Here is a 288,358-nt window from a genome sequence, read left to right on the forward strand (position 1 = left end):
AAAGACAACTACAATGTGTTCTGCCGTATAAAACGTTTTGTAACCGCTCCGCCTGTCAGAGAGCGTTTGAGTCCAAACAAATGACTGGTCGATTGTGGGTTAACGGGACGAGCTTTCCAGACGGGGCGGGGCCTTCGGCTGCGATGGATCTGATTGGCCGCCTGTCACAGTTACACGGATTCGGGGTGAGTTCAGTTTACGTGACGCACGAGTAGGGGCGTGTTATTGGCGGAATCAGCTGTAGAAAGAAACAATAACACACCAACGAACGCCCCAAAATGAGAGCTTACCTATAAATGTCAGTAATTCCAGGAAAAAGAGGTATCGTTGAGAGAGCGAGGGATAGATGTAGCACACTTAACGGTTGAGGTTCTTCACTGCATTCTGCAAACTTGTTTCAGGGGATCTCTTTCAGCTCTGCAGGGAAGGCGAGTGTGAAGATGCTGCCTTTGTGTCAGCCGTGACACGCCAGCGAGTTGAACACAAAACAGTCGAGAGTTTTTTCCAGAGACCTATCAGTCATTTAACGGTTTTATTTGGTCTCCTGCACCCGGTTTAACGGGAGCCGGGAGGGAACCACGCGCGGACTGGCATGTGGGTCAATTCTGGAAGCGTCGGAAGGTAGGGTGGAGAAAATGCACTTTGTTTCACCACGCGACAATCGTACGGCATTTAGCTGCGGATTCTCAATTACTGCTGCATTCCTACACTTAACACTGCATCAAAATGACTTGTAAAAACACACAGTCACACACTAACCACCGCCCATCCTAAACGCTTGATGTTGGAAACGTATGGCAAGCCGTGCTAACATGTAGGTTATTCACTCTAATCATTCATTAAATACTAGCACTCATTCATTCATTTGTATACCAGTGCTCATTGGTATCTGTTCAGTTAGTCGCCGCTTATGCATTTCAATGTAAGCCTTTTCTGCTAGCCACTGTCCCACCAGTGACACTTTACTTTGTTGCTAGTAACTCATTTTATGGTGTGGTTAATCTTTATCAGATATTCAGTTCTTACTGAATTTTTGCCATGTACTCAACTTGCTTATTACACAGTAATATCTCGATTGCTTGTTATTAACATTTTTTATTTCACTAATCACAGTTGGGGTTTTTTTAAGAATTGATAGTATGAATTACAGTAATGCTGTAGTTCAATTAAAAGTCATAAGAAGTGTTATCAGCGACAATTGGAACACATCCCAGTACATTTAATATTATGGATGAAAACCGGCATAAAGTCTCAAGACATTTTTTTTTTTTTTAAAGTTGAACTTACGTTACGTGGCCTATTAAACATGCCTCTCATGCAACATTCTTGGATTTGAATGTGGGTTTTTATTTTGAATTTTACAAATATTCGAAATTAAAATTTAGCCTCACAGCCCCACATCCCAGTGTCCAGTAAATTCATGCTAGGTTGTCTTTATTAGTACAGTCTACACTTCTGGAACACAGAAGGTGAAATGAAACCACAAACTCCTATTCATCAGTTTCCCAACGTGTACGCAAGCTTTTTTCCTGTAAATGTGCAACCTTTTACCCAATGCGGAATAACAGTTTAATAAAACGAAATTAGTAAAATTATTGGGAGCTACAAACCAGTGTGCTTAGGATTAAAGTAATATATAAAATAGTATGATTACAAAAAACAGCTGCGTAACAGTCTGTTGTGTACTGCTAAAGTGACTAAGTGTAAATGCACATATCATGTTAAAAAATAGCAGCACCCACTCATAAATTAAAAATAAGGTGGATATAGCAAACTGACAAAAATGAGCAATTTTATAATTAGTCTGTAAGTCTCGGCTGGCACAGTAACAGTGTTGCTGTCAGAATGATTATTAGTACATGATATATAATGAATAGTTTCTAATAAATGAATAGTTTCTAATAAACTAATAATTAAATACTAATAGCATAACAAAACTGGTCTTAAGAAATAAATGATGAAATGGCTTGCCATAGGAAGGGTGTCTTTGTATCACGTCGCGGTTGCTGAAACTCGCCATCTCTTTGCTTTGGCCAGTTTGTTGCTATGCTTCCTCTCAGTCTTCATAGTATCTTTGTGTGTGTATGTGCATGATTTTATTTCCCACTGCACACACTGATTCGTCGGAGAGCCTGGGCTTGGCTCACCTTTTTCTCTCTATATTACATGAGCTAACATTTATTCACTGGCAGTCCGTTTCATCTTAAAGCGAGAAATCCTCTTACTGAGAGAATTCACTACTGGTTTATGTTTCTCAATGAAGCTCATTCTGAATGAGTGCTGAATTAGGGCTTCTTAGAAGCATGAATGGGGGTTTGTCAATGGCCGCCCCTACACGTTTAATACAGTGTCTTTACACCTGATCTAATCGCAGGAAATATCTTGAGCTTTCCAATTCTCTCAAATTCCACCGCGTTTTTATGGTTTGTTTCTTTGTAGGCATTTCTTTGTAAGCTCTCCCGCTTATGCTATTGTGAAATCTTACTGACTCTTTGTCCGTTATGATCCAGGCATAAAGTGAAGCGCCTTTTTGCTGATTCAGCTATCATTACTTTATGGTGTGACTTATATTGCTCGAACTTTACTTGTCAGCAATCAACTGCTGCGGCACACTCATTACGTACTGCAGTGAACATCATGCTCTGTCGTGCCGTTCAGCACTTGATAACACAATTGTAGTGTGATTTCTCTTTTGCTGTGACTCACATTGTGTATTACAACTTGAAACCGCCTTTGCTAGCAAAGGTGACCTCGGATAAACAGCATCTATCAGCGCTGTTTAAAAAGCATTCGCTTCAGCTCGGCCATTGAGAGCTGAAGCCTACGCTGTTTCCATGGCTGATTTTAATGAGTCGCTCATTGCTGAGTTTGCTCTTAAGGGTAAAGGTATTATTATATTTAGTGCACACATCACAGCTTAGGTCCATTGGACTCATGACTCTGTAGGCCATGTGGGTCACTGTGCTAAATAGTTAAACTCTTGCTTAAGACTTCATTTGTGGGTCACTTTGTTATCAATCATCTCGCACGTGTAATTACAGTCAACTGTTGTTCTTGCTGAAATAAATATAAATAAATATACCAGCAGATTTTGCTCCCAAAAAGTTTTGGACATTTAATTCGAACAGATACAACAAAATATTTGATGACTATACATCAAACCAATTATGTGGCATGTGCAAAATAATTATGCTTTTTTTCTGTGCCATGCTTGTAGCCAACAGGTCTAAAGTTATTTTTTTAATTTTACATGCTTTTTTTTCATCAGTTCAAAGGTGTTATATACGAAACAGCTGACAAGTGTAAAGTTAATGACTTGATTTTCACACTTTCCTTCATATAACAGAAACATTTAGTTTTGACACCGCATATATAGAAATGAATAATTTTCATCATTTATTTTTATGCATTTATTATTCATGTTTGCACGTGTGGTATGGTTCTTTTAAATAATTTCTGCCTTGTTGGTTTATTAATTCGCACACTAAATGTGACTTAAGCATCCAGTCACTTTTTGCGACCAGTGACAACTGCACGGGAAGTAAATAAAACGCCTTTAGTGTGTTTCACTGAAAGCACTATCGGACATGCTGACGCGGTAGTAGATCTCCCAGTGTTTCAGCGGTTAATTCCTCAGTTACTCCCCAGAGACTGATGCCATTAAAGACAAGGATCTAACTCATTCCCTGATCTGGAGGACTCAGCACTCTGAAAGACTTTTCGGGCCAGCTATAAAATGTGCTCGACCTGCTAAGAGACATTGACTCGTTTGCAGTTCAGATGCGCTCCAAGGTGCTGCGACGCGTGGTGAATTGGTTAGCTTAGTGTTTGCCAGAGGACAGTATTTTGGAAAGGTTGGGTATTTGGAAATACTATGTCAAATCTAGCGCACAGCAAAACGCTGCTCTAGTTGAACTTGTTTACTGGCAGCAGGCAGGAGACCACCGCGTTACATAAGTCATCTACGCTCATGGCAGAGCATGTCTTTACACGTCCCCTCTATAAATGCTTATAAATGTGCCTTTAAAAAAACACATGCAGGCGCTCAGGGGCAAAACACTTGGCATGAAGCATTGGCGGAAACTACAGAAATTAGGTCACTATGACAGGCAGCGGGTTAAATTCCGGTGTGTGTGTGTTTATACGGTTAGGGTTGACTTAGTTTGTATATTTGTGTATTTTCTTTTTTTTTTCCTTCAGTGTTTTAAGAAAGGCTTTGCAGGTGCTCTCTAAGAGCAAGGGTTAGTCGTGAATTATAGTTATGTGACAGCAGAGAGAGCAGCCTTTGCCACTGGAGCTGTTATGTAACACACACACACACACACACACAGTGCAGGAGGGGTGAGCAAGTCTCTGTTGCCCGGCTGTCTAGAAAGACAGATGTACAGAGAGGGAAAGGACGGTCAAACTTATTGAAAAATTTGGTGTGAGAGTAATCTCACGAGGAGATATTTTTCGTTTGAATCCATACTTCATTTTTAGTGGTTGCCACAAGGCATATGTTGAGAAATAAAGCTTGAGAGCGCTATAATGAGTTATTGTAGCAAATCAAACCAGTTTATCGTTCATTAACTGTCATATTTGCTTGCGGGTTGTAGTTGGTCCGCTTGTTATGATGTTCTCCTCTCTATCTACCTACATATTCAGATACACACACACACACGCACACACATACTGAGGCTGGCAGGACTGAATACAAGCAGACGAACTGTTGTGTGGGCCGTACAGTGTTTGTGAATGGAGTGGGCGTCTGCCACGCGTCTCATCTCTCTCTTTCTATCCCTCTCGCTCATTCTCAGACCTTACCTCCCACTGTTTCTATCACTGCCTGTCACTAAAACAAGCGTTCGTGTGGCACACTGCTCGTCTCATTCCCCATGACAAAACACTGACTCACTCAACTGACTCTGCTAAAAGCTTCATGAGACACCATGTCTCTGGTATCATTGCTTTTATTATACACATTTGTTTGTTGTGTTTATGTGTGTCACAAAAGGAAACGGTATTCTCGGTTTGTAGACTTTCTCACCAAGTGTTCTTACATTTTTTTTTTATTCTGTCATCATTTATTCACCCTCATATTGATTTCTGCTGGGGATGAAACTGTTTTGTTTGTTTAATGAATATTGGTTATATTACAACAATGTTCTTATATTCATTAAAGCTGCATTTACTCAGTATTTTTACAAAATGATAAATGTATTTTCAAATGTATTTTATTCCTATGATGCAAAGCTGAATTGCTCAGTGTTCAGTGTCATATAACTCTTCAGAAATCATTGTAATATGCTTACATTTCATATTATCAGTGTTGAAAACATTTGTGCTGCTTATATTTTTGTGGAAATTGTTCTTTTTTCCCCACGGAATTCGTTGATTTAAAGAAAGCTCAAGATAACGTAATTTATTTGAAATAGAATTCTTCTGTAACATTATAAATGTATTTAATGTTGCTGATTGTGTGCGCTTTTTTTTAGTTAACTGTCCCTTGAATTTAATTTCCCAAATAGTGGAAATATTAGTTGAGTGCAATGTCTCACCTCTGTACCCACCAACCTACTTTTTTTTGCTATGGCGAGAAAACATGCTCCAATTTGTCCAGTTTGTTTGTAGTCGTTTAAAATGTTTTAATATGCAGTTATAATAATCCTCACCTTTATAACATCTTCTGTAAACGTTGATGACTCTCACAGAACGGTTATAAAGATTGCTGTTAGGTAACACGGAGATGTAGTAACATTTACAGCTCAGCTTCATCAGACCGATGTGCCACCATTGTTATGTAACCTGTGAAAGAAGCTTCCTCCAGAGCACCCTTACCACTGACAACATTTCTGTGAAACCTCCTTCACTGATCCAAAATCTTAAAGCTGGTTGTTACATTCCTCTCGCAAGGAATTAACTGAGCACCGCTGCTCTAGATAAAACATCACCTGAACTATTATGGGCCGTTTTTGAGTTTGCTAATCAAAATTGGCACCTTGCTATGAATTGCAGAATGAATTGAATGAATGACAATCATTTTTAGACTGGGGTATGTCATTGGAGGCCAGAAATGTGACGTCTTTTGTCAGTGGAACAATAAACAGTGACTGCATTAATCTTTCATGGGCTCTTTTTATGGAACGTTAGCTGGCTTGGACAGCGGAGCTCAGGGTGGCTTGTAATGTAGATAGCTGTATCACTCTATCTGTATCAAAAAATGCACTGCTTCTAGTTGGCCAAGGGTTTTGCCTGTGTGTTTATTCAAGGAAACTTTGTATTGTTTCCAGGAAAGCTAATTGAATTGTGTGGCTCGGTACACTTTTAGTTAATTTATATAAGGTAATTCAAGACGCTTTTAAAGCCACAGAGGAGTTACGGTTCCCAAAATCATCTGTATTTTATTTCATATGGCCTCTTTTTTTAAAGCGATGCGTTAATATTGATCCTTGCTTTCACAGCTACATGCCCATGCTCAAATGAACGTGACTCTATGAAGCGAGGCAGTTCAGCTTGTCTAACAAATGTCTGCATTTATTCAGAAGCAAAAGTCTGTCATTGTTTTAGAGAAAAAAAGCAATCTCACATTGCTTGCTTTTGTTTGAACCTAAAAGAGAACTTGCTAGTTGTCATGGATATTAAGTTGCAGTCATATGTGTTGGCACGCAGGTCTCCTAATGGTTTGTTTCAGCTGCATCTCTCAGCAGAGTCATTTTTTTTCTCTGCAGAGAGCTGCAGTCTTGATACTTAGGAGGTTTAAGTCAGTGTTTGAGTTAACGCTGTTTGTCTCAGCATCCCGGGCAAAGCGTGTGTATTAATGCTGTCTGGTTTCTCTCAGACAAATCAACATTGACCTCAGTTAGCTTCAGGTGGATTCTTCTGACACTTTCAAAAAAATACAAAAATGCACTAGATGCGCTTGTTCACATTGACTTTAAAACTCGAACACTCTGAAACACTGTACATCCAAGTGCTGAACTGTGTTGGCTGTCTTTGTTGTTCCTTCCTCAGACAGAAATAGCACCTGACCCAGATTTTTCTTTAAACTTTGAACATTTGGTGAATGAGTAGTCAGTATTGATGATGCCATTCATTATTGTGAACGTTGATTTGAGTCACAACAGTGAATGTATTGAATTGAATGTTTTGTAACTCATGTTACTTTTATTTTTTTTATTCGTTCTAAGTTAAACATAAATTGAAATCTATTCGTTTTATCATGTTTTTCATCAATACAATGATGACTGGCATCACTAAAATGATCTTTCTCTTTCTGTGTCTTTCAGGGCCCTCTCCATGGATATAGACACAGATTATGAGCGACCTAATGTGGAGACCATAAAGTGTGTGGTGGTAGGTGATAACGCGGTGGGCAAGACCCGACTGATCTGCGCCCGTGCCTGCAATGCCACCCTTACTCAGTACCAGCTGCTTGCCACCCACGTGCCAACTGTCTGGGCCATCGACCAATACCGTGTGTGCCAGGAGGTGGGCAGACCTTTGGCATATTGTGTACATCATGAAGAGCACTGAGTGTTGACATAAATACTGTACATCTCATTTGCCGGAAGTCTCACATTGTAGTGAAAAAGTTACAGACAAATAGAAAAGTACATAAAGACAGTACAATCTGTTTAACAAGTTTATTTATATACTTTAGCGTATACAAACTAGTTAAAAGAAGAGGGGGAAGGGGGAAATATGCATTTTAAAACATTAATAAATATAAATACACACATGCATGCACTAGCATTCTAAAGATTGGGATCAAAAAGTATCTTTTTCTTATCAAAGTTACATTTATTTGATGAAACTATTTAAAAACAAAAAATAACAATATACACTAATGTTCAGATGTTTTTTTAAGAAAATCATAATTTCTTTTGAGCAAAGATGAATTGAATGAATGAATAGTGATCTTGAATGATCAAGTATCACAGGTTCCAAAAAAAAAAAATTAAGCAACATAACTGTTTCCACAATTAATAATAAATAAGCCTATTGTTAATAACTGAGAATGATTTCCAAAGGATCATGTGACACTGAAAATGGAGTAGTGGATAATGAAAATTTGTATTGTGCACAATTATGCACATTAATCTCATTAAAAAGCATATAAAATAAAATATACTAATATACTAATAAAATATTTTAAAGAATATTTAGTAGTACGCTCCATTGTATTATAAATATTATGTGTTTGTATTGGTGTACTGGTACAATTAAACACATTTTTTTGTCTAGGTGCTGGAGAGGTCACGAGATGTGGTGGATGAGGTCAGTGTCTCCCTCAGGCTGTGGGACACATTCGGAGATCATCACAAAGACAGGCGCTTCGCTTATGGCAGGTCAGTTTGAACTCATAGCACTCAGTGTCACGGTATGCGTGTTAAACACTAGGCCATGGCACTAAACCCCTCGATACACAAACACTTGATGTCCCACAATACAGTTCCTCAGATCAATCTTCCATTTGTTTGTTCTGGTGTCTTTCCACTCTTGGCTGTGGCATTTGTTGCCCTGCCAAGGTTTGGTTATTGCCCTAATCCTCCCAGCTGGGAAGGTAATGTGCTGTAAGCCTAGCCAAAGAGCACTGCGTGGAGGCTCTTATTCCCAGCACAGTGCAGGGCAGCGGAGGATCAGTGGATCAGCAGTGGTGCTTTGGCTCAGGGCAGTGCAGCAGATCACAGGAGCAGCTGAGCCAAAAAGAGAGATGGGTTTAGAGAAGGAGGGAGATTGACTGTTCCTGAATTCTTACAGTGCTTCCCAGAAGTATTTGGCCATCTATGTCACACTTTAACAAAAATAGGAATCGTGAATTAAATACAGTATCAAACAACATGGCATCTGCAAACAAAGTATGCTATTTCTGATGCAATTAGATTCATTTTTCTTTTTAGCACATGAATGAGATTCTCCAAGACATATTTTTTTGTTTTTCAGTATATGCTATTTTGTTATCCGAGCAAACAAAGAATGTCCCTATTTTAGCGCACAGTGAAGGTGCACTCAGGTCCAAATCCATTTTTATTATCTTAGCGATAGGAAAACGGTCCGTACTCCTTGGCGCATAGTCGAAATGGACACGATTGTTCAATTACTTAGCCAATTTCATTCATCATTATAGCTAGTAAAAGACTGCAAATAGGTAGGCTAATTCTGATACACGAAATGACTGTCCATCGATACATTTTTATATGTATGTAGCCTTTAGTTTTTAATATTTGGCATGTGAGCTGCTGTGCATCCCTGTGTGTAATAAGCAACAAGAGCTGTGGATGCACCCAGAGGCGCATTTTCTTCTAATGCGCTCTTTAAATAACAAAAAAAATACTGCGTTCAGTATTAGTATCAGTATACTGCGCCACCAATAAGCCTGAACACACTTCTTTTTTAGACCAGTACACCCATGAGCGCACAAATAGGTGCAATTGCATTTGCTAGTTAAACGACATGATGCTGGACGGGAAAATGAGAATTGCGTCAAACTGAAACTAGCAAGCACACTTATTTTGTGTATTTTGTGTCACAAAAGACCCACAAATTAGATAAAATACCATTTAAAGGTTTGTAGTCTGTGAGATTTTTATTTAAATGTTTGAAAAAAGCACCCATTGCTTGATTCAGTGTCACAAAATATTTCAGAAATCATTCTGCTATACTGAGATTGACTGCTTGAGAAAGATTTCTTATTATCGTAACTGTTGAAAACAGTTGTGCTGTTCTATATATCTGTGGTTTGATGAACATTTAAAGCATGTATTTCAAAAATATATATCTTGTGTGACATTCTAAATGTATTTGCTGCCACTTTTGATTAATTTAGTGCAACCTTTCTGTGCCGTATAAAAGTATTCAAAAAAACTTTTGAGCAGCAGTGTACTTGGTAGACTAAGAGGTCCTGACAACTAAGGTTTTTATTATGCATTTCATCCAATAATTTAACAGTGTAATAGCATCGTGAATGTGGTTCATTTGTAGTTCGTACTTGTGTGGCAGATAGAGAAAAGCAGGGCAGGATGTGTGTCTGTGAGATCAGACGCGTCCAGCGTGTGCACACAGTACCGAGGCAGATGCAGTCAGCTGATAAAGCACTATTAATGGTGGTGCCCTGTTATGGAAACACAAAATCAGGTGACCTTCACCCTGGTGTCTGTTACTTAAGCTAAATACACACCCACACAGGAACATGTAACATTTCTTCAAAAATGTTTATCAAAGCCTAGCTAAGTCCATTAATTATTTGTGAACAGAAATTGACAAACCCCATTCTGAAATGCAAGTGAAAGGATCCAAACGCATTTTGAAATCTCCGGAGGAACCATGACTCAGCGGGGAAGCCCTGCTTCCGTGGGCTAACGCATATTTATAGATAAATATATGCATCATACATGCATATATACAAAAAGTACACGGATTGGTAAATCAATGTAAAATGACTGTGTAATACCATCAGCGTACTACGTTTTTTTAGCCTCCTTGTAGTTGTCGGAATGTTTAGGTTTATTTAAATACGTGTCTGTGATCAAGACAGTGTTTACAGAGTAGTCGAGCAGACACGCAGTCAGGAGTTTGAACTTAGACATGCTCTACATAGCTCTACAGAACACCACACTGATTACATAACACAGTCCTTTATGACCCTCAACGCTTGCTTTTACAGCACGCATGGTTATTATTCACTGAGAGAGGGTGAACGCTTGTGGATAGATCTGCAGATGTGTTAGTCTGTGTATTGTTTTTTTATTTGCCTTAACTCTGACCCATTTACACATATTCTTGCAAACGTTTCCATTCCCTCATACACACCCCAACAGAAACACAGACACTGGGATGTCGACTTTGACCCCTGGAGACTAGGTTGTTTGCACGTATACTTTAGTGTGTCTTTCACATTAACCATGATAGCTATAACAATAAAGATATAGCTTAGATATATATAGAGTCCACATTAAAGCTAGAGGATTGATATCACTTTCATAATGTGTGTGTGTTTTTTAATAACAATGCCAACATTCCAGTGGGCAAATATGGGCAATCCCATTGCTATGTCAACATTACTATACATGAAAAAAAAAACAAAAGGAAGTAAACATGTTTTAATTATCCACTTTGGTCATTTTATGTTGTCAGGAAATTCCTTTGTTTGATCATCACACATGAGGTGTTTGCCAATAATGAAACAGTTTTTTTGAGAAAGTACCTCTAGATTTTCACTGTTATCAAAAAGTATTTTAAGTAACGTAAAGTATAATAAGATTACATCTTTCGAAAATATCTTAGAAATGTTGTCTGAGAAACATTGGCTGACATATTATATCTGTAAACATGCACACAAGCACTTTCCAGTGTAAATGCATAACTGATAAAATCCTCTAGACCAAGTCTGTTTACATTTCAACAACAATGCGGTGCTCCATTAGTCATTCTAGTGTATGCTGGTCTCACATGATGAGCTTGTGAGAGCAGCTGTGAAATATGACATGCTCGGACGACTCGCTATTATTAGGCCAGCGCTGGTTATTGAGTCAGACGAGATGCTTTAATGACTTGCACAACACCTTGTGTGCTCCCACATTCACTGGAAGAGCGCACATGCATTAATACTCACACAATCTGACAATCATTACTCTATTTGGCTGCTCTCTCACTCGCCGCTTCTTTATGAAGTTTGTTCATGCCTCTGGGAAAATGGTCTTACCACGGTTTTCATCTCACAAAAGACTGATTAGGATTATTTGTTGCATTTCACAGTTTTTAATTCCAAAAACAGTGATTCACTGTCCACTCTGTGTAGGATGATTAGTGGCCAGGGTTTGCCAATTTTCTGCCTATTACATGATTTCTTCGGATGCATTCTCTTAAAATAAACCGGTTTCTTTCTCTTTGTGTGTTTAGATCAGATGTGGTAGTGTTGTGCTTCTCTTTGGCCAATCCGAACTCTCTGCGCCATGTTCGCACCATGTGGTTCCCTGAGATTAAGCACTTCTGCCCCCGCACCCCGATCATCCTGGTGGGCTGCCAGCTGGACCTGCGCTATGCTGATCTGGATGCTGTTAACAGGGCTCGCCGGCCTCTGGCCAAGTACGGACCACATCCTACACCCACTCGTAGCACATATTCTGTTATTAAACTTCAGCATGAAAAGTTTTCAGTGGCTTCCGTTTTAAGAAGGTTATTGTATTGTTATTGTTTTTTTATGCTTGTAGTCAATTATGCATTTACTGAACATGCCTTTGATGGCTTGTGGGGTAAGATGGTGAAATACCTTCTTTAATATTTAAAATATATATTTTTTAATTATTGAAAGAAATTACACCCCCTTATATATGAAGTTTGCTGTAAATGTAATTTATTTTGGCTATTAGAGGTTCTCTGTGTTTTTTATTGTTAATATGGGACATAGCAATTCGTTTAAATTTATATGTGAACAAACATTTTTATTTTGAAGTGAAAAATGATGTTGTTGCTGCTGTTTGTATAGTTTGTTGAATAATTATTGAATTCATGGCAGTATTTGTAATTAGGTATACTTTCTGTTTTAAACATTTATATTCATATTCATACTATTCCTCATAACTATAAACTAATCTAATTTATATCTTAGGCCTTAATATCATTCAGCACATATCAATAAATCAATTTTGTAATATAATTTAGATTGTCAAAAGAATTCATTTACATAGAATACAAGTCTGATTTTGTATTATATATATATACAAAACAAAATCTAGAAAAATACTGTACAAGTGAGACTACTATTTAAGTTTGGGGTCAGTACAAATTTTTATATTTTTGTAATGCTTAATAATGCTTTTATTTAGCAAGGATGCAAATCAGCATATTAGAATTATTTGTGAAGGATCATCTAAAACTTAAGGCTAGAGAATTAGCTACTCAGAATTAATTTAAATGTGAAAATACATTTAAATATACTTTTAAATATAATAATATTTCACAATATCTGTTTTTACCGTGTTTTTATCAATTCAAATGCAGCTTTGGTGAAGATACGATACTTAAAAACAATTTTGAATGGTAGTGTACAATATTTATGCTTTTCTTTTTTCTTCAACTCTCCCCTCTTAGACCCATCAAACCCACAGACATTCTTCCCCCAGAGCGAGGCCATGAGGTCGCTAAAGAACTTGGCGTTCCATACTATGAAACAAGCATCGTCGCTCAGTTTGGCGTGAAGGATGTGTTTGACAATGCTATACGTGCTGCGCTCATCTCTCGACGCCACCTTCAGTTCTGGAAGTCCCATCTAAAGAAGGTTCAGCGTCCCCTCCTCCAGGCCCCCTTTCTTCCTCCCAGACCACCACGACCTGTGGTGGGCATCCCTGATCCTCCTCCCATTGATGGAGAAGGTCCGGACTCTCTTTTCTGCCAACCGTTGTGTGCAGATGTCCTGTTCCTTCTCCAAGCCGGGGCCACTCGTGTCTTTGCCCATAAGGTGTACCTGGCCACTTCCTGCTCAAAGTTCTATGACCTATTCACTATGGATCTTGGAGTGGCAGGGATGGAGCAAGAGAGTGAGGAGAGCTCAGAGGGGAGCGAGGAAGACGAACAGAGCCGAAGAGGAGCCAAAGAACAGGCGGGCCGTACCAAGAGCCTGGACATTGATAAGGAGGGTGAAGGAGGCACTAGGGGTTCAAATAGGCTGCTCATGTTGCAGCAAGGCTCACTGAGGACTTCACAGAGCGATAATGCTCTGCCTGCCAGGGGCCAGCGATCTATAGGACCCCTGGGAGCAGGCCGTGCTCTTTTGGGATGGGGGCGTGGTTTCTTGGGGGTGTACCTCGAGATGGTGGATGACCCTGTGACAGGTCGGCCAAGACTCATGACAGTAGTGTCAATGGATGATCTCATTCAGAAAGGGCCTTTCCAAGTAAGAACAAACTAAAGTGACACAGTCGATAGCATCTTATTTGATGTATCTATAAAATTTCTATGACAGCGTTAATTGTCTTTACTCTTTCAGGCAGTGCTGCAGTACCTTTATACGGGTCACCTGGATGAGACACGTGGGGATCTAATGCAGGTGGCCACCATCGCCGAGCTTCTGGAAGTCTTCGACCTGCGTATGATGGTGGCCAACGTCCTGAACCGTGAAAGCTTCATGAACCAAGAGATCACCAAAGCCTTCCATGTGCGTCGTGCCAACCGCATCAAAGAGTGCCTATGCAAGGGCACTTTTGCTGGTACGCAATTTGAAATCAGGGTCAAACATTTTGCATCATATATATATATATATATATATATATATATATATATATATATATATATATATATATATATATATATATATATATATATATATATATGGAGAAGCATTAATGTAGGATCTGTCTAACAACCAGAACACAATCCATCCAAGGAAACCCAAATGTCCTGGAAAATTTTAATTATTTTATCCTGACAAACTACCCTTCTATTTTTCCTCTCTTTTTACACTGAGAAGCTGAATCAAGCCTTTTATCTAACGATAATAACCTTTAAAACAAGCAACTTAAAAGCTGCTGTTGTTGAGGGAATAATAAATGAATTGACAGTTCTCACTGATTTTGTTTTGTCTAATTAACTGCCCTATTTTGAATGGTGCATATTCTTCAGGACGTTCTGGTGTTATTGAATAGTTAATTTCTATTACTTTTCAGTGTGTCACATTCTAAAGGTTTTTGTAGTGACACCATTGACTTGAATCTCACGAGTTCTATTTTCAATTCCAGAATTCAGAGGAATTGAAATAGAACAGATCATACTCTAGAACAGTCGATTTGTTTTTTTCTTTCCTTCATTCAGTCTCTTTGTTGTTTTTTTGAGGAAATACCCAGTGGAGTGTTTTAAAATGTCCCTTCATTGCTGTCAGTGAATATTTGCATATTGTGGACGTGTTTGCTTTTCTGCTTTGCGGTTTCTGTGTCGCTTACTCTTTGTTGATGTCACGTCTTTTGTGTTGTGTGCATGTTTGTCATAATTAACCTTTTTCAACACTCCTTTATTCTTCACTTACACCTGTTTATTTCATTTCATCATCTGCAGTTGTCATAATCTCATTACAAAACCATGAAGGTGCTTCTCGGATGTTTGAAAACCAGAACGTTTTTCATCTCCATTGTGGCCTACAGTACTTGTACATTCCCTGTGGTTATGCAGAAGTTTATGAACTGAATCATTAGAGATTTATTTTCCTCATCCCAGATATGCATTGAATAGAATTAGGTATTTTTTCCCCATCATGCACTACTGATACCCACAGCATACTTCTAAACAACCTGTCCAACATCATAGTTAGTGAGTCATCCATAGTCAAAAATTTGCTGCTAAAATAAACTTGCCCACTGTATGGTCCCAGTCTGGCCTTCCCTTCACATTTTCTGTCTTCTTATCCTTAGCCTTGTCAATCTGTCTATTTATTATTGGTCTATGTGTCTATCTGTCTCTTCGTGTGTCTCTGTGTTCGTCCGTCCACCTGTCTCCCCCTCTGTAGCCTCGACTCTGTGACACACGCCGAGATGTGTGCTCTTTTCCTCCCGGTTTTAGATGTGGTGTTTCGATTGGACGACGGATATCTGCCAGCCCACAAACCACTGCTCATCTCAAGCTGTGATTGGATGGCAGCCATGTTTCGTGGATCCTTTATGGAGAGTTACATTGAGGAGGTGAGCAGAGATTTTATTGATTCATATTTCATTAAAGTAAAAGCATGACACTATCTAATATACTATCATATATTCACTATTTTGTGTTACTGCACTGACAAATGAAACTAATTGTGCAATAAGACTAAAACGGTCCATTGTCAATAGTATAGCGTATGCATAAAGGACTTTCAAGCCGAGCATTTTAGTATTGGTTCTGTTCTTTTAGCATTGGCTAAAGTAGCAGTATTTTTGACATCAGTGGTCTGTGTCATATGGGTTTGATATAGGCTCAAGACTTTTCTTTTCAACACAAGTTTTTACCTAAACCTATTTATGGAACCACAAAGTACTGATTAGTCTCAGTCACCTTGATCCTTTCTACCCTGGAGCTCTGACAGATCCCACTAAAAAGTGGCACAGGTAGTTAAAACTAGGCCGCCTCTATGACAGCCTGACCCACATTGATGCAGCTGCGACAGGAGACCATCTCATCCATATGGATGAATTAAGAGCCCCACAGTACTAAACAGGCCTCTGAGGAAAGTGCTCCAGGCAGACTGATGCTGAGACTTTATAGGAGGTCCTGTGCCAGCGGGAACTCATGCTGAGACATATCTGCTTTGTGTCTGTGCTCCCATAGATCGGCCAACTATAAGGTGTCTATAAAGATTTATTTGTACTGATTGAGGCTGTAAACCAAATTTAGGATTTGGTCTAGTTTTAACATCATGTTAGAGTTATATCAATGTATATTAATACATTTTTTGGTCAAGTTAGATCAGGTAATTATTTTGAGTATGCATTATGCTTATGTCATTGTTATGTCAGCTCCTTTTGCAACACACACACACACACACACACACACACATATATATATATATATATATATATATATATATATATATATATATATATTTGTGTGTGTTTGTTATACTGCATTGCTGAGTTCATATTGACAGGAAGCTTGTTAGACTGGCCACTTCTTCTAGTCATTTCCTCAGCATTGTCATGTTAACATGTACAGGAAGTATTTTTGTGTGAAGGTTTTTGTTTTTTTGGTCTCAAAGTGGTATTTAACTAAAACCACATGATAATAATTCGATGCAGGTTTTAATTAAGCTACGCTCATTTTCTATGGAATTATTCTGACATGTCACAGTTTCTTCTTGGCATAAATTTAGCTCATCAATTTTTCATCCAGAACTATTAAGTCAGGTGTCAAAGGTAAGGTTTCACTGTATTCCTTTCGGAGGCCCATCTCACCGCCACATAACTCTATACAGGTCTATCCCGTGCACGCTCTCTGATTTCCTCGGGCTACCGACTGTCAGATCAAGTTCTAGAAAGACAAGCTCCCAAAGGGCAGGAACTCGGGACCAAGCTGACCAACACCAGAGGCCGAGAGTTATAGGTGTCCAGGCCTGCCGGTGAACAGGATCACCCTATATAACATTACAAGCATTACAGGGAGCTAGATTTACAGCACAAGAACAAACTGATGCGGGAAATAGGATGCTGGCTGCTTTTCTATTCTGACAGCATCGGCTGAGAGTATGTCACATAGAGATCAACACAAGGTGGTAAACTTGGTTCTGCTTTGACAAGCTTGACATGCTCTTTGGTCAAGCATTGAATTGTAAGGAGCATAATACGAAGGAATGAATTTAAAAGGATCCTCTTTACTCATGCCGTCCTTTATGCACATGTCAGAGATTTAAAAAAAAAATATTATGCAAGTTGATGGGACCTTCAAAGGTTCACGGTTCTCACAAAATAAACACGATGGAAATCCATAATACCCCATATGATAAATCAATGTTTTGTGAAGCTTACTAGAGTTATGTGTAAGAACAATTCTAATAAATACTATTCAGTGTGAAAGCGCAGAAAACCTTCACTACTTTAACAGTGTGCTTACACTATGCTTCACAGTGTGCTGATGTTTAGGTCAAGCAAATGTACATATAACAGTTGGCTTGAGATGACATTGAATCATCAGTTTGGTCTTTTGGATTACTGTCATATTTGTTAACTTCTTATTCACAAGTGTTATATGGATTTAAGTTAAGTTATTATTTAAAAATCTGTGTTCAGTTAAAGAAAGAAAGTCATATAGATCAGGGTTAGAAGATGAGAGATAGTTTTTTTGGGTGGAGTATCCCTTAAATGTCTATTTTGGTATTAGTACAGTAACTGTCTTTGAGGTGGTGTTGCTTCTTTCAGGTCTCTTGTGCACAGAACATATTTAATGCAAGATGTTTTGCTGTGTTTTCAGTAGAAATCTCATCGGGAGCAATGAGTTAACAGGGAGGGAGAGATGGTTTGTTTGGTTGTCGACTCATAGCAACCAAGTTTCTTTTTTTGTATTCCTCCAAGTCAGTTGAAATTGTCCCTCTGGTGCCTCTTTCTTGACACCTGAGCAGCAATCACTTTAGAAATGTTCAGTGGGCTTTGTAAATATTATAAAACGGAGCCTGTTCCATACATTACAGTACTGATGCAAAATGACTTGGTCCTCGTCTCCTCCAGTCTGGCACAGTAGGCATTGTAGCAACTGGTTGTAGTGAACACTGTACTATTTTTAGAATGAGGTTGTGAATAGAGCGAGCCCTTGTCAATGTCTGTGCAGCAGCCGACACAGAAGGTGTTGTATAACCAGATATAAAGCCCTTGCGAGACCTCAGAGTGGCAAATATTTATAAAGTGTCATTCAGTAAAGCTGATCGTTCACCCGTAAGTGGATTTTTCAGTCTGTACATTATTGTCCCTTCAGTTTGTGACGCACAGAGTCAAGAGTTGTCCTTGATTGATCTACCACATGTAAGCCTTACTATTCCAGTCCTGTTCAGAAATATCTCTCAAGGTTTTTGAGGTTAGGCAGCACATACTTATTACTGAAGACGACTTTAAAAATCCATACAACGTCTACACCGCTTCTGTATCTGAATCTTATTTATAGGTCTCTTTGTGTAGTTTACGTCGCATGAAGCTCGATAGGAGTACACTTCTTGCTAGTCTATCTCTGTTGTTTTGAACATGCTGCTTTTTAAGGCAGGAAGTGTCTGAACATATGAGAGACGCTCAGGTGTCAGAATTCCTTTTAGCAACATCATACTTCTAAGTGTGATTACCGCAAGACTGAGCGGAAGCTCAAATGTGAGAAGCTGTCACATTTTCCCTTTGAGACAAAGATGAAGTGAAAACGGAGACGATGAAGGCGGAGACTGTGGTGGTGGTGTACACTGCAGTAACTTGTTGATGAGAGTTTGGTTGCTTTGGATAGCTGACCACTTCCTCACACACACATTCTCATGGGTCGTGACCTCATTTTCCTCTTAAGAAGGTTGCATTGTTTTTCTCAATTCTTTCCCTTCCAAAAAACAACAGATTAACACAGCATATTAATATCACACCATTAAAAATAAAACACCAACAATTTGATGAATTTAGATAACAAGTTTAGTATGAAAAAGGATATAATTTTAGATGCTGCATTGCCATCTACCAGTGCAGATCAGTATGAAAAAGAAAGAATTTCTCAATGAGCACATTTTTAAAACGAGCACCTATCTATTAAATGCATAGTAACACTTTAGAATAGGTAACACTTGTCACCTACAAACTACAAAAAATATTTTTAAATTCTTAATTTGCTGCTTATTAATTAGTTAGTAAGGTTGTTGTTCCTTTTAGGCATTGGGTAGGATTAAAGATATAGAAGGTCATGTAGAATGAGGCAATGATATGTGCTTAGTTAGCACTAATAAATGACTAATATTATTCTTGTAATATGCATGTTAATAAGTAACTTTAAATAAAGTGTTACCAAATGCATATTAAACAGTTCTATTCTTATACATATCATATCATTGGCATTTAGTAGATCGGTATGTTTGCTTTTGCTTTTGAGGATTGAGACAAACAAAATTTCCATTCACTCACAGCACTATTGTTATCTTTAGGTTTTAATCGGAAGTTGCCTACTGTGTCCCCTCTGCGTCTTTTAAGTCTGCCCTTTAGCCATAATGAACGGTCATATTCACACTGACATTCTGTTAATTGGCTGAGACAGACAGGTGAACCGCTAGGCTTTAGAAGTACCGCTGAGCGTCATCTTGCCACCCCCCAACGTACAACCTCTGACCTATAGAATCTGTGTCAGCTTGCAGTCGTCGTTCCCACAACCTCCTGCTTGTGTTGCAGTAGCAGTACTTGATTCGGTTGGGATAGTTTATGTGGTTTGATGCATTTAAGATCAGTTTACCGCACAACTCACTAAGCAATCAGCAGAAGGTCGGTGAAGTTTAAAGTAAGTAAAGTAATGACTGTCTAGTCATTCATAAAATCCATATTATTTGAAGCATTATCGAGAAGATGATTGCCTTGTGATTGTTAGTGATTTCTACTCTATAAGTGTTCAGTCCTCAAGAAATGAAATACTAGAGGCAGTTAGATCCACTGCATCCTGTCCTAATTCACAGAGGAATACCTGCTTAGTATAAGGAGAAGGTTGCCATGGATTAATTCACAGACTCTGCACTTTCCTCTTTGTGTCCCTGCTGAAAGCTCTCCCCTAATTCCTTGACCGTTCCTTGGAGCTGAAAGAATAAGCACGCTTTTGTTCTCCACCCTTCAGCCAAAGCAGAGTCAAAACAACAGCTCTTCTATCTTTAAGCTTGGGTTTATGTGATTTTGGTTATGAATGGTGTTGGATGTCATGGATGTCATGGATTATGTCATGTGGCCTCCAGGGACCCCTCCAGGGTGTCATGTATGCTCCTGAATTCTCCATGACAGTACACTGGCACACAAATGGCAAAAATAGATTGCACTGTATTTCTTTGGGGACAGTAAGATTGTATATTATAACGCTCGCAAAATTGGGAAATATTATTTTAGTCTAAAATAACTTTAAAAATAAAAATATTTTTAATATACTTTTAAATGTTATTTATTTCTGTGATGGCAAAGCTGAATAAAAAAAGTGTAAGAAATATTTCTCATAATCAATGCTTGAAAGTTTTGATTCATCAGGGTTATGATTAATATCAAAGTTAAGAAAGAACAAAATAGAATATTATTTGTCATAATGAAACTCTCTTTACTGTCACTTTTGATCAATTTAATGTGTCTTTTCTTTAAAAAAATCTTAATAATGTGTGCCTGCCTTGTGCGTCCATTCATTAAAAGCAGAAGAATACAGTATTCTTTCTGTAATTTAAGAGGTTATAAACACCATAAATAAATTTGTTTTGAATATGTTCCTGTGGTGGCAAAATTTGACATATCAGTATATGAGAACGGAGTCTTGCTGAATGTTGTGTATTTGTTCTCTAAAGCACATTCTGTGTTCACTGTTATATGATGACAGCCTCTCCTGTAGGCTGGCTTGTTGGCTCTTGTTTATGCAGAGGCCAGGTTTCCCGTAGCGACAAGCCCACAGAGTTATTTTTCCACAGCTTTAAGCTGAGACTGTCAACGGTCTCACACAGTGCTTTAATCTCCTAAAGGATGAAAGACCCCTTGTGGTGGCCACTGCCCTCGCCCTCCTATCGCTCTCTCAGACCCCTTCCTCCACGAGCCTTCCTGGATACGTGCATCCCTTTCTAACCACTTCCTTGGCCACTTTGGGTCCCGCCATGTCAACACGTAGGCCTCCTCTAATGGTCAGCAGCCAGGACCATGCAGGTCTCAATAGGGGAGAGGTGCTGAGCAGATTGTTTCATCCCTGGATCAATCTGCCTCTCGAGTTTCCATGTCCTGGAGATGAGCTATGAATAAACATTCCTCAGCACGGGTTATGAAATCTGTTCATACAAACTTTTCTCAACGTGGACTTTTGTTAGTAGCTGTGAACTGGAAATATTTAGGTAGTTATTTTGCTAACCGCCACGTCTTTTTCTTTCTCCGTTTCTCTTTTTAGGTCTCTATCCCCAACACCAGTTGTGCCTGCATGAGAGCCGTTCTGGAGTTTCTGTACTGTGGTGTGTTAACACCATGTCCTGAACTGGAGCCAATGGACCTTATAATACTAGCCAACCGCCTCTGTCTTCCCCGCCTTGTAGCTCTAACAGGTAGGTTTAATAACGACTCTATGTTTATAATTTCAGCATGAATTTGCAAAGAAATAATTTGTGAACCAAATGTTGGTTAATATTACAGATAACGGCACTTAAATTCATCAGAGCTACTAGACATGGTGACAAAATAAGTAAATAAAAATAAATGTTATCTACAGTTTAATATTATCTATAAAATACACTGGTAAAGGTGAGCAAGGTTTCACTGTTGAAGATTTTGTTGTTATGGAGTAATTAGCAAATTGTTAACCATTAAGCCTCATGGCTTGACATATTAACACTTTTTGTGTGGTGTTTCGCCATGGTTTACAGAGCAACATGCCGTTGAGGAGCTGTTGCAGTTGTCCGTTAAAGGAGTGGACATTGATGGCCACGTGCTGGCCTATCTGGAGATGGCTCAGGTAACATTAATAAAGATGAAGCAAACATAGCCTTTAATAGAATGCACTGAGTAACGAAGTGGCAGTAAAACCAATGGCGCACATTACAGAAATTACCATTCATTCATAGCCTACTTTATTCTAGTTCAAAGGATGAACAGACTTTGCTTTTCAAATGAGCTTCATTGAGAGAAATCAAGCTGTGCCAACTCTGCTTTTCTGTCTGCTGTAGTTCCACAATGCCAAACAGCTCTCTGCCTGGTGTCTGCATCACATCTGCACCAACTACAATAGCGTTTGTCGAAAATTCCCTAAAGACATGAAGACTATGTCTCCTGGTAAGAAGCAAGAAGCTCTTTTGTTCATTTATTTATTATATTTATATTATGTATAAATGAAATGCATTCAGCAAGGATGCCCTATATGCACTACAATTAATCGGAGGTGATACTAAAAAAGTCATTTAATTTTGACTTTTTTCATAAAACAAGACAATTATTTTTACTTTATTTTAATGTTAGAATAGAAAAGGGTCCTGTCCAAACGGCTACTATAAAATTAGAAGAACACAATTCCCTAAAATGTCATTATATGCTTTAACATTAAGATTTGTACTCATGGATATTGCTAAAGTAGTTAAACCTGTTCATTGGAAGGAGGTGACCCAGTACTTTTGGCAATATAGTGTATCTTACTTCTCAAGTAAATTTCTTGGTGTAAGGGTTTTTTACGATTTTTATCTTTAATTGAAAAAAACATATACTGAGCAAAAAAATTATTTTTTTAAATAAAACTATTTTTTTCATTTTGCCTTGTTCATCCAGAAAACCAGAAACATTTTGAGAAGCATCGCTGGCCCCCTGTCTGGTTCCTGAAGGAGGAAGACCGCTACCTCCGTTCTCAAAAAGAGAGAGAGCGCGAGGAGGAGATCTTACGCAAGCAACACACCAAACGGGGCTGGTGCTTCTGGAGACATCCATCCTCCTCAGCACCCCACATTTCCTGAGGGTCTGCCTCCATCCATCCATCCATCCATTCAAACCGCCGTACCCCTCTCCCTTATCTCAGTCCAGAGGCATGTAGCCAAGCCTGGGGAGCCCTGTTCCTGTGCATCCATCCCGACTGCTGGAAGCCAGTCCGGGTCTTCTTTGCCTCTGAGTTTTGGCCTTCCCTCCCCCAAGTTGGGCCTCAGCAGAGCTCAAAACGTATGTGTTATTAAATGGGAGACGGCTCGGAGAAAGTCTCAAATCTTTCTCCCTCTCGATGTTACACGTTCTACTGTGCGAATGTGACAGGTCTCACCGCAGCATCACGTAGGGAAAGGCCATCATTGCAATGACCTGTTTTCGCCTCTTAAGACTGTTATTATTACACAAGACACACACACACACACACTCTCACACCAGCACCTCGTCTGAGCGCTGGCGCCCAGACACACAGATGCTGCATGGTGCTGCTGTGTTGAGCTTCCCTCTGTGAGACCTATTTCTGGGAAACCGTCATGTTCAATGCCTACAAGCTGAAACATAGATAGCTTTGAATACAACTAGCAACTAAAATGGCGGCAGGGATATCTTTTTAAAAAAGTTAAAATAAAGGGGTTATTTCCCTTGCCTACATTCTCACTACAAACAATTCTCCATTTTGGATCTTCCGTTGCCCCGTATTGGCTTTGAATACCAATTGTGTTGCCTACTGAAGAACTGTTCTTTGGATTGCTTGTCCTGTTACAAAATTTTGCTCACGTGGTAAAACAGAAGGGGTGTGTAGTTCAGGTCTGTCACTCACTAAAAAACTCTAGGCCAGCACCAAAGACAGACATACATACAGACAACTCGTTCGAACACAAACGCCTTACCAAAATCTGCAGAAACAAAAACTTGACAGCAAGTAAACTACAAAATTAGGGCTATTTTTACCACTGCCAGGAGAGTATTAACAATCACAGCTGTTATATGACGTTCTGTAGATTGAGCTTTGTGATATGACCACTAGCAAGCGCCTCGACTTGCTTGCCTTTAACCTCCACCACTGGGGCCCATGCCTTCTGAGTTTACCCTGCTTTCGAAAGTATTAGCTACTCATTTGTTTTCCATCCTTCACATCCTTGTGAAATGCACTCGTTTTTGTAGCACTACTTCAATCTTAGCTATTGGCGAAACCAAAAAAGTAGGTTGCAATGTTTGGTATTCCTTCGCCGCTCCCCTCTGTTACTCCTCTGCTCCTCTACCTCTGCAGAAACTTATCGATCCGCTTCCTGTAGTGTTTGATACGTTGCAACGTGACGCTTCACCTCGCACTTTACATACGCAGATAAAATCGGTGCTCAGGATTAACCTGCTAAACGTCACAGCGTTCAACCATTCACCCATTGTACCTTTAAGGGGCGGTTACACCGGACTTTGAGCGACAAAAAAAAAAAACACTGCAGTGCTGCGAACCTGCAAATTTAAAATTTGTGTTTGTTTCCACTAAGCTGTTAAGCTAAAGATCTTCTATTGGTCAAACGTCTAATCTTGACACAAATGTGAAGAAAGTTTGTGTTTCCAATATCCAGCATTTGCATGCGTGTGAATGAAAAAAAATGGAAGGGAAATGTCGTGTGACCGCCTCTTTACACAAGTTTACCTACTTTGACAATCTTAACAGAATATCCCAACACAAGCTGTGATCAAAAGTGTATCTTTCTTTTTTGATTGAAAAGCTTTCAAATTTAAACTTTGTGGTTAAACTGACAGTGATCTGCTAACAGCTGTACTCGGTTTTCGTTTCCTCTTCCTCTTTCCAGACGTGCATGCGTTGTGAAGTCTTGCTAGCATCCGTTTGCTAGAGTCTGTCTCGACTGCCTTCCATCTGAAAACATGAGTGCCTATGACCATTGTTACACCTTCCCTTCTACATTCAAGTATTTCTCGGTGAAGCATGTTTGTTTTGCCTGTTTCGTGCCTTTTTAACAAAAGTGTTTTTAATAGCTACTTTGGAGGTTGGTGAGAAATCGGGAGACAGTTTAAGTTTTCCATGCCACCCTTTTTCTATTTCTGGCTTTCTGATTTCGCTTCCTCGAGGCTGCACCCTGCTTTTCGCACCAGACGAGCTGAAATCATCAACAGCTACAAAAATAGACACGCAGAGCCCATGTGCTCAGACAGGCCGATATGCACACAAAAAAATAAATAAATCGCACACGCACAAAAAAAGAGGAAAATGGAGAGCAGACACTGTATGGCTGTATGCTTCCATTTTCACCAGTAGGTGCACTTTTGTAGGTTCATCCCATTAAGATGCTTTATTTATAGGGGCAGACTGATAAATGAATGTTTATAGACGCCACACTATGCCTAAAGGCTTAATAATTAGTAAAATAACGAATGTACGACCTTACTGTGTATTTGCAGACTGGCTCTGCGATAAATGTCTGCCCCTGAGTGTTTAAGAAGAACAATTCGAGAATACTTCAAACAGCAGCATGCTTGTTGGGATGGAAAGTGTTGGGCTTGTTAGCACTTTTAGTTTTTTTGACTATTTGCTTTTGCACTTTTATTTCAGAGTTGGTCTGCCTTTGATGTGCATGGCATTGACTGTTTCTAAACTATGGCTTTTTAAAACATTTTGTAGCATGGAATGGTTTCTTCCATTAAAAAGGTGCTCCTTACGGCCCTACGTATTTTGTGCTTACGTTAAAAAAAAAAAAATCCTTCATACTTACTGTAAGACTTTTATGTCGGTACCTTGTGCTTTAATCGAATATGCCTTCATTAACTTCAAGGACATGTGATGTGTTTTTCTGTTGAGATTAGATGGTTTAGTAGATTTCAAATAAACAGTATTACAGATTGGATTGTTTATCCCAAATGCAAATTCTGTCATTTGCTCACCCTCATGTTTTTTGTAACATGTTATGTATGAATTTATTTCTTCTACACAACACAAAAACATCCAACTGAACATTATTGTATGGACAAAAGCATCCTTCAAAACATATTTTTATGTTCTGTAGAAAAAAAGGTCGTGATGGTGAGGAAATGACTATTTGGGTGAACATTTGCTTTAAATTGAGAGATTGATTCAGACAGTTACTAACAACAGGAAAAACAGTATAACTGCTTGCAAAATATGCACTTTAGCTTCAAATTTGATACAAATGATTTTCTTTCAATTTAACAAATTGTAAAGTATTTATCGGTGCACGTTTACAGGTAAGATGTGCATGGGAATGGTCTAAGCGCTAACTTGTATGTAATTATAAACAACAGTAGCTTTCATTACTAAGGAATTATCATGCACTTTCATCACGTGAAAAAACTATTCAAAACAGCCCTCATTACAACTTTGAAAAAATCCATCCAAATCCCTTACTTACTATAAAACAGATACTTAATGTTATACTAAATGTTAATCATGTTCACGTTGTGGTTGTAGTTCTATTTATTTGATAACAGTACATTAGAAACCCACTAGGTTAAAAGAATCGCGAGAGCACTTGAGAATTGTGGTCTATTGTTGTGTTACCGTGCCTTTAATTGAAAAAAAAAAAAATCTTTCTGAAGAGAGGTCACTGCCTTTGATCAAGGTAATTGTAGTGCACACACACACACACACACACACACACACACACACACACACACAAACTTTAACTGACAGCCATCAGACCACTGTATTGCTCCTTCTGCATGCCTGTGGCCAGCATGTAGCAATACCCTCTGCTCTTTGAGTGATGTGAAATATTTTGAAGCTTTCCCCCTAACATTTTAGATGTTTTCAACATTTTTTTTCTTCCTTTTTTGATAGTGCTGAGCTGAGAGGAAACGTGTGCTTGTTGTGAACAGTGATTATAAGTATTTGGATGAGAGTAAACGTAAACATGCACATTAACAGAGTCAGAGGTACTCTAGCACCCTCTACAGTCAAATGAAGGTCAGGGTTTTACTTTATTTCATATTTTACAAGGCTAAGAGTAATGTAAATTGGTGTGGGACAGAGCATATGCTACACAATATTCATTTGGAATATAACTTTGGTTTAGGTGTTTTTGTAAAAATAAATAAAATACTAATACCAGAGAGCAGTTATTTTAGTAACTGTGATTGTTTTTTTTGGTATGAAAACACTTAAACCGGAAAGGTTAACCACATCTTTCTGCTTGTACAATTAATAATCTGACCTCAGGTCATAGGCAGAGACCACTTCAAGCCCTTGTTAGTTTCTGTGTTAAAACAGAGGGGCTCTCCAACCAACTTCCTTTCTGTGCTTTGAAATCCACTTTCATCTCCGTTAAAGAAAAAGGGCCGTATTACTGAACAACATCTGCTAATTATAGTGCTAGCACTTGTGTGCCCATTGGCAGATGCTGTTCCTCTTTCCACTTGTGGTGAGGTGTCCTTTTTTTTTTTGTCTTCTTGAGGTGAAGCGCGTGTCGCTGACTGTTGACCCCACGCTTGACCTCTCTTCCTCGTTCAAATCTGTGACTATTTTAAGCTCTTTTGCACTTCATGGTTTTCTTTTTAACATCTTATTTCGATTATTGTTTCTGATACGTGTAATTATTGTTCTTGTTCTGAACCAGAAAAAGCACACACACACACACACACACACACACAACATACACACACTACTAAGGGCTTTTAAAATACAAAATCAGAATGTTTTGCTGCTGTTGCAAAAAAGAAAAAAGAAAAAAAAAGTTTTATTGAATCGTTTGTAATATTTTTGAACAACTGTGATTTGTACAAAATGGAGCAAAAAAGGGGTTGGAAAAAGGTTATCTGTTTCAGTATTTTAATGTTTGCTTGGCTTTTAATAAAACTTAACTGAACTCTTTGAACTCATTTATTTGTGTGTGTTTTTATTTGCTATTATATGTTGAAAGTTGGTTGCATTAACACATTTTAATGTAATAAACATTTAAAATATATGTAATATATTTATATATAAATCCATTGTTCCTGATACACTGTAAAAGTGTTACATAAAAAACTTTCAATCTTTCTGCTTTAATATTTCATGTTTAATTCGATGTTCCTTTATGATTATAAATTTCAATTTCAAGTAAATCCTATATCCATTTCTGTCAGTGTATCTTGCACAAAAATGGGAATCAATCTGATCAGCTTGTTATATAAGAAAGTCAGTACTATAATATGCCCTGCAGGGGGAGACAAGCACAGTTTTAAGCGTTTCCTCTCGTTAAACTTTCTAGTAAGCATATTTACCAAGATATTACACTATAATATATGTCTATAATATAATACGTTTATGCATTAGTATGATGCCCATTTTTCTATGTACTAATACCACATACTGTTAAATGAGCTGCTCAGGGTTGTTGCAGAAGCACTACTTTTATTCAGCTGGCTCTTGCTTTATGTCTCTCCTTCTCAAAGTAGCAGACAAAATGGCTGAGTCATCACAAAGCGACTGCCTTCCTTCCCCCCAATCCCTCAAACGCCCGAATTAACCAGATCAAAATGTCAGTCCTCGGAGGTAAGTTAATAAAACAGTTGTAGCATGAGGTTTTTGGTTGTCATGCAAACACAGTCGTGGTAATGATTTCCATAGGACACCGGCGGTTGCGGTGTTGCATTGTTTGAAGGAATACACATCAGAGGAAATAAGTCATCTTCATACACACGTGCGCACTCACACTCACACGCTGCAACATTTCCAGTAACACTTTGAAGGGGCAAAGCCGACCCATATGCTGTAATTGATGCTGCAGCCCCAAAAGAGGGGGGTGTCTGTGCAGACCAGAGAGTCTCCTTGGTGTGTGTTTGTGAGACACTGATTACAGTGTCGTCAGGACTGTGACTGATGTGTTTGGTGGTGCCATGGTTTGATTCATGACGGCCAGAAACACTGTATGAAAGCACAATGTGGTAACACTCTTATGGCCGTAGTTGAGCAACTCCAAAAAGTCTCCGGAAATCTAGAAAAGCTTGTATTATATAACAGAATGTGCAATACAGTGTTGTTTCTGAACTGTGCCTAAAATGTTAGTTTTTTTATTTTACACGGACACTGTTTTTTAAAAAACATCATATTGTTATAATAACTTACATAAGCGTTAATTCTACCTGACCTTGCCACCACATTCCTCTTCCATGACAGCATGGTCTTATCCCACTCTCCCACATTTTTCCCTTTACACCAACGTGCCATCAAGAAGCACTATTTCCCATAAATACCCAAAAAGGTGAAAGCAATGTTAACGTACATTTAATACAGTTAATCTTTTGCAGCTAGCAAACATCTCACAAACGGCTACCACATATGGTCCGTTTTCACTGTTAAACTTTTTTCTTAAGATCTGTTTAATGTAATGTCTCGAATGTAATAAGACCATAGATCGATTGGTTAACTGAGAAGAACATGAACACTCAGTTGCTCTCAAGATTTTATTGTCCAGAATGGAATTCCTCAAGGTTATTCTTCAATAAATACATTGCCCCAAGTCCAAAACCATTACTGGAATCAGCAGAGCAAAGTCACAGGCATGCTCAACAGGAACGGAATGCCTAGACTCACTCACCCCCTCATCTTAGAACAAATTCCTCTACATTAGTGAGGTCCTTATGTCTAAATACAGGGTGAAGGGCAATTGTTCTGAAAGGGAAAGACTTGCTGGGTATGTTTAGTTTTTCTTTGCATGCAGTTGTTCAGCTATATGTTACAGATAAATGACCTGTCACTAGACTGCTCAGTGTAAATCATACCAGTCAGATAATCAGCTGCAGCAAATTCATAGAAAGCATATCCTTATATCCTGCTGCAGAGATACCAAAACTAAATTAAGGTCAGGTGAACAAGTAATATGAACTAAACCGTGCGCCTTTGTAATATTAGCGACTCTACAAAGCTATTTTATTATGTATGCCTCTGTCTCTTCTGGGTTGATAATATGTAATCAGGTTTATGTTGGACCACTGTTATTATTAGGTAATGCTGTCTAGAGATCATCTTGGCTTTGTTGAGATACCAGCCAATGTCTATCTTCCGTCTATCACGTTAATTGTGGCAGAAAAACAACCCACCATGCAATCTTGATTCCCTGTGTCATTTATGTTGTCAGATGTATCACTAGCATATGGATTATCAGCATTGTATATAAGGGACGTTGAAGCAGGAATGTCCTAAATGCCGTGAGATATGATCCTGGATCAAAAATATAGACTTATCCCAATCCCCACCACTAAAACCTAACCCTACTTAAAAATTATTCCTAAAATCAATTGGAAATGATAGCTGATTAAAGGGTGTAAAAGCATCTAACCCTGATCATAAGCCTAAAACAGATATTTCCTGAAAAAGCATTCCTCAAATCTGATTGGTTGATTGGAATGTTGTTCCAGGATTAACAAGAATGCTGATCAAGGAACATCTTGTACTTGATGAAATGACTTTTTTGAATGCTCATTTGAAATTCATTACATTGCCCTTTGTTAGCATTAATCCTTCTAACACAAGTCAAAATCCACCTCAAACGAGCGTAACTTGTTTTGCAAAATAGTTCACCCCAAATGGAAAAATCCGTCATTAGTTGCTCACCCTCATGTTGTTCCAAACCAATTTACTAACGTTATGTTTCTAGACCTGGAAACATTTTGCTGCTGACATGTTGCTGTCTATTGAGGGTCAGATATTCATCAGAGGTTCAGCAAAAATATCTTTTATTTTAATTTGGGTGTGAACTAACCCTTTAAGAAATTGGCATTCCCATCACGTTTCTAATTAAATACTTCAAAATGCTCATAAAATGAAGAACGTTGGCATCTGTGCTCACATACTTCTTTAAAATATGTTATTTAGCCTTAATCATCCACACAGACACTTCACCTGCTGTGAGCAATTTGCATAACATCCGACTCCTCCTGTCAAAGAAGAAGAAAAAAACATCCTACTTGGGCCTCATTTGGTGTGATGTACATTAATGGAAAACGTAATTAACGCGCACAAGCGTGCCACATGTGGGAGTTCAGACTGTGACAACTAAAGCATGAGATCTTCATCTTCTAGTGTAATGAGTGCAGCACTAAATAATGGCTATGTAAACACACACTGGAACCCAGTGGAGGATGCTCCCTGAAGCCTCCTCACAAGAATGTGATAATACTGGAACACGTAGCAAGCGTTGTCTGACCTTTTAATGTCATTATGTCATGAGAAAGCAAACACATACTGCTTACAACACTGAAACCCAAACCCTTGAAGTAAATTATTTCCTCCCTCAATTGCGAATCTTCGCCTGCATGTTACTTCATGCTTATTGAAAAACTGCGACAGCATTTCAATTTTACAAATTGGTATGAAAAGTTTAGGGCTGAAATTATCCACAGAAACCTAATACAGCTCCATATGATATGGCAAATATGCCGTGTGTCTTCAACATGCAGGCATTCCAGAAAACAATGAATTCCCAGGAAGTCAGCGCTGATAATGCTAGCATTTACTTAAGATAATGCATCCAGAGATGAAAACACATATCAAAAGTCTAGGCAAGGTTGATGAAATGCTAGATGCTTGAAAGGGACAGAAAGAAGCAAGGTTAACAGAAAACATATGATGAAAAAGAGTAATGACTATTAGAGGGCAGAGGTCAAGCTATAACCCTGGACTAAAGGCATATATCTTTGGTGTGTTGAACTTTGACATCTCTTTCAGGTCTAAACACACTGATGCATGACTTGCGTGTGTGCATTGCATGTGTTCAAGATGTAAAGCCAGACAAATATGCCAACGTTGTTAACAGACAGGAATAGGTCTCGAATGTTATTTCTTTGTGCAATGCATTTCACTTTTATTGAAACTATGAGGCGTTACAGTACACAACAGCAGAGCAATGCTTTCAGGCTTTTCTGCGCCACGGCCACCACGAAGGATGATCTGCTTGTCCAGGGACAAAAATAGACTGTTGACCGACTGTTTGTAACAGACACTATTTTTCCTCAGTCTCCCAAAGCAAGTCATTAAGCCTGATAATATTTACTTTGTTGACTTCAATCCTTTTTTTGTATTCACATAACTGTGAGGTTGCATTTACCTTTTCTCTGTGAAATGTTGCGGGCAAAATCCAGTCATATAAACAGCAATGACTGGAATCAGGACTTTAGGAAGAATTTTCCCACACAGATTTAGCTCATATTCAGGTTGGTCACACAAATCTGCAGCGCTGACCAGCAGAAAGCTGCATGTTGTGAGCGTGATTAGTGAAATCTGTGTGGGGAACGTCTTTTGCACTCATGTGACACTCCTAAATGTGTGGATTCTCAGTGCAGTGACTGGATTTCACAAAGCAACGGTAAATGTGACCATACCTTTAGTACATTTTTTCCTCTCTCTTCCTTGTATCTTTCTGTAAAAACCAGGGCTGTCAGACAGATAAAAACAAGTGCAGTTCATCTTAATGTAATTTCAGAGTCTTTAGAAAGTAGAACGTAATGGTTATCTTTCCAGAATATGTAAATGTATGAATGCATTAAATATTTAATTCATATTTTTAAGTCAAACGTGTTTTTTAAATTGTAGATAATGTGCATTATTAAGAGCCACATGAGGGCTTCATCCTCCATTCTATTTTTAAAAAACATTATTCCGGTGCTAAATGTTTTCCTCTCAAATTAACATCGCTTTGTCATTCTTTTAACAGCACAACATCTTAAACAATCTCTCGTGTCACTCAAAGGAAATACCAGACGCGGTGTCATGTCAAACACAACAGCATAACGTTCAAATCTGTCAACAGGGAAAGCAACATGAGGCAGGAAGTTGCTGAGATCATGAAGGAATTCGGACATTTTGGCACCCGTTTGTTTCATACCATGTGCCATAAACCCTCACACACGCCTGCAAAGAGGATGTTTTAGGCAGCTCCAGTGGTTTAAAAACACAAGGTTTTGGACAGGCAGTGCATGGGGGCCCTTCACTAGCAGAGCTCTGCAACATGAATTAATTAAACCATAAAGAAAGATGATGTAATGTTTCAAGAGCCAGACGGAGGAAGATGTGGGTTCAGTGTGCGTTCACGGTTGTGTGGAAGAGAATGAGTGGGTAACTCCTGATTCCTGAGAGTGTTAATGTTGAACTGACTTCAGCGAAGTATGAAGACTAAACTTCTCTTCTCCTGTGGGTCAGTGAAGGTATAAATATCTTTCATCATTTCATCAGTTTAATCCTGTGAACAGAACGACTCTGTTTAACCATGAATGTTAAGCAAGAAATAGATCTGAAACAATAATAACCGATGAAACGGTACACTAGATCAGACGAGCAAAATCCTAACATATCCAAAAAAAGGCAAAAAGAAAGTTTCAGTCTTTTGTAGAAAGGTGTTTTCTGCATATAGTATGGTTAATGCATTTATTGAAAACTATAGCATTTATTACCTGAAATACATAATACTAAAAACTGCATTTCCAACAACGACAAAGCAGTTTAAAGGAGACTACATCAAGTTCAGTTCCCATGAAATCGGCCCTGCTGGGACAAGGGTCCCTCCAGAGATCAATGCACTGTAAACGGCTTCTCAGCTGGCTGCCAAGCGCTCCAAAGACTGCTCACAGGAAGCCTGTACAAAGAGAGACTGGCAGCTCAATAGCGTGTCAGTGCAGGACCAGTGGACTTCCAACCAAACTCACACTCATTCACTGCTACGCTTCAAACATTAGCACAAAACAGGAGCAAAGATCTAAACATTTTGACTGAATCTGCACAGACTCGAATAGATGTTCTTTTTGTGCCCATGGTTTCTGTGTTTTATGGAATCCAGGAAAAAGATGAAAATGAGAACAAAAGTACTAATTAATTAATAAAGCATTACACTAACAGGGGTTTCCCCGGTTCACTTAATGTGCTGTCCACGAGGAGGGCTTTGAGCTTGAGATCTGGAAGCCAGTAGGTCTATTCCTCTGGACTCCCTGGCTGGAAGAGAGAGGTTTGGCTTGGGATGCTGGATTAATTGTCACTGAATGAAGAGAGGTGAGAGAGGCTTTCTCTGCTGATCGGTTGGATTATCCGAAACATGTTCCTCTCAAACTTTGTTCAAATTAAATTGATTCTGCCTACTCTCAGCTGCTGGAGGATCTGTACAAAAAAAAGGAAATAAAAAAAGGCTTATTTTTAGTCTGGTAATGTTAATGAGTTAACTTATTTTGTTAACTAAATATGTTCATTTTAATTAATTTAAAAAAGGGATTAATCATTAATAAATAACATTTTATTATGGTTTGCATTCTGCTTTTTTTTTTTTACATGTATAATTTTGTTTGTGTGTGTGTGTGTGTGTGTGTGTGTGTGTGTGTGTGTGTGTGTGTGTGTGTGTGTGTGTGTGTGTGTGTGTGTGTGTGTGTGCCCATGTGGTGGGGGTTGGGGGGTTTATGTGTACACATACACATGCACACTTGACTTAACTTGTCAGAAATTAACTTTTTAAAATTATAATATTTAAAACTATAATCTACTTTGGTTGACATTCAGTGTATAGGATATAAAGGCCAATTATTTAATTGTGCAAATGTTTAGTTTTACCAACATAAAAAAACCCCTGTGTAAATTGGTATACGCAAAAGGTGAATATATCCTCAATAAAAATAGCATGCACTGAAATCCAAGATAGCTTAAAACGTGGACATCTCATGACCTAATTCAACAAGAATGCCCATAAACCCATTTCAAATGCGTCCTTGTGTTTAAAAAGGCTAGAATATAAAAACTGGATTCAATTATGTTACCTCCAAATTGTTTTAATGTGACCGTACATACCACGGTCTGTAATTCATGTTAGCAGCAACCGAGATAAACTGAAATTGTGCAAGAGCAGCGGTGTTTTTTCCCCTCAGAGCAGGAGGTGGAGCTTTTGGGGAGATTCGTCTTCATGAAGTTTTCCAGCAGGACTGATGCAGCACATCAGCAGTGTTCGCCTCCACCTCCAACTCCACCAGCCCTTCACCTTCAGAAGTTACAAATCGCCCGCAAAACTCACTGAATGCCACTTTGGATAAGGGAACTGCTCGTTTGCTAGTGACACAAAACGTGCGTTGAAGTGCACTGGTTTGTGGAGTACGTAGAAATACTCCAGCATCAGGATGAGAGCGATTAACTTGGACACGTACAGCCTGTCTCTGCTGACCGCTAAAGAAGACGTCCTCAACCCGCGAGCATCCACAAACTGGTACGGTAAACAATATTAGTATTTCTCGTTATTAGCTGCTTACCTAGACTGCATTTGCAGGCGTCACGGGCGCGAGAAACATTTTTGATTATCACATAGGCGACACATACGAATGTTGTCTAGGTAGGGAGCTGATTTGGTTTGGAGACACAACCGGAGGCGCGCACTGATGCTTTGTAAATGATATTGCGCAGTTGCTTTTAATGTCGTCCGATTTCGTTATTATTTAGCTTACGTTTTGAATAATAAACATTTGAATTCACTTAAGTTTTGCACTGTGCAAAGAAAGTTGAAACGTGAGCAACACTGCAGAAATGCAGAGTATTACTCTCCACTTGTGGAAGTACTTGTTTACAGAGTAGCTACTTTTTGTGAGAAGCAAAGGCCACTTCCCTCAAGCCTATCCCCCACTGCTGAAGATTTAGGTCACTGAAGGTGTTTATATATATATATATATATATATATATATATATATATATATATATATATATATATATATATATATATATATATATATATATATATATATATATATAAATTTGAACGTAAACCTGTGTTCCTGTGGAAGTGCTTGAAATTTCACTTTTCTTTTCATTTCTCTCTCAGTGTTTACCTGTATGCAAATTAGCTACTGTATTTAGGTACACGCACAGATTATTTGGGTAGAAACACAGTCCTGTAACCTGTAGGCTTTGAACACTGTTGGAAATTGACCTAAATATGTACAGACCAATGCACACAAAATAATTACATCAGTTGTATGCAATGAGGCTGCATGCATTTACATGTCTTTAACTCTTACTGTGCCATCTTTTGTTCAGAGGGATTCACTTTGCTTGACTTAAGTTTACTTAAGTACTGAAGCAGACTCTCTTTGTTTGATGACAATCACACTACTGGTCAAAGATTTGTAGGATTTAATGTTCGTTTCGAAATATTGAAGTTATTTTCATTTATCATTTTATAGCGCCACCAACTGGCCGAGCTCAACCAAATTGTGTCTGTGTGCATCGGGGAATATGTTGCACTCCGGATTGCGCATGTGCAAAATATGGTGCAGACAAATTACGAGTACAGACAGTCAGAACCAAGGACTAGTTTGCAAAAGCCAATATGGTCTTTGGCAAAAATAAAACAAGCTATACATTTTTTTCTCTATGGGTTTTGGTTATTCTGTATATGAAGTTGTAAGGTAGAAAAAGTATAGGCTAAAAATAATCCTAATGAAAACAATAGCGTTCCCAGAAGTTAGTTTTTGGACCCTTAATAGAGAAATCAATGGCTCAGTGTTCTATAAAATGAAACCATTTATTGGCCTATAAAATTATGTAAAATGAAGCTTTTTCCTGGTTCCTCTTTCTGTGTGCATGCATGTGTGTGTGCATTTCTGGTTGAATGATGTAAGGAGACCAACCAGCCCCTTTCATTTGTGACTTTCTACCATGATGTCATGAAGTTATATTCTGCCTCAGCTTCATGCTTACGCAGAGAAAAGTAGTTTACAGTGTGGTTTGCATTTAAGTGGACACCCACATGATTAGAGACACCTTTTTTAAACTGAATACATATGCCCTTATTCATTTAGAAAAGAAGTTAATAGCCTGTTCCCACTTGCCGCTTTCTTGACTATATGATGTCATCTTTTGTTGGCTTTAAAGTACTCATTGAACACATTGCAAAGGTGACAGTAATTATGGGTGTTTCATTATAATCTGCATGTATCGGCTTGGATGTACATTGGTTCAAACTTTAACAAACCCTGATCTAAGAGTTCAGAAGCCTTGCAGTGTCTTTTTTCTCTGTGTCAGATCTTGGCAACTCACGTGTGTTATATCAGCAGTGTCATTGTCTCTCCTGTATTTCAGCAGGCTCGGGCTAATTCCTGCAAACGCCCGTCAGAGACTTCCTAAACGATCCAGGCAGCACCCATTCTGTTTTTCCACTTGCTTAATCGCCGTGGAAACGTGCTCAGAAACAGTTGCTAAAGTTTTAGGCTTTACAAGCCTACCAGGCTCCTTCATGTAATGCATGGTTCTGTCTATTGACAGCTGGAACACTGATGGTGAGGGTTATTTCACATGTCAGGTCACTTTCAATGGCCCATAAGCAGTTGCTGAATGTAAGAAGTGACAAAAGACCTGCGGATCTTAAGCAAAAGGGGAAATTTGCGCTTCTCCACAACAGTTATCTGTTATCTCTGCACTTTTGTGGTCTGAACAATTGGCGCCATTGATTTATTGAGCTGCTCAGATGCACTTTGAGCACACTAGAATGAGAAGCAACTTCTGCTGTCAGCAGTTTTAACATGATATGGGGTTCTGGTTATTTACAAAACTTTGTTTATTGTAACTGAAGCCTGGAGTAATGGCTGCTGAAAATTCAGGAATAAATGACTTTTTAAATTATATTTTTATATATATGTTCACACTGACCCCATGAACAATACTGTATATTTTGACAAGCTAAAGACACTGTGGTCCAGTGAACACAATTGAATTTCTTTTGTGCTCCACTTGAAAAATGACAGTTCTCTGGTATGGAGGTAGTAACTCTATGTCAAAACATAACAAATTCTTCATGCTTGACTTACGAGTCTTTTAGAGCTAAATCTGACAGGATTTTCACATGTTAGCAACTGGTCTGTTATTTCCTTGTAGCGTTTAGCAGCTGCAGTGTTTGCTGTGGATGGGTGTGTAGAGCTCCCAAAATCACACATGAGTCATATTCGGTCACTGTCTTCAAACTAATGCAGTAAAAATTGCTGCTTTATACCATGAAACATGTTTTTATTGTTGTTGTCTTCATTTGTAGAAGTGCCCTGCAGTACAAGAAATAATATGACATACAAGACAGTGTGATTATCTGCTTTTGTAAGAAGTATACATTTTATAACTTACTTTTTTGGTTGTGAGCCGTAACATATTGTTCTCATATTGGCAGGGATTTATTTGAATTTGTCATCCTAAGTCTTAGGCAGGCAAAGACAACTCCTGAGGGATGTGACTGGACTGGAACTGATAGAAAACTGTGAAGGCGTGGTAGAATTCATTCCAGCGAGCTTTGTAGGAGGTTATGATGTGCAGCCACATTCGTGACATTTGAATCTTGAAGGTTGCTTCAGCTGTCCTTTTACCCTTTTTTTACAGAGTGTAAGATGCAACTGTTAACTTACATTATGCTGCATGGTTTGAACACACATATGCCTTTCCATGGTGATGCAGTGATGTTTTTTAAGGAACTCACCTGAACCTAATGAAAGGACAGGAGCTCAGGTTCACTGTGGCTTAGGTCTTTACATCTCCAGGCTGTTGGAGCACAAGTTTATGCATGATTTAAAAGCTTCAAGGTGCAATGTTCTCATGTTACCCGTAATAAAACATCTGCTGATGCATGGTGAGTTATTACCACAACAAGTACTAATAACCTTAATGGACCTCTGCTCGTTTTAAGTAATATGTAAGTACTTTTGCAATGCATGCTTATTATTATGTGTTTTGCAATATTATTTTAGTAGTTTTTCTTAAAAATCTCATTTTAACTGTGTCTTTAATTTGAAAACGTTCTGAATGAAAAAGATTAGTGATCCAGCTGCATAGCAATTTTCTGAGGTCATTAATAGTTTTGAGTGTTTACATTTACCATTTTTCTGGAGAACTTCTCAACTCCTTGCTTGGCCAGTGTTATTATTTTCTCAGTACTTTCCTGTTCTCTGTGCACTTTAAATGTTTATAATACTGCGAAAGAAAGATTGAATTTGGAGACTGAACATTGCTATTAAAGTGGTTGAAAGATAGTAGGTAAATGTTTCTCTTCAGAAATGCCTTATATGTATAAAATGAATAGATAAAAAAAATTCAATAAATAAAGTAATAATAGTTTGACAGCTTAGGTATTAAATGAGTAGTTTTTCTGTGTATTTTTTTCTGTATTTATCTAATACGTCTGTATACTTTGATGTGACTATAACCATTTGTTTAGTGTCACAACATTATGTTTCAATGCAACTAGGCCAATCTGGCGACTGAAATCAGATACCATGCTTAAAGTCTGTTTCATCACAGGTTTGTCCAAATAGTTTGTAATTAAAAAATTGCAATGTAAGCCATACAGAGATATTTTATACTGTTAAAAAATCATCTCAAATGAAAATCAATTTGGATGGTTTATCTAAGTACTTTTATAGCACCACCTTAGTGGGGCTATTAAGTTTTATAGTGGTTTAGTTATTGCAGGGATGTTTTATAGTGGCAGATTAGTAATTAAGTTATTAAGCAGTAAATGGAGGGGTTTTTAGTGCCATTTTTACCCAGATAAGTGCTTCATTGATTTGCTTTAAAAATTGCGTCAAAAGACTCATGGGGTTTCCCAGATATGCTGTAGATACAGCCAAATAAATTGAATGCTGGTGGATGTGTTGATGTTCCTTATGTCAGTTATCAGTGTTTATATTTTGTAAATGTTTCCTAATCCTTAAAATACCATCTAGAATGTGCCACTTATTGTTTGCTTTACACTCCTGTAATGTAAAGATGCTGAATGAGCATCTTTGAAAATAGTCTTAATGTTTATTCACAGGTATGTATCGTGACAGAAGCATATGGCATATTACTTTGTGTTTCTAACTCTCACGGCATTCCAGACAGCAGTGTTCAGAAACAAGCCAGCTCAAATTGATTCAGAATCCTTTATCTAGTCTTTTTCCTACAACCTCTGAAGCTGACAAATATATGGATTTCAGATTGAGAAGTATTCATGCTCATTTCAGTCACCTGAGGGATCATTAACTCGCATGGAGAGAGGCTGTGTTGTTTCTTGGGAAATGCCTGGCCCTTGTGTAGGTGGTTTCTCTCTACTGGTGAACTCAATGGGAAAATGTTAATGGAGTTTCTCCATGCTGCAAGGCTGGGTCAAAAGCCTCAAACAATGCTGTTTGTTGTATGTTGGGTTGTAGTCCCACACAGATGGCTTGTGGTCGTTGGCGTAGCTGTGAGGGATTAACTTGTCCAGTAAAATTAACATTTGTTGCAGTTGGATATCTGCGTACTCTCAGAAGTCTCCAGATATCTGTTTCTTTTCGAAGACGCTGAAATCACTTCCAGTTGAGTTTTTTTTGGGGTTTTTTTCTTGAACCTTGGAGATCAATAATGAAATCAAGACTTTCCATCCTCAACTTTCAAGTTTTGTGCTTGGCAAAAGTTTTGGCAAATGAACATGGCACATATGCCTCTTTTCACTGTGCTTTCATGTAGTTTTGGCTAGTTGAAAAAAAAAATTCCATCTCTTTTTCTACATTATGCTAAATGCATTTGCCTTGGCTGTAGAAACAAGTTTCTAAGCTTGTCTGAGCGCATTATATCATTTCAAACATTTACAATGTTCTAACCTTTTCGTCCCTATCATAGTCCAATAAGAGAAAGCAAGTAAAAATTATTTTGAAAATCAACAGTATACCTGTCTAACACTTACAAGTGTTAAAAAAGTTTTTGCTCACTAAGGCTGCATTTAATTGATAAAAACTACAGTAGGCCTAAAACAGTGATACTGTGAAATATTTTGCAATTAAAATTTATGCTAATATATTTTACAATATAATTAATTTCTACAATTGCAAAGTAAAATTTTCAGAAGTCATTACTCCAGTCTTCAGTGTCTTATGATTCTTCAGAAATAATGCTAATTTGCTTATTTGATGCTCAAGAAACATTTTTTAATCAATTTTGAAAACAGTTTCTTTGCTAAAACCAGAGTTTTTCTTTAACGAACAAATGGTGATTCTAACCAAGAATTTGTGCAGTGATTTTCTATTATGGAAACATTTGCATTTTTCAGTGATGCTGCTTTCAGTTAATATCCCAAATTATACACACTCTCAAGGTGGTGAATGATATGGTGCAGATTGAGGTGTATGTTTACAAGGAGGTCTTTATCACACCCCCTAGCGATATGCAGTAGCCTAATACCCAAGGAGGTCATATTGTTTGCAGCTCAAACTAGCACGTGTGCATTTAACAACCGAGCTTGTTATATCTATGCTCAACCTGTTGTAAGTGGACCTCATGCTGTTTGACTGGCTTAAAAAAATTTGTAACAAATAACCGACACCAGTTGGGAAACATTTGCACCTTTTAATGCGGCTTTATTTGAGTCTAATAAATGTATTTATCTTTTTTGTTGACAATAGTAAGACATTGATAAAGGATTCCTGTTCTGCTGGTGAGGTAATATGAGGTGAAAATAGGAAGGTTTGTGGTGTTTAGGGTCTACACAGTTTGGCTCTGCCTGAGGCCTTTAATCACCTCAGATTGGAAACTTGCACAGGGCAGAATAAATCCATACCTAAAGACTCCCACAAAGCATTGAGAATGGCTCTAACAGTCATAGAACCGGCGTAAGATGATGTTATCTCATCCGTCACCTTGCATAACCTTTCGCCAGTCTTAGTGTATTATTTGAGATTATACTAAAGTCGGAATACAAAAGACAGGGCTTAATCTACAAGCAGTACAACACTGGTGGTGGTTTTTGAGCTAAGACACAGGTTACTGGGTATCCTAGAACTGGCACCTCTCCATTGTAGGAATTAGACTTTACAGTAAGTACAATTCCACTAAAGCTGATGTTTTGAGTCAAGCCTTTGAGGTTGGCAGTTGTCTTTTAGCTCAAATCATGAGAACGTGTGTCAAAAGCTTTTCTAACATCAAATACAGAATGTATTTTCAAACGGATTAGTTGTTTAAATGGATTTAAATGGATTAGTTGTTTTTTAAGCAGCTGCCGCACACAGCAAGTAAATCAACCCAGGTCTCGTTTATTGTATGGGTGCCAGTCAAACTGTCGACCGCCAGCAATTTATTTTTTCTCTTATCTATAAGGGAAGAAGGGCATGATCATCCTGATTATGTTATGATGTAAGGAGAGCTGCCTTGAAAATCTCATGCAGTTAAAAAGTCACCCTTCAAAGTTTTTTATTAACATTAATTTCAAGATACAGTACAGTATTTGTGGCTTTTTGGGGGTGTTGCTCTTTTGTAACGTGGAATCAGGGAAACTGGAAAAGGTGTGAGAAAGGTGTGAGACAAGAGTACTGTAGTTGGTTAAGAAAACAGTGGTGCTTGATCATTTAGACTGATAAACTTCTACAGAAAGACAGATCCTCAAAAAGGGGTTGCAACCTTTTTTATTTCTCATGCAGCCATGTCTCCTGCAACCATGTTTCTTACTCTAAAGATTTCAGTGTTCTGGATCATCACTGAAGACTGGAGCCAATTTTTTTATTTTTACATTTTTGATTGTTAAGTGCAAGAGACTTATTTCAAAAAAGGCCCCAGATTTTTGAATGGTGTGAACTGTCATACCTGGAATATGTGTAATAATTCACTGTTATACAACAGGCATCTGGTCCTCGAATCTGATTGGCTTAGAGGTCCTTCCAGGCGAGCACACTCACTGTAATTTTACAAATACTACAGATTTTGTGTCATAGAATGTAGTTTTAAGAGTCTTTTAGACAAGAATGTAATTCAGATATTTGATTTATAGAGATAGTAGTAGAAGAATTTGTATTTGTTGTTGATTGCATGAAGGATACCAGACAGAGTGCAAATGAGTGAGGGTCTTATGTGGGACAGACGGCACAGGAAATGCCAGAGTTGTCCCAGAGGAGTGTTTTGTTATAGAGGCCAGTGGCTAAACTCACCCTGTCCGGTTAGTCACTTCTCAGCCAAAGGTCACAGATTTATCAGGAAAGTCTTGAAGAAAACGACATAGTTGTGATCAATTCCGTGTTTACTTTGGATTTCAAAACATTGCAAACTCTTTGCAGAAAATATGTCCACCTTCTTCAGATACATAGGGAAGCCCTGAACTCAAATGCTGTGTAATTTTTATTACGTTAGAAATGGCATATAAACCCAAGGTGATGGGTTTGAATCCCAGGAAATGCAGGAACTGATAAACTGTATGCTGTGTATGCAATGTAATCAAAGTGTCTGCCAAATGCACAAGTGTAAATGTTTGTAACGATGTACAAGATGTTTTGCTAGACCTGGTGGCCTTATTCTTTACTAGACAGAATGGGAGGATAGAAATGGTTCCTGTGTAATTGTCTGAGAAAACAATTTGAAATAATGAAACATTATATATAATTATTGTCATTTTTTTCCAGCTCAGCCTCAGTGCTAATTATGGATAATAAATTGGGCTCACAGCTGCCCACAATAAATAACAACAGCTTGGAAAGATTACAAACTTTTTTACTATAGAGGTCAGCAGTAGATTTCCTTTAAAGGGTAATAGCAGCATTGTTAAGGGAAAATAGGGAGTCAGTTCCTGTGATTCTGATAAGAGTCGTAGTAACCTTTTTAGCCATGATGCCTTGTTGAAAAGATCTGTCATCTCAAATGGACTTCCTGCACAGATGAAGGTTGTGTAGAAATAATAGAGCCTATTTAAGAGAAAACTAGCATGCAAACGTTCTTGTCTCACTTAAACAGGCTGGATGTATGAGTCAGGATTATCCAGCTTGTCTTCAGGTGGATAGCTATTTTTATCACAGCCAGCATATAAGGTTACCTATGAAAGGCTACTACAGTTCCCGTTTGTAGACTGGTGTTACATAGTTGGGTTCATGTTACACACTATAGTTACTTGAGTAAATGAAGCATTAATCAATGCTGAAACACTAGACTTATTGTTCCTGTTTCTATGTTTGTTCATGCTTTATCATGCTAGCTGGAAGCGCAAACCTGGACACACCTGTTGACTCACAAGTGTGAAATTGTTGCTGACCAGTTTTGCTTGTTAGTCACAGTTTTGTCTTTCTGCTTAATTACAAAACAGTTAGATTTGTGACTAAAAGCCTGCCTAGTGTGCAAAATAAGTATAGCACATACACATACACAATCTTACACCAATTTGCTTAACCAGACAACATGTAATATCAAATAAATGCCTTAAACTGTCTTCTATTTTAGGTATAGGTCATTCATTAAAGGAAGTTCACCCAACAATGTTGTCATCATTTACTCCCCTGGAGTAGTTCCATCTGTATGAATTTTTCTGTTTTGCCAAACACAAAAGAAGATTTCAAAGTTTGTAACCAGGCTGTTTTGGGTCACCATTGACTTCCATAGTAGAAAAAATATATAATGGAAGTCAATACAATCTAGTTACAAACTCTTTAAAATATCTCCCCTTGTGTTCGGCAGAACAAAGATATTCATACAGATTTGGAACTACTGCAGGGTGAGTAAATGATGACAGGATTTTCATTTTTGGGTGAACTACAACCAATAAACACAGATTTTCAGAAACTCCCAGTTCTGATCCCAGTCTTTCTTTCTTGCCCATTTACCTTCCATTGTGAAATATAACTGGCATCTGCACGTGCACTGTGACTTCACATCCAAGTCTTTCTCCCTCTCTCTATCTCTTTCCCACTTAGTCACTCTCATACTTGCACGCCATTTCATTTTGCAACCATATATCACATTTGCATGAAAACCTCCTCAGTCTGTTTTCTTTTCCCATCCCCCCCATCCTCTTAAATTCAGTCCCCCATACTCCTTTTCATTTTCCCATCCTCCCTCCCCTCTCCTTTGCTATTTATTGTCAGCTCTTCCACTCCATCCTTTTGTATTCTGCCAGAGTCTCTCTCTCAGGAAATCCGGACACACTCATTCCTCTTCTGCTCTTCAAATAGTTGCCATTAGCACAAAATTGGCACCCAGGGATCTGATCCCCCGTCTAGGAGGAGCACCATTAGACATACTCTTGCAAAATGCCTTATAAAGCTTATATTACTAGATACAAGCAGTGAAGCTCATTTAATAGGTACTATTGTTGTTATACATCTTCATTAGACTAGTGTCTCTGAGTTTAAGTCTACATTTCAGTCCTCTTGGCTGTTGAACTCATTTTAGTGTGTTGAGCTATCCGCCTGTGCCTGTTCCAGGCCAGCATACACCCAAATGAATAGTGCTTGGCACACCGTCTTCAGTATGACAAGGTGACTGTGCCAGATGGCAATGTGCTTAAGTTGTTTTGTACTTTCTGCAAGGGTTGTTATAGAGAGCCCACCGTCCAGACTGGTATGGTTCTGCCAGGTCCCTATGTCTGATCCTTCGAAGGCAGTAATGATCCTGAACCAAAGAAGCAGGGCTTTTTCTGCATTGTACTGACGCTTTGCATGCCATATTCGGTAAAAAATATCCATTTTCATCAACTTTGGATATATTAAACTGTAATCTGTGGTTCAGCACACAAGCAAATGCACATATTGTTGTTGCACACTGAATGCCTCAGGCCAACTTACTACAAGCTTGGGCAAACCTTTTACTCCATATTGCTGTTATGAGTGAGGCTGTTTTGTTTGCTTAGTTTTCAGATTTTTTCATATCACTTTATTATGAGCAAAGAACCTCTTTGTTATGTGCTTTATGTAAATAATGCCACCAAAATAAACAATTTCTGCCAGTGATTTTAAAGTAGCAACGTTTGGACCCATAGGTTTTATGTGTCTGCTTTGAATTTATGACTGTTTTTAAACAGGCCCAGGAATATTAGTGAGCCAAATAGTGCAGCCAAAAAGTCAGATTTGTAGACACTAAAGCTGCACTGGCAAGGAACTATTAGTTATTTAGTGAGTTCAGACTAAGGGGTCTAAAGGGTTTTCTGGAGCAGTAAAATATGCCACAGACGACACTTGAGACTTTTCATTCCATTTTTAGGAGAAAACCGTTGGTTGGTTTCACATGCAGGTAGGTAAAACTCCCCTGGCCCCTGTTCTCTCTTGAGCCATTGATTCTGCTGAATGCTCCTCTCCACAGCTGTTTTCCAGCTTTACGCACTACAGATGGAATGTGGCCATCTTAGGCAAGGTGGACATCCAAGTGGATTTGGCTTGGGAGTTTATTTTAGGTTTATCACCATAGGTTTCAGAGAACAGACGTATTGAGGATGTTAGAGACAACATTTAGCAAATAGATATTAGGTAAAAAGGATGCAAAAATGCCATTTTTGGCATTCAGGTCATATTTCTGTGTTCTTGGAAGCAAACTTGGAAAAAAAGCTGTAATCCTGCTAATGTGGAAGGATTTAATTTCATGCGGCTGTTCATGGACAAGTGAAATGTCACGAATCACTCACTCAAATCATTTTTGTCTTTGCAGGTACTGTATGTCTGTGCATGTAGCCTTGTGGGAGAATGAATGATCAATAAAGAGCAATAACACCTAAAAATTCTCACCAAAGCTGCATTTATTTGATCAAACATAAAATAAAAACTGAAATAATGAGAAGTAATTGCAAAGTTCTCTCGGCCGCCATATTTGCAACACTGCAACGATGCAACAGATTTACCAACCAACAATCTGTTTATATATATATACACTTTTTTTACATTTATTTGGTTCTTGTGATGCAGAGCTGAATTTTCAGCAGCCATTCAGTCTTCAGTGTCACGTGAACCTTCAAAAATCATTCTGATATGCTGATTTGGAGCTTAAGAACCATTTCTTCTTATTATCAGTGTTTTAGATGCTTCATAATTTTGTGGAAACCATCTTATCAGGATTTGTTGATGAATAAAAAGTTCAAAAGAACTGCATTTATCTCATGTAAAAATCTAGCTGATCCCAACATTTTGAACTGTAGTGTGCATTTACATGTATTTGAAATTGTAATAATTTCCCCTATGGATTACAAAGTATTTAAACAAACACCCACAAAAATCACAATCCTAAAACATTCTTACCACATTTCCTCTCTTTTCTTTCTCTTTTGTGCTGTCTGTCCAAACCTCGTCCACCCTCATTTGTTTATGGCCTGTATTTCTCTCTCTCCATTCCTCATTCTCTGTTCTTGAGCTCATAGCTGGCTGCAGTGCAGAACAGGGCTGCTTGTGTTTTTCTCATCAGACTCTTGACACAGGAAGTGTGTATGTGTGAGGTGAGGACGATCCAGACGACTTCCAGACAACACCTTTCTACACTAACTACAGATGGCAGGAAATGTATAGTGCTGCATTAGATCTGATTTTTATGAAATATATTAAGGTACATTGTGAAATGTTTTTAAGCATTAGTTGTTTTAATGTACAATCAGGCCACACTAATATTTAAACATTATTCTTGTAGTCAGTTCTTGCTCTCGGTTGCATGTTGATCCCCCTGGATTTCTCAGCTTCTTTTTTAGTGTTTTACAGACAAGACATAAAAAAAAATCCAGACCAACTCAGTCACGTCCTGCAGGATTCTTGGGTTTGTGGAGTTGCGTCTGGGCATTCATATGATATAAAACCATATATTTCCTCTTTTGATGTGCATTCGAATGTGCATCTGTTACCAGGTGTGAAATGAATAAAGTAAATATGTCATTTTTCAGTGTCTTACAACCGCACTTAATGCATTTGGCAGACACCTTATCCAACATGACTTACATTTCCTGGGAATTGAACCCATGACCCACTTAAAAAAAAAAAAAAAAAAAAAAAAAAAAAATATATATATATATATATATATATATATATATATATATATTTTTTTTTTTATTTATATGTTTTTGTGCAGTTCATTTTCCCCTGCAACCTTTCACTCAAATTAGATCTTAGTTCATTTAAATAGGCATTTAACGTTGATATACATCACAATAGGGAAGAAAAGATTATTGCAGCTTCTGTTGCCAGTAAGTAAGACTTTTGCACTGTAAAACTAAGCATGGAGTGACTAAGCATTGTTTAGAGAACCCTCCCCACCCCATTGTCAAAAAATGAATACTCCTGAATGTAAGTACATGGGATTTTTGAGACCAATTCATGTGAAAAGTGAAAGACTGAGAGTAAATGTGAGGAACAAAAGTCATCCTTTCAGCTCATGCAAAACAGCTGTAGGTGCATGTGTACTCTAGTTTACCAGGGTACGTCATAGATGCCATGGAGATGCAATGCATGCCTGAAAGACAATGAGTAAAGTGCTGACTGTTTGTGCTCATTTACTATGTCATTGGAAATGTGTGTGGTCCTTATTGCATAGGTAAATACACTTGTATACCATGACATTTTGTTGGAGCTGCATGTTAAAGCACACTGACCGCAGCATGATGTGATTTGACCCTTAAATGAACCAATTAGCCACAGGACAACATGCTTAGAAAGTGACCTGATACACAAAGGGCTTGTTTGTGTGTGTGTGTGTGTGTGTGCACGCTAATGTAATGCATGTTTGTTTGTCGTAATGCACTCAAGCATAATTTCGGAGTGTTGTTTGATTTAAGTATCAGCTGTCATTTTAAATTTACAAATTTTTCTTGCTTAAATGGAATTGATTCTAGCTGGATTCATTGCACACAACAGCCTAAAAACCTCCTCTCTTGTTAACACTCAAGACAAAAATGCCTATTAAATCCAGGGCATAGCAGAAGATTTCGGAAAGAAATGTTTTATTACCATCTGTGGTACAAGCTCTTCTTTATAATACACTTGTGTCGTGTTACCCTAACAGACAGCTGGTATAAGCACATCTCTGATCCCTCATTACTCTCACTCTCTGGTCCGTTTCATTCCCATGCTGGTGGAAAGATCCGGAACAATGGTGTCACAACTCGCTAATTGCAGACTGATTGGTAGGTTGGTTATGCTGAACACAGACTCTGATGAGTGGAAACAGGCTGTTATTGTTGCTTGTGTCTGAGCTCTGAGTCAAAAGCCCAGAGGTCACAATCTGGGAGGCTTCCAGAGATCAGAAGCTTTGGAGACAATAGGGACATGATGACGACAGGCTGGTGTAGATTATCTTCATTCAGTGTAAATTCCAGAGGACGGAGTGAGGGAATTCTCTGTAAGAGGTGTTGAACTGTGCATGAACATAACAAGATCAAATTCATTTAAGCTGAATTTGAGCATAGTTGCAGTCAGCTCTTTTTCATATTTGCTTAACTTCTATTTTTTTTCTTCTCATCATTCCATTTTAACACACTAAATTGTAACATCTAATGTCAATTTAGATTTAGTTTTATTAAAACACATACAACACCAACAATTATTAGATAACTACTGTCTTTTATTAATAACATGAATAAATATGTACTTGTAAATATTTTTAAAAACTTTTTAAATTATATTTACATTTTACTTGAATTATTAATTGATATTTAACTTATATTCAGAGTTGTAATATTTATATTCTAAAATTTATTATAAGATAAAAATATATATTGTTATTTATAACCCATCACAAGTAAATAAATAATCTTTCATATGAGGCATCCAAGGGAGGAACTTCAGGCCCTGACATAATAAATGATGCATGAGAAATGATTAAAGGTGCCCAGCTCTCAGTGGACAAGTTTTATCCAAGAGCCAGGCTGTTATTATAGGATTTACGTGACATTTTACATTGACTAACTGTTAGAATAGACCAAGTGTTTTCCCAGAGATTACCCTGTTAATAATGTCACTCAGCTGTGGTGTACCTGCCACAGCAAGTTCAACAGTAAGCCAACTGATAGATTTACAGACTCAAGCTCATTAATTGCAAGTGACGTCCAAAGAAACATGAACACAACAGTGAACTGGGCGTTTTAGTTTCGTAATATTGAAACTGTATATTCTTGGGACTAGAATCTCACGCTGACAGAAAATGGCTTATCTGAGATTTTTGATTGTTTTTCCTCTTCAGTGAGGTGAAAAACTGATCATAATAAAATCATGTGAAGTAAATCCAAGGGTCTTATTTATTAAACATGTATAATAAGATATTTTTTATTTATCTTTTTATTTTATTTACTGCTTAAAAGAACTTAAGAGTCTTTAATTAAAATTGCTTAAAACAATTCTTATCTTTTTTTTTTTTTTTTTTAATCTTTTAATTTAGCCTCCAACTTATAATAGCCTCCACCTTGGGCTGTAATTTTGTTGGGGTGTTTCTAATTAATTGTTGTAATGACAACGTAACACTGTAATATTACTTCCATTATACATGATCACAATGACTGGAATTTGAAATTTTGTAACTGAAGTGATCAAAACGTGAAAGACCATTTAATCTAGAGGCAGGAAAATAAGAAAAGAAGAATTGAGAACTCCATAAATATTTTAGAATTCCGTAAATGCGTTTAAGAATAATTAAATGTAACTGGAAAATGGAATTTATCTTAAAAGAGGCCTACTTTTAAATTGTTGTCTTCAGAAGATTTTCATGAATCCATTCCCAGAATTGTTGTTTTCCTCAAAGTGTATTCATCTTGTGTTTGGATTTGAACACCCTGCGGTTGTGCCTTTGAGTGGCATTTTCAATTAGCTGCCATTTTATACTTACTGACTTTGATGGTTGGACCAAATGACTGTCACAGAAGGGAATGCTTCCAAAAGCTTTATGAACTGTGATCCCCATTCCCCAAGCAGGGAAACAGGGCATGGACTAATCCGACAAATGCAGCGTTGCACTTCAGTTGCACTGAACCTCAAGTCTTATTAATCTCACAATCCAAGTGCTCCACCTGCATTTCGCTGTTTGCTTTGGTGTGGTCGGGTGGCCCTGATACAAAATCCATTATTTTCTCTCAGCCTCGGTTCCAAGTAATAGTCCCAGTGCATGATATATAACCACAGACAGCTGTGACCTGGGTTCAAATGCTGTTTTGCGTTTTCATACACTATGAATACACTTGTTATTAGAGCCAGTAGCCCTAGGAACATTGGATAAAAAGTCCTTACTAGAGCCTGTTAAAATCACTAACAATATGAAAAATCATAGAGAATGACAGCAGGCATCAACTCTGAAGTAGATCCCTGGAGACTTTTGCTGAATAATCAGAAAACTAAACAGCAAGAGCAACAATAAAGGAAGAGCGATAGAGTTGACTCATGCCAGCTCTTCTGTGAGAACATTTGGTATATGCATTACTCTAGAGGACCTGGTTGGTATGTGTAATACATGTCCAATATGTGGAGCATTCTGGAATGGTGTGAACTTAGGATAAACACATGGAACACACACACACATGGTCCTCACTCCCAAGCCCACTCGTTTTAAAATGACATAAGCGAGGATGTGGAGTTGATTATGTTTGGCTGAGGAATGCAAGGAGGGCCTGGATTTGTTTCATACTGTGAAAAGTCATGGATCACTTTTGATATATTGACTTGCCTCATTGTAAAATAGTCTAAGCTCTTGATATGGTCTAGTTTAAGATATTATGTTCCAGTGTAGGTTCAACAAATCTTGTAACTTTACTCTCACTCGTTTCTACAACGTAGACTGCTGTGTTTTCCTCCAGTGTTACGTGTTCTGATGTATTTCTCTGTTTTCTTCAGGGCTTTATTTACATATGAGGGAGTTACCAACAATCTCAAACTCACAGATTCAGGAGGTAAGACTAACAATTCCTCCCCTTTCTTTTGTGTGTCTAAATTTTCACCAATGCTCAATAAAGCACAGCAGCAGGGGGTTGGAATTCCATTCATTTTCTTCATAACTCACACACATAGTGTGATTTTAACTTAATTGCAGAATTTCCGAAGTCAGCCATGGAAACACAAACAGAAATAACAGAAAAAAAGCAAAACACTTCTATAAAGCATTGTGAATTATAAAATCTTGTCGATTCAAATATATTTTTATGAACATTTTATTCAATATTTTCTTTTATCAAATTGCTTTTTTATAATCACTGATGTATTGTTTAGAATATCTATGTTTTATCTAGTATAATATAATTTATATTATCATCAGTCTTGGAATGTCTGGAAAATTTACCGTTAGTTTACCATTATTAAGTTAATGAAGCAATTAATTAAATATGAATGTTGATTTGATGAATATAAAAGTTACAGAAATGTCCATTGAACATAATTGCTCAGCTCTAAAAGAATTTGAGAAATTAATGCAAGACATTAAACATACCTGGACATACTGTTCCTTTATAATCTGGGATTATTTGCTTTTATTTATAGAATAGGAGTGTAGACAGGGAAAGGGAGTGGTATTGGGACCCAGGTTCCCACAGGCCAACAGCTCCTATATATAATGTAATGTAATTATAATACAATGGAGAATATGAATGGAAAAACCAAGGTCACTTAAAATGTAGGCATTCACTGTTGCACTCTTTTTGAGGGCAGTCACGCAACATTCAAGCGTGAAATGCTTCTAAATCAAAGAGGATTACCAATTAAGACTGAAACTGCCAACACTGTTCCTCTTAATATCAGACGGAGCAGAAAAATCTCACTTGAGTGCAGAAGAAAAGACCGGCTCTGTTTGTTACATCAGACTTGTCCTGTACTCTGGAGATTATCATTATAATCTGCTAAAAGAATGCTAGTGTTTCATGGTGGCTGAGGCGTTCACTTTCATGTGGCCATTATTTCATTATTTCAAGACAGTTTGGACCTCTTTAATTTTGCTCTTCCCTTCCCTCTCTTTTTCTCTCTCTCATTTGCTAGCTGGAGGTTTGACAGAATTGGTTGGGAAATTTCACAACAGCAGGCCCATGTATGGCCTCTGCAGGGTGGGACTGACAGAAACAGGACAGCCGCAGATTGTCATGGTCTGCTGGGTAAGTTCGCATGCAGAATCTTTGTGTTTATATCAGCTTATATCAGCCATAAAAAGGATATGCAAAGAGTTCTTGAGTTCTCCCCTGAACTGCAAATAGACAGTGTCCTAAACTTTAGATGAAACGACTGTCTTTCCCCTTCTTTTGAAGTGCTTCAAATGTTTGTAGCTCTTATAACAAATAGTTCTTGATGAGGTCATTTTGCCTTGCTCTGATTGGATATCAGAAGTTTAGACTTAGCTCCTATTGGATGTTGCCATGGGGTGTGAGCCTAAAGTGGTTCCTCATTGGTTGGAGCTGCCACATCATTAAACAGTCCGTGTTTAAGGGATGGATGTGGGGCTCCTGTTGATGAGACGTGTCAATGGCTTCACTTTCACAAAAGAGCTTTGACCTTCAGACTTGTAACTGAAGGAGCTCAAATACAGAAGCAAAGAAGCATTCTGGGAACCAAACTCTTCCTAATATCCATCGTAGATGTGGTTGCTAAGACGATAAGTGGGAATGTTGTGGTTGGGGTCAGAGGTGCCATCTGTAGTCAGGCATTGTATAGAGGAGGGGAGGGGGGTGGTCTCTTTGACCTGTTAACTGCAAGAGACTTTCTTGTGAGCTAGACTGGCACTCACACACACAGAGTACACACCTAGAAGGTCTAGTATTCAAATTGTTATTTTGAACTTTCTATTTGCCATATATTCCTGTACAGCTATCATGGTTTTTGTGAAAATATTAAGCAGCACATCTGTTCAACATTCAACATTAACCCACCCTTAAACCTCCCCAAACCAGCAAATCTGTCCTAACCTTACCCATATTCACTTCAACAGCAGCAAAAGTGCTTTGCAATACAGTACAAACCAATCAAGTACATTGTACTTATTTTTTGATGTAAGTGCATAGTAGTTTAGGCCACCTAATATAAAGTGCGACCCCTTCTTTAAAAAAAAAATCTGACCAATCTTTTTGAAGTGTTCACTTGAGTCTTGATGATATTTAAAGGTGTCACTGTAATAAGTCTAATTATATATTTTGATTACTTGAAAGCTTAAGTCTCTTAAATGTAATGCTTCTGCCTAGTCACTTAACTTCTCACATGATTTCTTTTGTCTACAACAAACAGGTTGGTAATGATGTGGATGAGCCCCGCAGAACTGAATGTGCCAGCCATGTGCCTGCCATCAAGACCTTTTTCAAGGTAATAAAAAAGTTGCCAATGACTAGCCGTTCAAGTCTCATCTGCTTTCACGTAACACAATCAGCAGGTTACTTGTTCTTCTTTTATAGACCAAACTCTTTCAAGTTTAGTCATTTTAATATATTTATAATACAAGGTATTACAATAGTGTGAAGGTTCAAACCTTCATTAATCGTGTAGTATATGTATACTGCTGCAGCTACATTTGGAAACGTTCAGATACGGAGTGAGTACAATAATATGCTTCTCTCCCACGCAGATATTTGTCTAATTCTCATATACATGTACTTCCTGTGTTTGTATGGTGCCAGAATGTTCTGCATCCTTTCTGCAAGGCTCCTGCGCTCTTTCTCTTCATGTCTTTGTGAAGGAACATAACTTAAAGCTGTATAAAAGACATACAGAGAATTAATCTTTTAGGGGACATCATCAGAAACATGCATTTATCTTTCTTACGTTACAGTTGGTACTTTACTTAAATGTGATACAAGCTTAACAGACCATTGTATAGGCACTATTATCTATTTATTATTTAATTCGACATTTCATCACGTATTGGACTTTGTTAAAAAATCTAAAATGAACAGTCAGGTTGAGTTAATGTCAGTGTTTTTAACCGAGATGTTCTTAACTTAAAATGCTCTATCAAATGGTGAGGAGTCATTAAAAGGTTAAGGGAGACATGTTTTGTGTTTATTTGAATGAATAGGTGGAGTATGTAAAATAGACTTCCATGCTTAATTCTGAAACCAGAAAGCCTCCTTATATGTGTGCAAATGTTATATTCTGAGATTTCCTTCCTTTGCTAGTATCTGTGAAGTGATGGCTAACAGCTTGGTGCCAGCTCTTGTTGTAGTAAACTCTTCCTCTTGTGTCATGTGCTATTGTTCTCCTGAGCAGCCGAGCAGTGCCACTGACAGGCACCACACTGACTGACTGAGAGAGAAAAATTCCCAAAGAATGGACAAGGCTAAAATTGTTTGTTATTGAATTTTTATATATATATATATTATATGCATGTTTCTTGAAGCTGTCTGTGGATTTATTTACTCCACCAGCCAGGAGATGTTGTTTTAACATTGCCATATTTTTCATTTAACGTCTGGGGCACTTTTTAATGCCTTATAAAGACATTGCCCAGTCAGCTACAGAGGCATGCCAAAAATGCTGTTTATTCAATTCTCAGTGTTTCTCTCTCTCTTCTGAGACCTTTATGACCTTGTATTATGTCGTTCATCCACAGTGTGTGTTTGTGCGTGATAAACGTCAGCATGAGTGGGTCACAAAATGTTTTTGATTGTATTTCGGATTTAAATCTTCTTGGGTTATTTTTGTGTTGATTGGATGGTTGTTCAAGCTGATGAACTGTTAGGTTACATAAGGTCAGGAATGAAGTTTTATAGCGTGGGAGAGGCTGAGCCCCCAAACCAACTAGAGCACACAGTGTATGGGACGGGACCCCGGTATAGCCATAAAATCAGACAGCCGGAGACAAGCTGTCAGAGGCATTTACAGCGTTCTTTCTCAACATTCCTCTAAATTAATGATAACCCTTTCTAAATTTGGATCGAGGGATCTGCAAAATCTCCAGCTAGACACAGCATGTGACAAAGCCATAGTCTGTGACAGATGTGCAAACCTCTTGCATGCCCTCTTCTGCCTTTTAATTATCATTTTTAATTATTACTAAAAGGGACATGTCATTCAAACATGTACTTTCTCACTGAAACATTCTCCACTAAAGAAAGTAAGTCATGTAGCTTTAGAATGACATGAGGGTGAGTAAATGATGACAGAATTTTGGGTGAATTATCCCTTAGGGGACCATTAAAAGCAACAACACCCATTTTGTGTTTTCTTGGTCTTTAGTTCAGGCCTAGTCTCCAAAGACATTCAGTCACGGGGAACTCGAACGAATCCAGGCTCATTTATTTTAATGTACATGTTGACTTCTGAGATGTATCAGCAACAAGACGAGAAACAATGCAGTCTAAATCCCTCCTGTTACTCCTCCCTGCTTTCTCCATTTATCACTCACGCTTTTTATTCTCTCTTCATGACGAGTCTGTGCTAGTAAGGCCTGTCATGTGTGCAGAATGACTAGTCAGCTAGTGCTTGTTTTTGTAAAAATTTTTGAGCCATCAAGGTAGATGTTTATTGTGCATTTGTCATCAATGATGACTGTTAATTACAGTGGGTTATGAACAACAAGAATCAAAATAAAATCTGAAATTTGATTATAAATAAAACAAATCAAGATAAACGATTCTAATAAGGCTAGTGAAATGTAAATCGATTTTTTGCTTTGATAAAATCCATTTAAATAAATAGATACGTTTAGTGTAGTTTTTTTTTTTGAAAGACGTCTCTAATGTTTGCCGTGGCTGCATTAATTTGATAATGAAAACAGTAACATTGTTACCACTTAAAATAAATGTTTTCAAATGTAATTTATTTCTGTACTGAATTTTCAGCAGTCATTATTCAGGTATTCAGTGTCACACGATTCTTTAGAAATTTTACTTTATTATAATTGTCTTTACTGTCAATTTAATTCATCCTTAATGGAACAACATTAATTTCTGACCCCAAACTCTTGAAAGATAACGCGTGCATTTTTTTCAGTGTGATCTGAGATGAGATGTCAGTATAGTCTGACAGTGAGCTGCAGGCGTGAGGTGTGTATCTGTCCTCAGTGCTGTTAATACTGTCATCGCCGCTGAAGCCCCAGGCTAACTGCATGTCAAGGGGCTCATCTAAAGCAAGTAATAGCAGAGAATTAAGTCATTTAACTCCTCCCAAGCAGAAAAAGGGATCGAAGAGATAAAAGAAGGGAGGAGAAAATTAGCTCAATTTTAACCAAGTGTTCAGTAGATAAAGTCTTTCCAGTCACAGAATAAGCGTTGAGTAAACAAATTGGTCCTGACACGTTTAAGTTCCTGAGCGTTTCAGAGAAATGTGGAAAGAGGGCTGAATGTAGCAGTATGCTAATCCATTGAAAAGCTGTGGGTTTTTTTGGGTTGGAGCCCAATTCGGTACTCACAAGGCCCTCTGGCACAATGTCTCAGTTTCATTGCTCTTCTACTCCCTTCGCTCCCACAAACCAGATCACTATATCTTACACTAGAATCACTGCGATCTGAGGTGTTTTGTTGAGCAGTGATTAACTCTGGTATCCTGAAATATATATCCTCAGTGGATCTTCAGCTGATTGACCCCAGAACTGTAGAAGGAATCTGAAGACAGGAAAACACCTTATAAGGGAAAATATAGCATGCATGCAGACTTGCTTATACATTCTTACATCCTGCCTCTGATGTACAACAGAAAATAATTCTCTTGTACATCACAGCTCCACAGCTTCTCACTTTTTTATATTATATTATAATGAACTGTTGTAATAAATAATGTGTATTTATTTACAGAATGCATATAAATACTGTTTTCTTTTTACCGCAGAATTTTTGAAAAAGCACTTAATATATATTTACTGTATCAGACTGGTGCAAATGGCTTTCTAACCTCATTTATTCCAACTTTTTTTCTAGTACAAAAGCTGATGATCTCTGTATCTTCTGCATGTTGTCCGTGATACAAAACATGTAGCTCTTTTTTTGCCTACATAGACACCACAAAAAGTCAACATGTTTATCATAATATTATGAAAATTATATTTAGTCCTTAATCTAAATGTAATAAAATGACAGATGCATTGAGAAACAAGCTTACCTAACATTGCTTTGTTAAAAAAATGTGTTCAGCTTCAATAATGTGGTCAGTATTTTTCTCTTGGTGTTTGTGTCACTATAGGAAGCTCAAGTATTTATTCCAGCCTCACAGCAAGATGAGTTGACCGAGGAGCAGATTATGGCTGCTTTTGCAAAGATTCGACCACCAATGGAGAGGCTCAGGAGACCCTCAAGGACGATGGATAAGGAGGAGACTGTGGTAAGTTACCACAAAAAAGCCACAGACTTGGCTTCGCACATGGGCTTCCTTCATTGAAACAGAAGAAGTCTGTTTCTCACTATAATTCATTGATACACATAGGGGAAGTGGTCTAAACTGATGTTTTGGGTCATTTTGGGTCCTTTGTTACATTTCTGTGCCACACCCACAGGGTACAAACTACAGGAAGACAAATGCTGCCATGGAGATGAGACGGATTAACAGAGACTCCTTCTGGGCACGAGCAGAGGTACAGCTCAACTGTGTTTACAGCTGGGTTTTCACTTAACAGCCTGTGTGTTCCACAAAATGCTGCAGAAAAATTCTAAATAGTACGCCAGTCATGTAGGAGACAATGTACAATCAACCAGCCATTATGCAAAAAATATTAGATTAAATATTGAGTATTTGCAACTGACCAGAATCAAAGTACTTTATAATCATTCTTTTATAATTATTCTAAACCTCTTGTTTAGACACCGGTTATTAAAAGTGCTATTCAGACGTATAATATGATCTGTGTGATATATGTTTTAGCGTGAGGAGGAACAGAGAAAAGAGGAAGAACGTCGGAGGGCTACAGAAGAGCGACGGCGCTGGGAGAGAGAACGAGTTTTACAGGAAAAAAAAGATGCTGAAGAGAGAGACAGAAAGATGAACGAAAAGCTACAGATGATTGAAGAACAAAGGTTTGTAACATCCAGCTGATAAAGCCCACTTCTGTCTGAAGGTGAATTCATTATTTCGGCATTAACTTCCTGTTGGTTTTTTCACAGGAGGGTCCAGGCTCAGCTTGAGGAAGAGGCTAGAAAAGATGAGAAAGTGAGATGGGTGAGTTTGTTAATGATTGCATTCTATTCAGGAGTTGATGAACATGATCGCATGGAGTCATAACCGGTAATGATGTTGGGTGGTTGCTGTGACTGGCAGGAGCAGCAGCAGAGAGAGCATGAGGAGGACATGAGGGCCCGGCTCAGACGCAGCGAGTCTATTGAGAAAGCAGCAGTGAGATTTCTCTCGTATTTTGTGAATAATCCAGTTTCAGCCAGTTCAACCCAAAATCTCTACACTTGAAGGGATAGTTCACCTAAAATGAAAGTTCTGTCATTAATTACTCATCCTCCTGTTATTCCAAACCCATAAGACCTTTGTTAAACTTTGGAATACAAATTAAGATATCTAAAAGCTTTCTGCCCCTGCTTAGACAGCAATCCAACAGACACGTTTAAGGTCCAGAAATGTAGTAAAGATATTGTTATAATAGTCCATGTAACATAGCTATTCACCATAATTTAATGAAGCTATGAGAATATGCAAAGAAAACAAAAATAATGACTTTACTCAACAATTTTCTTATGAACCAGTCTTTGATTCACATTCATGAGAATACCATGCATGTTCATTATGCTGCTTGTAAACAAGGCACAACTCATTCAGGGTTCTACATCAGAATGCTGCCTTCTGCTTGAGCAGCTCTGTATGTGCTGTGGTACTCTCATGAACTCATGTTTGTTTTTATTTTCTACAAATTGTGTTCTTGTAGCTTCATAATGTAACAGTTGAACCACTGATGTCACATAGACTATTTTAACAATGTCATTTCTTCATTTCTAAGTCTTGAACATGCCAGTTCCATTACTGTCTGTGCAGAGCCAGAAAGCTTGGTTTTCATCAGAAATATCCATCAGAAATATCAGAAGTGTCCAGCAGCAAAACCAGTCCTTTAATATCAATTAGTTTATCAACACTGACACATTTTTGCTGTATTGAATAATACATCTTCTTTTGACCTGTAGGAGGCAGCAGTTCTTGTTTCCCAGCGCACCATCAATCCTAGGGAATTTTTCAGACAGTTATCAGCATCCTCGCAAAATTCTACAAGCCCTGGATCACCACGCTCAGGTAAAAACATGGCCTTCAGAACCCCTATAAAACTTTATAAGCTAACAATGTTCATTTTAATAATTTGAAGTTTGTTTGACTTGTGTTTATGTTTTGGTCCTCAGGCAAATCTCCATTCCGTCGCTACCAACGTAGTTTGACAGACACAGCCTTTATCTTTGAAAGGGCCAATTCCACTTCTGGTCCCACATCTCCTCTCAGTCCATCTGCAAGGTCTCCATTCTCACGCACCCTATCCACTTCCTCCCAAAGTTCAATGACCACACTTAGCCCACCATACCAGACGATCCCCTCACCACAGCATCCTCAAACCTCTCCTCCCACATCACCCCCTCTACGCTCTGTCCCACCTGTGTCACCTCCACCCAGTCTACCTGTCTCCAGACCCCCTCCACCCCAGTCATCACCACCTAACCGACCACCTCCTCAAGTCCCCATCCACAATTCAGCTTCCCCTGCATCTCCAAAGCTGCTGGACAGTCATGATAGATCTGAGTCTAGCACCTATGACAGCAGTGAAGAGCTCACCTTCGCAACAAATTGTCCTCCAGCTTCACTCTCTGATAACACACAGCAAACTATGGGTAAGTTAATTTAGGTCTCTGTTCAGTAAAAGATCTATATGGTCCTATAGAGTGATGATTTCTTCTCTTGACAATTTCTTCTCTACAGAGGTTGTAACCAGCTCTCGAATTCTTTGTGAACCAAAGCCAGAAGTGGACTTTACTGCCAAGTCTGTTCTTGTCGAAGAAGAAGAAGCAGAAGAAGAAGAAGAAGAAGAAGAAGTAGAAGAGGTAGAGGAACCAGAGCAAACTCCAGCCATGTCAGCTCCACCTTTATATACAAAGATCATTACAAACTATGAAGAAGCTGTAGAAGAACAATTGGAAACTGAGGATGTGAAGACTGTCATCAGCCCCCTGATGGAGGTTGAGGAGCAAGAAGAACCAGAGTCAGAGTCTGAGAATGAACCAGAAGAGCAGCCTGCTGCACAGTTTGAGGAGTTCCAGCCAAATGTGGAATGTTTAGCACCTGAGGAGCCCAGAAATGTGGTAGCGGTCTCAGATGATGAAGATGATGAAGACCTACCAGAGAACCAAGGTGATGGAAGCACAGATGTAACAGTAATGTGAATAAATGAAGAATATTTTATGGTTAGGATGTAACTGACTTGTTTCTCATTCTGCGTCCAGAGTCTTGCGAGAATACATCAGAGTATGATGGGGTGATTGAAGAAGATGAATGTGGCAGACCAATGAATGGTACAGGTAATGAGATAACTAGACTTTCAAGACATTCTGAACACAACAGACACCAACCTGGTATCATAAATATAGGGCCTTTCGCACTGTTTTAGTTCCAGAACTAAAAGTACAGTAAGTACTGGAACGATTTTGCTGGATCTACTTCCCAATACCATGTAAAGGTTTGCATTCGCACCGACGGTGGGTACTAAGACATGATGTCAGCCGGTCAACAGCAATGACATTTTTTTTTATCTCCCAGCATATTTATATTGTTTTGAAGTCATAACATTTATAACATAACACTTGACATTCTTCAAGTAATTGTGTGAAAATTGCACTTTATCATTAGAAACTTTCAGTTCTTATATACTTACTGGTACGTATTTATGCCATGAGACCAGATAGACAGACTCACACAGAAACTTGTGGCTCATTTCTCTGAGAAACAAATGAAAGCAATATGTGTTCCAAAATCAGCTAAAAATATACTTGGCAGAATCAGGGTTTAAAAATACATTGTTAGTTTGTGTGTGATTTTCTGTAATGTCTGACTGCTCAAAATCTGCAGACTGGGTCTGATTCTCTGGAATTGGTGATTGTAGATCTGGGCAAGATTGTGCAGCGTATTCCAGCGTATTCAAATGATAAGCATCTTGTTTGGTTTTTAAGTAGAGGATGTCGATGTGTCTGAGCACAGCACTCCCGAGCGCTACTGTTACACGGTTAATCGTGAGGAGGAAGATGATGATGATGATGAAATCCAAATGGAGATGGTGACTGAGAATGGCGAAGTACGTAGTTCAAAAGACATCTTTAAAAATGATTGTGATCAATAAAGTACTAAAACGTTGTTCCTTCTTATTCTAGTCATCACCAGAAAGGCTTCTGCGTGTGAGAGCGCTGTATGACTACCAAGCAGGTTAGCGTCGCTTGCTTCAGCGGCAGTTATTGTTTATTAAGATATCATTTAAAACATCTGTGTTCTTCACAGAGGACGACACTGAGCTCTCTTTTGAACCTGGTGACATCATCAGCGATGTGGAAACGATCGACAAAGCGTGGTGGAGGGGCTCCAGCAAAGATGGGCGCCAGGGTCTCTTTCCTGCCAACTATGTAGAGACCATATAAAGACCTTCCTTTAAAGATGGTTCCTCTTCCCCCTTTTCGTTTTATCAATTCTCAGGGACTAAGAACCACAAAACCTGGTCTATGAGGATGTACCATGTACTCTGAGACTGAGAGTCACAGGAAAAGGGTTGGAAGTGAAATGTTCACAGACACAATTTGGCCAACGATTCCTTTTCCAAAACAAGCAGCCAAAGTCGCCAATTCAGACTCCAGTGATCATCAGGATCTCAGTATCCGAAATACTTAAGTAGAATTTCTGTTACGACTGTACACAAACTATCATCATTTTATTTACATGTTACATCATTTATCATTTTACATACCAATTTTCCTGTTATCATTACCAAATGATACCAAAGGTGGTGGCGGTGTCTACCGGAGAACAGATTTCAGTTTAAGTTGAAGCCTTTTTACACATAAATCCAATTTACTCAGTCACGTCAATTGGTCCAGAGCATAGAAACCTTTTTTTTTCTTTTTTTTTTTCAGAATTAGTACTGTGTTATAGTACCAGTAAAATAGAAATAGGTGTAACATGCCAGCATTGTGAATGGCATACCTGTCATAACTGCATACAGTAGGTGTGCAGATGCTACAAAAGTTATCAATGCCGAGAATAAGTTTGGATCATACTAGTGGGTCCTGCTTTTTTTTTTTCCAACCTTTGAGAAAGGTGCTTCTCTATACTTGTTTTAGTATAACATTTTAAAGGCTTTGCTATTATGGAAGCCAATGCAAATTAAATGGCTCAAAGTGTGGTGACTTTAAAGAAATAGCTCACCCAAAAATGAAAATTCTGTCATCATTTACTCATCCAAATCTATATGAATTTCTTTGTTCTGCCGAACACAAGATCGTAAGACTAAACTTGGCAGCCATTAAATGTTTTTAAATGCTCTGAACCTTCCATCAAAATTCAATTAATCTTTCTACTGTTTGAAAGTTTGGGTTCGGTAAGATTTTTAAAAATGTTTAAGTAAGTCTCTAATGCTTACCAAGGCTGCATTTTTTTAAAAATAGTAATAATATAATATAATATCAATATAAAATATAATCTTTCAGAAATCATTTGGTGCTCAAGAAATATTTTTTATCAATGTTGAAAACAGTTCTGCTTAATATTGTTGTGGAAACCGATTATTATTATTTTTTTTGCTATTCTTTGATGAATAGAAAGTACAAAATAAATCTTTTGTAGCATTTGAAATGTCTTTACAGTCACTTTCAATCAATATGTGTTCTTGCTGAAGAAAAACATTTTTATCAAAAAATAAAAATCTTACTGACCCCTAAACTTTTTAACGGTAAAGACTTTTCACTGTTGTGAAAAATGCTTTCGAATAAACTTTTTTTCTATTTATTTATCTCCGAGCATGAATATAGGTATTGTCTCTTCTAGAGAGGGTTTGTCTAATCCATTTAACTTGTGTAACTAGATTTCAGTAATAGGTTGTTTTTTCAACTAACAATGTCCTTCTAACAATAGAAGAATCACCAACACATTTAACTTACTCTATGCTCTCTGTTAGTCATTTCTTATTGTAATAAACAACGATGATTTTTTTTCTCACATTCTGCAATAATGCTTTTATGTTTATAATTTGCTGCACAGCCCCCACACTGACTTTATGAGACATACTATTTTGAGTATTATGATCATTAAGAGACCATATTCGCTACTTGTGTATTAATGCATGAGATCAAATTAAAGGGATTCACTTGGGTCACAATGAGTTTATCTGGAACATTTAATCATTTGAAACAAGCACTGCAAGAATCAAGAAAATTACACAAACACACACACAAATGCCGTTTACTTTTAATTTAGGTAATTCTTTACAATAAATTGTTATTGTACATGAATCTATTAGTTATGTGTCCTAACACATGCAGACCACCTGCTGAAGTGTAACTTACCTCCAGGTTAACATTCAATGTTATCTACCAGGATAGTTAGAGCTTTACTCGTCTGATAAAATGTCAATATAATTTTATTTATAACAAAAATTAATATGGTAAAATACAACTTTAATAAAAGCACAAAATGAAAATTACAAAACTTTACAATAACAAACAGTGTTTGAATGAATTTACAGTTTTTAAATACAAGTCAGTGGCCCTTCGAGTGAGAACTGTTCATTTTGTGGCATCGTAATACTATTATTTGCTAATTCTGAATTTAAGAGGAAAGGTTAGTATAATATTTCAAGACTTTCAATTTTCCGATTTGTAATACACTCCACATGTAATTGTACAAAGAAACCATGTGTCCCCATCTTATCATTTGCTAACCTCGTGTGAAAAAAAAAAAATCAATACAGTTTCAGATGACTAAGATACTGAGCCCGTTGAGCGTGTTTTGTGAATTACAGAAATGTTAACTTGTACGTTTAATATTTTTTAATGGCAAGACGGACTGTAACTTCACTCCTGAGATTTTACAGAAATCACAATAACAGCTATCCAACTAGAGTTTCATTATTGTAAATATTGCTAATACAATTGTCTTCAAGAAAATGCGCACTTCATTTGAGCTGGAAGATGCCGTGTGACACAGAAACACTCAAAGTGCTCGACAAAACTGACCTGCAAGCCGACAAGGAAAAGGAAAACCTTAAAATATTGCATGTACCGCTGATGTAAATGATATCTAGAAGAGCTGTTGTAGCTTTGCATAGTAGTGCCTTTGCAACCCTTCTCCGTCAGACAGCCATTTTACTGTAGCACCCAAACCGTTCAGCTTCCAGTTTCGTTGCTTGTGCTGAATCCTAGTTAATGTGCATTCTGATTTTTGTGACTTTTCCTTACTGATAGGGGTTCACATTTGCCGAGTGAGATAAGGTATGTACAGTAATCCTGAGGTCTTTGCAGTCACAGGTAGTAAACGGAGTCACATTATATCCCATCATTATACATAAACCTGAATACAGAGTCTCGTGACGTCTGCGCCTTTGCATATATACCGAAGCCATGCAAACAGACGGACATTTTAGCAGATACTGTAATGCAATTTTCCTCAGTCGGGTGTCACAAAAAAAACATAGTACTGTAGTAAAATATGCATCAAATCATGTATTTTAAGATATGAATCACATCTATAGCATAATTCATTTTACATAGAGCAGAGACCAGCGAAATACTGCTCACTGCAACTCCGCAACCCTTCTATTACTAGACGCTTTTAAGCAAAGATTAAACGGAGCCACGTCTAGCATTTCTACAACCACAAATGTCCGTTAATGAAAAATGCTGCTTTTGAGTGACCGGATCCAAAGCAAAAGATAGAAGTCTAAAAACCCATACAAGTACACATCCGCAACGGTGAGGAGTGAGCAGTGACAAAAATGCTGATATTATTAAACTGATATTATAAGACCTTCTTTTTGCAGGCTTGTGTTACATCTGTCAAGTTAAGCTAACTTTTACACGTTAGGTTATTAATACTATGTTTCCAAGATCACGGATCGTGAAATACACTAGCGTCCAAATGTTTGGGATCAACACGATTTTAAGATATCAATACTTTACTACTAAGCAAGGGTGCATTAAATAGATGGAAAAAATGCCAGTAAAGACAAAAAGAATCATAAAAAAAACCTAAATACATAAAAATCTGCACAAATGGTAAAAATGAACACTGATAAAAATAACTAATATTTCTTAAGCACCAAATCGGCATATCAGGATGATTACGTCATAATCCTGAAAATTTAGCTTTGCCATCTCAGGAATACATTCGATTTTAAAATATTGTATTTTTTTGAAATAGTTATTTTAAACGCTAATAATATTTCACAACATCACTGCAATTGTGATCAATTTAATGCAGCCTTGATGAGCATAAAAGACTTTGATCTTTAATCTAACGGACACCGAACGTTTAAACGACAGTGTTTTTGCCAGCCTCAATGTGAGTGATGATGAAAACTGATCTGATCCTGACTGCACTTTCTAAAGCATATATCTGAAACAGCGCACACAGACACAACGACTGGCCAAAAAGTACTTACAACACCAGAAGAACTGCTTCAACCACCGTACCAGGAGTCTGCCTCGCATAAAACACTCTCCGAAGATCTAAAACAATCAGCTTTTCATGAAGAGACAATGTGTAATGCTATATATTAGTAGTGTATTATATAACTAATAGTACTGAATTCCCATTGTTGAGGCTCCTTTAAAAGGCAGAAGAACTTCAGTTCTTATTATGTAAAGAGAACACAATGACAGACATGACCTCGGGTGTTCCAGTTTTTTCCAGGGAGACACAGAAAGTTGGAAGTCTGGAAGTCTGACCTCTACACCTGACTCTGCAGCCAGTTCCTGGGGTCAAGCTTAGCTCTTAGGTTCCTCAAGCTGCGGCGAGCGCCGGACGGTCGAGAGAAGCCCAGGTCTGACTCTTGACTGTTGCTTCCCTCGCTGGAGCTGCTGCTGGAAGTGGAACTGGAGCAGGACAGGGCAGTCTGAGCAGGGCGAGGAGAGGCGGAGCTGGAGGTGGGCGGCTGGCAGTTGCACCGGAAGCCACCGTAGCCCCGGCCGCGTAGAGTGGAGAGCTTGGCGTCCAGTGAGAGGGTACGGGGCCGGAAGCGCCCGGAGGAGGAAGAGGCGTCGGGGGACCATGCTTGCCGGAAACAGGGGCTGACGCTGGTGGGACTGTCGCTGTCTGAGGTCAGGCTGGCGTTGGAGGAGAGGAGGCCGGGTGTGCGGTGGCAGCGTGGGCTGCGGGGCTGGCGGCTGTGCAGGCGAGGACTGGGCGAGTGGGGCGGCAGGCGCTGATGGTTGTGAGGGGATCTCGGGGGATCTTCGTCAAACATGGCCATCCAGTGAGGCGGAGATCCGAGCTGGGCCCTCAGCTCAAACTCTTCAATACGACGGGCCAGGATGTCGGTGACTGCTCCGATGTCATCAGACGTGTCAATAACTGTGGCGGAAGACAAGCGGTAGCCAGAATGAAACCCTTGTGTTTCCAAAAAATGATTATTTTTTTCATTTTATTTGACAGCTGGTTTTCAGTTGCAAGCTTCATTATTAGTGTTTCGATAAACCATCTCTTAAATCCCCTCAAATGCTTTGGGATGTGTTTTGTAACAGTAAAGCACCGGTAAGCTAATTGTTCGAATCTGATGAATCTTATGAAAGCATATTTTTATTTGAAATAAAATAAGAGTAAAATAAAGCTATTAAAATTAAAATAATACAACAAATAATTTAAATAATAAAAAAAATTGAACTTTAACAATTAATATGTTAAAGAAAGCTTTAAAATGTGCACAAAAATATGAAAGAAAAAAAAATATATAAACACTTTCACATTTAATTATTTTTATTATATTTTCACGTTTTAGAATAAAAATGTTAAGTAATTTTGTTAAATCAAATAAATAATCAAAATAAATTTACTCTCGTTACCAAATTGTTTTTCTACTAATTTTATTTGATCTTTTTCTTTTTCAATTTTATATATTTTTGTAATTTTTTAAATAAAATAAAAGTCTAAATTAAAACCATGAATATCAATCTAGTATAGTTTTATCTAGAAAATTCCAGACAACAACGGTGACAACAACGACAATGACAACAATAATAATAATTTAGTGCATTAATTAATTAAACTGTATTTGATATATACATGAAGCAAAAGTTGTTGGTGACAAAAACAGTTGAGATCATGTGGGCCAGAAGGTGGGGTCAGGTAACTTCTCATCAGTTACTTCACCTGTCATTGTAATAGGAGGAGAGCAGAGCTCGGATCTCTGCAGAGACAGCGTTATCCTGCAGCAAAAGCCCCTCACCGGATGCAGGGGCCACTGAGGAGGTGGAGGCCAGCAAAACACACGAGGGGCCAACAAATGCAGGGTTGTGGGGAAGGCACGGGAATGAGTGTTTATATATCGACCAAATAATGATAGAGTGGTTGGGGAATGTATGGGATGGATGTTTGGATTACAAAATGTAAGGCAAGAATCCAGGAAAATACAAGAGTGTATGAAAAAAATCAATGTGAAAGAGGAGGGGGAAAAAACAGACAGGAAGGGACAGACATAAAAACCACAGAGAAAATAGACAATGGAAGAGAAAGAAAAGAATGTCAGTTTGTCAGAAACAGCAAACTTTCAATTTAGCAGTTAAAGGAGATCAATTGATAAAGAGAAAGACTCAGATCTGACAGAGGATGAGGACATGCAGTTCAATCCACACATTAATGTTAGATTCACTGGCATTATCTGTGCTTGTGCATTACTTCGGTTATTGGTTTTTTGCATCGATTGGCTTTATTTTGTGGCAATCTAGAGCTCCAAACTCTCCTCCAGCCTCTGTAACTGTGTAAAAAGGTGTGTGAACACACTCACCCATCTCATGGTACAGGGAGCCCTGCTTCGGTGTGACTATGGCAGGTTTGCGAGGGGAGGGCAGCTCGATCTTCATCAGGTCATCGCAGCACTGCCTCCACTGGCCTGCAGAGGGAGCAAGCGGCTTTTAGTTCAACTTTTCCGGCAAGCGCCCTGAACTCACAATCAGGCCAGTGAATCATATCACCTGGCATAATTTATGTATGCAAATAGTTTATTATTATTTTTCAATTATATGCGTTTTAGCATATTTTTGTTGTCGCCGCTTCTCAAGAGCAGAAAGCCACTCGAGGGTTTTTGCTCAGTAATGTATAGGTTTGCGTACGGCTTTCACGGTAAGTTTAGAATTGATATACTCACTCATATCATAGAACTGCTGCCAGAAGGCCTCCATCCAGCGCTGGGTGTCTTCTCTGCTGTCTGCAGCGAGCGTGTGCGTCACTTCCTCTCCTCCATACTGGTTAGTGATACAGATATTCTGTGCCTTGCTGTGAGGATCCTTCTCTGCGGCCCGTATTCTTGTCTCCTGAGATGAAAGATACATTGGAAAAACTGAAATTACTAAGGTTAAAATCATATAATATACACTACGTGTTTTGGGATCAGCATGTTTTTTATACTTTTTTTCAGCTTGTGGTACTGTTGGGAATGCGTGTCGAAGAAAAGAAAGTTGTTGTGGTTTTCTTCGCACACAAAAAGCATTTTCGTTAACTTCGTAAAGTCAAGGGCGAACCATTACTGTCACATTGGCTATTTTAACGCTTTTCTTACTGGGTTTCTGGGCTTTGAACGTATCAGCTGCATTGCTGTCTCAGATTTCATCTCTTAATTTGTGTTCTGAAGATGACATTACATGAGAATGAGCAATTAATTACAGCATTTGTTTTGAATGATTTGTTGTTTTTTAAAATATAACTTTTTTTGTAACAACTTTTGTTCAATTTTATATGTCCTTGCAGAACAAAAATCTCACTGACCCTGAATTCTGAAGTGTAATGTATATTACAGTATATCACAGTATTAAAGCCAAAATCTTATGGTTTTATTATAAATTTTAGCAAATAACTAAACATTCTGTGTTGAAACACTGACCACACTGAGTCTAGCATTTTGTTTGCTTCCATTGTCCTTATCCGTAAGTCGCTTTGGAAAAAAGTGCCTACTAAGTGACTAAATGTAAGTCTACTGTCTATTTGTTCTAACAATGTAAAATCATTTAAACTTAAGTAATGTAATTTATGTAATTCATCTATATAGTGTGAAGCCATGGAATAATGCACAGGCTGACATAAGTTCATTTCAGAATGAAGACTGGTTGGGTACACATTTTACAATTCACATTGTTATAATATCTAAAGAATATAGCGTAAAATATTAGTTTTTTCGCTTTCAGTTTTTTTCTTTTAAAACATTCCGAACTACTCAGTTAGGCATAAAATTCTTGTTTGAATTCCCAATAATAGTGTATAATAGCAATACCTGCGGAGGAAGCTTTTGCACGTTTTGCAGGATGAACTAGTGATCTCAGCTCGAACCAGTAGGTGGCAGCAGAGCACAAATAAAGTATGTGCAGCGCAAAGCAGTCACCTGAGAGCTGAGGAATGTGCAGACTCACAGTGAAGCTCTCAGATGTTAAAACAAGCTCTTTGTGCTCATGACACGCAGCTCTCTAGGGGCACTGAAAGATCCAGACCCAGTGCGTGGCAAACAAAACGTCTTTTCATAACGTCTGACACAATGAAAAACGTTACGACAAAAGAGCATCTCTTTCTAAAAAAAAAAGACAATCCGTTTGAAAGAGTGCTTTCAAGATATTCCCAAAGAGAAATATCTCATGACATCTCCAAAAGCAGAAAAATGACCCTGATATCATGTGCCTAAATGTGCATGCTCGAAGTTTACAGAATAGGACAGAACTTACTTTGTTAATCCCGATAGTTAAAACAGGCTCCACGTTGGCCTCCATGTCCTCTTTTTGATGATAACAGAAGAGATTTGTTCCTTTTAAAACGCCATAGACATTTGTCCATCCTTGTGGCTCACCTCCAAGCTTGAGAGAAAGGAAGGAGAACATTAGCCAAAGAAAACTGAAATGGGGAAATATGATATTGAAGTGAGCGAGTGCATGTGTTTCCAACACACCTTTACCCTCAGACAGCCACTCATCATCTGTTGTGTCATACAGTGAGGTTGAGCCGCCAGTCGGGAACACACACCGCCGTACAGAGGCAGCCAGAACGAACACTCCTCTGCAGAGAGACAGAGAGAAAAAAACGAGACGGTAACTACTGAGTGAGATAAAAGAATGCGTGACTTACTAAGTTAGAAGCTGTATTTTAAAACCCAAGTAAACAAGAAATTGAAATGACATCATGTTTTGCACCCTGTATTTTTAGTACATATTTTGCAGCAAAGTAAACTATCATCTGTGAGAGCGAGCAGCCCACACTCGGGTCGTAAGTATGTCTGCAGTAACTCTTCACACATAAAGACGCCTGTAAGCGCCTCTTACTGGCCCTTCACACACCATGACTGGCCATCCAGAGAAGTTTATGAGCATGACCCTAACACAATAAATCTGACAGACGTCGACAACACACACACTGCAGGCCTGTCTGTAATTGATTACCTGCAGCGTGAAGAAAACTAGCATGTCATAAAACTAACGTGCTTTAAAGAAAATCGCCGAAGGCTACTTTGATGTTCCAAACTGTAATTTTAAAAGTAAAAAAAATGGCTATTTTGACACGTTTTCTAAATAAAGATGTGGAGTTTTAAAAGGGGGTTCAGTAGCTCACCATTTCCTGTGATGGTGAGGTCATGTGTGCGGAAGCTGTCCTGGACGTGAGAGAGGTTGAGGGTTGCATAAGCCAAAAGATGATATTTAGGGCCCCTATAAACACAATAAGAGAAAGCAATACGCCAACATTTAACTATGACTGTCAATCAAATGAACAACCTGATAAATTCATATTACACTAATGAAGCAACCAAATTAATAGTGAATACATTTATAGTATACATCATTTGTTTAGAAAAGCCCTGAAACAGAAGAATAAGGTACTGTTATGATTATTTAGTGCTTCTAAATAATTTGGGGTCAGTAACACTTTTTAGAAGTAATTAATACTTTTATTAAACAAGGACAAATTATATTTTTCAAAAAGTGGCATTGATGATAATACGAAACATTGTTTGTGCACCAAATAACATATCAGAATGATCTCTGAAGGACACTGAAAACCGGAGTAATGGCTCCTGAAAATGCAGCTTTGCCCTTAAAGAAATAAATTAAATTAAAAAATATATCAAAATAAGTGATTTTAAATTGCAACATAATTTCACAATATTGGTTTTTACTGCATATATTATATTTTGATCCAATAAATGCAGTCCTGGCACGGATAAGAGACTTTCAAAGACATTTAAAAACAAATCTTGTCGACCTGAAACTTTCAGACACTTACGGTACAGAGGGCACAGGCAGCAGGATTGTCGCTCCTCCTCCATTGCTAGTGGGGCTGCAGGCCCCGGGCTCCAAGGCCGCCCTCATTTTCTTTCCTGCTGACCTTCCCAGAGATGAGCTCAGCTTGCTGGCCAGCTTCCGCGGTGTGCTGCCTGCTGAGTAGTCCTCCTCTGAACAACAGCTATACAGCTCCAGCCGCAGCTCGAACCCTGGACCGGCCTCATTACTGCACACAGGAAACAGCATGAATCAGGCACTTTGTATTAGTACACACATTTAATAGCAATATATTACTAAAATACAGCTGTAGCCGTTTAGGAAGTCACACCAAAATGAATCACTATATTTGAATAGAATACATTCAGAAACAGTTCAACTTACAAGACAATTGTGTTGTCAAAGCAGATGTCTGTCAGCGTCCTGTCCACCATCACCATGTCCGTGTCAAAGATCTCTCCACCCAGCTGAAGCAGACAGAACACAGCGCACCGATGCAGCTCTGAAGAATAAAGAAAGACATTTACATGATTTCTACTCAGAAGTCACACCTGCTGTAATGTCTTCACCGGTGTAGCTGCATATTTGGCCCAGTGCCTATAAAATCCCCCAGAGCGGCTCAGTTCGTTCAGGAAACATTTACTCCTGCACCTGTGTGTGTGCTGTCCTGCTTTTTCCTGCTCAGGGCAACATTCATATCAGTGTATTTTTTTCCTTGTACAAATTGTAGAACATGAATAACTGTGACAAAACCGGTCTTAAACGCCTTTGCCCTAATAATTTCGGTGGCTATTAAAATATATGTGGCCATTAACAGGATAAAGCACACATAAAAGCTCTCCCATGAGAGAATAACACATGCATGTGGGTTCCTGTGTAACATTCATCAGCATAATGTCATCTCTATCAGCTGTTCTAAGCACCTTAGGCGAAACTGCATTAGTCACTGTTGTCTGGGAAAAGGTTTCCAGCGCCAGTAATAATATTCTGTTTACCCAAAGGGCTTTGCTGGGCCTAAATGCTTCATAAATAAATGTTTTTTTTGTTATTGCGGTAATGCACATACTGAATGCGCAGTGTGTCTGAGCAGAATTTTACGAGCGCATGCTGTACAAAGGGTTCTTAGGATCAAATATATTCTAAACGGCCTGCACTGTTATTTAACCTGCGTATCAGAATGAAGAGGAAAAACATTACCTCCTTTATTCTTAAAATACTCCGTGTCTTTCCACATTAGAGGTATCCGTAGATCTGCAAAACAGAGGAATTGGAGGTCAGAGTGAAACAAAAGGTTATAACGCGCACACACGCTCAGCGTCACGCACAGCTGCAAGCAACCAACGCCGACTGCCACTCTGTGTCAATCAAAAGAAAAATACGTTCACAACACTCATCTGGTATTTTACGCCATGCTACCAGCCAATATAAATCATTACCATACTGGCCCGCCCACCCACTACATCGAGACCGCATTCATCACTTCAGCCCACCTGGATGAGCTCCTCTGTCAAGGTCTGTCTAACAAGTCTTGTTGATAACGACAGAACGTCATTAAATAACAGGCAGAGGTTCTTAAGGAACAGTTAATATGGTACTGATTGCAACTGATGGACAGCAAAAAAAACAGGGGCTGCATGTGGGAACATTAGATTGTATGTGCGTGGGATGAACTATATGATAAACAGTCTTCATGCATTTAAGTGGAATGATGGTGCACGAGCAGGAATCCCTCACAGAATCAGAAGCTGAAGAAAGCACGGAATATTTCTGCAGAACAGGAACGCTGGTCATTGATAAAATTCTGTGAATGCACCACCATATGTTTCTTGGTTTAATAAACACTTCATTTAATTTGATCACCGGATAGAATTATCCAGAGAATTGTGTTGATTCCATCTGTGCGGATGTATATGAGTGTGGTTTACATTAGTGTTCATGTGATGTTGAAGCAGGTCTATAAGGTCTGCTTTTAAACTCTTCATAATGACGTCATAATTACAGCATTTACTGAGTATCAGCCCTCTAGGCCTCTCACTACGGCTCCCAAACACAGATTGCCATGGGTGCAGTCAAGGAGTTTGCACCGGGAGTTAATAGCACTAGGTGTTTAGAGGAGAGCTGGCCCCTCTAAAAGATCCAGACAGTGAGGAGGGGAGGACGACTCGTAAAAGAAGCCCCAAGCAGACTGGGACACAGGCGCTGATATATAAAACAGCAGGGGTGTGATTTAGTGTTCAGACACCCATATAAACAGACTGGTTTGCATGATTTACGCACAATATACAGACTCAAAACCAGAGAATAAGATATATAACATTCTCTGTTTTTGTATACCATTCAAATGTTTGGGGTCAGCAATATTTTTAATAATTTTTGAAGGATGTCTCATGCTTACCAAAGCTGTAATTATTTGATCAAAAATATAGTAAAACAGCAATATTGTGAAATATTATTACTATTCTGTTTTCTGTTTTAACATGGTTTTAAAATGAAATTTACTTCTGTGATGGCAAAGATGAATATTCCAGTCTCCTGTCACATGATCCTTCGGAAATCATTCTAATATGAGGATCTGGTGCTCATGAAACATTTCTTCTTATTATCAATGTTTAGAAAAATGTTGTGCAGCTTAATCATTTTGCAACTGTAAAACATTTTTATCATGATTCTTTGATAAACAAAAGCTCAGATATATATATATGTTCTTTTTCTGTAAACATACCTGAAATGGCTACTTTGCCTTTACATGGGGAACGGTCATCCATCGGACCTGCATCAGAAGACCTGAAAAAAGGATACAAAAATAGGATACAAACCACAATGCATAAAATTATTCAGTCCTAATTAACAATGGCGTTTCCTGAGCATTCACCTCATCTGCCAATGGTCAGACAAATACACAGTCCTATTCTAAATGTATAATACTGAGCCAATGTTGCTGCTCAAAAAAATAAAACAAATATACTGTCATTAGGTTCAAAATGACAGTACAATTGTCTTTACAACATAGTAAACTGGAAGACAAAAAAATATATATTTTTAATTTATTTGTGGTCCAAATATGATTATTAATGACAGAATTTTCATTCTCGGGCTAATTATTCTGAATATATATTAAGTAAATTTGTATTGTGTCACATGTCAATGTGACAAAAAGGACAACCTTGTTGTATTCCCCTTAAATTAACATGTAACATTGACATTAGCTTTAGTGTGATACAGCGTTTGAGATTAGCACTCAACATGTTCAACTCTTTCTGACCTTAACACTATTTTCTGCTGTCGTGTGCTCTGTAGCTGCTCAATTTGCTTTACTTTAACCAATACATTTTGCTATTTTTAGTAAGAGAGCATTTAAGTGTTGAATACTGTCTGTGCCGAAGTACAGATGGTCAAACTCTGCTTAGCCAAATAGTTGAAATTTATATTTGCTACCTGTGCTAACAGTATAAAAGATATGCCTGACCCTAAGAATCTGGCCTATTATCAAATTTACCTTTTATAAAACATCAGAAACACCCCAAAATCTAATTTTGTCTCACCAAACTTTGTTAAGTTGACACAAACTGAACGAAATAAATCAAATGTGAGCGCTGACCTGCGTGCGACCCGTTGCATGACTTGCGCCTCCTTCATGCGCTGCAACTCTGACATGTAGGCCATGATGCGGGCGTTGCAGGTGAGGAGACTCTTGGAGGCCTCCAGCGCTTGGTCCCTCTGAGAACATGCGGCCAGCAGCTTACATGCGCCCTCACGCATCCGGATCTCATAGTCGATCTTCTTCTGGATGTCACTGTCCTGAAAAGACAAAACAAAACAGAGGCTAAACTCTAGCTTGTTCCTAGGATTAAACGTTGTACTCAGCTAGACATAAAGGATTGATTCAGCTCGGTGTTTGTCTCAATGCAGTGGTATATGAAATTGAACATGAGGCTTAACAAGCTGGAAGAGATGCTCTGACCTCTTGACTTCAGTTTACTCCCAAACAACTACAGAGCAGGACACCGAATCATTTACACATGGACAGAGAAGGGCAAACTTTCAGGATGTGACAATATATTTAGCATTTAAGGGGAGGCAGAGAATCTTTTAAACTCCCAGTTTCTCAGACTGAGGCTGGATTATGAAGCGCAGGCAGAAGATAAGAATAAGGATAAAGAAGGAAACAAAAGGAGAAGCTTGGGGAGAAAAGAAGAAAGATAGAGGTAGGTGTGACTGAGGATTTCCAATGGGCGAATAAAGTACTGTTACTTAAATTGACTCTGGAATGGGATTTAGCTTTAAGTCTACATGAAAATGAATGAGGAAGAGAAAGGGCTGAAAAGAGCCAGTCAGCATTAAATAGAGAAACAGAAGTCAGTTTAAGCCATGGGCCTTGTTAAGATGACGTTAAATTTGAAGAGAAAAACAAAGCTGTGAGAGACAGATGCATTTTCAATGTTTGAAAATATTTTACATGTGTTGTTCTTCCATCCATCAAGGTTTATTTTGTTTCTTAAATTAGAGATATTTTTTAATCTGACTAAATGAGGCAATAACCTTGAGCCACTGAACTACAGGTCACTTTTTCTTAAGTGACATAACTCGGACCCTCATATTCTTAGCCCTTCTGACATCCACTGGGGCTCCTATTGCCATGGCAACATCCCAAAAACCCTCTTTTGTGTGCAAATTTCAGAAGCTCATTATAACCAGGCATCAATTAAGATCACCCATTCAAAGGAAAATGAGGTTTGCTGTACAGCTCACTGCAACAGACTGTATACTGTAAAAGATGGACTAGATGAGCTTTAAAAGCAAAACCTCCTGTGGAAGGCTGAGCACAACAAACCAGACGTGACCATTTAAGATTCCTAACAGACTCAGAGCTCAGGGAATTACTGCCACTAAAATCCTGCTTGTACACAGACAACACAGACGCTGTCAGAGCAGAGCTGGAGAAAACAGTGTGTTTGAGAAAGAGACAGACAATCTGTAATTGATATGATGATACTGATATCGATCAATTTAAAACCTGCAAGCAAAAGATTCAATTCAGTTAATTACTTTCACATTTAGCATGGAAATTGCTGGTTATCAGTTAGTTAGGACCCTTTGTTAAATTGTGTAAACAAGATCCAATATTAGTTTCTTAAGGTTTTATAGTACTAGCAGTAGTAGCAAAAACTTAATCAAGCCAAACACAGTCAGTACAGCAAGCAGTGACACACTGCATGGAGTGGCTCTCTGTATTCGATTTCTTAAAAATGTAATTGCTCTTTGCTTGCAAATAACACTTCACAAAAGTCCATTCAGGCTTGTTTAACAAAACTGAAAAAAAATAAAAAAAAACAGTGGCTATGTAGATTTTAAACTGATTTATGAATCAGACCAGGAAATTACTTCTCCACTTACTTCTGTCAAATGAAATTCCAGCTTGTGCCACAATATGATTTATTGGCGTATACATGACATGTTGTTTTTTTATTGACATTTCAATTGATGTTTAAAAAAGGTTTAAAAAGTGCTGTTTGTTTGCATTTTTGTCAGTCATTACTGAAAACATATATATGGCTTGTGTTAAGGCATGGGACTACATTTATGATTTTAATGATTAATTATTTTTTGTTTTACAGCAGAAATAGGATGCTTACAAAGGGTACATGTAACACTGATGACTAAAGTAATGGCTGCTGAAAATTCAGCTTTGCTATTTCAGGAATAAATTACAATTTTATATATATATCTGCTAGTTTAAATTATGATAATAACATTTAAAAATATTTTAATATTAGTATTTATATTTGTATTAACATACAGTATTTTTGATCAAATAAAGGTCTTGGCGAGACTAATACAACTATCTCTCAAAAAAAATTGTAGCCTAGTGCTATTAAACAGTATAAGGCATTCTAAACAGTAGTGAAAATAAACACTTAAGTTAGCGCTGCAGGAATTAGCATGTAGTAAATACACTACCACATGACACAAAGACTCTTCAAACACAATTGCAGCATTGCCAAGCGCCACCCTCCCTTGTGACAGGTGCCAGGGCAGAGCAGCACGCCAGCCGGTGTGTGTGTGTGTGTGTGTGTGTGTGTAAGTGTGAGCAAGGGTGGCGGGCTGGCAGCGGAGGGTGTGAAAGAGCAAGGGAGCGAGGGAGGAGCGATGAGAGGAGGAGGGAGGAGAGTACAGCCAGCGCTCTGTTCCCTGTTAATGAAGCGTGAGTGTTGAAAATGAACCCAGATGGGAATAATTGAGAGAGATGGAATCTTCCCCAAGTCGTCAGAAAGATAGAGGACGCAAGAAAGAGTATGAAAAAAATAATGAGTCTGTAATTACAGTGACAAATGCCTCGCATGTTAATTTCCGCCACACTTCAGAGACCCCCAAAACCCTACAGCTACAGGACCACCAGGAAAATGACTGGTTTATTGCTGTGAGACAAGCTAACTACTTGGACTTTAATTACTAATAATTACACAATGATGTTGGTCTTGTTCTCAAAGCACTCAAAACCTCCAGAGGATGCGAGACATGTAAAACGTGGCGATACAACTGAAGGAGGAATATCGGAAGCACATTTTTCCAGTGTCAGGGGACATAAGTCATGGGAAATGACTATACGGTCTTTAGAGAATAGGTTAAAACTTTGAAGCCCTTCCCCTTGAAAACACCTTAAATAATGAATGCGCACTAACAACTTTGTAATGTCAAATGAAAGAATGTAAACATAAAAACCAGCCACATGGAGCCAGATAATGAGTTGCTGATTCGATCTAAATCACATTAATATGTTTGGAACTTGAGTCGTTTCAGCCCAAATATTTACAAAGACCTTTCACACTTGAAATTGTTTCTACTTATTTAAAAGCCCCGTGTTAGCATCATGCTAGATCATTTGATTCATGTTAGTGTATAAAAGTTTTTAATCAACTGCCATATTTAAAGTTCATATAAGCAGAATTTGTAGAATCTGAAATCAAATTGGATTCATTCTGACAGTTAGTCTATGTGAACATATCTAGCTTTCGAGAAACTCTCCCTATTAGCTTAGCAGTGATTTATACCCTATGGTTAAAAACAGCGCTAGCTCTCTTTCTACATTACGTGGAAGTGTGAAATGTTGCTTTAATCCAAGTTAAAAGTGGCCATAATCCACTTGTGTAGTGTGAAAAGCCTATTACTGTTATGAAAAGCTGGCACATATGACAGTGACCAAATTGCCACTTTTAAAAGCAGTTTTGCTAACATTTTGTCATTAGCCGTTGTGAGCTAATCCAGCCTAAATAACAATGTGAAGTTAATATGCCATCTAAGGGTTTCACAGCATCAAGCGATGTCCTGCAGGACATTTCTCTCTGGTTATCCACTTGTTTGTTTTGCCTGTTCTGTTTCTCACGCTGAAGCTAAGTCTTAAACTTTGACCTATCTCCCATTTCATACACAACGACATCAGTAAACAGGGTATCAATTTTCAGACAATCAGAGCTTATACCATTTCATCACGATAGAGAATCCACCGTGTTGACAAATTGAGCAACAGCAGCACTGATGTTTCATTGGTCATTAGGAACTTATTTTGCCTTTAAACGTCTCAGATGAGTCCAAATTTACTCAGAAAATCTTTTGCTCTTCCCAGAGGACTCAGATGGTCTGAGGTCATTTCCTGTCAAGAAAAATGTGGCTGCAGCGGATCTGTGTGAAGCTCTCCTGATTGACAGCAGCAGCTGTGACTCCTGAACTGCAATGTTAAAGAGACAGGAGAATGAAATCTTCTGGGCTACGCTAACCAGTTTAAAACATAACATGACCTGGATTGCTATTGCTCACAGCTGGTTAAATGGGTGCGTCGGTGCGAACCTAAGAAGCTTTGGAAAATGGCCCATTAACGCCTGAAAAAACACAGGAAATTATCATCACCTTTAACACTAAGGGAGATTACTAAATAAGCGAAAGAGGTCGTATTATATTCTTCAGCTACTTTACCAAATTTGCTTTTGACTGAAGTTCACACATACTCTTCTTCTGTATTACTGAACTTTGACTTTCTCTCACAGTAAAAAGAAAATATGGTGACACCCAAAGGCAAAACACCAATTGAAAAAGCCAAATCACTGACCACACCCACAGACGCACAGGATTTCACTGACCAAGGCCTGTCAGCCTCCAATTAGTCAACCACAAATATGCACCCGCCTTCCCCGTCTGTTCCACCCAATCCCAGCTCTCCTTTTTTTGCTCTTGTGGTGCAAGCCGGCACTGAGGACAGTATTGGACTTTCCCATTGATACGGTTGTAAATGTAGAGAAACAAGCTTGGGAATTAGCCACATGGGGGTGGAAAGGGCAAAAAAGACATCAATGACTGAGTAAAGGTTTGATGATTCAGTTTTCTGCAGGGCAAAAGCCAGTTCCTTCTGCGTAATCTAGGATATCCAGTTACATAAAACACAAGTCATAATAACAAGTCACTTTTACAAGAACGGATGACATACTGTCTAGCTTACACTCCAGGTCCAGGGGCCAGTTGTATAAACTGCTTAATCTAGTCTTAAAAGTTAGTCATTTCATATTTTTCATTACTTTTTAAATGTCAGATATAATATTCTATAGTATTGCTGTTTTTACTGTATTATTGATCAAAAATGCATAAATCAAAATGGCTAGGGATGCACCAAAATGTCAGCTGAAATGGCATATTTCGTTTTTGGCCATAAGAGAAAAACAACCGAAAATACAAGCTGAAAATAGGCTATATAATATGAAACAATATATGGTGCGCCCCGTCCTCGTTTTGGCGCTTTACTCAGTATTCCACTCAATGAATGTGCTTCTAGTAGACTACCACTCATTCTTAAAGTCCGCTCAAATAACAAAGCTCATAAAGAAGAGTTCGTTCAAATAACGCTCTGACAGGAAATTTATATGTAGTATACTAACATGAACGAACAATGTACAATACATTACAGTATTTAATGTTAATGATAATGCAGTTGTTCATTGTTAGTTCATGTTCATTCAGAGTGCATTCACTCCTAACATTAAGTGTTACCATTATTAATATAAATTCTGTCCAGTTCTGTTGCTTTCAGTAAATATGTGGATATTTTATAGGCTTGTGTTTTTGTTTAATTCAGTATCATTAAAACGGTGTTAGATTAAAAAATCGTACAAAATGATTTAATAAAATAATAAACAACCATTACAAAGCATCTTTGGTTTCGGTTTTTGGCCAATTACATCCTGAATTTACGGTTTCGGTCCAGAAAAAACTAAAATAATATGCAACAGTATATTCCTACAAAACAACTCTCATATGCTCATATCACAACAGAAAAAAAAACGTCAAAAAATGTTAGATAAACACCTAGTGACTACAGACTCAGATAATCCACTCTAGAGGCTGAAGAGCTAAATTTCTATGACAACCAGGAAAGGTAGTAGCATTGTTTGAGAGGAAACACTACAGGTCTTTTGGCAGCCAAGCTGCTGTGGGGAAAGATCAGTTGACCTGCGTTAACCCTGCCATAGCATTTAAAACTCTACCAAAATACTGAAGAAAAACTGCCAGTGGAAGCTGCCTCGTGTGCAACGATTCTATGGAAAATAACGGCCTCAACAGGCAAGCCATACTCCAGACACACAGATTTCACCCTGTTAGTACTGCGTGGGACAAAATGGAATCCTATTTAAGCTGCACAGCAATACACAAGTCTCATTATTAGCGCACAATGGGCCATTTGAGATGTTGCTGTGTATGTGTGAGAGGCCAGGCTAAACTGCACAGTGCGTGACTATGGCTCTCCAGCCAGCTGTTCCCACACAAAGGCGAGAAGCTTTCCAGCACAGCTGGTTTTGGACAACTAAAAAGGGTGTGTGCAAATTTACGTTTGGAGAAAAAGAGGCGTCTGTGTGAGAGTTGCGCAGGTTGAGACAGAAAAAAGAAGGGGTGTGTGCGTACATGTGCATTTTTGAGCGGTGAACTTTGACTATACACAGCCCACATCTGTGATGAAAAATATATTTTTGATATTGTGTAGGTGTTTGTGTGCGATCTGGGAATCGGTGCAAGCAATGATGTCGGTGCGTGTTTGAGCTGCTGCCATATCTCCCTCCACGAGGAGAATAAAAGCTTTTGAAATCCAAATTTGTGGATTTAACACTTCTGCAAATGGTTAAAAATGTAATATAGACGGCTACAATTACTAGATCTATACATTACCCTTTAAATTGCACACATTGCATCCATTGTCGAGTTACATAACATTAATGCTATACATACAATTTTATTGTGACAAAGACTTAAGTGAAACTTTGAAATCAGCTATAAATAATGTAAAGGGCCCTAAACCATCTACTTGGCCTACAGTTTCTTCAGTGGTTTGAGATGACCTCACTTAACCTGCTTTTGCAATGTCTGCAGAATTAAGAATCACCACTTGATTTAATAGATCTTGTCTGGACAAGACTGTTTTACAAATATTCTAGTAAGTAAAAGTCTGTCTGTGATTGCACAAATGAAAATAACTGCTTTATGTAATAATGTAATCACTAACATTTGTTTGGTTCATTTGAGAATTAAAGGACTATGATGCAATTAAAAACAGACTGATAATTAATTAATAAGATTTATTTATTTTATTAGGGTTCATTCATATTTCTGAACAATAAATTTATGACTTTTCCCCATCACCTTTTCAATTATGTGTGGTAACTGGAAAGAAATATTTAAAAATCTATTTGTTTCTAACTGTATGTTAATTATTGCAAACCGTAATGCATACAACTCTCAATAAGGAATTAAAACTATTAGCCACAGGACCATAAGATCTGAATTAACCTCTGACATAAATCAAATGTTTTTATTAGAAACCATCCCAGCATATTGAACAGAAACAGGCAAGCGCAGGCGAAATCCACAGGCGAACACACGAATGGTGAACCATCTACACACGCACGCTCCAGGCTTCAGAGTAGCACTGATCCTCTCTTCATACCCAAACACAGCATGTTTACCTCAGGACTGATACTCGATGACCTTTTTCAGCCAGGTAATGCCCCAGCTCTGGAGATCCCTGCTAAACCCTTTACAGGCTCAGTTTCTGGGCCAGTGGAGGTAAGAGGGGTGCGGGGGTCCCTTGACACACTCTGGGCTCAGTTTCTCAGACTTTGATGCTGTCGGAGGCAGTGGACTGGTAATCAGAGGGGCTAATTGTGGTCGGTGCACACTCTGGCAGCTCTAAGTATAGAGCTGTGATGAACTGTTAAAGTGGAAGCAGTGACCTTGGATGAAGAACCAGTGCACCCTCAGGTTTACACCAGTTTAGATCAGACTAAGATACAGACAAACAGTGTGGGACTGGTCATCTACAATCAGCTCATATAAACTACTCTGGTGGTTAAGCACCTCTGGCAGCTCTAAGTATAGAGCTGTGATGAAAAGTGGAAGCAGTGACTTTGAAGAACCAGTGCACCCTCAGGTTTACACCAGTTTAGATCAACTAAGATACAGACAAACACAATGTGTTACAACATGTACAATCTTATTTGATCTACTCTGCTGAATATGTGTACTGGAAATATTATTTATATTTCTAATATTGTCCATAATAATGGTTTGATTTATTTCACATTAAATCCAAATTGAAATTAGTGCATTATATTACTAGATATACACTTTTTAAATATTATACAGCAGAACAGCAGTGGTATCTCTTATTCTCACCTCTCAAGTTTTTCAAGGAATAAAATATGTTTTTACAGCTTATTAAAACAAAAAGTATTATTTTTAAATTGCAATAATATTTCACATGAATAAGTCCCAATGAGCATGAGAAACATTTTTAAAAATATTAAACATTTAACTGACCATTCAGCTTTTGAAAAGTAGTGTATATTAAAATTTTATAACGTAATCATCATTTTGTTTGACACTCTGACCCTTTAAATTAAAGTGTCTCTTTTGGCTACTGTACCTTTAAGACTTCTCCATGCAAATCACCTCTGTTACAGCTGAATACTAAATAGGTGCAAATATGAGAGGTTCTATACCAAACGTGCTTATGATTATGAAATAAATCCCATGAGGATTTCTTAACTATACATTTTCCATAACCGTGGACACAGTGGACTAAAAAGAGCTCTTTGTATCGTGAACAACTGAGTCAACATGCATTGCACTTTTACTTTAAAAAAGCAAGGAAAATCTCGTCTCACATGACATGTCCTTTTGAAATGTCATCTCACTCTGTGAATGGACTGCATTAAAAAGCAACAGAGCTCAGCTTTATTTCTCTTTCACACTGGTTTGACTTTGATGAACGCCTGAGATGCATGATTACAGATGTATGATTGTGTATGACCTGGGCTCACTTTGTTACATTAACTATGCACATAGTGGCTTATGGTAGATAAAGGTGTGTATGCAGCTATGAGATCATATGTTACATCATGGAGGTAGAACGCAACTGACAAACAGATTAACAAGAGTCGGTGCACTAAGATGATCCAATTTACTGACCCTGCCAAGAGGTCATATTTTGGCTGTTTAAGCATGACCCTGTTCACCCTTGCTGGAAGACTAAAGACTTTGGATATTTTTCTCCACGTACACCTCAGATTTAAAAACATTCAGTGCCGACTGAATGAAATGAATACATTTCTTCAGAAAATTATAGATCTTCTCGAAATGACCAATAAACTTAGTTACGTCGTCACAAATCAGAAGCGTCAGCAGAGTAGGTTTATTACTGCAATCATAGTAAACATCCCTCTATCTCTGCTCGCTGTTTTGATGAACGCTCCCTCAGACTGTGCGTAACCGAGCTGTTGTGCCTCATTAAGATCAAGACCGAGAGAGTGAGCGCATAGAGCTTAAACAGCAGAAAGACCCCCTGTAGAATCGACATCAGCCTGCTTTGTACTCTCACAGTTGCCGCCTACTATGACTAAAATGAGAAGTTCAAGCTTCCAGACATTCACTGGGATCATTACAGTAACAAGGAAACCGGGCTTTGTGATTTGCAACTTTGCGTTTGACGGCAAATGCAAGTTTTATAACAAGTCAGCGAGCCCCTTTGTTATGGTTTTCCCGATACACCACTGACTCCTTAATTAATGCACAAACGCAGCTGTGTGACTGGTGTACTTGTGCTGGGACATCTTCATTAGCATGTCTATTAAAGTGCAGGTCTGCAGGCCGGATTAACTGCCCTGCTGAGCACACAAACTCAGCTGCCATGAGCTCACCTGACTGGAGAAAAAGACTTTCTAAGAGGTGGACACCGGTTACAATATTTACTTGACACACACACACCCCAGTTTCTGAAAAAAGTATTTTGGCCATTTAGTGAATTGGGTAAAAATAGTAAAACGGTGGACTGTTACAATGTATAGTACATTACCGCTATAATTTACATATATTACTATTTTAATATATTTTCAAATTTAATTTATTCCTGGGATGGCAAAGCTGGATTTTCCAGTATTCAGTGTCATGTGATCCTACAAAAATCATTTTAATATGGTGATTTAGTGGTTGAGAAACATTTTTTTATCATTATCAATGTTAGTGCTGGTTACTATTGCACACATGATCATTTCTATAGTTTTCTATAATGAATTGAAAGAACAGCATTTAATCATTTTACTGTGTTTACTGTCACCTTTGATTAATTTAATTACTAAAAAGCATTCACTTCTTTAAAAAAACAACAACTTACTTAGACTTTAAACTGTATATACACCCAAGCATTTAAAAACCAAACAATGACCAGCTCCAACTGTTATGAATGTTATGAACTTCAGCGTGAGTCATTCAAAATCCATTTCACGTCATTCCACTAACACTCATTCATTTAAATCCATAATGACATCCACTAAATCCTCTTTAGTACATAAAGCGCTGTCCTGTCATTCACTTATAATTACGGCAGGTCCTGCTCAAAGTGAAACAGGCTTTGGTCGGGAAGGATAGACTAGGAGATCAAATCTGCAGATTTTGTTGTTGTTGTTTACCCTTCTAATCTGCAGCTCTGCTTGAAAGATGATTGCAAAGAGGAGTGTATGCAGAAGCAATTATCAGGGAGTGAGAGAAAGAGAGAGGCCATTAGTCAACAAACTCACGGCTGAATTTAAATTCAAACACGGCACTATTTTATCATTCTGAGGGCTAGTGTGCAGAAATACAAAGCCTTTGCCTGTTTTAGTATCACTTGCTGTCTCCCTTTCCATCTGTTTTCTTGCCAGTGTCTTCTGTCAATGTTGTTCCAGTAAGTATGGATGAACCGTCACTGCTGGTAAACCACACCAGTACATGCATCTAATAAAACTGTGTGCAGTTTACAGTAGCCTGCTTCTGGTTCTAGTGTATCTCTAATGCAATATATGTATCTCTCATTCATTGTAGTATCGACATACCTTTAAGTTGTTTTTTTCTTGCTTTTTAAGAAAAACCAATATGGCAGCCATCTCAGATACTGACACTTAATGGTTCAGATATATATACACAGTATATATAAATAAAATGCACAAAGCAAAACCTTTGCATTATCAATAACACGTTTTTCTATTAACGAAAGGGTTTGAGCACACTTTCCATTGTTTCCAATTTACATTTTTTTTTTTTTTAAATATGAATTTATTCATTAAATATTTCTAATGATGGAGTGCACATTTAATGCAATCTTGGCATTAACAATTATAGATTTATTTCAAGTTCTGTTCGCACACAATCTGGAAACGACAGAAATAGATGCCCCAACCCAGCAGATTTTTTTTACACATGCAAATACATAAACAGACAGACACGCATTTCCCTGAGATCTTTCTCACGCAATCTGAGAGCTGCTCACAGCAGGACCCGGAAAAACTGAAAACACAAAAAAGGAGAAAAGAATAAACTGGGACAGAGCACAGAAAACAGAGGAAGAAGCTTGAAAGAAAAAAAAAAAATACTATATAGGCCCTTGAAGGGATACTGAATTTGTCAATTTTGAAAAAACAGGGTGAGTGTGACTTGAAGGGGGAGATATTTTAAGACATATAGAGCATCTGCACCAGTTCAGTCTGTTAAGATGTGTTCCAGTAACACACATACAGTTCTGATAGGTCAAACACATCCAGGCATACACAGAAAGCAAAACTGAAAATCTTGGCGAAATGTTGGTCTCAGTGTGATCTGCGTGTTTTTCAGTATCTAGATAGCTCACTGAAGCAGAAAGAAAGAGGGAAAGAAACAGAAGACTGCAGGAAACTGAAGAGGAGAGCATTCACTGATAGTGTTTATATGTTTACGCTGTCTGAATTGATTTAGCACCTGATTCACTAAAAAATTATGCAAATCAGATAAAAAATGCCCCAAAATCACCATTTTTGAGTCCTAGGATGTGGACAGTAATGATCTTGCATATATTGCTTGGACTGCATCCTAACACCTGAATCAGGTCTTTAAAAAGTAACATTGCTCATCTACATCATTTGATTATCATTTGATCAACTTGAAATGAAAATAAAATAAATGCGAAGCATCAGCAAATTGGTTGCTGGGGTGTTGCTTGGTGTTTTGTTCAAATAACACACGGTCTACGCTGAAGTCACATTCTCAGGGAACTAAATGTTCTTTAGAAATGAACACACTGCAGAAAGCTGTTGTAAATTCCAAGTAAGTATGATTAATAGGTGTGCCTGTAGTAGTCATTTACAACCCTCCCATGCTGAAACACCAGACCAGCAGTTTAGTAGCAAACTAAGTTTAAACTGCATTTTTGCTTTGCAGAAATAGCGAAGTGAGCTATGAGGCAAAAGGCCCCTGAGGAACATACTCTGTTTAGACTCATAAAATAGTCTGCTTGTGTGGGATTTTGGTGTTTTTTGGTGTTGGTGGACCCCCCTGTGCTCAAAGGAACCACGTCCAGATAAAGCACACAGAGCCACCGACACACACAAACAGCAGTGCACAAGACCCACATGCTGCCCTCTCTCCCACTACTACTTTCTAGCACAGCTTTGACACATGAATATTTAATAGCTCAAATAAAAATATCCTGCACAAAAACACCGTCTCCAACACAATAAATAGCTGCCTTTTCGGAGAATGCACCTCCCTGGCATACACACGTGCATATATACATAAAGAGCAGGTATATTTAAAAGTTGTATAGCTCTTAACGACTATGACAATAAATAAATAAATGAAATAAAAATAAATATCTGATTAGTTTTAACTCGCTTTTTTTAAATTAAAAGAGCTAAACTGATCTTTTGGTTAAAAACACATTTTTGAAAAATAAGGATTTGTGCATAAAACGTGAGAAAAAGTGGTAGTTTTGTGAAAAAGTGAACGAGCCTTTATCACTTTGCTTTCTGCAGTTGGACTCACTTTTTATTATTCTTTTGCTTTTGGTGTGGATGGGCCTCAACATTCTCGCAGCAACTGATTCCACCACACACACACACACACACACACACACACACACACGCTACAAACATATGAGCAGGCACTCATGAATACACACTTCCATATGGGCAATGTGAGTGTGAGTGAAGCTGAGGATTCAGCATTGCTTCGGTGTGATGAACACATTGGCATTTCAACCTCTCAGACTGGCAGCCACAGTGACAGTGCTGCTTCACTCACGCATGCAGCCTATAATGGTGAAATTTCTTCAGTCCATCTCTCCGTCTCAAACCGTCTACGCTACTTGTCATTCTCCGGTCTGTGCAAATAAATGGCCCTGTCAAAGCAAAAACTACACACGGTCCTGCTTGACAGTCAATGCGCTTGCTGCTTAGTCTCCCGTGTCTTTACAAGATGGTCTAAAACGAGCATGCGCTTTAAATCAGGTCTTTAAATAAGTTGAAATAAAAGCTTAATAAAGCAATAACGTACACAATGAAGATCCTTTATATAAGATAATCAAAATGCAACTTTAATATGAAATCGATAAATACAGTCTATATATTGTAGTTGCATCTCTGAAGACAATTGGGAGGAAGGAGCAGCATCTCTTCAGCAAATATTGATTCTCTAAATGCAGTCAGACTAGACGGTAATGATTCGACTGCAGCAGCGGCTAGCAGGCCTGAACTGAATCCTGCACATCACGACAAGGCACCGAACATTCCCACATCGATCTTCATTGATTAAATTCCAGAGAGAAAACACTACGTTGCGGGTCACGAACGGAACGATCTAAAGCAATCCAAGAAAACTTCAAAGCGAAAAGAGCAAGCTGTCTCTTGGTCTTAATCGTCTCTTCAAACCTGACCTTTTATGCATCAGACCGTCAGTGGTTTAACACAGTCCTGACACAGAATCCTCACGACGACACACAGACTCCATGAAAACAGAGAGGAGAGAGAATAATGCTTGATGGAGGAGAGCGTTTCTGGTACAGTGTGGCAAAGATCATGTGCTAATTTTGAGAGCTCTGTTAATTTACAGGACTGTGCAGATTTATATGACGTTAATAGTAACAGGAAAACTGATTGGAAGTCTGGACACTTGCAGGAATCTATTCATTCAAAGAACCGGTTCCAAAAAATTATTCAATATTTTTTTTATATAATATTACATAACTTAAAATGTTCATATATTGTCATATACAGAAATAGCTTGGATCACTTTTGAATTCAAACCAGTTCTACTGACTCTTAATATCAGATTCAAAACAGTGATTTGTTTACCAGGCAGTTTGATTGGAACCAGTCCAACTGATTGGAAGAAAATATCAGATTCAAAAGTTTGTTTATCAATTAAAAAATGAATCATTAGCAGCTCTATTTAAGCAAACAGATCTATAAACGTTTATGTCAAGTATATACTAGCTAATGCTCTTTCAGCTATGAACTGTGTAAATAGATCTCAACTAGAACCTATGCAGTATATCCTAACACGGTAGACTACAACAGTAGTTCTCTGGTTCCATTACAAACCCTCTAGGAAAACACAGCAAAATACATTTTTGCAAGAGCCCCCTCCTTACACAGATTTTTTGCTGGAAAACTCCCCTCCCATTACAGAGTTCAGTTACTGCAATACAGTAGAATCATTGTTTCAAGAATAATGATTTCCTATACCACAGTCCATCCTGTGCAATCATTAAAACAATTTAATTGGAATGTCCTGTAACAATCTGAATCGCCATTGTTCTGTTTCAAGGAATGCCCGTTTCTGCATCTCGTCATTATGACAAATTTACAGCCCTTTATTGTCAACATAAATGTCTGAATTGGAAAATGACGGGAAGTTATTCAACTTTTAAAAAACGTCAGTGGAGCTAAGGTCTGAATTCCCCGACCACAACAGCGCACTAAAAAAGAAAATATAGTTTGATTCGGGCTAAAATGACGAGCCTCCTCCGCGCTTCACCTCGCGCATGCAGGTACCGCGCGCGTGCGGGTATCTGACCTTGCTGCACGCGCACCTGCACACAAACGAGCCGCTTTACCTGAGATAACAATATAACCTCCTTTACGCGAATGCATTAAAACAACACTATAGCATATTTACGACATAAACCACATTTATAAGGCAAACCCCGGCCGAATACGCCGTCGCGATCGCACCGACAAATCAAATCCGTAAGTGCAAGCGTGACCACTTACTCGCTGATTCTTCGTATTATTCATGTTTGTTGAAGAGTCGCTCGAAGAAGCTGGAACTCCGAAATCGCCGCGCGTTCTTACGCAATCCAGTCCATTCACCGCAACTCCGAAGTGATCAAGTGATCAAATGACCGTCCTCCGCAATAAACAGTACGTGACTGTGTAACAGCGTTAGAATGAACGCTTGCCTGGGACGGTCGGTGTTTGACACGGTCATCTGGCCGTGCTCATCTCTCAGCTGTCATCGCAAGCCGCTCTGTCTCTCCCTCTCTCTCTCTCTCTCTTCGGTCCTGAGGGGGTCACACGAGCTGCGGTGAGTGAGAGCCAACCAGTGGGGCTGGAGAGGGGGCGGCGGTGCTGCTGACTTCTGTAGGGTTTACAGTCGCGGTCCGGTAGGTTTGTCGGGAAACAGCAGGTTTACCTAGAGAGCATGTAAACAACGGTACGAATACATCCCGCGCGCCCTCGTGGAATCAACACAAAGCCGTCGGTCTGTGCGCCGCTGGACCACAGTAACGTCTGTCTTTCTCCCCGTAACCATCTTCGCGTCTTCGTCCACCGTGAATTACATCACCTCTCCAACAATAGAAGTCAGTGCTCGAAATAACGCGCCTCGGTGGAGCAGGTGGAGAATATGGTTCAGATCAGCACGTGGGTTAAACCAATTAAATCTTTATAAAGCGCAGAGAGTCCAAAGAGACAAAATTGCCAAAGAGCTTCGCGATGAAAGATGCATGTGCAGGCCGTACTTTTATTAGATACAATATTGCAGATGTACGCAGGGGCTTTCAAACTTTTTGATGCCGGCTGATAATTTACTTACCTCTGTTCAGAGTTAGTGTAATGTTGAATGTATAAACTTGTGAAGAAATATTCTCAGTTCAACGAAAAACGTGCATAGGACCTTTCGCAGTAAATGGTGGCTAGTTCATGATGCAGTGCATTAAGACAACAAGGGCATATGGTTAAACAGTTTTACAAAAGGCTACAAAATCAAGTCAAAGACTTTGTATTACTTACTAATTTTCAGTGTCCATTCATTTAAATTTAGCCGCCCCCCGATTTTATTAACCGCTCATTAGATGCTGAAAGCTTTCATTACCTAGTGGCTTTCTTAAAACAAGCGATCCTATAATAAAAATTGATGATAACAATCACGGCTCGTGCATAATCAGTAGCATTTTCACCAATCCTGTCATGTTTCACACAATTAATTTTACTTGAATCGAGGTGGAACGCAGCCAGGACTATGACAGACACGCTCTTAGATTCATTAAGCCACTTCAGATGGCGGTTCCAGGGGGCACAGCGGGTCGTATTCACTCAGGTGGAAAATAGGTGAAGAGTGAGCCAGCAGAATGAAGATGAATGCCAAAAGGCACTATGTGCTGTGTGCTTTTGTGGGACACACTGTCTGATGTAATTGAATAATACAATCAAAAGCACACAGTAAGGGTGGAGTGATACTGAATTATATAACAAATGCATCGTTATATAACAAAATATTTCAATCCATGCTCACTGGAACTAAGTGACTACATTTCGCTATAGTTCCGGCTCAAACGAACAGGCATTAAAACGGCAATTTGCATATAATCCCTTACCTAATATATTTTCATGCTTTAATCACATAACTAGCTCCTTATATGTGTGGTTGGTCAGAAATGGTAATCTTGCGAGGTAGCTCACCTGGTACAGCACTGCACTAGCTCAGGTATAAGTACCCTGAAACACAAGCCACGATATTCCACAAAAGTACTAAAAGCCTTGTGCTTTTCTTAACACTACTGGATTATTTTGTGTAGCGGGTAGATTAATTTCCAACACAGCAGAGCATTAACATTTTACAGCCACTCATCGAACATTTGATTCACTGCTACATTAACATGAACCTTTCTGAAGAAAATTAAACATGCTATTCAGTGCCAGTCACTGGACAGTTTACTTTGAATGTGCAGTGAAACATGCTACAAACAACACAATATAATTTTGCAGAAATGTACCCACAGGCATGTTTTTTTTTTACGACACTGCAGCGTTTAATAAACCTGCAAGAGAGAGAGAGAAAAATCATAGCTCCGTTGGTGTACGCGTCACCTGAAAAGTACAGGTTTTGCAGCAATAGAGCCACTCATGTATTTGCATTAAACCTGGCCTGAAATATTCAGATACTTCTGTGGTGATTTATATAAGAAATATATAAGTCAAAGAAAGAAAAACATGTCATCTTGATTAGCTGTAAAGGACATGAGGTGATAAGCTGTGTGGATTTTACGGAAGAGTGAGTAAACGAGACAAAGAAAGAAAGAAAAGGAAGCAAGTTACAGTAGGGAATTGTCTTCCACAAATCAATGAACATGGTGAGAAACAAGCAAAGATGAAAGAAAGCTTTATAGTGGGAAGAGGATTTTTGACCCGACAGCATTTCGCACACATCCTCAGGATGTTCTATATGTGCCCACAGGCTGTTACATATACGTCAACACCCATGTGGAAACACATATCTAGCAGTTAGGGAATGGTTTCATATCAGTGCAGAAACAAGATCCGTCGAACAACAGCTGCGCTAACTGCCACAGGCAGCATTATTGGTCACAAGGAGCAAGAGAATGTGTCAGGGCCATCATAGAGTAAAATTAGCCTCGTGTTAATACGTGAACTCCTGTGGATGTGAAAGAAAGACCAAAAGATGAGGAGAGGGGGCGGGAGACAAACTGAGACAGGAAGCCGTATGTTGTGGAATGTGAGAGCATTATGTATTTGTGAGCAGAAGTAAACAGCTAGACAGTGAGACTGAAATTCCTGACGTCACTGCATAAGGGCAGAAGGTCACATAGTGGCCTGCTGGGATACAGCTAGAGACAAACAAAACAACAGATATTCAACGTATCAATGGCAAGCTAAAATAAAAAAGATGAAATGCGGAAATGCACTGGTTCATGTCGATTTAATTTATATAAAAATAAACAGATTTGAATTTATCTCACTTGCCCTATTTTTTATAATCTAGAAAGAGTCCATCAGGTTTTGTGTGTAGTCTCCTTAACCTTCTCTGACCTTTCCTTATTGGCTTGTGATTTCCTATTTTTTCCATATTTACTTTCTCATTGGATGGAATGTTTTTTTCCCAAGCAAACAAAATCTTGTTTCCTATCTGAGGCGTGTTGACCTTGCGTCTGAAGTTTGTTTCCTTCCTCACCATATACAGCACATCCAAAACAGTGCCTCTTGTTAAATACAGACTGGTCCTGATGTCGCAGCTGCACTGTACTGTATGCCACACTGCATTGTTGTTGTTTTACCAATAAATTCTGAGAGAAATATACAGCAAGCATTTCTGCCCTCAAGAGGGGCTGTGCATTGAGGCAGGAAACGAGCAATGTGGTTTGGAAGTTGACAATATACCACAACAAGGGCAGCACAACATGAGATATTTAAAACTATCCCTATTTCATCACACATGGCAAGGAAAAGAACCACCACTGGCAATATATTCTCGTAAACCTGGCATATCCAAACATAGATATCGCTATTTTTGTATAGATATACACAACCCATTACATTTGATATCTGAATATGCAAATCCATATGCTGTGACAATCATTCAGTTAGTGACCCTTCGCTGATGTTTGTTAAATATTACATCTAATATTCAAAAATCACTCAATTACAACATTCTACAATGAGCAGTTATAAATAGCTCATATCGCTGAAAAAAACGGAGCTAAAAGCATCAGATGAAACGTTGTAGAGCTGAAAATACAGGCTTAAATCAGTGGATTTACTAAAAAGGCTTTGGGAAATATAGATTTTTGCATTATTCCAACAAGCCCTGAAACAGCTCTACAGTTGGACGATTGAAAGCTCAATATTAATTAAAATCAGAAAGTCTGCTGGTTAAAAAAAAGTTTCCTATTGTGTTTTCCAGTGCTGTGTGCCGTTCAGAACTGAATTAAGACTTTTAAATGAAAATTAAATTCCAAAATTTGAGTTGTGGTGGCAAACAGGACGCAGAATTTAAACGCTAAAATGTAAGAAAGCAGAACTGTGATAAATTAATTTCATTCCATTCATAACAGAACGTAAGATAAATTCATATAAATGTCTATTACCTTGAAAAGCGCAGTTTGCCAGGACACGCTTTAAAAGCTGGCTTAAATGTAGGTCTAATGGACAGAGAGTGACACACAAATGATAAAACTGCATACAGTGACAGAACTATATGTAGATAGCATGTGAAGTAGTTTGTCAAACAAAGGGTTAATCTATAGAGTTGATGCCAGCTCAAGACAAGCCGTCCCTTAGCCAATGAGAGACAGCGCGTGGCTCCTGCAGTATCTACACAGCAGCACAGTAAGCTGGATTAACCTAAAGGATTCTTGATCACAACAAGATTACATACATTCACATCCTGTCTTTATGCATGGACGATTTTATCTTCTTACTGACAGACACATTATTTACCGAGCAGCTGACCGAAGATCGGTTTCCAAGAAAACAATAACAAGGTCGAGGATAAAAAGGTTACAAACGTATTCAGAATATCTTGATAAGTAAATAAGGGTCGTCGGCCCTCTGCAGTGTCTTAAAGGGATAGTTCACCCAAAAATTTAAACTGTGTTATTGTTTACTCACACTTTAGGGACTCTATGGGACTTTATCTATGCTCTAACAGCTAGCAACACTCCAAAGACAAAGAACAATTTGAAGGTGCATCATATGACCCTGACCCATCATATGACAATAGTAAAGATTCAAATTGATTTCTAACTGAACGGCGAAAAAAAGAAAGTGAATGGGAACCAAACCTGTGGTTGGTAAACAACACTCTACAAAATATCTTTTTTTGTTTCACAGAAAAAGGGTCATACAGGTTTGTAATGATATGAATAATTATTGTGTGTATTTTTTGGTGAACTGTCAATTTAAACAAGCTTTACTCAGCTCATTTAATGTAGATTTATTAAGAAAGTGATTTAACACCCTGCAGATCTACTGTATTTATAGCAGCTGATAATCTTTTTGAGCTCACTAGTTGTAAACCAAGACCCATAACTGGACTCAAGTGTATAGTAAAGAGTCTACTTTAAACATGCCTATAAAAACTTCAATTAAATGTAATTAAGATAATGGAGATTCCAGCTAGTACCCTTTATTGCACATCTAAACCCAAACTACAAAGACTTACAAAACCCAAACAAAGCAGCCCCATGTTCTTCATCTGCTTCAGCCCTGCAGCTGCAGCCATTTTCCAAAGGCGGCCCTCTTGCCTGGCCTTGACCCTTCTCCAGTTTAACTATGAACTGTGAAGAATGACATCAGGGGTTTTTACCGATGACATCAACAGCCGAAAACAGAAACAGACAGCTCGTGCTTCTTAACACCTTCATCAGCCCACGTGAACCTCAGCAACTGCCACTACATGGATAGCAGAGTCAGATCGATGGAGCTGGAGGCTGACACTGCTTAACTGTTCGCACAAGGAAAATCTATTTCCATCGGTGGAGCCATAAATCCAAAGGCAGGTTCAGCGATGATGCAAGAAGAGAATTGTAGCTCATCTATTTCATAGGTACTGACAGATGCCTAAGCACTAGATCATAAAAAGGTGCCACTTCACTGCGGGGAGGCTAAAGGAGGAGAGATCTAAAATTAAGGGTTTGTGAAATTGAGGAACAGGTCAAAGTTTTGCAATGTGCACGTAAATCATGTTTTAATAAAAATGAATAGTAGTAAAATGTCATCACATACCTGGGCAGCAGCTCCATAATAACGCAATTCTGTATAACTCTGAGGGAACATACTGACCTGCTAAAAAGGTCAATCTAGATTTTTTTGTATAGTTTATAAATGTACAAATGTACACTTTGAGAATTTATTAACTAAAGTTATTATATGCTTTTGCGTGTACAGAATCAAAAATTGCACAAAAGAGCTCATGGCTCACTAAACTTCAAACTAAGAAACGACCAAAAAATACTGAATCTGGGTTAAGTTGTGATTTTATTTTTTGTCCATTAAGTATCATAAGTTGGACTATTCATGTCTTTTTACCATTTTTGTAATGCATGTAAGAATTATTTTGATTTCTTTTTTATTTGATTAATTACATTAATGGTTCATTATAATATTTAGATATATATTAATATTAATTAAATTACAGCAATTGGTATGCTTGTGTTATTTACTCATTTCTATTAAATCTGCCAACGGGCTCTCTATATATCGGCATTTGCCATCAAAATCTACTGTATATCGGTTGAGGGCCGATCTCATTGCCCCTCACTCTCTCTATCATTTTCTTGAATGAAAAATAAATCAAAAAAGCACCCCCAAAATAAAGTGCTAATAAAGGTCTACTAAATCAATTTTATCCCCAACATTAAAATGTACTGGCTGTGCCGAAAAAGTGGTGCTGTGCGGAAAATGAGCAATAAATCGAACTTGAGCATCCAGACAGGTCGCACATCATCCGCAGAGCCCCAGAGCAGAGAGCACCAGGAAAACGAGAGCTTCTCTTCAGCTGTATCTGATAAGCTAAACACCCAACACTTCAACAGTCATGTCCCTGGAGCCCGGCCAGATGGTTCCCGTCGAACCGCGCTAAGGATGAACAAACAGCGTAAAGTACATTATCTCATCCGTGTTGATTGAAGCTTTTGAGAAGCAACAGCAGTAAATTGCGAGCTGTTCTCCAGAGGGTGGAGGTGTGCCGGTTTGTTATACTGATGGTGAAATGACCCTCCTGCTGCTGCATTTACCCCGCTGTCCAAAACTACCAACGTGATGCTCAATTCAATTACACGGCCAAGCAGGCTCTATTCGCTTCCTCTGTAGGGGGCTAAAGGGATAGGTCACTGCATAAACGCCTACATTACAGAACAGCCAGAACTCTTCCAGCTGAAAGACTGAGGAAATATTTCAATATTTCACTCATTCTATAACTAAAGAAAACTTTTTTTTAATGATATAAAATATATTAAAATGTTTGATAACTATATTTTTATATTTTATCATCTATCTAATTTCACTTCAAAGCCAATTCACATCGACGTGGTGTCCGTTTCCATATATAAAAAAAAAAAACAGCAGATGGGTTGAATGAAATGTGCAACTTCACGTTTCTGACAGTATCCTGTCATAAAAAGAAGGGAAGTCAAACCATTTGTATTTGCAGTGGTGTTTTGGTGCTATGGTCAAATAATATGAAAATAAGACATAAGACACATACATATATATATATACACATACATATATATATATATATATATATATATATATATATATATATATATATATATATATATATATATATATATGTGTGTGTGTGTGTGTGTGTGTGTTGCTTCTTTATACCCATGACTGTTGCGTTATGATGTATTGATATGAAAAGTGTTGTCAGGGAAATTGGATAGATGGAAAATCTTATGCAGAAACATATGCCCATTAACTTCATTCCGACTCAGATTCAGCAGGTCTTATCTTGGAGAAATGAGGCTCATTTTGTAAAAGCATAACATCTAGAATGCCTGAGCAGGGGAGGTAAGATGGGATAAAGTAATAAAGTATGGGGCCAGTGTGAGAGCCGGCGGTCTCCACTAACACACTGGATGCTGGGAGGTGTTTTCCAAAGGAAGCTGGCTCGAATCAAGACATTTGGCTGGTTCCTGTGCACAGAGTGTCTATTCAGCCCTGTTCCTGACTATACCATGGCCCAAGCCAGGAACGATAGAGGCTGCACTGAGGCATGGGTGGCTAACTACAATGCCCTCTTTCACTACCAGCCTATGCCCTCCTCCTTATACCCCACCCAGCCTGGAGGGCACAAGGAGTGCCAGAGCCTTGCAGATACAGGGTCTAGTCATGAAAAAGTAGGTACACCGAGGCTGCTTGAAATCAAGAATGTATATTCAGAATAAAGTTATTTGCAAAGAAGTTAAGCATACAGTACTGGTCAAATATGTACTCACACTCTATTTATGAACATAAGTTTGGGTTCCTTGCCACTATTGAATTTGGCCTGCCTTGCTTGGGGTTTAAAAGACTTAACGTTTAGTCATGTCATCGATTTGACTGCACTGACACTATCGTCTGAAAGCAAAACTTAAGCTTCATGAAGACATCTCTATTCTGTACAGCTGCTTTTCGGATGCAATGAATTCTTAGGGGTTTGGAACTGCATGGGGGCGAGTAACTAATAACAGAATTTTAATTTTGGGGTGAACTAACCTTTTTAAACACTTCAGCAGCTGAACCAACAGTAGGCTTTGCTTTTAGTATGGATGAATGGGCACACAATGCAGTAAATGGCTTTGGCATGCGCTCATTGATGACCTCTAACCTTACGAACCTCAAAGACCACTCGGGTTCATCTGAACAAAAGGCTAAATTAAGCTCAGCGTTCCAAAGGCATACTTAATATTTATTGTTAATGTTAGAACAAAGAAACAGGTGATGCAGTGATATGTCAAACCCAAACTATGCAATTAACATCTTTTTGGGAAGTAAAAGCAGGTATTGAGATCACTCTGCCACCAGGCCAAATGTGACACCTGTACCTGCTGAATTAAGGAGATTATCTGAGGTGGATTCAGGTCTCGCTGGGCTTCTAGGTGAGGTGAGAGGTCTGCCCTTTCCCAAGCATTTCATCATGCTCCTGGCTGGAGTTCAAAGGCCCGCAGGACATCATGGGTGGAGGCCAGAGTTATGAGATCCTTTTTTTCTAGTGCTAGCACAATAACATTCTACAGGGGTCATTTAGTTGCACAACATACCATAAGAAATTAACACAAGCAGCAGCCATCACCCCTGCTGGGCTGGACACACAAGGACCACACAGATCCACCTAAAGGGAGGAACGCTGGTAAACACACTGCTGGCAGAATATAGAGAGACCTCTGTATCTGCTACAGATCCCTGTAAACAAGCTGTGTGAAAGGAAAGAGAAACCACTAAATCCATGTAACTTCTTCAGTTCATGTCACCGACTGCGAAGTGAAGAGTTACAAAGATCACATTGTTTCCCTATATCATTATGTCCTTGAGCACAACTGTAAGACCAATATTTTCATACAATCATACAGCGCCATTCAAAGGTTTTGGGGTCTCTATAACTCTCCTATGCTCAATGCTGTGTTTGTTGGATCAAAAATAAAGTAAAAATAATAATATTGTAGAATACAAATACAAATATATACAAATATTTCAGTATAATATAATTTTCAATAATAAATGTTACATTTATCTCTTTTCTGACTGCTGTAAATCAATTTCTCTCTATTCATCCCCATTTATGAAGTTGTAGAAATGCAATAGTGAATTGAAAATAATATTTGCTATGGTCTCTCGTGAAAAGTGTCCATAATGCTATTGGTTGAGCCAGTGTTGCTGCTGTGGGGCTTGTCTGGATACTCAAACAAACAGAAAAATAGTGCTACATGGGCACAGTGTTACACTTTTCAGGGAAAACAGCCTACTACTGACTTATTTATATCGGTCTCTTCATATTAAGGTGGATAATGTATTTTTAGCATAGAAAAAAACTGCATAGTGTACAGTCAGCAAGCTAAATATAGAGAAAGTGACCAAATAACCCATCAACCCTCAGGCAGAGAGCGGAGAGCAAAAGCGCACCGCAGCATTAAGCACTACCTGAGGGAGCAATCACTCCTCACAAAGGCACTTTCATATCTACAGCATGCTATTGTCTGTGCAGTAAGGCAGCGAGGGTCAAGCAGAGATGACATCATACCAGCCAATCACGCTCATTATGCTCAGCCATTTCCTGTTCCCATCACCCGTCACTACAAGCAGACTACACTTACAGCTTTGCAGCAACAAAAGGTTGTGACGACACCGGGAAAGTGCTCTTCTGGTTTTCAGGAGAGACAGACGTCGTAAAGGAAGGACACAGAGAGGAATGTTCATGCAGTGCCAAGAATGTGGCTGCCTCGATTGTCAAATGGACTTGTTAAAACTTGAAAAGACTGACTGCAACTGCTAGTCCCCGATCATTCAGAAAACCACAGGTTCCTGTCTCTGCGCCACTAGAGAATATATCACCCCCTTGTGCAAACTATGGCTAAGCAAAATCATTTACCATTTTATGCTGTCAGACAGCCCAGAAAGATTTTCCTCCTTAAATTTATCTTTAAAACAACAAGAGTCCACAAGTGCAGTTTTTCTTTTTCAACATCTAGGGCTGTGAACATCTATTACTGCCCTCATCCCATCTCTAACCAGTAAGATATACACAACTTGTGATGCCAGCATAACCAGTCACAAAATGATCAAGTAAATATTTTATATGCTAATATATATATATATATATATATATATATATATATATATATATATATATATATATATATATATATATATATATATATATATATATATATTGTGTTTTCATCATTACTGATTGCTGTCATCATGGCAAGTTCTCCAAACCTAGTTTAAGAGGAATCCAACCTGTCCATGGGAAACACATTTTACTAGGATTGCATTAGACAAGATGTTGCTAGAACATACGACGAGTTAATTTTCCACATGAAGATCACATGGATGATTTAATTTAAACATCAAGACTCTTTCAAATTGACAGAGGCTTGAACCTAATTGACTTCTGAGAATTTAAGACTGCCAACTTTAAGATGCATGACCGTGAATTATTTAAATGCCCCAGGAATTCATGAAGATGCCCTTCAGCTCAAAGGCGGCGCCTCCATGTCCTTTTATTATCACAGGCTGCAAATTTAGGGTCACATTGCAGGAATACTGAGCACATAATCAGGCTTCTTGGTAAGGGGAAACAGGCACACTGGAGAAGCGAGGTGTGATCTCAGCATGGGTCACCCACACCGCACCAAACCCCACGGAGCTCGGGGGCTGAGGCGGTCTTCAGCATGTCATTCAGTGAGATACTGAGCGTTGCTAACACACAACAGCTGCAGGACAAAAAGACGCCTACTTTATTTCATAAGCAAAGGAGCTTGAAAAAAAAGTAATGCATTTGATACGTACTTTGATATTTATCATATAGTTTATTACGTGCCACCTGCTTCCTAGTAGTATTAAATTAAAAACTGACACCACGATCCACCTACTTAGTAAATCAGGATGAAGGGCATCTACCATAAAACTCTAATGTTATAAAGCAAGATAGAAGCTTTGTTTCCACACTTAAAAAAGGTACCGGTATATTCACACTGATAATATCACCAAGTGTGCAAATGTTTCAGAAGATAAGGCTAGTCAAATGAAGTCCCTTTGGAGGAATTTTGCAAAAGAGCTTACATTAAATTATATTTTTCTTACTGGTGCTAATGCATCCAAGCACAGAATACCAAAGAAATCACAAACCAGGAACAAACACCCAACTACACAACTTTCATAAATGAAACTTTGTCTTGTGTGGCTGCAGCTGCAGATCAGGACCACTGGAGAAACAGTGCTAAGCATTTACCGCCAAGACGATACACACCAAACGGACAACAATCCAAACAATCAAAGATATTGTACATCAACATCACTGTAAGGACAGCTGTAATAAAGGACAAGCACTCTCAGAGTTTAGACACACTGGGAAAACTGGCAGAGCAAGAAAACATAAAAGACCATATTACCAAAAGTATTTATTTAGATCTTCACCTGTAGGCTTTTAAAAGTTAACATTAGGCCAAACTAAAGTATTTTTTTTAAATATCATTTGATAACGTAAAGCAGAACTACTTCAGAAGCATTTTGAAGTCGTTAAAAAGAAGTCAGTTTAGGAGAATACCTTTACCTTTAGACTCAGGGCAATCTGACGAATGTATATCATATTGAGATCCTCCAAAATACGAAGTTTTTCCTCCATGTCTGCGAGTCTGTCTATGGGCATCATTCAAGAGGGATATCGGCTCCCGGTTTAAAGTTCAGACTCCCACTTCTCTTCAAGCCGTTAATCTGTCTTGAGAGTTGAGAAACATTTTTGGAAGAAGCAAAGGACGGGTATGTATGAGTTACACGATCCAGACTTCAAAACGCATCCAAATCCGATCCGCGGCGTATCCAAGAAAATCAGTTTTCACGTCACAGACCAGCTCCATGTGTCCAGAAACAACAGTTCAGGAGAAGTCATGCGCATAACAACAAATACAACTAAAGACAACAACAACAAAAAAACGCAAGACAGAGGAGTAAAACGCTCTTTTGTGAAACTCCTCAGAGCGTCCGCACGTCTACCTTTCTTCACAACAATAGCGACTGGATCCAGTAAATGAACGCTCTCTACTACGCGAAAAGCAAAACGGCTTTCCTAACACCCTCAAATCACGTTCTCCTTATCCCGTTCGTATAACCGGCCATTTACACGCGGTTTCCCTCTTTGTGTCCCCTCTGTACTGATGTGAGTGTGTCTGTGCGCTCTTAGGACTTTCCCACAAAAGGGCATCACAGGGTGCGCGTGGACCGACTGTACAGCCGTTCATTCAGCATTCAGCTCGCAGCGCTACGCTACAGCACGACTACCGGCGCGACGAGAACTGCACGCCCTTCACAAACAAATCTACATTTCAAAAACAATCATTGCAATCGCGAAAGCAGAATCATTATTCACATGAAGATAAAATGGGGATTGGTTCGTTTAATATCGAAGTTAATTAAACATGTTGTTGTTATTATTGATCGATTTATGAGATTTTCTTGGGAATTTGTATGACTACAAACTATTAGCTAACCGCTACCGCATTATCACTAGTTGGCAGCAGCTTATAAAGAACGACTAATTTACTGCTGCATTGTTAACCTGACAGTTTATGTGTTTGTTTATTATGTTTAATATGTATTGATAGAAAACCTCTAATTGTTTGGGACATTTCAGAACTTCTATGTTTGACCCACATGACTATTACATTTTTGTAAATCTTAGCTATGGTTCTTTTATATTCTTAAATTGCTGTTATTCTCGTTGGTTCTCTCTAATTTATTTTTTTTTTTGCCTGCTTCAGGCACAGTGTCTGCATGCTGCCTCAGCTGTAATATACGAACATTAACTATACAAAACAAAGAGTCCATCTGTCCTCTCTACAATGAAAACAGTGCTTTGTCTGAGTAACTGCAGTCTGCCTAATACTTTCCACATAATGATGGCACCCAGCTTCATAAATCCAAGACAATTCGTCAAGTTGATTGCCAAGCAGTGTTGTATCGACCGTTTCACCTGTCAGGTAATACATTTATTGGACTAGACACATTTTATTTTCTACAGAGAATCACTATACTGAAATATATATTTCATGAAGTGGCTTATGCATGTTAGCAGGGTATCAATCTTTAATATATGCTCAATTATTTAAAATGCAACAGTTCAATTTCAGAGTACTCAAAAGATTCCTCTCACTGCGGCGAGTAGTAAAATTGATGAATCAGAGCAAACAGAACTTGCATTTCTAGACTTTTTTTTGTGGTCCACGGGTCTATATTTTTAAATGACATTATTTTTCTTTCATTCTTTCTCTTAGGATCTTTGTAAACGTTAAAGGGAAAATGCATTCGATTGAATGATATTCCACTGATGCTATCTAATAGCCTTTAGACAGAAAATAAACATATCGTAATATATTGCATTTGTATTAACAGCCTGTAATTGGCTTCTCCGATGCACGCCAAACCACAATGTTATTGACTCACAGAAAGAAAGTGGTCTGTTGTGGCAACACGAATAAAGCAGAACATGTCCGTCAAAATATATGCTTCACCAGCAAATCTGCATCTGACGGGTTTCTACTGGCAATTGAGAATATCAGAAAATGTTAATAATATTAAGTCACGCAACAATAAATCATGCATCCAGATAATCTGTGATATGCGATAATTTACAAATCATCTCCCTCCATAGTCTCTTTTGACACGCGATGGGAAACACAGAGATGTGATTCATTATTTTGCTTAAGTCTTGGGAGACAGAAAGAAAAAACATACAGCCAAATCTAGGCTCCTAGGGAATGGTACTCAATGTTTGTACAAACATGGGGTCACAGGGGTCTTGACTTTGTGAAATTCAATCTACCATATGTGCATGACGTTTTTGCATTCTTCTTTTACGAACTGTAGAACTGTGCACAAAGGAAAGTAGGGAACAACTCACAAAGCGTTGTATAACAAGTGGACTCCTAACTACAGAAATCTAATCTACATCATTTGTATTCTATTTGAATTTAACTGCTGGCTAAACCATGGATAGTGTCAAATAAGCAAAGGAAAAATAATACTAAACAGTTTAATATGCGAGCAAACACTCATAGTGCAAAACAACGGTAAAGCCTTTATGTGATCTGTCCTGGGTCAACAGTATATAAAGCACTATAACCGAACACAATGATCACAACAATAAGGCTTAGAAAACCAAACAAAACTGGATGCTAACCTTGAGGGCAAACAACAAATTGAAACAGCAAAAATAAAAGCGTGTGAAAGGCGGTCTCTGCACTCTGTACTGCATTTCATAACCGAAGAAGCAATTGAGCTATTATACAGCGACAATGAAGAAAAAGACACTATAGAAAACCGTCCAGAAGATGTGGCCGTGAAAAGAAGCAAATACAAGATATGATGGCATTTATTATAGTGTAAATGAAAGCTTTAGACCTTTGACGAGTGATTTGTGTAACAGCCATCGTCCCTGCTTTTTTCCCAGTTATGCTGCTAATACTAATCCCTCGGAATTGAACAGAGTTATATAATAAGACATTCACGTTTTACGTCAGGATGGATCGGTGCACGCGCAGATGGTGTATAAACATCATTACAAACAATGTGTGAGGTGAAAAGGAACTTCTGACAGTCCTTTGTTTTTCAACGGACGTACTGAAGCACACAGGGACGTTTCCCTTTCCCAATCAAGAATAAAAGAAAAGAAACGGCTTCTTGTTTGGGTGGCCGATTGTGATAAACCAAGAGCTCCTTAGGTGGCAAGCAGGAGGAATTTGGCTGGGTGGAGTGAGGAAATACCATACTGAAGTTACCACAACACTTCAGGTCTGCTGTACACATCAGTCTAGGGAAAGGAAGCACCGTGACAGGACTCTTTTGACAGACTCTTTAAAAGAAAACACACACAGCTAAATTTATGTTTTATTTGTGTGGACTTTTTGCAGCACCTCTGCTCAGTGAGTTCTCGCACCCTTTAAAAAGATAAGTGAAAAAGACACCAGCTAATTCAAAGTGTAGCCTGTGTTGCGTTTTTAATTAATGTGGGTTGAAGTTCAATCGGAGCACATCTGTGAAACAAACAGAGGGAAGGGCAAGGCCTCTAACAAGGGCTGCTAACCACTACAAAGAACCTCAGCTGCTTCACAGCCCCGTCTCAAACACACAGTACAACCCACAAGAAACAGAAAGAAGAGGCCCATGCACACGCACACAAACAAAGAATAATGGCATCTATTTAACTAGATGCTATGAAACCAATTAAACAGACTTGTTCAGAAACGTACACAAATTTATCAGCTTTTTTATATTCCCAGTGTTCTTGAATTCTCAGTCAAATTCTCTCATGCAGACCTCTACTGTACTTTTATTTATTTGCTCTACTGAATGTAAATATTATGGTATGCATTTAGATCAAGGGCTTAAACCACACACAATGAAACATCAACGAAATGTAATAAAAATATTATTATATTTAATACATTTAGCAGATTCTGTTCAATTATGCTAAATTTCTTTTGGCAAGACTACACGTAACATACCGCAACCTTGCATACGCGGTTAAATTTATACAGATCTAATCCCCAATACCAAGCCACAACAACAAAAACATAATAAGACATAAAACAAACAAAAGCAGGTCAGGAATCACAGTCAAAAAGAAGCAAAGAACCGATTCTTAAAACCATTTTTCTATAAAGGTTTAGGTCCTTTGGGGTCTCCTGAACTTCCTGTCTGCTCTGAGCCTGCTGGCCGTGTCACCGTGCTAACATGCTCCACATGTCCACCGGCAGTGAGTTCCTCTAAGGCTCATCAGCTCCCTGGAGATGTTTCATCTCTAAAGTCAGCTGCAGCCGGTGTGATCTGGCTGCCGTCCCAGGACCCCTCCACTGCCTACAAATCAACCTCCTCTCTCTCTCTCTCTCATGCAAAACACACACACAAAATAAATCAATATTCCACATACTGTACAGAAAACTCATTAAATACTTTTTAAAAAATAATTTGATTCACGGACTCGATTTAAACAGCACTTTCGTGGATTAATTAACACTTATTTACTGCACGGAGAGATTTTCAATTAAACCACACACATAAATATCAACTGGAAAAAAACTAAAGGGCTTGTAATGATATTCATTAGTCCCCATTAATAGCATGACTGAAGTACAGCATGTCAAAGAGAAGAATCAATGTGTTGATGCTTAGAGCTGGTAAGCCATTGACTTTAAATGTCCTCGAAAAAAAGATCAACGTCTCCCCCTAATGGACAATTCTTAAAACATTATCCAGTAAACTGCTTGCTCTTCCAGTGTTAATACAGCAACACTTAATATGTCTAAGCTTCATTGCCTAATGCATAAGCTAACCAAATCAGCAAGAAACCACAGCAATAAAAGGTCAAATACAGCCATATAAAGCCAGGCCAGAACAGCAAACAGGGCGCCAGTGTTTTTATGTTTCTGTTTTGTGAGGTTTTCTTTCCAGTGAGGGAAAAAGCAGCTGTCCAGGAGAGAAAACTCAGAGACACATGACAGTCGCATGTGGAAAATCATTCTGATCTCTAAACTGAACACTTGAAACAGTAGCAGACAACCCAGTAACAGCTCCTCTGTTACTCTGAATAGGATACAGGCTGTTGCTGTCACCAAGATGCTTATATATATATATATATATATATATATATATATATATATATACACACACATATATATATATATATATATATATATATATATATATATATATATATATATATATATATATATATATATATATATATATATATATATATATATATATATATATATATATATATATATATATATATATATATATGCATGCATGCATGCTTATACAAATATCTTCTTTGCACGTTGTACTATGTTTTATTTAACATAATATACTATTATAACGAAAGAGGACTGAACACATAAAAACATTATAATCCCTAAAATGTATCGTAATGTCGTAATGTCTTAACGCAGTTCAACCTGAACACCTGTAAAGGCAAAGCAGCTTCCAGGTTTTCTCTAGAGATCCATTACCTTGGGTTAATGGTCTGGTAGTCAGATCTCTAGCACTGACACAGACTGAAAGAGCCCATCCAAGATGAGTCATCTGGATGAGTAAAGGAAATTCACACTTGTGTCTCACACTTTGGACTGTACATTACACAATTCAACTTCCTATGACTTCATCACAAAGACTCCCACACAAACGTGAATAATAACGGAACATCATGTCTTTCTAAAACAAGTAGGCCAAACCTAGCAGCATGTTGAGTCGATCTAACAGCACTGTGATGCAACTGTCCTGGCACAGCATCGGAGTAAATGTAGTACTCTTAAGAGAGCATTTAGCAGCCCGCGAGAGGGAGCTCTTAAAATAAACCAAAAAGTGTGTTAATGACATGGATAAAAATACTCTGAAGATGACAATGAAATTAAGTTAAATCATTTTTTAAAAATTTTACCAAAGTAACTTTTTAACAAGACGTCCCTGAAGAGGATCTAGGCCCAAAAACTCAACAACTCATTTGACATTTACTATTAATACAGTAATAGAATAATGGAAATAAACCAGAAAACTATGAAAATATTAAGCGTCTCAACTGTTATCAGCATTGATAATAATAAGAATAATCTAGCCTTATTGCAAACGAGAGGATTCCTTCAAACTCATAAAAAGCAAACTGTTAATATCAACAATGAACTCTATTTTAAACTACTACTTTAAGTTCTCTAAAACTTTACTTTTATCCAAAAAAATTAAGATAATTAAATAAAACAAAACAACTAAGCGCAAAACAAGAATGAGTTTTTGGATCAATTTTAAAAGGCACTTATCAGTAAATACCTTCGTATTATCTAAATTTTTTCGCGAAGAATATGTAGCCTTCAAATGAGGAAAAACACTAGCAAAGTATTGCATGTGCCTCAAAGCGTCGTCCTCACGGAGCTGTGACAGTGGCCTACAAACACAGCGCTGGTGCACGACGCTAGTTAATAAATGTTAACAAATACTAGACATTCTTAAAGCGTGGCCACACACGCCAACCCCCCGCTGACTCTGCTTTAATGTGATTAGGCTGGGAATAAATTAAGATTAACTCTCACTATCACAGTCTAGCCTAGAAATGACCCTGGTCAACGGCTGCGGCTGACAGAAGGCAAATTACCCAAGAGAGGTCTGAAAAACAGCGTTACAAAACATAAGACATTTTAATCTCGTCACTGTGAAATAAAAATACTCAAATACTGGCTTAAGAGTACAGACAGCATTAAAGCTCAACAGATCAGAGTGGGGAATATGAGGATTAATACTATTTTTAGCCACTGAGGGCATTGTGAGAGAAGGGTCAGAAGTTCAAGGGTGTGGGGTTTGGTGTCTGAAGACACACTGAACATGTTAGCACGTTATTGACCTCCTCCGTGTTGCGCAGCAGCCTCACAAGAGATGTTTAGGTGTAGTGTTGATTCTGAAAGTTGCTCTGTTGCAACGCTATTGCGCATACAGGTATGTAATGACTTGGATCGCATCCAGAAATGACGTACAGAAAGTGTCTGTGTGAGACGCAACTGTGGTCTTCATTTCTTTTAGAGCACAAGCTTGTGTGTGAAAAAAAGCCATGTTCACAGCACACAGCGGGTCCGAGCTTCACGGACGAATAGAAAGACGGGAAAAAGCGCAGATTCCACACAGTCCACTGGGTAAAACACGACAAATGTTTACAATTTAACTGCTTGCTTAGATCATTTCCTGGATTCATAGACCCATGAACACTTGCCAATGTTTTAAAGTAACTAAATAAAAGTAGCAACACTATTACCGTTTTGAGAACAGTGTTGTTTTTCCAGTAACAAGTTACTTTTTCCAACAACATGTAGCATCACGTCAGGGAATATCCAACTCACTGTCTGTCCTCTAACTCTCTCGTACTAAATCTTATTTCAGTGTGAGCCATCTGAACAAAAGTGATTCACTAAATGAACTCTCAGACTTCCTAGTGTTGTCAATGAGAAGTACTTTAAGTATTTACCGTGTCAAATAATGCTTCAGAAATGTTTTCAGTTTAGCTGCTATATATATATAGGACTCTTTGATGAAAAAAGTACTAAAGTACAGCATTTATTTGAAATAGAAATCTTTTGTAACATTATAAATGTCTTGACTGAATTTTATAGTAGTTTAGTAGTTTAATGCTGTTGTTTCCTTGTGCCAGATGACTGAAAAAAATTTATTTGGCAAATATAATTTCTCAAAGTTTAGCTTAGCTTCACTTCAGCTGAACTACATCAAGTAGTTTCCCCAACTTTCACACAATTTTACAAAAATTCTGAAGATTAACTGGAGATGTTTTAGTTAAGTACTGAGTTCTGGATGATCGAACACAATTATAATGAACAATGTAGACACAATGTGAATAAGAGATTAATTGTGCTGTGCAGAGAGATACAGCATCATTTTCCAGACAAAAACACAAATAACTACACAGTGGTTGTTGAGGACTGTGTGAGGGCATGCTGTTGCTAAAGACACAGTGTGTGACTCACATCCTTTTTTTCTAGACAGACAGGTACGCATGAATGAAATGAATCCCCTTAAGCTGAAGCCAGTTGATTTAGAAACAGTTAATGACGTTAAACAAAAGTCCGGGCCTCTACTTTGTCTCATCCCTCTCCGTCTGGAAGATTTTCCTCCAAGCTACAAGACAAACACTCAACCTCCTGAAAAGAGCAAGGTTAAGGATTCAGGAATGCACGGGTAGTTTAGATAATGAAACCAGGTCTTTAAGCAGGAAAAGTTAACCCTTCGGTTTAAACTAAAATAGAAATAAAACTTTTCGATCTAAAGCAGAATTAGCTTGTTTTTTTAATAGTTGGCGAGAAGCAGCTAGCATTAGTCAACACGCATGTTTAACTAAAGGATGACAGAGTTTAATCAAAAGTCTTGCTAATAGGTGACAAGTTGCGTTGTTAATGTTAACACTCATTATAACATTCTAAATTGATTAACAGAACATTACTGAGTGCACATTCACATTATGACACATATCTTGAAACTTTAAACATAGAAAGTGAATGTGAGTGAGAGGAGACAGCTCACTAGTGGATAAGATTAATGGGAGAAATTATAATGCTTTCTATGACTTTGAAAATGTGTTCCGCCTTTTGGTTTATTCTAGAACGTGTTTGAGCATTAACTTTCCAGGCTGATTTGAGCTAAAGACGCGACAGATATCAAGCCATTGTTTTCTTTTTGCTACTTTGGGACAATATGTATTGTAAAAAAAACAATATACAAACTAAACACACCACACAGCAGGCAATAAAAGATCCCACAGAGAGAAACACGCATTCAACATATGAAATGTCCAACACTGACGGCCATGATGCAAGCCCGGGAGATACTAGCTACCTGCATAAGAAAAAAAAAAAACACATGACAAGTTCAATTGCATGAATAATGTCCAGGTCAGCTGTGCACAAATGAGATAAGATAAGAGTGGACTGGACATCTTGATGTCCTTGAACACAAGATCCTGGGTTGAGTTCTGAACTATTTGACATCCTGCTGTTGTGAACATCTGAGCCTCTATCCATTTTTAGTACGAAAACATGCCAATACTGAAGAGTGTTATCAGCAAAGTCAATGTCAGCTAAATACTGCGCCTGTTTCCAATGTCCGCAGTGTGTAGGTGATAGTGTTTAACCAGCTCTTAATGTTGGTGCATTTGTATGCCATTACTTGACTAGTAACGTATTGCTGCCTATTGTACACATGACATTTATAACACAGTGTATTCTGTCACCTGTTTGTATCTTATTTTGCTATAAATGCAAATATTTGTTACACTTTATTTTAATGTGTCCTCGTTACAGTGTAATTATATAGTTATGCACTGAGCAATACCAATTAACAATGTCTACTTACAGTAAGATTAAGATTAGGGTTTGCTTTAACATGCAAGCAACAGTTCATTATTGACTGTCATTACAGTCATTTTTATTACATTAGCTGTCACCCATTTAATCTACCAAAATTATGCATCTTTGTCATGTGACTGCATATATGCAAGCACATGCATGCAATGTTAATTACAGAAAAATAATCATGACTATAATAAACGTGAGAAAAAAAAGTTGTAATACATTCATATATCCTCTTGTATGGTTTTTAGAAATATGAATATGAAGCAAAGTAGGCCTAAGAATGGGATTGCCTTTTTTTTAACTCTGGAATGTCTTGTATGCAGTGTTTCCAATACTCCTCCTTATGGTCTCCACCATTTCTTGCACTACACAATCACAGGATGTTGTTCTCATTAATAAAGGTTTTTGCCAATATGCTGAGTTTGGTTCCAAAAATACAATACTAAGCAAAACAAACAAAGCAGAAAAAAAAAACTTTGAAAATGTGAAAAGCTGTTGTCACTGAAACTCAAACATCCTCTCTCTATTATATACAGAATCCAAACACAGTTCAATACATCTCTTCTCAGCTCTCAAGGTTCAAGAGTGCCTGGCATACTAACTAAAAAGAGTGAGGCTCCTATGACATCAGAGCGTGGACGATTATCCTTCCTCTCCGGTTCCTCTTAACAGGGCTTTCTGGCAGGGACCAAGAGAACCCTTCGTTTAAATCCAAAAGCATGTGCTCCTGTTTGGGCCCCAGTGTTGAAAGATTCCCCATTGTTCTCTGGGAACACGCTGGAGGGGAAGTGTTTGCATTTCTTCAAGTTATTAGCTCCTCTCTAGCTTATGGCATGTGCTGCCTCATTCTTAAGATGGAAAAGGCACCATATGAATGCAATGTGTGACCATATAAGCCCTCAAAAAGACAAATATATGAGTGGAATTACTTTAAAATCTTCAGCTTCAGAAGAAAGTGTGCACAAAGAATCAGTTCTATAATGCAGTGGTTTTCAAACCCTGGTGTACGACCATTGGATGGGCCGCCAGGATCATTTAAGGAAACTATGCGTGTGCGACTAAATTCAAGATTTAGAGTAGATGGAAGCGGGAACTGGCAAACTTAACTTCAAGAAGTAAATAAATATAAACAACAAAACCGTTTTTATAGCGTTTAATCATAGACTGTTCTGTTGACTTTTGGAAAGCCGTGGAAAATCAGAGATGTTTTCGTTAAGTACTGAGTTCTGGATGATCGCGAACACTCCAATTATAATGAACAATGTGTAGACACAATGTGAATAAGAGATTAATTGTGCTGTGCAGAGAGATACAGCATCATTTTCCAGAGTTTTCAGGATTGTGTGATAAATGGAAAGCCCAAGAACAGCATTTTTTAAAAACAGAAATCTTTTGCGACATTGTAAATGCATTAACTGTCATTTTAATCAGTGCAATGCAAACTTCTGAATGTTACTCTATGTCTACAATAAATATTCTTCTCGTGTCAGAGTATATGGTCAAGCACTCAAAGCAAACACACAGGAGACCACATCAATGGAGAAAACATTGCCATAAAAAATACAGAATGGAAAAACAGCAAATCTGCCTCCTTGAGGAATATGATAGATAATACGTATTTTTCTCAGCCGCATCAATGCTATTGTTGAGCAATCCTCTTGGAGTGAATTAAGCCGAGCTCAACTCAGTTAGGAAAGAACAGGCGCTGTGGGTGGAAGGGTGTGTCTGGTAGTGTGTAACCTACATCACTTTTAACTTCCTTCACGGAAATCTATATGTGGCAGAGTCCTCAGCAGGCAAACACTGTGGTTTTAATGGACCATGTTGTAAGCAAACCAAAAGAATGTATGCAAACTAAGCAAATCTAAAAACGACAATGTGATTTCGATGGCAACTGGCATGACAGAGCATAACCCAAGTAAAATGTAGCATTTTGCAGCAGTTGCAGTTGCAATTAAAAAAAAAAGTGCACTGCTCTGCTCTGCATTAAATAAAGTCATTACTCAGGATCTGCGAGCCAAGGTTTCCATTACTGCTTTCAAGTCTGCTTAACTGAGCCAGCAAACTTCCTTCTTTCTGCCGCTAACTGTAATTGCTTCACCTGAGCCTTCACGCACAAACTGGGGCGAGATATTGTAAAGTTCAATCAGGTCACCCATCAATGTGCGTACGAGCAAAGGTAAGAAAATCTCATTAAAAAGATTCATTAAGCCGTATTGATTTTCAATCAGCGGCCACGGTGAAGACATCAAACAGTAGAATGCATCACATCCCGTCTAAAGGAGGTAATATGATGTCTGTGGGGAACTGGGGCATCTTAAAGGCTTTTGAGCAAAGCACACAATGACTTGAGTGAAATCACATGCATCTTGAATGAGGGGGTGAATTAGAAAGTGCGTTTGGGGCCTAAATGATACCGATATGGGGTAGTGGGCAAATCTGATCAGTGACAGAGATATGCAACCTCAGATTACAGTAGTTAAATAATAACAAATAATAATACACATCCTCACAAATCTTAAACTATAAATAGGGTCATTATGCATAACTAGCATAATGCATATTATTAATACAAATGGCCATAATGTCTTAGATTTCTAAGACAGCTGAATCCTGGTTCTTTAAAAGAAACAACAGGTGTTCAGAGAGTAGAGTAAAATTAAAAATATCTTTAGCTGTTCCAGCTTATTTTACTGTTAAGTGATTTTTAAGCCACCCCTACAGAACCACTGCTACAAAACTGAACCAAAAACTGTGACACAGTATATGGGATTTTTCCTGTACGTTCAGGATAATATATGCACATGATTTAAGATCCCTGAAAGTCTCATCAACTTTTAACATGAATATAAATCCTCCTGCGCAACTAAAGCGTAAACATAGTCACCACAGTAGAAAGAAGACTATGGTCCCAAGCCATACAAGGAATTTAGAGCTGCCACTGGGACTCTACACATCCAATAGCCACACTCAGAACCAACCATGCTTCTTTCCATCTCACCACAGCAGGCATACGTATAAAAATAATTAGGGGTTAGGCAGAGTTCTCTTTTAACTCAACCTACTCTGGGATAATCATATACAGATGCCATGGAGCCCTTTCCCCTTAAAAGAATGCATGGGATCTGCTGCAGTGTTTGATAAGATCTTGTGTACTTGAGGACAGTGACAAATAAACATGTCAGCAATTATGAGAAATTACATATATAGAAAGCATAGGTAATGCTGGATGGATTACAAACTGTAGCTCATAACGTAATCAGTTACATTCAGGTAATATTATCAAAGACTTTTTAATTACTTTTAGATTAGGTTTTTAACCTAACTTGTATTACATTGCTTTAAACAAGATATTTGTGTACCCTTTGCTACTAAAATACAAAGAGTATTGTAATCAATCAATAAAAAAAATCTGTAAGCTAATTACATTTATGATAAAATATATTGTAATCAAACTACAAAGTCCATAATTTTGGAGTAATAGGGGCTCAAAATGTACATCATTTCCTGCATGTTGCATCCTGCAAGTCTTCTCATTTGAAAATGTTATTGTACGTTTTTTTTAAGAAAAACATTACTAAATGCTGTACCACTGCACGAGAATTTCAGCTTTCTTACTTTATTTTATACACCACCTAGACACTTTTGACTTCAAGCAGAAGCTAGTTGTCCCGTTATCTACTAGAAACTACTGTCCCTCGCCCGCAACGAATATTTTCTATTTTCTAAATCTTCGTACACTATTTTGATATATTACATTAAAAGCTAAAACCGTGATTTTAAGACAAACACCCCCAAATAAACAGCATTAATGGTGTAACAGCGTGAAACAGACTCCGCACTAACAGATTATGACTAGAGTCCAGTGAGCCTCTGGACAGGTTGACGAGCGGAGATTCATTTACCTGCGGGGTCTCCATGAAAACACTTTGTCTGAACTTTCCGCGGCGGATCTCCATCTCCAGCGCGGAGCCCCGAGCGATAGTCGCCCTCGCGGTCTGATTTCGACAAAACATTCGCGGCTTTTAAGTTGACCCCTCACTCCCGAGAAACGCTGCTTATTCTCACAGACCCGAGAGCAAGCCGCGGCGAGGTTTGGAGACGCTCCACGTTGCAGCAGATCACTGTCACAGTCGCGTTCACGTAAATCACGCGACCTCTCTCCCGCCGGGGTCCGTTACAAAACTACACCAGCAAAACGGATGATAGCAAACGGTACACTGCTGTGCTGCTCTCGCTATAACCTCGCATCAACAAAGCGTTTGATTGAATTCCCAGAGCAGATGAGAGCTTTACTTTCCGAGATGATGAGCCAGGTAAAACAGCGTCCTCTGTTGGCGGATGAGCCGTATATCAACAAAAACGTAACCTGTAACTTTATACGTTGAACTGTTCCCGAAAGAGTGGGGATATTTAACAGGTAACATTTCTCGCGTTGCTACGTAGATACTTTGATGCGACAAAATGGCGCAGTCGCGACAAACGTTTCAAGTTAAAAAAAAAGTTAGCCTATATGCTAAATTGGCGGCTGGATTAAACACAGTTTGGTGACTTTGTTTGCCAGAGCTGTAAAAATTACTAGGAAATTATACGTTATTAAAGTCAGAATTTTTCTCTAATAAGTTAGCATAATTAACCCAAAACATACTTGAGTGAAGGCGGGCCTGAAGGGATTGCCCATTTGGTAAAAATGTGCTATTGCCGGACTGGGCAGTTTGTTAAAATCCTCAGAATTGAAGCTTCAGTGCAGCTTTAAAGGGTACCTATTTTGTGAAAACAACCAGCATGTAATAGTGAAAATCCACCCATTCATTTATTTATAAAAGTAATAATTCAGTAGCCGTCTCTCCAAACGAGCTGTTTCAGATTCTCCCTATGTTTACGTCACAGAGTGGAAGCCCTGCACACTGTGACGCTCTCTGCCCGACAGCCCTGAGTGCGAGGAGCTGCCGTTACGGTTCTCTTGCTGTAGATGCAGACGTCTCCTCATGAAAGAGATTCTTGGCACTCTGTAATGTTAATTGAAAAAGCTGTTATTTTCATATTGCTTATGAAAGCAATGTGAAGTTGATCGCTGTAATTAGTAGAGCTTACAATTTAAGTAATGATGCAGTTATTTTTTATCGTGCCAGGCTCCTGTCTGTGTAATTTATAAAATGCATTTTATGCACAATACAATCAGACGACTCACTTTTAAACTGAGTGTGTTTTCTGTAAAGATTTCGGACTTTTACTGATAGTGCAGTGTTTATTTGCAAAAGCAAGCAAGGCAATTTGAAGAGGTTCTAAAAACTGATCTGTAAGGTATTTTGAGTTGAAACTTAAAATAAACACTCTGGGGACATCAGGGACTTATTTTACATATTGTGAAAAGGGGCATAATATGTCCCCTTTAAACTTTCAGGTCAAGCTTTTGTCTTTAATAACTTTAGGGTACTCTTCTAATTCTTTTATTCATCTTCTTTGCTGCAAGATGCATTATTATAGGGTACTAAAAGATAGATAAGATTTATATGAATTTGCAGAAGAAGAGTGACAAAATCACACCAAATACTGCCACCTGGTGTTTAATATTAAAGATACATGTATATAAACTAAACAACATGTAATGTAGTAGCCTATTATGTTATGGTTTGTTATCAAATATATTGCTAATGTGATCATTTTACATTTTCATCTTGTGTCCATATGGTTTAACAAATAATACAAGACGGTTAAAAAAATCAGTATGAAGTTTTATTATTATCTTTACTTTTTAAGTGATGTTTACGACAGAGAAAACAAGCATGATAGATCATCAGGCTGAAAATTGAAAATAATAAAAAAAAGATGGAAGGAAGATAAAGGCAGAGAAAGAGATTTTAATAGAAAATACATACAAATGATGGAGCAGATGTTGATCGTTACATATGTGTCTTTAACTGTGTTTACATTCACAATTTTAAAGATGTTATCTTTTAATTCAGAGAGTATTGTTCTCACCTCACACCATGTGCTCCCAATCTTTAATATAGTGTAGGACGTAGCCCCATGGAGGTGATAAAACCTCCAAAGAACATTTTTGCGTAACAGACCAAGTTGACACATGGTTGACACAAGAATGCCTTTGAAAAACATAACCATACATGGCTTTGCTTTCATTAACCATTCAGAGTATTATTTTTGTCTTTTATATTTAGCTTGAAGGCAAAAGTGAGAAAACTTTTCTGATTTCTTCATGAGCAATCACAAACAGGTGTGGCATGACATAGTGAGGCTTTTTCTGCTTGCATCTGGTTGGCTGGTCGCTCATTGATATCATTGGGCAGTGAGTGACTATATACAGTTGTGGGTGAGACAGTATGTGCTCACCATCCAGAATGACATATTGAAATAATTCCCCTTTTGGCATTTGGCTGAGTTTGCCTATTGCAGTTTGAGTCTAAAGCAGAACTGATTAATAGAATGCATGTAGGTAGTCACTGTGATTTTGCCAAGTAAGACATTTTTGTTGACCCTGGATTAACATTACTGTCCAAAAATATAAACTTATCCCAATCCCTATCCCTAAACTTAACCCTACCCAAAATGTTTTCCTAAAATCAGTGGGAAATGATAGCTGATTAACAAGGGTGTAAAAACACCTAACCCTTATCATAATCCAAAAACAGAAAAATTATGCCTAAAAAATCTGGTTGGTTGTTTGGAATGTTGCTGTGTGAGGGTGTGTTCATATGTTCTTGTTGGTTTGCATGCATTTCTTTTTTTTTTTTGATGTATTGGATTGGACATTTATTGTGAACTGTGTAAGTGTGACGTTTGTGTTTTTTTAAACTTTCATTTTGTTACAATTGCAACCATGTGTGTGTATCACAGGCAAAGGTAAAGGGTGTTTTGGTGCGTAGGCTGATAGTGCCTTTATGCCCTGCTTCCAAGCCGCGGTGCCTGTATCATGATCTCATGATGTCCTTGATGACTCAAGTTGCCATTGTTCCATGTTGTGAAGTGTGGAATTGAGATTTCAAGAGTTGTGTTACTCCTTGACTGTGTTTCCTTTTTTTTACTTTTGTAATAATAAATCCTAATTAAATCTATAATTTTTTTTAAAAATCTATGTCTCTTGCCAATTCCTTTGCGAAACAACCTATGTTGCCTAAAACTAAATTCATTTAATAAAGGTCCCTGGGCTAGACCCAGGGTGGAGTAGTCATGCTACATCTTTAAATGTCTAACGCGCTGCCACACAGGCAGCGAGTTTAAAGCATTAAAATGTTCTACTGCCTTGCCATTTTTTTTTAGGCTTCATTACTACAATCAGACTTCAGTCATTTGCATTAATGTATTGTGGTGCAACAATTAATCTGTGAGCCAATTTATTTATTTATTTTTTATTTTGTTATTTAAATTATCTTAAAATGTATGTATTTATGCTTTATTTCAACCTTTGGTAAATATTTCTACTTATAACGTTGCCACATATGGATGCAAACTTAGTGTAGGGTTCTAATTAAAAATAAATTAAAATGAAGTTTCAGTTTTTTGTCAACATTTCTCAATTTTGTTTAGTTTAACTTACTAAAATAAATGACTAAAAACCATATTATTTTACCTTAAACCTTAAGCCTAAATAAATTATTTGTAGATCAAGACACCAGGAAATTATTCATGTAAAATGTTTAGCAAAGTTTCCAGGTAGCAGTAGTTCAGCAAATATAAGGAAGCATGATATAATCCTTACTCATAAGGATATTACTATCAGGATATTACTTAGTTACGATTAAGGTTTATTTTTTTAACATACACTTTACAGGTATCCACTGTTATTCCGAAACCAGCCAATGGTTATATAACCATCTACCACAAGAATGGCATTCCTGACAGTAAACAAGATAAGCTTGTCTAATCATATTATTTCAAAGAAAGAAACAGGAGCTCCAGGAAGACTGTCGGTTCATCCCCCTCTTTTGAGCATTTTTGAGCTTATTATTTGTTGTGAGTTAACATTGTAAAAAGAACAACAGCAGAGGTGTGAAAAGATTAGATGGTGGATTGTTTAATTGTCACATTTATTTCAAATTGCTGAGAAAACTTTTCACAGTTGAACAAAAGGTTAAGTCACTTCAAGAAAACAAAACAGGAAGTGATTGCTTTATTCAGAATATGCGTCTATATAAAAGTTGTCTATATGTGTCTGTATAAATAATATTATAAATTAAAAGTTAATATTAGGCAACCAGAAGGACTATATAAATAAATAATCTTTATACTGTAATTATCACATTCTGGTTTAAGAGGCAGACACAGGATAAATTCAAAAGGGTGAATCTTTAATAAGAAATTAAACACAGGAATCGGCAATCAGCCATAGTATCAAACATAGGAAGCAACTTCAACACAAAAGATAATGAATGGTGATGATGTCTCCAGACTGCCTGTTGGAGATGGACATAAGCTGAGTCCCACACCCTCTCACTATCTCAGAACCAGTAGTCTACCACTACCACAGAGGTGGCAGAAAACCTAGGACACATTGGAATGGGGTTAATCCAGTGGTGCTCTGATGGAGGGAGTTCTAGGAGTATTCTGTCCAGGATAGAAACTGGCTCCAATCACTCTGGTGTTGATGGCAGTAGGCCCGAAGATACTGACCAATCTCCTGGATCTTACGTTCAGTCTGGCAATTCGTTTGCAGACGATAGCCAGAAGACAAAGTGACAATGACGCCTAGGAGGTGGAAGAAGCATTTTCATATCCTTGAGATAAATTGAGTTCCTTGATCTGACACAATGTCCTTGGGGAGCCCGAAATGTCTGAAGATGTGGTGAAATAAGGCCTCTGCTATCTCCATGGCAGTAGGTATTCTTCGTAGGGGAATGAGTTTGCATGGCTTGGAGAAGCGATCGACTACCACTAGGATGGTGGTGTAACCAGAGAGGTTGGTGGCGAAATCCACGCCGATATGGGACCATGGAATAGGTAAGGGTAATAGCTTTCCTTCGGGAAAACGGCGTGGAGTGGTTGTGATGGCACAGACTGAAAATCCCTTGACATACTGGCCGACATCCCGGGCCATGTTGGGCCACCAGTAGTCGGTTCTGGATGAGTGAGAGGGTTTGGTAGCTACCTGGGTGCCCGGGTCCCAGAGAGGTGTGAACTGAGTCTAAGTGGAGCAGGTTCAGTTTGAATGGCTTCTCGTATATGATCGTCAAGGGACCAATGAATGGGAGCGAGGAAAACGGAGGCTGGTAAGACGAGTTTGCCTACGGTGCTGTAGGCCAGGCCACCCCCGCCCCGCACTACATAGCTATCCTGCAGGTCCACCAAGCCAAAGCACTCAAAAAGCTGCACATAAGTAGTTCTTAGCTCTACGAGAAACAAAGGTCAAGGTGTGGTCCCTTGGTCAGGTGATGTCCACTATGGTGGTACAGGAGCGTCATCTCTGGCTGAACCTGGTGCAGATGAGTGATGCTGACAAAGTTTGCTTTCTTAATGCACTCATCTCCCAGGCTAGCCTCTTCGGTGACACGGTTGAAAACATTTCCTTGCAGTTCTCAGCAGTACAGACACAGATGAGGATGCCCCCTGGGGCTCCTACACCTGCTCTGTCCAAGGAAGCACCAAAAGAGATAGCCCCTCAACAAGGACTTTAAGCCAGCACCAGGAGAGAAGCACAGCCCACTGCCTGGAGATGAAGGAGATTGTTCTTCAGTCAACACCAAGAACTGTGCCCCCAACCTTGGGCCGAGGGCTTTCTCCACCGCTTCTGCCCATCTGTACCCATCCCTTCAATAAAAGAGCAATTTTCCACATCTCTGGGATCATCTTACATGCTGAGTGCAGTTTGTGAGCAATGCAATCCTCACATTCACTCTTGGGGCATGATAATGCAAGGTCTATGAATTGGCCCAAGGAAGGCGTCCAATGGTTAAATACATTTAAATCTTTTAAAGGGTCATTTAGATTTCAAAGGGAACAGAAGGTAATTTACATGGAATGACCCTGGGGGAGGGCACACCCATTGCAGTAAGTAAAATATCTCTGAAATCTTTATTACGTTTAAGTTTACTTTCTTTATAAATGAGACCATTGTCCCAGTCACACTGAGACATTTCAAGTGATACCAGTCATGACTGTTAGTTCACTTACATTGGAATTTTCATCTGCACCTCCATTCTGTGGTGTGTATTGTCTGTTTCTCAGGAGATCAACGTATCTATCCTAACAGTATCTATCCTTACAATATCAACCACAGTGGGATCAGGAGGAATAGGTGCGGTTAAGTGATGTTTTATAACATATACAATTATCCACTGGTATTCAGAAACCTGCCATTAGGAGGGATGCTCCAATACTCGTTTTTTGCTTCTGATAACGATTCCGATACCTGAGATTCAGTATTGGCCGAAACCAAGTACCAAGTAGTGATACTAGAGTAAAATTTAAAAAAGAGCTGTATTACCCAAACATATGCATCCCATATGTTCTGTATACTGCCATGTTCTGTACAGATAAAATTTGTAGCTTTAAAGTGGGAATTTTTAAACATTGATCTCGAGAGACAACCACTTAGTGCCATTCTCACCTGAAGCCTGGTTTAAGCCTGGTTTATACTCAACACATCTGCAAGTTCACTTGGGTGCGCGCACCAAATATGACGTCAACGCGGTATTGGCGGTAGTTCTCTTGGGTGAACGTGACCTCATTTTGTGAGGTGGTGTGCACAACATTTTTTGTGACTCGAGTAAACGGCTCCTCTTCCGAAAATGGACGAATTCTAGACGACCTGATTTATATGAAACGGAGATATGTAAAGTTTACACTCCATTAGTCCCCAATTAATGACATTGTAATGATTAATAGAATTATTTAAAAAAAAATTTTTTGCTTAATTTAGCATTATTAATTTAATACATATTATATAGCCCATTTTGCTTTTTTTTATTTTTTTTGTGGTGTGGGTAAGGTAGATAAAAACAAATATTGTGTGTGCTCCAAATGAACCTACAACCAAATAAGATTTTAAATAAATTCATTCTTATTTTCAACTCACACATACACACACTGCACAGCCATGGTACGAAAGCGTCGCCTAGACATTTATTCCATATCGACGTTGAATATCGGATCGACGCATCCCTAGTAGTTCATGTTATATAACCTTTTACAACAAGAATGGCATTCCTGACAGTAAACAAGATAGGCTCGTCTAATCACATTATTTCAAAGAAAGACATGAGCTCCAGGAAGACTGTCAGTCCATCACACTCGTTTGAGAATTTCTGAGCTTTTTTATTAACCTCATGGTCTTTTTTTATACACTTTTACTGTTTTTTTTCTGCTTAAAATAGAATCGGTCAAGTTTAATTTCATGTTGTAATAACACATTTAGAAACCATATTCACTTTCTTTTATTCACTTCATGTAAATGTAAAGTAAATCAGTAGAGACTTAATTGAAGGGTATCAATATGCATATTGGAGGACAAGGATACTTTGAATTTGTAGAAACACACTGGCATAGGGTTGACATTAAACTGCCAGTTTTAATTATATGGTATATTTGTCTGTTGCGTCAATCAACTTGAAATGAAGTGATTAGATGGTGCATTAATCACATTAGATTGTTTATTTAATCACATTTAGTTGAAATTAACGAGAAAACCTTCCCTGACTGAAGAAAAGGGCAGGTCACTATAGCATTCAAGCCAACAAACTGAACTGTTGTATTAAAGGTAAAATCTGCATTAAAGGTAAAATCAACATACACACACATATATATGGACGTCATATCCAAAACTAATATTTATATTTCTGTGTTAATTATTGTAAAATATTAAATGAATAATTTTGTTCATTAGTAATTCTGAATTTTGTGTTCAAATGCAAACACATTGTGACGTTAAAATTAATCCATAGTCATCTTGATTCTTGTAAAATATTGAAAATATAGTTCATTTAAAATTTAAAATTTTGTCATTCATTCTCATCTCTGAGTCTGTGTGATTTTTGTGGAACATGAAAGAGGATCTTTCTGTCCTTAAAGGCAAAAACAAAAGAAAGGTATATGGCATCTGCAATCAGTATTAATAGTTATTAAAAGGTCATTGGACAAAGGACAATGATGCATTATATATTTTTGCTGATAAATGACTTTAAAATATTTTTCCTTTTCATATAAACAGACTTCCTACATAGAACAAAAAGCATTGCGTATAAGGAAATAAACCTTCCTGGAAAGGCTTGTATAGATTGTTCTAAAAATAGATATATATAAAACGATTATAAATAACTCAGGAAATCATGTTGTCCTTAGTCCTAAGTGTTTCTTAATAGTCCAGTCATGACTAATATGAAACATAACGTCAGTTTCTGATGTCTGCCTGGGTTATTTTTTGGTGCATTTCAAAAAAACATTGTAGTTAGAAGAAGTGAACACAACAAACAGAAAGACACATCCATAATATTAGGCATTTATGCCGTGCTTTGCAATATATCGATGAGCCGTTTTAATATACTAATGTTTAAAACAGACAATCATTAGATCAATATTGAAGATGAAGAACAAATAAGTAAGACAATTTGTTTCTTATTCATCACATTCCTTTTTCAATGCAGCCTTTTCATGGAATTCTAAAAGGGAATAATTCCACACAGTGCATACATTTCTTGACATCAATCCAACATGTCAAATGAAGAATACATATATAAAATACAGGTTTTTAATTATAGGATAACCATGTTTTTCATATTTTAGTTATATAACATGACAACCCGCAGCTGACATAACAAAATGTATTTCAGACCCTTGCCGTTACTGGCATGTGGCAAGCTGAAAAATGCTTGAAAAAGGTCTTGAAAACACCCTTTGTCTGGTATCACAGGTATAAAATCTAGGCCAGTGGAGGGTTTTTATTGCTCAATGCTGTCTGAGATCATTAGATGACATTGTCTGATGATTGTCTTTTTTGTTCATGAAAAGAAAATTTGCAGCCCAATTCATTAGCATACAGTGATAACGTCTTTCAAGGAAATCCTTTCCAAATGCATCTGCCATTAATCCAGCACCAGTATATTCAAAGAATCTGTGTCTCTATCAGTCTGTAGGTATGAACAGGAGCTAAGTAGGGGAAAAACCAGTTTACATTACAGATAGGGAGCTTCAAAACCCAAGATAAGAATGCGGAAACATCGGTGATGTGTCAGGTGATAACGATCCGCATAGCAGACTTTTAAGTGTCATCAGGTATCTTTAAAAACTTGGAAACTAGATTGTGAAGCTGATGACAGATGCAGCATACTGCATATTACATAACTGTTTACATAATTACAGCATACAGCAACAATGCCCATGAGCATCATTACAGTGACAGCAGAATATTAGCCTATATAATATGACTGTCTAATTTTATGCTTATTTTTCAGCCAAAGGTTGTTTACAATCCTGGAAATCTGTGATAATGGTTCATAAGTGTTTGTCTTTTAATGGTGTTTTTTTTAAGCACACAGGTACAGCTGAGCTATAGTTAGCTAGTAGGCTAGCCAATGTACTCTTTATATTGCTAAGGAAAAAGGAAATACATTTTTTTATAAAAGTAAGGAAGTTTCTAACATTTTGTGTTCGTACCCTTTTTAGCATCAAGGAATGCATTTACCGGTGCTTTTATCTGGTATAGATTCCATTACAGCTCACACCCTGCAGTCAACAAGGATCCGCCCAGTGCATCCTTAACTGGACTATATAATAGGATGTTATAACAGATGACAATGAGAAACAGCTCTTTAGGTACTGAGAGAGAAATCGTACGCTTGAAAAAGGTAAATACATTATTTTTGATTTCTTCCTTTTTTATTATCTTAATATAATGATTTTATTTTATGTCATTATTTTTTCTATATATACTGTATATATATATATATCCCTGTTTTAAATTATATGGTAATAGACACTATAATTCTAATTTTCCTGCACATTTTCCTAACATTTACAGCAGAATGGGAAAACAAGCCCAAACCACAAACATTTTAAAAGACAATCCCAATGCACAGACTGAGGTTAGTAGGTTTGTTTTATTTAAATTATGCTAGATTTTTGTGTTCTTTACTTTGATTAACAGATTCATTATTTTACTCTAGCTGAAAGTGGAAAGGACAGTCAGTCGGCCAGTTCGATGTCCATTTGCTGTTCATTTGCGAAACTACAAAGATGGCTCGACCCACCAAGATAAGCTGCATCACACAGCTGTTAAGGTATTTTTAAATTGTAATGTAAATAACTACACGTTTTTCAAGAGTTTTGGATCGATGAGACAAATGTTCTTAGCATAACACAATAAACAGATGTTAAAGATTAATGAATGAGGATTTTATTATTGCGTAAAATATACTTTTAAACCTAGAAAAATAAATCTTATCTCCCCACCCACTCCAGAATATGGCTTGCGATTCAAAAACATGTGAAGGCTCCATCATGAATCCTAAAACTCTGATACGTGGTTTGACCAAAATCACATCTTCCTCAGATGACATCCTCACCCAGGCAGTGGACTTCATCGACCAGTACTACAAATCATTTAAAACGTAGGAGCAATGTTCTCTGTAAAATAAAAAAATATTTCAAGTGCATTTCAATGAAACCATTGCATGTAGTCCAATAAATTCATGAATGATATTATAGGTCAGACTCATATGCATTATATGGGGGACCCTTCCACCATCCAGCCTGACTGAAAATATTGATAAGTTTATGTCATGACGCATTCCATTTGGGTGGTTCCTATAAATGTTTATTAATGATTTCCTTATGGTTACAGCAACTCGCATTACGTTCGTCTTGAAAAACAGGTAAAGTGGTGTGTTTACTTTACGATGTCAATAATTTACCCACTTTTTGCGCAGGCCGAATCCAACGGAGCACCAGGCTCGGATCGACAGGGTTACGCTGGAGATCACCCTGACCGGCTCCTACTCACTCACTACCGATGAACTCACTTTTGGGGCAAAACAGGCTTGGAGAAACGCGCCGAGGTGCATTGGCAGAATCCAATGGGCCAATTTACAGGTTTGTTTGTTTTTCGCGCAGATTTTTTTTTTACTTCTACACCCCATGCGTTAATATTAACATAATATCTCTTCTACAGCTTTTCGATGCACGTCAATGCGAGACCGCCGAGGACATGTTTCACGCCTTGTGTACTCATATTAAATATGCTACCAATGGAGGAAACTTGAGGCAAGTTACATTTATTTGTGCTGTAACGGTCACCATCGGTTATGTAACTATGTCCGTTCGGTACGTTTGCATTTTGGTACATTTCCATATTATTTCAGAAAGATTAAGGCAATAATATCTCAGTATATTAAATGTCTAAAGGGAGAAAACAGTAGGCCTATGTTACAAATCCCTATAAGCTAAAGCTAAGCTAAATACTTTATGTGTAAACATCTTTATTAACAGCTTTTATTCAAGTAAGCTGCAGCCTACCATTTAAAATGACAAGAATGGCTTTCATTTTGTTTCATTTAGTTGTTTCTTCTTTTTCCTTTTGGTTCTCAGGTCCACCATCACTGTGTTTCCTCAGAGAACAGACGGAGAGCATGATTTCCGTGTGTGGAATGGTCAGCTCATAAAGTACGCTGGCTATGAGATGGAAGATGGAAGTGTTATCGGGGACCCAGGGAGTGTGGAGTTTACACAGGTGACCAAAACAGAATCATTGAGACAGACAAATATATGAAAACTCTTTTACATAATGTCTAATTAATAAATAAAAATTCACCACTGGATATTTTCACTATTTCTATAGATATGTATTCAGCTGGGGTGGAAACCAAAGTACGGTCGCTTTGATGTGCTTCCCCTGGTCCTGCAGGCGAATGGAGAGGACCCTGAAATGTTTGATATTCCCCCAGAATTGATCCTGGAGGTCCCAATAGAGCACCCAGAGTAAGTGGTTTTGGTCATTTCAGTAAATGGGGATCGTTTTTTTTCATTTTATATAGTTGTATCCTATAGGTTACAAAAAGGAAAAAAAAAAAAATATATATATATATATATATATATATATATATATATATATATATATATATATATATATATATATTTACAAGTTATTCTCTAATCAGACAATGCAATGTTCTGCTTTTGTTCAGGTATGAATGGTTCAAAGATCTAAACCTCAAGTGGTATGCGGTTCCTGCAGTGGCCAACATGCTCATGGAAATCGGTGGCCTGGAATTCACAGCATGTCCTTTCAATGGCTGGTACATGGGCACAGAGATTGGAGTGAGGGACTTCTGTGACAGCCAGCGCTACAACATTTTGGAGGTAGTTTGGCTTTACTGTATCATGATGATAGCTTAACGCATCTTGACCATTTTGATGCCGATGTTTGACTCCTATTGCTTAATGTCTTGTAGAACGTTGGCCAGTTAATGGGCTTAGAGACACGAAAGCTGTCTTCACTCTGGAAAGACCAGGCACTTGTGGCTATCAATGTTGCAGTGATTCATAGCTACCAGGTAAACTGTCCTTCCATTTTGTCCTGTTATAAGCAGAATATTGATATGTTTCAAGTAACGGTAGCCTCGCTATTCTTGCTTCTAAAATCATTTTCATGAAAAAAGATTTTGGAAAGTTGATAAAGCCATTAAGATATTTATATTTTTTTTTTAATGTTGTAATCATTGCTCTGCAGAAAAATAAGGTGACCATCACGGACCACCATTCAGCAAGCGAGTCCTTCATGCAGCACTTGGAGACAGAAGTCCGTCTGCGTGGAGGGTGTCCAGCTGATTGGGTGTGGTTGGTCCCGCCCATGTCTGGCTCCCTCACCTCCGTGTTCCATCAGGAGATGCTCAACTACATCCTTTCTCCCTTCTTCTATTACCAGGTATCAAACTTTAACCCAGATTCAATGGTAGTGTTTTATTAAGGAAACTTTGGCATTAGCAGCGGTGGTGTAAATGTATGCTGTTTCTGAAGGCTGATGCTTGGCTGACACACAAGTGGAAAGATGAGAAGAAAGGACTTCGGAGATGTAAGGTCAGCTTCAAAGCACTCATAAGGTACGGACCAAACAAAACATTGCATTCATGCCAACTACAGATGACATTTGTATTAAAATACGTGTTCTTTCCTTCTAGGGCATTGGTTTTTTCTCAAACGCTCATCAAAGCAGTCCTGGCCAAGAGGGTGCGCTGCACTGTTCTCTACGCCACAGAAACAGGGAAGTCACTGACCTTTGCCAAAAAACTGAACACTATGCTCAACCGTGCCTTTGAATCAAGGGTAAGAAATTTTGTTTAAAAAATATTGTATTGTCCAATATTGTAATAATACCAGATCAGTATATGAACAATATATGTCTTCTAATATAGCTGGTATGCATGGAGGACTATGATTTTAGTGAGCTTGAGACAGAGAGCCTTCTGATGGTGGTCACCAGTACTTTTGGCAATGGAGAAAGCCCAGGAAATGGAGTGGTAAGGGAGAAATATTGCAAATAATTGTATAAATGTATATAAAATCAATACACTAGCAGTCAAAATGTGGCACCAGTAACATTTGAGAGTTCTCTTTATATTTGATAAATATACAGTAAGAATTCTGAAAGATTATTGCAATTTAAAGTTTTCAAATGTAAGCAATTAATTGTGAAGAAAAGTTGAATTTTCAGCTGCCATTACTATAGTCTTCAGTGTAACATGATCCTTCAGAAATCATTCTGATATGCTCTTTTGGTGCTTAAGAAACTTTTCGTGTTATTAACAGCGCTGAAAACAGTTCATAATATTTGTATTTGTATACTGTAGAAACTGTGATACCTTTTTTCAGAATTCTTTAGCGAACATCAAATTGAAACACTGATTTGAAATAGAATTTATCAACATTTCAACAGTTGTGTATAAAAATAATAATTTCCAGAGGAATTCAAAGTTGATTTTGGTTCGTTGCAAATTCGACACGTTTTAATGACACAATAATAGTCTCATATCACGCTATGACATCATAGTGTGGTACGTTAATATTACATTCATATTTTCTTTCCCACAGAGCTTCAAGAAGCAGCTTTTCAACTTGCAAACCCTGAAAAACACTGTCAGGTGTGTAGCCTAGCACTGCAAAGATTTTCACTCATCACCTGTAGATATGCTATTATAGCGCAGAAGCCCTGACTCGCTCTTCTCACTACAGGTACAGTGTGTTTGGTCTCGGCTCACGCGTGTACCCACAATTCTGTGCCTTTGCCCATGCTGTGGATGACAAGCTCGCTGAGCTGGGAGCCAAGCGTCTGACTGTCACAGGAGAGGGAGATGAACTCAATGGGCAGGACGAGGCTTTCTCCGCCTGGGCTTGCAATGCTTTTAAGGTTGGTGAGGTTTCTGTGCTCCTGTGCTTCAGTGAATCAAATAAATCAAGCTGCTAATACTATAACAAATGACACATGTGTTTTTATTTTAAGGATGCATGTGAGGAGTTCAACATTAAAAAACAGCTGAAAGCTGTGGATCAGCTGTCAGATGACTGGGACGCACAGAAGTACAGAGTGCAGCATGACACTTTCACTCTGGACCGAGTTACAGGTACATCTCTACCTCTACTTATCAAACCCCTAGTGAAGTTAATGAAGTTTTATGGAAACTCAATCAACACATGGTTTTAACACGATTTTACAGCATGAATCTGTTTTTACAGCATTGTCTGCTCTTCACTCTAAAACTGTGTTTCCTGTGACGCTGAAAAGAAGGCAGAAACTACAGAGCACTCAGTCAAGGTTTGAATCTACAGCTTCACTATTTAACAAACTTGTAAATATTTTTAAATGCTGCTTTTTTTAAAATAAAACTTTTATTCTTTATTCAGTCGTTCTACTATCCTGGTTGAGATGAAGACAGATGGAAACACAGAGGCCTTGAATTTTGCCGCTGGAGATCATGTGGGGATCTTCCCAGAGAATTCTCTAGAGCTGGTGGACGGTATCTTGAAGCATCTTCCAGATGCTCCTCCTGTTAACCAGAGCCTTCATTTGGAGTCCCTTTCGGACTCTAGCCATGGTAATTTACAATAAACCATATGCGAGTTGGTACATGTTTCCGTTAGGCACCAAATTCCAACATTTTTAATTAACGTTTTTTTTTTACGTTTTCTGTGGTGTCTTTCAGGAGAAAAGAGATGGCAGACAGATGAACGTATCCCTGCATGCACGCTGGTTCAGGCTCTTACATACTTCCTTGATGTCACAACTCCACCTTCACAAAGCCTGCTGCGCAAACTCTCTACAGTTGCGAGTCAAGAAGAGGATCGCAAACGACTCGAAGCGCTCGCATTGGTAATTGCGTTACATTTGTCCATTTTTAAGAATTTAAATGGGGCATTTGTTTATTCCATATCTCCAGTCAATGCATTCACATCCTTCCCACATTTCTCCATAGGATTTCCAGGAATATTCTACATGGAAAGACTTCTACAGGCCCACCTTCTTGGAGGTGCTCAAAGAATTCAAATCTCTAAAGGTCCCTGCCACTTTCCTTCTCAGCCAGCTTCCTCTCCTGAAGCCCCGTTTGTACTCGGTCAGTTCCTCACTGGACCGTCATCCAAACGAACTACATATCACTGTATCTGTGGTGGAGTACCACACCCAGGGTATGAGAGACATAGCAAAGACATTGGATAATTCTTTCAGAATAAAAAGCCATGTTTCATCAAATGTGATCTTTAATTTAATGTAGGTGGAAAAGGCCCAATGCATTTTGGTACCTGCAGCACATGGCTTAACACCATCAAAAGAGGACACACGGTTCCCTGCTTTGTTCACCGGTACTGAAAATCCCATAACAATACTTATAAATGCATTTTAGCTTTCTATATTCTATATCTTAGTAACACAGAAAATTTGACTTGCTCGCTATTTCAGGTCGGGTGGATTCCATCTCCCAGAAGACCCCAGCACTCCAGTTATTCTGATAGGAGCTGGCAGTGGAATCGCTCCTTTCCGCAGCTTCTGGCAACAACGTATCCATGACATGAAAAAGACAGGTAAACCTTCGAACACAAAAGCTTATGATAATGTCTTACGATTACCAGTTACCACAATATACTACATTTGATTTGAGACACCTTCAGCTGTTTTTTCTTTTAAATTTTCCAATGTTTTGGTCCTAAACAGTTTGTCTTAACTCATTTTTAGGTCTGCAAATCAGTCCTATGACACTGCTGTTTGGGTGTCGCGATTCAGAAACAGACCATCTGTATAAAGTTGAACAACTGAAGTTGAGACTCGATGGTGTTCTGGGCAACGTCCATACCGCTTACTCTCGCCAGCCTGGTAGACCAAAGGTACGTCTCTAAACTGGTGGTCAAGCTTATATAATGCTTATATTTGTTTGTGTTTAAATTCCAATAGGATCCAGTCTGTCTGTTCTAACATCAGATGCATTTAGACAGGGGTCAGTTTGTATCTACCGCCTGTAACTTTAAGCTTGTCGTTTTGAGCAGATGTATGTGCAGGATGTCTTGAGGGAGAAGCTGTCTGATAAAGCCATAGAGGATCTACACAAGAATGCAGGGCATCTGTATGTCTGTGGTGGCATGAATATGGCCCGAGATGTTGCTTGCACTTTGCAAGATATCCTGGCAGGTAAAACAGGCATGACCATCACAGAAGCTGGAGAATATCTGGAGAGGTTGAAGGTGAGCTCTTAAAATGCATTTCGATACACGCATTTCGATAATCCTCATGTCCTTCATATGAACTGCTATGTGACCAATGAACTCATGTCATGACCATCTTTTTATTGGCAGGTTGAGAAGAGATACCATGAAGACATTTTTGGAGCATAATGGCAGAGATCTCCTGTATCATATATAAAAAAAATCAGTTTTACCACACGCTACATTAATTGTGTGATTCAAATGTGTTTTCACCATTTATATTCTTGAACAGTTTTAAAGGGAAGTATATATACACTCATTAGTACGGACAAATAAGATATTGTATGGAGGGTAAAGCTCTGTGATTTAAAATACTCTATTTTAAGAGAAAACTGTATGCTTTAGTTTACGGAGCACATTTCTTTTGTATATACTTCATTTCCGAAAGATGCTTCTGACATTTTAGTGAATAATATTGTCTTCTATGTACTGTATGACTTTGAAACGTGTATAATTGTATAAATAAATAATTCAATAAATGACTGAATATATGGTCAGATTTGTATAAAATGTAAAAAAACAAAAAACTTAATTTATTGAATAATTAAAACATCTAGAGCAAACCAAATGGCACTAAGGGGTGCCATGAGATCTTTTAGGGTGCCACCAAAATTTCAACAAACTTTTTTTATTAAGGCAGAATCAGTGTAAACAGTATTCTCATATCATCTAGGACTAGGTTAGTTGTTCATGCAAATCTTGAAACAAATAAATAAATAATAATAAAAAGCTACGGAGATTTTAATCTATTTCAGCCGGGAACTTTTGAAAGCTTTCAAGGGTGCCTCAAACAAGAAAAGGTTGGGAACCACTGATCTAGAATCACAATCTTGTCATATGTTAACTTTCAGTTAAGTTCAGTGAGAAGCTTCACCAAATACTGTGACTGCTCAAAGGCAAAGCAAAAAAAAATTAGAAATGATATATACACATACGTTTCAATTAACAAAACTCTCAAAAACTTTTAGCCAGTCTTTCACTTAACACAACTGCAACAATTAACCCAACAGAATCTTGAAAATGTTATGTATTAATTAATATGACTAGCAGCTGTGATACTTTACTTTCCTGTGCATGTCTTGGGATGCTCATACCAAGATTACCAGAGACTGCACCAGATCCAGCTTCATGTGTGACAATTGCCTGTTGCCTTTCCTAAACCCAGAGCCGGTCAGTTGATGAGAACGTCAGTTTTCAAGGATGAATTTCACAAAACAAAACCATTACAAAAAAAGTCCACACCAGCTACGGCAAAGAGGAAGAGTTTGTTAAAGAATGCCAACTTACACAAGACCAGTGGTTCTCAACTCACAAAAGTCCCCCGAGTGTTTTATAAATTATGAAAATTCCAATTGAGTTAAAGTTGTTTTAATTTAAATGACTTTTCTCCAGCTAAACCACATAAGTGACACGGAGCGAATGAAAGCTAATGAAATCTGAATGAAATGTAAATTTGCAATGTTTGACCATATAGACAGTAAAAGTGAAGAATTAATAAAAAGGTGTACACACACACACACACTTTGGGAAAAAAAAAGAAGAAAAAAAATATCACAATTACTTTTATTCATTTATTTATTTACAAACCATACAAAATATAAATCTGAATTACGCTTGCTGTAGAATCAGGTTCATTCCACTCTAAATGGAAAAAAGCCATAATTCAGGCAGTCAAATCTAAATCAGTAATTTGACCAAGCCGAAGCAATTTGCAAAAATTCTAAGGTTAGTAAAAACCAACCGCTGGGTCTTTATTTCCGATGTGGTTTCTTGGATGATGCAGCCTCTCTACGACCCTGTTTTAAACCCTGTAAACAAAAGTTGAGTTTGAGTTTAAATTGAAGAAAAAACAAAACGACACTTATGAATGGCAAGCAGCAACAAAAAGGAAAACTGTACCAAATAGTATCCTGTGTGATAGCCACTCATGTACCAGGAAATAAGCATACTGCCCAAAGCCTCGTCATCCTCAAAAGAGTCTGGACTCATTGGTGGAGGCGGTGGGATCATCTGGACCAACAATAAATTCATATTTAAGTTAATTTGCCATTTACAAGGCTGTATGTTTATAAATGCATTTACTAGATCACTTTTCATGTATAATATATGCTTAGTAATATCTAGCTGCTTCTTACTGGAGGACCGGGTGGAATCATTGGAGGCCATCCAGGGAAGAAAGGTCCAGGACCTTCTGATCGTCTGCCATCCGTCTGCAAAAAACATTGTCTTAGTATTTTATGTGGGACAATATCAAAACAATTTATCTGACAAGCTAGTGAATGGCTTTGCAGTGTTGAATGCTGCCTTTCAAAACTAAACATCACAACGATGTTAAATATTCACCTTTTGGAAGTGAGGTCCTGGTGGGAGTCCAGGTGGGAAACCAGGAACCCATGATGGAGGCCCCATGGGAGATCTACCTTTAGATTTGTGCTTCTGATGGCCGGACTGCTGCCGAGTGAAAGATCGATCACTCTCCTCTGTCGAAGACTCGGCCTCTTTGACCTGCAAATAGACAAATGAATGCAAAATTATACAACTTCATTATTAAACAAAAAAGGAATAAAAAAAAAATAGTTCACCCAAAAATGTAAATTTGCTGATTTACTCACTTCCATGCCACCCAAAGTGTAGAACAATACGGTTCTTTATTAAAACAGATTAGGAAAGTAAACATCAATGGATTCTCTGGGTGTCTAAATTGTTGATTAAAACGCCACAATAATCCAAAACATGACTTCAGTCCATTAACATCTTGTGAAGTGAAAAGCTGTAACTAATTTTCTCTTTTCATAGATTTTCCTCAGAAGCAGTACTATAGATTATGTATTTGGCCAGACATAACGGTTTGAAGTTAAATCACCAAACTGGTGAATTTGAATTTGTCTCTTACAAACATCAACCTTTTCACTTAAGGTGTTAATTGATGGACTGGACTCAAGAAGTTCTCTCATGCACTGGTGAGCAAGTTATGTAACAAAACCATTTCTTCAAATCTCTTCCCATGAAGAAGCGAACCCATTTACATTTTGGATGGCCTGAGGGTAAGTAATTTTAACAAATTTTCATTTTTGTTTGAACTATTCCCTAATCCCCTCAAACAATGTCTAATAAAGCAATGTCGCATTCTACATACATCCGCTGTTTTAGGAGCGTCTTCAATCAAATCTGAAGCCTCTGTCAGAAGGTCGCTGAGGTTCTGCTCTTCCTCATTACCATAATCAGTATAAGAGACCACACAGGTGCCCTTCTCCTGATCGATTGAGGAAATTGTAGCAGCATACAAGTTGTCGTCTTCAGACCAGAATGCGTAGCAGGAGTCACCAACTTGCCACTGTAAAACACATATCGGTTTATTTACATTCACCTGCATTATCAGGACAGCCCAAATAAACTCGTGTACTGACACCATTCACGTTTACCTCTTTATCAGGTGCCGCGTTACATCGTTTTCTACTTTTACTCTTTTTGTTGTTTTTCCGCTTCTTCCCGGGGTTGTCTTTTTTGTGTGGCGTCACATTATCTTCTCCCTTTAAAGCATTCTGGTAGGCAAAGGAGAAGAGGAAAAACATCGGGGTTACTGCAGAAGTCAAGTAAAACGCAATGTATCAGCTATGTGGACGCGTATTTGAAGCATTATTACCTTGAACGACGCAACCGCTTTATCATATGCTTTAATTAAAGCTGTGTCGTCCCAAATGTCGGAATCATCACTCTGAAGAGAGGAGAGAGATCACTGACCACTGAACTCGGATGCATAATTGATGCTTCGTTACATATTTCTCAGACGTTGCTACACCAACTGCCTTTAAGAGCAAAAACCGCAAATCCGACTATAAATGTTGGATCTTCAATTGTGTGCGGCCAACAAATGCTAGCTAACGGGCAACAACAAGCTGCTATATTTACTCGGATCGAAAATTCAAGCTAGAGTAACATTAGCTAACTCTAACACCTTTGACTCTCTTTTTAATGATTCAATACTCACTTGACCCGTTCCACGACAAAATACGACTTCTTCGGCACCATTAGCCATAATTTAACCGTAAAACACAATATTTTCAACAAGTACAACGTGCGCACTGATGTACGCCAGTTGCTGATGACGCTCAAATCATGCGCCACTAGCGATGCCTGATTCAGAGCCGTTTGGTCTGATTCCTGAATGAGTTGTTCGTTTGAGTCTAACCTTTTCAACAACTCGATCTAAAAAAGATTCGGACTGAATACTCCGACAACCGTTTCACAAGCTTGATTACTACCATGAACCGACCGTTAACAAGTAAAATATAGTGTAAAGTGGTTTATTACTTTAGAGTAATATATAAACACGAAACTTTCGGTTTTCATTCATATCATTCAGTCACAATATAAATCAAAGGGATAGTACATTTCTGAATTACTTAATGTTTACGAACTAATTACGGCTGCAGCAAACTAGGATACATGAGATTACAATAACAAACATACATATCGCAGATGGATGTCAGGGTTAGGGATAATGCGATGAATACAAAGTATCTAACTAAACGTCATATATATATATATATATATATATATATATATATATATATATATATATATATATATATATATATATATATATATATAATGTCGGGGTATTAAAAGCGGTTCTTTTAAACGAACTGTTCAAATGAACCGAATCGCGGAAATGAGTTGGCTGCTACGCATCGGGGTTACCTGTTGCTTAGCAACTCAGATAGCCTCCGAGTGAAAATTCGTGCATCTAGCATATTTCTACACGTACATGTCTAAAACTCACGATGCTGGACGCTGCCTTAAGTTCATACGGAGCACAGGTCGTGCTGGCTACATCGAGCGAAGAGAATCACCCACCGGAAAACATCATCGACGGGTCTGTAGACAGCTGCTGGAAGAACCAGCTAACCTCGCTAATGTTGTCAAAACGCTAAAGAAGTGTGTTTTGCGCTAACTGATGTATTTTCTAATCAATTTCCATAGAAAAACAGAGACTTTCTGGATTTCAACTGGCATGTTTCCACAAGAGTTTATTATCCGCTTCCCAGACAATATGAAGATTTTCACTGTTTCCATTCTCAGTTACAACAGTAAGTAATAAACAAACATTTCAATACAACGCTATCAGTCTTTAACACAGCGATGTCTTTACATTTGCATTTCATTTCAGTTAAAAGGCTAAGAATAGAAAAGGGCATATCAGACGATGCCGAGAAATTTGAAGTGGTTGCAGACACCGGTAAGTCTGAAACGGCTACATTATTTTCCATTCAGTTTTTTTTCCAGTGTCCTTCACGTAGATGTTGTTTGTTTCAGAGTTTGAGCACACAGAGAGCAGCCTACAGGCTAATGATATTTCTGTAAGTTACATTTCAAAGTTCTGACTTCCCAGATACAGCAAGACGCTTACAACCATGATCTCACTTCCCCTTTTCTTTCCTCCTCAGGTAAATGTATTGAATACGACACACTTACGGTTTCTCATACTGTCTGGATATGATCATTTTGTCTCTGTTCACAAAGTTAGTGTACAATCATGAGATAATCTCCATCTGCCATGTCTTTCTGTAAACTCACGTGAAGTAACCAAAGTGGATCACTGTATATTTTTCTTAAATAAACAACATTCTCCTAATTTCTATTATGCAAGTCTATACTATGAAACCAGCGTTTCTGCTGTTAGAAATGTAGAAATGTCAGATGTTTACTTTTAGTTTCTTACATTGATTTACTGGCTTATGTATGAAGGGTTCGAAACAACCAGATGTTTACACAACTTATGAGACACTCAGAGACTTGTTTTTACAGATTTATTTACTGTTATTTTCAAACATATAAAGACAAAACAAGTCTATAAAGTTAGTGTGTACTGCCCCCCAAAAACAAAGTAAATCGATTTCATTTAAAACTTCTAATCTTTACAAAACCAGATTTACATTCTGAAGACCCCGAAGCGTGTTTTCTGTGTGGGGGCGTTGAGAGCAGCACTCAGGCTCAAGCCTAGGACCAGGCGAGTGTCGGCAGGGTCAATGATCCCATCATCCCACAATCTAGGTAGCAAGAGCGAGTGCAACAAAAGGGAAAATTAGACATTAAACTGGGAGGAAAGTAGTAGGAAAAATGCATTCATATGACGCACTCTATAGTTCAAAGGTTTGAGGCCTGTTAAGACTTTTTCTTTTTTAAGAAATAAAAACTTAAAAGCAAGGATGCATTAAATCAATCAAAAGTTAAGGTAAAATATTTTAAGGTTAGAAAAGTTTATTTTAAATCAATGCTATTCTTTTAAACATTCTATATTAAGCATATTATGAAGCAGTACGGCTGTTTTTAATATTAATAATATACTGTAAGATGTTTCTTCTAGCAGCAAATCAGCACATTAGAATGATTTCTAAAGGATTATGTGACACTTAAGAAAATTAATCTTTGCCATCACAGGAATATAAAACAGCAGTTTAAAATATAAATGAATATAACATAGAAGAAAACTTAAAAAAAAAAACTTTTGAGTAAAATAAATTATTGGCAATTATTAGAGACTTAGTTCAAAAATATCCAAATTTGAATCCTGAAACTTAAAAACAATAGAAAGCCAAAAAATATATATATTCCACATATCATGGGCATGTTGTGCAATACGCATTTATACACATAACACCCGTCAAGCTCTTACCCCGTCCAAACTTTTAGGATACCGGTGTTCAGATTTGCACAATCCATACACACAGCACTTTGGCATGTTTCCCTCGCTCGAAAGCTTGACAGACTTCCCGTGCCTAGCTACAGTTGAAAAGCCACGACATGGCTTTAAACATACATATTAATATCTAGCTAGTTACCTGGCACTGGAATAATACGGGTTTCCCTCCTCCTCAAAGCGTTTGATAATTGGCTTTTTCATTGCAGCTTCCTGCTCTGCAGTAAACTGGAAAATTACCAAAAATGTTACAAGTTAGCTGAGAAGATTTACAAACAATATGCTATTTTAACTCTCAGAACTTAATTTCCCAAGCCCTAGAAAAGAAAAATAAATTTCTATTTTTACCTCTTTTCCTTCCCTGGCTTTTTGATCCTTAGTTATGGTGGCCAGCACAGTGGCTGCCTGCTCTCCTCCCATCACAGAGATCCGGGAGTTAGGCCACATGTACAGGAACCTGGGGCTGTGAGGAGCACGCCCAGATTTTTGAATGACAGTTTATTTTGTGTTGTTTAGTCAACTGGACACCTTGAACGTGTTGTAACTTTGAACAGCTATTACCTATATGATCTGCCGCACATGCCATAGTTCCCCGCACCATACGATCCTCCAATGATGACCGTGATCTTAGGCACATTGGCACAGGCCACAGCGGTCACCATTTTAGCTCCATCCTTAGCAATACCTCCCGCCTCATATTCCCTGCCAACCATGAAGCCTGATAAAAAGAGACACAGCAACATCATGATGTTAATGGCAGCAGCACATTTCATGTGTGACTCAATCAGTACCAGCACTTTTTAAATATAAATTCAAATGAAGCATACATACTGACCCGTAATATTTTGAAGAAAGAGCAGTGGAATGTTTCTTTGACAGCAAAGCTCAATGAAATGGGTTCCCTATAAAACAGCAACAAAAAAAATAAAATAAATAAAAATATTTTCAGAGATTTAGCAATCATTTAAAAGCATATACTTTCACTGTACGGGAATGCATTGTTTATGTAAGATGCCATTAACCAATAATTTCAGTTCAACAGTGGATTATGAATTTTCATTTTATTTTTTATTATTTAACTGAAGCACGGTGCATTTCAGTGCCACATAAAAAACCCCCAAACATTACAAAAATATTACAAGAATAAAGTTGCAGCAATATCATAAATATTTTGAGTAAAAAAGAATAAAGTTGAAAATTTCTCAAAATGTTATGACTTTAATCTTGTAGTTTTAGATTTTTGCCACTAAAATACTGTTGTAGAAAGTAGATTATAACTTTTTAGTTTACTACAATAAAAATATTGGTTTAAAATACTTTTAGCATAAAGATGGATCAATATTGCGGTTTTATTGTGTGACAAAAAAACAAACAAAACAAAACTGTGTGCGTGTTGCAGAAGAACATTTTAGCCAGAGTTCCTTCTTTCTGTTATGTCTATGATGAATCAAGCAGGTATCAGGCTCCTCCACATCGGTACCTACCCAAACCGATCTTAATAGTCCAAATATAAACACAAAACCGTAGTGATTCACGGTGTACCCACTCACCTTCTTTGCAGATTCTGAGAACAGCACACCATTATTACCAATAATTCCCACAGGATAACCAAATATCCGTGCAAATCCTTTAAAGCAGATGAAGAAAGCCAGAACAAAGCAGGTTAGAAATCACTGAAATTCAAATACAAAAAAAAGTGTTTATTAAAAAATGTCCACCTGTGACGAGTGTGTCTCCATAGAATGCCTTGAATTCATCGAATTTACTGCCATCAACAATACGAGCGATAACCTAAAAATTGATAATTATCTGTAATTAACGCTGACCTGAAATCGATCGTTTGAGCATTTCAACAGACTTCAATTCCAGCGATTCAATTGTAGCCATTACCTCTCGAATGTCAAAGTTGCGTTTGAGGTTGTCGCCCACAATACCATAAAGCTCATCGGCAGAAAACAGAGGAGCCTCGGGAGCTTCAACAGTGACCTGATAAACAGTGGACCGGTTAAAGAAGATCAGCATCAAGTCATGAAGAATCTCAGAGAAGACAAGAGCAGCTGTGTCCTCACGTCAAGATTCTTCTTGTAGTTCAGGCTTCGTATGGCTTTGCGTGCAAGGTGCAGGGCGTGATTATCATCCAGGGCATAATGATCAGTTACACCCGACTTTCTGAGGAGAGAAAATGTTAAAAAACACATTAGTCCAACCATGCTGAAGACAAGTGTTAATGTGAACATACAGGTGTTTCTCTAACCTGCAGTGAAGGTCTGCACCTCCCAGGTCTTCAGCAGACACCTCTTCACCAGTAGCGGCTTTTACCTGGAGAATACAGAGTGGGACGTTTACCACTGATTAACATAAACAAAGAGTCAAAACATGCCTCTTCGGGAAATTAACACATACCAGCGGCGGTCCACCCAGGAAAATGGTCCCTTGTTTGCGTACTATGATGCTTTCGTCAGCCATCGCAGGCACATAGGCGCCCCCTGCTGTACAGGAGCCCATCACAACTGCGATCTGAAACATTGGGTACAGTTGATCCACCACAATTAATCTTTGAGATGATTACAAGCAATGCGTCATGTCAATTACCATCTACATAGTCACAAATGGTTTATATTAACGGTTCTCAAACAGACAGACCTGTCCAAAACTATTGAGGACACTACTTTTCTGAACAAAAACTGTAAATGTTGATGTATTAAACTAGTCGATATTAATTTTGTAATTCTGATATGTTCTTCAATAAAAAAAACGTTATTAAAGGGATAATTCACCCCAAACTGAAAACTGTCATTCATTTCTCACCCTCAAGTCATTCCAAACTCGCAAGACCTTTGTTCATCCTCAGAACACAAATCAAGATGTTTTTAATGAAATCTGAGAGCTATCTGAACTAAAACAGTCCATATGACATCATTGGCTCAACTTTAATTTTCCGAAACTATTATTCAAGAGCTCTTCTCCAGCTCTTTTCCTAGAACACAACGTAATCAGCACTGTTTACATTCAGCATGTGCGCACACTCTCCTGAATGTAAACAGCACCGATTTACATTTATTAACGTTCTGGGGAAACCATGTGTAGGGGTACTCTTCAAAATGGTGGTAACTCAAGAGCAGTTGAATAAAATTTCAGTTGTGCTGGCGATCAGATAAGGTTCTTACAGGTTAGGAACAACATGAAGGTGAGTAATAAATAACAGAATTAAAATTTTGGGGTGAACTAACCCTTTAAGGAAAAGAATTATCATTACATCTTGAATTTTTAAAAGAGTTTTAAAAGACATCCGATGACCCCTTCCATTTTTATCTGGGTCCCCTGGTTAGGAACCACTGTCGTATGTGTAAACAAAAAGACCTGTGAAATGCCCTCCGAGGAAAGGCGGGCCTGGTTGAAGAAGATACGTCCGAAGTGATCTCTGTCTGGGAACACATCTGCCTGCCTGGGTAAATTGGCTCCTCCAGAATCCACTAGAGGAACAGATCGGAGATTAAACAGAAGTATTTAAACGTAAGGAAAATGTTATTTTTCTCTGAGAGAACTCACCCAGATATATGCATGGTAGATGGTTTTGCTGTGCAATTTCTTGGGCGCGCAAGTGCTTCTTCACCGTGACCGGATAATAGGTTCCACCTTTGACAGTAGCATCATTCGCAACTATAATACATTCCACCCTTTGAGGTGCACAGACATGGCGTTATAAGCTATAATCTTCTACGTGTTATTAACAGATGTAACGATGCACACATCTTGATTGTGCTGTATGCTGCTCACCCTGACACCCGACCGATACCAGTGATTATGCCTCCCGCGGGAACCTCCTCACTACCATATAACTGATAGCCGGCGAACTGAGAAAACTCAAGAAACGGAGACCTGCATTCACACAAAGAAAAAAAGTTCAGTGTGAATGGACGGTAACATTTCAATTGTTTATAAAAATGACTTTGTTTTTACCCAGGGTCCAACAGTCTGTCGATGCGTTCCCGAGGTAGGAGCTTTCCTCTGGATGTATGCAGGTTCCTTGCTTTTTCTCCACCTCCTATGAAAGTGGCAGTGTTGTGTAAACAATAGTACCGGGAAATACGCTAATGCTGCCACAAACTACCCTCATGTAAAATTTGTTCACTGTGTTTAGGAGTATTAAATTAAAAATAACTCGCTCACCGAGTTTGATCTTCTCTGCTCTGTCCTTCAACTCCTTCACCAGAGCTTGCATTCGCTCATAATTTTCCTAAAATATGAAAGATTTCGGGTTGGTCAACAGCCATATTCAAGGTTTTATTATTATATGAAGAACTAGTTACTGACTAAAGTCTTAAATACGGTTAAATTAAGCCTCACCAGACTCAGACAGTTTAAACAAACATACAAAAACACAACTGTAGATTTTTTGTATTGCGTATTACACGTGTATCAAAAGCGAAGGCTGTGTGACCTTGACAAACTCATAGCAGGTGAAATATAAAAAAATAATTGACTTTAATATTGTTTTTAGATTCAGTGTTGGCAAAAAGCAGGGGTACCTAACAAAAATAACATTTTTCAAATTAAACTTCTAATAGTAAAAAGGAGTCATGATTATTTTAAAGATTCTGATTTTCTCCCAAACTTGTACATGAAATATTAAGATGTGCTCTTAAAATATATATTTCTGTTTTTAGAATGCTAATCACTAACATAGTAGAGAACATCATAGATTATTAGCATGGCTGATCTATAGAAATCAAACATATTTTGATATAGAGAAGATATCAACGTAGTTTAGAAATGTGTGTTAAACCCTTTTTCTGGTCATATCTGACTGATATCAAAATGAAACTTTTTAAAACATGTTTTAAAAACATACGTCTAATTGGGCATATTTTGCCTCGACGTCTCAATTATTATCAGTGACCGGTTAACATTAGTGCCAGGATGCGAACAAGTTTCCTCGTCTAATGTACGTGTATTATATTTGAGCATGACGAACGGCGCGAATAAATAAGAGAATGTAAGCATTTTTAACTGTTGTAGCAGTTTTGCATGCAGCGCATACGGACACGACATGCAAGGCTGCCAAAGCAGATGAACCCACACTGCCGGCCCACTGCAAGAACTCGATTCCGAGGCTTCATTTGCGGCCTACCTGAAAGACCGGAGATTGGGAATCGGGCTGCGAGCCCACTGTTGCCACTTTGTCAGCATGATATAACCTGGAAACTGCAGCATTTACACTCCTGTTCCGAATGAGAGAAACCACAGGTCTAACATAGTGCAGAATCATGGTTCATCCTCTAACGGACAAGTCTAAGGACGAATTTAACCGGCGACGTTCTCTGACCTCGCCGCTCAGCTCGGACAGCAAACGGTTAACGTTGAAGTTCAGCTCCGCTTCCTTAGCCAATGAAAACGGCTGGATTTGTAACAGCCCCTTTTGTCTTGACAAGGACTAGCATACACTCCGTCCTATTTCCATCACACACTGTATAAAGACATCTCATCTCAAACTTTTTTTTTTTTTTAAAGAATTAAACTATTTCATAGGTGTGTATTTTGTGACTCAACTTATGCAGCTTGCAACACAAAATATAATGCATTTTTTTTCAAAACCACTATTTCAACTAAATATTTGATTTTACAAAAAAATTCCATCATATGCTAAAAAAAAAAAAACAGTTAACACTGCTTAAGATTATAGTTGAAAAATGTGATCACCTTTTAGATCATTTACATTGAATTTAAGCGCACCATATTTTCTGATAAATTTCAACCTTAAAAAAAAAAAGTTGAAAAAAAGTGTATATTCATTTATTTACTTATTTCTTCAGTGCTGTATCCAGACCTTACCACAAATACAACTGACAATATTTGAATTATTGATGAACATTCTTTATAACACCGGAGAAAGGCATTATAACCCACAAAAAGGGCTTTGCTCTCAGAAAGAAAAACAAATGGACGTTACAGTAACCATAAAAACAAATATATTTGCACTGAACACAAAATGAGTTAGTAACTAACAGATAAAAGTGGTATGATGTTCAGCATTAAATAAATATAAATAAATAACAGCTGTGATTTTAACCTGTAACATTGCACGTCTCATCACCAAAAAAGGCCCCATAACAGAAATGTATACAATTCCTCCCTTCATGAACAAAATTTAATTAGAGAAATTGTATCACAACTACTAACAATTCTCTAACAGGTTTATAATGAGCAGTGTAATAGTGTTTCACATCATCCACTTTAGTGCAATGAACTGGAATAGCAGCGTTGAAATTTAACCAAAACAAATCAAAATAAAAATCAATCGGCATCCACAACTTCAGTGAAGATGTCATCCAGTAAGAAGTGGGACACTTGTTCAGGATTCTTTTCAGCTTTCAAACTAGAGACAGGAGGATTGTTCTGAGAAGCACAACAGAGGATGTAATATTACTGAAAATGGTCAACGATTCCAAGCTAATCTTATCTAACTAAAGTCAAATGTGACCCGGGACCACAAAAACAATCAGTTTTTTTTTTTATACATCATCTGAAAGCTGAATAGATAAGCTTTCCAATGATGTATGGTTTGTTAGGACGATATCTGCCAATTATTCCGGATCATTTAGAGTTGTCCAAATGAAGTTTTTAATGCATATTATTTAATGATTTTTTTCCTTTTTATATTTACAGTAGGAAATTTACAAAAAATCTTCATGGATCATGACGTTTATTAAGTATCCTAACGATTTTTGTCAAATGAAAAATCAGTACTTTTGACCCATATAATTTATTGTTGGCTATTACTACAAATGTACCCGTGCTACTTCTGACTGGTTTTGTGCTCCAGGGTCACAAATATCGCAAATAAAGCAATGATTTGATTGTCGATGACAGCACGTAGCGGATGATCTGCCCGTGTTCGAGATGGTGTGGTGCACACTCTAGCTGGGGAAGAAACGGGCACAGAAATGTTCTCATCAGTAGTTAATGGTATTCGATGAAGGACAACCCTTGGCGAGTATCCTGGAGGCATGGGCGACTCTAAACCAGAGCTTCTGCTTCCATGCAAAGCCATCTCATTCCTAACAATACAAACAGATGTTTTTACTGTGAAAACTACATTTCTGACAATCCGAAAAGAACTACACACTATGTTATTGGCATGAAATGGACCGTATCCTCACTCTCTAGAAGTGGGTTTTACAGTGACAGGCGTGCTGTGATGCTTTGGTTGCAGGACACTTTGAGCGCTGCAGACTTCCCCTACAGATAACCTTTCTAGCTGCACCCAGCATGCGCTTGAGATCTCTCCTGTTTGTAGTCTTGTTGGAGTTTGCACGGGTTCTTTTGCTTTCGATGTCCGCTGAGGTGTGGTCGGGGCCGCTTGGATTGACTTCAGCACATGAGGCTGATATTTAAGGCATCTTTCAGGTGACCTTAGTGTCATCTGAAATGTACCTTTTTGAGAGAAATCAGAAATAAATCAATATTACAAAAAATAATGGAGACAAAAAATAATAATCGGACACAAAAAAAACTGACTAACTTCTTGCTGGTGATTTTTTTGTTTGTGATGCTGGCAGACTCTCATTAGTCTTTGTCATGTCAGAAGTACTGTCTAACTGGTGTACCTACAAAACAGATTTTTGCATTGTTATAGATTAATCTTGAAAAACCTGTCCAGGTCACATTTCATTTTGTTAATTTTACGCCCTTGTTATATATAATCACATTTTCCTTTTTTCCCATCATTTAAAGTAACATTTTTGAAAAAATACTTCTTTTAATAAAATGTGATCTAGACACTTTTTCCATGACATTTATTCATAAATGTTTCTTAAAATAGCATACATCACTTGAAGTTTCAGATGGTGTCTCCTCACTCTTCGTCAGACTGAGCGTGATTTGCTTGTCTTTATGGGGACTGCTTAAGACAAACACTTTTAGGTCTGTGCTGTTCTCTCCAGTCTCTTCAGAAACAGGCACCAATGTATCCGACAGCAACATGTGAGAAACTCCTTCACACCAGTTCTCCATCTCATCTGAGTCCACGGGCAGCATATCGCTTTTGAGAGACCATTCTACTGTTTGAGGGTCCAGGGACTGCTGAGGTGTAGCTAAAGAGGTCCGTGTGGAGCTGGGCTGACAGAGGTCATCTTCTGAAGGACCATCTTTTCTTTTTGATAATTCAGGCACTGGATGCACTGTGCCTTGAAAAATAGATTCAACATGGATTGAGAGCATGAAATTAGAAGCAAATCCATAATCATCTGCTATTATTAAAAAAAAATGTATGTTAAAGATATTTAAATTTAACAGGAAAAAAACTAATTAGAAAATTTAAAAAGGGTCTTGTAGATCGGTCAATAAAAGTAAAAAAATTAATTGGTTTCATTAACTTTATTATGGGGGAGTTAGTAATGTTATCACTTTTTTTTTTTTAAATAAATATTTTTTTAAATGTGTATACACACACACACACACACACACACACACACACACACACACACACACTTACAATTCATGCTTATTAACAGTTAGTAAGTTAGTGCGCGTGTGCATATGTAAATAAAACAATATATACACACACACACACACATGCACACTTAACTAACTTACTATTAATAAATATATTTATAAATACATTTTTACCTCTCCTACAACAAGGCGGTTTACATTCCACTGCCACAGAAGTGTTATCTTCGGTTTCAGTATCTGTAGGACTGTCAATATCGGTTGACGTCTCAACCTGTGGCAGATAAAATATTTTTGCTGATTTTTAAAAAAAAATTAGGATTAAAAATACTCAAGCGATCAGTAACCTGTCAAAATACAGAAACATACTTTTATTGCATCTTCTTGAAGACCAGCTGATAAGGCCTCTTTGTGAAGGCTACATTCAGAGGTCTCATCCAAAACGGGCACCAAAATATCAGACGGCACGTTGTGTGAACCTCCCTCAGATGCTTCCTCTCGCTCCTCAGTGGGCAGCAAGTCAGCACTATGACAGAAAGACCAAATCATTAGTATTTTTTGATATTTTGGTGGAAATGTAAAAATGTACAGATCAGAGAATAAAAGGCACTCGTACCATGTCTCAGCATTACATTGTGTTGACTCTGACAGAGGAATGGTTTGTGATTGCTCGCCACTCTTAGGGGAATCTCCAGTCTTTCTTTTGGGAAACGCCATCTTTACCAATAGCTCGCCTTAAAAACAAAAGGACAAAAAAAAAAAAAAAAAAAAAGTAAAAAAATTACTCAAAGAAAATTAATCAAATTTTTACAGTAACTAAACAGTGCGTTAAGAAACTATGCAGTTTTAAAAGCGTTTCACCACCTTTCCCCCGAGTGGGTCTATTCCTTTTGGGTGATGCCAACTGTCCCACATCTGATGACTGTGAAGCTTGACAGAACAGGTCTACGGTATCTGGGTCCTCTCTCACCTGTAGTATACATTTCAAATAAAAGTCCAATTCATTACTGATATTACAATTACATTAATGTCTTTAATAAAAAAACATGAATGTGGAAATTAAAAAAAAACATATTCATTAAATATTGACCAATTTTAATTAAAAATAAAAAAAAATCTGGCAGTACTCCATATGCCATTTAGCTGACTAACCTGAGATCGATCTTTCCCATGAGGGCTTTTCCCTCTGGCTGTTGTCCGTTCCTTGTTTAAATCCTCCTCCATTTTCTCACAGACAGGGATCAACATATCAGTCAGCAGCATGTGTGAAACACCCTCGTGTGAATGCATCTCCTGGTCTGCTTCTGCAGTGACAACCTGCTGGTTCTCTTCACCCATTTGGAGACTGCTTTGGACAGAACTTCCACGTGCCATATGATCACTATTTTCCTTTTCAGCAGAAACCGGCACCGATATCTCAGGCAATACTACGTGTGACGCATCCTCTATTTTCGGTTCCACTGGATGCAATTCAGTGCTACGAAAGAAAGATAAAAAAACTGCTTGTAATAATTGTACACATATATTAAAAGGATATTTATTGAAATAGATGTTTCTTACCAAGCTGTTGGTTTTACAGTGCTGAATGGTATAAGCTGTTGACATTGTGAGGGTGAAGCAATCCCAGCATGCTCTTTGTCTAATTCCTCCTTTGGAATATCAGAGAAATCTTCTTGTTCTGTTTCCTGTTCTTCTTTAATGAATTCTTCTTTAATCAGAGGTTCTGGTGAAATTATTTAAGTTGTGGCTGGATCATTAAACCCAAAGTCAGATATTTTCTGTCTAGAGCAATCGTCTGTGCTAGATGTCATTTTGGTTGCATGTATGCATGTACAGGTGCTGGTCATATAATTAGAATATCACCAAAAAGTTGATTTATTTCACTAATTCCATTCAAAACATGAAACTTGTATATTATATTAATTCATTACACAAAGACTGATATATTTCAAATGTTTATTCCTTTTAATTTTGATGATTATAACTGACAACTAATGAAAAGCCCAAATTCAGTATCTCACAAAATATAGAATATTGTGAAAAGGTTTAATGTTACTCTAATCAGCTCAAAACACCTGCAAAGGTCTTTGAATGGTCCCTCAGTCTAGCTCTGTAGGTCGCACCCTGGAGAGGATTGTGAAACAAAACTCATGCTCATACTTTTCATGTTCATACTTCAATTGGCCAAGATTTCTAAAAATCCTTTCTTTGTATTGGTCTAAAGTAATATTCTAATTTGGAATTTTCATTAGTTGTCAGTTATAATCATCACAATTAAATAAAACATTTGAAATATATCAGACTATGTGTAATGAATAAATATAAAAGTTTCACTTTTCGAATGGAATTAGTCAAATAAATCAACTTTTTGATGATATTCTAATATGACCAGCACCTGGATGTTGATCAATAAAATTTTCCTAAGTCTTTTCCTAAGACTTGGATTAAACCACTTAAAACATAAAAACATGGGTTTATAATTACATGGACTGTTAATTGGACATTAATTATACCTATAGACATAGTCCTCTCTTGAGATGCTGATAATGATGACACACATGATGCCTCTCTGCACGTATCAGGCCTTTTAGAAATATGTTCCACTTTTTCCTCCTGTGGACACAGGTAATAATAAACTCATGTTATGTGTTTCCAGTAAACCTGAAGCTTAATTAAAGCTGAACGTCTAGGAGAATAAAAAAAAAAATAGATACTTAAAATTAAGTTTTATTTCTGGGAAATGGACACCCATCAAGCAGTTTCATAAGGAACACGATTGAGGACTGATGTTTTGTTGATATAAATAAAAACACTTACTTGGTCTATAACTGGAGGAAGAGCTTTCTCGCTTTCAGTAAGACAAACAGCTAAGCCATCGGGTATTAGGAGATCACTATCATGAGGGTCTTCCTGTTCCTTATTAAACACATCCTTCATTTCTCCTGATGGGAGCACAAAGGCATCAGCCAGCATTGTGTGTGAAATACTCTGACATTCAGCTCTGTTGATCCCCTCAGACTCCTTTATGAATGTACTGTGCACCTATAAAGATATAATTTTGTTAATGACAGATTTATCGTAAACTGTGATACATGGGGAAAAAAAAAAATAGAAAACAGTCTGACTCACTGGAGAGTCAACAACATAGTCCTCGTTCCTCTGGAGTTCTTTCCTGAGAGGATGTTCACACTTCAGGTGACTCTCATGTTCAGGCACTGGCACAATGGCTGTTGATATCACGCTATCAGGTCCAGGACAGGCCCCCCTCTCACTGCTTTCAAGGTTTGAGTGGCTTTCAGGATCAACTGCTTCCTGTGCAGATATTTTCTGGCTGGACTCTACCTCAGTTTGTGCCGTGGCTTGAAATTTTGATAGACTGGGTGCTACATCAAACTGCCCATTTTTTGAAGGCCCAGCTTTCACATATGGCTTTAGTTTTGGCTTGACCTTTACCTTGCCTTCATGGAGAGACCAGACAGGATATTACCATCTCATCTACATGAATATACCATTTTAAATATAAATGACAAAAGTTGAATGGAAGTGAACTTCCTACATCTCCTGTGAGTAGGTGCTTTTGTTTCTGAGGATTCTGTCAGCATCTCATCCAACTTCAGGACATGTGTTGGATTTTACCAAAGAGAAAACATTATAACTTTCAAAACTGTTACAAAATATAAACACTCTGCAAATTAGGATAACAAAAGGGAGTACTAAATCATACCGTGGCAGAATTACAGGAGAACATCCCGGGTGAACTAATTAAAGAGTTCACATCATCACGACTGCTTTCCTGTGAGCATATCAATTGTGTACTGGCATCATCTGCTGCTTCCTTTGAAAGAGGATCCAGGGAGTCATCCTCCACCTTGCAAGAACTACTTTTACATAGATTACTGGTCTCTTCAGATGCCATGTTCAGAGACGCACTACAAAACAAGGTCATCAAGGATGAAAGGAATAGATGATCAAGGATTTTATTACCGTGTAAAGCATTATCTAATTAAATCTGGCCTGGAAGGAAAATGTACCTGGAAGTTTCTAATGTGAAGGAATGAGAACGTGCACTGCTTGAGAACAGCAAGGGTGTCTGGACTTGCGCTGGCTGCAGTTCATAAGGGGCAGTGTCCTGCCGCCCAAAGGTAGCCTCATGGTACAGCTGAGAGGATGGAATCTCATACAGAGTTAAAATAAATGTAGGCTCCCCCTCAGAATGTTTACCTGTTACAAAAAAGGAAATTGTTAAAAAAAAAAAAAAAAAAAACATAAACCCTAAACTTTGAATGGTTATATCTAGTAAATTAATACTTTTATTAAGCAAGGATGCATTAAATCGTCAGTAGAAGTTTTGAATTACAAAAAAGTATGAAAAGATTATAGTGGGTTTTACAAACATTTTTAGAAAGCACAAAAAATTATAAGAATAACATGTTTCTTGTTTTTAAAATTATAAGAATAACATGTTTCTTGAGCACCAAAACACACAAAACATTAGAAGTTAAATAATATTTCACAGTATTACACAGTTTTGTTAAACAAATAAATGCAGCCTTTGTAAGCTTAAGAGACCTCTCTAAAAAAAAAAATTATAAAAAAATTAACAATGGGGTAGTTGACATAATGTGTCTTATGGTGTGACAAAATTAAATAACATCTAAAATTGAAGATAAACCTTTCTCATGGTATTACATTACATTACGTTACATTTTTGCTATTTTAATTTTTATTTGTCAACTACCCAATGAATGCACAGTACATTTACAATATTTTATTTATATTAATTTTATATTGTATTACAATTTCTCTGTATTATGTAATCATGTCACCATTACCAGTCACAGCTGTATCCATTCCAGCTGAATCTGAAATTTCAGATTTTGCATTTTCATTAAGAGAGGCACTGCATTCCTGAAAATAAAAAATCATTATGTCAAAGGATTTATTCCATTCAGCAAACACAGAATACACAAGGTATTGTTTGTCAGAACTCTACCTCAAAAGCTTCTGATGGCTCCTCTGTGTCGTCTTGATTTTTTAAATCCTGCTCATCTGGTATTTGAACGTCTTCAGCTGCAGGCTCACTAAACTCACTAATCCAAAATTTAAACAACATATTAATCTGTATTTAATACAACTACATATATTATTAGAAACTCCTTTCAATTACACTTCCATTGTACATACATGTCCACATCACACAGGGTGCTTGCAGATTTGTTTGGATCATCAGAAAAAGATGAAACCGGGCTGTGCTTAGATGAAGCGTCACTGAGAACTTGGTCTATAAGAAAACGATCAAATAAACAAATGACTTGATCGCTTACATAAAGCATGGTTTCTAACGTGATATTTCAAATGAGATCAAATAAAAGTCTAACCATTTTGTTCTTTGTTTCCTTTACCAGTGCTGTCAACAAGAACTTCTGGAGCTAAAGTCTGTTTTAAATCATGTAATGGGACAGAGGACAGGAGATTCTCATTCTGTTTATATTCCTGCAAATTTTCTTCAGATGACAGAAGCTTATCTTCTCTGGAGATCTTCTCATTGTCATGATCCAAATCACTATTCTTGGCTTTAACAGGACTCTTATGGTGAGACTTCTCAGCAAGATCTAAATGAAGAGGTCATTGCTCGATCATTGGTAGGAAGACTAGTGACATTTAAAGCAATATTCTAAACCTGAACAACATAAACCCCACCTTCGTTGGTCTTTGATGTCTGTTGAGAGTTAATCATGACCAGGGATGCCCCTTTCAGGTTGATGGGTGTTTTCTTAAACTGACTGAGTCTCTCTGGAACACTACGGTCTTGAGCATAAACTGAGGAACCATCAGCAGAACAGCTATACAGATGACACAGAGAAAAAGGAATTGTTAAAAACAATTCATAAAGACAAACCATAAACTTGAACTATCTACTGATTTATCTTCCATTGCACACCTGACTGGAATAATCCTCTTCAGCTCTGTCTGAGGTTCCTCAATCACGGTGTCTGTGACTTCAGATTCAAAAACCTCTGAATCCTGTTCCTCCTGATCAGTCATTTTATCTTCATTCTCATTCTCTGTGTGAGACAGAGACCTTTCAAATTCTCCTCTTATTTCAGGCACACATGTAAAAGTCATTGCGTTTTAAAATTTTTTTGGATCTTCTGCAAACCAAATTAAGCACTTTAATTATGGGTTTTTGATGTCTGAAAAAAAGCCTTCTCTTGTACCTTTGTCTGACGATGTGGTGTCAGGAACCAAAGGCTTCTCAAGGCAGAGAACGGTCTCCTGGTCCTCTGTCCTACTCACTTATTTAGAGATTTAGAGAAATTTGTCAAATTAAAATGAGTTGAAAGAAGAAAAAGACAAAAAAGAAGGAATGAAAGATGGATAGAAAGAAAGAAAACCTAATTATATAATATCACATTATGTATAAAAATTGCTTTTAATCTTACCAATTGATGTTAAGTAAGGAACATCATCTTCTGAGGTTTGTGCTTCATCATCCTGAACATACAAAAAGGCGGTAAAAAAAAATAAGAGAAAACTCACTGCAAGTAAAATATATGATTGGTTTTCCAAACATCAATCAAAATGCATACTGAAGTCACTCCTTCGACAAATTCACTAACCTTCAAATCCTGAGGGCTGCTCACTTCTGGAGTAACACTACATGTAAGCTCTTCCTCAGGATGGTCCCTATGTTCTTCAACAAGGCACTCACTTAAAGCAATCTTCGCTTGGACTTCCACAGGACTTCTACATTGCAGCTGCACTGAGTCATGTTTGAAAGACGAGGTATCTGTATTTGGAAAGATCACATGTCCTCATTCAGAACAGAAAGCAACACACAGCATTAACACTTTTTAGCTCATGGTCTTTTTAGCTCATGGTTTATATGCATCTCAAGCTCACTTTCATTCAGAGGTCTGCAGATGGACTGTGCTGCTAGGCTGAGGTGGGGTTGAGGCTTGGAAAACCTCTTTTTTTCATCAATGTTTAGTTGGTTCTTGGTTTCCTTCACATCTTGATCTTGAGAGACACTCTCTTCTAGAACACCACTAGAGGAGCCATGTTCATCAAGATCATCCCTGTTATCTCCCTGCATATCATATTACCAGTCACTGTTATGATTACTACTTGATTAATGCACATACAAATAACATACAAATCCCAGTACTGACATGATGGCCTCTGGCAGGTGCCGTGTCCTGTGGACTCTCAGAGGTCGTTGATTCTTCTGCAGTGGTTTGTGCTTGACTCTTGACGTAGTGCTTTACTTCGTCGCGAGACACCAACACAACTGGTCTTTTCAATGTCTGACCTTAAGAGTATATTAAAAAGAAACAGAACTGTGTTTGAGATTAGATAAAGAACCTATAAAAAACAGACTATTGGTAATTTCATCCATTTGCATTCAGTTACATTCAAAGGTTTGTATTTTTACTCAGCAAGGATGTATAAAATGCTGAAAAGTGATGGTAAAGACATTTATAAAGTTTCACAAGGTTTTTATTTCAATTAAGTGTTCTTTTGTAAACTTTATATTCAAAAGTTCCTAACAAAAACGTATCAGTTTCCATAAAATTTTAAGCAGCACAGCTAATAACAAGAAGAAATGTTTTTTTTGTTCACCAAATAAGCATATTAGAATGATTTCTGAAGGATCAGATAATACTGAAGGCTGGAGTAATCACTTGAAAACAGTTACTTTAAATTATAGTAAGTATAAGTACAAAGATATATAAGAAACAAAAAAAACCCAACATCAATATTAAAGCATACTCACCATTTACTTCAGATGGAGTTAAAAACTCTAAATTATTTACATTTAAATCCTAAAAAGAAAGAAAAAAAAGTTAATTGGTCTCAACTACAGCAGTCAAGTCTTTCTATTGGTCTGTTTACATTAAAACCCTGAACAAAATGACAAATTTTAAAAAATACATTAATAATATCCCAAATCAAAAAAAAAAAAAAAAAAAAAAAAAAAAAACTGTACAACAAAAACATATTTGGTTTCACTGAATTACAATGCACTACATAATCTACATGTAATGATCATAGCTTTAAAAAAAGCAATATCAAAATGTTACATTATACAGGCAACTCCTTTATATTGTAGAGATTACTGTCACGGTTATGTTAATGTAGGCCAAAATAGAGTTATGTCACAAATTCACAGCTTCTTCTTTTTTCCATTAATGTAGGAAAGTTAAGCACATGCAATTAGAGCTATTTGTTGTACCTCCTCCACGTATTGATCAGCCTCCATCTCTTTAGAGTCCTGGATGCCCAACTGATTCATTATGGCAGTGCTGCTCATGTCCTCTGGTGATGGATGTAAGCCAGTATGACACTGGTCTATCTGATCCCCTTCTGAGGCAGTCTGATTGTGCTGGACCTTTTCTGCTCTTGACTGCTGCTCAGGAGAATGTTTGGAGGAGCTTTGCAAAATCTCCTTAGTTGAGCTCTCAGGAATGAGCTTCAATCTGACACAATATGAGGCAATTGATGAAGATTTGTAATTAGATGACCACTGAGGAAAAAAAACAGAAAACTATCCCCGGATCTTGTGAAGACAATTTTGCATACCCTTGATCTTTAATACCAGGGCCTGCTGTCGAGACTTCATTACCATCACTGGAAGCAGTCAGATTGCGCTTGACCTTTTCAGCTCTCATCTGCCGCCCAGGAGAACGCTGTAGGCTCTGGGAGGACGGTGGTTGCTCTTGGTTTTCAGATGAGCTGTGTGAATCTTTTAGCCTGTGATGTAATACGACTTATAACAGCTGAAACGATGTTTTTTGAAAAAAATGTGTTGAAAGAACAAATCATAATTTACCTTGGAGGAGTTCTTTCCAGAACAACTACCGGCTGACTCTGGAGCTGTTTCTCTGCAAGACGGATGATCCTCAACTATAATGATAAAAAAAAAAAAAAAAAAAAAGAAATTAACAAAATGTTTTAATTAAATGGCGAAATTCTTTCAAATATCGCATTCCACAAGTTATTCTTACAGGCTAGCAGTGACACGATTGAGTAAACACTGCCCATTTTCATTTCTGGATGAAATGAATCTTTAAATCATTATTTTATCCTGGGTGATCATCTATATAGTGCGATAAATAAATAAATAAAAAGGTGTGGAATCAACTATACCTCATTCTCTGCTTTGATGCAGCACTTATCTTGACGTTCTTCTGCTGTATCCTCAATCTCTATTGTTGCTTCTGGTTCAGAACATTTTTTGGCTTTTCTTTTTGCCAAATTGGGCCTTTTTGAATGTTTGGATGAGCTTTGTGAAATCTCCTCAGTCGCTCTCTCTGGATAGAGCTTCTCCCTGACACATAATGGGGTAATCGGTAAAGATTTGCAGTTAGAGTACTGTTGAAAAAATATCTCAGAATTTGACATACCCTTGATCATCTTCAGCGCTATGATCTGTTAACGAGACATCACTACAATCAGCACCCAGCTCAGATCCAGTACTCCCTGTGTAGAACATAAAAATCAGATGGATTTTTATAAAACAAACATACATTTTTAGTGAGCCTGTTAAAAATGTATTGTAAAATCCTCTACCTTCCTGTGACGGTTTGATCTTAGTCTTCCGTTTACATTTGGCAACTTCCTTTTCTTCCTTCTTGCACTTTTTAGAGCGTTTCCGTTTTTTCGTTTTGATGGCAGATGCCTCATTAAGTTCATCAGTTTCTCCATCAGTAGATTCTTCGATCAGTTCTGTCAAGTTTACAAAAAGTATATTTTAAACATGCACACTGCAGTTCAAAGGTTTGGGGTGATTACATTTCAAATTTACGCATCATACCTGTAAATACTTAAATGTCTAGATTATATATTGTGTTTTTGCTGTTTTGTACACGCGTATTTGTATATTATTCTTTTTATTATCTTTGTCTTGTAGCTGTCATTCTGTTGCACTGTAGAGCTTCTGTCACTAAAACAAATTCCTTGTATGTGCAAACATACCCGTCAATAAAAGATTTTTTTTCCTGAATATTTCTTCTATTTATAAAAAAGCAAATCACTACATAATCCAGACTAGATTAATGCGTGCACAAAAATACAGCTTCGCCAACACTGGAATCAGTCGTGTATATCTACAGTTAATTTTGAGTAGTGTGCAATAATAATAATAATAATAATAATAATAATAATAATAATAATAATACTGACTAAAAGCCACAAAACTCTCATTTTGGTCACTTTAGGGTAAGCTTAGTAACGCCAAAGTATCAACAGAAATATTTGTGTGTCTTTTTGTTTTCTTTTTTTTCTCTCTTTCCCTTCTTGGTCACCTTTTTTTGACTGTTTGCATTTCTTTTTTGACACAGTCATACGTGACTGATCTTCACTGTCTGCATCCAACAAGTCACTGCCCGCACACACAAGGTTACCATCTTCAGCTCCCATTAAGCGTTTGCCTGAAATGAGAAGCAAATCTAATTGTTATTCAGCTGCTTATTAATACAGGAAACGATAATGTTCAGACATTGTGAGAATGGACAAATCTGAACTGCACTTAGGAGTAATCACGTATTAAATTTTGAAATGTGTGAAACCTTTTTTCAGGGTCTTGTTTTTTTTCCTTTGCTTGCATGCTTTCTCACATGACGACACTTTTGGCTCATTGTATTTTGAGCGTTTGCGCTTCTTGCTTGTACTTGACGGCACATCCGTTTCATTCATATTACTGCTGTCCTCATTCTCCTTTTCTAAATCCATACTGCACAATTCATCATCTTCATTATCATTAATGGAGTCTTTGACCTCAAGCTGCTTGGATTTTGCACCACCTGGGCAAGTGAAGAGAACGAAAACAAATAAAAACAAATAATGACACAAACAATACAGTAAGACAGTGGGTCCTGAGATCTGAGACCGCCACTCTTGAGCACATTACCTTTGCTTTTCTTTGCTTTACTGGTTTTCACAACCAATTTTATGGATCTGCCCTTTTGTTTGTCTTTAAGCAAGACCCTTTTCAGCAGGAAACTGAAAAGCTCACTGTCATATGGGCGCTTATTTCCTAAACAGTGAAAATGTCAATAGATATTTAACAATACAATAGACAGGCAGACAAATAGAAAGCAAAATTTAAAAAAAGTAAACTCACTGAATGCTTTATCCACTCTCCACGAATTTATTCTCTCCTCCCTTCTAAATTTATTCTATAAAACAGGGAACGATAAAAGCACAAACAGATACATTGTAAGATTACATTTGGTCAAATTTAAATGAATACATTTATCTTCAGTGTCAGGCAATGATATAAGTATGTTTGTTATGATTAAGCTTTGTACCTTAATTTCTGCTCTGCTACGGTGAGTCAACAGCTGAGCCATCATGGAGAAGTCTGTTCCCACCATACTGATGGCCAAAAAGAACATATCCGTCTCTGAAACACACACGCACTAAAATTACTTTATGTTTCTTCATATAACAGAGAAGGAATACACCAATAAAAAGTACAGATTATTTAACATTCAACCTATTTTTATGCTCAACAAGAACACAAAACAAATCTCATGTTTGTACACAATTACAAACCAACCGCTCGAACATTTAGTATTCGTACCTCTGACAGACCAGCTTTTCACGTAGTATTTTTTCCTGAAACTTGTGTATGTTGTAGTAGAGCCTCGCTCAAACAGTGGATTTGCACTCTCGATCACTGTATCAGATGTCCTCTGAACATGCACTGTCAAACTAAACAACACTGCAATTCATCAGTAATAATTATGCAATATATAAGATCAGTGTTACAGTGTTAATGGCATTTTTACATCTGTTACAATGGCATTTAACATTTGTTACACATCATTAACACAATCAAAACACCTAAAAAAAAGGTTTATTATATCCTAAAATAAGAAACATTATGCATATTTCTATGCAATGTTCTTTGGATATGGATACAATTTTTTTTGTGTAAGAGCTGCATGTTATTTTGCTTTGCCCCATTCACTGCTCATTAATTTCAATGAGAGTAGAATACAGTCAAATCAATATTTAATATTAATATTTTGTTTTTTGTTAAGCTCAGTTTGAGTGTATTGATCATTCGGTAATAGAAACAATATTTTTATTTAATAAAATAAAACAGTTTGTCCATGTCTCTTGAATGGCTGCCCATCCTGTCATATAAAATGTCTACCCAGTCGGCCCCTTAGACTGAGCAGAGTGGACATAAACATAAGGTGGACTGATTCAAGATGAATATTGTTTATTATTTTGTCATGATTTTGCATCTTGATGTTTTACAGTAATATTAGAAATAATAATTCAATCATATCTTTATAATCCAGTGTTCAATAGCTAGGTGTGGGGGCAATAACATGCAAACACAAAATACATCCAAATAAAAAAAACAAATGTGTGAATTGTAAGAGTTTGTTTAGAAACAAATGGTTTACATAAAATATGTTATGCGTTTATAATTTAAAAGCAACCAAATAACTCTGTTTAGAAAGCTATGGTTTGCATTTTACTTTTGCAATAAAAAAAAGAACAAACAAAAAAAAACATATTTAACAGTAATATATATATGCTCATGATAGAGGGGATATATCTTATGGTTTATTTTTTTAATAATCGCCCATAATTATCTAAACAAATATGTGGGAGTTCAGCTAATATGTTTCTATAATACTTGAGTATCTACTATTTATGATAAGACAAAGCGAAAATTAAAACCAAAATGGGGCTTAAGAAGTTTAATCAATGAGGTCAAGGTTTGAGAGCACATCAGAGAAGCAATAAGAGGAACGAAAGCAAACAAGACCACTTCCAACTATCTAGCTAAATAAATGAACTGAATAAATCAATACTGCAAATCAATACATCCAAGAGTAATGCTGAGGTGAAAGTTTCCTTTTTAGGGGGAACTGCAGAATCTTTCAGATCACACACCTTTCTTCATCTAAAATCAATGAGCCATCTTCTGCCACCTTGACTTTGGGAACAAGCATATCCTCATCGGCATCATCTTCCTCGTCATCCGCTTCTGCCACAGTTTTCTGCACCCTAACACCAAGCAATGACATTATCTCAAAAGACACGGCTCTGAACAGCATGCAAATCAAACCAAATATTTTATCTATAAATGCAGGGTTTTTTTTTTATTTCACACCAAATGCCAAAAACGGTGTACATAGCGATATGAAACTAAGTAACCCTAATTACAAACAGCAACCTCTTTGATGTGACACACAAGCATGTATAAATATATGGGTTTAATGTGACTTACGTGGGAGTCGGTGGAGCAGTTGTCTCTGATTGAGCCTCTTCTGTGGAAAGGGAGGACCTTTTGAGATGTGAACAATCATTAGTAAGCATAAACTAATAATGAACTCTTATTCTGCATCAAATTCTACTTCATGTAAGATCAAGCGTTGAATCAGCTAACATTAGTGCACTGCAAACCAATAACATTTATATTAACTAACATTAACAAGCTGATCAATAAATGGCGTAAATGTATATTGCTTATTGCTATTACATACACAGCAGAGAGAGTAAAACATATAATTGAAGATGTATTATATGAGTTTTCTTACTTCATAGGGTTTGACTCCGGCAGGTAATAAATGAAGTCACCCAAGGTCATTTTGTCCCGATCTGGCTCATTGCAATGCTCACGTTTATGCCGTCTGCTCTTCGTCTCCTAGGAAAAAGTTTACACATATGAATTTAAATTTCAATTTACACTTGTTTTTTTTTCGTGGAAATTTGTTGAATTTGTAGTAGATATATCTGCTGTGAGAAGCTTAATGTGGCATTTTAACTGGTTCAAACTTTGTAAAAAGATTTTAAATTGACTTTACCATTCTTACTTTCTTCCTCTCCAGCTTCATCAGTTCTTTAAGTTTGAGGGCCCTCAAGACCTGCTGCTTGTCTGAAAAGAATTTGTTCCTGAGAGGAGAGTCTGGTCCATCAACGCGAGACAGTTTCACATACGGTGAGTGTGTGCATGAAACCGGAGTGGCTCCTTCTTGAGGCACGAAATCCTCACTTGGGATTTTTTGGGGAGTCCGGCAAGGCTCTTGTTGTGACTGAGTTGTTGATACAGATGCTGGGCAGCCAGATGTGGATGGAAGACATGGTGAGGATGGAGGGCAGTTAGCTGCTGTAGTGGCATCTGAGAATGTATTGTTTTGTGAATCATCTCTGCTGATAGCAACTGGGATGCGGGGCTTGGCAGCCTGGAAAGGGGATGATCCATTGGATGGCTCTGATGGAAGAGAAACAGTATTTCCAGTGGATGAAGGAGCAGAACGGGCTTTGGGTCTGGCCAGGTTTGGTGTGGCAGAGATTCTTCCCCTCCTCTGAATGACTGTAGTTGCAGGTGTGCTCACACTAGATGGCGCTCCATCATTACTGTCAATGGACACAAAAAAACACCATTGATTTGAAGTGCCTCTAAATCTCAGGTTTGATTATGACACTTAAGTACAGATGATATTTAACTATATTTTAATTTACTTTAGGCAGTCTAAAGATAGACTTTAAATGAATATTGATAATTTTTGTGACTGTTTTTTTCCCCCCCTCAAGTACCTAATCAGGAAACAATCTCAAAGATCAAAGTTCACATTCATATGCAACAGCAATGCAATAGAAGATAAAAAAGAAAATAAAGTTCAAAATGAAATAGATCTAATGATTATGATGATAGGAAAAACACAAATATATCTCAAGGAATATTTTGAATTCGATTTAATAGTTATATTTCAACTTGACTTTTATTTTAAGTTCTTACTGATTTCTCTTTTCATATTTTTGTTGTTAAACTATTATAACTTTGTAATATTTGATGTTTTTACTCTCTGCTAAATTGCTAAATAAAAGTAATAATTTCCTTCAAGATTATAAAAGTATTACTTTCTACAGGTTTGCACGGTAGTGTATGTGCGGAAATGATGTCTACACCATTTCCACAAGAGAGGCAATTGCCATTTTCCATTTCAGTCCAAAATATACTATATACTAATATATATTAATATATATATATATATATATATATATATATATATATATATATATATATATATATATATATATATATATATATATAAACCAATTATAAAAAAAATATGCAGTTACTTTCAAGGTGAGCTTACATGTTCAGTGATGCTTTCTCTAATGGAGAGTGGGGCACATTTCCATCTCCTGTCGCCACAGCAGACTCTTTGACTTCCAGTTGAGACTGTGAAGCAGACGGCAGCTTTTGCTGGGTGTCACCAACAGCTGTGGACCCTTGGGAGCTCTTGTCCTCTGCTGTGGTTCCCACACTTCGACCTCCTGGCCTGACATTGGGCTTAATACTGATTCTTGATCTTCGCATCCTCCTGAAGTAACTGTGGTAAGATCAAGTCGTGTATAAACGTGCACGTCAAAAATACACGTCCATATAAGGATGAGGTGTCAAGTGACCGAGTTGCACTCAGTCAGAGCAATACAAAAACCCTATTCGATATAGATTACAATTGTGTCATGTGGTCATGACTGACTGATATCATCAGTCTAGTGTTGGCCATGTTTCGTTAGGTGCTAAGCTAAGTTTTTTATGATATTGTGGACAGTGATGCCCAATTAATGTATTTCTAATACACAGGCTTACACATTGGGCACACTGAACGAATTAAAACACCAACAGCAAGTTCGTTGAAATTAAAAATACAAAAGGGACATATGTGAATTGTTGCAAATACAATCATAAATTGAATGCACAAACACCTCAGATTGACGAATGCCTCAGTGTGGCGTGTTTCCCATTGACTGCTGACAGAAATCAAGACGCTAAGATACGAGCGATAAAGCAGTAAATGTGTAATGACAACAGAAAACCAACAAGCCTTACTTCAATTCAAATCACCGCGTAACACTGTCAATGTGATTGTCGCGCTTTAACGTGATAAAATGCCGTTTCAGCCGGTCGCATGACTCCCTGCCGCAACTTTGCCTGCGCACCGGCCAGTCTGGCAACCACCACGCCGCACGAGACCTCAGTCCGCGAACGGCATTGTGGGTCTTTGTAGTTCTCGCGTTACTCTCTTCGCCTCGTTTCTTCCACTAAAAACTACATTACCCGGCAGCTTCACAAAGTCAGCTGTGACTGATTTTACACACGTGGAGCAACACTCTGACATGCACTTATATGAAATGATCATTTCCTAACAATTCACATATTTATATTATTTTTCTTATAATTTTGTAAAGAACGCATTTTTTTCAAGCGATAGTCTCACGTGCATTATATTATTTGGCCGATTGGAGCACCACTAGCGTACTACTCTTACTACCTCAGTTTGGAATATGTATGCTAAGCAAAAAATTTATAAAACAAATTGCTTGACATACAGTGCTGAAAGAACAAGCAGTCACATTAACCACAGTTTTAACACAATCGTTTCAGACTCCAAACCTTCATCTTGTTTTCTTGCCCACAAACCATTATAGCTTCTTTAAGATATCACTCATTTTTAGGTGACAATAGTTTTGTTGGTAGTATGGTTCCAGGTTACACTTTATTTTATTATTACATTCTGTTGACTGTAAGTAACACTGCACCTATACAGTATATCTACTAGCTCTCTATAGAGTGTTGGTAGAGTATTAGTTGACTGGTTCGGTTAGGGTTAAAATAAGTTAACATGTACTTGCAAAGTAACTGATAGTCAGTAGAATGTCTGTTAGAACACCATCTCAAAAGAATTATTAATCAGATAGTCTACTAACACTCTAATGGCAGTTAGTTGACATGTAGGTGCAACTTTACTTATAGTCAACAGAATGTTTAAAAGCGACCATCCAAATGAAGTGTTACCTAATTTCTGCATGTGCATTTCATTCAGCATATAGTTTTTCATCTAGTATTTTAGAATGAATTCAGTTATCCGCTGATACCATTCAAAGATTAGAAACCATTTACTAAGAAAATGTAACATGTGAGGCTCAAATCATTCACCCATTCATCACTTTATTGTGAATTAGACCCAACTGGTCTTATACCGACTTGAATACAAACTTTGCAAAAGATAAATAGGACAATTCTGAATCTATTCCACTAACTAAAATTCCAGTTTATTGCAGCGACTACATTTTTTTTAAAACACCTTAGTTCTATAGCATCCAAGGTAGAGATGGCATAGTGCATAACAGAGCAGATATTTATATATGTACACACATACAATTCATATAATTCATTTTGACAAGGCTTCAGCATCCACTACAGTCAATATAACACACACATTGTTTTTTTGTTTGTTTGTTTTCTTTGCTAATCCATTAATCCACTGAGATGAACGCATTTAAAACTTGCAATATCATGTTTTCCCACATAATTTGTCTTGAAATGATTATATCCCCACCTATCAAAAAGGAAAAATAAAGAGCAGTGTAGTAAAATATAATTGATCGATCAGACACATCGATATGCTCTTATCAAGTATTACCTGAAGCATTCTGGATCATCATGTTACAAGCAAAACAATGTGCTTAAATAGTATCGTCCTCATATTCTATGGATAGATATTATTTTTGAAGACATCTGCAGAGCCGCTGACAACATGCCAGTAGTAGCAATGTAGATTTTTCATTCAATACAATGTCAAATCAAAACAAAACAGAACTTTTGACATGATGACAGTACATACTGTATATATTAGTGAATGTCGCAAGCTCACCATCTCACAAATAAGAGAACACTGAATACACATCAAAGAAAATAACATCTCGCAAGTGATGCAGTTCAAATACAGGTTGATTAGAGTCAGTTGCTCTTTTATAATGAACGGGTCAGTACAGTATGATGTTGATTGCACAGTTATCATATCAGAGCATCTTTACAGATATTATATACACTGTCTCTCTGCTGTCCATCATGACAGTTTGTGATTGAACATTTAATATGTCTAAACATGAATTGGATATTTCAAAAATCATCTTTTTCAGTTTATATGAAAGTCCATAAAAACGCTTCTCAAAATTAGTGACCAGTCATGCCCTAAAGCTTTTGATAAATGTGTAAAAGTAAACATAACGTCAAGATAATACTGCAATGAAGAAAAAGTGATCGAACAAGGCAATGATAACTTGTCTACTGGGGCAAAAATGACAAAATTGCTTTTGAGTGCTTTTAGTACAGAAAACAAAACCACTGTCATCATGTTGTCATTTAATGCACTCAAATTCAGGTTTGTTCGGGATAAACATGTTTTAACAGCAGACTAGCGCTAGGTCATGAATTATTTTTAGCCTGTCCATGATCACGATTTATAAAACGAGGAGGGACGCACACATTTCATTTGGCTGTCAAACATTGGCTGTGACATCAGAGCTAAGAGACCTGCTCTTGAACAGGATGCACTTTAGTGGGAAAGCTACATAAAATGGTGCTCTGTGAAAAGCGGTTGTCGTTGTGTATCCATTAGCTTAACCACGACATTATAAAGCTGAAACATCTGGCATGGAATTGTTTTTTTTGCATAATTTCTTGATCAGTGATTTGTGTTCGATCCATACTTGGACCCTACGGAGTCATCAAGAAGTCCGGCTATCATGCAAATGGGTTTCCAAATGGGTCTCTGAAAGGATCTAAGCCCACTGTCTTTATGGGAGGAGCATTCTGTAAAGGTCAAAGGGAAAAAAAAGAAACAAACATTTAAAAAGGATGAAAAAAACAAACATATACACTGCCCTCTAAAAGTTTGGAAACGCCTCTAGAAAAGTGGGGATTTGGACGATATTGGCATGAATCCTTTTTCATCTGTGATAATTTTGACAGCACAAAGAAACAACACAAACTACTAAACATATATATATATATATATATATATATATATAATAATTTTTTTTACATAAAATATGTTTTCAACAACAGTTTGTACATAGAAAATATAAAATTTTTTTGATTAATCAAAATGTATCCATTTTTTTCAACATTGACTTGTTATGTTACTCCAAGCCTCCTGAAGATGATTCACACTGGTTGGACACTTCTTATGGACCTCCCCTTTAACATGTATATATTGCCATTATTATGTAATCAAAAAGAAAATTATTATTACTGGTCTTAAACGATAATGTCAAATTACTTTAACATACACTATTTGCACCAAAATATGATTTATAATATTATAATATGATTTATTTAAAATAGGATTTATGCTGATATCATCCAAAACCATATTTTGCCAAGGATGTTTCCAAACTTTTGGAGGGCTGTGTATATTCTTGAGGCTCTCAGAAAAACTCTAAATTGTTTGATAAAATGTCTCATAATCTCTTATAAGGATGCACATATACATACAGTTGCAGGTACAGATGTGCCAAACACATTTTTTTTGTCGAATGGGTTCTGGCCTCCAATCTTCAGTTCAACTGAAATCAAACATAAACTTATTAAACCTATTCTTTGTTAAGCTAGCTGCCAAAGCAACATTTCCTATTTAAATTTTGTTTAACCGTGTTTTTCCATGTACTTAAATTATGAAGAAAAAAACAACATGAATAAACTTGGAAATAAAAACAAATGACTAAAATTTTAAAAGTACCAAAACAGAAAATCAATAAATAAATTCAAACTATTAATAAAAATGATAATATTAACTCACAGACACAACAAATATTATGGTTCAATGGTCACATGACATGCAGGTAAACTAATTATTATTATTTCCAGTATAGTTAAATGTTTTCAGTTGTCATCATATTTGTATTATTATTTTGTACTGTATTGATAACTTAAAGGTTAAAATCTTGTCATTAATCACTTAGACACGCTTAGTTTGTCTTCGGAATAGAATTTAAGATATTTAGGATGCACCAAAGAAAGGATACGTCTTCTACACATATTTATGCTTTGATTTGTATAAACAGCATATTTTTCCATTTACACAAAAGAGTGTATGCTATGTTCGTCCAGCGGATGCTCTCCAAAATGTCGCTATGGTAATGTTATGGTGCCAAACCATTGAAAAAAGTAATTATTTTTGATTTCTTTCCATGCAAAATAAATTCTCATAGCTTCATAATATTATGGCTGAACCACTGGCAGATCGACTATTCTGATGATATCTTTAATAATTTTCTGGACCAGTCAGTGAGATAGAGCAAGCCTTCTGGTTTTCATCCAAAATATCGTAAATTGGGTTCAAAAGACAAACAAAGATTTTAGGGGTATGGAACGACATGGGGGTAAGTGATTAATTACACCATTTTAAATTATTTACTTTCAAATATTAACCCCTAAAGCTTTTATTTTGGTGTTAAACGCTTTTTCTTCAGGGAGATCCCTGTTCATGTGAAAACAAATTTATAAATACTTCTTTTTAGAAATCTGATGAAATGCTGAAAACCTATTTCTGAACAATTTAGAAAATTCTGCATGTTAAATAAAGTGATACTGGTGTATGCTGCATTCCCAAGTGTACATTATGAGCAACACAAACTGACAACTGACGCAGAGATGTATTTGATGGCATTGTCATGTAATCATTAAAGAAATAGTTAATCCAAAAATGAAAATTCTGTCATCAGTTACTCACCCTCAAGTAGTTCCAAATCTGTGTGAATTTCTTTGTTCTGCTGAACACAAAGGTATTTTGAAGAAAGTTTACCAGGTGTTTTGAGTCACCATTGACTTCCACAGTAGGAAAAAAAAAACAATTGAAGTCAATGGTGACCCAAAACTGCCTGGTTACAAACATTTTTCAAAATATCTTCCTTTGTGTTCAGCAGAACAAAAAAATTCATATAGAATTTGAACGACTCAAAGGTAAATGATTAAATAATGACTTTTTATTTTTGGATGAACTATTCCTTTAGCAGCTGAGATTTTAATTACAAACACATCCATATCTGCTCACCTTTCCTTGCTGGCACGTTTGGTGGCTTAGCCATCTGGAAATCCTTAAACATTTCTTTGATATCTCTCTTCTCCTTTTCTCCCAGAGGATCCAGGTCAACAAAAGCATTACTGTCCACTTTTGGAGCTTCTTTGGTGGCTACTGCCCGAGGTGGAACTAATGGAGGGGGACTGGAGCTCTGCTCTCCATCGGACACAAGGCTGGGTGGAAATACGCTGGTCTGGAAGGGGTTCCCTATGGCTGAATGAGGGGTCCAGGATCCATTGGAGACTGGGGTGGTGCTCCATGACAGAAGCTGTTGGGTAGCGGCTGGAGGGCCAGGAATGTTTCCCCAGGCTGGCGCAGGAGAAGTGGAGAAGACAGGTGCTTGATTGAAGGGCTGAGAGACACTGGTGGTGTTTGGGAAGATGGAGGAGAGCGGCTGATTCCACAGAGGAGTGGAGATTGCAGGTGGAGCCTGTAGAGTCAATCCTTCTTTTAAAAAAATAAAGAGTTGATAAAAAGAAGATAAAATATTAAAAAACTGCACTTCAGTGTTCCTTATTCTATAAGCATCGAATGGACCATGCATTCTTCTTGACACTAAGAGCCATTATTGGTAATAACTATATAATAACCCCTGATTTTGTGAATGTTATACTGCTATACCTTAGTCTATTTGAATCACGCAAATTGCTTGTAAATCTTACAATGTTTTAATTGTTCACCTATATCTTTTTTTTCCAATTTGTTTGCCACTTGCTAGGTATTCATGTTGGAACCTGTCATCAACATTCAGATTCAAGATTACACTGCATTCAACATTTTATCAGTTCATGCTTTCCCTGAGAACCTTTGGCCCAGGAAATGCCATGCCCTGCTGTTACAGGGATATACAGGTATGAACAGAACAACACTCATTTTAGGCTCAAGGTTTGAGATTTTGAAAAATTTTGAAAAAACATTTTTAGATTTTTATTTATTGTGTCAAACATCTTACCAAGACCTGTGAGTGTGTCAGTGGAGGAAGGGCTCCTGCTGAACAGACTGACAGAATTGACAGGGCAGTTCTCAGTTTGAGGAGGCGGTGATTCTGATTGGTTTGGTGGAACAAAAGGGTCTGTCCCGGGTTTTTCACTGGAAGGGGACTATAAAAGAGAAAACAAAAATAATTATGAACTGGTTAAATTAAAGAACAAGGATTATACAAGCCTATTGTCACTTGAACTGAAAAATCAAATTTTCTCTACTGACAAAGTCTAAAAACAGCTTACATTAAAGCCATGTGACATGTGGCATATTGTAGGACTTTATGATGTAAAAGTGCAGCTAAATACTGCCTCCTCAGAAGAAGATAAATGCCTTCATGTACATTACATGCTTTAGGTAAATGACAAGAGCCGCAAACACAGAAGCATAAACCAAATGCTTTATTTGATGAATTAACTTTACGTAGTTTATTGCTAATGAAATTCTGGAATTGGATCCTTTGTTCACTTCATTTACTGCAGATCCATTTACAAGCAAGGGACCATTCGACAGGGTTTTCAGAAAGATTGAAACTAAAATATAATGCTGACGATACATACCGCACAATTGTGAGTAGTAACTGTAACTGTTTTTATTACGTGATCACTATTACTTTGTCTGTTGTTTGATATGTACTAAGTACTGATGCATTTTTAAAATGAAAAACAGCAGGTGTGAAAAATATCAAACATATACAACTATTAGCCAATTATAGCAGTGGGCATTTAATTTTACAATCCACCACACCTATTCAAAAAGAGCATTTAAATGAGGAGGGTCAAAACAGGGCAGAAAACAGATTCTAAATTATTATATTTTTTGATGTAAAAATCTTGACATCGATCGAACTCGGAAAACAGTACAAAATAAACAAACAAAAGCAGTTCATGACCCCTTTAAATGACTACTTTTGTTTAGCTAATCGAATTGATCAAATATAACAGTAAATACATTTATAATGCTATAAAAGATGTTTGCTTGAAATAAATGCTGTTTGTTTTAACTTTCCATTCATCAACAAATTAATTCATTCATTTTTTTCATATTTACATGTAGCCTAATGTGATGGGAAAGACATTAGCAAATCCATCCTTACCTTATGAGCACAACTCACTGAAGCATTAAAAATCGAGGCAAACAACATTACCAATCATGAAGTGGTGTTAGAAATAGATTAGAGAGCTTAAAGTCACAAGAGACACGAAATGAAGAAAAAAACAAAGCATTGAGAAGTGAAGTAGAATGTTATTTATTAAAATAAAAAGCAAGAAATAATACAGTGTCATCAATGCAACCTCACCTTCACACTCCTCCTCCCCCTTCCAGCCTTCATGTTGAGCGGTGGAGGGCTTATAATGACCGAATCCTTGCTTTGATTGACAGATGGCTCTATGCCTCCATTCTCGTGTTTCACTCCATTCTGCACCGGCTGCATTTTCTCTGAACCTCCCACAAACGGATTAGGCATGGCTTTCCCATGTCCGTTCTGCTCTTGAACTGGGACAGTATTCTGAGTCCAGCTAGTGGCTTCCGCAGCTCTGCCATCTAAAGGCCAGTGGCCATTACTGAGAGCATGGATGATTGTCCTGTTGGAGAGTTGGTCAAACTGCTGGCCTAAGTAGTCAGAGTCACCATTCTTAGGGCCACTGTTAAACAAGTTATTAGGGCTGTGGTTGGCTGTGGCAGAGTCGTCCCTGATTGATTGGTCGTCACTTTTGGAAAATGGGTCATCACTGAACGGGTCATGGATAGGGGCGGGGAAGAAGTTGTGTTGAGAAGAGAAGGGGTTCTCAGGCGAGAGGCTGGATGGGGCTCTGGGAACAGAAGACGAGGTGAAGGGGTTTCCTTTAACGCAGTTCTGATTGCTGTCTATCTCAGTGGACAAATCCATCAACAGGATGTCCTCAGACTCCTAGAAGAAGATATGAGGGGGGGAAAAATAAACAATGAGCCGATGCCGATAATACAGATTAAGTAAAATAAACTTTAGGTAGATGCTGTGTTCAAGCAATCAGAAATTTTAACAAGATGGGCATGCATGATGTAAGTGTAGGGCTGCCAACCATATGATGAATTATTCTGTTTTTAAGGGGAAAGTATTGCATTCCATTTTCAACACAGGATGCAGTCTGTCCTGAATTTTAGCATCTTATACCCACACAGTTTAGAACAACATTTCTCCATCTGAATCGGTTTTACACAACCATTCAAAAGTTTGGCGTTGTCCTTCAGAAATCGTTCTAAAATGCTGGTATGGTGCTTAATAAACATTAATTGATGATTTCATTATTTTCTTTGTTAAAAACTGCAGCTTAATATTTTTTGGAAACAGAAATAGGATTAGAAAGGTGAGCCCACACTTTTGAATGGTAGATTACTTACAAGTGAATAAAAAAAACAATTAAAAAAGTGAAAAACAAATAGCAAAAGATGGATGTGAAACACAGAGCATTGTTAATTGCCCCAATACTGGAAATGCTACGCAGATGCTACATTTGACATTAAGCAAAGAATCAAGGAAGTAGAAGTTTCTTTTTTAATTTTTAATTGTAAATGGAGAAATAGACAGGCATTTGTCCCTTCTCCTTCTCTACTGAAGTTGGCAACCCCGCCAAGTGTCAAGTGTTTTCCCCAATATACCATGCTTTCGACAACAAAACACGGGCTGAATAATGGATGACTTAAAACACATGAATAATCTTAACAGTATATGCACACATTACCTGAATTTGTTCTCTCAGAGTGATTGCAGTGTTAGAAGTTAGAAGAATAAGACTCTTTATCAACACCACTTATAAAAAGTTCACCATGAAAGTAAACAGTAAGCAGAAGATGAGAGGCTACAGGAAGTGTGCAAACTTGAATATATTTTACATGTAACCTATTTAACACTTAGGCTGAGTATTCATAATCTTGAAAAAAAGAAAAAGGCAAAAATACAGCTTTTAAACTCTTCTAAAGAGCCAGTGTCTTCAAACAACTGAGCCTTGTCGAGTTTTAGTGCTTGTTATTTTTGTTGGCCTGAACCCAGGCCTTCTACTCCCCATGACAGCATTTTCTTCATTTGAGGTCAATCAAGCACCAGAGACTAAACAAGAACTATAGCGGTATATGAGACTAGTCTGAATGCCTCTACTTTCTTTCAAACAGCGTAATGTCTCATTTGGATAATGTTGCTTTGGTCTGTTAAATGAGTTGGTGTGTGATAGATTTCCGTGCAAATAACATTAATAATGTCAGTGTATCTTTTTGTGTTAATAAAGCAGAGTGTCACCGTCAATACAAACCATTAATAAACAAAACCGGAGGAAAAAAAAAAAGTCTCACATTCAGTCTGAATGTGTATATTTATACACGGGTATGTGTGACTCATTCTTGCCCAACCATCTTACCGAGGGAGAGTTTAAGTCAGGTGGGGTCGACATGTCTCCAAACAAGTCCAGCTGTTCGACGCCCTGCAGCACAGAGTTGAAAAGGAAAAACAAGATTCAGACCAGATTATGGAAGCCAAACAGAGTCAAAGTAACCAAAACACCTAAGAGAAGCCCTATTCATACTGTGGGCAGATGAATAGGAGGAAATGAGCAGAATGAGGAGAACTGCCTTTTTTTCCAAGGTCTGTGAGTGAAAGGAGTGGAAGGAGAATGGCCAGAGCTGCTATGTGATGCGTCTCAGTTATTTCCTGTCTGCTAACTTCATTAGCTTTCACCCCCTGAGGAGACTAGTTTAGGTGCTGTGTGCAAATGGTGAACAACAACATGAAGACAACCCAGCAGGGGGCTTCAGGAACTGGGCCAGAGCAACAAAACTCTACTGCTAACTCTGCCTTCAGGTTGGAAACCACTAACAAAATGCTTCCACTGTTATTTTACAAGGATCGGAGCCATTTGGTGAATTTAAACCCTTCATACTTACTTTTCTGTCATTGTGTGAGCCTTCACTGCCGTTCTGGTGAGGTAAGATTGACAGAAATTGAGTTACTAGTTGCATTGGCAAAAATATACAGTATGATATGAACATTTGGCAGATGAAGCATTTAAAGTCTCAATACTTACTTCCATCACTTTATTATTTTCATCCTAAAAGAGAAAACAAGATCTGATTAGTAGGTCAAAAATAAAAACTGACAAAAGCAGTACAAACTAAAGAAGACTGAAGCACAGAAGTAATTCAGTTTGTGTTGATAAACATACTGTGTACATTACCTTTGAACAGTGTGAAGTTGGTAATATAAAAGTATGCTTACTATGATAATATTTAAAAAAAAAAAAAAAAAAAAATCTACATTATCGAAGTATATTCATTATCAATTACCCCAGTCTGCAGTGACATGATTCTTCGGAAATCATTCTAATATTTTGTATAATTTTAGATAATAAATAAAATTCTTTAAATAAAAATATTCATTCATTCATTCACTTTTTTTAAAACATTTGATCAGTTTAATGCAACCTTGCATTAAACAGTTTTAAACAGTTGTATACAAAACTTTTGTTAAAATACTACATTTGTCAGCAGCTCATACAGCCTAGAATCATCTAATAATAATAATTTCGAAAGAGGTCCAGCACCTTCTTTGAACCCTCAACTTCTTTTTTCTTCATATTGAAGATTAACTGGAAAAGATCCTTCAGGTCAATGACAAGAGGCTCCGCCTGAGTGAAAACACAAACAGTCTGTTAAAAGACATGCTTCCTGCTGGTTTATGGGTGAATGTTTTTAAGTGGGGGGAATGGTTTCTTTTTTTATATATATAGCAGAGCTACAAAAAAAGACAGAACAAGTTTGTCTGTGTGTGCCTAAGGCGTAAGTGTGTGAGGAAGGAAAGAGCTTTGCTCAATAAAATCTCACTGGACCTGCTGTGCGGTTTTAATGGCGAAGAACTGGTGCTGGCCTTCTGCACCGCACACATAGCCAAATGCTCTGCTGTCAGTGACATCCCGAGCGATGAAGGAGATCTTATTTACAGCATGCTCCAGCAATGTTGCCTGGAGAAGTCAAAACAACATAACAATGAATAAGTTATTGAGTTTTAAATGATATTCCTGTTGAAGACTTTATACAGTACTAGTCCGTACCCCTGTTTTCTCATCAGTAACAGTGATTCCTGAGAGAGAAATGTTCACCCAAACTCTCTGCTTATGTTTGCCCCGAGAGCGATCGGCCACCGCCTTGCCCTATGAACACAGAGAGAAAAAATGAATAATTACTTCTTGATCCTGGATGCAGTCAGTATCGTGCTAAAACATATCTACCTTATCCTTCGGACAATTAAGCTTTCTGTCTCTTAAAGAAGCTTATTGTACAAAGCCAAATAAACCACGAAGATCATTACAGTATTATTTATGTCAAAAATATCGGAAATCTGTTGACTTAATTTCTTTCTGAAGAGAAATGGCTCTCTCTGATCTATCTTTCTTCTCAATTCTAGCAATCTTGTTTTTTCCACAGTTTACTCTCTGGTGGGATTGAGGCACTATTTTCTATAAAGCTTTAAAACAAGATGCAGTGTTATAAAACGTTTTATAAAAATGAATTCATCACGTCCTCTGCCATTAGTTTAGGCTAAAAGAAGTCACTTAAGAAATTTACTAAAAGGTAAACATGTTTGACCCTTTACTGACCTTTAGTTTCATCATAGAGTCTTGGCTCATTTTGTCTCCTCTTGCTTCAGGCACATCATCTACACCAATCAGCTTGGCTTTGTAGCGAACTCCATTACCTTTGAACCTGGCGAGGAGGAACTCGTCTGTTTTCTCTGGGCTCGCAGCGGCTGAGAAGAAAAGATAAAGAGAGAGATTGTAATCTAAAACATAAAATGCAGTACTGTGAGAATTAAAAATATTTCAATTAATCATTAGTACAGAGTGCTGGCGTGTATTAAACTGCACTGCTGTTTTCAATAATAATAGTAATATAAAAATTAATTGTTTTCAGCACCAAATCAGCATATTACAATGATTTGTGAAGGATCACATAACACCGAAGACTGAATAAAACTGTCTTGAAAAGAGCTGAAAAAAGCAGGTTCTTCACTCATACATGAAACCACCAATTAAGTGTCCTTTCTGTAGTGCAGGACAGCCCCTGTTATTTAACCTTTTTAAAATTCTGCTCCATGTAATTAACTGATTACAGTTTACAGCCGTCATCACAAATGCAGCTGTCATTCAAAACAAAAGCATCTAAACTGGGAATGAACAGTACAGCGCGGAATCATTTATGAAATCCTCTATTCTTAGAGAAATGAGAAACGATTCAGCGACATAATTACGGGTGTCGCTGGGACTGATTGATGCCATTCGGAAGGAACTGATGGTACCAGCTGTCTGAGAGACGGAGTTATCTCTAGCAGCTCCGAATCTCAGTCTGAATGTTATTCAATCACTGAAAATGTCAGCAAGTTAGCCAGACGCTCATCAAAATATGTGCGATTGCTCAATGGCGCAAAAAGATCTGAAGGAGGCTGATTAAAATGAACACAAAGTGCGTCAGAGAGCCGCTGATATGCTGATCATGCCGTTTTATCGGGTTCCTCCCAATGCATGTTTTAATATAACTGTCTGGCCACATTCTAGCACTGAAACTGTGTTGTTTTGGACACGTGCCACACTATTCGCAGAATATTAGTTTGAGAATTCATATCAATCCTTGGAAGCAACTTCTCTCCTCTTCATTGAGTCTTTTTGCTATTATCTACTTGACTTTTGATTCTTTTGATTTTTTTCGTCTGCCTGCCTTGTGTCTCAGTTTAAAACCAGAGCCCAGCTGACTATGTGGCGATGTCCACTTTTGGCCAGTGGCGCTGCTGAGATGGCAGAGGCGGAGAAAGAGGGAGTAAGCCAGACACAGAGAAACAAAAAGAGACTGAGAGAGAACAGCCTGGCAGAGGCCCAGACCTCATGCCTTCTGTGGCCAAGCTGAGGGACAGCATTGACATTCATCCCATGCAGGAACTCTACAGGCTTGAGGTCTCTGCTCTACAACTCCCAACCATGTGAACATATAATACCTATAAATACGTGCTTGCTTTAAATAGATGCTAAAAAAAGTCCTATTTAGAACCATATCATACTGAAGAACCCTTTTACACTGAAGTGGACTTTAAGTTCCTTTATTCCCGCCTTTTTGTCTTTCAAATACGTGACTGTCAAAGTCACCTCGTTATTCATTCTCTCAGCTATCCAGCTACAAAGACGATCGCTCACAAAAGGTAAATGATTTCTTTCTTAAAACAATAACAAAACTGTATCTTTCAAACCGGTTTCCCAACAATTGTGCATTTTCCTCTTTTCAGTACATGTATGTGTGAGCAGCCCTATTTAGTCTGGGATACTTCTGTCTTCTTCTCCACTAAGCAAGTAACAAATACAGTGAATTGATCATCCATATTATAACTTGGGTTAATACGTAAACATACCCAGTGACACATAAACATTAAAGTTACGCTCACATTAAAAAAACAAAACAGCATATGCTAGTTAGTTTTAAAGCTGGGATGCCGGTTTAAGCTGGTCCTTAGCTTTATATCACTTTTACCTTGTTAACATTTTGAAGAGCCCACATACTGTCCGTTTTTGCTACTTTTGGCCTTGATAAGCATATTCGTTTTTACATAAACAAATTGTAACTCTACACTCAATTGTGTATTTCTGATGCTTTTACATCCCACCAGCTCATCATCTGCATAGAGAAACCGCCACTCAGACACACCAAAATACACACATAATGATGGATTTAAAGGCATCACAGATGACTGAAGATATTGCCTTCTTTAGATCTGTTTTTATTTTGATTTATTATATGACTTTTTTTTATTTATTCATGCCCAATGTCAACTGTCTTTTATTGATGCATTAATCTAATAAATGAAAATAAAGAACTCCTGAGATGAAGTGGGCAGAGAATACTGAAAAATGGCCTATTGCTCACAAATGAGCCTGATCATGAAGGAAAGCTATGCCATTTTTGTGCCAGTCTAAATCAAAGAGTTGACTTGAGAGCCAAAACATATCCATCTACAAAAAAGTTGAAGATATGAAAGAAAAACAGGCCTATACATAAACATGGCTGAAAGATCAAACGTGATGTTGCAGTTTTATATTTTTGTTTCTATGTCCAGCACATGACTATGAAAGACCTCCTTCAACCCCAGATGCACCTCATCACCCAAATCACTGCTGGCTCCTCAGCATGAGACTGTGGGAATCATTCTGCTTGTTTTCATGCCTGTGGAATAGGCTCATAAATAGACATGTTGGAGAGTGTCTTACAGTCGCAGCTGGAAGGTATTGTGGAAACAGCAACAGGACTGTAATGGAATCCATCACTAGTGCTCTCTGTTGGTATGAATGAGCTAGGCAAGACAAACAATACCACTGTGCACCAGGTTCCAGCTTAGAAAAATAAATCCAGAGAAATATTGGGTCAAAGAGGCCCCTGGAGCTCTGGACAGAGGATTTTAAGTTTCTGCAGGTGGCTGTTCGCCAACTTTGCGTTGCGCTACACGACATGTCAAGGAATCTGATGAACTCCAATAGTCCTCTTCAAATAGTCCTTTTGTTACATTATTGTACAAGAAACACCTTCATTTGTCAACCGTAATCACTGGGTCATAAAAATAATTGGATAATCATCAAGCTACTACTGCATCAGCTTTGCACTGAAGTACCAAAAAAGTGATTCAGATCAGGTTTAAATCAAGAATGTCTGATCTAATATCCAAAACTAATGTTATGACAATACAGAAAACACGGTGCTTGAATTTTGCATTTTTACCATTGCAATTAGACCGCAAACAAGCACAGTGTTTTAAACTGTGCTTTATGGAAGGCAAAAGGAAATATATTCAAATATATATATAAGTTATAAGATACACCTGCACATCTGAGATGGGGGCATCAAAATATATTAAAATATTAAAATGTCATAAGGCTCGAAGCAATTTCCTGTGATATTAATAAAAAGCTCACCCATGCTTAACATTCCACAAAAATAAGCAAATAAATAACCGAAACCGAAAGCAAACATTTTTAATAAACTGATGAATTTAGGTTAACATAACTATTTAATCATTTTTATCTGTTTCCAACGGTACAGTGAGAGAACAATATGGGCAAATCCTTCGGATTCCAGACTGAACCATAAATCATGGATGTAATCTCAAAATGGTTTTCTTAACCAGCTCTCAACTTCATGTAAATTCTCAGATCAAATCTCCAAACAAGCTGCCTTTTCATTTACAGAGGTGGCAAGTACAATAGAAGTACTTTCAGGTTTCGAAACTCTTATGAGGGCTTAGTTTTACCTCAGAATAGGTTCATTACATGTTTGTTGTGGATCAAGCATGGTTTTTGTAGGTGCTCTGGGGACGTGGACGCTAGCTCACACGCTCACACAGCAAGAGACTCACAGTAAATCTCAGCGGGACACTCGCTATACCACTAATGATGTGCTAGTAGACACAAGTAGGTCAGCAAAGACATCTACTAAGTTTTTGTACAAGCTTATAACAATACATATCATCTTATAATGGAGACGTTTTACTCACCAATTAAGTAAAAGGGAAAAAAGATTGCAGCCTTTTAAACAATGATTTGGCGAAGCTCTGCTTCAGAAATGGAGTATTTGAACCATTTGCATTTGAACCGTTTGAACCCAAGGTCTGGCCTGTATTCTAACAAAGCAAGATACTGAGATGTGCCAAGTGAAGACCCCTGCCCTGTCACATACCCTTCTTCTTTTCTTTTTTGGAGGGTGTCTTGAAAGGTGCCTGCTCGGCTGGGGTTGTGCTGGATTCCACTTCTTCAGACATGTTTGGAGGCCAGCCTTGTGCAAAACAAGTGTGAAGACAGGATCAGTTGAAGCACTCTTGCTCTCCTCTCTGCAGTGTGCGCACCACAGCTTAACTCAGCAGTGGACCATGCTCAGCTGTGCCTGCACTGAAGAGGAAAGAAAGAGAGAGGGGAATCAAAACAGGATCAGATTTAGTAGCTTTTAGACTTTGTCAGTAGCTTAGCAGCTATTTGCTACTAGGATGAAATATTTAGGGGCCAGGTTACTTTTTCAGGTGTCAAATTTCAATTGTTTAATTGACATAAACTAGTTGATGCATAAATTCATGAGCATAAATTCACTAATGCTGTGATTCATATGTAAGAATTTTGTAAGAATTTTTCTGCTTATCAATGCAAAAAAAGTCAACTTTACATTTGGACCGTATACAATAAACTATAATCAATAGGCTACATTTTGCAAAATATTTCAGTGTTTAAATTCATTACAAATGTATTACAAAATACACATACTCTGTTGTGAACATGTATCTTTGCTTACATATTGTCATATGTAAATAGAACATTTTCATGCACCTAAAGTGCACATCACAGTGGCAATTCCTGGTTCATTTTGAACTGTACGTAACCGAACATACATAAGGTTTAATAAAGGAGCCAGTTGTGATGACTCTTAATCACTCATAAAAAGGACCAGTTCATAACCGTCATCTGTTTGCATTACAGCTTGTGCTGTGTTCCTTGTCGTATTTAGAAAAACACTGACATGCATTCTAATGATATGATATCTGACAAAAATGCATATGGACACGCACAATTTTCCAGTACAGTTAGTCACAGACTGGAGTGCTGAGACGAGCATTAAAGCATAACAACACAATAAATGATGATAAATTCCATGTCGGAAGTTGGTGAATTTTGTTTAGTGTGTGCTGATCACTGGCTCGCTGAACTCATACTGGCTAGGTAATATGCTAACTCATACGTTTCCAATAAAGTGGGCTCTGCTTTCATTCCAGCAGACTAGGTAAATACACCGGGAATACTATAAATCAAAGTAGCTTTGCTGAAACAGAAGCTGAATAAACATCCTGGACTCCAACACATTTTGCTGTGGTGACCGCATTGTTCAGCCATAAATATTGTCCACTTGCTGCCTTTAACGCACCACGTGACGTTCATGTTTTGAGTTAATACAGATAACTGGCTCTCCTTGAGACTTATCTGAGGTGATAGGTCACTGAGACATTTTTGCATTCTCTAACCTGTCCTTTCTTGGCATATCCATTACAGGACCGTAGTACCCTCAGCCTCTATCTCCCGCTGTCTTTGCACTGCAATTATCCTGCCCTGCACCCAAAGACAGGAAGTCAGAGCTTCCCTTCCATCTGGGATCTATTCATTCTCCACCTTCTTCGTACCACAGACTGGCTATTTTTGAACATTTGTTTTCAATCAAAAAAAAATAAAAAATCCAAGCCACTCATACATAAAAATATTTGGGATGTTTTATCCATCCACTGACTCAAGCCGCCTATAAATATACAGGCTCCAACACTTTTCCTTGAAATATCCTTCCTGTATAATGTTTAACACAATGTTGCAATAATGTTATGTAATTAAAAACAATGTTAATAGTGTTAACAGATTAACCATAACCTTATTAACCTTCTCAAACTACTAAAATAAACTATTGTTTTTTGAAAAAAAAGTGACACAAACTTTTAAAAGTGGTCATTTGTTAAATAAAGTCTCAAAGTTTCAAAAAATAGACTACCTTTATTTTCTTTGATTAATCAAATTTGTTATCTAGTCCAACTCAAAATGGTATGCTTTGTGTCTCACCAGATTTAAATAGTTCCTGACCTATAATCAGCTTCACCTCTCACACTGGCGACCCTCGTGTGACCCCAGACTTCTGCTGGTCATCTATAACTAGTGAGCAGATTCTATTATAAGAGTGAAGAGTACCAGCTGCCCTTCCCCTGAATGACAGCTGCTGGCAGCTCGTGGCAGACAGAGCAACCGTGGCACAAAACATTTCCAAATGCAGTGTCCTTCCCTTATTCCTGGCAAAAAGGATGAATGGAAAAAAGGAAGAATGTGTCGTGCTGGCAAGACATTAAGATGTCCTTAGACAGGAATAAAGTCTTGGTCTCTATCTAGCTGACACGCTGATCCTATTAAGTCTGCAACAACAGATCTCGCGCACTGCCGCTGTTAACGTGCACACCTAAATAACAATCCAGACACCAGACTGTGAGAACCATACACTTTCAGGTGTTTGATAAACAGTACAAAGATATCTTTAAAATGCCAATATCTCAGCATTATCAATTCTGAGCACTATATTCCTGGAAGGGTTTCTAAACCATTCAGTACTAAATTCATTCAGGTGTTCAAGGTGAGTAGTAACAGAAACCGACACAGCTGAAAGATGTCGCCATGGTGCATCAAAAACAAAGGATGGTTCATTGCAGTAAACAAGTAAATCTGACGGAGTAGCTTCGCCATCACAGAAATACATTTGAAAAGATATTCAAACAGAAAAATAAATACCGCAGAGTCTGAAGTGGCAAGTTGCTTTGTTACTTTAACGGCAAACAACACATTTAAGCTAATGAACTATAAAGTCACTATAAAATGCTTTTTACTCAGTTTTCAGCAGCCAAGTTTTCAGTGACACGTGATCCTTCTGATATGATTAGGTGCTCGAGAAACATTTGTCATTATCAGTGATGAATAATGAATATAAGGTTAAAAAGAAGAGCTCCTATTTTAAATCTCTTGTAACATTAAAAATATATTTGCTGTAAATTCTGATCAATTTGAATGCATCTTGCTGGCTCAGTGTTAAAAAAAAGTTGTCTATTTATATGCTTAATAATTTTTTACACAATAAAAGGTTTTAAACGGTTCAGCCTATATTTTTAATATTAAGAGTATAGTTAGTTAAAAAAATGTTTAGTTGTAATAATTATAATTTATAACGTTAACAATAAATCCTTCTCACTCGACACGCTTTAATAAACTGCACAGTGCAAAAAATTAAATTGTTTATAGTTTCTGCTCATTTCTGAAACGTGCCCAATGTAGAGAAACACAGTATACAGGAAACATAAGAGAAAAATGTAAACATTTGCAGGAATTAGCGTATCCCTATGGACAGACCTCACACTATGACTAGGGCTGTGTTTTGTTTTGTTTCCTTTGTACGCAAGCAAAACCTCCTAATGTGTTACATCTGAAAAATAAAAGTGACACGTTCAATTACAAAAACATATTATCCATTACCACTTCATAAACTGTGGTCTAAAGTCTTCAACAAAAAGCCTACTTTTACAATGACTACATGGCCTCAAGCTCAGAATTGGACCGTTTTTTCTCTAAACAGACAATTCATGCTCTTCTGCTGGCCAATAAAACTTAGTGAACTCTATATTCTGTCCAACCATATGGTCGCCATATGAGTTGTCGTATATGGGCTCTTGTACCTTTAAAAAATTTTTTTGCACTCCTGCTCACATGACTTTAGTACTTCCTGGTCCAAGCGCAAGAAAAACATCAATATTTGCTCTTTCTCGCTGACCTGAGAAGACCTCTTAGTGTCCATTTTCTTCTCCCTGGCATCTCAGCGGGTCTTCAGCAATGGAGCCGGAGCCAGAGAGGACTAAGAATGGGTATATAAACACCATCTTTCCTGTTCCCTGTCCCTGGCCCCAAGGCTGTCGCTTAACATAAGCTATGGAGTATGCGTAAATATCCACATGAAAAAAGGAAAGCCAAGACACATCCTCCCCAGCTCAATGCCAAGAATCTCAGAGCTCTGAGGTAAACACACTGGACAGACAAAATCTCCAGGGGTGTGTTGTCAGTTGTCAACAGGACACTGGATAACTAGAAGGAACACACAGTGTACCAGGAACAAAGACCTGATTGTACTCATGCCACATGCAGGACCGATCGATGTATTTAATGGCCTCAGAACACCTCCGCATTTAGGACTCCCTCAGTTACTGGCTGAGGCTAATGAACTGTTTGAGAATGAAGATCAGAGCAAAAGCTGGAGGCTGAGGTGATAATGATATTGATTCTTGTAACATTTTGCAATTCAAATGTAACATGTGGCTGGCCAATTATTGTATGACCCTTTTGGCTTTGGATTGTGAGGGTTGCTACGGCAACCCTTGACAGGTACGGGCAACTCTTTTCATAGTGCTGCACTCGCAGGCTGGCTTTGCACAGCAAACACACAATCCATCATCCGAGACACATAATCAAACAAAATGAGGACAAGGCACACAGTACACACAAAGCCTCTGAAGAAATGTTAAACAATTACAATTCACTTTTTAAAAAGACGAATCAATTACATAGAGAATTCAAAGCAGCACAACTGTTTTCAACACTGCTAATAATGAAGGATCGGGACATTCAAGACTGGAGTAATGGTTGGTGAAAATCCATTATTTCCATTGCAGGATTACATTTTATTTCGAAATAATATGGTTTTTACTGCATTTCTGCAATTAAATGCAGCCTCAGCGAATTATAAATCACATTATTAATCCAAACCTTAAAGTATTAAATTAGTGCAACTGTATCAAATTGCAGTTGAGTACTGGAATAGTACAATGTTATTACAGATGCTTTAACTTGAGCTTCAAATAGCATGGCAGAAGGAGACTAAACTCACTGCTAAAGTGTTATTGAATGATATTCATAGTCAGATGGGTTTGTCAAAATGAAGGTTGAATATGTCGCGCAGGCTTTCTCACGGGATATCATCATACAATTAATGTTCTCAGCATGAGGTCCCATGATAAGTAGAGGTTTTTAAAAGTAAAAACATTTAAAAAGCGCAGTAACCCATAATTTTAGCTCTCTGCTTGTGTGGTCGTTCAGGTGTTCCAGACCTGCTACAAAAGAAGCATTAAAATGTCTGGTGTACAAACACTGCCTAGCCCATAACACCATAACTAGGGTCATCTAGTGACAAAACAAACTCTTTATGAAACACAAAGCAAAGGAAAATCCTGTTTCACACGATTTACTGAAATGATGTTAAATGGAAGGAAATAAAGACAAACAGTACAGTAAGCCGAAGGATTGCTCGAGAGATACAAAATGAACAGTCTAAATACCTATGTTTTATACACAAACCTTGGACTCTGGGTTTGTGTATAAAACATAGGTACAGAGGATTTAAGCATGTCGTTTGTGATCCTATACTGTAAATAGCGGTTTGTAGAAAAGGAGAAATGGAGCGCTTCGGTAAAGGCAAAAATGCAGCAAAATGTTCTAATGATGTCTAAAGTTTCTGTCCTAAACAAGAAGGACAAGGATAGTTTGTTCTGTCATCGGTCAAAGCCCCTTCCGATAAGCAAAAAGGACAGACAGCGTCATTGTAAAAGTTGATTCCATGGAGAAATCTGAACCTTATTTATCAGAGAACCATCCAGGAAAAAAAGAAGATGGGTTTATCGCCGGATAAGGCAGGTTTTGATTCCGGCATTATCTGATAAGTTAAAATGTGACCAACACACCATTTAGAGAGATAGTTCACCCGCAAATATTAAATTCTATCGCATATACACAATTTTTTATTTTGGGTGGACTACGCCTTTAAGCATGCAGAGGTCAAGTGTTATCTCAGCAGATACTGTTGAAAGCAAAGGCTTCCACATCGGTTCGTAAACCACTTTTTCTTTCTTTACAGGTATAAAGGAAAAAGCCCAATTTTATTGCTTTTTGTTGTTGTTTTTTTTGGTTTTGTTTTTTTTTTGGAGGGGGGAAAGTGCAGTACAAACAAACACTTGGGGCAAAGGTCACCAACCTCAGCATGTGGCCACCACAGTAAAATACCACTCTAAACATAAAAGAGCTGCCATGACTTCTATGCTGACCTATATATGTCCACAATGAAATACAATAGCAGTCCCTTTTGTCTAATAAAATGTCAAAGAGGCAGGAAAAGACAGCAGAGTTAGTGGAGAAGAGTCTCACTGAAGTCCAAAGTGATGGAAAGTTGCCTTTGTTTCTCTTTTTTGGACAACTTTCTTTTTAGGAAGAGAAAGGGAAGAGGGTGAAGGTGCTGGATAGCATTTGAAGAGTTCAGAATGAGGGACAGAAGAGAAACTACGTTGGGTGCCAACATCTGGTTTCAATAAAACAGCACACATTGTACCAAGAGGAGAAAGAAGTCTTGACGTGAGTCATACCCAGCGTCATTTTTAAACGGTAATTCACATTTTAAACTGTTATAAGAGTTGGCTACTCGTCCTTGGTAAAGTCATTTACACGTACTTAAGTAAAAGCACATTTGCTGTTTTCAATATGATTGAAAGCATCTGTCCATATCCAACGTGAGGAACAAAGATGTTTTCCTTCGACGTATCAAATAGGGTTTCGCTCTCTGACGACATCAAAGTGATCTCACTATAAAAGAGCTACATGTTCCCTCGACATTTCCAGTTTTGTTAGAGGAACAGGAACGTGTTTACTGTGGCATTTCCTCCTCTTAAAGTATTATGGGGGATGGTGAAGCAAAAGAGGATGAAAATGCCATACAGGGAAAGGAATAAACTGTATGCATACAGTTAAAGCGACTGAAATTTCTCTTGTCCTCTCATCACTCTTACTCCAACGCCGCCCTGGCAGTTCTCACGTTTAAAGGCTTAGCTTTTCCAAGCCTTGCACTGTCATTAAGATCTACCAGGACTTAATGATATACATTCCCTGGAACTGAGATCATACCTGGAACCAAAAGTACACCTAAGCTCGTGTGCCGCTTAAAAAAAAAAAAGCATTACTTGAGGTCATAACATAGGATATATGAGGACATTTTCATCCGTAGGCCTCTTGTGATTCTGCCGAGGAATCTACAAATTTAGGTTTCAGGCACACTGACTAAGAAAACACAAAACTAGCCTACTGTATGAGGCTTCACAGTTTAACTTCAGACGTTAAGGTCAAGAGGCTGTACTTAAACTGATATTAAAAAATGCTAATTATGCTATTGTATTGTTTTTTGTTTTGCCGTAAGCCGTGCCTCATAAATCCATATGAGTGTGGTATCGATATGAAGCAGTTTGACATCGGATGTGGTCACTGTTGTTGAATGCAAACATCTGTGAATTTAGGTCAGACCAGCAGCCAACATCAGTGTCGTATCAATCTAGTCTCGGATTGTACAGAGGATCGTTTAAAATCAACAGGTTCTATCTGCAAAAAGAAACAGGCGTGGGATAGATTTCGTACAGATATTACTAGGAGGTATATACCTCATTTTCCTGAGACCAGTAAATGCCTGACGATTCAAGAATGTATCGACGACTCAAATTAAACATGCGATACTTCTTTTAGGCACGTTAGGATGTCAGGTCTGCGAGAGAGCGTTAGCGAGCGTTACTGTGATATTTCAGTATTTTCGTTCAAAATCTGTAAAAAGCGTACAAGAAGGCATTGCGAAAACAATGTGAGGACTTTAGACTGTAACAGAGCTCGTGCTGCAGTGAATGGAAACAGACCGCTATTATTATTATTATTATTATTATTTAAAAAAAAAAAAAATATATATATATATATCCCCAAATTCTTTCCCTCCAGTTCATTCGTTTGTTTAAAGCACGAGATCCGTTTCAATAGCTGACAGAAATCGCCAGGTCGTCTACTACATTCATTTAGGAAAACGTTATACACACCTACGTTAAGACATTGAGCGGATCCTGGAGCTCGCATACTCCGAACCGGCAGAGAAAAGGCGGCTTGACAACGGAGTCGACGCGTGTCCGGTAGTGCAGAAGGTATATTCCCGGGAAACGGGTCTGAGATGTTGACGGTGAAGGTCTTATTCCCGGGATGTTGGCAGCTCTGAGGAATGTGCTCTGATGTTACTGCAGATTCGGTAACTCCCCCTCAAAGTGAAATTTAACCCTCTGAAGACCAGACGGCGATCTCCTTGTATTCACTGCATCACACGACACATAATCTGTCAGGGTTTTAAATGCGCTCTCGCTATTGGCTGTTTTTATGCCTAATTCGCCTTCATCAACTACCGATTCTTTGTAAGTCACACCTATTTTTTCGCTGGTCTGTGCATTTTTTTTTTGTCTTGATGACAAAATATGTATACTTCAGCAGGACATTACAACACTGCTGTTTCCAGTCAAAGAAATTACGCAATAATTTAACGTCAACAAACTGTACACGTTGTACCGTCAACACAATCCAGTGGCATCTTCGTGTAATTTGATTCAGTTTATTTAAAGCTATATATTTAATTATTTGTTCATTTATGTGTAATGGGCTTTTGTCATTTTTTAGACAAACGTGTTTCTTAAATTTGATAAGAGGCCTGTTTGGCATCTGTATTTTCTGTTTTTGAATTTTTATATACAGACAAAAATATATTTAGAGCATCACAGAAAATATTATTATTAAAATATTTCTATTATAAATAATACATAGGCCTACTTTTTACACCATGGCACTTGAAAACATAGGTCATTAAGGTCAAGAGGCTGATATTAAAATACCAACATTAAAATATTAAAATACCAACAAGAGGCTGATATTAAAATACCAACATAGGTATTTTAATAGCATTTCAAATGTAGGCAACTTGTGCAAAATATGCCAATTATGCCCAAACCAAAATAACCAGAGCCTAATTGTTTATGATATGGCTCTGGTCCTTCCTTCAATTTAAGTCTATGGAAAGTTTTATGATTATGCATTTTTTCGTTAGTGGGGTATATTCCTACACCATCTGTAGAACAAATGACAGTGTGCCTTGAACAGAGGAGGACGAGACAGTGATAGTGATAGAGAAGGAAAGCAAGGGAGTTATTTTCTTAGTGTTGCAGCTGATTGACAGCTAAATGGACAGTATTTTTAGAGCCGGTTTTGCATTGTTTGAGAGAACGTAGCCTTTCTTTCAAAATGGGTTCCCTGCTGAAAATAACGGTATTACACTGTGAAGAATGTAAATTACTCGAACCGATATGTCATGTTGTTTATTCCTTTCGGGTTATTATATATGAGAGTCTTTTGTTTCGGCATTTAATTTCAAGCACGTTCATTTTTACTCCCTATTCAAGTGTCTCGTGAAGAATGTCAGGCCAGGAAACTGTTAAGACGTGGCCCTAAAGAGAGAATGTTTTTTGTTCCCTGACGTCAGTTTATGAATGAACACCATGTACAGTACTACACCGAAAAGAAATGCTTGTGTTCCAAAAGAAATGTAAAAAGTAAATGCGAAACACTGAGGGGAATATATTTACTGAAATTTAGATAGATATTGTATAGCACATATATAAAGAATGCTTATGTAGCACATTTTGTTAACAGCCATGATGAACTGTGACACAGGAAAGGGACAGCAAAGGATATGAGTAGTTTTCTGGTTGCCCTTGAAATGACAGACATTCCCTCCTTCTGTCCCTCTCGCTCCTCTTTTTTCTGCTGACTCATCAAACATGTGAAAAAGAGCCACATTCATAAAATCTTTGCAAAGTCGCTTGTGCTTTTTGCGCAAAACTGTCCTGCAGGGCTAAAATAAAGCAAAGGTCTAGATAACTCCCTTATCTAAACAAACTCTTATATAGGGCTTTACGGATTGGTCTGTCACTCACTAAACTGTCAATCAATAGTCAGATCAGCAGTGGTGTGTTGAAAAAATGGAGCAGATGATACCAGTCCTGAGATATATCATGAGATTCTATTAGCATTCAAATAAACAGGCTCTTGTAAACAAAGCAAGTTTAATCCACACCAGACGCGTCTTCAAACACTAAAGCTAAACATCTTCTAAAACCCTGCTTATAGTAGTCTTTATTTGGACTAATATGAAGCTTAGTTGCCATAGCGACGGGTCCATAACAGGGCTGAATGCCCAGAGCTTGTTTTACTATTTGACGTTTCAAATAATGCCAGACATATGAAGGTGTTTTTCTCTGAATAGTATGTCTGAAAGATATATTCAGAAAGGAAGTGTGAATGAATAAATGGAAAATTCTTTATAAGTTGGGGGTGTAGATCTTCCGGCTTGAAGTTCTTCAGCTCCTCGAAGGCCACTGCGAGCCATTCATCCAAGGCACCCTGAGTTCAGTGGTCAAATGACGTTACCTCATATTTTACAGCAACCCCTTCAATGGGTTGGGGCTTGCCAAATAAAGACTACATTCACTGGCTCTGAGGCTCTTGCATTTATGAGAGGAAGAATCCAGTTAATCGTATGGGTGTCGAACAGTCCGACACTGGCGTTTCTTTGTTGCTGAATTCTATTGCACCAAATTGTTGGGTGGGTAGAAGATTTAAGCAAAACATCAGAGACGTTTCCTTAATGGAAAAGATTCCCATCCCACAGGATCTATTCATCTCTTATCAACACACGTTAGCTCTTTGCAGATATACTATACTAAGCTTCTCTGCAAACATAGATAACAACAGATATGTGAGCGCACATTTAATATATACACAGAAAAATACAAATGTGCGCTGCGTACGTCTGTATTTATATATCATGTTATATGATGTGACCATTAATGAATGTCAAAGAGATGTGAATATACAGTATATGCATGCACATGCATATGTATAATACTTTTGGGGTAAAAGACTGCTAAAAGCACTCTAGTTTAGGGACCGATACTAACTATTGAGTTGTTTATTACTATGCGTATTACTAGGTGGTCACACTATAAGGTCCAATTCTTACTGTTAATAAACCATAACCTAGAACTTTTGTTTTAATAAACTCCCAATTTACTTCTTATTAATAGTTAATAGATAGATAAGACTGTAGGTATTGGGTAGGATTAGAAATATAGTATATTGTCATGTAGATTACGTGCTAAATGTTAATAGCAACTAATTAATAGTGAGAATTGGTCCCTAAAGTGTTACCTAATAGCCTGTTTATTAGTATTTATAAAGCACAAATTAATGTACAATTCTGCGTTATCATATTATATCCATATTTTAGACCTTACTTAATAATCGGCAAAAATAGGAGTTTGTTGAGGCAAAAGTCATAGTTAAATCGTTAATGGTGAGAATTGGTCCCTAAACTAAAATATTCAGTCAGTATCTAAAAAATAAGCAACATCACAATTTTTTTCATTTATTTATTTTTTACTGTACAGAAACAGTAAAGCTATAGAGCAGAAGTAAAAGTAAAGTAATTTTTAAAAATGCATAAAAAAACAAAATGTGTTTACAGGAAATGCCTTTGCGGTTATGCTCTTTAAAAATCATATAAGTCCTCCTCACATTTAAGCTATCGGAGCTGCAATACAGTATGTTCTTCTATTTTGCTTTTTCCCAGAATGCTGATTCTTACATTCCAAGAGCCGGTGAGACACAGACATGTGCCAAGTTTACACTGTCAGAGTGTGTGTGTGTGTGTGTGTGGGAGGGCGGCAGCTCATAATGAAGAGCTTCACATCTAAACACTCGCATCTGACAGTAAACTGCAGTTCAAATCAAGTCACAAACCTTTTCTATTTCAAAGCCTGGCACGGAAATTCGAAAAATTAAGGGGCAATAAACAAACTAAAAAAATCATCATGAGCAATTTTGGTTTTCTTTCTCCATAGGTTTCCTTACTACATACTTTCAACGTGAGTGACGCAAGCGAGGAGAGAAGATCACTGGTAAACGGACAACAGATGTTGTTTTCCCCGCAAAGCTCATGATTTTTACAACGAAAGCCTGGAGTGTATTAAACCCCATTCACTGCAGGAAGTAAAAAAGTAAGAATGACAGAGAGAACATTCCCGGAATGTAGGAGTTACATCCTTTCCCAAAATTCAGCTTTCTTACTCATCTCTCAAAGGAGATGTTGCAAGAGATGCCTAGAACTGTTTTCAAACTACTTTTTTTTGGTGCAAGAGAACAGACAACGGTTTTCCAGTAAATTCTGAGTTGTTTTACAGTACATTTCTGGCATTGTTGTGCATGTATGCGAGTCTGTTTGTTTACCATAGTCTAAAAAGTCACCTCACAAGTGGACACTGAACAACCACGCAGCTCGTGCCAAACTGGTGAGGAATGCCTCAGTGGGTTACAGACTTTACATCACAATTTTCCTTCGCAAACACAAGCAGAGCAGCACTTTCCAGCCCTAAAGAGGCTCCCCGTCTTCACAAGAGTCTTTGAGCGTTCTTGAAGTCATTTAGTGTTTTCATTTCCCTGTCAGAGGAGGAAGCTAGTGGTCTTTTTGCTTTGAAGTGAGAGGCCAGGCGGACCGAGAATCCTGGCCCGAGCTCCAGCAGTCTTACACGGCGAGCACAAAGGACTTTAAGCATTTATGTGTTTTTGTGGGTAAGAGTGTGTTCAAATCTAGTGGAGACAATGCTGGCCAAACATGAGCAAAGTACCTTTTTACACTAACTAGTGGCTGCATTAGCGTATTAGGTAAGGAAGTCTGGCTTGCTGCCCAAGGTACAACAGAGGCTGCCTTGTCGATTGCTGAATAAAATGTACAACAGCGTGCCGTACCCCTCTCCTTCTTGTCCAGTAAAACATTTCTGTGCTTGATGGAGACCCACATATGGAACTTATTAGTGTGCTAGGAGAAGACTAAAGCCAAGAGAATTGTGGAACTGGGGCACCGATCCACAGAGAGATATCTAAAAATCTGGGGATGTTTAACACAGGCTGAGGTGAGGCTGTAATGGTGGATGGTCAAGTGTACATGAACCATTTTAATCACATGATTAAATACAGTTAGATGACATACAACACTGAAACAATGTGGAAAACAATACTGTAAAATATACTTTAACTCAAAACATCAACTAGATGAGACTTTCTTGTTTAACTTTTTATATTTAAATAAAGCCATATGCTTTTGTGTTTTCAGGAAGCTGGTATCGGGAAACACAGGTCAATCATGGTTTGTTTTGTGCAATGTTCAGTCCATATAGATGGCTTTACAGACAATAGTGATTAAGCACAACAGCACGCAACAATAAATGTTGTCTGTTTCTCACCCACTGAAGCTACTCTCCACGTTTCAAAGTGTAATTTATTTCCTGTGCTCTACGGTTAGCATAGTTTCTCCCAGAAATGAAAATTCGTATTCATTATTTATTCATCCTCGCATCATCCCAAAGTTCTACGACTGTCTTTATTTCTGTGAAACATAAGAAAATATTATGTTGGTAACCATACCATTTTGGTTCTCATTGGCTGGGCAAAATAAAATGGAAATCAAAGGGAGCCAAAACTATTTGGTTACCAGCATTACTGAAAATGGCTTCTTTGATGTTCCTACTTTTCAGCAAAAGTAATAAAGGTTTGCAGCAACATGAGGATAAGTAAACAGTGGCGGAATTTTATTTCTTGTCTGAACTACTCTTTTAAGTGCATTTTTGTAGGCAGAAAGTTGTATAATTTTTTGTTGACTAAAAGCTGGAGGTAGATATGCTGTTTGCTACATGTTTAATAATGTATTTTCTGAATATACATCATTATTTTGTCAGCAGGTCCTGATGTTAAAGCACAGATCAGTTCTGATATGGTGATCACAGTCAAACACATACTGTGGGCCTACCTTTAATTTTTACTCAAATAATTTCTGCCGCAGATGGTGGCATCTTTAAGACAGCGATAATGGGTTTTGAAAGTGTGGTAATTCTGCGGTAAAAGGGATAAAACATCTCTTGTAAAGGCACTCTCATAAATTGCAAATCTAAGCGAGAGTGGCTTTTTGTGTTAAGGTGCTCAAGAACAGCGGCAAGAGATTTGTCATGTTTTTTCTGTAGCATCATCTTGAGCACCAGTGTTATCATCCGATTTGGCAAAGACGTTGTTCAGGATAGAAGAGTCACCCAGAGAGTTGTTGAGATCTTACCACCTTTTGCCTGCAGCATCATTCAGAAACCACATTTATCACATTAGTATGTTCTCACATTCAATCCTAGACACATCTTGCTCTAAAATTGCCCATAGATTCATTAGATTCTTTAGACTGTAATAATGCATAGTCAGCTGGTCATTATTGCAAAACGAACCCTGATAGGATTGCTTTATGATGACGATCATTTGACTGTACATTATCATACATCATACATTATCACGCTTCCAAAATAATTACATGAATGCCCATGCAATGCTGATTCAAATTTGAAATTATTTGATTATATGAGACGGGAGTGAACTTTTGCACTCTTGCAAAAATGTTTCTGGCGTAATGGATACGCTGTAACCCATGTATCTTTATTTAATTTCATTGAAGAAATGGGAGAACTGCTTTCATGGGAATGATGAAGAACAAATGCTGTGTCTGACTCTGTCGTTAAGTGGCTTTCCGCCCTGGAACACTCTTCAGCTATTCAAAGTCTGCCTGTGTTGTTTGTGGTTGGACTTAGAGTGACATTAAACGGTGCATTGACAATACTAGGACTCCTCTAACACCATAAGTGGCTTCAGTGCATTCAAAGCAGAAATCTTCATCAAACCCCCTACTTATGTAGTGCTACTGCACTGTTTTAAGAAGGATTATACTCAGCTTGGCAAAAACAGCACTAAATCATAGTGTGAGAAGAAAGTGCATTACTTATTCTTTTCTCTTGGTGGTCACAATAATTACAGTTTTGAAAAGTCCAAGTGGGATTTATGACACTCTTTTTCTTCGTGCTTTCTCTATGTTTATGACACTCCTTTTCTCCGTGCTTTGTGTATAATTTTGTCTTGAAGTATTATAGAGTATGATTTGAAAGAAGCCGGTCATGTCAGGGTTACATTAAAAAAAAGCTACATGATACTCGCACAAGTTTTTTTTTTAAAAACTGTTTTTTTTATTGTACGGTCACTTTTGGGAAACAAGGATGTATGTCTATAGAACATGAAATCATATTCACATGAGTTCCTGAAAGCTACTCACCGCTGATGAAATGGAACGTATTTTTGTCAGATCAGCTCTTTTCCCTCCCTTATCCTTAAAAAAGCATTTTGTAGTTAAACTGAGTCAGAATGTACAATCTTTTCCTTAGGATGCACCTGTTTTGGTTTCCCGCTACATCTCAGGTTTAGTTTACTGCCCTTTTGACAAAACCACAGAACTTAAGAAGTCTAAAACATCCTGCTTCAAACACATGCCATTACAGATCAGAGGTTACATTAACATATTAGACAGTGTAATGCCTGTTAAACGTCGTTTTGACTGAACTAAGAATAAAACGTTGGTGCTAGTTCTTAATTAGCACATTTTGATTGCCAGTTCTCTTTGAGAATTGACTTGAAATGAAGTAGATTGGTAGGGAACGGAAGTCTAAAGTATGTTGCACAAATGTGACATTGACTTGACATTGACATTTTTTTCTAATTGAATCTCTTTTAAAAAAAATAAAACGTACATTTTAAAAATGCTTTAAAACTCAGCAAGGATTAATTTATATGTTACAAATAAACAGTAACTGTTTTCTATTCAATATATTATTAAATGTAATTTTCAGCAAGCATTACTTCACTCTTCACTGTCACATGATCAACAGTTGTGTTGCTTTTTTTGTAAACATTGATGCATCTTTCAGGATTCTTTGACAAATAAAAATCTCAAGTGAACAGCATTTAACGTTAAGTCTTTGTTGTCGCATTTCATTTTATATATGTATTGAAAATGTTTTACTGTTTCTTATGAGTCATCAACTTATAAGTCTGAGCGATAGAGGGCAAGACTGAAAAACCACAAGTGCTGAGTAAGCATGGGACTAATGTGGGTGGTCCTCCACAAACCCAGTCAAACAACACACACACACACACACTCAGAGTTTCCCCACTGACCTCTATTGCAGGGCTGAATTCATGCAGGTCTGACAGCAGTAACTGTGAACACGTGAGCTTCAGGCAGCTGTAGGGGGGCCAGCTGGCCAAAGTGAAACCGCATGATGGATCCTCAGACCTACAGAGAGGCATCTGGGAACTATTAAGACAGTAATGGTGTTTAATGAACAGAACATTATTCATTAATAAATGCATCACATGCATTCTCAACAAATACATAATTATTAATTATAAAAACACACCGCATGCAACACAGCGGGAAATATAGCTGACAAAGTACATAGTCTGGAACATGTGATGACATCCCATACTGGTTTAAGGGAAATTCAGCGGCTCTCCTGACACGATTTACCTGTTTATCACAATATGTTCATCATATTTTCCTTATATTAATCTGATTATTTAGTCAACTATTGCTTGTCTTCGGAGTTTACATTTTACAGCAGATCATACGGTGTCATTCTTTGTTTTGCTCAAATATTTTTCAAATACGAGTCAGCCCCGGTATAAAGTTTTAAACTTGTTCATTTAAATTGTTGCTAGCCTATTTTTTGAACATATGTAACCCTGAACCAAAAGAACAAACAAACAAAAACATTAATCTAAAAGCTGAATAGGCTTTCCTTTGATGCATGGTTTGTTAGGATAGTACAATATTTAAGAGGCACTAAAAAAATCTGGAATCTAAGGGTGCAAAACGTTCTTAGCAATGCATATTATTAAAAATAAGTTTTAATACATTTACGGTAGGTAGGAAATGTACAAAAAATGATTTTTGGCTTAAATTTGAAAAAAGATATAATTTTGACAGATACAATGTATCGTCGGCTATTTCTACATCTATGTCTTTTCTACTTATTCCTATCTGCTACAGGGGAACATATGATGAATATTCTGTGGTTATTATAATACACTACCAGAATAGATAAAAAAATGTCTGCAAATGTTTTACTTTTTTACTTCAGACCATCATTAAAGAGAATGGAATACAATCCAAAGTAGAACACGATGGAATAGAAAACAAAAGTGATGGAGTACGAGAGACATCTAGCGGTCAAACGAGTGTTTGAGCTTCTGTTGAACTTACTAGCATCGTTTGGTCTGTAATAAACAGTCTTTCTAAAGAAAGCAGGTAGATGAACTTCAGTTCAGAGCTGGCTCTAGAAGTCTACCGAAGTGTTCGTCTCTACGTGCCTGTCCGCTCAGGATAAGCTTAGACATGCTTAAAACAGCACCCAATGTACCCAAACATCAGATGAATAGTGTTTTTCCCCTAAAAAAATTACTTTATGTTGATAACGTTTAAACGCCACTGCGACCCAAATAAATCACTGAAAAATACGCCACCAAACTAACATCTAGTCAGACAAACGCTTGTGAAACTGCAACTGTACGATGATCCAGAGTAAAGAAAGTTAAGAAGTCATTGGTGCATGGTTGCTGGTCAACCAGCTGGAAACGGCTAAGAACCAACGTTTATTACGTAAATAAAATTATGTAAATAATATTACCGCGCTGTAAAAGCGCTTACAGGTAAACCAGCGCATTTAGTTCTTCAGTCGGCATTATATTCGTGGATAAAAATTCTCAGTTCCCTCATCGAGATGTCAGTCAGCGGCCAATAGATGGCAGTATTGGCCTCTCTTAGACAGAGTGACAGGGTCTACGAAATCAAATGAATATGATCTCAAATCTAACCATGTTCATTTCCAGAGAATAGTATTATTTTACCTTCAAGTAATACAAATAAATAACTCTAAAGTGGCAATTTAAGAGTTAAAAGGAATCATTAAATCATTACTTTCCTCGTCACCAAGCAGCTGTGTATTAAATTTCAATAAAAAAAATAAATAAAAATAAATTGGGAATGCATGCAACACCATCGAACTTGGTTCTTGAGGAAGTAAACTTGAAATGCTGCTCATTTGTCCGACAAACCACTCATGTCTCCTACCAGGACAGAGAGAGACGCCAGTGCCTTTGACTGACATTCTCATCTGCCAATCAATTGAATGGATGTGTGGCGAACTTCCAATCACAGCAGAGAAGGGGCGGGGCTTTCTCGGAATAGCCTCTTCGCTATTACGTCATGCGCGAACAGCTGGTCCGTTGCAAGAGCTGAAAATGTGGACAAGCGTAGCGATATAAAAATCGCGTCCGTGCCGTCGGGGCGTAAACAGTCAGTTTATCACGATGTGGTGGCTGGAAGGGTTTAGGTCGGGGATGGGCCGCCTGGAGATCCTGTTGCTTGTTTACACCTTGCTCTGCTCTCTCGGAGGTGAGTCGCTCAGTGAGGGTTGAAGTGAGATCTCTATCTTGATGCAGTGGAGCTGTCCTTTTGTGCTGGTGCTGAACTACTTCACTCAATGGCTCGGCCGTAGCCTATATCGCGTTCAGTGCTGGTGCACTTTGGCCACACAGCAGGTGGAATGCGTTGCTTCTTTGCGCTGGTGTCTGTGTTATTTGCGTTTTAGTGTTGCCCTAGGCACATCCCCGAGAATAAAGCACGGACTACAGCGTGCTACATTCTTGAGGAGCTTCGCGCGAGAAGTGGATGCTTCTTTACGTCTAGCAAGAATTCTGTCATAATCTCGGGGCTAAACTGAGCGCAAAGTAATTACGTATCACGTTCCGCACTTTATTGCCTCGCGTCCCAAGTGTACGTTGGCCCGGATCGTTTTAACTCAGTTTTATTTTGCTGTAGCCAGCAATTAGTTTTAGTTCAGCGTTGATTCCGAGAGTATCCGAATCAGCTGCCTTCGGGAAATATGCCGGCCAATTATCCAATTATTGCTTTTTAACGTCAGCGTGTGGGTCTCGAGACTTACCTCTAGTCATCAAAAGCTTGATAGCGCTAGAAGAGCGCCGAGTTGTTTCTTGTTTATCTCGAGATGCGTTTGTGTAGATCGCATCGATAAGGAAGTTAATCTGGCTGCCAGAGCAAGACAATACCTGCGCTGCTGTGCCTGAAAGCGCATCTGATGGATGCTGTGCTGCTTTAGAGTCAGCTCTACTTGAGCTCCGACACCGACTTCACAGCTCTTGCTCTTCTTAGGAGGAATAACAGGCGCTGTGGTCTTCGTCTCTTTTGTGCTCTGGTATTCTTTACTCCGATCCATTATACGAGGATGATTACGAACAGCACGCAAACCCAAACAGCAGCTATATTATTGTATATTTGCTAGTTGGCTTTGGAAGCGTTACAAGATGCAGTTTCTGTTTTTTTTTTTAAGAGATATAGGCGAAAATAACTTGGCAACGTGTTTAGATTTGTCATCACTGTGAAATGTGTTGTTGATAAATATTGTACTATAAAATTAATATCATTATTATATTAATATTTTTATCAACTTATAATAGTTGTTGTTTTTTTCATCAGATTTTTAGTTTCTGATTTTTTTTATGCAATTTGATTGAAAAAGTGTGTTCGACCTTCCAACACACACACACACACACACACACACACACACACACACACACACACACACACACACACATTTTCGTTTTCCTCGTGTGAATACCTTTTTATTATCTGTCTGCTTTACTTACTGCAGACAAGATTCATAATTCATGAGCAATTCATAAACATCACTTGATTAACAGGGCACCAAATGCGTTGCAAGGAGATACGCCAGTCACAGGACTTGGCTGTGCGCTCGCATTGATCACAGTATTGACAAGCGGCAGGAACGGAGTGATGCTCTGAGGCTAGCACAAAGGAGCAAGACCAATGAGCCATCCAGTCTCATGGGAGAACGAGTCAGAGCACACCAAAGAAAACAGTTCAATGTGACAGACGTAGACAAAGAGCTGGGCTGAGACTAAGAGTCCCCTATCCTGCCGATTCTGTCTCTGTTGTTCAGTCTGAGATCTGACTGTCGCTCTCACACCCTTATAATGTTTTGACCGGGTTTGATCTAATACTCAGTACCTTTTTTTAGCTATTACAGTCAATACACAATTTTTTTTCCCTGAGTCGAACTAATTAGATCTATCTATCTATCTATCTATCTATCTATCTATCTATCTATCTATCTATCTACAATGTCTAAAATGTACTTTTTTAATATTATATTAGTACAAGAGTGATGTTTATGTTAAAACAAAGCATGCTTGTGAGATCCCATTATGCTGGGATGTGACCCGTGAAGGGAAGCTTTGCACCGAGCAGTAGTACATTACTTAACACTCACATTTACTGCATAAGTAGGTGGCTTGCTATTATTGAGTCGAACTCACTTTAACATGGGGATGACAACCGTTATTTAGGCAGCATTGTCTAATCTGAACCAGCAGCTGTAGTTTACACACTTTCAGAAATAAAGGTACAAAAGCTGTCACTGTAGCTTTTGAAAAGGTACGCTTTTGTACTTATTAGGTTCAAATTTGACATTTTAAGTTCTAATATGTCCCTTTAAGGCACCAAAATGGACCCTTTAGGTACAGGCATGTCCTTTTTGTAAAGGTACCGCCCCAGTGACAGCTTTTGTACCTTTATTTCTGAGAGTGTGTGCTGAATGAACAATTAAAATGTATTCCTGTTGTGAAGCTAGTAGTTGTGATGTCAGATTGTTGGCCAAACCAGCTAATTACTGTTGGGAATTTCCTGTTGGGTTTTACAATTACATTTATGCATTTAGCAGATGCTTTTATCCAAAGTGACTTACAAAAGAGAAACAAAGCAATTAATTATTATTTTTTTTGATTGGTTTACACATGAATCTCACACGGTTCATAATTATGGTTCATGATTTTATTATTTATTTACATATTTTTTTGGTAAATTGTAACAAAAAACATGTCTGGTTAATATTATTTGAAGAGACTTGCATGTTTTGTGTCATACCCAAAATAGTGTAAAACAGTGTTCAACAAAATTTGTAAATAAAACAAAAACTGCTTTTTTTCCTCCATACAGTCATTCCTCATATGTATTATGAAGCCACTGTGTTTTTTTTTTTTATTTTTTTTATATAACATGTTAACCAAAAGCTATAACTACCACAGATTATATTAATGCCAAGTTATGCGCTTGTTTCAAATCACACAGCAATTTTAGAATTCTTTTTGTTATGTGAGAAGCCATATTTTCTTATTGTTTATTCATAAACATTTTGATATTGCCATGAAAAATTCTCTTGATAATAAAGAAAATGAAAGAAATACATTTTCAAATGTATTAATTTGCGTCATTCATGTCCCTTTGAGTGGTGTTAACCACAGATGTGTTTTACTCAATAAAAAGTACTATTCTAAAACCCCATAGGAAATTCTTAAGTAAACCCTTTTTACAGTGCTTTACTGCACTGTACTGTATAATATTATTAAAATGTACTATAATATCAGATACAAAATTGTAAATGTCTCGCTAGTGCTTTTGTGTAAGGCCTTATATACTGACAACGACTACTAACATTTTGTATAGACTTAAAATAAGATTTCACTAATTCTTTACATCCTTGCTTAACATGTACTGTATGAAACAGCACACACATTGGTTGTCATTAGCTGTCCCCATCCAGTAACGCATATCACCTTTGCTCACGAGCAAGTCCGAAATCAATTAAAACACTGCAAGATGAACGGCGCCACAACAAACCCGCAGGGAGATTTAGGGCTTCATTACTTTGCTCAGTCCGATGAATGCGCGTCACTGCTCTCTGATTGATGCGACGCCATCGCATAATTCAATATGCGCCGCACCAAGCTGCTAATCTCAAAGTCTCCGGTAACTAATGGAAGTCTGCTTTTGTGATGTCTAAATTGTTGAGCACTGTCAAAAAGTTCTTCAGATGGTTGAGCCAAGTGCGCATCCAAACTGTGGGAAAATTTTACAGTCAGTGATAGAGATGTGGAAAAAAATTGCTTATAAATAATATATGGAACCCTGGATAAACTCTTGAGATTTGTACACATGGAAGCCTTCTAGCTTCCCTCTCTGTTCCTCAAGATCTTATGTTTGGGGCAACCTTGTGGCTTCTCCCTTTATTGAGAATATGTCCTTAGGTGTGTTGCCTTTCATGTAATGAATGTTTAATATTAAATTATTTTTGCTCTGCCAGAGAAATTGCTTAAAGAACAGCAGTAATCTTCTTCTGAATTCAAGAGCAGAATGTACAGTTGCTAATTGGCACAGCAAAAGATGGAAAAAAAAATAAAAATCTGAACAGAAATGATGTTGCATAAAATACTCGCCTTGGAAAGATTTATGAAAATGGTCACACACAATATGAGTGATTTTACTGCTTATGTTAAAACCATCTTGAAATGTGTGCATATTCTTGAGAACCGCAGTGATAACTAATATGTTTTGTGCTTAACACAGCATACAGATGGTAGAGAGGCTTTAATCAAGTTGAGTTCAGTACAACAGGATATCATGACTCAAAATGTGCTCTACTGGTTGAGAGGCCCGTTAAAGGGATAAGGAGCTATTTATACCTGATCTGACACTTAAAAATGAACTGTTTTGGTGTATCTAATGTAATCTGGTTAAATCATTTTGATTTTGGCTTTTTACATAACAGGTTGCTATATACATTAGACCTGTTCATTTTAGACGCATTTCCTGCGTATTTGCACATTGCCTTTGGCCTGATATGTTGAATTAAATTTTTTATAGTTTAATTCGTATAAAGAAAGCAGAGTATGGTGAAGTATTTGCATTTCCAGACTTTTTTGCCCCTGTTTGATTTTTATAATGGCACATTTAGAATTCATAGAAAACAAATTTATCATGCAAAAAGTGTGTTTTCCTGGCAGCTGTTAGAGATCCTTTAGTGACTGTCAAACACGACTTGAATTCAAGGGGAATTTTTTAATTATGCAAAATGCAGGTTATGAACATTTTTGGGTTCCTTCTAACAATACCCTTAGTACATAGCCTGAAGGACCTTCGAAAAAAAATAAATATATAGCGACTTTTATGTGCGCAAAAGAAACAAATAAACTCTGCATATAGAATAATGCACACCGAGCCACTGTGACTGTATTAAGCCATCAGCCCACTTTGTGGTGTGCTAAAGATACATATATATATATATATTTGTATTTGAGAAAATCAATGAAAAATCCTTGAGAAAAAAAAATTACAGATGACTGAACTATATAACAAATACAAAGCTGAAAGTAATGAAGTATGAACTATTTATGTTAAGTATGGTCTGGAAATATACCGAAAGGATTATAAATCTGAATATGGAATTTTTAAATGAAAAATGCGTAGGAACCCTGTCATTACCTTCAAGACACAGTGCACTGCTGTTTGCTGAAAATGTGCGGAACAAAGTCTGGATCTAAAATCAAGACATTCTCCAGGGTCACCAATTCATCTTTTCCAATAGTATTTAACAAAGATGAGTCATTTTGAATGAATCATCCATCGTGGGTTAATTCGAGACACATTTTTTTCCAAGTTTGTTTTTAGAAACCTGTGAAATAGCTGACAGCTCTAAAGTTTTCTCTGTGAAAACAATGTTCAGCAATTTTGCAAGTACAGTAGTGCACAAAACATCATTAAAATTTTCGTATGACAGCTATAGAAATAAAATGTAATTGCCAATCACCTTTCAGCAGTTTGATCTACCAACGTTGCATGTTTGTATATTGCAGTCATGACACACACACACACACACACACACACACACACACACATATATATATATATATATATATATATATATCAGATATATATATATATAAATACGCTCACTGGATGAAAACGCTCACTGGTATGACTGAGGAACTGCAGCAAGTAATTGATGAAGCCAAAGATGTTCTCGGATTTAGCCTATTGGTGAAGATGACAGTTTTATGACTTGAACTTTATTATATCTGCATCAGACGCCCTGTTTGTCATTTATTACTGCCACACTATCTCTGCCATGAATCACTTTAAGGATCACAAAAAAGTCAAAAGCAAAAAAAATATATAAAGCCATCCATTAAGTGACACCGACTGCACTTGAGTAAGTGACAGCTGAAGTAATTCTAAACACTTTTGAGCATAACACCAACATAAAACATATTAAGTAGAGAGGAGGATGGCATTATCAGATTGTGTTTGTTTTGAGTGCCACCTTCTGATCCAGCAGCTTTATTCGATTTAAACCAGCAGTTGTCTTCTCTCTGTTATTGGAATGAGGAGACATACGGTGCGATGTACACGACACCGAGGCTTGTGTTCTACTCCAGAGGGCCGGTCTGTCGTCCTCTGCTCCTCTCTGTGTGATTTTGGCATTAGGGCCACTTTGCTAATTGCACTCGGCTCGGCACATCCGTTCCCTTACTGAGTCACCAACTGCTACCAGGGGAAAAGAGCTTTCTATCCCTCATCAGGATCTCTTCTGCCTTCTTTTTTTTCAGTCACACTCTCGCTCCCTATGACACGATATCCTCCAATTCACGCAGCTTGCTGCGAAAGGTTACCGCGACACATTTCTCTCATCCTCAAGCAAACATTAATTAGCGGAACCGTCTGAAGAGGAAACTTCTCTTTTCGATTTCGAAAGCCTCTGTTCTTGATTACAGAATGTGTTGAGTTCAACGGCTTAGAGAGAAAATAAAACACATTGAAAATCGTTAACGAGCAGCTTCGTCTTTCCGCTGTACAGAAAAATCAGCGCATACCGAATTTCCAATTCGCGTAAGCTGGGTTTTTGTGATTTCTCTTTCAGTTCTTCATGTTTCAGATGAGAAGGATTGATGGGAATTAGGGGAGATCAGGGCCATTAGGAGCACTAATCCACGTGTAATCCAGCACCAGCCAAACTAAAGTTTCCTCTGGGAACTTGTGTTACTCTTGGTGGGGAAAAACCACCTGCTTTTTATCTGCAAAAGAGAGAAGGACATGACAAAGTTTGTGTGATCATTTAGCCCCCCTAAAAAAAGTCATCATTTGCTAACCATCATGTCTTTCCAAACCTGTGTGACTTACTTTCGTCTGTAAATGTATTAATTTTTTATAATAACAACTTTGCAACTCATTGACTTATTGTATAACAAAAATATTCTATAACATGTCCGCTTTTGTTTTCTACTTGAGAACTAAAATAATTCAGGCTTGAAAAAGCAAACCTGACGTAAAATCTGCATCTACTTCAGCAATCATGCCATTTTAGATTTCATTGATTTCATTTAGAAGTCATTGTAACTCATATTTCCGAGCAAGTTTACTATATGTCTGAAAAGCCATACATGAAGCTGGATATCACAATATGCTTGTTTATGAATTATGTACTATGGTGAGTGTTTTGGAGCCTTAAAAAAGTATTTTGCTAGAAATCACACAAATATGTGTTAATTAATCATTAATTGGCTCTTGCAATTCTAATTTGTGTGAAAATGTGAATTTTTATGCATTGGTGCGTTTTTGGAGTTTGCGAAAATGTAGAAAGGGGAACGTTTTTTCCAATGAACTTATATTAAAATCGCTCCCTGTCACATTTTTCATTAGGATGTCTATGAGCCATACTGTATATTTACTCTGAAACAGCGAGAGAGGAAGCAAGAGAGAGCGTAAATATGAATGCTGAGAAAGTGACAAGGACAGGAGAGAGAAATGGAGAGAGACGAAAGCGAGAGAATGAGGCTGACAGCTGCTTTGCCTGTGGCCATTCAGAGCGGCTGGTGTGCTGAGGAGCCTGTTTGCGCAACTGAGGCCTGACAGATAAAATTGCGGACAGATAGTTTGGATGCCGAGAGCAGGGGAACGAGTCATAGGGAGAAAGAAAAAGCAGAAAACTTTTCTGCTGTGTCTGCTAGCGCAGTAACAACGTCATCCATCATTCCTCTTATTATCATTAATTATTATCAACGCACCAGAGGCCCATTTACATCAAGCTCACAGAGAGGCAGAGAGGGGATTCCTGCACATTCACAGAGCTGCTGCAGTCTGTGTGTCTGTGTGTGTGTGTGTGTGTGTGTGTGTGTGGGTGAGCATCTTTTCTGTGTCTGCCAACGTTGTTGAGCTTATTTCCAGCAGGCCTAGTCTGGGCAGTGACATCTCGGAGTGTGGTATTTTCGGCTTCTTCTTTTTTGATTGCTTATGCAATGCCCAAGTGTCACAGGCATTTTCTGCTGCTCCCTTTTAAAAGGGCAAGTCATAATGGCTAAAATGGCCCCACAAGGGCCTTCTGAATTGGCCCGTGTTAACATAAGGGAAGACCCGCTATATAAATGTGTGTTTTATTACTGTCATTGTCATAATTATAGTTCAGTCTTTTGGGCAAATATCTGACAGCTGATGATGTTTGTTGGTTTTTGTTAACTGCATTTGTAAAAATTGTACTCAAGTGCAGTTGTTTGATCATCAATTCTAATTATTGGCCATTATATCATTTCCGTGCATATGCAGTTCTCTCCCAGGCTGCATTAATTTAAACAACAAAAACAAAACAAACGAATATTGTAAACTGTTTTTGCAATTTAAAATGAATGTTTTCTATTATAATACACTATAATTTGTTCTTGCAGTCAACACAGAATTTTTATCCGCCATTACTTTAGCTTTCAGTGTCGCACGATTTTTAAGAAATCATTCTAATATACTGATTTAGTGTTCCAGAAGCCTTTTGTGTTTTTTTCTCTTCAGTTTTTTTTAATTTTTTTATGTAAAAATCGTTACTGTCAATTCCGTAATTTAATTCATCCGTGCTAAAAAAAGAGCACTTAAAACTTTTAAAAACTGACATTTTAAAAACTTGGTAGTTTGTGTGTGTAAAATATGAAAGAGTGATATTGATTGTTACGGCATTTTAGTGCAGTGAATTGCTTCTATTCATGAATTTCAGTGCTTTGAAATAAAAAATATATCAGCTAATTAAATGTAACATTTATAGTTTAGGAAAAATACATGCAGACCTGCAGTATAAATGTGGTTTATTGCTATAATATAGCAGCAGCAATAATGATTGCAGATGATATTTGCACATATCTCCATTGTGGGAAGCTTTTGAGTGTATTTTTACTTCAAAATCAAAATTTTTGTTTTTTGTAAATTATTCCCTTTAAAAGTGGCTTTTTTGAGCATCGCTACATTTTCTGTAAGACGTGTATTCTGTGTGCCTAAAAGCGGAGCCAAGCCCACTTCCGAACCCGTGCGCTATGTTTGCGCTGCAGTTTGCGTGGGTCTCTATTCAGCAGATGATGCCTTGAATGATTCATGACCTGAGTAAGCTACGGGGGGCACCTGGGCATGAGGAAACTCCCCTCAGGAGGTCTGCCTGTGTCAAAGGAAGGCAAAAAGAAGAAATCAATAGGGGAAGATTTCTTAAGACTCTGAGCATAAAGGCATTGCAGGCATCTGAAAGCAGTGCACAGTGTTCAGTGATTTTTCACATGGTAGCGTAGATTGTTTTGTTAAAGAAATATTTCAGGTTCAGCTCAAGTTGAGGTCTATTGAGAACACTTGCGCTGTGTTGTTTATTGATCTAAGCATTAAAAAACTGCTTAAAAAGTGTTGCCACAAGGGGCAACAATTTTATTTTCAATTTTACAACTTTGTCATCAAGACAACGCAAGTCCATGTAAAATCAGCTCAAATAAAATATGTATCTTGTACACCTGTCACGGTGACAACACCAATATTTTTGTATCACATGCATGCCAAACACGTGCATAGCATATACACCAAAGTCAAATTTTTGCATAACGATAACACAAGTTTTAATTTTAGTTTGCCGTACTATTTATGTACATTTTCATGAGACATTTCAAGAGAAAAAATTTGTGTTAGTGCTTTTATAAAATTATAAGCTTACATTTCTGCTTTCACTTCCATTGTAAGTGCCTCCATTAACCTCTTTTTTTCAACATTATGCCACAAATGCTGTGAATTTCTAAACTTGTAATGAACCCAGAAAATTTCTTTAATACATTTAAAAAAAAAGCCTTATATAATGATCTAAGCTACATGTCCAATTGACCACTTTTGCATGTCAGACACTTTTTCACAGCATATCGGATGATTTAAGTGTGGGTATTTTTGCACGCTTTGCTAGTCCGACAATCTTCAATCAGTCAATAAGACCTCAGCACTCAGCTCACACTCGGAGCCGCGCGACCCAGCAGGCAAACAGTTCTCCAATCTCTAGGCCTCGCCGCCATCTCTTTTCATAGCCTCTCTGAGTGCCCTCTCAATTGTTCATACCTGATCCTGCGTCTCCATTTTCACCCATGCTAACATTAATATTAAAACCTCACATCTTCTTTATTACAGTCTTTCACCTTTCAGCAAGGCCACACCGAACTCTCGCTGCAGCCCTGCCAAGAAGCTGAAATTGGCTCTCGGTCTTTGCCCTGGGTCCTGTCAGGTGCAATATGCCAAACGCCAGAGACAAGGCTTCATTTTTGGCAGCAGTAAATGGGCCTGGTAGGCCTGCTCTTTTTATAGGTTTGACAGATGAAGAGTGAACATTAAAGATTTTTTTTTTCAGAGGCAAATCCTTCACCTGTGAGCGAGCACTCGAAACAATGCTGCAACGCTTGTTTAGAAGGCAATTAGCATACCTCGATTGAGAGGAAGTGTGCTAGAGAGTGCCAGTGTGCTATTTTGGATGTATGCCGCGCCGTTTTAATGCTGGTGGCCTTTTCATGTAATATATTTGTTCTTTAATGGATTACAGTTGCTTGAGTTTGAGTCAGCTATTCATATACAAAACAAAACAAAAAAAAATTGACATTTGCATGTTTATCCATATTGAAATCTGTCAAGCACTTTAAAATGTTTCTTTCAAATCTTTACTTAAATGTATAGTTAACCCAAAAATTTTAATTCCTCATATGGCAAAAATATATTTGTTGTGGCCGAAAAATATATAATATGTAATATAAGTATGCTGTATGTTGCAAACAGTGAAGCTCAATGAAATGCAATGTTGAAATAGGAAATATATTTAGTTTCAACCTTCATAAACCAAAATAATAATAAATGCCTTCCTTGGACTGAAATATATAGAGTATAATATATATTTATAGTATATATATATAAAATACAGGAAAAAAAATAAAAATGTGCTCGTGTCTGAGGAATGTTTGCTTCTCCATTTTTCCTCTTAGGAATAAAAACAATAAAATCCTTCAGGAAGAAATGTTGTCCATGTGTCTGTCAGAGATTAGCAGGTTAGCGGTATATTCAATCAAACCTGTACCACTTTAGGCTACAGAAACTCTGTAACAGCAGTAAGCTCCACAACACGGGCAGAGACTTTCCTCTGCTGCTGGAGATCAATGTGACCCCTGGGCTGCTAATCTGCACACAGCGTATCTTTGGGCTCTGCGGCTGTCTGTGGGTGTCTTTCTTCCCCAGCAGCTTGAGAACATATTAGAGAGGCCGTCATAACACCTCTGACAGATCTGCGCCACAGAGACTGATGGCTTCTCAAGTCATTCGGTTGAAAGCTACTGGATAATAACCAAAAGAAACGTCCCTCATAGTCATCTAATTGCATTTCCGAAATGTTATAAATGCTTAATGACCTGCTCTGAACCCTAATAAAATCCTGTGCTGACCTCCCTCTCGGGAGCTACTTAATTGGATTACTTTTTACCCCCATCATCTGCTTCTCATTTCTGTGAAAAACCCTTGTCCTTGATTATCTCACATCTTATCTTTTAGTCTGCTACCTCGTAATTTTATTTCAAGATGAGATTGTGCGTCTTTCTGGCTGGTTATTGGCAATTTAATCTGCATGGCTTTACATCAGAAGAGAGAAACCAGCCAGATCTCATTGTTCGTTGGTATTTTACAAAACAGGGTGTACACCGAAATCTGCAACATGGACATTTTCACAGAACCGAAAACATATTTACATGTGCATAGCTTTAAAAATGTAACAATATTTATTAATCCCTTTTTTATTATTTATTTATTATTTCATAGTAAATTATTAACAGTGTCAATAATTTAAATATAATAAACACTTTTAAAAAAAAAAAATATTCTATTCAATTATCGTAACAGGATTTGTAGGTTCATTATACATAAAATGCTGACATATATCAATACATTAATAATGTATGATTTAATGTCTATACAAACCTTTAAAAATGCGGGGTCAGTTTTAGTAATAATGAATAATTATAATGATGAGAAGGAGAAGAAGCAGAAAAAGAGGAAAGAGCACCTAATCAGCATGTCAGAATGATTTCTGAAGAATCGAGTGACACTGAAGACTGTAGCAATAAACTGAATTGTAGGAATAAATTAAATACATTTTTTATAATAATAATAATAATTTAAAAAACTGTTTGAAATTGTACAAATATTTGATCATTTTATTGTGTAACTGCATTTCGGTGAGAATTACAATTTTTGAAAACCATCTAACTCAAACACAAAAAAAAAAAAAAAAACACTTTAATGCATGGAAACTGCTCTTTGTCTTGCAGAGTTGCCATTCATCAGCAATCACATTAGACAGAAAAGGTCATTGCTTTGTCTCAAAAGTCAAACTAGGGTAAAAGGCTTCTTTTCCCTCACTTTTTCATGGTTGCAGTCTATTTTTCAGATGCACAGCTGGAGTATTAAAACCAATTGTGCCATAAAGTTTATTTACAGAGCGCTAGGTTAATGCTGGTCATAAACGACAAATCAAATTTACCCTTGGTTTTACACCAGCTTTGAGAGTACTTATCGACGGGTGCTCTCTGCCTTGTCGTTGCAAAGGTGTGTTTTAATGAATCACTCTTCCATTAGACATAAAATACCATCCTGTTCTGATCTGTGCATTTAGGGTCTTAAAAAATGTCCTGCCATAAGTACAAATCAATATGTCCTCGCCACCAGGTTAAACTGTTGCGCATTCAGTATAGTGCCCCTGCTTATTTCATATTTAAGAAAAATAATAACTAAATGAACCTTCATAACAGTTTAAAGTATCTTCTTTGTCTTTTACTTTGAAGTACTATTGGCCCTCCAGAACAAAAAGCTTCCTGTCAAAACATTACATGTATAAAAAAGCATGGTTGGATAAAAGTATGGAAGCATGAATATAATTCTTCTTTTTTTTTTTTTTCACTTTTCCATTTTTCCATCTAGTCGATGAGTCCGTGTTTTCCTGTGCCCTTATCTTTCCCTTTCACTGAGCCTCTCTCTTTCTTTTATTTAACTCTGGCCATATATCACTACATCAGTTCTGAGCAGGTTGCCATGCAACGCAGGGGCACCTATGCTTCCTCTATGTGTGCTGCTTTGAGAAACAGGTGATGGAGTGGAGATTCAGAGCTTCTCTGATATGAATGTTGAGTTGTTTCTGTAAGGCCTGTGAACTGAACAGTGATGAAGTCATAAACAATTGCGTGGGTGTTATGCGTTGCATTCGTATTTTCATTTTCTTTGCCGTATGTGTCTACTACACACGCTTACAATCTGCTTTGTCTTGCATATATATATATATATAAGAAATTTCGAGGGTGGTCATAGGACTCAACCTTTACACAGACTTCTTTAATAAGCTATAGAAGCAGTTGCAAACTGAAGCTTTTGATTTACTCTGACATTTACTCTGCAATTCCTGTTTGTCAACTTTTCAAATAATATCTAGCTGGCTGACATAAAAATGAAGCTTTGTGATAGCCTTGATATCGTCACTAAGTATGGGTTTAAAATTGCACACCAATCAATAATGTTATGGCATCATCTTTGATCATCCTGTTATAATTACTCATACTTTTTCTATAATTAATAGTATTTAGAATAAAATACAATATTTAAGTGTTCGAAAAGTGTATCATGAATATATTCAAGCGTATCAACTAGTAAATGTAACAATTATACATTTAAGATTAGAATTTAGTCTGAATCGCACCGAAATAATTAAGGTTTTATTTTTTTGAGAAAGCAAGTAACTTTATTGGCAAGTGGAAAAAAAACAACCTTACTGTTGTAATGTGCTTTAACTGTTATGTGCAAAGTTTTTGTATGCTGTAATATGATAAACGTTTGATTTAACAAACTGAAATTGCATTTAGAGAAGCATCTGGCTGAAAATAAGATAGGATAGAGCTTTACACTCATTTAAAGATAATCTTTGAAGTCTTGAAGTCAGAACCAAAAATAGAGAGTAGTTTCTGAACAAATACAAAGTGAGATTTTGCTCACTGCCAGGCTGTGCTTTTGAAAAAAAAAAACTCTGTCTCAAAAACAAGCCGACTCCAAAATATGATAAAGAATTCAGATGCTGGGAGTACTTATCTCCTCAACTACTTTGGAACTTGACTTGTCACTTGCCGTTAGTAGCTCTCAACTGTTCATCCCGGCCATTATTAATGATTACTTTTCATATCCGGCTTCTTATGAATTTGCATATGCCACAGAAATTCTCCTGGCAGTCACAAACAACTCTTTGTTCTATCATTGTACATATTTTTTTTTTCTCTCTCTCAATTTATGCTTATTTATTTTGATTATTTATTTATTCGATTTTGTTTTCTCTAGAATGAGGTTCCAGGGAGAGTCAGTTTTTGTTGTCATTTTATAATGAGCAGACACAGTGTTGATGCTTTCACATTTAATAGAACGGTCTGAATAATTCAGGCAGCTCTGATTTATGGTCCTTCATAATATATAGGGTACACACCAAAACATGCTTACCGGGCAGAGTTTGTATCAGTACTCCGAGCCAGGTGGTGGTCTCGGGTTGTCCAATCAGAACACTGCAGGGAGGCGACGCTGTTTCTTCCCCTCAGCGTAGTGTGTGTTTCTGGGGAAATGGAAACAAGGTTTTTGCCAAAGGACAAGAGCTGCTATTCGACATGTGTTGGCAAGGTCATCGTCTCTCAGGGAAAACGCTGGTGCATGCCTGGAGTACGAGACAAGCTTTTGCCAAGGTGGAAATGATGTAAAGTAGCTATTTTGGCTTCTGTGCATAACAGGAGCATTCACACTGCCTGACCAGGGATGGCACGTGGACTTTCATCCAGGTCCCAGTTCCCGCTTCTGTTCTTCCTTCTAGTTTTGCTTAATCCTTATGTGCTCTCTGACCTAGTTTGAAACTCTTGACTCGACTTCGATTCATCCCTGCACTCAGTGTGAGCTCCCCTTGCTTGTGGTTTTGTTTATCCTCAAAAAGAGAACATTTCTTTTTTTTTTTTTAGAAGCAGTGAGAAATAATTACTGGTTTGACAGTGTCGATTTCCTTTCTTTTACGTGCTAAAAAAAATGAAAATATGCTGCTGTTATTTAAGAAAACCTGTTCTCCCTCCTCTGATATTAGCAAATGATTTTCGCTGGCGTAACCTATTGTTGCCAGGTTGTTTCAGTCATATTAAATTGCTTTTTTTTTTTTTTTTTTTTTTTTGTACGAATAAAACCACTTCAATTAGATGTTCCCTCATGAAGGGCATTTTTAGATTACCTGACAAAATATTTTATGGTAAGATTGAAGACATTCACAATTTACCATTTGGCATGCAAACATCCCCTTTTAAAATTAATACGCCTTTATAAATGTATTCACATTCTACTCTTTTGTTTCAAGTAGATTCACTATCATTTCAGTTAGACTATTGAGCACACTTAGAGGAAGATATCACACAGTGGCGGTGATATCTGCATGATCGATGAGTTCACATGGAAAAAGACTGCCTTTATACTTCTTTGTAGAAATATAACCTCAGGTTTTCAAATTGAGAGTTGATTGGCACATTATTCAAAGGGTTTGCTGCGTTACTGTCAGGATTTTAAAGGAATGGTTCACCCAAAAAATAAATTCTGTTATTTACACCCACCTTTGTGCCAAAGCTCTATGAATTCTTCCATTTTTTCATTAAACATAAATGTAAATCTCCTAGAATAAAATAATTGAAACAAAAAAACAATACACTATATCAGTACATTAGTATGTTGTTGCTCTCAAATATTGTAAATGCAAATTTAGTATGCATTGTTTGAATATGAAAGTGTTATCATCCTCTTATGGGTGAACTACTCCTTGTGGTAAATAAGGTATGTTCAGTGCGATAATGAGAAAATACATTATTCAACAGCTGTACTGAATAATACTGACAGACTATGAGTGCGCATTAGATGTGATGACAGCACTGACACGTGTGATAGCATTCTTAAATGAAACAAAAACTTAAATTAATTCAATTAAATGTATTTGTTAAAAAAACACAGGCAACTGGGTAAGCAATTGTGTCATTCACTCGGCAGATTGGTTAAAAAACACATTAATTCAAAAACAATACATAAAACTGTCTTTATGAATAAATTACTGAGTCATTTTGCTCAACAAATTCATTTAAGCACTGATTAATTTTTTAGCGAAAGTTCATTGCAAGTTATAAGAAGTCAGTAATGATTATTTTAAGCAGAACTCAAACTGAACGAATTACGGCAGATTTCTAGTTTCTAGCACGCTTTGCTTCAGATTGTGTTTTATATACGTTTTTGCACAAGAATAGTATAAGATGAGATCTGCTGGTGTTTTCTGTTATGTTTGAGTTTTGGGGGGTTACCAGAGTAGAGCCTTTGTTTAGGTGGAGGATGGGCCAGGTTAAGACTGTCTACTACTTTGTAAGTAGTATTGGCACTTATTGATGCAGCAGTAGCGCTGTTGTATTAGCACTGTGTGCCTGCTAGCTAGTAGGTAAATGTAGAAAATAAGAGTCTATATTATTGATGTACACCATTTTAATTATTACAGCTATGTTACAATAACATAAAATAATTGGGTAGACTTTGAATGTACTTTAGGAAATATTCTTATACTTAGAACTATTGCTTTCTAAATTGAGCGATCAAGACAGTTAGTTGCTTTAATTTAAAATGGGTAAATTCTGTTGGGTTTACAGTGTGGTTACACAATATTAATTGCATAAATAATAGGCTAATTATTATTAATTAAATAATTGGTGCAATTTTTAATGAAGTGAAGCTAGATGAGGTCAGCTGTAGTATCTTTATTCTTGGACATTTTGCTCGTCAATAACAAAACCACAACACACTACATGCTGGCAGAGGCGGCTTGGTGTGTCTTCATGTTTAACTGTTATTATAGTAAGCCACAACCACGGTCATAAATCCTCATGAAGGTGAATATCGATTTGAAGGAGAGATGGAGTGAGACTGATGGCCGTTTTCATGTCAAAGCCCTTGGCTGGGCTCTGCAAGCAGTGCAATAACACGAACGGTCCAGTTTATCAAACTACCCTCCCCCTTCATATCATGGCCTGTTTATCACCTTGGCCAGCCTCATAAAGACAGAGCTTCATCCTCTCTTTCCTGAGCCTGCTCAGTTCAGTGACCTCCAGCTCTCAGCAACAGTCACGTACACTTATCGTCTCATTTGAATAGGAGCTTTTAGAACACTTCAGCCAAGCAATCGATGAATGCTGTGTCATATGCACACTTAGGTTAGATCTTTTAGCAGTAAATACTGCACACGTCACGTTAAGTGGAATAAACACATGTCATAAGCAAAAAGAATGGAATATGACTGTATTTTTTAAAATCAGATAATCTTCCATTTAAAGTAAATTATTATTTATTCAAGTTAAAAAAAGTTAACATAAGTTATTCAACCCTAAACACATCAGCGAGAATATTTTTCATGGATCAGGTCAGGTAGAAAGAAACTGTTTATTACAATTTGTATAGTTAGCACTAGTGCTGTCAAGTAATTAAAAGACACACACAGCATATATTTAAAAAATGTGTACATGTATTTATATTCATTTAAATTATATCATATATAAATATGTTTAATACATAAACATAACATTTTTCTCAAATATATGCATGCATGTGTTTATATATTAAACATAAGTGCACACACATATGTAAATGAAAACTTTTATTTTGGATGCAATGAATCATGATTAATCATCTGACAGCACTCGTTATCACCAAGTATGTATATCTTTGTATCAGACTAGTATATGACTAGATGTTTGGCTTTTATATGAGCTAACAGTGTATGTAGCACTAGAGAATTTCCGTCTCTAGACAACATCTGGTCTGTTTAGGCAGGTTTGATATAGTATACTATGTTTTATTTGGGTCAAGCAATCCATCTTGAAGTTTTTCAATTCGGGGTGTCTAGCAGTGGTGCAAAAAAATCAATTGCTTTTTTAAGAAGTCAATTCCACCATCCATTTCAGGATATTTGTCGATAATTGAATGGCCATGGACTATTTCCCCACCAAATGGAGGAAGCACTCACCACTAAGTAACCATATAGAGAAGGACAGTCTGTTTGGTTTCTCGTCTATGAAAGCAGATATGTCTGTGTTGCATGATAAGGATATATTAAACCATAGCAACGTATTCCAGGATAGAGCTCCAGCTCAGAGACATTACAGTTTTCTTCTATGTGATCCTTTTTTTTTGAATCTAAATGCCCTTTCAGAAAAAAAAGTACAGAACATATCACATGGGCAGTAACTTTTCACAAGGTACTAATATATACTTAGTAGGAACACTTTAGGTAATGATATCTACTTCTATGATGTTAATATACACCCTTTAAGAGTAAATAAGTTTTTTTAAAAAGTGTAACTTTTGAAAAGCTGGTACTCTAGTGAAGATTTTAATATTTTTTTTCCCAAGGAAAAATGATTTTTGTAAACACATGTACATTGTGATTGTGTTTATTTACAAAACCTTTTTTTTTAATTTTCTCGATAGGAAAGAAAGCACTTATTTTCAGCAGGGAAAGTGACTATAAAGAGACTAAAGTATAATTAAAACCCTTTTGATATTTCATACTTAATTTTAACTTTACTATTATCCTTAGGAATCGTAAATTAAATAAATATATATAAAATGACATATCACGCATCTCATTCTAATTGCTTTTATAATGCGTATATATGCTGTGTACTGACAGATTAATATTGCGAGCCCAAACTCATTTGAAGATTAAACAGGTGTGCTGTGCCCATTTCCACAAATCAATAGGAGGCTGTTAAAAATGCATGATCACATTGATCAGTGGCAGGAGATGAGAAGAGCTCTCATGCAGGAAGCATCATCAATAACTGAGACTAACCAGTTTAATTCAAGAACATGTATGAACGCAAATCAAATAGGGTCACTTGTTATATGCACATTTACGCAAGAGCTTATTGGCATTTCAAGCATAATACAATAGTGCGTATGTTTTGCGTCCTGAAAGTAAATACTGTTTGCGGATGAGTCTGCGGCCGGATGAGTCAGTGGCACGACTGTGATTAACGACTACTTTACTGGTACCTACGTATACAGGGCATACAGATAACCATTCAGCCCTGAGCGAGCGAGCACACACACACACATTCACCCAGACTGAGGTAATAGCTGCGTTTTCTTGAATACAGTGAATGAATACATGTGTGGGGTAGTGTTGTCCATGTTAGCACTGCGCCATGGTATGTGATTTCCATTTTTCTGTAGATGCTCTGAAAGCCAACTCCAAGTCTGAATGCTTTTCCATTGATGCATTATATTTTAAAAGTGCCATTTACTTTAGATTCAGGGTCAGCTCGGTAGACCTGTGCCCTGTTTTCATGTGAGATTCGCATTTAAAATGTGGACTTGTAAGTCTGCATTTGCATCAGTTGTAAATGACAAAGAAAACACATCTCTTATCAGAGGTACATAGACTGTACGGTATAAATGTATGGCGTAAAAAAAAATAAAACATTCAGACAATGTCAAAAACAGGGAGAAAACACATGGAAAAATCTGGTTTCGCAAGTTTTTCTAATGCTAAGAATTACACTTGCACTTTGAGGCCGCATTAATTTAGGTTTAGCAGATGGGTGCTCTGTCAGAAGGCTAAACATTAGCTGCCTCCACAAATATCAATCTATCCTATATCACTGCTGCGCCATAATTATACGCTCTGAGTGAGCGCTGCGCTATTTTTGGGGTGAGCTAATAAGTAGCGCATTAGTAATGATCCATTTACTACCAGACAAGCAAATGTTACTGCGTTAATAGTCGTTAGCACATAGCTGTAAAGTCGTTTTTAAATGTTGTTGCTCTGTGTTCAGGGTGAAGACAGGAATATGCAGAACAGACCAGGTGTTTTGTTCTTTTTTTATGCTGTGGTATCATCCGTCATATGACGTTGAGAACAAAAACATTGCTAAAAGTGGTTTACACGTCAACACATATCTACATATTATAGCAGAACGTGTTCTATAGGTGCCATTCAAGTACACATGCAATTAATGAAAGTAAATACATTGAAATGATTATTACCATGCTTTGTGGACATGCATCCATGGCAGTACTGCAGTATTTTTTGAAGTATACTAATGTTAAAAAGGTTTAAATATGAAACTATTTTAAATAGCTATAATATTGTACTATACATTCAATTGTAATTCATTCCTGTAACGGCAAGGCTGATTTTTAGCAGTCATCGGCCCCACACAATCCTTCAGAAATCATTCAGATATTATGATTATAATACAGTGGTGCTCAAGAAACTTTTATTACTACCATCAATGATGAAAAACGGTCATGCTGCTGTTTTTTTTTCAGTATTCATTGATAAATAGTGAGTTCAAAAGATTATTTACTTGCAACAGAAAACTTTCATAACACAAATGTATTATCAAATATTGCATATTTGATCAGTTCTTGCTGAATAAAAGTATCAGGTTTTTGTTAAAGTGTTACTGGCCCCAAACTTTTAAATGGTAGTACATTTTAAAGAAGTAGCATAATATTATACGATCTGATACTTAACAGGAAAGTTGAACTCTTTTAACAGAAATACAAGGCAAATCGTGTTATTAGATGGTGTAAGTAGACTCCCTTTCAAAGTGCAACACATTTTTCGCCCCATTTCTCCTCTGTTAGACCTGTCATGCCCTTTAAGACTGAAAGTTGTGTGCGTGCAAGAGTTGTTAGCCCACCAGGGTTGCTCCCTTTTTCAACATGTGACATTTGTCATTTTGACATGTGCTGATGCCCTTTGGAATTGTGCCATTTTTACTTGCAAGAAGATCTTCATATCCTGACCCCCTTCTGCCACCCTGTAAGACACAAACAAACCACGACGGTTAGACTCCATCCTCTTGTATTCCCTCATCCCCTGGGATACTGCACAGGATCGCACAGACGATTACTGAGAAGTTATGGTAATCCCAAGTTACAGGGACCAGTTGTCTTTTCAAGGTTAGTGTGTGAAGCTAAGCATGTCACATTTGCTCGGGCAAGTGTCTGCTTTTATCAAGGACGGCCTGTAGAAATGCAATGAAGAGAGAGAGTGAGAGTCAGAGAGAGGCGAATACCAATCCTGTCTTGAATTCAGGGTCTTGGTCTCTATTCAATTGCATTAACCCTAAAAGAATGCGCAATAATTAACAATTAAACAGGCTGTTATTCACACATGACATTATTGCTGAGAGGTACTATGACCAGGAAATGAACTTTAATTACTAGCTTGTTTTTTTTTTTTCACTCCAGATTCATGTGCCTCTGAAAGAATGTCAAATGGATGATCATGCAGCTTGAATTCATTCTGATCTTTCAAATTTATCTATTGTGTTTTCCACAAGCACGCATTGTTCCGCTTGGATCAATGAAACCATTGCGAATATTAAACCAGTGGAGTTATGAATACATCAGGAACGACTGGCTGAAGAGTTGTTAACAGCGGTTAGTTTTATCACCCTTCACCCGGTTGCTAGGAAGCTAATTTTAGGTGATTAATCAATTCAGAGAGCATAGAAATGTAATTAGGAGTCTCTTTTGTTTTAAAAGGACGACCTTGTGATGAATGTTTACAGGCAAACCGGTCTCAGGGGACGGTGGTAGACTTAAGACAGTCTGATCTTGAGCAAAGACTGTATATTTTATAAAGGTTTGTGTATGTGTGTGTGTGTGTTTAGGGCTATCAGTTATGTAAATTATGCTAAAATATGTTTTGAAGTAAATTAATGTTATGCCAATTAACAAACTTAATCATATACATATAAAATTAGCTGGGAAACAAAATGTGTCTATCTATCTATCTATCTATCTATCTATCTATCTATCTATCTATCTATCTATCTATCTATCTATCTATCCTTTACCATATTTATGATATTAATAACTTTGGAAATGCATCATCGTAGTCTCTGAAAAAGTTGCACTGGACATATAGACATGCATTTTTTTCCTTGTGCAGATGTTAAAAAACCGTAGATTTGATTTTAACACCCCAACAAAGTCTGGTTTACACCCCTGATTAAAGACTATGACGTCATCTGTCGTTATTTTTGGACAGGGCCTTAATATCTGCAGCAAGCTATTATCACATCAGCATAATAAAGAACAGCACGTTACTTGAAAGTCATTTGAGGATGTACGCATATTCTTTTCCTCGTCTATTATTAGCGGTGTCCATTTTGCTGTTCATTGTATTTGCCTGATGTCGATAGTGGGATTTGTTTTTCCTCTCTGAGATCTTAGATTGATGAGTGCTAAGATAAGTAGTGAGAGAGAGAGAGAGAGAGAGAGCGAGAGTGAGAGAGACAGATGCCGAGACAAAGACGGAGACAGAGAGAGTTTGGCAGGCCTGTTTGTTTGCCCTTGCCCGAGCCAAGCCTGGTGTTTACAGCCACTGCTGATCCACTCCACAGCACTGCATAGATGAGCGATATGAGACTCATTAGCCCTGATTGCATTTATCCACTTCTGTGCTCCACTGGCCGGTGACAGCTCAGGCTAGTGATTGATAGAAATACAACAGGGGTCAAAAGCAGAGAAATTAGACCCTGTTGAGTGGAGGATTTAAGTGTTTTGTCTGTACATATTGTGTGTCGCTGCACTGTGTGTTTGTTAGCAGAATTTTGTGTGTAAAGCCTCTTAAAGTAGTTATTAAAGTCAACATGAAATCAAAATTCAGCCTATTTGCATAGCACTTGTTGATGACCTTTTTGTGCATGCTTCATCTGTTGCTTGTTATTCTGAAGAACAAAGTATTTTCGAACCATCAAAATGTATGAGCTTACTCTACCTCTGAAATGATAAACTAAATTACATTTGTTTTTTGTTTTCTTGAATACCTTGTTTAACTTGGGTACTCATGTCACATTGTCGTTCACAATGGCTTTTAAGAATAACGGTAAATTCACTAAAATGTTGCATCTGTTGATTTTCTGTTGATCATGGCAACAATTATTCTTCAAGGTTTGCTAGAAGTTACAAAAGGGGTCACTGATGTAGTATATTTTCAAAAGGTACAAATATGTACCATTTAAGTAGTAATATGAGCATTCTTGGTACTGCTATAGCTTTTAGTAACTTACATTTGGGCTAAATTGGGACTAAAGTTGTACCTTTTCAAAACATACCACTCTAGTAACAGCTTTTGTACTTTTCTGAGAGTGTACCAGTTGGCATGTACACTACCGTTTTGAAAGAATATTAATATTTATATAATTATTAATGTATTAATTGTATATGGATGCATTAAATTGACTATGTTCATCAAAAAAATCCTGATGAGAAAAATGCAACCATTTTCACATAAATATTAGGCACAAAAACTTTTACCATCACAAAAATACATTTTTAAATATGTTAAAATAGAAAACATTTTTTTCTTTCCAGACTTTTAAACAATGATGTGTAAGAAGGATGTGCATTAGTGTTGAACTGCATTAATTGTGATTTTAAAGTATATGTTTTTGTCCTGTATACGTCTGTGATATGATGGCTGACTTACTCTGAACCACCAATACTCTGAACTAAAACTGGTCTCCTTTTAAATAAGCTCTGTTCATCATAATGCAGTTTTTCAATTCGTCTTTGTGCAAACTAAATCTCAGACAACAACTTTTCCAGACTAACAAGTGGCCAGAGTAATCTTGTATGAAACTCAATTAAAACCGGGGATGCGTATTGCATTATCTTGCAAACACTGCTGCAATGCCTCATGGCTTTCAAGCATCTTGACGAGGCTCCAGTTTTCAAGCTCAGGGCTGGAAACGCATCCTTTCATGTCAGTCTGGATCAGTCATCGCTGCATGTGGAACCTCGGCTGAATGTTGTTATGTCAGGCAGAATGTAAAGGGCAAGTGACAGAGCCTTGGTAAAGAGCTCCAAGGCAGCAGTCTGTGCTTTTATCAGGGATCCGGGCTCAGAAACACACGCGTGGAAGGAGAAAAGAACTGCTCTCTGCTCACTGCCATTAATTATGGAGCAGACAGCGATGGCGTGTGCAGACAGACTGTGTTCTATGCAGGTAGAATGAGTTGTCAGTCTCAGGGCGGCACATTACCGAAACCCTGGGCAGCACTGACAATTCCCAGGATTTCATAAAAAAGCACTTTCCATTGACTTTAACAAGGAGGTTATATAGCAAGACGAAAATTGCTGTCGAGGTACAAAGTATCAGGACTGCATGATCAGGGTTCACCGAGGGCAATGTGACTGATGCTTATGGGGCGGCTTTCATTGCTCTGTCTCACCTTGTGCTCTTCTTTCATTTGGAAAGTACATGCTGGTCTTCAACATGATAGCCTCCTATTTGACATCTGTTACCTTTTTCACTTTGATCGTGTAGGTGACCTGAGACTGACCCATGACAATTGCGGTCATTTTTCTTGAGAGAAACGTCCCAGCATTTTTACCTCCTGTGTTGACTGGAAGTAGTTTTCGCATCTGTTTTAATGTCACTATCGATGAAGGTTGTATGAACTTCAAATTATATCGGTCTTTAAATGCAAAATATCTCTGCCTGCACAATGAACCATTGTAAAATTTATTTTAATCTCTCGACAGAAAAGTTTTTAATGAAAAGGTTTTAATGAAATGTTTTTTTAATAACAATAGTCATAATAAACATATTTCCAGTACGTTCAGGCTTGCACAGTATCGTCAACTCGGTAATCCTCGGCAAGTTTCGCCACGGCTTGTTGAGTCCTCGGTAATCCTCCGCAAACTTCAACAGTTGGTTGAACTGGCTCATACGGCTCTTTCTGAGTTGGACATGCTACCTCGGCTGTGCGTCCTGGATCCTGGAGCTAAAGTTTGATTCAGTTTGATTTGTTTGGCTTGACCTAACTCAGGTATTCAGGTCACTACATGATATTTAGTTCCAATACTCACAACGCAACAAAACACCAACCGCAAAAAAATGCTCTGCAAATAAAATTCTTTATTTGATTGTTTTGTGAGCATTTGCAGCATTTTCTTAATTTGCTGGTGCTTTTTTATTTGCTTGTGTTTTCTGAAGTTGCAGCTTGTTGAGCTCTGTAGGCCATCCTATTTTAGGCATAATATTAGGAACGTTTGTGATGAGTTTCGTTGAGGTCACTCTTTCTCTCTGGACAAGAACTGGCACTTATAATTGATCTCTTACTTTGGTGGCCTGTGGCCATCTCCTTTTGAAGTATTTCCTTTCTGTCCAACCACGAGCTGAACAAGCCGCAGTGTGTCACCGTGATGTATGTGGGTGCTAATTCACAGCTATTAAAGCATTTCAAGTAGGGCGATTTCACACAGGCAGATTTTGAGGTCTAAGCTTGAGGTAATTTTCTTAGTCCCCCCCTCTCTGGGACATGCTGAAATACTAGCGGCCTAGGTAATGATGTTGCCAGAGCAGATTACAGCAGGCTTTGCTTGGAGTGTCTCTGTGAGCATCTCTTTGAAGGTTGTAATCCATGGATTTGGGCACGGATGTGGGAGATGAACGGAGAGAACGCAAATCGAACTCTGAGAGGAGTATCCACCGGGTCAACCTGCCTCGAGAGCTTAGTCTGGGAGATGCAGACTTTGCTTGGAGGAAGAGTGTCAGCGTGTCACCCACAAATGCGCATATTTGTTTGATGCAATTTATAAACCTGATTGCCTAAAGCCTGAAGCAAAAAGAGCAGTTTTGAAAGCACTTTATGTAAAAAATGTAAGGCCGGTGTCATTTTTGGCAACATGCTTAAACTGCAAAGGGAGCTGCTAAGTGTCTGTGACCACTGCTTTTTACATTTTATCTCAGTGAGTTTTCTTTGTGAGATGAATGTTGAATTGGTTCTTGTATAAGGCTTAACAATTATAATGGAAACAAATTCAGTATCAGAATGATGATCCACACTGGTAAATATGCAAAGAAAATTGGCTTTGAAATAAAATGTTTTGCTTTTTTAAGGCAGAGAGTAAATCACGGGAGTCACAAGAGTGTTTTTTTTTCTTTTCTTTTACAATATTTACTTTTAACCGCATCTCCTCCAGTAAGTTCGAGTTGAAACGATATGTCAGAATGCTTTTGCAAAATGTCTTTGATCGTGTCCCAAGGCTGTATTTATTTGCTCAAAAATAGAATATTATTCCATTGTAACGATGTAAAACATTTAAACAAGGTAATGCATCGATGCTGACCACCATGGCCACTTCCTGGTTTGATCGATTGAGAAGCAGCACAAAAGAATTGCAGTTTTTTCCCAGTCACTCTATATGTAACTGCAACTAAAAAGAGCCATGTGCCACCTTTTTATTCTGTCATTTGCAGTCAAAACACCGCTTCCCTACTTCTCCTTGCATAAATTAGTCATGTTTCTCCTTCTTTATCTGAATTCTTCTACACTTTTGTTCCTCCATTACACAAGCAGATCCTCTATCCCATATGCTCCCTTAAAACAGTTCCTCCTCTCGCTAAAAGCAACATACCATAAGCGTTACTGCGGATTCAGGGGTTGGATCATTTTCCCTCTGGAGATGCGCTCCGATGGTAATTTCATGATGCACATGTCACAAGTCATCTCTTCATCACAACATTCCAGCATGATGAAAACTGACGGAACAGTTTCTGCCCCGATATGCTATTCAAGAGATGAAGGAAATTAGCGCACCAAAACTGTATAACCTCAGGGAGAAGAATGACGTAGATGCACATATATAGTAGACTATGTGTGAGTGGTGTGAGAATGTGTGCGCCTGCTAACTCGCTTTTTTTTCCTGGACTCATTCCCAGCGTGCTTGTCTTAAGCAAGCATTTGAGGATTTCTCTCTCAATCTAAAGCATCTTTCCAAGAACTCCACAAGGTTTCCTGTAAAACTACTCCGCTGCAAGGACACACTCTCTCCATGCTATCCTGATAGCACTAATCCACCTTGTGTCAGCGCAGATCACCTTCGCTGATGTAGTGAAGCTTCTGGGAGAAACGCTAATGGCTGTAGACATCTGTGCTGGGAGTTTTCAGATTGGCGTGGTAAATTGCTTATACACTTTTCGTTTTTGCAGGAGAGGCCAGGTGTGATTGAGAATGACCATGAATCTTGTTTTTTTAATGACTCTAATAAAAACTAGGCCTAGTTGAGTTTTATGTTTTTATTTTAATATTAAATAGTAATGTTAAAATAAAAAAATACAGTTTAAATAATACTTATTAAAAATGTTAACAAGTAATTTAAAAAAATAATTTATTGGATTAATGAGACAAGCATTATATATATCTCAGTATCTCTTCTTGAGAAAAAAAATTGAATAATATTTGTATATTTAATATTAAAGATTAATATTTAAATGATTTCAAATGCTAAAAGTAAATTAACCGTAAGATAAATATATTTCTGACTTAATAATAATCAAACAAACTGCTCCAGATACTTGTGAAGACACTTTTGTAATATTTTTTCCCCCAATGTGTTCATCTGCCACAATAATGTGGTAAATATTTTCTAGGTAAATATTGTTTTGTTTCTAATTGACGGTTTACAGTTCTTCCCCTCTTCACACCGTGTCCTAATAAGACAATACCGCTGTAAGTGACAGGACATCTTGTAGGTCAATAGTTTTTCACTTCTGCCGCGTGTGAAATCTAATTGGTCCAAAATCACGTTCTTCATAAGTGTATTTCGATTTATTCTTTAGTTATGCCTAGATACCTTATGCTCCAGATATGTCAATGCATCCACCACTGGTCATCTTTTCAGCTCTTCAGTCACAGTAACAAACTAATGAATTTTCATTAAAAATGCCACAACATTATTCAGCACAGCTGGACAAACCATAGACATCTAGAGTTGTAACTAGTATTCTGTTCTATTTACCATACGCAGAATTAACTCGCAAAAATGATAAACGAAAGCCTGTGAAAATCAATCATTCAGTAGTCTGTTAAAGACCATTGAAGACGCGAACTGTACATGCAGACGCATTTTCAATTTTGCCGTGGACTGTTCAAATATAGATATGGAGCCCATATATAGATATCTATGTGTTCTGACATAAATAGAGATTTTGCTGAAAGGCTATAGAATGTTTTTCATAAAGTAATATGGTAAAAGCAATCTGACCTCAATATCTCTGCCTCATGTGTAGAAACAATGACAGTGGGGAATATGGGTCTCTACATATGTGAGAGAGAGACATCATTAATTATTGATTCCCCGTCACTGCTGGAGAGGTAACGTGACTGGGAGAAAAAAAGCGATATTAATTTTAATGCTCCTCAATCTGAAGGTTAGATTGAAAGAAGGGAACCTGTATTGAGCGCCAGTAAACTTTGTTGTGTGGGGAATATTGACATGAAATGTAATAAAAGGGTTTGTGATTTATTACTCGTCTGGTCCATTGTGAAACCTCTTTTGTGGCCTGTGCAGAAGCAGAAAGGAAAAAGACACATGGAGACATGAACAGACTTTCCATTCTCCAAAGGACAAACACTTTTGTGTGGTTTCCTTTTAATTAGTGCCCATTTTTAACTGTTACACTTCAAAGGTTCCTCAAAGTTATTTAAATACTGATTAAAAACAGTGAGATGCCAGTAATAACAGTTTGTGCTCTGTGAGAAAATCAAGAGCAAGATGTGCTGTAGGGAAAGAATTGCTTTAAAAAAAGTCCCCCTCATCTCTTACAACAATCTTAATGTCTTTTCTTTGATACAAACATGTATTCATTAAAATGAATGAAATAAAAAATTCAATAATAAAATAATACTATAAAAATATACAATTTTAGATCATTTGCTTGTAGGGTTAGATCACTTTTTTCTTATTCAGGATTATTTAATGAGATTTGGTGCATGATATTTGGTATTACTGGATTGTATGAATACTGGACCAAAAAGATATATATAAACAGGTCATCTATCCTGACTTTCAAACTTATGCTATTAGTAATATATAATTTGTGAGAATTTTAATAAAAATGAATTACAACCGCTAATAGTGTTGTTTATTTGCAGGCTCTGTCTCATGCTTATTTAGTTCTCAACCTGTTTCACTTTCGTTTTCACATTTAGTTCACATGTTTTCACATTTAGTTTGTTCAACATATTTCGAACAATGGCGGTTAAACCATTTTGGCGACCACTGACAAAAGAAACACATTACTCAAAAGGATACAGATCTGGTTGCTGAATATACTGTTTGGGATAGCATTGTCTGTTTTGTCAGTGATGTTTTTAACCCAGTTTGAATAGAGAAGAGGAACGTTGTGTTTGTGTTGAATTAAATATCGTTTGCCATCGCACAACACCGCATTGCCTGTGCATGGTTAAGCTCTTTGGTTTAGTGAATTCATCCCACAGTATAAAAAAAGTATAATTTCTGAACCTGCTTTCAAAGCACAAGGATATCCTTGTTTGCTTTGTGAACAAGACACGAGGATGTATTTTGACACACCTGCATTGCATCAGCCCATGTTATGGTCAAACAACATGACATTCCCGTTGTTTCTGATTGACATGAGGGGTAATCAGCCTGTCTACTTCTGACTTGGCCACTAGTAGGCTTTCTGTCTGACAGAAATGCTTGCTCGGAGAAGTAAATCACTTTTTGAACTCATGTAGAGTTTGAGTTTGCTGTATAAATTATAGAATTTGTTTGTTTTCCTGAAAATTCATTGGATTTATTTTTGCTCCTAAGGCACATTAATATATTTAAGCTAGTGAAGCAGTTGTACAAATGCTACATTTCAGTCTTGGATGAACAATGTTGCAGTTCATACGGTACCAAATGGTGTGGGTCCATCCGCTATTTTTCACACAGTAATTTTCCTCGCACTGTAAGTGATTGTGCGTGAAGCCCATCAGTGGGATGTGCTGTGCTGTCTGAGCTAACAGATGAAGAGGCCATACTGGCGTCATACCTCTGAGAGTCCATCAGCTTAATAAAAGTGTCACAGCGGTTGATTTGTTGTGTCTGTTAATAACAGAAGCAAAGGGTTCGACGGGAAAGAGATTAAACAGAAGGCTAGAACTGACATACAGGTGCTGTCATTTGTCTTCACTCATCCGACTTCCCAACCTTATGCATTTCTTCTCATTTTCTCTGTATGTCACACACAAACTATCTCCAGAGGTATTTACGCTGCAGTGCTGCTCCTGAGCTTTGGGGATGTACAGTATTGATGGGTATGAGATTTGAGATCTCCTCAGACTGGGAGCTTTAGGATTTTCAGGCAATAAACACAGTATTGAGGGCGACAACTGCATTCATTTTCAGGACTGAGTTATATTATTGTTCTGAATGCTAAGGAAGATATACTACTACTAGAACTACTTAAATTTCAGTATAGCTATTGTGCTGAAAAAGTATTTTTTATATAATTATATTATATATGATTGGATCAGGATAAAAATGATTGTGTATCTGTTTTATAATTTAATAAGAACTCTGTTTCACAAACGAAATGTTTTAAATGAATGAATCTTGTTTAGGGTGAAATTAATGCAGTAAGCGCTTATTAAATTTATAAAAAGTGGCAATAAATACAAAAGATAAAAGTTTCTTCAGCATATTATAATTATTTCTTAATAATCATGTGACACTGAAGACTGAAATAATGGCTAATGAAAATCCATCACAAATATTAAATATTAAAGGGTTAGTTCACTCCAAAATTAAATATGGATATTTTTCTTACGAAAACACATTTTTTCACTACAGGAGGCATGTATTCATGTTTTATTGCATTTGTGTGCACTTTATTTAACATGTTTTGGACTGTTAAAGTGAAACACCTAGGTTGGCTTAAGGGTGAGTAAAACACATTTATTTAATTTTTGGGTGAACCCTTTATATCTAGTGTCTTGACTGCTCTTGACAGCCATAGATCATCGCCCTGATGAAAGGGCAGTTAAGATGCTCATTAGTAACAGCAGCATTCATCTGGGGCAAGCAAACTGCATTTGCACCTGCGCGTTGAACACACAGGGAATACATGAACATCACGGAAGCAACTGGGCAGTTGAGTGTAAATGTTTCCCTCTACAAATCATGAGGAGATTGGAAGCCATTAGGCTCTCTGACGATGGAGCCATAGGAAGCAACGGCTCATTAAGGCAGATTGCAAATGTCATTTTGCTGCTTCCTCCCTGGCCTTGTATTGAGGGATTGCGACAAAATTAATTTTGCATAGAGTCTGGGTTTTTGAATCGAAGCCAAAGCACGCATGACCCACGGCAAGTGTGATTAAATCACTGGTGGAGCTTTCAGAAGGAAGGTCAACCAAACCGCATTAAGACTGATTCCTCCAACCGTCTTCCCACCCAGCTTCTAGCCAATTGCCAAAGATCACCATCTTTAATCTAAATAACTCTCTCCTTGTTCCATTCCCTAGATTGCCTGTTTGTAACTGACTATTTCACCCGGACGCCTCGCAAGCTCAACGCCTACCGCTCTTTTGCCAGCGTGGAGCTGTTCCACTTCAACGTGCCTGAAGACACCGTGGTGGCTGTTTGGAACCTCATCACCTTCAAGGAGCAAGGGGGCACCTTCGGAGACAGCTGCCCAGACCGCAATGTGACAGTGTGAGTTGGCTAAACCTCCAGGTTACATCCACTGAGAGTTGGTTGGGGGGGGGGGGGTGGACAAGGACAACAGCGTAATGAGGTCAGATATGTCCAATCAGCATTTTAGATGAGAGGGGGGAATATGTAAAAGCCAAATGTCACATGCGTGAATATAATGACCTTTCTGGCACACACACTGAACAGTACTCGCTGTTTGCCCTGATAAAATAGCCTTTAATCCAAGTCTAAGGATCATTTCCCAGATGCTGATCATTCTCTGTGCTCTCCATAAAAAGGCATTTATCAAGTGTGGTGCTGGCAGAATTCACAGCATAACTGCACACTGGAGATCCATAAGCATAAAACACCAAGTGACACAGATAAGATTTAAAATCCAAATCTGACACTTCTACTAATTTCACAGGGTCACATTCAGTAGAATTGTTTTAATCCATTCTAAATGGCCTCTAAAATTAGGATGGCCCTATGCTTTTATTATTCATGAAAGACGTGGAGTCATTTGGTTTCGCAGCTCAAGGTTAAAAAACTAAAAATGACCTTTTTTGGTTGATGAGAATATAGGATATTATCGGATTTAGCACAAGTTAAAATCAGTTGACAAAATTTGTGTTACCAAGACCAAAAAAATCATATTTTATTAACAAGTATAATGTTAATATACCAACCTTCTGGAGTACTAATATTTGTTTTTTTACCATTGTAATACATCAACAATCTTCAAAAATGTGTTGTGATGAGAAAGCCACACGATGAATCAACATTAACTACAAACAGCTCTTCCATAAGCTGAGGGTGTAAATACTAATATATACAGAAGGTGCACAGTGTCGTTCACACAAATACAGAACACCATTACGGTAACATGCAATATTGTAAAATAATAAACAACAATTTAATAACAATTTATGTTTTTTTTCACTGTAAATTCTTCAATGACTTGTTCTTTTTCACTTCCAAAAACCACAACTATTGTAAGGATAGCTGTATTATTGGATGTATATAGTAGGGAAATGCACTGTTAACCAATTGCCTTTTACTGTTAAAATCAGAATTTTTTTTTTTAAAGTGAGGGTTTTATGGGTCATCTGTCATGGCAACCAAGTTTGTAAAATTATAGGTTAGCAAGTGATTTTCACACTAAAATATTTTAACCTTTAAATATTTGCTGCATTTGCTGAAAAACTCATATTGAACCCTGAATACCTCTAAAGACCTGGTCATTTTAAGCCAAATAAAAAAGAAGTAGAAAAAAACATCACCCCATTTCCATACTAATGAAACCAAAAATGTCCTGAAATTAAGCGTGAACACACTGTTTTCGTGTACATTGTTTTCCTCAAATGAGCTTTCAGATACTTCATAAGGTGTTCTTTTAGCCTTTATCTTTCTCTGTCCATTTCTTTCAAGTTATCCTTGAATGATCCCAGTACACTTTCATTGCCAGCACATGGCGTGCTAGCACAAGAGCTGTTGTTAAAGTTAGTCTTGGCCCTTGGGTAATCAAAATGGAGAATATTATTCACTGAGTACTCAGGTCTTCAAATCCCAGCACGCTGGCTGTCATTAAAGTTCCATCAAAACACTGACCTTGTTATTGCCTGTCACTGAATGTACATCATAAGTGGTGAGGAAGTAACTCCTGGCTGTCTTTAATGTGTGACATTATAAAGAAGAGAAGAGACTGTCCTTGAGTCAATGTTCCACTACTGGTTTCTCTGACAAATAGCCCTATCACAGAACTCTACTTTTCATGCATTCAGCATTAACATCAGAAAATGACTTTATGCTTTATTTGTTTGCTTCTACTTTGCCGCTACCACTGCTGCTGCTTTGACCTTAAAATTAACATAAACGTTACATTAACTCTAGCATTAAACACAGGTTATGATGTTTTAAATGCACTCCTTCCAAAGATGCTCTTTGGCTCTTTTTGATGTCAGATTTCTTTCAGACTGCGCATATAGAAAAACCTTCTCAAGCCTCTTCTTTTATCTCCCAGGAGTATATAATATTGTGAATAAACCTCTCTGGTGGCCTCAGGGGAAAGCTGCTTGAGAAAGTTGCGGTATAAACAGTGATCTCAGTGTTAACTTCAGGAAGGACGTATTTTAAACTCATAATGTCAGTTATAACTCCAGGGGAACATATTGCCTTTCATAATTACAGTAAGTATGCCTATGTTCCAGTTTGAGCGATAATGAAATATGTGTCTTCGGGGCCTATCAAGCAATATAAATGGCCCATCTAAAGATTGGATGGATAGAGAGAAGGAAGGATGGACAAAAATGGATAGAAAGATGGATGGAAGGATGAATGAATGGACAGATACAGTATTCGATTTGGGGGTGGGGGTTGCTCCTCAAAAAATATACTGGCTGGTCGCCTGGTTTTTCAATATAACTATAATACTTGAAACAGGACGCTAGTGAAAATGACTGAACACCTGTCACACACACAATTCAGAGGCTGTCATATTAATCATCACAGAATTTTGTTCAGACTAAAACTTGCAAATTCCCATAATCATAAGCTACAAAAGTGCAGACGTATATAAAAGTAAACTACAAGAGGAGTTATGAGTGCTTAAACACTAGCTAGACTGACTGTGCTCATTTAGACCGTGTTCTTGCATTGATTCAGTATAATCAAATTCAGAGTGCTCTCAAAATTCAAAATGGGGTTAGAGAATATGTATATTTTTAGAATTTCATATATCAATTTCACATGAGAAAGGTTGTTTGTTCCTGAAAAAATCACAAACGTGATATTGATTTCATACAACAGTTTGATAAACAAGAAGTTAATACTAATTTACGTTTAGACACCACATTGCCTATTTTTTGCACTATTTTGCCAAATAAAAAAGGTCCCGAACATAGCCATAGCACTGTTTTACATCTCTGAGCAACATGACAATGTAATGTTCCTGAATGAATCAATAGTTTAAATGATTTGGTTCAATCGCAGTGTCTCACTAATAACAGCGACTTCCTGCCACTTATTGGCAGTTATTATTTCACATTTAAAGTGTATATATATATATATATTTATATATTTCACGAGTTCGCACTTAGATATAATTAATCATAGTAACGGTAAAAGTAAGCATGTTCGTCGTGCTGTCAGGGAGAGCGCTCGGAACTCGGCGGACTACCGAGTCCAGAGCTTTTTCCTCTTGTCCGTGAAAAGCAGACAGGGCTTGGCGTAATTTCAATTATTCAAAATATTTTTACCACTTTAAGATGCAAAAAATAAAATGTTTTGTAAAGGGTATAAATTTAAACAAACTGAAAAAGATTCATTTCTATCACTTCTGTGTACTGTCCACGCAGAATATTGAAAACTCAGGTGGGTTCAGGTTTAAGGGGACTCCCCAAGAACTTTGACACAATTACGACATTGGAGAGACAGACATATGAGTGGATGGATGGATGGCTAGACTGAAGGATGGATGGATGCATGCATGGACAAAGATGGATGGATGGAAAGAAAAGAAGGATAGATATAAAGATTTAAAGACAAAAGGTTGGTTAGATGAATAATGGACGGATGGATTGATATATACGTGGATGGATGAAAAGATGGATGGATAAAGGGAAGATGGATAGAAAGAAAGTTGAACAGATAGACAAAAAAATGACAGGCTATAGACAGAAGAGTGGATAGATGTATAAACAAAGATGGATGATATATAGATAGGTGGATGGATTGATAAAGATGGATATATATATATATATATATATATATATATATATATATATATATATATATATACAGTATATATATATATTATAGAAAGATGGATGAAAATATATGGATAGGTGGATGGATGGAAGCAAAGAATGATAGATTAAAAGATGGATAGATAAAGACGGATGGATTTATAGACAGACAGAAAGATGACTATATAGAAGTTAAGATAGATAGATGTGCCTCAATTTTGCCACCAGGACCCAGTACTTCTTAATGTTCATAATGAACAAGGCAGGGCTCCATTCTGTCGATTCAGCTGTCAGATAGCAGGCAAGGGGTGCCACAGAAAGATGGTAATTAAAACAGGCTGTACTCAGAGCTGGGGGAGAGATAAAGCGGAAGTATAAGATAAAGAAACGGGAAAAATCAGGACGACTGGGTTTAGTGGATAACAGCCCTGCGCTACAGCCAGTAGATCAATATGATGCTGCCGGACAGGCCGTGACAACTCTAATTGCAGCCCATAGAAACCAGGAGGCTTGGGCAGAAACCGAGCTCCTGAAGTCCTCCCAGCAGTCCCTTTTCGCCTGGATCATCCTTCAAACATCAGGCTGATGCTTTTGGGAAGCCTTCTTATGTGAAACTGACAAACTGCATCAGATAATCAATGCGCAGTGTGGGTTTTAGGGATAAGTGATGTAATGTTCGGATTCACATTATAATTGAGGTCACAGATGTGATTCTCCAGTCTGTTTGTGTCTGCCCTCCTGGCTGAAGTCTGGAGTCTTTGCTTTATCTCTCCCTCATCAATAATAAGACAGCGAGTGTCATGCACATTAATGATCTTAAGATCTAATTCATCTCACATGCTCGCTGAGGGACCGGGCACTCAATGCACAAGGCATGGTAATGCGAGACAGCAAAACAATGATGGAAATCACCTCACCTCAATTAGTCTCCGGCACTCAATCTGCATTTCATGCCTGTTTGTTTAGACAAATACAAGAACAAGAACAGCAAGATTTATGCCATTCATTTGCATAATGCAGGATCTAGGGGATGAGATTGTCAACCGACCTAATCAAGACATAAACTAGGAGATGAGTGACAAAAACACAAAGGCTGCATGTCAAAAATTAAGGCTGTGTTGAGTAAAACTTTTACCCAGCCACCCATTCACAGTGTAGGATTGATGGGACAAATATCACCAACGTGTACAATGAATGAACAATTAATAGTTAAATATTGGTCTACCTTATCGCTTTGCTTCCAAAGAGGTCTTAAGTACCACAACTGGATGTTTTCAAAAGAGCGCTTTGCTTTTTCAGCTGGCAAAGAAAAGATTAGACATGGCCTAAACTACTCCTGCTACGTGCCAGCAACACTGAAGTAAAGCCTTGATATCTGGAGTATATTAATATCAAGGTTTTATAACTCTTTAACTAAATGCTCTGGTGTGCCTCTTTTGTCTTTCTGGTCATCTGCTGTCCATGGTGCTGAAAACAAGGAGAGGCGACGACTCTGATAAATACGTTTTTGTGAAAATGTCACTAAAGCTTTTTATAAATATGATTTTTTGGGGGTTAACTGTGAATACGTTTTTTTTTCCTTTGTAGGCTACATTTATTCAAAGGTAATAATTAGAGCTGTCAGTTTAGCATGTTCATTTAGCACCCTCATTTCTAATATCAAGCTGATCAGTTGAACGAGATGTATTTGACTTAACCCATATTTAAAGAAAAAACTAAACAAAACAAAACAATATATTGAGTACAAAAGTCTGTTTAATGCTTTAACCATGTTACATATTTACTTTTCATATAACAATGTAATCCTCTAAGATTTTATCACTGTATTCAAAATATCCTTGACCGATAAAACAAGAGTGGACTTAACCTAGATATCTTTTCTGGATGGATTGTTGCAGATTAAAATGTAGAATACACAATTCTGAATGGTTGATTGAAAACAAATATTGTTTGATTTTCTTTATTTTCTGTCACAAATGAGTGTCAGAAATGTACTATGCAGCCTGTCGTGTACCAGGTTAACCAGAGTATTATTTTCTTTTCTATAGAATGAATTTGCTTTTAGCTTGTTGCATCATACACACAGCGTTTTAGCTGAACGAGAAGCTTATGTATGTTCTAAAAGATAATAAGGTACCAAGGTACCTTGAAGTGCCTGCGGTAACAATTCTGTGCATAATCATTACCAAAATATAGCATATTAGTGAATGCCAGCGCACATACTTACAGTATCTTCAAATTACCGGCATGTAGGGTAATTTCTCTGAAAATATTGATAAATGTAATTAACTGCAATTAGATTAATCATCATATACTGTTTACTTGATTACATTTGTTTTAATGGATTGACAACCATAATACCAATTAATGTCGTTCTTATCGTTGTCTCCCAGCTTTTGTGAGCGCTCATTTGTGTTATTTTTGTAGTCAAACTTGCCTTGCGCTAATTACCAAACCTTGTTTTCACCTTGTTTCAAACTCTCTCCAGCCTGACAGACAACTAGAGATTAATCAAGTGTGACCTTAAACATTGTGAGGAAATGCACTGACTACAGAGCACGTTGATCTGATTATGATGATCTGTTTGCCGAAGGGCCAGTTTACATACAGCTTGGACTCTGATATTAGGATAGCTGTGTATTGCTTTGATGAGCCTGGCAGTAACGTGCTTGGATGTGATTGGCCAACATGGTATGGATGTATAACTAATTGGGTCACAATAGAGCGCTGCATGCTCTGCAAAGGATAACGAAGCCAGGCCTTTGGAGCAATAAATTGTATACGGCATGTCATATTTTATATAACGTTTTTCCTGCACCTCGTGTGAGCTTAAGTGTTTGAGCTGTATAGAAAAGAGCATACATGGTAGCTTCATCAGGTAGGTTCATTCGGACCCAAGGAAATGCTTATTTACAGTACATGCTAAGCTAATAAGAATAATAGACAAGTGTTTTTTGCTGTGCAGTGTGTTCATATTACCTTCACGGATGTCTTTATAGTTTGAACACTCCCTCAGAACTACAAGGCAGCATCTTAGTAAAAATCTGGAGCTGCCACTGCAGCCTCAAAGGAAAATGTTCATGGCTCAGTGCAAAACACAACCCAGATAAAATCATTATCCAGTGCTGAAAACATCTGTCTGACGGTGCTGAACACAAGCTCGCGCTTCAACAACATTGCAACATACACGTAAGCAGTATGGGGTCTCCGTCTTAAAATGAGACGCTAAATGATGGGACATCTTTTAAGTACAAGAAGGGCAGGATGACTTATCTAGTAACGCTGCAGAGCTCTAGTGAAGTACTTTGAGTTATTACCTGTCAAGGATCTTGAACTTCTGGGTTAGCATGACTTTCTCTGAAGAGGGAATGTCTGTTTCATGAAGGAGAAACACAGAAAGAGACCCAGAGATATTATAATATAAAAAAAGGTAGAATTTCGCAAAAATATTTTATTGAAACATTCTTTACAAACAGGTTTCATCCATTTTGGTAGATAGGAGAATGACTTATTATGCAACAGAAGATTGTCTGCTTAAAGAATCTTATACTGAATAAAAAAAAAATCAGTTTTGGCTGGTGATGTTTTTGGAAACTTTTTATACATTTTTTAGAAGACTTTTTAATATTTTGTGTTTTTGTTGAGGTAGGTTATTTACTTTTTTTTTGTTTTTGTATCTGTAAATTTTTCTGTAGGGTAAAGGATATTATTTACCTTTGTACAATATAATTTCCTGTTTTACAGACATATAAGTGCATTTTTTTCTGCATTTTCTTCTCTTCCTTATGGTATAACTATCATTACCACTAATTTTATTCAATTTCTTTCTTTCTTTTTTTTATTAAGTGAGGTGTATTCAAGTTATTGTACACATGCCTTTTTATGCATTTTGTGTGGATAAATAGTAGGGCATAAAATGAGCACCTCATCACTGACCCAGATTTCAAAAGGCGTATTTCTGCGCTACCTGAAGCATGGGAAACAGACAGCTTTCTCTAGCTGTGCAAAGTTATGAAGATAAATCCATATGTGAACACTTAAAATGTGTCAGTGATGAATACAATATCACTATTCATCATCAGTACGTATGAATTATTGTGTGACTCTATTATACACATATGGGGTTGTGTTGTCTTTTGCCATTTTTACTTGTATCACGAAGCCATTTTTTACCTCTAAAAATGAGAGAAACTGAGAATAAAAGAGTAATTGATAGTCTTTGTTGTGAAACCCTTTTTACAGGGGCTTTTTCCCCCAAAAGGATTGTCAGGGTTGTGACTGACAAACTACAGGAGACACAAAGCAGTGCATTGAGCAAAAATAATTGCAGACAGTGAAGCCTTTTAGAAAAAGTGTCATGGCATGATTTGTTGCAGGCTCCTACTGTCTGCCTGTGTCTGTATCGTGACTGACAGGCTAGAGACTGAGGGAAGACTTTTTACTTTCATGGCCTTGTGCTCCCATGTCGAAATGAAGAAAAGCACGTTGCGGTTTTGTGTTGAAAATGAGTCTGATGTAAGTGAACGATTTTCGTCTCTTTCTTTCTTCTCTCCTTTACTTGTAATTGCAGCGTGGTCGAGGCGCTGTTCCAAATCAATGCATCCTAAATCTGTAAGCATCGCTCAAAACATTAACAACGAAGTTAAATGTTGGAATATTTGTTTATGATTTACTTCATGCATAATTTAGAATTAGTCGCAATGCTCCGCTTCCTTTCTTGCGATCGAGTGAGAAACTGCGGCATCTTCTGCATTCTAATCGATCCAGGACTGACTTTAGTGTGCTTTCTCTGGCCCTGTGTTTCTTGTTTTGTTATATCTGTACATCTGCTCACTCTGAATGCACATGGTTTATCTAACCCTTATCTAAAAAAAAAAAAACGTTCATTCAAGTGTGCTATTACAAAGTTCTTTTAAACTTAAAATAAGAAAGTATACTTTTAAGTCTACTTTGTATGTGCTTCTCAGAAATGGGCTTTATGTTTCTCTCAGAAATATACTTAATATGACAATTAAATATAGTGGTACTTGTAATAGTCTTGTAATCGTATAAAACTACTAAACTAGGAGTTCACTGAGACTCTACTTCAAGGTGTACTAAAAATACTACTAAAGTATTTAATTAGTAAATTACAAGTATACCTATAATAGGTTTACTTTTACTGTAGTTACTAATGTTCTAGTTTACTACAGTTATACACAAAGTATACTTAAAAGTACTACATACTTGATCGTACTAACGATGATCTTGGTTTACAGGTACTTCAGGTCGGGAGCTCCACCTGTAATCAACCCCCTCCAGACACGTTTTCCAAAGGACACCATTGTACCAGGCTCCTTCGCTGTCACTTTGACATGGACGCTGCCCAACCGCACCACAGGGGTTTTCAATGTCACCAGCCCCCTCCCAGGAGACTGGTTCCTGGCTGCACACTTACCAAAGGATGAGGGGAAGATCTCTGTCAAGGTGAGTGAAAAAATACAGTGATCACAGGGCTAAAAATGAGAGAATGGTTTCTGCATTTAACAAGAGCTAAGCTTGTTGATTATGAAAAATGCCTTATGTTCGTGGTTGTGCACGTACATTCCTCTCGGCATTTATGCATTTATAATTGAAGCTGCTCACTTCCGCACAGTCAGTGGGTGGCCTTCATGGGTAGTAATTTAAAAGTGAGCGCTGTGATTCCAGAACTTGTCATAGACTTTTTCAAATGAGATTATATATGCGTTTCCTGTCAGAGTGCTCATTATTTCGCTTGGGTTGTAATCTCAGAGACAATGGCATTTTTCTTTTGTATAATGCCTTGAATATTCATTTATATATATTTCATCATGGTACATCTTTCTTATTGCTCACAAAACCACACATGTGGTATGTGAGCATGTGACTACTGCATGAATGTATTTAAAGCATGTTTCAAAGAATAAAAAAATAATTAGTAGAATTAGAAAGCCATGCTGTGCAGAGATATAAAAAGAGTTTGCTAATTATTGCTCTATTTAATTCGGCTTTGTTAAACACCAAAACCGTTTTCATAATGTTTGAAAGTTAAAGAGCTACAGTTTTGTCCTTCCACTGCATTTTTTTAAATTCCTGCAGCAAAGTGTATTTTAAATAAAAAGGCAGTTCAGATTGTCAATCATGCATCATAAGATATGCGTAAGTAATAGCATGTCAGCAGTGGCTAAATTACACCCTAATAATGCTCCCTGCCAGACAGGTTGTAGTATTCTTATTAAAAGTGTTTGCCCAGAAGCTATTTAAATAGGCAAAATCAGACAGTGAAAAGTGTTTAAAAAGCTCTTGCTGATAGGCGTCCACCAGGAAGCGCAATTCAATGTACTGGCACACAGTGGAAACTGAATTTACATAAACAGCGAACATACTTTTAATTTACTAAAATAACGGGCATTTAGTCTCATATAAAATATTTAGAACAACTAAGTCATGCAAGGCAGGTCTCTTTCATTCATTGCTAGTTTTTTTCACAGTATGTCTTACAAATTTATAGACTACTCTTGTATTTGTTGCTTAGAAGTAGTACATGGTAAAATGCGATATAATAAAGTGTTGTTTCTCTAAAATTATTTTTGTTCACTTTGAGATTTTACAGAAATAAGCGGAAATATCAGACCAGAACCAAGACTGTCACATGTATGCCTTATTATAAATTTCAGTGCTTTGGAAGATGTCCAGCTAAATTTTCTCCTGGTGTATATTATAAAGCCCACACAATCACCTGGTAAAAATTGGATATGCCAAGATTCATCTTATGTCTGCCTTACAGAGTTATGACTGGATACATTCCACCGGTTTATATTTGCATGTAGATGCCGAGAATTTGTTTTCTCTGTTTGACTGAGACTCACATCTGCTTTAATTGTGCTGCCATGCATAATTTAGCCAGTATCTGACAGTTCTGTAACATGGGAGAAAGTGCTATTACCATCTGGAAAATAGGCCTAAAATATGATTATATGCTTACTTTAATTGTATTAGAAAACTACAATAACCAAAGTGTGTTTTTGGCCTCTAAAACCGTGCAAGTGAAACTTATAAATGAGATTTGTTTTTTAAAAGAATAAATAAAAATTGCCATAATTGAATAACGTTTGAATCCGATTGGCTGACAAACGTTCTAAGGTGTGCAATTATTTTCAGGAAAGCGCACGGCGAATGTAGCTCCAAGCAGCTCTTTGACCGCGTTACGGTTCCATATCACTTCGCCAAGTGATTTTTTTTCTATTTTTTTCAAAGGTCTTACAAAAGCAAAATTGCAATAGCGTTTAAAGTACACAAACCAGACAAATACCTTGAAATATATCCTCTGGTCATCGTCAATTATTACTTTTTTTTCCTTTTGTTTTTGAAGCTTAGAATCTTAGTTCTCATAGCTGGTTTTATAACTGGGTAATGTTTTATGTTCCGTGAAAGAAATTTTATATTAATTTAGAATTACACAAGGGCATGTTAATTCTTTTTAAGTGAGCTCTCTGCTTAAGATTTTAAATAACATCACTGCAGTGGGTTGCATCTAAATGGATCTCACATTGGAGTAAACTTCTTGCATCTTAATTGGAATTCTTACGTTCACAATAGCATTACCTCAATCTCCAACCACAATCTTGAAAAGTCTGCCTCAGCTGAGTTTTGTCCTTTGCTGCTCTTACTTATCTCAGAGCCACCAGGCCTGCACTTCAGCCTTTCTCTTTAATTAACTGCAGCAGGTTTGGTCGTGGTGGAGGCCATTCTCCTGGATTAAGAGCAATAATTCTACTCGGTGTACTTCGCTTTAAGGGCACCGCTTTCCACGGAGCCCACAGGGTCACACTGCCAGCCAATTAGACAGAGACAAAGCTTGGAACAACGAAGGCTTCCTCTTTTCTGTTGGTCTGGGGAACGACAGCACCTGTGGAGCAGAAAAGCTCATGGCTGAACCTACTGAGGTGGAGTAATTGGAGGAAGTGTGGAGAGCGAGGCCATGCTTTCCCTGAGGAATACATTTTTTATTTATTATTCTGTGTAGTGTAATGGGGGTTATGTTTTATTGGACTTTTTGTTGAAGGGGCTTGCGGGTAGAATGTGCCACACACTTGCATCTGCACAGTGAACTATCATAAATGTATGCCATTTTGGTAATGTTACCTGGGCATCAGTTTTTCACGTGTGCAGTAAGCTCCTAATTAACTAAATAGTTTTGGACATTGCATTCTTTCTCTATTTGTCAGAAATGCTTAAAAAACATGCAAATCAAATAGCTAAATAACAGGCTTGCATTTTGGAGTGAAAAAAAGATGATTGGTGCTTTGAACTGAATAGATACAGCCAGCGTTAAAAATGCCTTTAATTACTTTTCTGTTGGGTGGTCCCTCTTTTCCTTCTCACGCTGACTTTCAAGGAAAGTTGACAATGAAATACACAGCTACTGCTATCATTGTTTTGTATATAAATTACAAACTAAGATTTTAACAGCTGTTAAATTGTTAAGCCACAAACAATTAATAATATTATTAAAACTGTCAATAAATAATATAGAGACTGAGCTAACATTGCTGTGAATTGATTTTTGTTTACATAATATATGAGTGTGTACTGTGTATGTTTATTACACACATACTGTATATAGCTTGAAAATATTTACATGTGTATATACATTTATATAGTTAGAATCTTATATTTTATGTTATAAATACATTTAATATGCATAAGACATTTTTCTTAAATATATACATGCATGTGTTTGTATTTATATATACGTAATAAATATACACATCACGCGCACACACACACACACACACACACACACACACACACACACACACACACATATGTAATATGTAATATGTATATGCAAAGAAATACTTTTATTTTGGATTGTGTTTAGTAGTTTGACAGCACTATTAATAATATTATTATAATTTAAATAGCAAGATGAGATTTTGAGAATTTAATTCCCAAGTATTTATTTTTATTATTGCTGTAACTTATTGGATGTCTTGATACAACAAGTTCTTAAATTCTTAAAATCCCATCTTGAAATTCACTTCATGATCGCAAACTGCTACGACCCAACAACAAGCCCGTAACTGACTGTCAAGTAACAGCTTGCAGGATCGAAGCTCCGTGGACACATGGTGCACAGAGGTGAATCTCAGCAGAGCAAAGCTGCAGCGGCCCTCAGCAAAGTGCAAGTCTGTTCTCTCAGCTGATGAGCTCCACGGTGTCTGGGAGGCTAATCAGGGAGCAGTCGGACCCTGCTCTGCAGGCGCGCAGTCACACAAGCAGATGGCCAATTGTAGAGAGAGAAAGAGAGGAAGAGAGAGGGAGGAAAGGAATGAGGAAAGAAGGAGGATGAGTATGAGTGGAGCACGCAGTAAAGATCAGCCGGCCGTCTCTGCTGGATGAAGCCGCCACAGTGGATAAGCAGCGACCAGAAGCCGAGCATCCTGACAGTTTGCCTTGCACTAACTAAACTCTCAGAGTAAATCAATAAACTAATTGGAAACTGTCAGCACTTGGAGATATGTTATCGTTCAGTGCATCTTTGTTGTTTTGGGGTAAGGTCTACACAAGTTAGGAGGGCGGGCTGTCGGTTTTGTGGCTGTTTATCTCTGTATTGAATTTTTCTTTAAAGATAGCGAACAGGCCAAAACGCATTCTAAATGTTCCGTGTTATTAACGTGTGCTAGGTCAGTACATGCAATGGTTCTGTAATGAAATTCACTATAATGCATGCCCGTTTACTAGGGTTATTTATAGATAGTGTTTGTTTGCTGGGGAGGAGAAGGTCAGCCATTTTAATCAGATAATGATCTGTGAGTTTACACAGTTGGTTAATGGTGAGGTGTGGATTTTTTTCAATCCCAAGCTCGTCAGTTTAAGGCATGCAAACTGGCAAGTGAAAATAATATGGTTTTGACGCACCAGCACTCTCTCTCTCACTCTCTAACACTCTTGAGGTTACAAATTAATTTGAAATTGTAATTTTTTAATATATAAAAAATGCAAATTAATCTTTAGCTTTGTTTTTTTTTTTTATATTTGCTCTTTCCAAAAAATCAAACTCAAAATATGAATATAGGGAGGCGAAGATAGTTTGTAACGATAAGACGAAAATAGCTTGCTGCTGATCGGCACATCCTGCAGACTGGGGTGTCTTAACACCTCATCTTTTTTTTAACAGAATCCAAAAACTCCCACACTGATAAGATATAACTTTTTTTGGGTGCAGGTAGAGTGTCTCTTTTCCATCTGTCGGGATTTTGAGAGCCAATAGTCTCAACCCACTTCACTGTTTTCTGTTTTCTCTTTTATGATGAGCAACCTGCATTAAGGTGTAATACCATCACCTAATATATTCAAGTGTCAACTAGATGGATTATTTATGATATTATCATATGCGTAGTATTAACACAACCAAAGATGGTTTTTATTGTCAATACTATGTTGTGAACGCTAAGTTAAAATCTGTAGCTATAAAACCACTCAGCTGTTAATCGAAATAAAAAAACCTTTTTGTCATCGCTGATTTATTTCTGGACTTGGGAGCTAAAGCACAGAACAGAAGTGGAGAATTGTGGGAGATGTGCGGGGGAACACCAGGCTTTACCAGTAATAAGACTCTGGATCCCTGCTTTGTTCCTTGACAAATGATAAATGCTTTTCATACCAGGCTGAAAAGCTACGCTCAAACGCCTTGGTGCCTTAGATGCTTCGGGTTCATGCGCAAGTGTTTTTTATTTATTTTTTTTTACCAATCTGTCAGTTATATTACCAGACACGTATTTAGAGTTCACCGCGATCCACCATAAATGATAAAGGAATCTTTTTCTCATTGGCCATATGGACTCCTCCTCGTGGTTCCGCATGAGCAGAAGTCAGAGAAATTATCCCTCACACAGCTGGAGACCACATTACACATGCAAAATGCCAACAACGGTCCGCTATCAATTCTGTGTACTGTTTGGTGCTCTGCACGCGTGCACAGAGGGCTCTAATTATTTCACTAGTTGCTCAAAGTTGCCAAATTTGTGCTGTGAAAAGGGAAGCAATTATTTGCATCTTTTTCTCTCTCTCTTCCTTTTGTCTGCCCTGTTTGTCTGTGCTGGCACATGAGTTGCAAACATCCCCCCTAATCAAATCAGATCAATGAAGAATTGTAAGGAGGCAGAGGCGTCACGAGTTGACAAATCTTGCATGTCAGACACAATGCAAAAAGCGCGGGGTGGGGGCAGAGAACCAAGGCCGTGTCTGCCTCCACCAGCACCAGCTGTGCCTTCTTTATGTATGCAGCCATAGACAAACAACAGATGGGGCTTCTTCTCAAGTTTGTTATTTAATGGTCGCTGTTTTGCTTTTCCATCCTTATTATCCCACCTACAACTCCAATCTGCCATTTTAAGCTAAAAAGTGATGTTTCCATTTAGACTGTGTTGTAGAAATTCATTGCGTTTTGGATAAAACATTGCATCATAGCCAGAAGGACACTAATACTTAACACTTACTCGCTTAGTAGGTACTTCCCTCTGGCAGGCATTATACATTTTAGGAATAGTTTTCTCCAAAAGGCAATCTATTTAGTCTTTTTCGAGGTCAGTAAGATTCTTTTAAAAGAAAATATTTTATTCTGCATAGATTCATGCAGTTGATCAGTAGTGACAGCCAAGACATTTACAATGTTATAAAAGACATCTTTTTTCCCTTAATGCTTTTCTGTTGAAATTTTATGAAAAAGACAAAAGTATTCTCGACATAAAAAGTAATGACAAATGTTTCTTGAGCGCCATTCAGCACAAGAATAAATGAAGGTATATAAAATATTCAAATGTATTTTAAAATATTCTGTTATGTCATTTAGATCAACATGTCTTTCTTTCATAATTTTGTTTACTGTGAGTAATGATAAAACTCTTTCTAATTGTTTTTATCGCAAAGGTTAAAAATAGTGAAACTGAAGCAACTGGAATTATTTTACATTCATTATTTCAAAGGTACATTTTATTCCAAATTTGTTTACATTTTGGCTACAAAAAACTTTTAAAAATTGGTGCTCAACCATCACACTGGAAATTATGTTTAAAATGAAGGTTTTAACAAGTTCACACACGGAGGGTAACTGGTTAGTTTTACCCTGGCAGCTTCTGCTAGTCGTTACCATAACTACACATTCTGGTACAAACTCAATTCCTGGAGGGCCACAGCTATACACAGTTTAGCTCCAACCAGCTTCAAATCACACCTGGTTGGAAGTGTCTAGTAATGCTGAAGACCTGATTAGCTTTTTATTAGGGTTGGAGCTAAACTGTGCAGTGCTGTGACCCTCAAGGAATTGAGTTTGAGACCAGCGCTGTAGGTATAATAGTCATCTTTATATATATATAATATTAGAATTGGAGTACACAAACAGACTGCATAGCATGCTATGAAAAATTACTTGTTTATTCTGTAATAGGGGAAACAAAGAGTTTATTGAAGCCATCAAAGAACTGTTCTTTGCGTGTCCATGTAAATGTCTCACTTATTACAGAGAAGACAAACCTGCCGCCTTGAGACTATCTTAGTTCTGGTGTATGGCTGCAGAAGTGATTTGCAGAACGGTTCGTGCTGAAATGAAAGAGTCTTCTAATCAAGCTGAGAGCGAATTAGACCCTGATAATACACCAGAGATAATGAACGACACATGACTCAGGAAGCCGTCTATGCAGTGACACCTGCCCAGTGGTGCAAATCCACCAAACAGGCCTTTCCGTCGTTTAAGTGCATTTCTCGAATCATCCTTTTTACACATTTTACAAATTTACACATTACTGTACGTGGGATATGTGTATGTGTTTGAATTATTGAAAATATGGTTGATCTCTGAATATTTAGCTGCACCCTTCAGCCATTGTAAGGCAATGATAGACAACATAGTCTACAACCCTTATTTCATCTGATGTTCATCGTCTCTCTTCTTGGCCTCTTCTGCCTGTTCTTCTGTTTTGCCTCTGTACCCTTCCACCAAGCATCCTTACTCCTCTTCTTCCTCTCGGCTGTTGACCCTGATTGTTTTCTGGATGTTCATCCACTGTCAGAATTTGTAACTCTTGTGATGTTCTCTGTCTATATATGGTTAGAGAGATTCTTGAGATGCATTTTTTGACACACTATTCTCATATTAGATACTATTGTTAAAACCACTATAAATGACTTGACTAAAAGTCTAATTAATCACACAATATCCCAATTCATAAAATTCATAAAATTAAGGATATTAAGGATAATAGTTATCGCTGTGTTTATTTAGAAAATAAACAATCAATCGACATAGTATTTTAGTTCAACATACAGAAAAGAAATATATTGTAAAATATGAAATTACTTTATAAATCGAACAATAGTCTAAATGAAAAACTAAACATGCCAGTAGGTGGTGGCAAATCCCTGTCATTCAGTCATTCATTGATTCGATTGATTCTTTTTATGGATGGCTCGATGAATCATTGATTCACTATTCATTTAAAATCACGGATTCATTAATGAAACACCGCTGTGTGTTGATCTGAGGCGCACAACAGTTCTCCTTGGGCTTTATTTTTTCGCTGGCTTATTTATTGACAATTTGTCTAAAATGGAATTATTTACACCTTTACATTATATTCTTTTTAGATAAAAACTTCTATGCAACCTATTTGATGTTTTGAAGGCTAAGACTATAGCACAGAGAAACATGATATTAGCAACTAAAATTGTGGGAAACCGCAGACAAATGCACATAATCAGTTGCCTGAATGTACCAAAGAAATCACAATTTGTTCAAAAGAATGACAAACCGCACAAGTGACTAGATGACGTGGAGGTTTAACAAGTAGTTTAGAAAATTTCTTTTCTGATCTGAGAAATGCTCCAAAGCGACTTAGAAAAAAATGAAATGAAATGAAAATGTGTTCTGCCACCATTACAACACATACCTCTGGTTTGTCAAGGCTATTTTTGAAGCCTCGGCTGTTTCTGGAGGTTAGGTGCATTAAGCACTGAAGCAAACAATGACAAATACGTGGTTTTGATTAGCTACTGATCTGAAATATTGACATTAATGTTTACTGTCATAATGAAAGCTGCAGAAAATAAATTGTGGATTATTTGCTAGCTTCTTGCACGGGACATCATCAGTGTTCTGGCCAGGGAGCCAGCCGTTTCTAAGGTGTCCCGTTGTCAAAAGCACTCGAGTGCACTGAAACGTTCTGTCCCTTGAAAATACCCAGAATGCGTCGGCTGCTCATTATATTCACCAACCAGAAATGTCTTCGTAAGTCTTTCAAGCGTAAATATACAAAGACAAAAGCTTGTCTTTAAAAAAGATTTTGTTTGTGGTTATTTATAATCTCTAATATGCTTAATAAGAACAATTCTAAGTTTCAATTTTTTTTTTTTGTAAAGTATTATACATTATTTAGAGTAGTTAGTTTTTTGCTCCCATTCTTTCCCTAATGCTGAGATACCAATATTTATATTGTAAACATGTTGTCTGAATGCTATTACGAATATTAAATAAAAGTAAATAAACGTATTTGTTCATATATGTGTGCATACTGTGTATTTACACATACAGTATATATTTTGAAAATATTTACACATATTTACATTACATTTATATCAATATCTTTAATATAAAATCATATTTTTTCTTAAATATATACATGCGTATATTTATATATACATAATAAATATTAGCAGTACACTTATATATATATATGTCATATGTCGCAATCAGTCAACTTTTTACTATTTGTAGCACATCATATGGCAATGTATAAAAATAAACAGGAAAACTAAAAGACATTTGAATTAAATATAATTTTTATAACAATATTTTGATCAATCTTTTTATTCATTTATTGCAGCTTGCTGAATAAAAGTGTTAATATCTTACTGACCCCAAACCTTTGAGTGGTGAAGTAAGCATATGGTCTACGTTTCTTAACAGAAAAATATAAAAGTTTATGTATTTTATAATGCAACTGAATTTATTTTTTCTATCAGCTGCTATACAGATGCGGAATGATGTGTTTATGTTGCCAGTTCTGTTTTAATGCACACTGTCACAATCATAGCATCAATGTCCTAATGTTATACTCTAGGCTACTAATTCATATCACAGAGAATTTTGTAAATTACATTTTTGGTTCAGGCTTTTTAAAGATTTTTTTTTTTATTCATGTCTTGAAAATATCTAATTATAGGATGACTATTGAGGCAGTGAATCCCACAGCATAATTAATCACACACCACTGCAAGCCAATTAGCTCTTTCCGTTGCCCCGCCCCCTTCTCAGCGCCGAAAGAGGCCGCCGCTGCTGACGACTGCTCGGTTATTGTTTAACTGCATTGAACTGACAGATGCGGCAGCAGACTCGCTCCCTACCTTATGAAGTAATAACATGGCTGACTGACCTCAACAGGAAGCCAGCAGTGATATGCGGTTGACATTCGACAGCGCTGTGGTTTGAAAAAGCCAGCGAAAATGACCCCTCGTGTCAGGCGGTAGTCCTGTACGAACGACGGAAACAGAGAGACGTGCGCTCTGGAAAGCTAATGCATTCTTTTAGCGTGATTCCTGGACATTTAATACCTCTTTGTTTGGCCTGATTGTGTTTCTCGGTGTGGAGATGCTAAGAAAAGACGCTGGCCGAGTAGAGAGGAGGGGTTATACTACGCCGTTCGACAATGATGAATGTGTTTAGGGCAGGAGTACCTTGCGTGAGAGAAGCCGAGGTTTCCATGATGAAACGCTGCATTGTAATTTTCCGTGGTGTGCCATAATAAATAAAAGCTCTCGGATTCCCTCATCTTCTCTCCGTCTTTAATCCCTCCACCTCCATTTCTCACACCTCAAGTCTTCATGCAATTGCACGGTGAAAAATTGTCTGCGAATCTATACAGATCTTCAGATCTTTAATTGGAGCGTACGCCACAACATCTGTTGTATATTGAAACCAATGAGGATTTTACAGCTATGCATCTCTTGATAACACTGCCAACTGTGATCCTGTAATGGTGAAAACAAAGCAGTTTAGTTCAAAAAGCCTATAGTCTGTTAAAGCGGTACATATCATATAGTTATTAGTGGCATGTTCAAATATATTGTTTTTTAAATGTTTGGGGTCAGTAAGTCTTTTAAATTATTTTGTAAGAAGTCTCTTATGCTCGCCAAAGGCTGCATTTACTGTATTTGATAAAAAATATTGTTAAAAACTGAAATACTGTGAAATGTTTAAAAACACTGCTTGCTGTGTTATTACAGTATATTCAGAACTGTAATGGTAACGCTTTACAATAAGGTGCCATTTGTTAACATTAGTTAATGTATTAACTAACACAAACAAACAATGAACAATACATTTATTACAGTATTTGTTTAACGTTAGTTCATAAAAATATATTTAGTCGTTGTTAGTTTATGTTAGCTCACAGTGCATTAATTAATGTGAATGTAATAATGCATTAATAAATGCTGAAATTAGCATTAAATAAGATTAATAAATGCTATAGTAGTATTGTTCATTCTTATCTAATGTTCTTAACTAATGTTAACTAAAGAACCTTATTGTAAAGTGTTACCATTTTAATTTATTCCTCTGTTGACAAAAATACATTTTCTACATTATTGCATAAATAATTGTAAAACACGGATTTAGAGCACAAGAAACAATTCTTGTTTTTATTAGAATAATAACAGCATAATAACAAGATACCTTTTTTTCTAGGATTTATTGATGAGAAAGTTCAAAAGAACAGTCTTTATTACATTTCTTTATTTTTAATATATAAACATACCTTTTGATACATTTAATCTGTGTCTTTGCTAATTAAAAATAAAAACAAATTGATGACTATAATGTGTGTTACATTTCCATTTTTTATTTACAACCAAGCACACCTAATAAAAGACGCTCCACCTTACACTTTGAGCAAGGATTTTTGACACATTTTTTTATTAGACATAATTAATCATATTCTGCCAAATAAAAGTCTCAGATTTCCCTGTGCTCAGTATTCATTTTTTATTCATGAATTTCAATCCCCAACTCTTGTCCTTTTTTTTTTTTTTTTTTTTTTTTTTAATTTCTCAAAATAAATTGTCCTTGCATCTTTAAGATGAATCACTCATTTTGTTGTGTTCCTCATTTTTAAAATCACTTTACATCATGGTGTCTGCTAAAAGAAGAAATGTAAATGCAAAGCAGAATTCAAAGAAGACAAGGTTTTTGCCTGGATCCTCCACTTGTTTGGAATGAGTAAAAATTGCAGACAGTTCAAAATCTTTTATCTGAATTTTTCACCAAGTGGAGAAACGACAATAGCGTTTGATCTTTTTCTCCAGAGCGTGAGGTGGGAGTTGTTGTGCAGTTGGCCGTGAGAAATATCACACAGCAAATCATCAGAAGCAATGCAAATGCAACGACAGTTTCCCTCCATTTGAAGTGATCATAAGGCTCTCTCAGTGGGAGTTGCCCCCCTTCCACGAGCATTTCCATATCATGATATGCATGTATACAGTTTTTGTGACGCTATATTTCATGGCTCAGTTTATTTGAAGGTGCATCCCGAGTGGAATTTAACGTGCAACTAATTCATCTATTTCCTGTTTGTTTCACTGTTTTGTGCAGGGTCTTCACGAGGAATGTCAGTACCTCTTTCAACCTCAGCTCATTGTTCAGAGGCTCATTGGGATTTCGGTGCTGTATCCTGGTTACTTCATTGACCAGATGATTCCTCTTCACAATAGATCGGTACTCTACAAGTGAGTGAAAATTAAGATGAAATCAAGATGCAGTGTATCCACTTAAACACACACACAGAAAATCAACCAAAAATATAGGGATAGTTTACTTAGTTGTCATTGAAATGTCTGGATCAGATTTTTTTTTAAAAAACTTTTATTCAGCAAAGTTGCATTAAATTCATTAAAAGTGACATTTACAAATAATTTCTATTTCATATAAATGCTGTTCTCTTGAACTTACTATTCATCCTGAAAAATGTATGATGGTTTCCACAAAACGATTAAGCAGGACAACTATTTTCAACAGAATGATTTCTATTCAGTGACACTGACAGTTTAGCTTTGCCATCACTAAAATACAATAAAATAGTTTTGCTGTATTTTTGATCAAATAAATGCAGCCTTGGTGAACACTTAAAACATAAAAACACAAAATAATTTTACAACCCCATACTCATGAACTGTGGTGTAATCACCCTCATTTGATTCCAAACACTTAAATAAAACCATCTTTTAAGATGTGAGAATTTCCACTCTGTTGTCATCTTTGCAGACTTTCACACATCTTACCTTATCAGACGCACGAACGCACACACCGCGCGAGTCTCTCACCTTTTCTCTCCCTCGTTCTGCTCTCAACCCTTTACCATTCCACACACATCCTTTTCTCAAGCTTCCCTCCATTTCAAGCTTCTACTCTCATTAGGTTCAGATATTAAAGCTCTCCTCTCAATTAGCAAATAAAGTCTTTCTAAATGAAAAAGAGGAAAATGGAGGAGGGAGAGGTGATGAAATGCATTCATAAACAACACGGTACAAAGAAAAGACCTTGAGTGCTGGACATTATGAAGATGGGCTTTTTTGTATCATTAAAAGCTGGTTTTCGGCAGTGACACTTAGGCAGCTGCTGTTTAATGGATGTCTGGATATTAGTATACACTTTTTCATAGCATATACAAGATATCTGCCACATGAAATAAGTAGGAAGAGTATGTAGGAAGAAACAGGAATCATCTTATATGTAATAAAAATCTAGTAAACTATGTTAAATACAGTTATTATGCATAGCTCTTGTCATTTAGTTTGTCAATTAAATACAAATTTGTAATATTCATATTAGGACATACTATTTATTCAGTTGTGAAATACAAAACAGTGCTGCGTAAAATTGGAAGAAGGGATAAATTAGCCACGCAATAAATGTTTTTTTTTTTTTTCATGGCAAATTTCAAAGACCAAGTTCTCAAAACTCTTTTTTTCCCCGAAGCGATCCAGCAGATCTGTAAACAACCTTTGTTCTGTTTGATTGAGCATTTGTTGTGCTGCTCGTATTGTTAATTATCAAAAACCAAAAGACAAAGCCAATTGTGTCATGGCCAAAAAAGTAGATATTAATTGTTTATTCTAACTTCACAGTTGTTCTCCATCTCTGTTCAAATTGAAAAGGGCAACTTGCAATCGTTTCCTGATTAGTTGGTATTGATGTAGAAAATTAGGATGCAGAGATATCAATTAATTGCTTTATGCATTTTCAAGTTTGCTATAATGGGCTGAAGTTTAGAGGTCTCCTGAGAGTACAAGACATTCCTGTTAATAATGCTTCTTTGGCATTTCGATAAGCATACTAGTATTGTTATATCTCATGAGACAATGTCTGCTGCAGTCAGTGTAGCTTTCAAGCAGATGTCCTTTACATTTCTCTCCCTTGTACCTGGCAGAGTGTTCCTCCCAAACTACATCTCTCGAGTGAAGGTACAGCTTGTGGACTGCAATACAAAGAACAAAAGCGGGAAAGCTGTCCGGTTTTGCTGAAGATCCGTTCAAGGGCCCCACCTGTGCATAACTCCAGCGCTGTGGACTGCAGAGAGAACATTCCCTGTGAGCTGGAGGTCCCGCTGCCATCCTGGGAGCAGTGGTACTATATTTTGGTGGAGCGTTACCTCAGTAGCTCAGACGTCTACTTTCGTATTGGCATTCAGGTTAAAGGTAAGAACTTGTTTTAAATTTACATTTTGGATCAAATTAGATCAGTCATACACTCTATAAATGCTGGGTTAAGTAATGCGGTACAGCCCAGTGCTGGGTAGAACATGAACAAACCCGTTTAACCCAACTTTTGGTTGAAAACAACCCAACTGCTGCGTTTGTCCATATTTAACCCAGTATTTTTAGAGTGCGGCTTCATAATCAATCTGAACATTCCATCCTCTGCAACTAATTGGTGTAATCATAAAATAAAGTGTTACCATATTTGGTAACACTTTTAGTATAGCCACCAATTTTTACGTTTTTTAGTTGCTTACTAGCATACTATTATTAACATATTAACGGTTTATTACTACTTTTGAAAGCACATATTTTACATGACCATACTCTACATTCGTAATCCTACCCAGTACCTAAACTTAACAACTAGTGCCATATTTTTGAATGCATTAATATTTTTGCGATATTGCTATTTTTATTGTATTATTGATTAAATACATATAGCCTTGAAAATAAGAGAATTCTTTTAAAACCAAAAATACAGCAGCAGATGTCTTTTGATTTGGTATGATTCAGTGAATGACGTTTATTCATTAAAACTTAAAAGTACATTTATTCGGGTCTACTGTGTGTATAATGTTTTACCATTATCTGTTAATGTGCAACAGGTAATGCGGTAATCCATATCGTAATGAACCCGTAATACAGTCTAATCAATGTTTTGGGCTCTGACATATCATTTACCATAGGCTTTCCTCTGGTAAAATAAAATCACACTATGAATAGGCCCACCTGGTACCATTTTTTCCAGCCAGTGTTTGGGGGCACGGTACTGGATGCCAATACATTCGCTGATTCATTGATAGCCTGTAGTGCTGTAGGTTGCAACAATCCCAGCAGACTCCAGTGGAAATATTTTAGTCCAGCACAAATGAGAGGGCAACAGCTTGCAGATTTGATCCAGGCTTCATTAATTCTTCATTGGGATTTATCAGTACAAATGTTACAGGCATATGGCTCCTAGTCATTGTTTAGTTTCAGCATTGCGATGAATTGCATTTGAGCATATTAAAGCTACCTGGAATGCATTCTGACTTCGCTGCTGGAAGGGTTTTTACAAAGGCAGGTGTTCTCATGGCCCAGGTGGAGTTGGGAAATTAAAGTGTGTTTAGAGAGAGACAGGCTTTGTTATGAATCTCTGTGACAAATTGGAACCTCAGTGGGCTCAGATGAGGACCCTGTCATGGATTGGAGCCTCCGCTTTTTATTCTGCCTGATGTTACAATGAAGTGTTGATGAATTCCGTACTTTTCCGTGTCTTGAGTCCTCGTGATAAATATGGCAATTGGGCTGCTCGCAATGTGTGAAATAGACGGGGGACTCAATTCGGTCACATGGACCGTATTATTGCAGCATCGGGAAGTTGCACGCTCAGTTAAAAAGACTCGCTCTGGGTGATTTGCTCATTCTGCTTAAATCTGTACGTTGTTTCAAATTACACAGCTGTTGTTTATGGTGTGCTCATATGACCTGATTTTCTCAGAATGGCTGATTGGATCATTAAAATATTATCTCAAAAACACCTCCAGTTTACAAGGTCAAAATTGAATTTCTCCTCCTCACGAGAGTTAGCAAAAATCTTCAACTCTGCTTCTATCAAATCTATCTTCCTCTTCAAAACTACCTTGTTCTTTCATTTTGTGTGAGCTTTTTTCTGTTCGGCTGTTCCTCCTTTTCTCTGTTCTCCATGTCCTGCGGTGCAGCAGAATCCCTGCCTTTGTTACAGCCTTGATGCCAAGGGATGTTGGCGCTGATGGCTCGGTAAGAGGGGATGAAGAGGAGGGCCATTGATGTTCAATGAGGCTGAACAGTCTCAGACCAGCTTAGATAAAGCACTCACAGAGGGGAAACAATTGGCCATGATGAGACGGTGTACCTGCGGAGAGCATTATCTGTACGCAGCGTAAGGAGCAGAAAAAGGAAAAACCTGTCTAGCAAGGACTTATTGCAGTGCCGTTCTGTCACATTCAAGGCTGAGAGTCAATTTTGTCACTTCAGAGTATTTGCTGCATTCATAAAGGAGGAACAAAATCCATTTTGCTCAATGAATTTGGGCCGTCGAAAGATTAAAACATTACAATAGATTAAAAATATCCCAGTTTTTGCTGGCTTTTTTTGGTGTTGTTGCAGATTTCAATTCAATTTGTTTAACAGGAATTGTTATTTCAAAGTTATTAGGAATAGATTTGCTAGTAATCTCACATTTTCTCATTCCCTTTTAATGCATTCATGAAATATCAACATAATAAGCACCAAAGATTTGTACTACTAGCCTACAGCCCTCTATGGTTTTTTTTCTACATTAACAGTGTTTTTGCTCCTAGGTGATTTTTCATATTTGTTGTTGATTAAATTCTTCTGTGAAAAGATGCAGCTGAATATACAGTTGTTAAAAGGTATAGCAGACAATATTTTGTTACTGGCTTCTTTAAAAACATAATCCAAACGGACACATCTATGTCAATGCACACTAATTTTGGATGAAGTTAATGCAGATTTATAGTAATGGAAGAATGTGCATGTAATGATGGATACTTATAATTAAGTATCCCACTATACCTGTGTTCACCCATCATTAGTACCTCTTATTATTAAACGTAGTAAAACCAGTGACCTGAAAGCACTGCAATCGACATCATCTAACACTGTCATTCATTTCTCCTCTATGTTATGCATTTCACCAGTTGTGATGGTCCATACTCTGCATCACATGACCTTGTAGTATCACCTATGTCTGAAGGTTTTGGTCAGCGCTTCTGTCAGCCTTAATTCAATTATTCTGAACCTAGCTCCCCTTTCTTTGATCAATTTCTCCAAACAGCAGATACTGGCTGGCTGCCATCTCTCTCCCATCTCCCAAGGAGCTATGACCCTTCATGTCCTTCCTTTGCCATTTCTCTACACCATTCGGTTCTCCTGATATTCTTAATGGAGAGAACAGAACATTTACAAGTTCAACAAGAACCGTCTGTTCTGGAGTTTCTGTGTATGTTGAATTCATTTCCTTGCGTTTGTCGATAGGATAGTCAAAAAATCAAAACTGATTATAATTCATATTTTATACAGTCCTCTGATTTAGTCAGCTACTATTATGGTGTAACCTAAAGGATTATGAAAAACGACTGCCTTAAAAAAAAACCTTTTTATTATAGTGATATAAAATTGGCCAATTGATTTGTTTCAGTAGACACTGAGTATTTTTCTTGTAATGGCTTTGATGTATGGTCATTCTTCTCTTTGTGAGATAAAATTATTTATTTGAGTGAAGCATATGCAGAACAAAACAAAATGGAAAAAACAGAAGTTAGACAGTGAGCATTGTTCAATAGTGTGTTGTTATTTTGTAGAAATTTTGTGGTCTGTATCTGCTAAAAAGACATGTTGTGTATGTTCATTTGATGTTTTAGATCAGGCCTGTCAAACACATTACTAGTAGAGGAGTCAGATTTGGACTGAAGGATGATTTGAGGGGAAAATTTCAATTATGCTAAAAACCTTCCCATTCACTTATTTCCATAATAAATATTCAGTCATTTCCATATGCTCCCTTTTGTTTTGTGCCATGTTCTGTGTGGCTGGTTGTATAAAGTCATCAGGGTAGTCATATATTATATATATATATTTTTTTTTAGTATTTAAAAGTAATTTTAAGTTAGTTACATAAAAACAGATTTGTTTTAATTTGAATCTATTCAAATTAAAACTAATTTGTTTTAATTTAGTGTATATTGCTTCTCAGCTTAATGCTAGTTGGTTAAACTTGTTTTTAGGACAGTCTTAATATAGTGGCTATGTTTATTCAATTAGACCTTGACTTTAATCCAGAAGTGTAATGCGTTTTTCGAATATAAGAAATGACATAAGGTGACATTTAGTCCACTCTGGCCAATGTAAACCAATAAATTACCATCTTGCAAAAATCTTGAATGAGTTTGACGCCCCTGTCTTACATAATCCTAATTTTTTTTCCAAACTGTACTTCTCTTGTTGCTGTTGCTGTCACCAAATGGTGATATTGATAGTGTCATTAATTGTGCTAATCACTCATGAGCTCCATGCTTGAGGGAGTCCTCTTTGTTTGGGAGACATATACGCAGCCAAATTGAAAAGGATCCCAGTCGTGGGATTTCAAAAGCAGTTTCAAAACAATGAGCTGCAAATTTTAGCCCCCAAACTGCTCTTCATCACACAGCTGTAATTCATCAACAGAAAAGGTTTGGGGCTTTTACCACACTCGCTATTTCTGCAGACCACTATTATTGGGAGAGCCGAAATGCAAATATAAGATTTTACATTTTGCTTGATTTTTCTGGTGCTCATTGGACTCCGTCTAGCCCTCAAGGAGACGAGAAGGTTAAAACACAATAAAAGGAGGCTTAATTGAGACTGATGCGTTTTTATCAGCATTAATGATGAGTTTCAGTGTCTTAACATGACGATATGACTATTAATAGTTCTAGACCCTGAAGAGCTCCGAGGACTGAAATGAGCTAATTCAACACTGAATGAAATAACTACATTCCCTACCGAGGAATATATTTCTCTTTAGTAATGGCATCAGCACAAATGTGATTGGGATCCGTAACGCAAAATGGAGAACAAATAACGTAGTTAAGCGTAATTGCGTTTTCGACGAGCACCATTCTTATTGCTATTGATTGTTTAGCTGGTCTCATGAATATCTGAAATTTTATTTCGAGTTTAACTTTGGTTATGGTTAAACAATATTTATTCTAGCTGTAAAGTAAATATAGACCTATTTTGTATAAAAAAAAATCCTACAGCTCAAGTGTGCTTTGATAATGTACAGTTACATTTTCTAAACGATGAATAAAAAATGCAAGAGTGTGACCAATATTGAAGAGCTTTCTCACTTTGAGGATATTGAAGCTGTGACCTTTTACCACAGCATTTTAAATGCAAAATATAGTGTAATTTCCCCGCCGGTAGCCATGACTTCGCAATGTCCAACCTTCATGGAGCCATAAACCAATTTCACACAGGGAATTGCATTTTTATTGACTTTTACATTCTCTACAATGGGCAGGAGAAGGAAAATACTTCAGATTCAAGGCTTAAAGGGTTAAGTTTGATCTATATATTTGTTGTTAATGTTGAAATGCGTTTGAAGGCCGAAGCAGGACAAAAAAAGTCTCTGAGCAATCAGCGTGCTACCAGTCTGGCAGGTGCCAACTTGCTTAACAGTTGTTGGGCACAGCTCTCATGGAGAGATTGGGCAAGAATAAGCATATGTATGCGGAGAGATCAAACACCTGTGCAAAGAGACAAACAGCTGCTTATCCTTCTTGTTGACACACTGATGAGAGATAATAGCAGGAGATAATGAGGAGAGACATGTTTAAAGTGCGCTGTTGCTATTGATATGTAAGCCGTTCTGGACACTTTCCCTCAGACCTCTATTGCGATCAACAGTTAGTGAGGCTAAATGGACCAAATTAAAGGTTAAGGGAGTTTGGTAGTGGGCCTCCGACACAGAATTGAATGTAATTAGTGAAGCAAAAGAATGCTTGTTAGATTTCAGAAAACAAAGTGTATATACTAAACTTTATATGTAAACACAGACACATAATGTGATAATTAACACATTAAAATAAAAACAAAATAACTGGTAAAAAAAATTACATTATATGGTAATTATTTGCCTTTTTAAAATGATTATTTCACAAATATATGCAGATTTTTGTTATTTAAAACTGCTGTAGTTCTGAACAACAGTATATCACATATTGTTGCATATGAAAAACCTAACTATACATTTCATGCCATTCAGATATTATGAATGTAGCTGTGCCATGTTTTTCACTGGTTTTTCACTTGGCTATTTCATGTAGCCACCTTGGCCTTCCTCGGCCAACTTTACACCTTGGAGCTGGAGCTATGCCTGGTGATGATTATTTTGTTTATTTTTCATGGATTTTTTTTTTTAACCATACATTCATTGTGTAGACTTGTCAACCAGAAAGCTTGCATAACACTTTTTTTGGTGATTTGTTGTCAGACAGTTCAGCAGTATGGTAAGCATTTGTTAAATGCAAAATGTTTTGTTTCTGTTGAAGTTCTTTCGGGTTACTGCTGATGTCTTGTCGGTGTTTGTTTGCTTCGCTAATGTTACTGAGTTGAGTCCTGTGGGCCCACTGGGGGAAGTTTAGGAAATATAATGGATCGAGAGATGAGAAATCGGTCTCATTGTTTGTCATTAGGCCACATTGTGAAGCATTATAGCATTATTGTGTATTTAAAACATTTCATGTAAAATAATTTAGTTTGACCTAGAGGACACATACACGCATGCCATTAATTTTGTTTTCTTTGATTTCTGTTCTAATAAAACTGAGGTTTGTTTTCTTTATTTTTATGCTGGCTTTACTATTGTGCGGTGATGTGTACAAAGCGCTCATCTCCTTCATCGCCTCTGTGATTGAATGTTTTCTCATGGACACAGTAACCTCAAAAGCCTGCAATCATAATTTCTTCAGGCCATTCATATGAATTCTTTAAAATTGCTTTCATAATTAGATGACATGCCATTGAATAATTAAAATGTCTAATTCTGTTTTATTATGATTTAAATTATGGCAACAAAGCTCATTCCTCTCCATCAGCAGCACAACAGTTTGAGTTGTTAATACTAAAGAGAACATTATTTACACATCACTGGACTGTCACGCTTGATTTAAGAGAAGGAAAAGCGTGAATATTTTAACACTGAAGCCAGGCATATACTTCTAAAAGTCTCAGTGGTTTCTGCAAATAAAGACATGAATAGTTTTTCACAAGACATAAGATGAAAACTCATATTTACATTAATACTATTAGTCAAAAGATTTTTATGGATTTTTTATGAAAAAAAAAACTTTTATTTTTGTCAGCTGTTTGAACTCTCATTCTGACGGCACTGCAGAGGAAAGTGATGTAATGTTAAGCTTCACTAAATCAGTTCCTATCAAACATACACATCTATACCTTGGAGGGCCTCAGGGGCAATATATTTTTAGCAAATTCAAATTTTGGGTGAACTGTTCGTTTAATAACCTAAATTGATGCATGATGGATGTCAGTTTAAAGCTCAGGACCACTGGGTCAAATTAAAGTCAATAAAACATAAACCATATATTACCGACTGCACCTTTAAAAATAAATATAAACAACAGACAAGACTGATAGAGTCGTTCTCTTTATTCTCCTGTTAATGAAGCAAAATGCACTTGGTCAGCAGGACGATATGTTGATATGGCTTTAGATAACCGTTTTAATTACTCAGTCAATTAGTGAAGTGAAGCAGGACTTTGGTAGTAGCAGAAGACATTAGTTTCAGTAAACTAATTACCTGCTGTACTCTCATCACAGCGGGGAAAACAAGCTATAACAAAACCATCAGTGGATATTACACAGCTTATTTAATGCAGCAAATGTTGAAGGCCAGAATAAATGCTGAGCTTTTCCTATAAAATCAATTGTATTGATGGAAATGTCTCAGAATTTTATGACTGTTCTATCTTATTTTAGACATTGTTTGGTCTTAGAGTTATTACTCTCATTCTTTCTTTTATCTTATTAAAAGCATAACCATAAACAGGCCACCTGATAAAGGCTAAAAAGCAATATAAACCTTTCTAAAACAGAGAGCGATGTGCCTCTTAAACAGAATTAGATGGCAAAGTCGTTATAATGCCATTACTACTGTATGTCTCGTAATATGCTGTCATGCAACAAAAGTGGCATCAGGGCAATTTGTACCAATCAGCTTTATGTTTTGCTTATGTATTCATTTCTTTTTTAATATTCATTAATGCATTACGCCTTTGCATCTGGTGCGTTTGTTTGTTGACTTTGCTGTCTGTTTCTTCTTTCTAAAGTCAACCTGCAATACGTGTGGGTATACGTTTGGATTTTAAAAAGTCATCCAATCCATTTTCCTTTTTAAAGATTATTAAATGTATTTACTGTCACTTTTGATGAATTTAATGCGTCTTTGACAAATAAAAGCACTAATTAATAAAATATGTAATTAATTAATTAATAAAATGAACGGCAATGTGTATGCGTGCACACTTTAGATGGTCTCACTACAATTATTCTTTATTATTAGTGTCTATCAATATGGTATGTGGTGTGATCATTTAGGATCTGTAAGTCGTGTGGTGTATGTGGAAGTGTTTGAAAGCAACATGAGCTGTTGTGTTGGAAATATGAGTGCCACAAAGAATGCCTGAAGTTTGAATTCAGAAATGAAGCATGTCATGGAAATTTCACCTCAGTGTGACTGGAACTGAAGCTCCCAGAATCTCATGATTGGTCACGATATATCCATCAACCGTCACTTTGTTCAAATTTACACAGAATGTCTTGTTGATCTGTGCTTTCTAGTTTCCACAAAAGAAAACTTAAATGAATTTCATTGTGACGCAGTGGTGTCCCGACAACAAGAAAATAAGAATTCATGCCTTGCTTTTTCAAACAACTTACATTCAAAGGAAAATAAGGAGATTATAGTGCATGCCATGCTGATGTGAATGTTTGGCTTGTAGGTTTGTTCGCTTTAAATGGCATTTTATATGCTGCAGAATACACATTTTTAAACATCCTGTTAATTTAAAGAACAAGATCGTGCAACTTGTTCAAAGTTATGACCACCATAGAAATTTTGGCCCACACCTATTTTTTATTCATCCTCCATAACAGGCTCATTTCACTAGAGTCCAGATTAAAGAGCCTGTAATTAATAATAAAATTGCTTATCACAGCTTTTGTGTTGCTGCAAGACTTTAAACCATTCCAAAAATATAACTCTTAATTAGTGTTCCTTTTCTTTTCTTTTCTTTTCTTTTTTTCTTTTCTTTTCTTTTCTTTTCTTTTCTTTTCTTTTCTTTTCTTTTCTTTTTCGTAACAGCAGTGTAGAATAGTCTGGCTAGACCAACAGAACAGCCAAAACATACAAATCAGTTAGAACAAGGGCCACTTGCTCCTTAATTAAATATTCATTGGCCGGGGTGCTGAAAAATAAAATTACACATGCCACGAACACAAAAAAAATAGCTTTCCAATTTGAGCATAGCAGAAAAGTTGATAAAGAAAGCACATGTGTTTTAGGCTGATAAGTCTCCATTTGACATTGGCCCTCCTGCCATTTATTGTTATGGCGGTGCATGGGTGAGAATTAAAAACAGAAAAGAACGAAATTTTAATGGGCAAAAGAAGGAAAAGAAAAGAAGTCTAACCTTAAACAACTGCGTCTCTGCGGGAGCTTGCGTCTCAGCTGAGGAAAAAAAAACTTCCATGCGCCTGTTGACCCATCGTTATCAGGACTCTGTGGAATCAAAGAGCCAATTAAAAAGGATTTAGAGTGTGCTTCATTTCCCACTTATGTTAGTGAACAGCATGAGAAATATTGCGCGTGCTGCACCGAAGCAGCTCAGACAGACGAAGAGAGCAGAAGACGCGGCCTGCCAGGGGACTGCCTAGCAACTAAAAACAGTTGAGTTTTGTTGTAAATATTCCATGAGTAATCTTGTGTCAAATAGCAGATGAAGGTGATTCATCTTCCCAAAATATTCTTGGTTTACTTTTATCTTTTTGCCTCTTTGTGCCTGAACACCTCATGCATTAAACTTTAAAGCCACTCTGTGCAGACAGGCGTCCTGCATTAGCCTGCAAAGATATTTAATAATAACCCCATCCATCTTACGAGATAGAAGATGACCTTGTTTAACATTGTTCTGAGATAACGGTCAGATGTTGGGAAGAGCTTTTCATCCCCTCTGACAATAAAGCCTGGACAGGGATGATTGCTTTTTTCGGTATGGCACAGAAATCCCTGTAAGTAGTGTTGTCAGGAAGATGTCTACAGCGGGAGGAATTGTGTCGGCTACAGAAGGACAGAGCACCTGCCTGCGCCCTTGTGTCTTGGTGGATCACATCAGTGCATTTGCTGATCTTCTGGGAGTCGAGAGATAGTGAAAGCAGCAATTTCTCTGTGGATGTACGCAGTGTTTGTCCTAGAAAGCTTGAAAGCGTGTTTTCTCAACCTTTACATTGCTCTGCCTGTGACTAACGTCTTTTCAGCGAGTGTCCCTCGAGGACTGGGGTTTCCAGAATGTGGTAATATGATTTTCATTTATTACACAGCTCCGTGGAAAGCTCCACTCTGATTGGTCAGCCCTGACGGTCAAATGACATCAAAATATTTCAAATTTCATATAGACACTGCTCTCACCTCTCATCTCTTGTATCATGCTGCAAAGTACTAATATTTAAAATAATATCAAATTTTTATGGTGTTAAGTCAGATAATAACAAATGTTTAAAATTAATAATTTAAGTAATAGTAGCTTATGTAGTCTATGCTTTGCATTGAAGTCTGTAAATATTACTTAATATTTTAGCATGTGTAGAGAGTCGGATATTATGCATTAAATATTTATATTTATGTATTTGTCAAAAAAATAAAAAATTAAATCTGTGAGATTGCATACATTTTATCAGTGTCCTGGGAATCAAACATACTGTTTGAGCTATTGGAGGGAAAAACAATGAAGATGTTTGTGAATGTGGGTTTATTTTTTAGGATAACAAAAGCTTGGTGGTAGAAACATTGATGTTTATGTCAGTATCCCTGCCAGTACCTGAAGTAATTTGTCATTTTCAATGTGTGTTGCTGACAGTGACAGATGCAGACTAGTTTTTACAGGATAAAACACCTGCTCTCTATTTATTACACCATTTTTTTCCTTTCAGATTAATGATCACATTGTCTTTCACATGTCCAAAGGTAGTACTCTTGTGTATAATGGATGATCTTCCCCCTTTATTAAAGTCTGTAACTCAAGAGTACACAGTCAAGGTAGCTTTTTTCTTTTTTGATATACTGTGAACACAACAGTAATTTCTATCTATCTTATGTTAGCCTTCAGTAATGTCTCCATTATGGCCTTCAACTGTAAGAAATGTCATTTCATACTGTAGCTGTTGTCATAGCTTAATACTTTCTCCTCTTGCAGTATACGAAGACTGGTATTAAGTCGTTTATATGTTTATTCCCCAAAGTGCTGCAACTGGTTGAAGGTTATATATTGTAGTTTACTGATTTAATGAAACCTTTTAAATTGCGAACATTATTTAAATGGAGTTCTGTTGGCATTAAGGTTAATCATTGCATTAGCTTAATATTGTACGTAAATCTAACTTAAATTTCATGTCTAGCCTGTAGTTTAAAAAAAATTGGAAAAAACTTAATTGTTTTGACGATTTTGGCATTTGAGTAGCGGTCTTGTTTGCAGCATGCTTTACAACTGAGTAAACCGAATAAAGGTTGAAATTAACTGTTATTTAAGTTGGTGCTGAAGAATATTACTAATTGTGCCGACAAGTGGTTAGTGCTTGTGGTTAGGTTGAAGCTACATAAACTAATTTAAAGCTACATAAACTAATGGCCCTTGGATGCCATGGCCATGGATCATTCACTGAATGTCTGATGCATACGGCAAACAAATCTGAAAACACTTCAGGAGTTTCAAAGCTATCATCTGATCTGTTCCCCCTTGTGGAATTATAAAGCTGTTGTATTTACAACTGTGATAGTAAGCGATTATCAGGATCAACTAATCACTGAATTTTCAAAAGCATATGTGAAATATTCATGACATATATAAATATATATAAAATATATCCAAGAGTTTAAACATCGATACGTAACTGTGAGGACATTTTCATGCACCTAAATAGGATGGCATAAAATGAAACAGAACCACAACTCAGTTTGTTGGAACATTTTTTTAATCTGTTTGACAGCATTATTTGGCACCCTTAGTCACCTCGGCCGGACACTTGAGTACTTTGAGAAACTGAAGGAGCTTCAGGTTAGTGCGGTGCTTTTGTGCTAAGATTTCAATGAATTTCTGAATCAAGTTACACAAAGGTATGGTTTTTATCAAAACTCCCACTCACAATACAAAAAACAAGGGTCTTGCAAAAAGCAAACACTTGTGCTTGTTAGTCACTGGTTGCATTTTTAAACCACTCTTTGCTTTTAGAGAGTGTGAATAGAATGAACATCACAGTGGGCCTGACGGGTGTCCCACAGAGGACCAGAGCTTCTATGAGCTCAAGGCCTCAGTCACAGTAGAGGCTGTGGAGGGCAGAACACTTCAAATCCACTGTAGCAGCTAAAGCTTTTAACAAGTGACTAGGAGCTCAGGTTGAATGTTGCTGTCTGTGCGGCAGGCAGTTGCTCAGTTCCTCAGTGTTGTTTTCCATAAGATTGCTGAGGTGTTGCGCTTCCTCATCTTTTGATCTTGATTGTCATGTTCTGTTTGTTACCGACTTGCTTTCATCAGTGGATTGTGTTTTAATTTGGAAATAACAGGGGAAGTTTTTTTTTTTTATTTGTTATAGTGTTGATGCATGTACAGTGGTTTGAGGTTTTCAGACACGTCCTCCCGTAATACACCTGGTAGCTCAGACACCTTGAAATTGTGAAGTATACTTTGAAGTGCAAGTGTCTGATGTGGTACAATAGGTGCTATCAGTGGAATAAGGGAAGTATTGTTCTCCTTCTCAACAGAAGGCTGCAGCCCATTGTACAGCTGGAAAGGTACATTGGGCTTCCTCAAAAAGATTCCTAATGCAAGCCTGGGGCAAGGGCTTTACTCCTTTACTCTTGAAGAATATGGAAAAGTCACGTTGAAAGTCAGCTTTCTATGCGTCATACATGCCAAAGGCAGCTTTTACACCTTAAATGGCCAGTCTTTCTATGCTATAGTTGTAGTAAAAATAAAATGGGTCATAACTGTAACTATACATATGATGGTAAATCTAAATTTGCAGCAACCATGCTTTTTTTTCAGGATATTCTAGAAATAGAAATCTTAGAAAACATAAATGTCTTTACTGTATAAAATACGCTATATATATATATATATATATATATATATATATATATATATATATATATATATATATATATATATATAGTATCAGAGGAACCTTTGCCTCAATTCATTTGTTATTAAACCTGAGGAATTATTTGAACGAATGGGAATGGTTGGCAGATTATCAGCATTGCTCGTGGCATACTGCATTGTAAATCTTTACAAGTCCTCATTAACAAGCTTTCCTTCTTTCTTTAACACGTTTTTTTTTGTGTGTGATGTGCCTGCCAAAACTTTATAGTGTCATACAAGAACTGCTCCGTTTTCTGTCTTTTATTTGTCTTTGCTCTATATACAATTTTCTTCAGCATCAAAGTCAAATGTTGTCAATTTGTTCATTTTTAGCGTGCAACATTGGATGTGTGCTCTTCTGAGACACCTTACGCCTGACAAATTATGTCTTTCAATGATGCATTGTGGTAATTAATAATTACAACAGATGGTGATAGATCACGATGATAAAATTAAAAATACAGTAAATTGTTCAGATAAGAACATCTGCTATCTCTGAAAATGGCCTCTTCATCAATATTTTACATTTTCTATCGTTTCTACGTTTTTCTTCTGTTCATTTCTGTTCGTTCCCTTAAAACCTTTGTAAGTAAATCAACTGGAATGTTTTTATTCCTTCTAAAATAACAGAGCATGTTAAAGTATTTGATCTTGTCTCGCATGTTGTGCTGTTTGTTAAAGCCTTAATTTGTTTTAAAAAGAAAAGATTTACATTTCAATATAGCTTAAGGGTCCTCATGTTTTGAAGTAGTTTGTACCTACAGTATTAGTGCTAAGAATGAATAGTACTTAAGTAAAAGTAGCACCTTTTAATTTTCTGCTGAAGAGAAAGGCATCTGTGTGAGCCTCCTGTTCAATATGCTCTCTTAAACCTTTCCCTTCTCATAGAATAGTTACCATAGCAATACAGCAGGAGTTATTTCCTCTCCTCTGTTTTACTTGACCTCCACCTGAGGCCATCTCAGAAGAGGACCTAGATCGCCTCTGATTCTGAAGAGAGACCCCTGAATAATTTCTGCTGTAGTACAGTCATGTGTATCATAGATGCATCCAGTCTCATGATTGGGGGTGTGACTCGCACTGGCAGGAGTCTGGGGGAGGAATATGCTTGAGGAACATGTACCAACCACCCACATCTCATCTGTCCACTCCTCTCATTCATCTCCTCACACCACTGTGGGAGTTTAATGAAAGTCTCAGCTTGTGCTCAACTGTAAGATCTGACCTTTTCCTCTATTTCTGAAACAGCGTAGATTCAAGACTTGCATTATGCTGTGCTTGTGCTTTTCACATTTATCATACCCAGTGGGTGCAGCATTCAGTCAGAGACAGATAGACAGGTTGCAGAGCCCATAGATAGATAGATAGATAGATAGATAGATAGATAGATAGATAGATAGATAGATAGATAGATAGATAGATAGATAGATAGATAGATAGATAGATAGATAGACTTCCATAGATGATTGGGCAGATGGACATTAGACATATGCATAGATGGATGGATGGATGAATGGATGGACATACTATAGATGAATGGACACGGGGACCAATCTATAAATAGATAGATAGATAGATAGATAGATAGATAGATAGATAGATAGATAGATAGATAGATAGATAGATAGATAGATAGATAGATAGATAGATAGATAGATAGATAGATGAATTGACAAGGGGACCGATGGACATTTCAATAGATATATAGATGGATAGAATAGATAGATGGGTGGACGGAAGGACAGATGGACTTAATAGAGAGAGTTTTACAGACAGTCTTGCATGGAGATCAGTGGATAGATGGATAGATAGATAATTAATTTTGAAAGTATGTCATGGATGTAATGGATGGATGGGTGACAATATGGAAGAAGTCAAAGAAATGAATGCTCAGTAGCCCAGCAACCTGTTTCCTCAGTAACAGATATTGCCTTGTTAATCTCAGTGACATTATTCACTCTTTTCACACTGCATTTGAATCAATACCGAGCTCAGCACACAGTCATTAGAAAGCAGCGGGTGCACACCAGGCTTTATTGGTGCTCGATGTAGTAAGAGAGACAACGAGGAAGAAAAACAGAAACAATAACATGGTGGACGGCCGTGGTAGAAATGACCGCTTGCTCCATCAGAGATGCACAGATAATGGGGTCATTTCAGTAACTCAGCATGAGAGACGAGTTGCACTCTCACTCTGCGTTCAGCATGATGTTTGCTTTGTTTTCTTTGTTTTTCATCATCACTACACAAACCTTCTGACCTTTTGTGTGCTTTTACGATTGGCTTTTGTTGCAAGATACTGAGGATTGAAGTGAAGGATGAAGAATTTATGCTAGAATTAGTCAATACGCATCATTTATTAAACACTAAATCTTCATTTTAACTTCAAGGAATCACTTGAAACAAACACATTTATTAGCAGAGGTGAGTGCAATGAATTCAGTGTTACATAACAGTACAGGCATATCCTCCCAGGCACTCCTTGTCTCACACATCTCCAATAATTTGTGCAACATTTGATCATACATATTAGCAGTGCCATTAAAATGGTACTTAGCTAAACTGAGCCTGCATTAGCCGTAAGCACTAGTTAAGAAGTGAAACTTTGATCTAACTCGGTCTCAGGGAGGAAATCTCGGGGCCCTAGAAGGCAGTTTTGCATGCATTTACATCACCATATGCTGGGTTCTAAAACGGTCGGAAGCCAAACTTGTTGAAGCTGAAGTTTGTTCCCAGAAAGTGTAATATTAGGCCATGGTGGTCCAAAGATAACGCCTCAGGAAATGTATTCTAGAGACATCTGAAAAAGATGCCTCTTCTTTGTTTTGCATTCGGTTGTGATTCTGACATTGAGTGAGAAATGAACAAATATTCGCTGACAGCCACAAGCGAACAACATGGTGGAGTTTGTTTGCAGCGATCTGATGGCAGTATATTGCTGCAAAAGCTCTGAGCTGGCTTCAGTGTCAGGGTTTGTGGGTCTACTGGAGTTGATTTCATGAAAAATACATACCTACATATACTGCTTTGTGCGTTTCCTGAGCATTTTTTCCCCTCTACTTGGCGACGTCATGTCAGTCTGTCAGTATCAAAACACTTTTAACTGTTGTGAGATGTTGTGAGGCTCTCGAGAGGCGTGTTACTGCGGATGAATTCAGCTTAATCTCAGAGTGAATATCCAGTGGGAGGTGAGGAACTTTTTTTCCCATAGTGTTTCAAGGTACCTGTGAAAAGCAGCACTGAATGTAGCCTCCCTTGACGAATACATCATACGGCTTTTAAATCCTTTATGTGCCCACAGAGCTGTTGATAAAAGCATCCTGTACACAACAGCCCGTATGTGTAGGCTGTGTGCAGTTTGGCTAGCATGGCTGTGGCTAACATGGACTGCATTTGACCCTAAAACACCTTCCATTTCTTCTGAGCATATTGATGCTTTATGAAAAGCTTTTCCACTACTGTTTTTGTTCGTAACTTGCTTGATGTTGATATGCCTCAAAATAAGACTGTAATTTGGCTATTTGCCAATATGCACTTTTGCCACAGTCTCATCCTGGTATGAATTCTTGCTTTTTTGTGCTGCATTTATGTTTATATACACCAGCATGTAAATGTTTAGGGTCAGTCCTTTTTTATAGAAAATAGCATGTTTAAGCAAAGATGCATTTATATAGAATTTACAGCAAATGCATTTTAAAAGATTTCTGAACTTTTGAACTTTCTGTTCATCAAAGAACTCTGAGGGGGAAAAACTCTATTTCCACAAGATCTGTTCAACATCAGCATGTTCAATTGATTTCTAAAAGATCATGTGACACTGAAGACTGGAGTAATGACTTTTGAAAATTCAGCCATCACAGGAATAAATCACATTAAACCTATTCACATAGAAAATTTTTATTTTACTGTTTATATCAAATAATATATTATAATATATTAATTAAATGCACGCTAATGGAGCATAAGATACTTCATGCTAAACTTTTTTTGCACACGCTATAAAGGCTTACAGAATGTATAAGATGCTTTGTCTCTCAATGTCTAATGATTTCCCTCATCCAGTGGTGAACAGTTAATATTATTTGTGCGGGGAGATCATCCTCATCATCTTGATAACACATGACAGTTTCATCCCATAAATCATCTACAGTTTAATTGGTGTGCAACTACTGTAAACTAATTTACTGCAAATCCATCATAATCCAAATTGTTTTCCCGCATTTGTTTTCCTAAAACATTAGGGAACACTGGATTGTGTTGAGTTATTTTCAGAAACCCAAGTATACATAGAGTTATATATTTTCATGTGAAACACTTGCCAGCAAAGCCACTGTTATGCGCTTACTGGATGTTTGGTTGCTAGGTAACCCTCTCTTGACAAAGAAATCTCTGACACTTTTCCTTTATGTTTTTCCACATCTATATCTAAATAGACAATGCTGAGTTAGAGAATGGTTCAGAATGGTTCTGATACAATTCTAACATTAATATCTCAGCCTGAGCTGTACAGCTAACCTTCAGCTGCAGGGCCTGTGTCCAAACAGGTGCTGAAGAGAGCACATGACACATCCTCATCCTGAACCAGACGGCATGTTCAAGTGCAAGCCCTCAAAGATGTCCTCAGCTCGCTAATTGTGATCTTTTGTCCATCATTGCTTTTGTCAGCGAGTATTATAATGAAATTTTATGGCAAAGTAGATGTAATTACAGAGGAGTAAAAAGGGTTGATTTGATCAGACGGTGAGGGCTTATAAAGACTGCAGGATTTGCGTACTAATCAGGCAAGCCAGGTTCTGTTGAGATGTTTCTGCCAATTTCACCCTTCAGTGAAAATTGATTTGCTTTATTTTATTATTATTATTATTTGTGCATTTTTAAGTGTGTGTGTGTGTGTGTGTGTGTGTGTGTGTGTGTGTGTGTGTGTGTGTGTGTGAGTGAGAGTAGACACACACTAGATTTCAAATGTCTGTGGTTTTTTACATTTTTGGGAGTACTTTTTTATACTCACCGAGGCTGCAGTTATTTATCAAAAATACAGTAAAACATGTGAATATATTGCTATATGTAGTTGAAAACCTTCATTTTCGAGAGCCATTGCCCCAGTCTTTATTGCCACGTGATTCTTCAGAAATCATTGTAATTTGCTGACTTGGTCATCAAGAAGTTTTTCTTATCATTAGCAATGTAGAAAACAGTTAATATTTTTGCGGAAACTCTGATACATTTATTTTCATCCCGATTTATTTACAAATAGAAAGTTAATAGAACATAGAGAATAGAACATAATTTATTTGAAATAGAGAGTTTTTTGTAACCATATAAATGTATTTACAGTCACTTTTGATCAACTCAGTGTGTATTAAATTAAAAAAAGGAAAAATAACTGCAAACGGTAGTATATATTTAATTATGTTTTGGTAACATATGTGTGACCCTGGACAACAAAACCAATAGTGGCACAGGTATTTGTAGAAATAGCCAACATTACATTGTATGGGTCAAAATACATTTTTATTTTATGCCAAAGAAAATATTATGATATTAAGTAAACATCAAGTTCTAGGAAAAGATATTGTAAATTTCCTACCACAATTATATCAAACCTAATTTATGATTAGATATATGCATGCTAAGGACTTAATCTGGACAAAGGGTTTTTTTGCACCCTTACATTCCAGATTTTCAAATAATTGTATATTTTTAGCCAAATATTGGAAAGCTTATTTTTTCAGCTTTCAAATGATTTTAACCCATGTTCACATTAAGTAATTGTTAGATAGGTTGTGATCTCATTTATTATGATGAACATCAGTGATACAGTTCATACTGCTGTGCTGTGATGTCATGCCACATAAAATATTTGGGTCGCCAGAATCCAGGTACCAAGAGTTCTTCTGTGACATTTAATTAATCCACTTTTGAGCATGATGAGCTTTCTCATCAGGCCTGTTTTTGGATTGTGGATGTGTAAAAGAACAAAACAAAACACTTAATTTGAAGTCCTATCATGAACATTGTAAACTTTCCCTCATGACTAGCTTAATGGCTGGATGTATAATAAAACTGAAAAAAGAGTTTCAGTAGGAAAGCGAGAGATGCATACTGTAAGCGATAACACAGCAAACAGAGCCGTGGGGGGAAAACGACCTGGCATTTCAATAATGATACCATTTCCACCTAAATCACTGCATTTTGCAATAATCGTGGGTGAGAAGAGAAATATGACTGTAAGACTCCCAAGTCCTCAGTAACGTTCACACCCCGAGGCAATCAGGAAACAATGAGATGTGTGGAGAATTTCCTTATTGTCCTCATCAGTGCCAATTAGTTATCTCAATTCCGCAGCATTGTTTTGCAAATTTACATTTAATCAAAGTGTGTTCCATAATCCCATCTAATTTACAAAGTACCATGTTACGACAACGCCTGCAATTAAAAGATGTTAAGAACAATCATGAACTTGTTTTATGTGTTTTGGGACGCACTGTTTTTGTAATGCAAAAAAATAATCAGTCACCATTTTGAATGAAAACTTTAAACTCCAAATACAACAGGGAATTAAAGTTGCGTAGAACTGAGAGACCTATTAAAGGAAATGTGATAAAACGGACGATCCCTTGGCCATTCTGTGGTCCTACATAAATCACAGCACACACCCCACTCAGATCATTTCAGACTACATAGACGCTCAGCAATCATTTGGCCTGTCATCTCGCCACAGACATCTAAGCGTATGCACGAAACGGAAAAAAAACTATGTCTCTGCTGAAATGCTAGTTAGATCTAGCACAAAGACACGGGAATGACAGGAAGATGCTTTTAGCCTCAGAGTAACCTGAGTGGAGAGTTTGAGCTGTCAGCTTCAGTCAAGGGATTCGTCGGAGTTCAAGACATCTTTATTTCATTCTTATTTCACATCTCTCGTAACTAGCTGTACCTTCAAGTTTCTCAGTGGAAAACGTGGCGCCGTCCCAATTTTAAACACCTCCTTTGATCTTTTCTCTGCAGACTGTTCCAAGCCCAGTGTCTCCAAGGGCTCTTCAGCCATGAACATGCCCCAGTCATTTGGCACTGCGATGGGTTTTTCTCTATCGGAGACCCTGCCTGCTGCCAGCCTGCCTAACGTGCCCCAGAATGCTTCAGATCAGGGATCTCTGTTAACTGCTGAAGACAGCATCACTTATTTAGCACCCACGGCAGACACAAATAAATGCTGGCCTATCCGGCCAACGCTACGGAATGAACTGGACACCTTCTCGGTTCATTTCTACATCTTCTTTGGGCCCAACATCTCCATCCCCCCAGACCGGGCAGCGATATTTGCCATCAACCTAATGCCGGTGCTGGACAGCGGAGGCGTCCTCAACATGGAGCTCAAACTCAATGTGGTGAGTTGCTTTAAATCTTACCAAGAGTTGTGTCTTCCTAATGCAAAAAAAAGAAGAGATGAACAATATAAAAAATACCAGTTTGTATTTATTTGATAAATGCCACAATTTGTAAAGGAATGAAAATTCTGGCATTTTAATTAAAAATTTTTTTTATATGGCCATTAATTTGAAGCTCTGTAAATCAGATATATCTGTTATGAAACTAACCTATAATTTATTGGGGGGTTATCACGTTTGATTTATTGATGGGTTTTTGTAACAAAAATATTTACCTATGACTCAATGTGTGACACAACTTATGTCATACGTTGTACATCGAGTCATAGGCCAGTCGAAAAGCTGGAAGTCATCACTCTCAAAAAAAGCAGGTATTCACATTATGACTAGAAATACTTTTGTTACAAAAAAACCCTATCGATCTACTTCTTGTGAAAACCCACCGAAGGCAGATAACTTAGTTTCACAATGTATATATACAATTTACGGAGCTTCAGAATAATGGCCGCTACCCACAAACATTACCACTACGTCTGAAAGAAGAAAGTCATATGCACCTAGGATGGCTTGGGGGTCAGTAAAAATGCCATAATTTTCATTTTTGGGAGGACTATTCCTTTACTATTAGTAAAATATATGATAGCTTTGTATTTTCTTTTCTTCTTCTTCTTCTTCTTCTTCTTCTTCTTACTGTGGGTGGAAAAATATAATGCAATTCAATACAGTGATTATTTCTTTGAGAGACAATAACTTTACACACAATGCACTATAAAAATTAAAACATTGCAGGATGTTTTCATTTCGCTTAGAGCTGTGTTGCATAATGCATGAAAGGTACATTTTCAAAAGTCCATAAAATGGTCACTTTAAGCAGTGAGCAAGTTAAGCAAGTTTTGTTCAGGTTGATATTTTAGAGGCCTTACAAATATGATAATGAAATGTAACAGGAAAATGCATAGTGGCGTTAAATTTTTATATCCTGTCTTTACTTTTTCATTTTTTTTTCACGGTTTTACCTTTTACATAAACATTCATGCATTTATCAAAAACAACTTACTGTACAATGCACTGAAGGTATTCATTTAATTACTTCAAACAACTGTACATACATCTTTTACATGTTTACCTAGTTTATATCCAGGTAAACATTCAAAGAGCATTATTTTATTTTATTTTACCTTCTGAAATGTGTCTACTTTATGTTAGAACGGATTACCTTGTACCAGCCACCAGAGCGTATGCATTCGTAATCTGTAATACCCTTAAATCTGTGAGGGTATTACATATACTCGGCTAAAATCCATCAAAAAAGCATGATACTTCCTCTAAAAATGGCAGAATATCAGAGATTGTGCTTCATTATTTATCGTCCTAAATCTTTCTTTTTCATTAGCATAAATTTCTGCAATTATCATCTTGCAGGTCTCAGTGCACTTCAGTGGTAGAAAAGTGTTATAGTGTAAATTCAGCTTCAGCAAAATCCATATGTAATGCTATGGCACCTCGTCTACATTCTGTATATATATTTTTTGATGTTTCTGTTGAAAGAATATCTTTAATGGAGCGTTCCTCCATCTGCTGGAAAGATCAGGTGAAATACCCACTGGGACTCTGGTACCCAAATACCTTTGATGGAGTCACGCAGACACTTCTAAGGTGTTTGAAGGATTATGAATAATTCAGATCTTTACATTTCTCCTGAAACCAAGAGCCCATATGGCATTTAACTGAGTCAGGGTTACGACTCAGGAGCTCTTCAGCTAAATTCTTGTGGGTGGCAGAGACTTGATGCACTGTAGCCTGATTAATATCAAATGTTAGCAAGTGTCAGCCTGTTCTCACAGCATGAGAGGTGTAAAACTAAAAGGGGGATGGTTGCAAATGTCACCATGCTTGTTCGTCTCAGGTGCTCGGAGCTAGTTGTTGATAATGCGTATCTGCCTTTATCTGTGTGTCACTAAAAAGCCCTTAAAAGATTCTATGCCAAGTCCACACGTCCAAACAAACAGAAGACGCACATGGACCTATTTATTAGTTGATATCTCACGCCTCCACTGAAACCGTGTTGAAGGCCACAGTTCTCTAAACAGCCTCTATTTCTCTCAGATTGAATTGATGCATTTAATGGATGTTTCCTAGAGTGGTGCTGAACAGGAAAAGGAGAGAAGAATGAGCTCTCTGTGGCAAAGGTTACTTTAAAAAGCCACATATGAGGCTTTCAGTAGCTGAAAGGTGGGATGTTTGGCAGCGAGAGTGAACACTGTGAGATGCCTGAGCGGTTATGACTGTATTGAGGGAGGGGATGATAGCTGGTGATGAAGAAGGGAGAGTGAGTGCTTGGTAACAGGTTTCTTGACAGCTTAAATGCCTGCGACTGCTTTGGTGTGAAGAGTCATCACATAATGGCCCCATTTCCATTTCCCAGAGTAGGTGATTCTTATCAAAAATTCAGTCGCTGAGAGCATAATACCACTTTTATTGAGGAGCTCTTGACTTGTTAAATATTTAAGTTCAAACATCTAAACAAAGTATGATATTGTTTATCTTTACTGATTTCAAGTAATAATCTGGGTTCAATGCAAGTTAAAACCGGTCGACAGCATTTGTGGTGTAATGTTGATTTCAACACACAAAAAATAAATAAAATACAATGGTCTTGTCTCTTTGTTTAAAAATGGAGGTTAATGGAGTTAATCATATTATAAAAGCACCTGTGTTTTCATATTTAACCATTTATGCAGTCATTTTAGGGTTTATGACATTAGCATGTTATGGTGAAGAAGTTGCAAAATTTAATATACCAAAAAAAAAAAATTATTTATAATTTTCTTTGAAAGAAGTCCCTTACAGTTTAAATAAAACTGCAATATTCTGAAATATTATCACAACTGTCACGTGTGTGGTTAGCAGGAGAGCACACAACTAGCATAAGGGTAAATAAAACGATTTAATCTACTCAGAGATGAAAAACAATATAAATGCAGGCAGGTAGACAGGACAAAACCACACGCACATAAAGACGAGATCGGACAAACATAACTGAAACCACAGGACTTAAATACACCAGGTAAATCACTAAATTAACTACACACAGCTGAAGACAATAAGGACCATTAACTAAAGTGGGTTAAACGGAACACATGGCACACGACAAAAACAATAACAAAGTCCAACGACGTGACAACAACTTTAAAACTGAAGTCGTTTTCTATTTAAATCTATTTAAAAATATAATTTATTCCTGTCACAATAAAGCAAAATGTTTAGCAGCCATTACTTTTTAGTGTCACATGATAAGAAAACATACTTGTATGCTGATTTGGTGCACATTTTAATTTTCAATTAAATATTTAATGTTTAATATTTTAGTGGGAACCCTGAATTATTTTTTATTTGATCAATTGAAAGTTGCAGCCCTCATTATACTTTTAGTGCCTCATCAAAGATTTTAATTTTATTTTATGTTATTATATGTTTTATTATATTCATATATTATAATGTATTATTATTATTATGATATAGTTTTTGTGGTATCCAACATTAGGCCACAAATGCTGCTGAGTTTTTTTTTTTTTTTTGGCAAGGAACTTCAAAAAAAATTCTCTGCTCAATTTTCAGCTAAAATGAGTTTGGATTATGAAGAAGAAGATTAAATTTCTCTATTCAGCACTTTGGAAGGTAGTTTAAGACTGGTGGTATTTTCGTCTTTTATTGGCTATCCAGGAAATTTTAAAAGGTTTTCTAAAGGTAGACCACAGACCAACCTTGTGAGAGTGGGTGCCATGGTCGTAAAGTAAATGATTTTCATCTTCTAGCCATATGCTGCTGCCATCAGGAAATATCTTGATAAGACGGCTAGATGATGGATGTCTGCTCCATTGACATATCTCAGGTTTATGAGCACCACACTTAATAGGAGCCATTCCTGTTTCTAACCGGCAGGCACCTGGCCTCTTCTGGACTCAGGGCAAGTCATCAGAAAGCTGGACAGAGCAGACAATGGAAAAGTGAATTGTAGCGCCAAAATATATTACGGAGGAATAGTTTCCGACTGAGTTTTCCTCAAACAGAAGTCAGTAGGGGGGAAATGGCATGGCTGCATTGTTGGAAAGGTATAAACGAGCAAATGTCATCAGGTTTGCATTGTTTCTCTAGGTTTGTTAGAAAGGGTCCATCTGATCAGTCCTCAATGGTTTTCAGGTTCCAGTTTCCACTCCTGATTACATCATTAAGGGAAATCATGCCTTCTCCTCAACACACAACTCAAAGAAAAGAACGAAACAAAACAAGAATGCTTCAGGAGTGGGACATGTGGGACTTGAACTAAAAACTTCTTGACCTCCAGCCACAACTACATAACACTGCTACAACTTTGATATTTGCCAAAAATAAATACCAGGTTGAGTCAGCACAACCAGTTATAGCTGTGGCTTTGACAGCATGGTTTCGAATACAAAAAAATCCTCTCAATTATATTTTGTCAAAGTGGTATTACGGTCAGGAGCCAAATTCATGTGAAAATTGCACGTCTCCCAAACTATGCTAACAGCATGGAGTGTAGGACCATTGAAACGGTTCATATTAATAGGCCAAAGTCATGATACATCGCCTAGGAATTATAAATGTAGCATTGCTAGAATTTGCATAACCCAAAAAAGAAACTTGGATGATCTTGTTTTATGTTTTACACTGCTTATGTGATTACCAGGGTTATAATTACTCCAGGGTTATAATTACTTTTGTAAGCGGATGTTTCAAACTGTACGTTTCAACCTAGGATAAAGGTATTATTGAATATTGGCAAATCAGCATCACTGATTGGATGAACTGATTGCACTTGACCTGTTTGCATACAGGTAATATAGGGTTTAGCCAATATTACCAATTTTGGTAAAAATCTAAAATTGTATTAATGAAAATAGATAGGGTTTATTTGGACTACCTCAAAGCTGATCTGGAGATTTTTCACAACATATCACAGCAACACTTTAATAGTTCTAGTGGTTCCCATTGGGCAGTGTAACACTAATAAGAGTACTAGTGAAGACAGTAGCTGTCATAGCAGCTTCAGTGCTTGACCTATAATGATGAAGCAATGGCTTATCCTAATGTCAGGATCCACTCAGAATGGCAGCTTTGAAAAAGTCTTGAAAAGAGGAATTTTCTTTTAATGAAACGAAAGTGACAATTACTCAGGGACCCAAAGAAATCAGCAACAGCACAAGTGGCATTACAGGCTTGTTTGATGAAATGTTCAATTTTAAAACCAATATAATAGCACTGATGCCCTGTACTGCCAAGATAATGGTTTTAGATATGATGTGCCTGAAGGCACTGCATGGAGATTTCCCAAGTTGCTGTGTGTCTGCTCAAGCCTCTAGTCTGTAAGTTGAATATATGGTCACTCAAATGATATTTGAATCAAATACTAAATTCAGATTTTAATTTCATCAATAAACCCAAATTCTCACTACAGCAATATCCGCTAAGACTGTTATTGCATTTTCATACAAAAAAAGCCCCAGTAATATTTAATGATACAAGACAGTACTGTTATTTAGTGGTATTTTTAGACTTTCAATTAATGACATCCTTGAGTTAAATCTCATATGACTTGTCATTTTTGTTATGAATGTCATCGCTTTTGATCATATCACACGAGACAGATCCTCCTGGACTAGTTTTTCTTTTCATGTTTCTAGCACATGTGTCAGTAAGAGCAGTGCTTATTTAAGCAAAAATACAGTTAAAAACATTAATACTGTAATAAATATATATATATATATATATATATATATATATATATTTTTTTTTTTTTTTTTTTTTTTTCTGTTATTGCAAAGCTATTACTTAATTTTGCAGCCATTACTCCAGTCTTCAGTGTAAAAGAAGTCAGTCTATTCTTCTGGATTGGTGCTTATTATTAACATTATCACCAATGTTGAAATCAATTGTGCTGCTTATTTTTTTATTTTTTTAATGTGACTTTTTCAGTATTCTTTCATGAATAAACAGTTCAAAAGAAAGTTTCTTCTTTTGTTGAAATACTGTCTCTTTTGTTCAATTAATGACTTACTGAACCCACACTTCTGAATGGCAATTAGCACAAATAGCTTTTTCATAACCTCTCAGAATTTTAGACCTTCTTATTTGTAATTGTTTTAGCCCACCTCTTTGGCATACACACATGCACATATTCCCTTCAGCTCATGAGTTTGTCCTCAAGCAGACATGTACAGCTGACAGAAAGCCAAGAGGTGAGAGCTGAGCCAGTGTGTTGGGCTAATGAGCTGCGGTACAGGCCAGAGGATAGGAAAAGTGTGTATGTTTGTGTGTGAGGAAGCCCACCCTTTGTGAAGGTGAGTCTGTGTATCTGTGAGGGTGTGTGTTGAATCGTCCCCCCTCCGGCTGCTCTGAGTGGCTCTCATGGACAGTTTGAGGTCAAGTCGGACTCAAGCCTGCCGTCAGGTCTTAAGTGATTTCTGCAGGAGCCAAGTGTTCGTTGCTCCCGCAGGTAATTACGTCCTTCAAGTCTGAGGGCAGGCTGTGAATATACCAGGTCCTCAAAAGACATTTTAAAAACAAAGCCTGACAAACAAAATATGTCAGTCTCGGAATGGACTAACGAAATAGCATATTTGTAATTAGTAAACAAAGCTGTAATATTGCAAACAGAATGTGAATTGGATAGCATTTCAGTAAAAATGCCACACAGGAAAAATCAATTGTTCCAAGACATACAGATAATGTTACAAATTACACTTCAAGATTATCTTAACTTCTTATTTTACAATGGGACGATAAACAAAATGCAGCCCTAATGTTGGGCACTTAATGTGTATGTGGTACTGTATGTGTGTGCGCTCACTTGGGTTATGCTGCCTATTTTGTTTAGTTTAATTTAAGATCTGCATTATTAGTATTATTAATAATAATCATTATTATTATTATTATTACAATTAATCATCTTACTATTTCTAATATGTTAGTTATGCTATGAAATAATGCCTATACAAATTTTTTTACCCTTTTATTTGCGTAAAAATGTAAAACTGTGACATTCACAGACATGATTATACCATTAATGCAGTATTGCTCTAAAAAAAGCCATTTTGTAACCAGCGCTTTTTTTATTCTAGATTGTATTGTACAATAGGTTTGCAATAATAAAGACGCATTAGTAGTGTTTATTATGTGTCCCCTTCTCTAATAAACTACAAAAGTAAGTGGAAAAGTTCCAAGTTGTAATGGGTTACGAGTAGTCAGAGGCTCTTATCAATTTACCAACATTTTCACGCACCGCTTAGATAACAACGCTATTGGGATACTTGCCATAGAGATTAAGTACTTGTGTGCAACTAATATCTTTCTTAGTGCTTTGGGAAGCCAGCCTGATTCTAATGGCACTGCAGTTGAAAGACTTTGCAGTTAAAAGACTTTTTTTTCTTTTTATACTCCATTGACTAAAGATGAAAAGTTGAAAAAAAGTTCAGAGTACTGTCACATGAAAAGATCTGAAACAGACCTAAATAACTGGACCCCATCAGCTTTAAAAGAGAGCAGAGACAAAGAGTGTTTTTAATCTGATTTACCTCCATTTTCCTTCAATCTGGGTGTCATTGTTCTTTTCCCGTTCTTCAATTTATTAAGCTCTCTGTGCTTTAGATGTAAATTAGATGTAATTCAGCCATTTTACTCTGGCAGCATAAAATGCTTTCAGTTTGGCCAGTGTTTAAGCACAGTGAATTAAATAGCATGTGCTACTTAATTGTGTTTATTTTGTTGCTTTGTATTATTTTATTTATATTCGTGCATTATCACAAGTGTGCTGATATGAAAGCAACACAATTGTGAGGGTGACAGTGTTTTTAAACGGCAGTCTAACCCGTTAAGCTCTGCTGCAGTATGCATACCTGAATTGAAAACGGTGCCACATATTTTGGAGTAAATTGATAAAATGATAAATTGATAAATGATGGTCTTATTTTACAGAAAATAGACCAAATTTGAACAAAGAGTCCTCTAGGGGACTCTATTTTCCTACTTTTGAGAGATCAAGCATACACAAATTCAAAACCTTTCCATTTCAAAATAGTTTGTGCTAAATGGATAAAAATGGTCTCATTTTACGCAGAAGTCCTTCAATTTTAAACACACGGGTGGAGTAATTGATAATTATTATTGTATTTGTTTATAATCCAATGTGATCCAATGAGTAGGAAGCAAGTATGATTCAGCCACTCACTCATAAACATCTTTAATTTCTAAAATAATTAGTATTTGTAAATGAATCGGTATGAAATGAACATTTACTGTATCTGCTTGCTGATTACCTCTTATTGATCTTGTGTGAAAAAATTCATCTGTGTTGAATTTCATTTTGGTAACCCTTTAGAATATGTAACTTAACTATGATATTTCCCTCAATAAATTCTTAATTTGCTGTCTATTAACATAAGGTAGTAGTTAAGGTAGTAGTTAAGGCAGTTTAGCTATTGAGTAGGATTAGGGATGCAGAATAAGGTCATATAGAATACTGCATTAATATGTGATTAAGAACTAATAAATAGCTAATATTTTAGTAATATGCATACTAATAACCGTAAAATAAAGTGCTTCAGATCAGCCTCTATCCAAATAACAACTGACAAATTGAACCTCTAAAATTGTGTATTTTTTGATAATTCATTGCACGTGGATGTATGTCATACCACAGAAAGAGATCAACAAGTATGTTTCCAAACAGCCGCAATTCTTATAATGAATGCAAAAAAATCCTAGTAATTGTCGTAATATTCATTCTTAACACTGCTCATCATTGCTTCTCTTACTGTCGCAATCAATTCTTTCCACTCATCAGGTGTTGCCCTGTCTAGTGAATGCCAATACTGCGGTAGATGCGGCTTTTACATTTGACAGCAGACGTGTCAACCGTTTTGTGGTCACTACAGTTTTGAAATGCATGGAGGAAACTTTTGTGGGCTGTTAATTTTAAACTGTCTTGAATGACAGCCAAGAGCTGCCTTGAGTGAACCCAGCTGGTCATCCGTCATTGTTAAAAACTTACATCCCTGATTGGGGTCTGGTCTGAGGCCAGCTCGACACAGGTGCTTGGCACAGCATTGACATTAAAGCACTCCACGCTGAATATCGAGCAAAAGAGACGCCAGGAAATTTCAGTTGCTGTTGTACTGATTACTAAAAACACTGGCTCGATAAAAGCCTGCGGTTGAGACGCTCTTGGTTCATTTAGATTACATGGTTGCAGACAGTCCTGTGTCAAAGACAGTGGCTCTTTTTCTTTATTTTCTATTTTGTACAGCTGTCAGGCCTTATGCGGAAAGAGACAATGCCAGAGATTTACAATGATGGATGACTAAAGCTTGCTAAAACAGACACAATAGATATTATGAATGTGAGTATAGAAATTCTCAGGGTATGGTTATTTTGTACGTAGTTAATTTGAGATTATAATAGGTAATATGCGTCACTGTATAAACACGGCCTAGCCATTTGGGTTTAAATAAGCAAATACTGAAGAGTTCAAGATTGGATCATTATTGCAAACAACATGTTTCTGGCAAACGCTGCAATGGTCTCCGTTAGCCCTAACTGAAATAATATGTCGTTTTTAATTCTTAAACAACCATGTCATATTTTCCAGAATGACAATACCAGACTTAAATTGTGAAATAGTGGCATGAAGAATCATTTACTTGTATGAATTGGCAACAGCATTGCGGCCGTAACCAAATTCAGAGTCTTTGGGATGTGCAGGAGACAACTTTACAGGGTGGTTTGTCTCTCCCATTGTCAATATAAGATCTCGGCCAAAAATTTATCAAACCCTTGATGGCAATAAATGCTGTAATCTTGCATGATAATGCCACAACAATGCACAGTATAAAAGCTAAAGCTAAAGGCAGTCCATTGAAGTCTATTAAAGTTTTTAACTTTTTTTGGTTAAATTCCACTCCAGCATGACAAAGGTTATTTTAATAGGGTTATTGTCAGGACTGTGTGATGGTCAATGTATAACAATTGGAGCCTGGTGAATATCGATATTGCCATTCTGGAATATGTACATGCATTAAAAAAAAACAACAAAAACTTGGATTTACTTCATAAAATCTTCATAATGTGCACTTACACATTTTAAGTCAATTTTACTGCAACTTTTTGATATAATTTACTTATTGTTTTCGAGTAAAATACTTGCTTAAGTTAAGTAAGTTGAACAAAGGAAATAAATACCTTTCGCTTGACCAGCAGCTTACATGGCATTACTTTAGCACTGAATTAAACCATGCTTTTAAAGTGTGTTAGAAACATCTATCGAAATAATACAGTAAATACAGTCACCTACATATTTTGTACTTCAGCACTCCAAAACTTGTTTTTTTTCTTATATATACAACTCTCTATTTAAGCTTTAGGGCCCTATCATACACCCAGTGCAATGCGGCGCAAGTGTGTCTGCTACTTTCAGTCTGACACTTTGTGGCGCGTTGCTGTTTTGAGGAACTGAAAATAGACTGCGCCACAGACCAGATATTTTTGGACAATGATTGCGTGTATCAGAATTATTTGCAGTTCAGCTTATTACTACTTATAATGACAAATGAAATTGGCTATGTATAACATATATGTAAATTGATCAGACAGAGCTATTTGAAAGCCTGCATCAGTGTATTTAACAAATCAGTGTATTTTAAAATGTAACATTTTTTCGAATTTTTCAGCCAAATGGAGAACCTGCTCGCTCAAACTACTGAAAGATTTAGGAGGCAGAGGCTCTTGCTTAAATCTAGATGGTGTCTCTTTTTTTAGCATGCTATGTGTGTGTGTATATACACAGATTATATATATAATACGTGTAATCATATTTAAATAAATAAATAAATACCACCTGCCTGCTTCAAGTTCAGTTCTGTTTGGCGAACCATGAAATTATACACTTTACCTTTAAATCTGAAAACAGCTGTTTGCATTGCACTGTATTGTACTTTGAGGATCCTGTAATACATTTAAGACATTCAGACACTTGAGCACTCTTTTTTCCCGAGGTCCAGATTAAAGACTAAAGACGAGTTCCCATGCAGAGGTCATGTTTGCATATTGTCTCTTCAGAAAGCACCAAGAACATGACATGTCATTGAAAAAAGAGCTAATCATTGCTATAATAATCACTGAATAATGATCATTGCTATCTGACTGCTTGCTGTCATAAAATGTAATGAATAGCTATGATTAGTCAGAGAACATGATACTTTGCTTCAAAGCGTTATTTTTTCTTGCTCTCTCCCACAGTTTGTGCATGTGTGAGAGATCACTAATTTGCCTCATGTCCTGGATTCGCTTATTCATCAGGCCTCTCTGTATTATTTATGAACGGGTGAAAGACAAGGGCGAACATCTTTATTTTCAGATGTCTATGGATAAGGGGCTTGCTCTGGGAGATGATTGGCCTTTCGCTCATCTACAAAGAACCTCTTTTCCTTTGATATTTCTATGAAATTATCACATCTCCAACGGTTATATCACAGCCCTTTCCTTTGCCTGCCAAACCCTTCTTTGACCCGCTTTGTGTCACCCACTGTCTGTGTTTCAAAGTAACTTGTTAATTAACTTTGATGTTCACTTATCTTTTACAGGATTCAAACCTATTTTGTCTTTTTTTTCCCCCTCCAGTCTTCAGTGAGAGGAGAGAATATTACGATCTTTGGCTGCCTGAATCATGGGATGCCACTCTCCCTTCACGACAACACATCAGTCTCGTGTGAATCTGGTAGGACATTCTATCATTTAATCTAAGAGGAAACTCATTAAGCCATATGTAGTCATCATCACATTTTTAAATATTGTTTGCAATTCTAAGAAAATAAAAAGGTAAAATATAATAGTAAAAGCGTTTTCTTTTTACTATTCGAAAAAATAAATCACAATAATAACATGCTAAGTTATCCAACCATATGTTATATAGTGAAAAGTGAGTGATTTAGCAAATATATAGTTACAGTGGTATATTGTGGTAAAGTACAGTATAGAAAAAAGACTAGGGGCAGACAATGTTTAAATTTATTTCCGTTTGTCTTTTAAATTGCTTTGGGCCAGTGCCCTTTGCTGTAATGTTCATGAAGACGGCTCACGTTTCCTAGGGCTTTGATCCAAAACCATGGCAGTAAAAACAATGAAGTGTCTTTTTTGGAAACAATTCAGGTGAGACAAAGTAAGATGTCACCATTTCTATGCAAATGCAACATAAATTGCATCGCATAGTTGCAAGTGAAATGTGGTAAACTTGCTTCTATCGCATGAATTTTCTTTTATGGTCCATTTTATGGTTGAGCACATCACTCAGATACGCACTTACCAGGGTTTTCTCACAACAATAATTGCCTTTACCTGTTTATGCTTTCTTTATCAGAATCAGTTTCAGGATTTCATCTCTCCATCAACACCACTGCAAATATCACCAAGCTGAGGATTCCCTACCCGCAAACGGGCACGTGGTACCTGAGCTCTGCGATCCATGTGTGCCACAGAACACGGGTGAGCACATTTATATGTCTTTCTGTTTATGCTTTCTGCACTAAATTATCAGACTGCAGTTGCTGTGAAAAAGATGTGAAATATTCATTGCACTCCATGTATTTACCTTCTTCAACGTTTAGCAAGTAGTAGTAGCAGCATGTGAACTGTGCCATGTTTCCTATTTGCTGCTCTGAAATACATTACTTGTGAAACGATTCACTTTATGTTGACCGAGACTCTTGTAATCTTACATCGTCTCATTCAAAATGAAAATTAATTCTGACAGTGAGAGTTTGTGTTAGGTTTGATATCTTCATTCAAAATTGCACACTGTGTTTTTACACACACACACACACACAGACTTTAAAGTACATTTTCACACTAACACAGAAATTATAACATCAGCTTTGACTTATAGTCGCATATACACATTTCATATTATCTTCGTTAGAATGAAAGTTCTATTATAATTTACTCACCCTTGTGTTGTTCCAAACTTTTTCTTTCTTCCACTGAATACAAAAGGAGTTATTTTTCTCTACGAAAGTACAAATAATAGGACTGAGGAGTTCAGCTTCAAGAAAAGGACACAAAAGCGCCATAAAAATATTGTAAAAAGTGATTCATGCAACTTGTGAACTATAACTCTTGTGAAGCCGTGTGTGAGAGAAACAGAAGATAACATCTCTAATTTTGGACTGTTTCTCACACAAAGCTTAAAAGCTTTTGCAACCCTAAAAGCTTCAATCCCCATTTATTGTAAATGCATTCAGAATTCTCAGAATGTTCAAAGACATTCCATGCTGTTGATTTTTGGTAGTTTTCCTAAAAGCTTCTATTCGACTTTTCACTTTTTTCTTGTCATCTCCATGCTCTTGGACAGGTTCGAGATGTGTACTAATGTAACAGCTGAGGTGTACCTTCTCTCTTACCTGACCCCCTGCATCAATGACTGTGGCACCTATGGCCAGTGCAAACTCCTGCGGACCAACAACTACCTGTATGCTGCGTGCGAGTGTAAAGCAGGTCAGCACCCAAAACCCTATAGCAATCACAAGTATCCGGCTTTTTTAAGTCATTCTATGTTGAATTTTCTCCAGCCATTACTTCACAAATCATTCCATTATGTTGATTTAGCACTCAAGAAACATTACTTATTATCAGTGTTGAGTTGTGTGAAGTTCATAAATGCTTTTTTTTTTTACTGTGTTCTTGCTGAAGAAAATAAAAAATAAAAATCAGTCAAGTAATTAATCGTCGAGCTTACTGACCTAAAATTTTTTAAAGGTAGTTAATTTTCTTCATAATGCTATAATTGCAGTTTGTTTAGTTGTGTTTGATTTTGCCAAGAATCACGCACTTGCCATAATTACATATTAGATGTAATTATGTATCACAAATCAAAAGTGGCACAGAATTCCCCCAAAGGTCCTTAGAAGTGGCGTGCAGGACAAGTGTTGTTTCCTACACTTATAATGTGACACGTGTTCTTGAAGACTCCTTGAAACTTTATCTTTCAGGAAAACAAAAGAGCAGGAATTGTGTGCGATTTAAAAAAGTGAACGAGTCTGTCCTCCTCCCCAGGGTGTTATCACCCTTGCGGTTAATATGATGATAATCGTAGTAATATTTTATAATTCCATTTATTATCTTTCTCCTCTGCTGTCAGATGCCAATCAAACTTAATTGGCATGTTAAATGCTTCAATTACACATGTGCCAATCATGTTGCTGCGTAACTGTGAGATCACAAATCAAGTGGTTTTTAATTAGAGGACATTTGATGATCCTGAGAAATATGCTAATCACAACCTCTCAATTACAGCACCATTATAAAGCTCTGGTGCCTCGCTTCCCCTCTCTCCTGGATTCCTACCATAGTTTCTTTTGTCATTAGCATAGACAAATTTACCCTTTTAATGAATGTTTTCTGGCAAACAGCTGAGTGCTCTGATACAGCATGCATGCAAAGCTCTTCTCTGTTCTCGAGTGTCTGGTAAAGCTCAATTGACCGTCTTTGTCGACACTCAGCGAGACTTCAATCACGACATGCCTTTGAGGATTTTTGTTTGTGCTTTGGCTAATTAAGGCTTCGTAATCAGAGAGATTTGTGGTGTGTTTTCTAGCATTTTCTATGAGAGGTGAGAGGTGCAGTACATCTATTTCCTTCATGGTGTTTATATAACAGTAGGCTGCCCAAATCCAATCTATATTTATGAAGCTGTTTACAACAGCTGACAGATGAGGAACAGAATGTGTGTGTGAACGAAGAAGAAAGCATGTGTATTTCTGTTAAGGGTTTTTTTTTTCTTTGTTAGCTTTACATACATTGCCAGTGTGCGTGTTTTATTATTTTGTTTTTCGTTTGCTTAGTTTGCTTTGAGGATAGGGACAGGGTACATTGTACACTACCTTTTAAAAACTTGGGGTTGCAAATGCAATACAGTAAAAACAGTAATATTATGAACAGGGTTTTACATTAACTTTTTGCTCAGCAGCGACTGTGGCTAATGGTTTTCCAGATTTACTAGCCACTCTACATTTTTACTGGCTGCAATTTTCTTTTTGGGAAATGACATTTTGTATGACTAAATAATGCACACAAATATTTCCAAGTCATTTGATCTATTTAAAGGGCAGTTTTCCCCACTACCGTATTAAAAGCATGAATAATCTTTCATAATAGATTCCTTATTAATAATTTAACTTAATATAATGAGATAATATAAGACTGTTACCAGTCATATGAAATCAGCATCTACAAAATCAAAGATCTGTAGAAGAAACAGAAGTGACTGAAGCAGCATTCAGATGCATTTATGACAGTAATATAGCACAAATGCATTTACACTGCATGAAAAATTATAACAGCATAATGTTGTGAGCTTGGTGTTTTAATATGCTTATAGATATATATACAGTAGTGAACATTTGAAGCGTATTTAGAACTAGAACGACTAGAATGAGTACTGTTTGAGCTTTAAGAAAGCTATAATGAAAGATTTTGATCCATTTCAATGTTTGCATTTTCAATTTATATTATAAATACGAAATGTTGGAAAAAAGACTTCTAGGCTACTAAAAGGCTACTATAATACCAAACCGCCAGTAGGTGGCAGCATCTTCAATGACTCATCTTAATTAAAACCTTCAAACGATTTGTTCAGACAGCTGTTTAATTCAAGAATTCAAAGAATTAAGTGCCTGTCCT

General features: G+C 37.4%; 10 protein-coding genes across 19 annotated transcripts in view; 5 read left to right on the forward strand and 5 right to left on the reverse strand.

Moving 5' to 3' along the window:
- The first annotated feature begins 227 nt into the window (after positions 1-227).
- Positions 228-27,914, forward strand: rhobtb4 (Rho related BTB domain containing 4). The gene is made up of 11 exons (XM_043238861.1): positions 228-621; positions 7,269-7,470; positions 8,227-8,330; positions 11,881-12,066; positions 13,072-13,873; positions 13,967-14,186; positions 15,529-15,647; positions 21,553-21,703; positions 22,022-22,110; positions 22,322-22,427; positions 22,914-27,914. Exons 1-11 carry the CDS (start codon positions 593-595, stop codon positions 23,093-23,095), a joined length of 2,190 nt encoding a protein of 729 aa, XP_043094796.1. The 5' UTR covers positions 228-592; the 3' UTR covers positions 23,096-27,914.
- A 7,037-nt stretch (positions 27,915-34,951) lies between these two features.
- Positions 34,952-63,581, forward strand: si:dkey-40c11.2 (drebrin-like protein A). 3 transcript variants are annotated; one of them, XM_043238843.1, is made up of 16 exons: positions 34,953-35,248; positions 51,558-51,613; positions 52,689-52,801; positions 53,922-53,996; positions 57,807-57,944; positions 58,117-58,194; positions 58,482-58,633; positions 58,721-58,775; positions 58,875-58,949; positions 59,741-59,846; positions 59,951-60,430; positions 60,519-60,947; positions 61,040-61,114; positions 61,763-61,884; positions 61,961-62,012; positions 62,085-63,581. In XM_043238843.1, exons 1-16 carry the CDS (start codon positions 35,163-35,165, stop codon positions 62,219-62,221), a joined length of 2,229 nt encoding a protein of 742 aa, XP_043094778.1. In that variant the 5' UTR covers positions 34,953-35,162; the 3' UTR covers positions 62,222-63,581. The 3 variants fall into 3 exon arrangements, with proteins under 3 accessions (XP_043094780.1, XP_043094778.1, XP_043094779.1); XM_043238844.1 differs by having other exon boundaries at positions 61,766-61,884; XM_043238845.1 differs by lacking the exon at positions 58,875-58,949 and having other exon boundaries at positions 34,952-35,248.
- A 370-nt stretch (positions 63,582-63,951) lies between these two features.
- rtkna (rhotekin a) lies at positions 63,952-116,027 on the reverse strand. 4 transcript variants are annotated; one of them, XM_043238849.1, is made up of 13 exons: positions 115,652-116,027; positions 75,633-75,832; positions 74,757-74,818; positions 73,232-73,285; positions 72,419-72,536; positions 72,039-72,263; positions 71,370-71,464; positions 70,714-70,820; positions 70,493-70,621; positions 68,932-69,097; positions 68,572-68,676; positions 67,938-68,028; positions 67,000-67,142 (listed from the first exon to the last, which is right to left on the reverse strand). In XM_043238849.1, the coding sequence occupies exons 1-13, from the start codon at positions 115,760-115,762 to the stop codon at positions 67,136-67,138; spliced, it is 1,470 nt and encodes a 489-aa protein (XP_043094784.1). In that variant the 5' UTR covers positions 115,763-116,027; the 3' UTR covers positions 67,000-67,135. The 4 variants fall into 4 exon arrangements, with proteins under 4 accessions (XP_043094781.1, XP_043094782.1, XP_043094783.1 ...); XM_043238846.1 differs by lacking the exon at positions 67,938-68,028 and having other exon boundaries at positions 63,952-67,142; positions 115,652-116,020; XM_043238847.1 differs by lacking the exons at positions 67,938-68,028; positions 115,652-116,027 and adding an exon at positions 102,407-103,068 and having other exon boundaries at positions 63,952-67,142.
- A 9,379-nt stretch (positions 116,028-125,406) lies between these two features.
- nos2a (nitric oxide synthase 2a, inducible) lies at positions 125,407-132,921 on the forward strand. Its single transcript, XM_043240808.1, has 26 exons — positions 125,407-125,539; positions 125,713-125,776; positions 125,858-125,971; positions 126,153-126,301; positions 126,620-126,782; positions 126,862-126,953; positions 127,278-127,419; positions 127,528-127,667; positions 127,874-128,048; positions 128,141-128,242; positions 128,419-128,613; positions 128,706-128,788; positions 128,867-129,011; positions 129,101-129,205; positions 129,777-129,826; positions 129,918-130,092; positions 130,186-130,306; positions 130,419-130,497; positions 130,587-130,777; positions 130,886-131,052; positions 131,156-131,366; positions 131,453-131,540; positions 131,638-131,759; positions 131,911-132,059; positions 132,219-132,413; positions 132,525-132,921. The coding sequence occupies exons 2-26, from the start codon at positions 125,717-125,719 to the stop codon at positions 132,561-132,563; spliced, it is 3,252 nt and encodes a 1,083-aa protein (XP_043096743.1). The 5' UTR covers positions 125,407-125,539; positions 125,713-125,716; the 3' UTR covers positions 132,564-132,921.
- A 1,062-nt stretch (positions 132,922-133,983) lies between these two features.
- On the reverse strand, positions 133,984-136,576 carry smn1 (survival of motor neuron 1, telomeric). Its single transcript, XM_043238442.1, has 8 exons — positions 136,423-136,576; positions 136,078-136,149; positions 135,857-135,976; positions 135,571-135,768; positions 134,778-134,939; positions 134,570-134,644; positions 134,334-134,444; positions 133,984-134,242 (listed from the first exon to the last, which is right to left on the reverse strand). The coding sequence occupies exons 1-8, from the start codon at positions 136,468-136,470 to the stop codon at positions 134,186-134,188; spliced, it is 843 nt and encodes a 280-aa protein (XP_043094377.1). The 5' UTR covers positions 136,471-136,576; the 3' UTR covers positions 133,984-134,185.
- Positions 136,577-137,106: 530 nt separating this feature from the next.
- On the forward strand, positions 137,107-138,079 carry LOC122345915 (heat shock protein family B (small) member 11). Its single transcript, XM_043240449.1, has 5 exons — positions 137,107-137,310; positions 137,418-137,524; positions 137,605-137,673; positions 137,751-137,794; positions 137,882-138,079. Exons 1-5 carry the CDS (start codon positions 137,219-137,221, stop codon positions 137,972-137,974), a joined length of 405 nt encoding a protein of 134 aa, XP_043096384.1. The 5' UTR covers positions 137,107-137,218; the 3' UTR covers positions 137,975-138,079.
- Positions 138,080-138,230: 151 nt separating this feature from the next.
- On the reverse strand, positions 138,231-144,503 carry mccc2 (methylcrotonyl-CoA carboxylase subunit 2). Its single transcript, XM_043240447.1, has 17 exons — positions 144,266-144,503; positions 143,305-143,371; positions 143,095-143,179; positions 142,912-143,013; positions 142,684-142,811; positions 142,495-142,607; positions 141,538-141,651; positions 141,389-141,453; positions 141,204-141,303; positions 141,025-141,120; positions 140,853-140,925; positions 140,685-140,761; positions 139,970-140,036; positions 139,696-139,852; positions 139,483-139,597; positions 139,277-139,362; positions 138,231-138,484 (listed from the first exon to the last, which is right to left on the reverse strand). Exons 1-17 carry the CDS (start codon positions 144,401-144,403, stop codon positions 138,367-138,369), a joined length of 1,701 nt encoding a protein of 566 aa, XP_043096382.1. The 5' UTR covers positions 144,404-144,503; the 3' UTR covers positions 138,231-138,366.
- Positions 144,504-144,913: 410 nt separating this feature from the next.
- LOC122346134 (transcription factor TFIIIB component B'' homolog) lies at positions 144,914-163,590 on the reverse strand. 2 transcript variants are annotated; one of them, XM_043240822.1, is made up of 47 exons: positions 163,457-163,590; positions 162,717-162,953; positions 161,421-161,973; positions 161,154-161,260; positions 160,844-160,900; positions 160,507-160,620; positions 159,173-159,303; positions 158,898-158,992; positions 158,711-158,765; positions 158,498-158,623; positions 158,157-158,390; positions 157,893-158,018; positions 157,159-157,314; positions 156,993-157,068; positions 156,736-156,916; positions 156,419-156,492; positions 156,169-156,339; positions 155,822-156,065; positions 155,363-155,411; positions 154,758-154,897; positions 154,489-154,675; positions 154,206-154,375; positions 154,029-154,080; positions 153,804-153,881; positions 153,527-153,650; positions 153,286-153,428; positions 152,964-153,197; positions 152,770-152,866; positions 152,579-152,675; positions 152,418-152,493; positions 151,617-151,806; positions 151,310-151,514; positions 151,142-151,196; positions 150,715-151,043; positions 150,403-150,627; positions 150,099-150,198; positions 149,146-149,308; positions 148,738-149,062; positions 148,450-148,555; positions 148,202-148,319; positions 147,955-148,111; positions 147,763-147,859; positions 146,962-147,320; positions 146,657-146,741; positions 146,295-146,568; positions 146,013-146,192; positions 144,914-145,531 (listed from the first exon to the last, which is right to left on the reverse strand). In XM_043240822.1, exons 2-47 carry the CDS (start codon positions 162,938-162,940, stop codon positions 145,429-145,431), a joined length of 7,242 nt encoding a protein of 2,413 aa, XP_043096757.1. In that variant the 5' UTR covers positions 162,941-162,953; positions 163,457-163,590; the 3' UTR covers positions 144,914-145,428. The 2 variants fall into 2 exon arrangements, with proteins under 2 accessions (XP_043096757.1, XP_043096756.1); XM_043240821.1 differs by having other exon boundaries at positions 144,914-145,530; positions 146,012-146,192; positions 151,142-151,214.
- A 965-nt stretch (positions 163,591-164,555) lies between these two features.
- On the reverse strand, positions 164,556-187,329 carry si:ch211-204c21.1 (disabled homolog 2). 4 transcript variants are annotated; one of them, XM_043239220.1, is made up of 14 exons: positions 186,970-187,329; positions 179,205-179,413; positions 175,097-175,245; positions 174,551-174,649; positions 174,329-174,460; positions 174,044-174,127; positions 173,528-173,551; positions 173,388-173,420; positions 172,865-172,927; positions 170,773-171,384; positions 169,444-169,591; positions 168,465-168,935; positions 166,907-166,977; positions 164,556-166,222 (listed from the first exon to the last, which is right to left on the reverse strand). In XM_043239220.1, the coding sequence occupies exons 2-14, from the start codon at positions 179,284-179,286 to the stop codon at positions 166,154-166,156; spliced, it is 2,037 nt and encodes a 678-aa protein (XP_043095155.1). In that variant the 5' UTR covers positions 179,287-179,413; positions 186,970-187,329; the 3' UTR covers positions 164,556-166,153. The 4 variants fall into 4 exon arrangements, with proteins under 4 accessions (XP_043095155.1, XP_043095154.1, XP_043095153.1 ...); XM_043239219.1 differs by having other exon boundaries at positions 168,465-168,938; positions 186,974-187,327; XM_043239218.1 differs by having other exon boundaries at positions 168,465-168,938; positions 186,970-187,327.
- A 6,730-nt stretch (positions 187,330-194,059) lies between these two features.
- The window catches only part of tmem8b (transmembrane protein 8B), a 106,879-nt gene continuing 12,580 nt past the window's right edge, over positions 194,060-288,358 (forward strand). The window contains 11 exon segments of the mRNA XM_043238291.1: positions 194,060-197,336; positions 228,544-228,733; positions 237,717-237,924; positions 250,106-250,239; positions 251,940-252,007; positions 252,010-252,207; positions 272,235-272,614; positions 284,306-284,402; positions 285,042-285,136; positions 285,138-285,166; positions 286,032-286,174. Of these exon segments, the coding sequence (XP_043094226.1) occupies positions 197,252-197,336; positions 228,544-228,733; positions 237,717-237,924; positions 250,106-250,239; positions 251,940-252,007; positions 252,010-252,207; positions 272,235-272,614; positions 284,306-284,402; positions 285,042-285,136; positions 285,138-285,166; positions 286,032-286,174 (1,627 nt within the window). The 5' untranslated portion in view covers positions 194,060-197,251.

The sequence above is a fragment of the Puntigrus tetrazona genome, chromosome 5, assembly GCF_018831695.1.
Source record: "Puntigrus tetrazona isolate hp1 chromosome 5, ASM1883169v1, whole genome shotgun sequence".
NCBI classification, from domain to species: Eukaryota; Metazoa; Chordata; class Actinopteri; order Cypriniformes; family Cyprinidae; genus Puntigrus; species Puntigrus tetrazona.

Bases quoted from the DNA above. Each gene is read 5' to 3' on its own strand.
- rhobtb4 (XM_043238861.1), top strand. From the start codon at position 593: ATGTGGGTCAATTCTGGAAGCGTCGGAAG. The intron at 13,874-13,966 runs GTAAGAACAAAC...TTACTCTTTCAG, and splicing joins TTCAGAAAGGGCCTTTCCAA to GCAGTGCTGCAGTACCTTTA. The intron at 15,648-21,552 runs GTGAGCAGAGAT...TTCTCTTTTTAG, and splicing joins TGGAGAGTTACATTGAGGAG to GTCTCTATCCCCAACACCAG.
- si:dkey-40c11.2 (XM_043238843.1), top strand. From the start codon at position 35,163: ATGAGAGCGATTAACTTGGACACGTACAGCCTGTCTCTGCTGACCGCT. The intron at 58,195-58,481 runs GTACAGCTCAAC...TATATGTTTTAG, and splicing joins CCTTCTGGGCACGAGCAGAG to CGTGAGGAGGAACAGAGAAA. The intron at 60,431-60,518 runs GTAAGTTAATTT...TCTTCTCTACAG, and splicing joins TAACACACAGCAAACTATGG to AGGTTGTAACCAGCTCTCGA.
- rtkna (XM_043238846.1), bottom strand. From the start codon at position 115,762: ATGTTTTGTCGAAATCAGACCGCGAGGGCGACTATCGCTCGGGGCTCC. The intron at 71,465-72,038 runs GTAAGTGTCTGA...TTGTGTTTATAG, and splicing joins CTGCCTGTGCCCTCTGTACC to GGGCCCTAAATATCATCTTT. The intron at 70,821-71,369 runs GTGAGCTACTGA...GTCTCTCTGCAG, and splicing joins CCTCACCATCACAGGAAATG to AGGAGTGTTCGTTCTGGCTG.
- nos2a (XM_043240808.1), top strand. From the start codon at position 125,717: ATGGGAAAACAAGCCCAAACCACAAACATTTTAAAAGACAATCCCAAT. The intron at 131,760-131,910 runs GTAAACCTTCGA...ACTCATTTTTAG, and splicing joins CCATGACATGAAAAAGACAG to GTCTGCAAATCAGTCCTATG. The intron at 132,414-132,524 runs GTGAGCTCTTAA...TTTTATTGGCAG, and splicing joins AATATCTGGAGAGGTTGAAG to GTTGAGAAGAGATACCATGA.
- smn1 (XM_043238442.1), bottom strand. From the start codon at position 136,470: ATGGCTAATGGTGCCGAAGAAGTCGTATTTTGTCGTGGAACGGGTCAA. The intron at 135,977-136,077 runs GTAATAATGCTT...TTTGCCTACCAG, and splicing joins AAGCGGTTGCGTCGTTCAAG to AATGCTTTAAAGGGAGAAGA. The intron at 134,445-134,569 runs GTAAGAAGCAGC...TTGTTGGTCCAG, and splicing joins TGATTCCACCCGGTCCTCCA to ATGATCCCACCGCCTCCACC.
- LOC122345915 (XM_043240449.1), top strand. From the start codon at position 137,219: ATGCTGGACGCTGCCTTAAGTTCATACGGAGCACAGGTCGTGCTGGCT. The intron at 137,311-137,417 runs GTCTGTAGACAG...CAATTTCCATAG, and splicing joins CCGGAAAACATCATCGACGG to AAAAACAGAGACTTTCTGGA. The intron at 137,795-137,881 runs GTAAGTTACATT...TTTCCTCCTCAG, and splicing joins TACAGGCTAATGATATTTCT to GTAAATGTATTGAATACGAC.
- mccc2 (XM_043240447.1), bottom strand. From the start codon at position 144,403: ATGATTCTGCACTATGTTAGACCTGTGGTTTCTCTCATTCGGAACAGG. The intron at 140,762-140,852 runs GTGGACATTTTT...TCTGCTTTAAAG, and splicing joins TGGAGACACACTCGTCACAG to GATTTGCACGGATATTTGGT. The intron at 138,485-139,276 runs GTAACTAGCTAG...CTTGCTACCTAG, and splicing joins CCGTATTATTCCAGTGCCAG to ATTGTGGGATGATGGGATCA.
- LOC122346134 (XM_043240821.1), bottom strand. From the start codon at position 162,940: ATGCGAAGATCAAGAATCAGTATTAAGCCCAATGTCAGGCCAGGAGGT. The intron at 156,917-156,992 runs GTATGTCAAATT...ATTATGTGTCAG, and splicing joins AGCGCTGAAGATGATCAAGG to GGAGAAGCTCTATCCAGAGA. The intron at 154,898-155,362 runs GTGAGTATGCTT...TATACTCTTAAG, and splicing joins AACTCCATCTGAAGTAAATG to GTCAGACATTGAAAAGACCA.
- si:ch211-204c21.1 (XM_043239219.1), bottom strand. From the start codon at position 179,286: ATGTCTGAAGAAGTGGAATCCAGCACAACCCCAGCCGAGCAGGCACCT. The intron at 174,650-175,096 runs GTCAGTAAAGGG...CTGTGTTCATAG, and splicing joins ACTCTATGATGAAACTAAAG to GGCAAGGCGGTGGCCGATCG. The intron at 173,421-173,527 runs GTAAGTATTGAG...TTACCTCACCAG, and splicing joins AAAATAATAAAGTGATGGAA to AACGGCAGTGAAGGCTCACA.